Genomic DNA, 268,376 nt, shown 5'->3' with positions numbered 1-268,376 from the left:
ATATATCACACAAACAAAGTATGCAATGCGTTTGTGTGCCATATATGTCCCCAGTGTAGAGGTTTCATTGAGAAAAATCAGTGGCTAAAGGATGAGGCGGTGCCCTCACTAAATGGGAGTGGCTGGCAGTCGGCCAGTCGCAAAGAGGGGGCGACCCTCACTGACAACTGGAGGGAGAGCTCTTAGGTAAAACACACCACAAATGACGCAGTCATCCTTGAACCAATCGGGAAAGAGTGCTTATGAAATTACTCACCCCTTCACAGAGCAGTAAACAGATTTTAGGCACAAAGTCGTCACAGATAAATGGATTTTGAAATGTTCCTCATCAGCACAACGACCATAGTTGTAGCTTGTTTAAACATGCAGAAACTGTTCAGGTTTGCCTCGGCAATGTTAATATGATGGGATGTATTGTATAAAGGATAAAAAAACACCATTTGTGTGTTTACTGTCCCATATTAGAACCTTTTCAACACGTTACATTTCCAGTTCTGTGAAATAAACCTGACTAAACATTTTAACACACAAAGGCCATGTGAAATTTTACAACCCAGGAAGTACAGAGAAATTTCTGGTTAATTTTACTGTAATAGACTGAATTTTATCGTTCTCCTGACGTTTTGGGGACGTTTTGCATTGCTTTATATGATTATTTACCGTCATAACAGTGAAGCTAAAATCCCAAACATAATATGAATATTCCAGTAGAAACATTTTAAGTTACATTGCAGAAAAAGTTGGTAACTAAGCGTTTACCCACTCAAAAATAAAAATATACAGATGGGACCATGAGCTACTGGTAAATACAGATAGTTAGCAGATGGTGCACATGCTATTGTTCCAGTGCGAGAATTTCACAGTTTGAATTCAAACTAAAAACAGTGGAAACTCAATAGACTTTTGGCAATAAGACTTTTACGTCTTAGCCACTGACCACATTAGTATCATGTTTGTCGTCTTTCACTGGCTGGTGAAGTCCTGCATCTGTAGTTTCATGCATGTTGATTTAAATGCCGTTTGTGAGATGCCTAAATCCAGAAGGACATGTAGGAAATGTGTTTCCATAAAGCCTAAATCTGCTGCTCCCCAGTAGATTGAAACGTACACCAGCAAGTGCTTTTGTTTGCAGTTTGCTGCATGTCTCTATTTGAGAAAAAGGAAAATGCTTCCAATTCTACCACTGCCATTATTGTCTGCGGTCCAATTCTAAACACACCATCATCCAACAAGGACCTTCTTTCCAAGCCGGAAAAAAAAATAGCTGTGTCATTACAGGAAGATAGCGGTGACTAAGACTATTAGCTAATTGAAAGACGGACTGTGTTGGCCACCGCTATGGCTGCTCGTCGAGCCTGACACACACACCCGGCTTCTCCAATAATGATTCGAGAATTCATCCACAAAATGTCGTTTAAGGTTTCTCCTTTGAAAAAGGAAAACAAGGGTTTCTGACTGTGGAAGAAAAAGAACATTTTTCTAAATATTAGATTATTTCCAAACTAACACAGAAGACTAGAAAATGCTGACAATGCAAACGGGCTCTTACAAGTCAGAATGTGAGCGGCGTCTAATGGAAAGGTTGACGATGCAGCCAAGTAAACCCTCCTCCCACCAACATCTCCTGGGCTACGACCCAAAATCCTCGGGCCCGTGATTTGAATAACAGCCCTCCCACTGTCAAACAAAGCATATACTGCAAAGTGGAAGTAGGAATCTTTTTTTTTTTTTTTTTTTTTTTTATTTAGTTCTGTACTTGTAGCAGAGTATAAATGTAGAAGGCAGGCACAAGCCTCCCGCTTGTGTTTGTGATGAATGTGTGGTGGATGCAGTGTTTGAATACAGTACAGTGTGTTTTAATGAATGGACATGTACAGTATTTCTCCACGAGTAGCTTTGGAAGAGGATATTTGTTAAAACTGCTGCCTTGTGTACAGTTTACTCCTCCCTGAGAGTTTCTCCTCATTAAAATAAAGGGCCAATCAATGATTTCCAAACCTTGTATATACCCGGGAAAGGAATCTGCTGAGCAGTCGTGCTTCCCCCCCTGCAGAAAAGCCTTAAAAGTTTCTGCTGTGCATTTGAAGCCTTATGCATATTTATACATGAAAATTTCTCACCACATAAGCATCTTTACATCAGATTTGCGTTTTGGTTTTTATAAACATTTAACTTCAGTTGAAAGCAAAAACAAAAAGCAGTAAAAGTTTTTTCTACTTAAACTGTAAAGCAAAAGTTATTAATACTTAATATTTTGGACTTTAAACAGGTTATTACAGTCGACTGGTGCTTTTCAACTCAATCCTATGTAATCATCAGTGTGTGTGTGTGCACTTGTGTCTTCCACACTGATTAACAGTACTCTACTGACACTGTGTGGTCACATGAGGTACTCAAGAGACGCTGAAATAAATCGTTTACTCTACTGCACACAGTACAGTACAGTACAGTACATTTAGTCAAATGCATTTATGCTACTTTACACTACTGTTCTGCTACATATAAAATGTTAGTGCTAGTTAAATATTAAGATTAATAGTGCATCATTATAGATTATGACTGTTGATTCCTGGTGAAACATTAAATTAGCACGTTTATTCATACTAGCCTTGCCTTTACTAGGCGCAATATTAATGTTAGAATCACATTAATGCATCAGTAATAACATGTTGAAATAGCAGGTTTTGCCGTTCTGCTAAAACGTTTCAGTAAAATTCACAGTATTTCACTGTGGTATTGCCATTTTAAGCAATGTTGAAACCTAGCAATAGAAATTAGCATTGTTTTTTTCGTGTGTACACTAATTAACTGAATACAAAAGGTTATGAATAGTAATAACTTTTTACACAGTCAAATTTACAAAATAATGCTAATATTCTAACTACTAACCTAAGTTTAGTTTTTTCTCATTAGCAGTTCTAAGAATACATGGTTCTTTATTAGATTGTCATGAATTTTTTTTTATTCTGCTTTTTGATTTAATTATTTTACTATCAGTTTGCAAATCTATGTTGGTGTGAGTTAATGTGTTAAACAGAGAGATGCTTTAATCAAACACACACAACCACATTTGTGTGTGTCTGCTGCCTGCTAGTGGTCCTACAAACGACTGCAGAGATTCATTTCTTTTCTGTGATTAATCAGGGTTTTCACAGTATTTAGTGTGCGTGTCCCAGCTCTTAAATTTGGCACAAAGGGGGTAAAAAAAAAATAATTCTGAGTCACACACTGAAGTCCTGATTCCTCCTAATTACTAAAGGCTTTTTTTCCTCTCACGTGTACTGTACTTTGTTTTTTTCAATATCTAATGACCTATTGTCATATTTAACCAAATCCATCTATGCATCTCCACTTTTTTTAAATTCACTTTTCCATACTTCACTTTCTTACCTTTAACCACGAAGATGGCTCTAGTTCTTCTAAATCAGAAAACACTTTTACCTGAATCTTCATTTGTCATTGAATTACAGTACTAATATGATAATATTAAATGCTCAGGCAGACGATTCCTAGGATGATACATTTGTTTTAGAAGGTGTAACCACACAGTACAGAATGAAGTTCCATTAGGTTACTTTTATAAGGTTAGAAAGAAATCTATAAAACCTTACAGTACAAAATACCACACAAGAAACACAAATAGAAATATGTTCACTTCAGACCATGACTGGATTACTGAACAAAGCAAACAGACTCAAACCCAGGCGCCTATGAACTGAGAGGGCTGCTGAATCAGAGCCTTTTTATCAAATTAATAGTAATAGTTAAAAACTGCAAAATCAGCAGAAAGAACCCACAACTAAACACAAAAGTGACGACAAAGAGATGAGAATACAACTAAAAACCATCTAGGAATTATGACGTATTTCCATCGTTGGAATACAGGGAGGTTTTCCTTGTCCTATTCTGCCAGTAATGCCCTACTGCAACATGAGCCCCATCTCACCCACATCTTTCATTACATCCAAGACACAGCACAGTGATGGTGCTCCCATGAAACCGTTTTAAATGAGTGAATCAGGTCCACTGTGGGGGCAGAGAGTCCGTCTGAGTCACTGTGACGCACTTGGTTTTGTATCACCTTGCTAATACGAACACATTCACTAAGATTTATTCTCTTGAAGTATCATACACAAACAATTACATCTCCTCGACACAAGAGGGCAGCAGTTTCCTACCCCTGACGCCAAGCTTTGGTTCCCCCAGTATGCTGTGGGTGGCTGTCGGACTATCAGACCTTTGATCAAAGTGACTGACCAGAGGGGTGTGGAGATGTTGTGTCTGGAGTTAGGCCGAGGATTTGAATGCGGAGTAAACAGGTGACAGAGGCCTAGTAATTTAAGACCAACAGAAGCTGTTTGGTAAAATGTTCAGACTCACCATTTGCCTTTTCCTGACAAACTCTTGACTACTAAAAGGCCCTTTTGCACCAAAATAGATTTTCTCTAGGATGCAACTTCACAATGTACTGACCAGACTTTTACCCCAGTGGACTTCTTAGAACTTAAGTAGCAAATACTGTACACATAACCTTCTGTTGGTGAAGGTCAGGGTATTTCAGAGCATGTGTTCCTGAATGTCACTGATTGGTCAGATTGTTTTTTGGCTGTAATATAGCAGTAATGTCCCAGCTGCAGGGAGCATTTGAATAAGATTGGGACTGAGCATCAGCAGTGGAGTCTAGAGAATGGTCCCCAATATTGAAATTCAAATCATGATGCACTCGGAGAAGATTTAAAGCTTTCTGGAATTAGTCCCCGGGAAGGAAAGCAGCAGGTCCTTGCGTCAGAATGCACCCTCAGACTGCTCTCTGAGAAGTGCCACTTTGGTACATAAAGCCAAAACCTATTTTTGGACAAGTTTGTGGCGGATGGTTGGCCACCAGGGACTGGGTTCACCCAACATCTCACAGCCAAGTCAATTTTGCATTCAAAAGTATTCTATTCATGCCTTCTACAAACACGAGATAAGAGACAGGATATTTATTATTGACATTTTTTTTTTTTTAATGTTTAGAGAAGCTGTTGCTGCTTTTTTAGAAGCTACTGCACAAGCTGAGTAATTCTGCTTGATGCAGTCTACTGGACTGTAAAGGTCGGACATTATAAAAGTAAAGCTGACAATCCTCACATTCTAAAATTGGATGAACCATTTCTTTTCCAATGCAGGTTCGCTTTGTTCTTGTAAAAAGGCCCTCGCGGCAATGTGCTGGGCAATGTAGTTCTAGTTGTGAACCTGTTGAATTAGAAGGAGCATCTTTTGCAGGACGTACAAAGTGCATAATAGTTTCCAAAAACATGGGTGTGCTCAAATGACAGAACTTTCAGAAAAGAACCAATGCTGCTCAAAATCAAATATTTCGATTCAAATATGGACAAATAGGACTTTAAAAGCTTCTGCCAGTACTTCAAGTTTTGTCCTGGTCCTCATGTGCAGGTATTGATATGGTACGGTATGGATATATATATATTATATTAGTTTGTTCTTTTTCAACCTGTAAAAAGCAAATTATGGAAATAAAGAGAACAACAAGATTCCATGCATGTAAACATAGTGAATGATGAAAGATCACTAAATTGCTCCAGACTGATAACGACATCTCTAAAACTAAAAGTCCCATCTTCGACACAAAACTGAGCCCCCACCCACCCGTACAAGCTAATCTCAGGCGTGAAGCTTTTTGCACTTTTCATATCTTGTAGGAGCAGCACACAGGCCAGACGCCAGGTCTAACACTGTTAACGGCAATTATAATGGGAAATGGGAAAGAAATTTTACAGAATATACTGAATAATTTTAGTTTTAATGGGACCAACATATTGAATGGGATTCGTCCTGGTTTGTGTTCGTCCAGTGAAATTCCGCATCAAAAGGTGAACCGACCAACAGACAGACTGACATGAATACAAACACTGTCAGACACCTGTAAGAGTTTGATTGTGACGAAAATACAGACTAAGCTTTTAAACAGGCAACATTTCTTTAATCTTATTGGTCAGTCCAACAGTCAAACTATACCCTATATTCTAACAGTGTCTCCAGTCCCCCTGGCTTATGAAGCAGGACCTGTCATCCTAAGTTACAGACACGTTTTCAGAGCTGTAACTGTCCACAGAAGCAAAATACCATGAATTATTTATAGGGTTATTTTTTCGTCGCACCTGTTCAGATGGATTTGTACTGTTGGTGAAAGATATGTGTTACATTTCAGACCTAACACTGAACTACAACAGCGCTCACAAAGAATCATGTCTTATTATAGATAAAATATTATTGTTTTGGGGCTGTTTTATTAGCAATTTCTCTCATGTGAATCTGCTTATTACACCTCATCCTATCTTATAAAATATCTCATCTACTACTATTAAATTGTCTACTACTTGTTAGATTTGTATCTTTTTATGGCCACACATCAAATCCCTGTTCTACCACTAATGACCTCCCTGACCTGATGCCAGAGACCGCAGAGACAGGTGATGCAGCAGAAGCAGTAAACAAGCTCTCATTCACAGTTAGAGGGGATGGATGGCAGACGGGAAGTTGAGCGGCTCGCAGCTCCTGTTGTACGCCATTTGGGTGTGATCATCTAGTGTGCATGCATCACCTCAGAGAATGTGAGGGCACTAAAGGAGAGGGAGTGACAGCAAGGGCGAGAGGCAGACCGACACGGGACAGGAGAATAATAAAATCTAACCCGGGGGCAGTCTTTCCACCGTGACGGGATAAGTGGGGTTTTAACATGTCATGTCTAATAAAAGTCAGCTTCGTCCCCCCAAGGCTTTGCTGACACACCTGGTCTGATCTGCAACTGGGTCAGCAGCTGTCTGTCTTTCTGCTTTGTCAAAAACCCCACAAGGCATTAGAAAATCTGTCATCACCCAGTGCCTCTGTCACACAGGACGTAGCACCTAGCAACAGTAAAAGGCAACTTCTGCCACAGTCTCAGCTTAGCTGGCCATTAGTGAATGGTCTGCATGTTCTCAGTCCACCACTATTAACAGCTACAGTACAAGAGCTCTTTTTACTTTTAAAATACTTAAAAGTAAAGTTAGTTTTCTCTGAGGGACCTACAGTAGATCATTAAAATCAATAATTGATACCAATTTATAGGAATTAATTGTGTCACTTGAACACATTTAGATGTTTCAGTCTACACAACATGACTGATGCTGGGGTTTTTCCAGCCTTAATGGCAACTGTTTGTGGACGTCCTTCACTGGAATTTGATATAATGCGAGGAAGTAGGAACCTGGATGTTCAGGAGTGTATACAGAGAAAGAGGTTAGCTAAGAAGAAGTGGGACACTGAGAGGACTGAAGAGAGTAGACAGGAGTACAGGGAGATAGAGAGTAAGGTGAAGGTAGAGGTGGCAAAGGCCAAACAAAGCGCATATGAGGACTTGTATGTTAGGTTGGACACTAAAGAGACAGAGGTGGATTTGTACAGGTTGGTGAGACAAAGAGATAGAGATGGGAAGGATGTGCAGCAGGTTAGTGTGATTAAAGATAAGGATGGAAATGTATTGACAGGTGCCAGGAGTGTGATGGGAAGATGGAAGGAGAACTTTGAAGAGTTGATGAATGCGGGAAATGAAAGGGAACGAAGAGTAGAAGAGGTGACTGGTGTGAAGCAGGAAGTAGCAAAGATTAGTAAGAGTGAAGTGAGGAGGGCGTTGAAGAGGATGAAGAGTGGAAAGGCAGTTGGTCCTCATGACAAACCTGTGGAGGTATGGAAGTGTCTAGGAGAGGTGGCAGTAGAGTTTCTGACTAGTTTGTTTAACAAGATCTTGGAGAGTGAGAGGATGCTGAGGACTGGAGGAGAATTGTACTGGTGCCCATTTTTAAGAACAAGGGAGATGTGCAGAGCTGTGGCAACTACAGAGGAATAAAGCTGATGAGTCACACAATGAAGTTGTGGGAAAGTGTAGTGGTAGCTCGGCTAAAGGCAGAGGTGAACATTGGTGAGCAGCAATATGGTTTCATGCCTAGAAAGAGAACAACAGATGCAGTATTTGCTTGAAAGGCAAAACGTGAAGCACCAGATTATAAAGCCCCCATCGAATGGGCAATGGTCACCTAATTACAGTGGCCCCTATGGACGGATGTACAAACAGAAGAAGAGCAAAAAAAAATAGGAAATTAGAAATGCAGGCTTTTGCTCTTCTGTCTTTTTACCTGCAAAAGAGAAAAATGCTGCAAATAAATAGTAAACTGGAAGTGCTGCATGTCAGTGGGGGCAGTGATGAGTTTGTGCCAACCAAGGCAGGGAGTCTAAGCTGGCTCAAAACTGCTATAAACATCAGCCCAAAACTGCTATTAGATCCCTTTCTATAGTTTTGATAACCAAAATAGTTTAGTTTTAAAAATATACGGGCATAGTTATAGATGTTATATTGGCTATTTGGAGGTTTGTTCCAACAGTTTTTATGACATGGGAAGCAACTTTCATCTCAGCAGCTCACAGCTGCTAAGAGAATTCTGGACCCGCTGCACTTCACTGTTTGATGATGCAGTTGCCAGATCTCCACCCAGTTGAACAGCAGTTGGAAAATTATCCACTTCCACCATTAAATCACCTAACTGGGTGGTATAGTTCCATTCAGTAGACTCCAGTGACTTGGAGAATCTATGCCAAGGTACATTGATGCTGTTCTGGGCTGTTCCCCCGCATCTTATCAACACACTGTTATTATTTCCCTTTAATTTTGTCTACAGTCTGTAGTTTCAATGTGGGACCATTTGCATAGAATAAATTCTTATGATCTTGTCAGTGTTTGCCCAAAACGATTTGCAGCAGCTGGACTTTAGTTTTTTAGCTGCTTTGGGAACTCATTGGTTTATATAGTTTTAAAATGCTTTTTTAACATGGAAACATACGGTCCTTATTTGCAGCGCTTGTACTTCACGTTTAAGAGTTTTCCAATGAAGAGTGTGTCTGCAGTACGTATTTGACAGTTAGGGCTACGATAAACTTGGCTCTTGTTTAGATTTAAAGATCCAAGAAAGTGACTGCTGGCTGAACGACACTATTTGTCTAAGTCTTTATCTGTCTGTAGGGAACCTGTGCAAAAGCTGTCCACTATTCTACCACGAGCATCAAAACGCTAAATATTATGCTTTGTGGAAACCTAATGATGTTTAGAATAACCATGAAAATATTCACAGAGGATAGTGAAATAAATTTGCTCATTTTCAGTAAAAAGTAAACTATACTCACTCCCACTGCTTCCTCCTGGCCTGTGGGGTGTTGTGCAACTTGTGTGCCTGGTGTGCAAGGATGACATCCCGGTGATCCACCAGTCCTCCTCTTCGACGGATCAGTGGGACAGTGGGGTCAGTGCTGCTGGTAACCAGGGACATGGACCCCCGGCTGGAGTGAATCCCATAGCCGCTAGCTCCACTGATGAAGGGCACTTCTCTGTACTGTTCCACACGCACGTCATAAACAGTATGATAGTAGGTGGGGTTGGGACCCACGCTGCTCCCACTGATTGGGGGAGGGTGGCAGCGCAGCGGCTGGAGGAGGCCCTGAGATGAGGAGGAGCAGGACGAAGTTTGGGGCCACACCGCCGAGCCGCCATGGTCCTGAGAAAGGGGGGACAGCATGGAGCTGAAGGGAAAAGAGGGAGATTAGAGGAAAATGGAATAAAAATGTGATTTCTATTTAACTGCAATCATGAGAAACAGAATTAGTCATATTTGTTAACACAATGAGGATGATTTACATAAAATAGCAAGTTGCAATTATGCAGATACTGAACATATGAGGGAAAAAAAGTTCTCAGATGATCTTTTGTTCCTGCTGAAATATCTTGCAGTGCCACAGTTTGACTACGGTGTTAAACTTCTTCCTGGTTATGTTTGCACTTTCACAGAGCTTAGGTTAACTTTAGAGAAAGAGTCCCACCTCACACATACACCACGTATATTAACCTTTGAATCTAAAAACTGATCAATCGACAACTGCCCATCATGGTTTTTCATGGCTATGATTATTGTACCTGCATGCGCAGAAACAAAAATCAGTGCTCAGTTATGTGCACGACATCACATGCCCTCAGGAAAAACATTTGATAGCACTGCAAAATGAAAGGATTGTACTGAATTTTTGTTTAGAGTATAAACTGGTCCCTGTGGGGTAAAGCAGAATATCAATATTTCATTACATCAGTTCGCCAGTTATACTCGCCATCAAGTATAAGCTGACTCTGTGAAAGGAGGAAACAAATACTTTCTCATTAAATCACTATCATGAATAATCTACTGCTTCGACTGCTGACCAAACTAACAAAGAGAGACCAACCAAAGTAATGAATGCACAGAGGGGCGCAGTCAGGAGGGTTGTCGGTTCTGACAGTACATTTGAATGGGAAATAAAGAATGGATGGAAGGGGGGGGAAAAGAGGGAACCCAGGCTGGAGGAAAAACTGTAAATATGGTCGTGGTTAAAAAGAAGGTGCAAGGTAGCAAGGAAAGAAAATAATGGAAATACAATTCCTTCGATCCTATGGTCCATCATCATCATAATACCATCTCTAACAAAATGAAGCTACAACAAGCTGCTGCCATTGATAGCATTTTATAAACCTCAACAACTTTAAAAGCTGGCATTAGCAGGAATATAAAATATATACATTGGAAATATCAGTGTGTCGCACGAGCCACTGAAAACACCCACTACAAAGCTTTAGCAGGTTTGCAGCTTCAGCAGGGTGTTTGAAAAGGAGCCTCTCCACGGGCTGCTTGTCCAGAAACACTATTGTATACATTTACTGGACATGCATTAGTGATTTTTCTTCTTTAGGAATAGGCAGGATGGAGTTATGGACCCAAAGCTGGATTTATATTTGAACGTTGCAGCAGTTTCACTGTAGTTATTTAAAAAGGAACATATTTTGGATCAAGATTCAGATTTTATTTCTGTGACATCACCAATGCAGCAGCACACTAATTTATCTTACATCACCCATCCATTTTGTGCTTTATTTATATCCGGTGCACCTTCATTTATTGACAGAGCCAAGTCTCATTTCCAAATACTAAAGCATTGCGGCATTTATGTGCTTTTATTCAGCAGGGTGCCTGCTGCAGCTTCAACATATTAACAATTGTGAAGTTCATACCTATAGTGTAAATGTTCTGCACTTATACAGCGCTTTTCTACCTATTGGCTCTCAAAGCGCTGTACACTGCTTCTTATTCACCCATTCACACTCACAATCACACACACACTGATGGGGGAGCTGCTATGCAGCTGGCCAACACTCACCAGGAGCAACTAAGTTGGGGTTCAGTGTCTTGCTCAAGGACACTTCGACATGTGACCGGAGGAGCCGGGGATTGACAACAACTGTGAATCTCAGAGTTGTTGTCAATCCCCGGCTCCGTGGTGGACAACTGCCCAACCCAGTCGCTCAGTGGCGCAGGAAGGTAGAGCAGTTATGATGATGAGACAGTGTGCATCACTTCATGATAGTCTGCCTTAACCCTTTAATGCACCAATTGGAATTTTATGATAAGGCATTATAAAAAAACACACTTGGCAATTATGGTGCTGTTTTCAGAGTGGCCATATCTGGGATTTAAATGCTATGCACTTCAAAAATCCCCTGTCTTCTTTGTATTTCAATTTATTCTCACATAAAGTAAGTGAACTCACAGTGAGGATGGTTTTTTTCCTACTGCTTACAACTGTACATTTATCCATTTGACTTCCTACCATTTCCATGTCAGGCCTTTGTGTTTCTTGTGTAATTTGCCATGATTATTTCCACTTGATATGAAAAGTGTGACAGGTAAATACTGAGCTGAGTGAACCTACTAGCATGTGGAGCAGGTACATAATCACCCACAATTATGCTGCTGATTACAGAAGACGTAGTAAAACTGAAGGCTATTTGTCCGGCTGCTCTGTTTTTTTTGTTTTTTTTTAACTTCCTTTTTTTTACTTGGAATTACTGTTAAGTTTAGGGCAAAAGAGTTGCTAAATAACTTTTTGTCCTTGGAATAGAAACAAGTGAGAAAGATAGATATGAAGCCACATTGTGAGGGGGTACATCAATAAACCAGCCATTCAACAAAAGTACAGAGGACAAACAATGAGAGGTGTGAAACAGACAAAACAGGGCAAAGAAAACATTTTTAATTAAATGCCTGTTAAAAGTAACGATTTAATTTTTACTTTTCAAAAAGTGCTCAGCGTGGGCTCGTGTGTGTGCAAACGTATTGGAAACAGCTTTTTTTTTTTTCCCCCTCACTAGTTATGTGCTGAGAGTGCATTACACATTATTTCCCCCTGACATGGTGTAAAGTGAAAACTAATTCACAGAGACGGGCGCGCACACAGTTTTACGCTCACACTCTGCAGCTACAATGATGAGACATACTGCTAGGGTAGGGACTTTGTTGGGTGATTGAGGGCGCGTCTGTGTACGCTGCAGGGCTGGAATAACAGGTCTGCTTATGGTGGAAGCACACAGAACACACAGACCATACACAGTACACAAAGGAAGGGCAAAGTACACAACTAACAAGGACACAGAGGAGTCACAATGAGGTGGGGAAATTATTGGGGGGGGGAGACACAGAGGCTGATGGACGGATACAGAAGATGAGAGAACAGATGGAGGGGACAAGGGGAAGAAATGCATGAGACAGTAAGAAGGAAAGCAGTTTTTGCCCCATAGGTGCAATGGTACAATGGAAAGAGCAGTTTAATGAAAGGTACGGAGGCAGCAAAAGCCAGAAGGATGAGAGAGGAAGAGTGGATGAGATTAGGGGACATAACAGATGAGTCGAGGAATGACTAATTGCTGAGAGAGAAAAGACACTACAGCCGTGCAGATGAAGCAAAATCCTTTCTCACTTTCTCCCATTGTGTCTCTGTCCTCCTCAGTGTTTCGACAGCAGAAGAGACAAAGAGGCTTCTGCACCTCCAGCTTAGCAGGGAACAGGAAACTACAATCCCAGGCCGGTAGAGGGGGAAAAAAAGCCAAAGCCCTGACTCACGGCCACACACTGCATCTTTAACTGTGGGGATCAAGCGCTGTTGACTGAAATTGGGCACCGAGGGCAAATCACCAAGTGCTGAAGTCAAAAAGCCCCTCAAGACTGGTGCTGAAGTAATCAATTGATTAATCACTTAATCAAATGTATAATATTAACAGGACAGTTAACAGTAACTGTGCTTATCTGTGCTCAGCTTTGAGAAGATATTCAGTACGTTGCTGTGGAAGAGTCTCATCTTTGAACACTGGTAAAGTACCTGCACACATTTAAACCCGATAAAGCAGTTAGTTATCCGCGCTGCTCGCAACAATTACACAGAGATTTAGGTTCCAATATCTCACAAAGCATTTTAGCATAAAATTGCTCAGATAGTAATTAGGAAAGGAACTGTTGTCACACACTTAACTGCATTAATTCATTCAGCCTGCTGACTTCACTTGCGTCAGAACCTTTAGTTCCAACCTAACACCCATAAACACAGCAGTGGACACGAAAAGCCACATTAATGGCTCTAAACAAGATTCACTCTGCATTTGTAATTTATTTCCAAGTAATTTTTCAGAGGATGCTTTGCAGGATTTGGTTCTCTTTATGCATTTATAAGAAGACGCAGAAGAGGAACATGGAGCGATGCCTCCGTCACAGAAGCAGGTATCGGATTGGAAGATCACTGATCTGTTTCCTCTGGCTGCACTGAGTAAATCTGGTCAGAGAAACGAGATGAGAAACTTTTTCCTAACCTTGACGCAGTTCTGAGCAGCTGCTTGAACCATACATTTTCTAAACATACCTTTCCATCAAATCAGTAAGAAATGGGAATGCAGCAAGCAATACGTTTACACGCATGAACTTATTTTACACGTGTAAGAGCAAGGTGATGTTTTGCATGGCATTCACATACTTAACAGTACATTTAGCCCACAAACAGTGTAACAGTTGAAAAAGTTAATACGTTAGTTCTTAAATAGTTTTTTTAAAGAGCAACGGTTTTCGGCTTGTCCCTTCAGGAGTCGCCGCAGCGGAACACTGAGTCCTATAGTATGTTTTTTTCTTATCCTAGAAAATACAACAGTGACTAAGAATAGATTTAAGTGGGGGGCCAGGTGGCTCAATGGGTGGAGCATCGGGTTGGGATGCAGAAGGCTGTGGAATCCAATCCCCAACCCACCAGATTTGGCCCTGTTGAGGTCGTCCTTGGTGGCTGTCCTGAGCATGGACAAAACGGGGCATCCAGCGTAAAAAACTCATGCCAATAAAAAAAGCTCCGTGTGGAACACATTCTGCTGTGGTAACCCCTGAAGGAACAAACCAAAAGCCGTTGAATTGATAACTATTCAAGAATTAGCGTGTTAACTTTCAGGGGATTTTTAACATGGCAGCTGCATTCAAATTCTTAATAGTATTTTTAGCCAAACTAACAGTTGACTGCACATACGTATATTGTACATATGGTTATCACAGTACATCTACCAATACATATATATCTACCCAACATTTAGGACCTGACAGCCAGTTGGTCAGTGCATCACTCGTTCTGCAGGAACAACAACAACTGAGCCAGCCTCCAGTTTAGCCGCCAAACAGCTCCTGGTCTCCTGGTGTTTCTGACCTTTTTCGGCCTGTCAACCACCTCTGAACAGTCTGACCCCTCTGACTGCTACATGGAGCCGGTGAATGCTAAAAAGCCACATAATTTCCCCCTCTCACAGCAGCAGTGAGGACAAACATCCAAACAGTACCATATATTGTATTGTGCCATCTTCAGGTCGCCCTTGTTATTCTGAGCATTTGCAGGCCTGCTGGCATCCAGGACAACATGGAGAAAGGTTTCACAATTTTTTTACTGCAGTAACGTTGTTAGAGAAAAATGGGTTCAACTTTGTAGATAGAGTCTGAGTGTGTATAACATACTGCATACTCAAGTACACTACTGTGAAAAGTTTCTACTTTTGTCTACCTTTTTTACATCAGAAGGTACTAGTAATATTGGATAGACATTAGACATATCAATACGGGCTTCCGCTGGGACTTGGGTCATATTGACCCATGTGCAGTAAAATGTACACTCACATCAGCATAAATGTCACAGATGGGAACATGGAGGAGTAAATGTACTCAGCCAAATGAAGTGAGAGACAGTTTCCCTTGGACCAATGAACTGTGAAAAGAGCAGTACACATTTTAAGCGTGTCTGTCTATGTGAGTTACGCAAACATCCTTTAACCTGATCGCTGTAGCAGGAAGGTGGGGGGTTATAGGACTATCTACCCTCCATAATAAGCAGTACTGTATATCATAATCAAGCAGGAAACACACAGCAAATAAGTTTTAGCTCTGTTCTAATTCAGAGGCTGAATCATCGTACATCCACATAAGCTGTAAGAAGATCACACCACCACCTCCACCCTGCAAAAAAAAAAAAAAGCATAACCTGTTTCTAATTACCAAATGGACATCGGGTGATTTGCTTTAGGACATGCAATTAAATTGTAAACCGTCTCATTGAGTCACTGCGTTCGCTCTGGACTTGAATAAAAATCAGTTGGCAACATGCTGTGGTCCATTATTCTGGTGGGAGAAGTGGAAAAAAATTAATGGGGTGGAAGCACAGACAGGTATTACTGGAGCTTATAAATCTAGGTTAAAGATGGACAAAGAGACAAAGGCAAACAAAATGGCTGTGGACTTAAGGTCCCTCTTTAAACAAAATACAAGCACAAGGCTGCTGTCCACATGTCTGCTCTGCTGAACTGTGCTCCACAGCAGAGGGGTCCACTTAGGGGTTCACCCAGGGGTGCCACAACACACTGACTCACTCTTGCTTTCATCCCAAGTACAGCATAAAAGACAGAACACGGGAGGCTTCTTCCTCTGCAGCACTCGCTACACCCATGACAACCCAGGCTGGTGATTTACGTCACTGTGTGCGGGCAGCGCGTCCTGGATCTCAGAGAGCCAGACGTAAACAGAGGACAACTCAACAAGTCCTATGGCAGTAAAACAATAAAGATAAGACTAAATTAAACCAAATCCGGGGGGGGGGGGGAGGCAGGAGTGGGATCATGTACTTGAAATGTACTTTAGTAAAAAGCAGCAAAAGTAGCAACATTAGACAACATTACATTTCAACTTCCGGAAAGCATCAAATGTAAAGCGCTCAGTTTGCTGAATTTAAGAATATTCCATACGTAAGAAGTAACATTGTCAAATTGAACCCAGATGAAATATACGCTGTGCAAACAGAACAGCATAGCAGAAAAAAAAAAAGGCCCTGCTCATCCACACAGGTGGATTCGAGTGGGTAGAGCCAGACAGAAAAAACTATTAATAGTGTATCAAGAAATGTGAGGACAGTGTCAGTCAAGCTTTGATAATAAACAGCCACATAAAGTTCAGGTGAGGTTTAACATATGGCAACATGCAGCATGTGAAAACACCTGTGAGGGTACAACCTGGGCGTTTAGTTAGCAGCTTAAAGAGATGACTTTACCCTGTTTAAATTGAAGCTATACTACGAATATTCTAATTCCCTCCATCTGTGGTGGATTTGTTTTGAAGGTTGTAGAATTGAGCTCTGCTTGGAGTTTAAAACACAAAGTACTGAACAAAGCAGTACTATAGCGTAGCTTAGCTAGTACCACAAAACATGCTAGCTGTTGCTTGTTGGCCTACTGCTGGTCTTAACATGAGATTTACTCCCTTCAATGACTTAAAAAAAAAAAAAAAAAAAAAACACACACGTTGACAGGACAACCACATCCACATACCCGCAAGATAATGTTACTGATGTTAAACAATAGCGTAATTCTAATGCCTTGCTCCACCAAGACAAAAATGACATGAATTGTTTTGGGCAGCAGGCCGTGCCCATAGCTTCCAAACAGGAGCTTCACACGGATTTAGAGCTTTACAAAAAAAGTTGTTTTCTCCGCTGCTTAACTTTAACAAGAACACACAATTAAAAGCATTATTTGTGCTTTAGTGCTCACCAGCGCTCCAGTATACAAGCAAAAGATTAAAACCCCAATCCAATGCATATTTATACTTCCTGGTTCTACCATGATTGAGGGAGAGGCATTAATACGTGGGTTATTTTTTCATAAACATGTTATCTTGAAGCTGCTAGATGCAAAGAAGATTATTACTTATTTATTTTTGTTATTTGACCAATTCTTGTGCTGTTATGTTCTCTCTGCCAAATGTTCTGTTTCTCTGTAGGTATTTAAGGAACCCCTCCCCCCCCCCCCCCCACTATTGGTTTAGTCCTCTTCAATTAGTTTCCAGTAAGCTCTATGTTGGGAGATTGCTGAGTGTGAGATAGTAACAAAAAAATAAATCACTACATTGGTGGGGTTATGGGGAACACTGGCGGTTATAAGGCTTTTAGTTAATATAGTAATATTTTTTTAAAAAAGTGGGATAGAAATGAGGTATTAATAGCTGTTATTACAGCTAATCCACTGATCCACACTCCTGTCCAGTAAGTGGCAGTAGAGCACATATAAGGTGGTTTGCCCCTCACCAGTAAAACCCAAAGAAGAAGAAGAAGAGCGACATGAGGAAAGTTGAAAATTTTTCCTACGGTCAGGCTGTGACACATTGCATGTGGACTTCTACAAGTTAAAGTGCTGTAGTTGCAGACTGTACGTTTCACAGACAGTCATACCTTAGATAGTGGGAAACAAACAGCTCAAGCTTTTGCCTTGAGTATTAAAGATCAGTGATGGTTTTGTAACTTTGAAGCTAATCCACTGGCCATATTCGTGTGGTGAGGGTAACATCAGGAATGACATCATTTATTAAAAAAAAAGAGACCTTTTTATGCAACAGTTCATCTGGTCAAGTGACTGAAATGGTTTGTTTCAGTTCCCGTATCCTTAAGACCAAATGCACCCACTCTGTTCTGATTGGACAGCTTGAAAAGGTCTTCTCTGATACGGAACTTTCTTTTTTTAGGTCTAGTTCCCTCTGACCTTCCTTATATAAATATGTCTCTAATTCTAACAGAAAACGTGTCACGTGAAACACAGCAACAGTAGGATGTATGTACGTGTACGTTAATGTGATGAAACAGGCTGTTGAACTATTAACTTTATTTAGTGACTGTGTAGACCAGTTTTCTATTGAACGTGACCTTAGAATTTGCAGCTCCACGAACACACAGCTGATCTGAAGGCGGTCGCGCTGTGAGGACAGTGACATGTTCACCTAACTGCTTGACGACTTAATATAAAGGGTGTGTTGAACTTGAGCGCTCAAACTGCTTTAAATGTCACAAAATTGATAAGAAATCAGATTCAGAGCAAGTTTAGTTCGACAGCCGCGGGCTCCGAGAACAGTCTCATGCCAACAAGCCTCTACTCGATCAAGTAGAGCTGACAAACGGAGAGATGGAAAACACTGAGACTGATTGATGGAGTGATGGATAAATGGAGTCAGGGAAGTGATGACCCAGAAGCAACAGGCAAGAGTGCAGATGTGAGATTGGACCTGGTAAACAGGGGCACAAACACACACATGCACACATCTGTCAGAAGAATGGCCAAACCTTTCTACAACTTCTACAAGCCGACGGAAATTTTGCTCCTGTAAACGTTCAACAATAATAACTAAATGTGACGGCGTCACGTCGGTGTCCGTTTGGGCCAACACAGGTCGAAATAGTACAAGAACAGAGAGAAGAAGGAATATTTCTGGCTGAGAGGCACAGTAGTACTTTTTAAGACATTTGCACATAGAGGGTTACATAGTAACTCTGCCATCCAATAGCAGATCCAACACCCTGCTGAAAGTGTAAAATAATGGCTCAAACCTCAGTCCATCATGACTCCTTTAGAAGAAGAGTTGAAGGATTTGAGAGACACTTTTTTTTCTCCGCAGTAGGAGACGTGTTTGTTCTTTCTATAGCTTCAGGGGGGTCTCGGACTGTAAAGCATTGGTTCAATTTGACCCCACCGCTCGGTTCTTTCATCTGAAATACTGAATTTCGGTTAGGGTGCAATGTCAGTCAGACTGGCAGCACACAAAGTGATTATTTCTCGCTCTATTTTTCCCTTTAGGATTTTCTCTGCAAATCCAAAACATTGAAAGAAGTTCAAATGCTTCCATCTGTCAGCCCACTGTGGCTAAGAGGAGATAAACCTTATGATGTGGTGATGGTGGTAGATCATTTTTGTACAAACACTCATAATCAGATTAGGAGCCCGGTCAAAATGAAAATGCATCATGACTGGCCGGACCGGGGCGGGTAACATTGGCTGCTGTGAGCAGTGGCCTTTTGCGAGCTCGTCCTGTTTTAACCTTATGCAGAAAGCAAATGTCTTTCAATGACACAATATGGCTCCATTCTGAACTAATTTGTCTGAATAAACCCCAAAACTTCTTCAGTTAAATTTCCAGCAGACTAAACCCTTCAAACCGGGCGAAACTGCTGTTTGCATATCAATAATATTATTCAGTGCTTGTGTTTTTAAATTGCTACCTTGTCGTCAACCACTGCGTTTTGTAATGATAAACTGTATATAATGGACAAGTTATTGCTGATTCTAACTTATTGTTTATCATGTGTACTTACAATTGTATTAATTGATTATGACGTGTGCTGCTGACCTCCTGGCCCCGGTCGCCCTTGTAAATGAGATCTCGATCTCAGTGGGTTTTATCTGGTTAAATAAAGGTTAAATACATAAAAATGAATAAATATTCTCATTAAATGCTCATCTCTTTAGATCAGCATCCGTGTAATGCAGTTTAGCCAATCAAAAAGTTTATCTATGTCACTGCAGCTATTGCATTTGGTGCTTTGGCTTTAATTATTAAGAAGCAGAGACGTTTTCAATGTTCTATCAATATTTGTATTATAGTGAAATTATATTCAATATTCAATCTTTTTTATATATTTTAGCAATGACTGCAAACAGTGAAGGGCTTGTGGCAATGGCCTCTCTCCTGACTGTGCAGTACCCCGGCTCTTGAACGCGTTTTACCATTTTGCATTGAGTTTTGTTTTCCTGGCCTGCAACTTTACGCTTTCCACTGACACTCGTGGCTCTAAGACAGCAAGAAAGTTAATGACTAATTGGTAAGCATGGGGCATTTAACAGCTAATGATCCAGACACTTCCCCTGAGAGGTGGTAGAAATCAACACCCTTCTAAAAGAAGAACGGACTCACGTGTTTCAGTTGGGCATCGCCATCAGTCATTAATGACCGTGCTCCTTCATGTCTGCATGGACAGAGTCCTTCTCTCGCCTGCTCTCCTCATATTCACATATTTAGCATGTGCTTATCATAAAGGATTTTTACAGTAGATGTTCTGCTTGATCCCTGGACCAAGAAACCAATAAAGAGTGCAGAGGTTTCGGTCTCACCGGGGACAGTAAATAAACCCGTGTGCCTCCTCTGCAGGTCCTTTATAAACAATGACTGAGTGAAGGCAAACACAGTTCTTATTACATTCAGGAGAAGATGCTGCAGAGTCTGTGGGGCTCCTTCCTGTCATTCAGAAGCCACATCATATGACTAACTCCGGAGGCTCGGAACGGGAGGCTAATAGCATAATTACAGGGAGATTTAAACAACCTAAACCTTTTATGGGCTTGGGAATACATTTCAATTAGGCAGCTTAGGAAGGCTCCTTTTCAGCCACACTGCAAAATTTAATGAAACTATTGACAAATAAAATCACTCCCCCAGTGGCTTATTAGAGACATTCATAGTTATTTTTTAATTATAAGCCGCTTCCCTATGTTTACAGGTTTGACGTGATGTGATGTTTTAGCATTTGCGTACTTGTATGTTCGTCTCTGACTATTAATTTAAGATGAATGTTAAAGACTCAACGGGGACATATGATCCCGATTTTGTACATTTCGGTCACTTTGTGTCACATCTAGTTTCTTTAACCACATATAACTGCCTGTATGTTTGAATGTGGGTACAAATATGTCTCTTTTCTTCTCCTATGAAAAATATTATAAACTAAGAAATGCTGGCATATTATTATGGATTCAAAATTGACATTGTCGGCGACACCTTTACCAGCTGCTGTCTTTGTTTCACATGTCTGTGAGTAACAGATCCCTTACCTCTTCTTTTTTTTATTAAATACTATACATTTCTACATTTTGATAATTTGTTAAACAAATCTAGGTTCAATATTTATTACATTTATGCACATTTACTTTTGTAATTTGAGTAAACTTTGAAGCATATATTGTTATGTATTATTTTATTTTGTGTATCCCCCGCCTGGATGACTGGGCAGTACAGTGGAAGAGTGGTTAGCACTCTTGCCTCATAGCAAGAAGGTCCTGGGTTCAATCCCACGACAGGGCCCTGGAGTTTGCATGTTCTCCGTGTGATTGTGTAGGTTTCCTCAGGGTATTCTGGTTCCCCTACTGCTAAAAACCTGTGTGTCAGGGTGGCCCAGATGCAGCGCCTCAGGACTCAGAACAACTCGCTATCTGACGCAGCTTCGACGTACTTATGTGGATTAAAAAAAAAAAAAAACTGTAAAACTAATAATATAACAAAATTAGGAATCAATCTTTGAGATTTTGTTGATTGTTCAAATGTGTTAATTCTGACGTTTCGTGTGATGCAGTTTTAGGGGGAATGAAGCAAAGAGGAAGCAAAAAAGAAGAAATAAAAATTTTAAAAATAAAATTAAAATTAAAAAACAAAAAATCAGGATCATGACAAACCAACATCGAATGCTAACCCAGTCACTAGTCCAATCCCACTTTATTCAGTTTAACACTAATATCGTTATTTCTAATATTATTATCATTACAAATTTAAAATTCCAACTACCCACAATGCCTTTAATGCGTCTCTTCTACCCTGTCCTTACCTGTCTGTCAGGTGCTCTGATGTCCAGCGGATACTGAGGCTGCAGGCTCCGGGGATTCCAGACCCGCCCACCGGTTCTCCGGTGACCCCGACACCTGCCAGGTGGGGCGGGCTGGAAACCAGTCAGCGGTGCGAAGGGGACTGGTCTTGCGGAGGAGAAACAGAAACGTTTCCAGCAGCGACGGGGAGGAAAACTCCATGTTCACATCCAGAACATCCCGACAAAAGTCACGTCCGCCGGTTAGTACATGTCAGTGTGACGTGAACAGACGAGAAAATCCGGGGGAATAATGAAGGTGAGCGGTTCAGTCAAGGACGTTGTTGTCTGCGCGCAGACAGCTCCTCATCCACCACACTGGACTCTGGACTCTGGGATTTCTCTCTCCCTCCTGTCTCCCCTCAACTTCCTCCTTCCTCCCTCCCTCCCTCCCTCTCTCTCTCGCTCTGTCTCTCTCTCCAAAGCCAAAAAGGAAAAATACAGCATAAAGATGAGAAACAGCAAGTAGATGACAAAGGTTTTATATATTACACAGATCACTCACAATTACTGTGGTTGTAAATAACCAGCATTTCATTCAAATGTTCTTTTCTTAATCAATACATTAAATGATGGATGTTTTGAAGCTCAGGTTGTTTCCATGCAATCGCTGGGTTTGTTTGACTTTAGAGTTTAATATTTAAAAGAAAAACGCAGCAAAATCTCAGCACATTCTCACTATTCCTAAGCTGGAATCAGAGGCATTTATATATGAAAAGTGGCAGTTTTTTTGGCACTCAACTCGTCAATGGGAAATATTTATTTTTCATCATTTTTTATGCGTTGTCTTGTTTCTGTCCTCCAAGATAAAAGAAAACGTTTAATCATCATGTGTCATAAACAGCTTCTTCAGCTGTTCTTCAACTTTGACTATTTAGCTGCTGAAAAAAATGGTTATTTATTTTGAACACACGCAGAAGAATGTATATAAATGTTATTCTAATGGTTTCAAGATGTTCTGATTTCAACTTCCGCTTTTCTTTGACACCTTCATTATTTCTTTTTTGTTACATCTATTTACATAATAAATAAAACCTGATGTAAAAAGCCCTTTGGACTTTTAATAAACAGACCGGTGACAAATTAAAGGCAGTGCACTATATGGTGCGATCGAGTTATAAATGTGCAATGGTGCTCTGTGCTACGATATGTAGAAATGCTGAGCAGGCCCAGCTAATTCTGATTTGGAATTAAATGGCAAAGACTGTTTGTTTTAATATAGGAATAGTGGCTAAAGTGACATTTGCATTTAGGTCTAGCAGATAACCAGTAGCTTGGATGTGTGGTCAACGGTGCACGTGTGATGACTGTGATGCTCATGCATTAATGTGTAGACCAACTTTTCTTCCTGTGATTGACAACGTCAATTCGATGACGTGATCAGACTGTGTCAGCGACAAGAGTTCATCAACAGTTAAAAGGAGACAGATACTATAGTAAAGTTGCAGCACATAAACTCCTCATTAAATAAATGCATGAAAGTTCCAAAACAACAGGAACCAAACTAGAGACGTGTGGAAAAAAGTGATATTCTAGACAAGCAGGCAAGTGCACACTGAGAGGCCTTAAGGCTGGAATCCTGCAATGAGGGGATGTGGTTACACAATCAATGTGTGTGTGGTGTGTGGGGGGCATATTGCTGGCATTCGGTGCCAGAGAGGGAGAGGACACTGCAAATCAAGTTGTTCTGACTGCTCCCCTTTATCCTATGATGAAACGTTTCTATCCTGATGAGAGTGGTCTCTCCAGGATGACTGTATGGTCACGGTGAAAATATGTTTTGGCCTTTGTGATCACCAGATTCCAAGCCAAAGGAGGACATACGGGAGGTCCTGGACCACCACTATCAAGTTACCAAACGGGGGAATATCTTTTAGAAGAATGATGTTCCCTCCCTCCAGTCAATGCCACGGTGCACTGAAGACACTTTATGTTGGGTTTTCCTTGAGTTTGTCATCTATCAGCACTTCCACGCACAAGTAAATAATTATGATAATGAGAACGAATCCTCGCACACAAATTAAATCTCAGAAATTCAAGCCAGTGTTGTCTTAACAGCGGTTTATTTATGGATTTGTTTCTAGGGGGAAAGAAAAATTTAAATTAGTTTTACAGAGAAATACTGAGACTGTTTTAGCCAACTATGCTAAATCTGCAAAGTAATGTCAGTAGGATCTGACTTTGAATGTTTGAAATAACATCAAGCCGCGGAAAAAAAACTCACCTCGACGACACAGTTGTGCAAGCTAACATTTAAAAGTGTGCATGTGTTTGCATTTTTGTACAGCTCTTCAGTCTCCGTGTGTCATGTTCTGTGCCATCTCTCTGTCTCTGGCTGAAAACACAGATGCCCAACTCAGCATCTTTTCAACAACAGTTCTGCTACGTCCAATAATAACCCCATACTCCTGAAAATTAAAGGCTGCAGGTGTACATATGCTTTCTCAACACACACACACACACACACACACACACACACACACACACACACACACATAGGGGATTCTGTTACTGCAGCAGCTCAGTACCATTTAACCTCACTTAAGGACAAAGAAAGAGGCCTGGCTGTTGTACTGCTGAGAGTAGGGTTCAGGACACGTGAACACCTCCACACCACGGAGCCACAAGTACAGGGGTGTCTGTAGCTCAGTTGGTGAGGCACAGGGTCAGTGGGTTGATCCCCGTCCCAGGCTACGTGCTCTAAAGCCACCGTCCTCGGTGAATGGGAATACAAAGCAACATCGTAAAGCGATTTGGGTAAAAGTGCTTTATAACCAGCAGTTTACCAAGTACACACTCACAAATGACACAGGCTGCAGTGTTGAGGCTGCTGTGCTATAGGAGATCAGAACAGCTCAGTCCTTTTAGGACTATAACAAATGGTGTCAGTGCATGTGACACAGCCTGAAGGTTAAATTACAGCGTCCCTGAGCCAGAGATGTTCTGGTCGGGGATACCGGCCTCAAACTGTTCGGCCTTTAACCCTCAGCAGTCCCAACAGGATGTGAGTGTCCTACCCAGTGTCTGAGTCTGACTCACTCGTGCAGCAATCCACAAACAGAGCTGCTATGCTTCGTTGTGCCTCCTCCTTACATGTGTTGATTTATATAGTGGCTGTAATGCTTCTATGAACTATTACAGCTAGAAGTGCAATTTTATTTAGTCTAAGCATCATATCGTATTAATTGTTTTCTGTGTGCAGAGTTACAAACTCTCAAAGGTGAAAATGATGGCAAAGAGATATAGTAATTACTGAATGTTACCTAGCAACTCACTGTGGGACAAAAGCAGCACAGCTGGTTGGTTAACCTATAACAATACCCCATGATTTATTAGAATCTACATGCACAAAAAAATAACTAGTAACTAAAGCTGTAAAATGAATGTAGTGGAGTAGAGTGAGCTAAATTTCACATACTCAAGTACAAGTACAACAAAATATTGCTTAGGTACAGTACTTGATTAAATATACTTACTCACCATTGCCACCAGTGGGGAACCTAGGACGGTCCGCATGGCATCTCTGTGAATTCAACGCCTAAGAAAATATGAGGCTTTAGTGCTGTTCCAGTTTTCTTTCCAGTGGGGAACCACCACTCTAGTAGAGTTCAGTTTTTTCTTATATTATCAGCCACTGTGCTTAAGTTTTTAACTGACAATTCATTAGTGTCACTTGTGTTACCACCGTGCCCTCTAGTGTAACAGACTGACACGGAGGCCAGTTTCCTAGCAGTCTCCCTACACTCTGCTGTCATTGGACAGATCCAGCGGAGAAGCAAAGAGATTAGATTTAATTAAAATCGCCTCCAACCTGCCACCCGCTAAACTTACAATCTGCATTCAGCAAACTGTGATTGTTTTAATATCCGAATTATGCAGCCCATTGATCAATGTGGAAGATGACTCACACAAATTAAGTAGCCTTTCTACTCATAGCGCGCAACAGCGAATGCATCATCATGTCTGGGGCAGACACAAATGGAAAAAATACAACAATGGGAAAATGGTGGCTGTTTAAGGGCTCCAAAATGGCCCTGTGTGCAGTTTGAGTGAGGACAAAATCAGGAGAAAATCCAGTGGAGTTTGCTGAAAATGTAGCTGCTTGAGCACCTACTCTTTGCGGCTGCAGCAGAGCTGGGCCTGGCGAGACGTGATTTATAATGCCACTGAATCAGTCTCACATCCAGCTGACTCCCACCTTCTTGTCCGTCATGAGCACAAACACTCACACACACACACACACACAAGCACTTAATGCTGTGAACGTCTGCATGTGTTGTAGAGGAGAAAGACAAGTGCCCTTCCTGGGTGAGACAGAGAATATACTAAGTGTGTGCTTGTTTGTGGGACAACCAAATGTAGACGGGACCTGAAAGTGTAGGGTTTTAAACTCTGTCACCATAAAAGAATCCTGTGCAAACACTTTGTTTCTAAGTTAAATAAGATAAACAATTCTTGTCATTCTTGACACCTTAGGTACTTGCATAATCACTGCATTAACAGTGGGAGAGGTGATCTTAATGCAACACTAACACCTTAATTAAAGGTGTTATTGGTAAAGATGCCTATCATTGCATGCGTTCATGCTATTGAACAATGACCATTAATATCTTGTTCCCATTTTATCCTGGCTATTCTTTTGTTGTTTTCTGTGCTCTGTATAGTGTCCTAATCAACTGTACAGTGTCATGAATAATTATTTACTAGGTAATTATATAGAGTTACAATTAGCACTATAGGGGTTGGTTTCCACAACAGGAACAGATATTTGCACTCTGGGTTCAGGGTTTGCTTCTGTTGCCACTGCCCTGTTCTCGTGACAAGTTCTAGAAAAGACGTAGGACATCAAGTTCCAGGAAGCTGGCAATGGAGGGGGTAGAGGGTTGTGGGTCCATCGTTTGTGAAAGGAAAAAGCTGTCAGGTGCCAAACATTAGCATAACAAGCATGATGTGAAAGCACATTCACAGGGATGTTAAGAACAACTAAGCACAACCACTCGGTAGAAAAGCAAACCAGGACCTTTGCTTTCACCCTACAAGTCCAGGCTATGGAAGCAGTTCTTCTATAGCTCTTGTGGTTTTAAATTAAGTGCCCAAGTACCAAATTAGGATGACTTTAAAGTTCCTCTGAATACCTGCCCAGTACACATTTTGTTTAAATGTACAGGATTCTTATGTGATTGTTTAATACGTATAGTTACTTTAAATGTGATGTGAACATGGCATTGACATTATCTTCCAGATATAAACTGAATTACTCAGGTGCTTTTCAAAATCATATCAAAAATCAAATCAATCAAAATCGGACTTTATTTATGACGTCTCACAACAGATTCGCCAAACAGCAAAGTTGTCAACAAACATAAGATTTGGAAAAGGTTAAAAAGAGACAAAGGAAAAACATGAGATTACAGTTGAAGACCATTTGATTTCATTGGTGTCCTCCTTACTGTCCACCTTATGTGGTCCTGTTTTCTGTCTCCTTTCCTCTTTCTATCATATTATCTTTCTCTAAGGCCGTTGGTCCACACTGGGGACTAGTCAGGTCTGTCGTCACAAACACCATCATCAAAAGTTCACTTGCATACTCCTCTGTGATTGGCCCGTGGTTACCAGGGTGGCGACATTGGCTGTGGGTTCTGGAGGTAGGACATCACAACTGCTGAGATGGACAGCCTGCAGACAGAAGAAGGACAAGCGCCATTTGAAATGTGCTACTGAAGTTTGAAAGTCACAATCAAACAGTCCTTGACCATCTGATTTCCTGTTCAGAGTTATATTTGGACGTTGCATAACGTGCATCATCAAGTCATTTTCTGAATAATCAGAACACTGATTATTCTTCTAACAGTTACTTAGGGCTGACACCTATGCATTTCGGAATTATGAAGATGTAGACAAACTGTACTGCTACCTTGCAGTTTTCTTTCCTGTTTGCATGGATTGTAGTTGGGGTCTTTGAGCATCTTTGTGGAGTGTGACTTTTTTAAATGACTTTACATTTATTCTCTAGCAAGCACACACACCCTCCAATTTTCTTTTAAATATTTATTTACATATTTTGAAAGGTTGGCATATTATGAAACACTGCAACTGAGCTCTGGCTTGATGAGCACTGAAGCCGGTATAAAGTATCTGTGGATTTAAATTTGCTTAAACCTTATTTTTATACATACATTTTTAAAATAGACCTTGACCTACTCCTACACACAGGAAGCCTGTGCAAATTACGTATTTCAAGACTTTATTGTAGACACCTAGTACCATTGTTAGACCTTTTTCTAAGTAAAAGTTAAAACAGAAAAGAGTGTAATTGAGAGTGAACAACATACACAGAGCTAAGGGGGAAATTTAAACCTGGACTCAAAAACTTTAGATTCCTTTCCCTCGGTTCTACTTAGTGCAACGCTTAAGCTCTCAAACATGTTACAAGATGGAGATATTTAAGTTTTTCGTAAAACGGTGTAAAAATGGTGCACGTGTTGCGTTGTACAGCATACTCACATGAAGCTGCTCATCATCTGTTTGGTGTCCTCTGAACTTCTGGAGTTTGCAAAGCTGATGAAAGAGCAGTAGACTGCGATCCAGGCACACCACTTCAACTAGAGCACAAACAGACAGATTACAAAGGTTAGTTTAATGAGCTTGTGGAGGAACAGATAGATGAAAATGTACACAGTGGAGCTTCAGTTCTAGTTAAGGGACATTTCTTTGCAAACTTCTCATCTTTTATTACGTTTCACCCACAAGCAAAGGGGGATAATCTATGCTTGGATTAGGTAATGACCCTCAATTTGACACTGCATATGCAAAGACACATAATGTTGTGTATCACTCCCCCACACAAAGACACAGACAGATTTGATCTGGAGTTGCCACAATTTTTTTACACAGACAGTAAAACATCATCCAGTAAAACAGCATCCAGTCCTTTGTGAGAGTGTTTGGAATTGTGTGTTTCCTGCATTGAAAGAAAACCAAAGATGTGTGAAATGCATGAATAATAATAATTATTATGACTTCTGTACATTTTTGGCACCTAACTACTTTGACATACTTCCAACTGGAAACAAAGTTTATTATTGTTTGGATACATCTTTTAATAAGCATTATGCTTTCTAAAATTGTATACTTTTAAAATGTTTGATGACATCATCGGTGACATCATCTACGACATCACAGAATAGCCTTTAAAGTTTTTGCATCTAACTGGCTTTGAAGTTAGCATAAGGAAGCAACATTTCATTTTTGCTATTTCAGCAAGTGCAAAAACTGTTCAGGCTTTTTTCAGCTTGGCAAATCCCTCTGTTACGAAGTTTAAGAGCGGTAACAAAAAGCAACAATTGAAGCCTGTGCATTTAAAAAGGACAAACAAATGGTTTAGTTGTGTTTTTCATTTATTAACGTGCCTTTGTTATTGCACCAATTGGATGCTAAGGTTTCATGACAAGCTAAGCAGCTAATGTTAGCTTGCTTGTAGCTTTGCTATTAGTTCACCTTGAATTAATAGGATGCGACGCTAGTTTCTGTGCCATAATTTGGCAGTTTAATATAAGAATAGCAAATACGCTGTGTTGTGAAACAGCGTGAGCGTGTAACATTATGTTCGGCATACACATCATCACTGTAACTTAAGCTAACGCTCGTTATGCTTCTTCGCAGAAATGTGTTTTTTTTACACAGGGTACAAAGTTTGGTGATTGTGAGTTATCAGACGTGGCTTAACATGTTTATTGTTGAAATTATATCTAATAACTATCGTGCGCGATTGAAGCGTAATTAAGCTAATGTTAGCTTGTTTTCTTCAGGCATTTTATCCCCAATTCCTAATATTAAGTAACGATTCTGTACAACTAAATTCTGTCTGGTAACATTAGCTGCTGTGGAACATATTAATGGTAATGTAACGTTAAAGTTGTTTCTCTTATGTGTGTCTGTGACAGTGCACTCACTCACTCACTCACTTGCACTGATATTGTACGTGCAATTTAACTTGTTGGTGTTGCAGCATGTTCTTACTGACATATCTTCTTTTTCATCTGACGTCATTAGTGTGAAATTACTGCTGGAGTGGAGGTCCAGGCTTCGCTATGGTAAGATACATCTGTGCATGTGTCTGTCAAGATTCAAGAATCACAAGAGCAGATGTTCAAATATTCGGGTTTTACTGTTTACTACCAAGTCAAGCTGTGCTGCTTTCTTGACAGGGTGAAAGAAAAGGAACAAACAAATACTACCCTCCGGATTTCGATCCTGCCAAGGTGATAACATACATATGTGTATGTAAATGTTTCCAATAAACTTTAGCTTATAGATACTAACTTGTCCCTTCATCATTAATTGTGTAGCATGGCTCTCTCAATGGATATCATAAAACCCATGCGCTGCGTGAGAGGGCCAGGAAACTGTCTCAGGGCATCCTCATTATCAGGTTGGTTCAAACACATACAGATATTATTGCAAATGTTGGAGCTTATGTATTTAATATTTATTAAAGCTTGTGCTAGTCATGAATAGCAGAACAGAGATTTAGCATCATCAAGTGATTTTATTAACTGCTTCCATGTAGGTTTGAGATGCCCTACAACATTTGGTGTGATGGCTGCAAAAATCACATTGGCATGGGTAAGTTGGTGAGAAAAGAACAAGCCTTTTAGTCAGATTCTGTGTCTACTGGTTCTATAAGCCTAATGTTCTGCTTGTACAGGGGTCCGTTATAATGCTGAGAAGAAGAAAGTCAAGAAAGCCAATCTACAGGTAACCACAGACAAACGGTGGGAAGGACAAGGAGAAACTTGTAAAGGCTCTACCATCTCTGTCAGAGATCCAGGATTACCAATCAGGATGGAAGGATGACTTCCAGCTCAACAGCAGCCTCCGCAGGAAGTTCAGGGTAAGATACTGAGCAAACTTTCTAACACTGAACTGCTATGAAGCTCTGTTAAATGGTTTAAAGCGGTTTATACAGACAGATATAGGAATCATAAAGGGTGTGTACAGTTCTGTGTTTAAACACTGTGGCAGAATGAGAAGCTTATTCAAATCAGCATGACACTCTGATTTGAGTGGTGTAACAAGGCTTAGTTTGGGGAGGACAAATCATTTTTTCTTGTGGCATCAAGAAATCTTATGGCACAACATCTGTTTTGGAAGGCTGATACATTATGCGAGCATTACTCATCTTCTGACACCTGTGGTATAAGCTCTACACAAACTGATGCTCATCACTTGTGGGAGTTTTTTTACCCTCTACATTGCAGACATATAATTTAAAAGCAAAGTTAATGTTGTGTCTACCTGCAGCACCTTCCTTTTTCCTAATGTGCCTTGTCTTGCTTAATCCCCTATAATTCTTTGCATCTCTCACTTTCTCACACATCCTGTTACTTATCAGAATAAGAAGAACCTTATGCAAAAACTACTAAGCACAGTGCTGCTCACTTACCAGGCACCTGACTGTAAGTACCAATTGAAGACTTTTTTTGCTCCCACACACACATTGGTTAAACAAGAACATCATGACTCATTCACCATCTCTCTCTAAAAGAAGCCGAAAAAGTTCTTTTTTGGAAGCATTTTACCCTGAACCCTGCCCAGCTCACAGCAGAACCTTTTCTAACCTTCACCTGTTGCCATGTCTACATAGAAAGTGTAGCGTGTACGACACATCAGGAGAGCAACTCCTGCAGCTTTGACCCTGTTTTTCTACACAGGCGGGATTCTGGTGCAATAGAAAATGTGGTAGCACTTTAATTTAGGGCTCGATAATAGCCTGATAATTACCTGCTTAATATGCTATTATCCAGATAATAGTAGGAAGGCAATTTTTTCTGATACATTTGTCTCTGTAATAACAATTAGCCACATCATCAGGTCAGTTCACAATGTTTGGAATGTAATCTGACAAACAAAGGTAAAGTTTATTGGATTTACCTTATCTTTTACATTTTTTGCTTCTGTGGCTTCCTGTGGTATATCTCATATTGCCTGTCAATCAGTATTTTTGATACTTTAAGATATGGCTTTATGTGTGTGTGTGTGTGTGTGTGTGTGTGTGTGTGTGTGTGTGTGTGTGTGTGTGTGTGTGTGTGTGTGTGTGTGTGTGTGTGTATATATATACACAAACGTATATACATACATACATATCTAACCCACTAGACCAAAAACATCATCTGAATGGCAGAGAGAAAATTGCCCTAAATCACATTCAGACTGCATGAACTGTATATAAACCGAGACAATCCTCATAATTGGACACATTGAAACTTTTCTTCCTCATTATTCTCCTCTTAGGCCTGTGAGGACAAACAGCACAGCAAACGGAAAGAGATCTCCTCTTTTTCATGGTTCAGTTCCCCCTGAACTACGCCAGGAGGTGCTGCAGGCAGTCTGCTCCTTAAACTGGGCCAGCAGGGGAAATAAGCAGCAGTAGCCAAAGCCCTTGGCTCCTCACACAGCCAGCTTATCCGTAAACACACAGCAGTGCTGGGAATCAAACCTGCACGGCAGTGCTGGGAATCAAACCTAAACCCAGTGCCACTGTCACCAACAAACACTCAGACCCTGAAGATGGCACATTTGATCGACAGATTTCAGAGATCTCTCACAAGGAAGGATTAAATATAGTTGTTAGACCAACCCAAGTGGTCCAGGAAACAGCACAGACAAATGACAGAGGAGAAGGATCAAGGACTAATAAAGGCAGAGTACTTTGAGAAAGAGAAGGAGCAGGACAGAGCAGTTACATCCCTAGTGGTCGACTACAGTGACTCAGATTCAGACTCTTGAAAATAAAGTTGCTCCTTGGGACGTCCTTCCTGACACAACCTTCCCCAATTTCTACCGGGCTTGGATCGGCACCGCACAGCTGGGGAGGGGAATGGGCTGTTAGGGGTTCAGTGTCTTGCCCAGAGATGCTTCGACATATAGCCAGGACAGGGGATCAAACCACTGACCCTGTAGCCTGTGGACGACTGCCTTACCAACAGACCTGTAATGCTATGTTGTAAAAGTATTGTTGTTTAAAAGGAAAGTTTTGTGTGTGTGTGTGTGTGTGTGTGTGTGTGTGTGTGTGTGTGTGTGTGTGTGTGTGTGTGTGTGTGTGTGTGTGTGTGTCACCTTGAGCATCAGTCCACACATGCTAAAGATCATGCCAAGCAGATTCATATAATCAGGTGTGGGGTCTTCCAGTGTAGGGTTGGTCTCTGTACTGGGGGGCTTGTATCTGCAACACCACAAATGTAAATCAACCAAACTCACAATGTAACATGTTTTGTGATTGACACTGAAACTGTAATTCATTGTAGCCCATGTCTGTGGAAGAGGGATCTCTCCTCTGATGCCACAACTGCGTTAGTGACGTTTAACACTCTCAGCAAAGGCTGGTTCACAGTCTGCAGTGCAGTTCATCGCAAAAGTTGTTGGATAAATATGAGTTCAGTATCTCACGTACAACACTCCCACGCAAATCTGGTAACAATAGTTTTTTCATGAAGACGATCGTCACCAACTTGCTACAGCAAATAGTTAGCAATCAGCTAAATAGGCATATTCTGCAGCATCAAGATTCCACCCTACTGCAACGAAAACCACCAAACCATCATCTGCAAAAGCACACGATGATTTAAGAACAATGTGTCATTACGACTACGTAGTAACGTTTGTTTCCCCCTAATGCCACCAGTTTGACTGCAATTGTCAGTAATTTATATATTTGTAAATTAAATAGTACTGACGGATCAGCTCCACGTTGACTAAATGGAGGCAGAAATCAAATAACCAAGAGTCGAACAAATATTAAGTAAGCAACGAAAACCTGTGAATTGTATAGTGGCGAATGAAGGGCTAGAGAATAATGCAGCAATTTGCTAATCCGGTTAAAATTAAATCTAGCTAGCGCTAGCTTTTAGCCGCTGCCGGGCTAACTGGTTAGCTCATCCCGTCAAAAAAGCTCCATGTTCTTTATAAAATATTCACCTCAAAATCCTATTTAGTCTCCTCGGGTCTGCCATATTGTTTGAGGACATAATATGCTACGATGACCTCCTGTCGCGTAATATTTTGAAGAAATTTAAAAAACTTTGGTGAAGGCGAACAGCTGATCGGCCTCTTGCTGAATGGAGAACGGTGGGAGATATATCCGGTACATTTCACACTAAAAGCTTACTGGCCACCTGGTTGGCTGATGTGGAATAGGATAATGGAATTTGACTTTTATTTTGACATGAATATATCCTCCCAAAATGCATTGCGCGTTTTAGCAAACGATGGGTAAAATGAATGGTAACTGAAGAGACAATGTTTCGATATTAAGTTGCATCATAAGAGAAGTTGTTGATGATTAGAGACCGGGGATATTTTAAACTTATTTTTACTATTATCACCATACCAGGAATACCAACATGGCCTACTCCTAAACTGGAATTTGGTAAAACGGTTCAATTAAGTTAGCTAAGTAAGTAATGTTAGCTAACGTTTAACATTAGTTTGACTGCTGTTAATAAAACACTCGTTCTTTCTAGAAAATATGTTGTACAGGTTAGAAATGAACAATGTTTCGATCTCATAAACTTGGCGAAATCCAATATTTTCCTTGGTGACTACCAGTGGCTGTCTTTAGGAAGCCATTAGTTCACCTATAACGTTTGTATAGCAGTATTGTTTTGGTAAACAAAGTATAAATCATAGTTCTTTGGTGTAAACACAGACAACCGTTGCAGATTATGCGATGGCTTTCCCTCAGCCTAGACCACAGGCCCCTCAGCTCCCCCATCATCTGCTCAGGACCATAGAGTGTCAGCAAGGAGCTGTCAGGGCGGTTCGCTTCAATGGTAAGAAACACAAAATGTTTGCATTCCTAATATTCACTCGTTTGAGTCAAAAGTTGCTTGTGAAGACTCTGGTTGATATTACAGTAGTTCATTTGAGACTAACAAAGCTTTCACCACCAGAGAGTAATCCATGCCCTACAGCAGAAATGATTTTTTTAGACTGGCAGACAATGTTATTTGATTACAGTCCTATTGTTAAATAAGTCAGACATTCACTGGTACCTGGCCAAACAATGAATACACTGGAGGGTACAGCTGAAGTGCAAGAAAAAGCCAGTTTTAAGAGTAGATCCCTTCTTCGACACATGGATAAAAGAAGGGTCATGTTTTTTTTTTTTGTAGTTTTCTAACACTTTGCCTGCATTACCCAGTTTGTAATGCTGCCTAGATGTGAACCCTCCATGTGAGTCATGCCTTTGTCTCATGTCTCCCTGTTGCGTCAGCTGATGGGAACTACCTCCTTTCTTGTGGAAGTGACAAATCTATAAAGCTGTGGAGCGTGAGCCGAGGGACCCTGCTGAAGACGTACAGTGGCCATGGATACGAGGTTCTGGATGCAGATGGGTGAGATAATTGTCACAGCATCTTCCACATCATGTCAGACAGATTAAATGAGCAATAATGAATCACAAGGTATTAAACTGTGAAACTATCAAGAAAAAGAAATGCTCAAATGCTAAATAGAGATGGATAGACAGAATGGGAACTTCTATATTTTTCAATTATTTATTTTTGTCCGCCACTGTATAGAAAGATATTGTCAATAATAAATTATATAGAAACCTCTTTGGTTTCTGTTGGTTCTTGAATGAAACAACTTTTTCTGTCTCACGGCTGCTTCCACAGTTCCTATGACAACAGTCAGATTTGTTCATGTAGCTCTGACAAGTCAGTGATTCTGTGGGACGTCACAACAGGACAGGTCACGCGCAAGTTGAGAGGTCACGCTGGGGTCAGTTCAGCTATTTCTAACCCAGTATTACCCTTTTTCCAATAATTGTAGTGCATGCATACTTTACTTGGCTTCTCCTTTTGTTTCTCCATACTTTTGTTTTTTTATTTATTTTTTTTATTCAGTTTTTTACATTTCACTCAAAATTTCTGTTCACAGAAAGTCAACTGTGTCCAGTTCAATGAGGAAGCTACTGTTATTTTGTCTGGTGAGTCCTGAGAAAGCTGATATTGCAGAGTGTATAATGTGAAATTACTAATAAATTTATAATACAAAGTTGTGACAAAGCCATCAAGAATAATTCTGACATGTTTACACACTAATTTCTGGTTTTGTGTTTGTGTGGATTCTGTGTGCCGTTGTTTTTCCTCACAAACCAGGCTCTATAGATGGGACAGTTCGGTGCTGGGACACCAGGTCCAGAAGATTTGAGGCCATCCAGGTTCTTGACGAGGCCCGGGACAGTGTGAGCAGTCTGAAGGTGGCACAACATGAGCTGCTTACCGGGTCAGCACAGAAGCCATGCTTTTTGCCAAACAAGCCAATATAAACAATCTTCATGTTAGAGTTAAATCTTAAAATTGTATTGATCACAGATGTTACCATTACTCCTGCTCATTGGCTCAGTGGACTTTGACCTGGAAGCTACTAAGGAGACCTTGTATTCCCAGTTTTATTAATCCTTTACCTATCTTTCTGAGGTTTAAATTTTAAAACATTGTGTGAAAATATTAATAATTCTGTTTTCTTTAGGTCGGTGGACGGCAGAGTGAGGCGCTATGACCTGAGGATGGGACAGCTGCATGTTGACTTCATCAGCAGTTAGTAATGTTTTCTGTAATAAGAATTCACCATTTATAAAGAGTAATGTCAACTACGACTGTTCATTAATGTTCATCATCTGTTCATCATTAATTGCAGTAGTTAAACCAATTGTACTACTAATAATGGTAATGATGATAAAGCAGTATCAGCCTTTATTGTGACAATACAATATTAAAATTTACAGTAAAAGTTATACTGTTAATGGAGAAACTTGTGTGTGTTTGTGTGTTCTAGGTCCCATCACATGTGTGTGTTTCAGCCAAGATGGTCAGTGCACTCTAAGCTCCAGCTTGGATTCAACAGTCAGACTTCTGGATAAGAGCACTGGGGAAATGCTGGGAGAGTGAGTGTTGTTCAGTCCCACTTGCAGCATGGTGGCTGCAAAACAGTTACCTGAACATCGACTGTTTACAAAATAATATAATTTCATTTATATGTCATTGTAAAATGGATTCATTGTTGTATTTGTTTTACTCAGGTATACAGGACATAAGATGAAGGGCTACAAGTTGGACTGCTGCTTGTCCAGTAAAGATACCCATGTCCTGAGCTGCTCAGAGGATGGACATGTCTACTGTTGGGACCTGGTGGAGGTAACATCTGTTAAAAGAGGTTTCCGGTTTATATTTGTTTAACAGAACAAACTGCCTGAATGTTTGACTGATTGTGATGTTATTGTGACAATGCACAATACTAAAACAGCTATAATAACCAAAAACATACAAAGCTAATGTTTTATTGGCTCTCTGATTTCCAGGGTTCTTTGTCATTGAAGCTACCAGTGGGAAAAGCTGTTGTCCAGTCGATGTCCTTCCACCCCACAGAGACTTGCCTCCTCACAGCCATGGAGGGCCGTGTCCAGGTTTGGGGGGCAGAGCCAGAAGAAACAGAGGATGACTCAATGGTCACGTAGACAGTATGAAAATAGTGAGAAGGTACATTTGCTGAAAGGATTCTGGGTTCTCTTCCTCCAATAGCCAAGCATATAATGTGTAAATAAAAACTTTAAATTGAGTTTTAAACAAATAATCTGGCTTAAAACAAACCCTTTAAATAGAGTTATGTTCTTGCTGAAAAAGTTGGGTTTAGTTTGAGCATTAAGAATATCACACATCTCCTTCCGGGAAAAAACACTCTGTTACCCTTCTTACTCTAGTTACTAATCGGCCAACCAGATATGGTTAAATCTTGAGGATACCCACCTATCTGTAGGAAAGTGGATGCTAACGATAATGATGACATAAATACATTTTTAAATTGATGTTGAGCGACAGTTTACATCTTTGTGCACAATCCAGAATTTAATCCGTTTTCACCTCATAAGCGTTAGATAACAGAAATAATCCTGTGTGGACGTCGAGACTGAACTTTTGCGTGGTGTGCAGAACATTTTATTTTTATACAGTGTTCTAAATAAACATGTTCTTATCTGAATTACAACACATCATGTAATTTGTCTATTTACACTTATGAAACTCCCACAAATACCCGTGTTTTTTTGCAAATATATATGTCTTTATTAGAAACTGAACAGAGAATTCACATATAAACGAGCACATTACAAAATAAGTTAATCAGCATGACAAAAGAATGGCATCTAAATAAATAAATAACTTATCTTACATAAATACAGTTTGGAAACTACTGCTAGAGGTTCAGGTTTGTCAGGAACATCACCCAGCTATGTGTGTCGAAGGATATTTTTGCAGCTATGTACATGAGTTCTTTTTTTAACCCTTAAGGATTCACTAAAGACTTTAAATAAATATATATAAGCTGATTTACAAGTCATGTAGTTTGTAGGAGACGTATATCTCCATTTAGTTTTAGCCCTTTACACTGCTTACTCACAAAGCAAAGATTCAGGATAAGAAGAATTCAGTTGACATAAGCAAGCAGTTAAAAATATTTACACTCCTAAAGAACCTAAGAAAAGGAGCCTGATACATACCTTGACCACAATCAGACTAGCATTTTAAAGCTTGTCTAAGCCAAGAGTCCAAAAGTGTGAATCCTTTTGAGGCCAATGAAATCACCAATTCAAGGCAAATCATTTAAATCGGCAAAATGGGTTTATAAGGTTTTGACCTATAATTAAAAGGCAAAATACCTTAATTTTGTGCTTGTTCATTTTGATAAATAATGTAATAGGTTGAAGGTTCCTTGGCAGTGTCCTTTAGATTGAACGTCTTATCCTTTAGATTGAACGTCTTCTCTGACAGACGTTACAGAAGAATCTGCCGTCAAACGTCTCAAACCTTCTCACACCTCTACCCTTCCACCTTCACCTGTCTACACTCAGCTGTGTCTAGCCTACACAGCCGCAGCCCGCAGCAGACAGCTTCTCCACCTTGTGCCAGCGGTGCGAGTTATCGAGGAAGGCCATGTCCTCGTGGTGGGTGGGCCTGCAGCAGGGGGTGTGATGCCACAGCTCCTCGGGTGCAGAGTAGGGGAGCATCCCACTAACCAACAGGTTATTGAGGGTGAGGTCGTGGTTGGAGGGAACCCGGGGACATGTCCCGCTGCAGTACTTGAAGAGGACGGTCTCATCTGACTCGTAGCCTAGCCCGAGGTGTCGGACCTGCAGCAGGATGGAGCGAAGGCCACAGTGAGAGTCTAGAGTGGAGCGACGTGACCGGACTGGGATCAGGATGTTGGAATCAGGTGGTTGCTCAACTCCAGAAGCTTCTGTCTCTGGCTCTTCTTCAGCTGAATACTTGCTTTTTTTGTCTTCGTTTGGGGTTGTGTGTGGAGGTGATGTTTCTCGTTTCTGATCTGGAAAAGGCAAAGAAGACAGTTGTGTGTATCTGGTTGTAGCAAATCACTATAAATAGTTATAATTAACAGAAGACTTTGAAATACTATGTACACACATTTTAATACGTAATGCATTTTAAGAAAAAAGTTTCAATTGTCCAAACATTATTATTTATAGATAGCTTTTAAAATAACCAAAAATGAAATTTTAGACTGATTGACAACTCTGTTTATCCCCAAAGGTCATAGGTCATGACCTCTCCTTCAGCCAGCACTTACCCATCAGTGATCTTAGCCAGCGGCTATGTCCTCTCTGGATACAAAACAGGATGACAACCAGCTTCAACAGGGACCTCATCGCCAGACTCTGTTCCTCGTCTGCACTGTCGCTCAAAATGAAGAGTGTCCCGGGTTTCAAGTGATGCTTAAGATGCAGACGAGTCACAACCTCCAATATATAGCCCTCAGAGTTTAAGGGGGGTGAAGAGATGAGATGAGGTGAGGGGGAAGACAGACACTAACCCATTACTTGCCAGCAGACTATCCTACTCACCTGAGCTTGACAGGGAGCGTAGGAGGGCAGGCGGGCGCTTGACCCAGAATTTGTCCTGTTGGGATTATCTAATTGGTGTAAATCACTGGTTTATTGTTGAGTTTTCCCCAGATGTTTTTCCAGAGGATGTTGGCCTATGGCAATATGGAATCCTGGAGGTTTGAGGTTGCTTAAAAGCTGCTAAGGAGTGGACAGTGATGTCACTTTCATGACGCTGTGAAGCAAGTGTGATAAATGAATCAGTAGATAGGCAGCTGTAAAAACAGTCAAGAGATACAGTCATAGACAGAACTTCATCAATAAATAAACACAAAATGATCCATGTAGGAAATGTAAAGGAAGAAGTGGAGTGAAAGGCTAAGAAAGCAGGATGAGTCAGTGTGGAATGTCTTTTTTAAAAGGCCCCCGTTGTTGCTCTGCTTTCTCATTCCTTATTTTAGGGGATCGATGCAGGAAAGCTTTTTTTTTTTTTTTTTTTTAAGTTTAAAGGCCAAAGAGGAAAAAGCGGTTATAATTAGAACACACAGGGCCTGCTTCAGCAGACATTCCACAATGGGCGACTCGTCTTGAGCTGGTCCATAAATTCAGGGATTTCACCAGCAATGTGCAGCTGATGTGTGGAATATGTGCAACATGCATTAAGTAAAAGTTATAGCGCCCAAACAGGCAAGTCAGTGGAAATTAGGGTGTGCAGAAAGTGCATATTTGGACTCCGCTTCTGTCATCCAGGTAGAGGTCAGACAACACAACGCACATTATTCAGGCTGATAATAGGAAATGTAAATAAAGTTATAATTCAAGCATAAGAGAAAAACATATTTACTTACTGGGGAATCACAAGGGGTGGGAAATATTCTTATTATTGTAAGTCACACATGTAAGAAATGTTTTGATGTTCCTCACAGTTCATAAATATATTAATCTACATCTACAGCACATAGATCAACTTCCTGTGTTGATCTATGATCTACATTTTTTAGAATTATCTTATTATATTTTGTGCCTTATTAGAATTAAACCAATCAAATTGCAGTTCACATTGCATGTCTGTCCAGAGTCATGATGTACTCAGTACATCCATGAGACCAAGTGGACAAAATCTGAAGGAATTCATTCCTGGTTATTGACCTTTGACTACCACAGTTTTATCAGTTCATTCTCGAGTCTTATTGGACACTTGTGCCAATTTCTGCTGAGATATCACATTCTTAAACGTGGGACTTCGGGTCAGACGTATGCTTGTATGTGTACACAGGCGGAAAGATAACGTGAAATCATAATACATCAGTTTTGTTTTTTTTTAATTGCCTTTATAATTACTGACCACTGAGACCACTGAAATATCAGTAAGTGGAAACTTTTTAAAGTGAAAGCAAGCAAGGACAGGTAACAAAGGAATAAATGCTGCAGAGTTATAGCAACGTAAAAAATGAGTTAAGCCTTATATCATCAACATATATCAGTAAATATTCACTACAGTCCAGATAATAAATACAGTAATCATAACAAAGAACATTACTTTCACTGTGTTTTTTAATGCCTGACTCCTGGTTTCACTTAGTTTATATATAGACAGGAGGAGTGTGTCCAGTGAGATTAGAACATTATTTATTAGAGTTAAACTGCCCCGTTTCTCATGTATCATAGCTCTACTGATATGAGTTACTAAATAAATACTGAACTAATAATGGCCCACAAAATTTACTGTCAGGAATTCCAAGAACTCTTTCAAGGATAAGAGTTTGGAGACTGCAATAAATAACTTATTCAAATGAAAAATGACTTGCGAGTTCTTCCTCTGGCTTTGTCCACTGATTCCAACCTAAACGCTGGTTTTCATTTGTGTTTCGTTTCGGTGATTTATTTGTTTCCTTCGTTTACTTTAAAAAATAATTTAAAATATAATAATTCACCTAAACACATACAGTACGCAGACATTTGTAGCTATGTGGGAAATGCAAGTATTGCCTGACCCACCTGCCTGTAAACACTAGGAGATCATGCAAATTCATTATAAATAAGAAATGAGGAAGAAAAAAAAATCACCAACGCTCAAAGTTTTTTCACCACATTCGCAAACACATACACTCACTGGCCACTTTATTAGGTACACTTGTACAATGTAATGCAATCCAATAAAGCAGCTCTGCCATGAATTCTACTTTTACAGTGTTATAATTTCTCAGTTTTTCAGTTTAAAGTGTCAGAAAGGTGATAATTCTACTCTGTTTATTACTGAGGTTATAGTAGTTAGTGGAGTCGTACTGGAGGGCATTATGAGAGCAAGGGGTTCTAATGTTGTGGCCCCCTCATGGCCAAAGCATTAGCACCACCCACTACTTGTGTAGGTTGTATTCCCACAATCCAAAGCCCGGGTCATTAAGTTAATTAACCAGTAGGTGTAAATATCAGTGTGAATGGTTGTCTGCTTGTCTGTCTCTACAGTATATGTTAGGTCTGAGACAAAGATGTACCCCACATTTTGTCCTTCAGCCAAGATGATAGATGTATAAATACAGGAAAGTAAATACAGAGTGAATGACCAGGGGGCAACTCACTCCCAGACTGTTTCTGCTTTCCTGGGCATTTTGTTAAAGTGCATTTGTTGTCAGCTTGCATGAAGCTCCACTCAACTCAGCAAAACCCTTTGCACAGAAAGCTCCCATTTCCCAGTAATTTGCACAGAGAATGAACGCACGAAAGGGCGAAAGGGCCTGACACATTCCTTCCACCTCTCAGCGAGACAGAAGGATGAAAGCCAACTGAGAGATGAAAAGGCAGAGAGAAAGCAGAGACGGTGGTGGAAGAAATACATCGGAGATAGAGCCTTTGGATTACAACCGACAGAACCAGTCTGGAATTCAGCTGTTGTCAGAAGACAGGAATGGAAAAAACGTGGCATCCATTTCTGTGAAAGACAAAAAGTGAAAAGGCACAAAATGCTGATATAATTATGAACAGTGGTCAACCTGGAATGATGGTGCTCCAAACCCATCACTGAAGAGTGTCTCTCCCTCAAAAGCCATTGTTAACGTTTTAGATAAGATGATGGGGTTTATCTTTGATAAATGTGATGCTACAAAAACTACTTGCTAACAAACTAATTTTTCTAATAAATATGTAAGATGTAAAGTATACATTTCAATAGCCCTCATCATATTCACATGTTAAACCTGCCCAGTATGACCAGTATGACCACTCATCCACTGCTGGCCACACTGCAACTGCATTTAAGAACATTTCTTGTTATTTTTCTTATTATCGATAAACTCTGTAAAGTACGTAAACCCATTAGAATGACTTGGTTTTTAGAAATAATTTGTCAAAACATGAGCCCCAACTTTCACCTGAGTCACAGAAATAGACAAACACAATGGGCTAAAGCTACTGTAGTAACACAAAAATGAGACACATATTAAATATTTAAAGTTAAACCTACTCTGACAGCAATAACTTCAGTCTACTGTTTCAGGTAGCTGTGGATTAGGACTGAGAAGGAAGTTCGGGCCTCACAGAACTGCTTCAGCACAGATCTATTTGGACGTCTGGTGTGAACGGCTCTCTTGAGGTCATTCACAGCATCTCTATTGGATTGAGGTTTTGACTGGACAGTTCCAAAAGTTGGATTTTCTTGAACCCACTGTGTAGTAGACTTACTTCAATGTGTAGAGACATTTTCCTGCTACATCACCCAATCTTTGCTGAGCTTCAGCTAATGGAAACCGAAAATGCCGAACATTGTCCTGCATTGTTCCTTGATAAACTTGAGAATTTGCTTTCTCCTACATGAGGGCAAGTGGACCATTTAGATGCTTACAGAGGTGCTTTGTATGAAAAACTGTGACAACATTATTAATGACCAAAGTAGCCAAATACATTTTATGAAATAAAAGTGAAAAAACATCTAAATATTTGTTTTGGTTTGTTGCAAAATTAAAAACTAATGCAATTAATTGTAGTGAATATCCCAGTGACAGACAGTCATGTTAGTGTCCTGCATTGATGCTTGCTTTTGATTGCAATGTTAGAGGCAGCTGTGCAGCAGACACCAATTCAAATATTTGTTCCACTTGATTAATTCAGGTTTATCAGTTCAACAGACATGTGGGAAGACTTTAAAACAGGAAACGATAACTGGAAATTACATTCAACGTAACATTGAAACTGTACGAATACTAATTGGACGAGCTCTGCTGTACATTCCTGGATGAGCTGGTCAGACAGTCAGTCCATATAGGGCTCGTCTGAGACGAGCGGGGCAGGAATCTAGGGAGCAGCCTTCCTGTAACTGGAAATATTCAGCGTGGATTTAGCTTCGGAATCTCAAACTCGCACAGAGCTGCTCCTGTTTACGCCTTAAATCTGTTGGTCAGAGCTGAGATACTGCACGGTGTGTCATCACGACACAAGAATCCGCAGGTTTTCATTCCATCTGTGCAGCCAGTGATTTCGCAACACACACACACACGCATCCCTCCTCTGATTGAGGATGTGCAAGTCAGTGAGATGAGCTGCAGACTAATGGACTGTGATGACATAAAGCTGAATGCACTGTTATCTTTCATTTGCCGTGATAAAAGTTTGGCACTGAACAGCAAAAGTTACTGCCACAAAAATATCAACATACCAGCTTTAAAATCCACATTAGTCAGGATCTACTTCTTAGATTCCAGATAAAGAATCAATTTCAAATTGTCCAATAAATCCATAATAAGTTAAAGATTCTCATCACATCCAAAGAACTAAACAAGTTTCAATTGAACAGTGCCCTTTATTCACCCTTGCATTTAAACATACACTTGCTTTTTTCCACGTATGATGGCCTTCAAGAAAAACAATAACTCACAATCTCTGTCTATGTGGCCTAGTGGCTATACCACTAGTGTCTGATCAATAGTGAAAGTGGATTTAGGTCCTCTCAATAACAAAAATCTAGCCATACAAAACATGGTTTACGTCATGATCCCACCCCCCCCCCGCCAGTAGACTGGAGACCAGATCATTCCATAAGGCTCGCAGGTAAGGTGCCACAGAAGTCTATGTTAGGATCCGGTTGCAAGAGCAATACATGCAGTCAAGACATACAGACTTTTAAGTCTTCCTCCAAAGTTACATTGCTGTAATACAAGCAAAAAAAAATTATAATAATTTCTTAACATTATACATTGTGAACAAAATGCCTTTTTTTGGTTGACACAAACATAATGGAAACGGAGAAAACCACAGTCAACTTCACTCACAGACAACAAACTGTGTATAACTGTGGCTAAATTCTGTGCACACAGACAGATTCCAGGCGTCCTGGCCTGGCGTCCAAATGCTATATACCTCAAAGGCCATTAAACAGAAGTGCACAAACTTTGTATAACATATGCTCCTATCAAACATGCTGTGTTCATAATGGTGGGGTGCACTCCTTCATGATGCTACACTGTTAACGGTGTAGTCAGGGCATTATTAAGTCCAAGTGTGTCCACAGCAGGGCTACACAGCAACGTTGTGTCCTGCAGGAGGGACACCAGCTCAACAGAACCAGGCGGATCTGTCTTCTGAGCTGAGTCGGGCTTCTTCCCTTTTTTGCACGCCACTCTCTTTGACTCTTTGAAACCGCTTAACCTCGATGCAAGAGATCTTTTGGGGTTAGGCTTCTTCTGCTTCCTCCTCTCTGGGTCGTGGACAACACCGTGGCGCTGGAGGCTCTTCTTTGAGGCGAATTTCTTTCCACAGCCTGCGTGGGTGCAGGTGAAAGGCTGCAGCCCCTCGTGGAAAGAGTTGATGTGACACTGCAGGTTAGAGGCCGTGGTGAATGACCTCTCACATCCATCCCTGGGACACTTGAGGACCACTCGCATGTCAGAATGGACATACTGATGCTGCTGCAGGAACCATGAGTCCCTGAACACCTTGCTGCACTTATCGCACTTCACGAAGGACTTGTGCTGCTCCTTTCTATGCTTCAAATACTCAGTCCAGGTCTTTCCTGTGAATGAACAGGCCTCCTCTTTGCAGGGGTACCCTTTGTGGACTTTCTCATGTCTCTTCAACTTGCTGGGAAAGGTGAAACGCATCTGGCAGCCTTCATAGGTGCACTGGTACGGGGGGATGTGGGTGTGCTGCTCACACATGTGAGATGTACGCTGCTTGTTTTTCTTGAACTCCATCCCACAGCCGTCGAATCTACAAACATACTTCTTCTGCTCCTGTGAGTGAACGCGGCCAATATGTCTGACGCGGTTTGTGCTGGTGGTGAAGGCCTCCGTGCAGCCGTCCACGGTGCATTGGTAAGGCTTCACACCGGTGTGGCTGAGCTCGTGTCTCGCCAGGTGATACGGGGTGCAGAATGACTTCCCGCAGCCGTCGCGCTCACATCGGTACGGCTTCACTCCCGTGTGTTTACACAGGTGGACGTCCAGTTTCCACTGCTTGTTATAAGCCGCCGAGCAGCCGGGAAACGAGCAGATGTAACGTTTGTGCGGCTCCGCTTTAGTTTCCATTTCTGCTACATCAAGAAGTAACAAGCTAATACAAATAGGAACTATAGGGCGCTGACCACGTTTTCTGTTCTGACACCGGTACTTCCCACAATCCCTTTCAGCGTGACGCCACTTCCGACACAACACAGGAGTTAGCTTGGTAATTAGCGATCAGCTGAGATTAATTGCGGGTTGATTGTGCTGTTACGGGCAAGAAGATTTGTAAGTTAAAGAGCGGTAACTAAGAGTAACAATTGACGACTGTGCATTTAAAAAGGACGGACAAGTGGCGTATTTGTAGTTTTTATTTATTGACGTGACGCTCGTTATTGCGCGAATGGGACGCTAACGTTTCGTGATAAGCTAGGTAGCTAATGTTAGCTTGCTTGTAGCTTAGCCGTTGGCTCACCGTGAATTGGGAGGACGCTGCACCAGTTTCTGTGCAATACTTTGGGACTTTAATATAAGAATAATACATTATGTTCGGCATACACATCATTCATCACTGTAACTTAAGCTAACGCTCGTTATGCTTCTTCGCAGAAATGTGTTTTTTTTACACAGGGTACAAAGTTTGGTGATTGTGAGTTATCAGACGTGGCTTAACATGTTTATTGTTGAAATTATATCTAATAACTATCGTGCGCGATTGAAGCGTAATTAAGCTAATGTTAGCTTGTTTTCTTCAGGCATTTTATCCCCAATTCCTAATATTAAGTAACGATTCTGTACAACTAAATTCTGTCTGGTAACATTAGCTGCTGTGGAACATATTAATGGTAATGTAACGTTAAAGTTGTTTCTCTTATGTGTGTCTGTGACAGTGCACTCACTCACTCACTCACTTGCACTGATATTGTACGTGCAATTTAACTTGTTGGTGTTGCAGCATGTTCTTACTGACATATCTTCTTTTTCATCTGACGTCATTAGTGTGAAATTACTGCTGGAGTGGAGGTCCAGGCTTCGCTATGGTAAGATACATCTGTGCATGTGTCTGTCAAGATTCAAGAATCACAAGAGCAGATGTTCAAATATTCGGGTTTTACTGTTTACTACCAAGTCAAGCTGTGCTGCTTTCTTGACAGGGTGAAAGAAAAGGAACAAACAAATACTACCCTCCGGATTTCGATCCTGCCAAGGTGATAACATACATATGTGTATGTAAATGTTTCCAATAAACTTTAGCTTATAGATACTAACTTGTCCCTTCATCATTAATTGTGTAGCATGGCTCTCTCAATGGATATCATAAAACCCATGCGCTGCGTGAGAGGGCCAGGAAACTGTCTCAGGGCATCCTCATTATCAGGTTGGTTCAAACACATACAGATATTATTGCAAATGTTGGAGCTTATGTATTTAATATTTATTAAAGCTTGTGCTAGTCATGAATAGCAGAACAGAGATTTAGCATCATCAAGTGATTTTATTAACTGCTTCCATGTAGGTTTGAGATGCCCTACAACATTTGGTGTGATGGCTGCAAAAATCACATTGGCATGGGTAAGTTGGTGAGAAAAGAACAAGCCTTTTAGTCAGATTCTGTGTCTACTGGTTCTATAAGCCTAATGTTCTGCTTGTACAGGGGTCCGTTATAATGCTGAGAAGAAGAAAGTGGGGAATTACTACACCACGCCAATCTACAGGTAACCACAGACAAACTGCTGACATGAACTTAAGACGTATTAACTGTTTCCTCAAACAACTTGGCCTCTTTAATAAATTTACTTGACGTTTCATTTACAATGAAGATATTTACATCCTTTTTTTTTGTCTCTGTGATCAGGTTCAGGATGAAGTGCCACCTTTGTGTCAACTACATTGAGATGCAGACTGATCCGGCGACCTGCGACTATGTGATAGTGAGTGGGGCAAGCAGAAAGGAGGAGCGCTGGGACATGGCTGAAAATGAGCAGATCCTCACCACAGGTTAAGGACTCATGACAGTTAATAAAAAGATGGCTTGCTCAGTACGCTTCCTTATACTGTTTCTGAGTGCTACAGATTAGGCAAAAGATGACTACCACAACAATGACACCATTTATTTTTAAGGTTTTTATAATTGTGCAGTGTCAAATAAACAGCCCAACTCAAACTGGACACTGTTATTGCTACAGATTTTCTTTTGCCTGTTCTTCTCTCCCTAATCAACTCTCCCTTCCCTTTTTGTGTACAGAGCGGACAGAGAAGGAGAAGCTGGAGACGGATGCAATGTTCAAGTTGGATCACAGTGGGAAGGACAAGGAGAAACTTGTAAAGGCTCTACCATCTCTGTCAGAGATCCAGGATTACCAATCAGGATGGAAGGATGACTTCCAGCTCAACAGCAGCCTCCGCAGGAAGTTCAGGGTAAGATACTGAGCAAACTTTCTAACACTGAACTGCTATGAAGCTCTGTTAAATGGTTTAAAGCGGTTTATACAGACAGATATAGGAATCATAAAGGGTGTGTACAGTTCTGTGTTTAAACACTGTGGCAGAATGAGAAGCTTATTCAAATCAGCATGACACTCTGATTTGAGAGAAATAAAATTTAAAAGGAAAGTTAAAGTTGTGTTGAACCGCAGCACCTTTTTTTTTTGTTTGTTTGTTTTGTTTTTTTTTCTCCCCAATGTGCATTGTCTGGCTTAATCTGCTGTAATTTAGAAACATCTCTCACTTTCTGTTACATCCTGTTACTTATCAGAATAAGAAGAACCTGATGCAAAAACTACCCTGTTCTGTCACGTCTATACGAACACCTTTGACACAGACATTAAAAAAAAATGACAAATGATAAACAGAAAATTACTCCTAGCAACACATGACTTGCACTGGCAATTAAAGAGCTATATTTTTGTTTTGTTTTTGCAGACTGAGAAGAAAGTTCTGGCTGAGCAAGAGGAGAAGGACAATGCAGTGAGGATGAGGACCAACCTGTCCATCCCACTGCTGCCAGAGAAGGAGGAGGACAAGAAACTTGCAGCGCTGCTCACTTACCAGGCACCTGACTGTAAGTACCAATTGAAGACTTTTTTTCCTCCCACACACACATTGGTTAAACAAGAACATCATGACTCATTCACCATCTCTCTCTAAAAGAAGCCGAAAAAGTTCTTTTTTGGAAGCATTTTACCCTGAACCCTGCCCAGCTCACAGCAGAACCTTTTCTAACCTTCACCTGTTGCCATGTCTACATAGAAAGTGTAGCGTGTACGACACATCAGGAGAGCAACTCCTGCAGCTTTGACCCTGTTTGTCTACACAGGCGGGATTCTGGTGCAAAAGAAAATGTGGTAGCACTTTAATTTAGGGCTCGATAATAGCCTGATAATTACCTAAGTAAGGCAATTTTTTCTGATACATTTGTTTCTGTAATAACAATTAGCTACATCATCAGGTCAGTTTACTATGTTTGGAATGTAATCTGACAAACAAAGGCAAAGTTTGGTATATCTCATATTGCCTGTCAATAAAAGCAGTAAATTATACCAAGATATCCCATTTTATTATATCATATTAAATGAAAATCCATCTACTATTGTACATAAGAGGCAGACAGCATAGTGCAGACAGCAGTAAGAATTCATGGCTTGTGTAATCCCTGGCAAAAATCACTGTTGACTCACTTTGTAAATAGACACAGCGTGAGGCAGATCAGCTTTCCATTGGGTGTTTGAGGTTAGATGCTAAATGTAACTCAGATTGTAAAAGTTTGAATAATGTGCATCCTGGGAATTAGCCCAAAGAAACTACTAGAGCAATCTTACAAATTTATTATCAAATTAAAAGTTTATATTTAGGTTTTGTGTTATAAGTATGTCTTTACAGAAAAGAGGTCTCTAGTCCCATATTCTAGTGTTTTGGTTTTGTTTCTTGTCATAATAAAATTAATTATCCTTCTAACTGAGAAGATAAGAAACTAATTAGACCAAAAACATCACCTGAATGGCAGAGAGAAAATTGCCCTAAATCACATTCAGACTGCATGAACTGTATATAAACCGAGACAGTCCTCATTGGAAACATTGAAACCTTTGTTCCTCACTATCCTCCTCCTCTTCCTCCTCAGCCTATGAGGACAAGCAGCACAGCAAAAGGAAAGAGATCTCCTCTCGTTCGTGGTTCAGTTCCCCCTCAGCTACACCAGGAGGTGCTGCAGGCAGTCTGCTCCTTAAACTGGGCCAGCAGGGGAAAGAAGCAGCAGTAGCCAAAGCCCTCGGCTCCTCACACAGCCAGCTTATCCGTAAACACACAGCAGTGCTGGGAATCAAACCTAAACCCAGTGCCACTGTCACCCACAGACACTCAGACCCTGACGATGGCACATTAGACGGACAGATTTCAAAGGTCTCTCAGACAACGGAAGGAATTAACATTGTTGTTAGACCAACTCAAGTGGTCCAGGAAACAGCAGAGACAAATGGCCGTGTTACAAGCACAGAGGAGAAGGATCAAGGACTGAAGGAGCAGGACAGAGCAGTTACATCCTTAGTGGTCGAGTACAGTGACTCAGATTCAGACTCTGGACAATAAAGTTGCTCCTTGGGGAAAAATTAAATGGTTCCATTCTGGTTTCTTCTGTTTTCACAGAACGGACAGTCACAAGAAGGAAACACAAACTGGACATTTTCAACACAGCTGCATCTGCTGTAATATGCCGTATAACCCTCCACAAATGTACCACCCTCTGGACACCTTCGTGGCAAAAATGTGCACGCACAAAAAACTGCTATTAAATCATCATACATCAATAGTTTTTAGTGCGTTTTTTTTCATAACTCACTGAAGACAACTTCAAACTTGCTCAAAATTACCAAATCATCATTTATAACAAAAAAAAAAACCACAAAAAAATGTATTTTCCATATAATTGATAGTAGGGGACTGGGGCTTCGGTGGTGAGTAGCATCTTGGATATGGAAAAGATTAGCAACAAATTCGATTTGATCACATTAGTATTTAAGTAGTGCCACATACTCCCTCTGGACACCTTCATAGCCAAACATACCTAATTGACTTCCATTAAAACCACAGTATAAAACCCAGCATTCTGTAGTGTCAGCTTTTCATTTTGAAGTAGTGATATTTGTTGTTTTGACGGCTTTATTGGTTTTTCCATTGTAAGCTGATCTACTGAAGTCTTGCATTATTGCCATTTGTATTATAGAGGCATGTGACTACCAGTTGGCAAATCACCCAAGGTGGATTTTTGTGTGTGTGTGTGTGTGTGTGAGAGAGAAATAATTTTTAAATCAACATCTGATTCATGAATTTAAACATTTATTGTGCAAAATGTGAAACAACTGTGAAAACTGAAAAACCAGAGAACACAAACAAAATCAATAAAAAATTCCCAGTGTGACTGGAAAACCCCCGAAGTGAAACGCTGTCACATCAAGTCAAGTGGGTTCTTATTGTCATTTCAGCCAAACACAGTACACAGTGAAACGAAACAGCGTTCCTCCAGAACCAAGGTGCTACATAAATCAACATAACACCAATTATGACAAGTCTGTACATAAAGTGCACATAAACAAACATTCAGTTCAGAAAAAACAACATTGTGTGTTTGTCAGTTGAGGCTCTTTGTATTGAGGAGCCTTATTGCTTGTGGAAAGAAACTGTTACACAGTCTGGATGTGAGGGTCCGAGTGCTTCGATAACTTTTCCCAGGTAGCAGGAGGGAGAAGTGTGTGTGTGTGTGTGTGTGTGTGTGAGGGTAGTGTGCGGCCAGCCACAATGTTGGTGGATTTTGGAGGGAAGAGAGACCCCGATTATCTTCTCAGCTGTCCTCACTATAGGGTCTTGCAGTCTGATACGGTGCAGTTCCCAAACCAGGCCGTGATACAGCTGCTCAGGATGCTCCCACACATGCTGCTGGGCTTTTTTGTTGAGGGACCAGGTGAGCTTCTCCGCCAGGTGAATGCTTAGGAATTTGGTGTTCTTGACTATGTCCATGGAGGAGCCGTCGATGTTCAGCGGGTAGTGGTCGCTGTGGTTCCTCCTGAGGCCTGAAAAGAATTCAAGCTGGTTTAGTTGATGGCAATGCCACTTTTATGTGGTAAATCCTCTAAAGTTTCTCTTTTATTCCAGTAATGTGTATTAATAACGTTTATGAGACTTGGCAGCACATCACTTTGAAAATAAAAGCAGGTTAAACCAATAAACAGCACCATGAGCTTTAGCATTTAACATTCAATGGTGAAAGTTTAAACGTTTCTCCTTTTTTAATGCCGACCCTTTCTCCATTAGCACACACCCACTGATGAGCACTTTGTTTTTGTGTCATTATTGACCAGAAAATACCCCCCACCCACTTTTTTCCAGGAGGTTTTAGGAGGTGTTTTGCTTCTCTTCTAGTCAATGACTTTATCTCCAGTGGCCACAGTCCACTGAGACTCCCAGACAGTCAACATGGGTCTGTGGGCAGCAGTGCTATACAGTATTTTATTTCTTATGCTTTTCCATAACTCTACTGGACAGTGGGACAGTTCCAGAAGGTACGATGTTTGACTTCCTCAGTTTCTGCTGTTCAAACAAATATCTTAAAGGTTTTTTGTTAATTTACTACTGTTCTTTACAGAATTCGTTGGCAAGAAAGGTACTGTGTATGTGTGTGTTTGCAGATATTATATATGCAATTGCAACTGTGTCTGACAGTTTCTGACAGATTGTCATTTATTTATTGGTCCAGGTTTGGATCCATTGACAGATACTGGGATCTCCACAAGTAAGTGTCCAAAGCTGGACTATCCAAAGAAAAAGTTTAAGTAAAGCCCAGAAATGTGGAGCTCGAGTTGTTTAACTTGCCAATATGCACTTTGTTAAATTTCAAAATGTCTTTCTTTTAATTTTAGCTTTTTCCAAACTGCAGCTTAACACCATCTGACCTGTAATACTCATGTTATTTATTTTGTGTCAGTTATGTAATCGTGTCAAATGAATTCTTACCCTGTTTGTTTGCAGCCTACCAACCACGAAGGACACAATCAGTTCTTCACCAAGGTACAGTAGCTAATCAATGCGTAACCAGGAACAGGGGCTGCACATTTCTGCTATAGGCCACATATACAGGGCAGTGGTTGCTTAGTTGAAACAACTTTGATTTGTATCGGCCCTGAAGTAAGAAACTAAACTAGTTTTACAACAATTAATACTGCATTCACATGTAATTGTACTGCTCAACTCCATATATTGTAAACTCAGCTGCCGGATCGTATCAGCCGTCAGTTCTCTTTTTTTTTTTTAAACTTGATTCTCAAAAGGTTGCAGTGTTTGTCGAAAACACAGTGAAGCTTTTAAGCACTGTTGTTCTAGAGGTAATACAGTAGGAGTAACAGTGGCTTAATCAGGCTAAAAGTATTTGAGGTCAGAGTCCAAATCAATCTCTACCCCCCCCCCCCCCCCCCCCCCCCCGACAATATGACCACAACCAAAGAAATAGATATTCATTTATGAATTATTTAATTTCAATATGTTCTTTTTTTCAAACATAATGAACAAAATGCTGATCTACACTGCCAAGAATCTCATTGTGGTCGGGTGGCACTGGATTTTTATTATAGCATCTAAATGACTAATAGTAGTCTGCAAAATGTCCTACCAATCTATGTAAACATAAATAAATATAATGTCCAGTAATAAATATTAATTTTTTATTATTGGGAAGGTGTTTTCCTATTTGTGGATCTTCAGCTCACCTGTTGTTCTCTCCCTCCGAGGTATATTATGAAATAACTGTAATAACTTATTGTTAATCTGTGCTAGATGAGAAGTTTGGCAAAGAAAAAGAGAGAAAAAAATATAAGGGATCACTTCTAGAAAATACCACAATTCAGTGAGGCCGTGAAAATGAAATGTTCAATAAACATAAATAAAAAATTTTCCCCCATCAACATGCACATTGAGCAAGTACAAATGTTCAGAGACTGATAAAACAAATTTTTAATAAACTTATGAAGGTGGGTGGAAACTTTTGCACTAACTACAAGTTATTTTTATTTTATTTTACTGTAACTGATAAAAATATCTTTGTTTTCCTCTTTTGCCATTTCACAATAAAGGTGATGCAAACTTTTGCACCCACCCGTTTAGGCTGCTGTAGTGCTTTTAAATGTAGTAGTATGAATACAAAAGTAGTTCGAGATTTTTGGAGGGGAGTTAGAATTGTACAAAGGCGTTTGCTGCTTCTTCTCCTGCCTCATGTTTTCCTGCAGGTTCACCCTGTTGGCTCCAGACCTGCTGAGGACAGACAGCCAGGAGAACATCTACCTACAGGCAGATGATCTGACCGACTCCATCACCGTCTCCATCTCCATCCAAGACTTCACCAGGGCCTCCATGCTCCTCCAGGACTCTGCTACTCTCAATCTGGAAAATGGATTCCACACTCTCAAGGCTATACAGGTGGCCACCAGTTTCAGAAGCTCTGCCACAAATGCATTTGAGCAAACATGTATCTTACTAACCATATATATAACACAATAGTTATTTTTGAAAATGTTCCGAAAGATTAGAAAAATTTGTGTTGCCTTGGATTAGAATTTATCAGAATCTGAAAACTTTAGCTGTGCTTCAGCTTGTTTCCAGATGTTTGTGGCTTAAACTGATATAAATGGTTAGCTGTGGTGGAAAAGCTGTGGTGAGGTGCAGCATCTGGTGTTTTAATTAATATTGTGTTTCTCACACTTACATGAACATTTTTGAAGTAGCCCTTCTTGAAGCAGCTAATTTCAACATTATACTTTCTCCTTTGAATTGATCACAGCTAAAAACGTGATTTTACTGTTTGTTATTTTCATGTTGCTAGTCCTATATGCCTTTTGAATTTGGAAGTAATCTTGTTTGCTGTATTACAGCGAGCTAACTAATCATTAATAAAGTATTTCTTCTGTTTGTTGGGACGCAGTTAGTTTTGCCCAGTAAAACAGTCCCAGCTTAGCACTTAAAACTAATTAAAATCTGGTTTCACATTTAGGATTCTCTTCTCTTTAGGATCAGAAATTTCTCAGAATAAAATTTGTTCAAACATGTCAAAAACTTTGTGAAGCCACTGCAAAACATCAGCCTGTTCCCCTCAATTCTTGTTTTCTCCCAGCTTCCCTCCGATAATTTGAATCGGGACGAGAAAAAGAACAAGTTTGTGTATCTGAGGGTGGACTTTGGTGGCTTCCACACTGAGGAGAGGATCATGATGGTTTCCTTTCATTCTGGCTACATCTTCATCCAGACAGACAAACCCATCTATAACCCCGGAGATACTGGTGAGAACTAAATATACTGACAAAGATACCGGTGTATGATCACAATAACCACGTGTTGCGTTTATTTGCTGAAACAGCTCTGTATTGAATTTAACATTAGTTTTTTAAAATGACAACTTTACGACAGATGTCAATGTGACAAAGTGTGACTTTGTTGTCTTTCTAATGTAGTGGTCACAGAAACTGTCCTGAAAATATGCACCAATCTGCCACAACATTAAAACTGGTGGTCTTACTAATGTGATGGAGGGCGAGAGGCCACTCTGAGCAGTCTGCAGCTACACAACAAAATGTGATACACTGTGTCAATTGTCCTCCCATTCTTTGCTCCTCCCCAGTTCGGTTCAGAACCTTCGTGTCCTCTCCGTCATTTAAGGCCTTTGACAGCTCCATCAATATAGACATCCAGGTAAATTAATAATTGTTTAGTCAAGAAGTGTATTAGATTAAGAACAATAAAGTATCAACTGCTGTTTTGATAAGGTTATAGTCACTGAGGTCTTTTTTTATTTTTTATTTTTCGTCTCGTCTTCTAACCTTTAGGGATTTGCAGCTTTTCTCATTGTAAAATAACTTTAAGAAAGTTGATGCACATTTTTCCCTCTTTATAGATTATTTAGATATTCTGGCAGCGAAATGGAGTCGTTTTTGTAGACAAAGAGGATTATGGATTCTGTTCATCTATGGATTTTATTAGCTCAAATGTGTGTGTATGTTTAGAATCCAGATGGTGTGGTGGTTAAACAGAGTTTCAGGACCAGAGCTGTTGATGGCGTCTTTGCAGACACGTTTCCTCTCTCTGAGAATGTCAAGTAAGATCCAACATCTTCGATCACCAAAAACACTTGCAGCGAGGGACAGTTGGCTGATTCACTGTCAACAACTACGTAGCTCATTACAGGTCGAGCTGCATGTTACTCAGCCAATATTTAGATGCAAAGTGACCCAGAAATCGAATGGATAAAAAACACCTTACACAAACATGTTTGTTTTTGTACATTCTATGAAGGACAAATTCCGGTTTCATGTACCGTTGAGCTGCATTACGAGACATTGATGGTCTTTTTTAGGGATGAGACGTATATGTAGTTGTCAGCGTTACAGGGACCGTTTGCCTTGAGAATCTGCTGTGACTTTGGCAAACGACATGGAATAAAGTTCGTGCTCATTGTTGGGATTCTCTTTTCTCGAAACGTGACTTCGTTATCGAGCAGTGAAGGAACGTGGACCGTGACAGCAAAGTTTGACCACTGGCAGCAGAACACATTCACATCCCAGTTTGAGGTGAAGAAGTATGGTAAGTGAAACGGTGACAGCTTTGTTGTCCTGTGTGAGAGTGTTGAGCAGGCTTCATATGTTTCCACCTCTGTAATGGTTCTCTACCTGGTTTTTATGGTGTATTGTGTTTCAGTGCTTCCTGCTTTCAATGTTACCTTGACTCCTAAGAAGTCTTTCCTCAGTCTGGATGACGGTGAACTAGAAGTAGAGATCTCGGCCAGGTCGGACCAAGAAAAAACAAACATCTTACACACACCAACTTATGTTACTGTAACATCTATCCATCTAACACATCTCTTAGATGTTATTATTCACTAACATCTAACGGAGCTTTATACCCTTAATCCTACACTTAATTTAACATAAACCTTATTCTCTCTTTAACTATAGAAGTATGTCCTAACTCTAAAGTAGCTTCTGAAGAAGTCTGACAACAACAAACATGTTAACCTTGTAGTATTTGATGACATATGAACTTTCTGACACTAAAAAGCAAAGAATGAATAGGACCCATTGCTGTGATACTTTTCAGGTACCTCTATGGCGAACCGGTCCAGGGGACTGCCTACGTCGTGTTTGGAGTTAAGTTAGGCACAGAAATGAGAAGGTTGCCTTCAGTGAAGCAAGTATCAGATGTACGTCGATTCACCAAATGGTTTGCGATTGCTCTCATGAAAAGTAACCTTAAGTAACCTTAGTTCTTATGAAAAAAACCAAACTGTGCTCTCATTGTCCTGCAGCTGGATGGAGGAGTTGTCACCCTGAGCATGGAGGAAATCAAGAGGGCTCACCCCAATTTACAATCTCTGGTGGGCAACTCTGTGTATGTCAAGGCCTCTGTGCTCACCAAGTCAGGTCAGCGCACAGAAGACATCACAGAAAATTCAAATAAATAAAATAAATTCAAAAACTGTTTCATTTAAATAATGTAGCACCGGTTCACAACAAACAAGATCTCAAGCCACGTAATTAGAAAACTTCTACAACTGTATCACCAAAATGATCCTTTTTCATTAGTACTGTTGTTCTTCTTATCTAATTTTTTGTTCTGACTGACACATTTTAACTGCATCTGCTGGTGCTCAGTCTGAGTTTGCTTTGTCCTGTTCAACACAGCCTAGTTTAAAAAAAAATGTCGTAATGAGTGTAGGGTTTGTTTCTGTTTGTTTTGTGGCTCACTCATGAATGATTGATTATCTGTGCAAAATGCCTTTTCAAATGAAGCCTGTGGTCAGATGTATATCAACTTGCTCTTTAACCCGCTGGGTAAACTGAAAAACGAACTTTCACTCTTTTCTGTGTCACAATTATAGGAAAATGTAGCAGTGTTTATTTTCTGCATTAGTTAGTTCAAGGAATTTATATTATATAATTTATATTACATGTAAATCTGATGTATTAAGAAACAATCAGGTTTGTAGTTTCATTGTTGTTAATTATTATTTGCTGGTTTTTATTCTGCACAGGTAGTGACCTAGTTGAAGTTGAAAAGACCGGCATTAAAATAGTGGAGTCCCCTTATGTGTTGTCCTTCAGAGATGTTTCAAAGTACTTCAAGCCAGGCCTTCCCTTTGACTTCACAGTAAGCAAAGTCACTTACTTTTGCACTATTTTGACTCTGGTCTGTTTAATAGCCGCTACAGTCAAATGGCAAATTTTGTCTAGGTCTTTTGTTTTTGTTCTCTTCAGCTGTGAATGGGAAACTGTAGCACACAGCCTCAAACCTCAGCGAGTAACTCTCCTCATCTTCTCCAGATCCAGGTGAGCCACCATGATGGTTCCCCGGGCCGTAATGTCCCAGTGAAGGTGAATTTGCTGGACGCCCCGCTGATCGTCACCTCCGGCACAGCTAGAGCCACCATCAACATGCCCAGCAGTGTACAACTGCAAACCATCACTGTCAGTATTGCTGCCTGCTGCTCTTACTTGCAAATTACAGTTAAGGTCTGATGTTGGTAAAGGGAACTTAACTTTAAAGAAGCTGTTAAGGTTTTTCACATAGATGCTATCGCATCCGTCTTTATATAGTTTCACTGTTTGACTTTTACTTGATATATTCTGCTGTTTCCGGTGCTGGTTGAAATTTCACCATCACTTCCTCTGTGGAAAAGATCTGAAACACCGGAAACAAGTTTTATCATCTTGTCATGGTCTTACTCAGTGGCTCGAGTTAACCACTAGATTTCAAATCTTTAACCACATGTTTAGCATGTGTTTCATGCTTCATCCTCTGTTGCAACACAGCAGGACGTTGCTTTGCTGTTTGAGCTGCACAAAAAAAAATCCCCTCGTACAGGTTACAAATCATCTTTGACCTTTTAAAACTGTAGTTAAACAAACCTTTTCACCCACTGTTTGACATTGTCACAAATAGATTTTCTATCTGCTTATGGCAACATTACTTCTAAGACTTATGGTCCTTGTATGGAGTTAAATATCCAAAGCCAAGTGTGTGTGTGCATGATTGTAAGTGATGAAAGGTTTTTCGGTTGGAAAGGTAGAAAAGTGCAGACAATTTACCAGCTATCATCTGTTACGTCCTTATAATGAACAGATAATTGGTCTAGAAAAGATGTAGGAAGTGAATGACACAGGTCATTTTGAGATTGTAAAAAATGTAGTTTTTATTTTATAAATTTTTGGGCCATCTACATTTATTCTTCTTTTTCTTTGGGCTGTTCCCTTTCAGGAGTTGCCACAGCGAATCATGTGGCTCAATCTAACCCTGTCCTCTGCATCCTCTTCTCTCACACCAACTAACTTCATGTCCTCTCTCACTACATCCATAAATCTCCTCTTTGGTCTTCCTCTAGACCTCCTGCCTGGCAGCTCCAACCTCAGCATCCTTCTACCGATATATTCACAGTTTCTCCTCTGAACATGTCCGAACCACCTCAATCTGGTCTCTCTGACTTCATCTCCAACACATCTAACATGAGCTGTCCCTCTGATGTACTCATTCCTGATCCTGTCCATCCTCGTCACTCCCAAAGAGAACCTCAACATCTTAAGCTCTGCTACCTCCAGCTCTGCCTCCTGTCTTTCCTTCAGTGCCACTGTCTCTAATACGAACAACATCTCTTGTCTCACCACCATCTTGAACATTTTTCCTTTCATTCTTGCTGATGCTCTTTTATTACACAACACACCTGACACTTTTTCCCACCCGTTCCAACCTGCTTGCACTCACCTCTTCACCTCTTTTCCACACTCTCCGTTGATCTGAACTGTTGACCCTATTACTAGTAACTATTTAAATTCCCATGTTAGACTCCCTCAGATACTTGATTACAATTCTGTGAACATCTTAAAATTATGTATTTTTTATAAATACTTGTCACATGCTTATTTCTATATAAATCCAAAGATGTGGGCTCCTAGGGTTTATGAAGATGCACCTTGTCACAATGTTCTTCTTTTAATAATGTTTTGTTGTGTGTTTGCCAGGCTGAGACCACACAGGCCGACCTGAGACCAGATCAGCAAGCCAAGCAGCAGATCACTATCCAGCCATACACCGCATTTAACCAGGGCCAACAGAACTACCTGTACATCTCGACAGGGACCAAAAAAGTGTCTGTTGGAGACAGACTGTCTCTGAAACTGACAATCACTGCTGCAGACAAGACACACAGAGACCTAATCAAACACATCACCCACCTGGTTAGAAATCTCCACCATTCTCAGATTTGCAGCACAGTGTATTAGTAATACACAAGAAAACATTTGAAGTGCTAAAGTAGAACGAGCAGAAAATCAGAAGTATTTCTCCCCAAAACTCTCCCAGGTGATCAATAAGGGCAAAATCGTAATCGCAGACCGCGTGGATGTGACCAACCAGCTCGTCACCACCGTCGGGCTGATGGTCACCCCGGACATGATGCCGTCATTTCGTTTCGTGGCTTTCTACAGCATTCCCTGGGTGTCCCGTGAAGAAGTGGTGTCGGACTCCATCTGGATAGATGTGGTCGATTCCTGTGCTGGAGGGGTGAGAGCTCAGCTCAGCCTTAAAGGTCACGAGCTGTGTGTGTCAGAATAAGAGAAGTCTGTTCACACTGTGAGGCCTAAATGATAAGACCACACTATAACAATAACCACAAATGTGTTGCCCGTGTACCAGCAGCCCCATGTATCTTATGCCTAGAGTTCTGTTGTTTTTCAGAAATGAACCTATTCTCTTCTGTAAATCTCCCCAGCAAAGTCAATTAGTCTTGTTATAGTGACATTTGCTAAGAGCAACATTGTGCAGCTCCAGAACAGTGAATAACAGGTAATAACATGGGACTGTGATTAAGAAAGGATGTCTTTGAGACTGTGCCACAGACAGTGTGTGGAGATGGGCTCACACATTGTTACGTTTTGATCTTTTATAGGATTTGTTGACAGCAAGAAAAATTAGAATCATGCCTGAATAATTCTTTCTATTCTGTTTGACCGTTTTATCATTTGAAACAAGACGTCATCAAATTTCTTCTTTCTTTTATCTATTATGGTGTCAGTGCTCTTTGATGTGTTTTTTCTCACAGCTGAAAGTTGGGCCAGTGGATAACATACGCAGAGACTACACACCTGGGAAAAGCTTCAGTATTAAGGTCAGCGGTGACCCGGGGGCGAAGGTCAGCCTGGTGAGTGTGGACAACGCGGTGTATCTGCTCAACAGGGACAGACTCACGCAGAGTAAGGTGTGTGTTTGTGTTCTGTTTTATGGTTTCAACAAAACTCTATACTCGTATTTATCATATAACTAATAGCCACATATTGTAGCACATTGATGGAACAGTTGAAATAAAAAATGAAAATAAATTTACCACAACAGTGTAAAAGCAATTTCTTACGTCTTGTCAGGTTTGTTAAACATCTTGTAGGAAATGTGATTAAGTAGATGCACCAAGGTTTTCATTTAGCAAACCTATGAAAACGTCATGTTTCCTCGCTTAGCTTTGGAATGTGGTGGAGCACGGAGACATTGGCTGTAGCCGAGGGGGCGGCAGAGACGCCACGGGGGTGTTCACGGATGCAGGACTGCTCTTCTCCTCCAGCGCCGGGTCAAAAACCCAAACCAGACAAAGTACCTGCCTCCTTTAACTTAATTAATGAAGGTTGATCACATGCTCTAGCTCCACTCAGGCTGCTCTGCAGAACACAGTCTAGTTCACGTTAAGACTTCATATGCTGTGTCTCTTGCTGCTGATTATACGTTGTTTTCAGATGAAGAAGTAGTGAAAGTCACGTAGCAGTGTTTGCTGTTAGCAGTGCAAACACGGGTGTTTGCTGAACACTATACTGTAAATGGACTTTATATAGGTGTATTTCCCTGTCAGCTCATTACTAACTTGAACTTTCACTACTAACTACAACTCAGCTGAGCTGATACTTTTTATTCATATTGACCTGCACTAAAAACTTGATTCACAATACAAACAACCAAAAACAAACAATGCAAGACCCCCAAAAAACACTGATAAAGAACGAGTGACATATTATCTGTATCATAGCTAGTTAACGTTAAATCTTATCCAGTGCCAGTTGTTTCTATAGATTGTCTGCTGTAGAGACAGTATTTAATCTCTCGCATATTGAAAAGCCCTTAATTACTATTAATGGGACATTCGTTGCTCCTCTCCTCAGCCCTGCACTGTCCAGGCAGTGCCAGAAGGAGGCGCTCTGCTGAACTGTTGCAGCGTAAAGCCCAGCTGGGTAAGTGCATTTAAGGTGAACGTCTCAGTGTGATATTGCTAATTATTTCTTTCTACTTGAAGCTTTTTCACAGCACAGTAGTAGATGGTGGATGGCAGCAACTTGTGTTGTCTTGGATGGTAAGTTTGAGCTGCAGTGGTGGATTAGAGAACACGCCCCTGATTGCAACTCCGCGGCAAGCTGACATACAATCCCAGTTGTTATTGCAAATGTGATAGCAGTAGTCTTTTCTGAGTCCGGCAGTCATGTTTCAGGCCACCTGACAATGACAAATGTCGGCTTCATCTTTTTACCTTTTGGTTCCTTCCAGCTCCTGACGATTTAAGTGCAGACGATTTACCATTTTTGCATTGTTGTGCTTTTCTTGTCATAAACGTATACTGCTGCCATCTTGGCCATGTTAATAAAGGTTTAGTAAAAACGTATACTGTTTCCTTCTCTGCCCCCAGAGAGCCACTATAAGGAGAAGCTGCAAAATCGCTGCTGCAAAGACGGCCTCAGGGAGATCCCCATGCCGTACTCCTGTACGCGACGCTCCCTGTACATCACCGAGGGCTGGGAGTGCATGCGGGCTTTCCGCTACTGCTGCTCCACCTACAGGGGCCAGGTGTTTGACACTGCCATACCAACAACCCCGCCACCTCTCACGACCACAGCTCCCCCCACCACCACTCGTCCCCCTGTGCCAACTTTAACATATTTTCTTCAATCTCGTAGATTTGGCAGACCCTACTTACAAAACTTTGGTAATTCCCCTCCTTTTCTGTTTTAGTTTTAGTTCACAGGTTATTCTGAAACCATTTAAACGGACTTTTATTGTGCAGGGAATTGTCTTTGTGGATACAAAGACAATTCAGAGATGTGTTACTAAATGTGTTTCACATAGATCTGGACAACAGGGAATCTGGACCACCTGAACTATCATTTATGTATGTTCAGCTTCAATCAATGTCCTATGTTCAAGCCAGACCAGCTGGAAGCAACATCTACATGACCTCTGGACAAGCAACATCAGACACAGCAGATTTAGAGTTTTCGGCCGTGGAGGAGGAAGAGGAGGAGGAAGAAGAAGAAGAAGAGTGGGAATACATGGATGAGACTCAGGTGTATCTGCGATCCAAGTTCTATGAGTCTTGGCTCTGGATGGACATTACCCTGCCCAGGCAGACTGACAAAGATGGGTGAGTGACAGGTTAGAGGACAGGTCAGAGACATTTTATTAACCTGTGAACAGCAGTTAGTTTGTTGCGGGGGCAAAACCTTTTGTTTATCATTTTATTTATTGGTGTATTTTTCCACCTCGTCATCAGTTTGGCTCTGCACATTCCTTCGGTCGCCTCATGTTTGGTCAGTGATAAGGGCTGTTTACCCGGATTAACCAATCACACCACTGATCAGTGCACGTGTATGCACACATGAATGGAACAGTTTCTATGCCTGCATGTGTGTGTGTGTGAAATTGTTTGCTTTCATATCTGTTATGCTGCATATATTTCTTCGTAGCAGTGGTTTTGGCCCGGATCTCTCTCCTGGTCCTAACAGAGTCATACATTTGACAGGTTGGCATCTAAGAACGTGGACAACCCCCTACCTGACAGTATCACAGAGTGGGGAGTCCTGGCCATTAGTGCATCACCTCATACAGGTAACAAGAGGAGGATGTGACACACACACAGTGTCCAACTTTTTTTAACGATTGACCACACAGACATAGATTTGCCAAAAACAGAGGTGTCAAAACGAGGAGGGAACATTAAAGTTTAAAATTTACTTCAAAATCTCACAATACATTTACGTAAACACTGCAATTTATACTGTGATTAGTTTTACACAGATCAGTAACAGACAGCACTGGCAGCAAAAGCCAATGATAAAAAACACAACTATTTAAGCAACTAGTCAAGCATATATTTATTATTTATTTATTTACTCTGTAAAATTAAAAATGTGCAATAATTGGGATGGATGTTGAGATGCTGCTTAAATCTTTTGGCCAACAAGTTAGTTAATTTTCCATTGCCCAGTGGCTCAGCTGTAAAGGAAAAGAATAAACTTGGGTTTATACTGCAATTTAATGAAAAGGAAAAAAAAGGGTTTATTCAGTTTTCCAAATTTTGCACAAATACTACAAGTACTCAAAGATAAATACTCCTCTTGCTTTACTGCTTAATGCCTCAAGGTTTCTGTGTTGCTGAGCCGTACAACTTCAGAGCATGGAAGCGTTTCTTTGTGGACCTGAAACTGCCGTATTCAGTGGCGAGGAACGAACAGGTCGAGATTAAAGCCGTGATCCATAACTACGGCGATGACGATCTGCACGTAAGAGAATCACCTACAAAAACTCCACAGCACTGCCGCTTTCTTCTTATCCAGTCAGGGAATTCAGTACACGTAGGAAGGATAAGCTGGATTAAAAAAAATGTTTCTCGTAAATCTGCTACTTTTTGTTGTACTTTACAGAAATGAATGTGTAATAGAAGTATCCCAGCAGGCTGGTAATGAGGCCTGAAAAGGCTCAGAGTTAATGCAGTGAAATGAGAAGGATGAACAAACATTGTTGTGAGTGGTTTTTGCCCAGGTCAGGGTGGTGCTGATGAAGACAGAAGGCATTTGTAGCGTCGCCTTTAAGGACAGACACACACAGGAAGTGACGCTGCCGGCCGGCTCTTCTAAAGCGGTGCCTTACACCATCGTACCGCTGGTGGTGGGGAAGCTTCCCATAGAGGTGATGGTGGCAGGCAGAGACATGACAGGAGGAGACCGCATCCAGAAATCTCTACGCGTGGTGGTGAGTCACTCTGGATGATAACAGTGTCCTCTTGGAAGAGTTGGATGCCAAAAACAAATTTTCTGTGGAAAAATATATCTGAAAACATGAGTTGTACACTGAACTCAAGTGCAATTTAAGGTCAATATTGCAACATGGTATGTAAGATAAGGCACTTATTTTAATAATGATTGTCTTAACCTCAAAAGCTGGATGGGGTTCAGAAGACTGAAGTGTGGAGTGTGGTGCTGAACCCATCTGCTGAGGGAGGTAAGATGTTTGCAGTGATGCTTGATTGTCCAGTGTCGCTGATTGTTAAGGTTCCACATTTTGTGTTTAAGTGCCGCCTCTTCACTGCGTTGTCAGTGCAGCCACGTAAAGCCAACACGCAGTCCTTAGATTTGCTTGGCTTTTAGCTCAGTAACCTTATGGATTTCCAGGCTTTCTTTCATGATTTTTCACTTTATGGTTCTGTTTTCGTTCACCGCAGGATCGCAGGTGGTTCGTGTTGGCAAGTTTGAACTGGAGGCAGTTGTGCCAAACTCTGTGCCAGAGACAGTCATCAACATCAGAGGTCAGTCCTTCGAACAGAAGAGTGATCAGCTTCAAAGCTAAAGCTCAGAAAGTTGATGGTTCTCGATTCCTCGTCTCGTCTCCAGGTAACGTGTTGGCAGACAGCATTGATAACTCCATCAGGGAGGACTCTCTGGCGTCTCTGATCCGGATGCCCGGTGGCTGTGTGGAGCAGAACTTGGCCAGCATCACTCTGCCGCTCATTGCCACACTCTACCTGGAAAGAAGCAACAACTGGGAGAGCGTGGGGGTGGAGCGCAAGGCCGAAGCCATTCAATTCATCAAGAAAGGTGACAGCCGTTTTATTTTTTTTATTTTTTTAACAAGTGAAGCTGGATATGTCGAACAACAGGAAAGGACAGATACAATCAACAATCAATTAGATGGAAAACAGGATGAATGAATGTATTGGCGGTGACTATGTGGATGACCAGAGACTTGGCTACATGGGTGGATGAGTGTGTAATGGATACATGATTGATCTGATGGATGATAGTGTGCATGTATAAAAGGTAAGTCCATGCATTGGTGGCTTGTTGGATGCAGGGACAGATGGACAAATGGCTGGATGGATGGATGCAATGATATGTGAATGGATGCTAGTTGGATTGATGAACTGCCTTATTGTACAGATGGATGTCCAGTTAACTACAGTCGATTTATAGGGCGTAGTTTTCATTTTAAGTTAAACTGTCTCGCTGCTTCACACTCCAACTTTAAATTCCTGTGTTTTCAGGCTATCAGAACCAGCTGGCATACAGGAAGTCTGACGGCTCTTATCCTCCGTACAGTCGTGAAGGTGCAAGTACATGGTACTGTCAAAAACCATCGTTTTCTATGTTGATGTAACACGCAACAAGTATATTTGGTCATAAAAGATCATGTTTTTTTTTTTAAAACAGAAACTGTCAATTTATTCCTTAGACTCAGAAGTCTAAGTTTAGTACTTCGATCTAATTCAGTGCTTGATTTGGTAACATTATTGATCCTTTGTGGGGAATTCAGCTGTCACAGCAGCAGAGAAACAATTACATCGAAAGTAAGAAAATATAGAAGGACAACAAAAATAATCTTAAAAGTGACATAACTTCACACTCTTTATAAAGACACAGATGCGTGAGGATGTCTGGAAAAAAAAAAGACACTAATTAAAACTGTGTAAATGTTAAACTTTGACTTGGGTTTGTGTTTCAAAACAGCTGCAGCTTAAATGTGTTTAATCTGAATGTCAGGATCACGGCGTACGTGGTGAAGGTTTTCTCCATGGCTCACTCCATCATTGGCATCGACGAGCAGCAAGTGTGTGACCCTCTGCTCTACCTGGTGAAGAACAAGCACAGACTTCCAAGAGGACACTTTGTAGAGGACAACCCCGTTTACAGCACTACCATGACTGTGAGACACACACAAGCATTAAAAACACCGTTGCCACTTTTCCCTTTCTTTCCCTTATCCTGGTCCTTCATTTTTGATTTGTTGAATCTCCCTGTTCACTGCGTTGTCAGCAAGTTTCCTAGATGATGTGTAAAAGAAGTTTCACAAAATTTTTTTTTTCGGCATCTTAAAACTCTTGAAGCACCCACGATTATCAAGGTCAACCTTGCTTGAGTCTCCTTTACTCAAGTTTTTCTCTAGTAAGAATTGACCGGTCATGACTTTCATCCCTTTGTGCATCTTTTATTGGAGAAGCTCTCTGCTATATATTAACTGTTTAAAAACAATTTCACCTCTGGTTAATATCACTCAGGCAAGCTCACATTTAAGCTATTTCATCTGGTAGTTTCCCTTCCTGAATTTTAAAATCACTTCTAAAATTGTGTTTTGTTGTCTACCAACCAGTGGCTAGAGGGAGGAAACACTTATTCAGTCTTGGGTTCTCGGCATCTCTACCCTTTGTGCCCCCTCTTGGGCTTTATAATCTTGACCTCTTCTTCTATCTGAGGTTGTAAATTTTCAAAGGTTCTTACCTGAGAAGAAATGAGCCCAAAGCAGTGGAGTCTTTCAAAGTTTATTGAAGAAAATCAGCAATCAAAAAAATCTCAGCAGTTAGGCAACAGTGCAGTCTTCAGAAGGGTTGTTCTGTAATTTTCAGTCCTGAACAAAAAACTAAGAAAGTAAAAAAAGGAACCTCAACTCTAACTCTGTACTTCTACTGGCTTCTTATACAGCTTTTACCATACTGTCCATCCTGTTTTTAATCTTTCTGCCACTCATGTGGTTTTTGTACAGTAAACATGTCATTGATATGCTTTTAGATTTGTGCATCTAAGTTTGCACTCACATGGTTTTCTGTCTCTCACCTTGCAGCTGTCCACAGACAGTAGCTAACGCCTTTCTGCCCCGTCTGTAGATGCTTTGTTTACTAAAGCGCATCTTCCGCTTTCCATTGTGGTCTTTAATGTTTATTTGAGCGAGCTATGCACATGAAGTGTGATTTTTTTTTTTTTTTTTTTTTTTTCTCGGTTCACATTAGATCAGGTCAATTTGAGTGCATGCAATGTTTCATCACTGTTCATACAACAAGAGCATAAACATTTTTCCATCCCTTCAACAAAACCCTAGGGTGGTCTCCGTGGCGATGACCCCGAGACAACCCTGACAGCGTTCGTCCTCATAGCGCTTGCTGAGGCCAAGCAGGCAGGGATCCGCTGCAGTAGTCAAGATGTGAATGTTCCGGTGGAGGTAATTTATACAAAGGAGAAAAGGCCACGAAAATAAATGTGATCAGTATAAACACTAGTTCCTGTATAGGACCAACACTTGTTTTTTTCATAGTTGGTGATGAATAAGACAGCAGAGTATCTGAAGATAGCGCTGGGGACGTCAGGGAGGAGACCGTACACGGTGGCTATCGCCTCCTATGCTCTGGCTCTGCTGGGGAAGGATCAACCGTTCAACCCGACCCAGTCTTTACTCCAAGCAGCAGCTCCAGGTATCCTGCTACACCTGGCTGTTTCATGTGTGCTGGACATGATGTCTTTACATGACGCTCACTGACCCTTTTTAAAAAGCACTTTAGTCAGCTAATTTTATCTTTTCCTGTGAGATGGTTTATTTTGGTACAAAAAAGTAAAACCAATTCATTCAGAGTATATGGTGCGGTAAACCATGTTTTTATTCTTTTAAATTCAAAGAGGATCCCTGTCCATCCGTCTGTCTGTCTGTCTCTCCTCCAGGTGGCAGCCACTGGCCCGACCGTCACAATCCCCTGTTCACCTTGGAGGCCACCGGCTACGCCCTGCTCGCTCTGCTGAAGTTGGGACGCCTGGAGGAAGCTGCAGCACCCTTCAAATGGCTAAACGGCCAGCGAGGAAGAGGAGGCGGCTTCGGCTCCACTCAGGTACCAACCAAGTGCATTCAGAGATAATACAGATGAATCTTTAGAGGACAAGTTCACAATTTTTTCAAAAAAGGTTTTTCATGCTGTATCTATTGCCCCTGGTCATTTTTGCCATAGATAGATCGTTTATTAAAGCCCGGAGGATGGACGTGATGGTACTAACTTTCCACAGTACTTGTTCCAACGTGCAACCAAAGCTAATATGAGGCTTCACCAATACGACTTAATGTCTAAGTTAAAATCTTTGTGTTTCCATGGACACTTCGTGCTTTTTGAGTTAAAGTGGAAGGAAAATAACAAAAAGAGGCAGTTTTGCTGCAACTTTGGAAAATGTCCAATTGTTATGACAAAATTTGGAAGCCTGACACTTTTTTAAAAGTTTGTCTGAACAACAAAAGTACACATTTGTTCAGATGGAGGATGGTGGACCTGTGTCAACAGGGATAGCAAACAAAGCCAGTTTGTCTTCATATAGTCCAGAGACAGATTTAAAACTGTGTTTTTTTTTTGCATCCTTTAAAGTACTTTTCCCGCAGTGCAATACAGCTTATAATGAACTGTAAGTTATGAGCATCGATGTGGGGGAACAGTACATAGATGTAACATCATCCAGCACTAAGGGAACACTATGCATTGGACATTTCAACTCTGAATTTTGACTTAAGTGTGTGAAAATGTGACACATTGTTCACATGTTAAAACGTGCTTCCTCCCAGTCCACTATGGTGGTGCTTCAGGCGCTGTCAGAGTACCTGGTCAATAAACCCCCTCCTGATGACCTGAGTCTGGACGTTGATGTCAGGCTAACAGGACGTAAGGAAATCCGCTACCATTTCAACCCCAAGACTGCCTATGCTGCCCGCTCCTCCCGGGTAAGAACCACACACACATCAGGGTGAAGGTAGGAAATGTATGACTACATTTTCCTAATTCTCTGGTCCTTTTTATTGTGTAGTTGCCAACTGATCTTGATTTGGAGGTGGAGGCTCGAGGGAACGGACAAGGAATACTGGAGGTACCATCACATGACTGTAAACTAGGAATATCATGAAGTCAGGTCAGATTTTAGTGTAAATTAAATAATGGTGAATTTTGTCAGTGAAATTTGTTCAAAATTTAAACAAATAAGCAACAAGCAGTTTTTTTAAATGTTAGATTAAAACCTTAGAATAATAGTAATAATAATAATAGTTAACACTTGTCACGTATGTTGTTTTTCACTTCCTGTATGAATCCTAAATAATTCTCAAGTTTTGTCTGTTTGTGTCTCTCTGCCCACGTTATCTGAACTTGGAAAAGGTTGTGACCTACTACAACCAAGTGCATGAGGTGGATGAGAGACAATCCTGCAAGGACTTTGAGCTCAGTGTCAGTATTGAAGAATCCAGCGGTAAATGCAACTCATGCATGACGCGTGACGTCCTGCACTTTAGCGCAAATGTTTTTCCTCTTAGGTAAAACAGGTCACTTCTAATTTTAGCAAAATGAAGTCTCCTTAATTCTTTGCTTCTTCCCCAAAAAATGTCAAACAGCAGAAAACAGTGTCAAAGATGACTGTGTGGGTTATAGTCATTAACATTTTACAAAACAGGACATGCTTTTTTTTAGAGACAGCATAATCGATTGGACCAAAAATGCAGTACGTAAAACACATGTAATAAACCTGTTATGTATTTAAAAAGGGAAAGATTCGTTGGTTTTTAAAAAGACAATACTGTAACATAAGGAACCGATAACATCTGTCTTAACGCTGTCTTTCTGTCCCACAGAAAAGCCTCCAGCAGATGTAGAAAAGTCCTATCAGCTCTCCATCAAAGTGAGGTCAGTTGTTACGGATGTTGTCTTAACTTTTATACCGGTGGAGGCATAAAATCTTAGAAATGTCTACTTGCAGTATTGTAAGTGTTGTATTAATAGTCCAGTGCTGTCTTTCCTCCGCAGAGCTTTAGGACCCAGAGATGTCAGGATGGTGGTTTTGGATGTCAGTCTGCCCACTGGCTTCACCCCAGAAGACTCAGACCTGGAGATGGTAATCACCCTCTACCACCACAGTTAGAACAAAAAAAAAAAATAATCACAATCCGCAAGACAACTTATTGTTTTGTTTGTGCAGTTGTCCAACTCGGTGGATCGTTACATCAACAACTTCCATATAGTTGATAACCTGAGTGAAAGAGGCTCCCTGATCATCCACCTCTTCAAGGTAACAAGGTCAAGCTTGCTAAATAATTAGTCACTGGCAATGCCAATGAACAAACCCTTTCTCCTCCACCCAGGTGTCTCACAAAGAGCCCGAGATCCTGATCTTCAGGCTTCAGCAGAGATTCAAAGTCGGCCTCCTGCAGCCATCATCTGTCACTGCCTACGAGTATTATCACCCAGGTAGAGCAGCCTGTCCGAGAGTTTAAGATTTCACCTGTAACTTCTTACAACTCTTTAGGTTTAGATATACAAAGGAGTCACTGTGAGCCTTTAGTTCTACTTGCTCCCTCTCAGGTGGTGAAGAATCCACCGTACGTTAGACTTAAAAACAGCAGTGAAAACGATTTGGCGACGTTCATTATGAAGTTTTCTGCCTGCTCTTTCTCACAGATCACCGCTGCAGTCGCACTTACACTCCCAAAGAGGACAAAGAGCAGCTCACTCAGATCTGCAAAGACAACGCCTGCCGATGCACACAAGGTGAGGGTCTGCATGGGTTCACATTACTGCGGTTTTTGTTTTAGGTGTCTGTAGATTTAAAATTCTTTTTTCTTTTTTTTTTATTTGCTCATAATCTCCAGGTGACTGCTGTGTCTCCAAAACCGACAGTGAAATTTTTCCCAACAAAGACAGAGAAACGTTCGCCTGCAAGACTTTACATCATGGTAGGATGCACTGTCACACGCACAGGTGTTTGATTTAAAATCCACATCTCCACCGGATCAAACGTTTTTACATCATCGCAGTAATGAGGCATTTCTACAGCAATTGTAGTGCTGAAGTCTCTGAACAGTTATACAAGAATAGAATTAGATTAGTCAAATAAAAAGGAATCATGTTAATCAGCATTTTAATTAAAAGCTTAAAGTAACAAATAAGAAAGCTGCAGTAACAAAGGAGAAATATGTAATAATTGATTTTTTTTCCAGCATTGATTATTAAGCTCTGGAAGAACTGACAACAAACCTGTTCTATGGTAAATAGTCGCTTATATAGCGCTTTTATCCAAAGCGCTTTACAATGTAGCTTCCCATTCACCCATACACACACTCACACACCGATGGCGGTGGCTGCCATGCAAGGTACTCACCTGACCCACCGGGAGCAACTTTGGGTTCAGTGTCTTGCCCAAGGACACTTCGACTTGTAGCCAGGAGCGGGGATTGAACCAGTAACCCTGTGGTCCGTGGTCAACTGCCTTACCAACTGAGCTACAGCCGCTGTTCTTTAAGCAATTTTTCTTACAAGCTTAACATTTCAGCCCACACTGCAAATAGGATAAAAAGTTCCATCCTCTCCGGCCTCTGTGTTTCAGTTTACCAGGTGAAGGTGGTGAGTGTCACCCAGAGTTACTACGACAAATATGAGATGGAGATCATACAAGTGATCAAGCTGGGTGAGTCAATGCTAATAAAATGTATTACACCCACAGCTAAATTGTATTTTTATGTGAAGCTGACAACCTTAAAGCCAACGTGTTCCATGTAATTAAGCTTATATTAAGACAAAGACTTTAAGGAAAATATCTACACCAAAAAAAATAAATACATTTGATCCTAATTCCTAGCGATTTCTTCTGATCAGGTTTGGAAGATGGAGTTGAAGTGGGCCAGACAAGGTTTTTCATGTCTCATGGAGGATGCAGAGATGGACTTAGCCTGAAGCAGGGCTCCAACTACCTCATCATAGGCCCCAAAGAGGATCAGTGGACCACTGACAGTGACACAAACAAGTAAAGTGCTCAGATGAGCAAATTACCCCTCAGCTCTTAACTGTTGTTTGAATTGCATTGAATTGGTTAGGTGTATCTAATAATGTACTTTTTTTTTTTAAAGTGGAGTTTAGGGTTTAGGATGTGTCACATGATCCCTTAAACCCCATTGCTCTGTCCTCAGGAGTTTTTGGTTTAGTTTGAACTTGATTGATGGACGCTGTAGAAACCAAGTCCTCACACTGTTTCTTAAGGTCGATGTCCAGTATCTGCAGGACAAAGATGTGGTCAGTTTGGCAGAAATGTAGACCATTTAAAAAAATAAAAATAAACTTAAGTTTAACTGGCAATACACAGTATTTAACTATCAGCTGCAGTCACTGTATAATAGTTCTCTCACCTTATTGTATCAAATTACATGCGCTGTGATACAATTGAAGTTTTTAATCACAGTAGTAGAGACAGTCAAGTCGTCACACAACAGGAAACGTGCTTTAATCGCTAAAATTCAATCCATTCATGGATGGAATTAAATTAATAACAGGAATTTCTCTTCGCATGCGGGGACTAGGTTTAGCAGCACTCAGTTACTTCTACTGCCAGACCCAATGTCAATGATCCATCCATACTGTAAACTGTTTATACTGGTAAGGGTCAATCCCAGCTGCCACTGACTGTGTGCACCCTCGACAGGTAAATGGTCGAGGGTGGTCAGGGAATTGACGCTCTGTGTAAGGTGGATCATATTTAAAACCAGAAAAACTTTCCTTGAATCTTCTTCTTTTCCTTTCGGCTGCTCCCTTTCAGGGGTCGCCACAGCGAATCATGTGCCTCCATCTAACCCTGTCCTCTGCATCCTCTTCACTCACACCAACTAACTTCATGTCCTCCCTCACTACATCCATAAATCTCCTCTTTGGTCTTCCTCTAGACCTCCTGCCTGGCAGCTCCAACCTCAGCATCCTTCTACCGATATATTCACAGTTTCTCCTCTCAACATGTCCAAACCACCTCAATCTGGCCTCTCTGACTTTATCTCCAACACATCTAACATGGGCTGTCCCTCTGATGTCCTCATTCCTGATCCTGTCCATCCTCGTCACTCCCAAAGAGAACCTCAACATCTTAAGCTCTGCTACCTCCAGCTCTGCCTCCTGTCTTTTCTTCAGTGCCACTGGCTCTAAGCCGAACAACATTGCTGGTCTCACCACCGTCTTGAACACCTTTCCTTTCATTCTCGCTGATACTCTTTTATCACACAACACACCTGACACTTTTCTCCATCTGTTCCAACCTGCCTGCACTCGCCTCTTCACCTCTTTTCCACACTCACCGTTGCTCTGAACCGTTGACCCTAAGTACTTAAAGTCCTGCACCTTCTGCAACTCTGTTCCCTGTAACCTCACCGTTCCACCTGGGTCCCTCTCATTGACACACATGTATTCTGTCTTGCTGCGGCTAAGCTTCATTCCTCTGTTTTCCAGAGCAGACCTCCACCTCTCTAGATTTTCCTCCACCTGCTCCCTGCTCTCACTACAAATAACAATGTCATCTGCAAACATCATAGTCCATGGAGATTCCTGTCTAACCTCATCTGTCAGTCTGTCCATCACCAGAGCAAACAAGAAGGGGCTCAAAGCCGATCCTTGATGCAGACCCACCTCCACCTTAAACTCCTCTGTCACACCTACAGCTCACCTCACCACTGTCTTACAGCTCTCATACATGTCCTGCACCACTCTAACATACTTCTCTACCACTCCAGACGTCCTCATACAATACCACAGCTCCTCTCTCGGCACCCTGTCATACGCTTTTTCTAAATCTACGAAGACACAATGCAACTCCCTGTGACCCTCTCTGTACTTCTCCATCAGCGTCCTCAAAGCAAATACTGCATCTGTTGTACTCTTTCTAGGCATGAAACCATATTGCTGCTCACAAATGTTCACCTCTGCCCTTAGCCGAGCTTCCACTACTCTTTCCCACAACTTCATTGTGTGACTCATCAGCTTTATTCCGCTGTAGTTGCCACAGCTCTGCACATCTCCCTTGTTCTTAAAAATTGGTACCAGTACACTTTTCCTCCAGTCCTCTGGCATCCTCTCACTCTCCAAGATCTTGTTAAACAAACTAGTCAGAAACTCTACTGCCACCTCTCCTAGACACTTCCATACCTCCACAGGTTTGTCATCAGGACCAACTGCCTTTCCACTCTTCATCCTCTTCAACGTCCTCCTCACTTCACTCTTACTAATCTTTGCTACTTCCTGCTCCACACCAGTCACCTCTTCTACTCTTCGTTCCCTTTCATTTTCCTCGTTCTTCAACTCTTCAAAGTTCTCCTTCCATCTTCCCATCACAATCCTGGCACCTGTCAATACATTTCCATCCTTATCTTTAATCACACTAACCTGCTGCACATCCTTCCCATCTCTATCTCTTTGTCTCACCAACCTGTACAAATCCACCTCTGTCTCTTTAGTGTCCAACCTAACATACAAGTCCTCATATGCTCTTTGTTTGGCCTTTGCCACCTCTACCTTCACCTTACGCTGCATCTCCCTGTACTTCTGTCTACTCTCTTCAGTCCTCTGTGTCCCACTTCTTCTTAGCTAACCTCTTTCTCTGTATACACTCCTGAACTTCCTCGTTCCACCACCAAGTCTCCTTGTCCGCTTTCCTCTTTCCAGATGACACACCGAGTACCCTCCTACCTGTCTCCCTGATCAAATTAGCTGTAGTAGTCCAGTCATCTGGAAGCACCTCCAAACCACCCCGAGTCTGTCTCAGTTCCTCCCTGAAAATTACACAACATTCTTCCTTTTTTAACTTCCACCACTTCGTCCTCTGCTCTGCCTTAGTCCTCTTCATCTTTCTCACCACCAGCATCATTTTACACACATTTGTCTGGCTACACTCTCCCCTACCAATGCTTTACAGTCACTGATCTCTTTCAGATTACAACGTCTACACAAGATGTAGTCTACCTGAGTGCTTCTCCCTCCGCTCTTGTACGTCACCCTATGTTCCTGCCTCTTCTGAAAGAAAGTGTTTACTACAGCCATTTCCATCCTCTTTGCAAAGTCAACCACCATCTGACCTTCTGCGTTCCTGTCCTGAACACCAAACCTGCCCATAACAGTCTCATCACCTCTGTTCCCTTCACCTACATGCCCATTGAAATCTGCACCAATGACAACTCTCTCACCTCTGGGGATGCTCTACATCACTACATCTAACTCACTCCAGAATTTCTCCTTCTCTAATAACTCACATCCTACCTGTGGGGCATAACCACTCACAACATTGAACATCACCCCTTCAACTTCCAGCTTCAGACTCATCAACCTGTCTGATACTCTTTTCACCTCTAGAACATTCCTCACAAAATCCTCTTTCAATATAACTCCTACTCCATTTCTCTTCCTATCTGACCCATGGTAAAACAACTTGAACCCTGCTCCTAAGCTTCTAGCCTTGCTACCTTTCCACCTGGTCTCCTGGACACACAGTATGTCCACCTTCCTTCTCTGCATCATGTCGATCAACTCCCTAGCCTTCCCTGTCATAGTACCAACATTCAAAGTCCCTACTGTCAGTCCTACATTCTTAGCTTTCCTCTTCTCTCTCTGCCTACGAACACACCTCCCTCCTCTTCTTCTTCGTCTTCGACCAACAGTAGTCCAATTTCCACCGGTACCCTGTAGGTCAACAGCACCGGTGGTGGTCGTTGTTAACCCAGGCCCCGACCGATCCGGTATGGAAGTCTTTGTCACGATTCGCATGTTTGATTTGGCATTTGTTTTACGTCGGATGCCCTTCCTGCCACAACCCTCTGCATTTATCCAGACTTGGGACTGGCACAAGAAGACACTGGCTTGTGCCCCCTTGCGGTTGCAAAAACTCTTTCCTTGAATGCATTTCAAAAAACCCCAGAGGGACTAGTTTGTGCTTCAGACCATAACCATCATTCTCAATCAGCTTCCCGTGTCTTGCTGGGTCTCACAGATCACATAAAGGGGAGTGAGGTAGATTTAGGCACAATGCTTAAAACAAAAACTCAAAGTTCTCTTATACACTGGTGGATGTTTGACACTGGACACTGAAAACCACCTTAAAACAGTAACCACTACTATAACTCGACTGATTAATTGTAGAGAAATAAAAAAAAAATAATAATACGCCTACCAGCATCAGGCCAGTTTCAGTTTTTGGATGATCCCAGAGGTCTATACATTTTAAAATTTATAAAGAGACCATTTCCAACAACAACAGCAGAACAAAGAGAAAAGAGACCAATAAATGCTCCATCAGACCAGGACACTTCCTGTAAACCGAAACATGCATCCCACCAAAATGTAACTACTAGGCTGCAAAAATAGAAAAGGCAGAACAGTAGAAACACTGCAGTCTTTACATCACAATATCAGCACAGAGCCAGACACTGATCTGCCAGTCCGGCTTAGCTGGACCTGTGACACAGCAACAGCTCATGTTGTAGAATGTCAAAACTGTACCATCTCAGGCCTATAATTACAACTACACTTCTGTTTTTGCTCTCCGTCAGATTTATCTACATATTAGGAAAGGACACCTGGGTGGAGCGGTGGCCTTCATCGGCAGAGTGCTCCAGCAATCCTAACCTGCAAGCGAAATGCAAGAGCCTTGAAGAAGCTGCGTACGACTTGTCTGTCAATGCCTGCAGTCTGTAGAAATGACGGGGTAACAGCTGCACACCACTCACTGCTCTATATTGTTACTACACAGACTGGAATAAATTGATCTGTAAGAGTTTTATTTCTGCAGTTACGATTTGTGTTTTCACGGTGGAAAAGGGAACTGAAACTGAGCCAGTTAAAGCAACATGCACGCGATTGTTTTTCCTCCTCTTACAACTGGCAGCAACCACATGTAAAACAGCTTTTTATGAGAACTGCTAGACTGTCAGCTTGAGCTAAAATTAAATGTAGCGTTGATTTAAAACAGTGTGATAGTCACTGCACAATCTTCCTTAATTCTACAACGGCCCTGATCACTGTCACAGAATTACATGTTGATGTGTGTTTAAAGCCACTAAGGAATAAAAAACTATAAATTCAGACTGAACAGAAGATAAGAGTTCTGCTCAAAGCAAGTTAAGAATTAATTCTAAATGTGTTTCCCAGTTCTCTGAGGGAGTTAATGTATTTAATCAGTAGTGAACAGTTCTAATAAAAAAACAATCATAAATACCAAGCTGTAGAATCCTCATTTGTTCTGCGGGTTTTGTTGACTGTGCTGTACAAAGCAGCTGGATCCTCCTCAGATTCTTCAATTCTAGTTCCGAGAGAGCAGAATAAAAATGATCAGGTGAGTATATCAACAAAACATGACACAAACAGTCCAAGGATTTTTATAGAACAAGTACAAATGATAGATATGTGCAACGGTGATGACGTTTTTTTTTTTCATCATACAGTTCAGCATATAGGATTATGTCTCTGTGGGAAGAGCTGCTCACCTCGAGGCACCGATACCACTGCGTTTAACCTTAGCATATTCAACCTCCTCTTCCTCTTTGTGTCTGCGGGGCTGAGCTCCTCCGATGTTAGAGTACACAGAATCGCTCTGGTTGTCGAAATGGACACTGGCGTAGTGAAGATCAGTGTCCTGCTCCTCCTGCAGGCTCTGAGGGGGTCCACACAGAGGGATTACTTCATATTTACTGAAAACTACTTAGTCTGTGTCACAGATGATCAACGAGAGGAGAGGGTGACATCATGATTACATGATTATGACATGATTATCCTTTGTGAAGAAAGTGGGTAAATTAGAAAAGTGTTTTCTTTCAGAGGTTTTTACATTGATGTGATAATGTGAACTGAGCTGTGGACATCCTCACCTCGTCCCTGTTGTCTGGTCCCTCTCCAGGTTCAGATGATGGTTTGGAGGCCCTCTTTGTTCTTAAATAAGAATTAATTGTAAAACAAATTAACTTTAATTATGACTAACCACAAAAAAAAGAAATTAAATTGTAAAACTTAAATAGTTTCATATTTTCGTGAGTTTGGTAAGAAAAACTTTGTGGCCTCCAAGCTGATGGGGAAATGTAGTGGTGACTTGTTTTTTAACTTTGACCACTTGTAAGGAAAGTTGTGCGGGCATGGAGCTCTCAGGTTCTCCTAGGGAATTCACTGATGTTTAGGGTGTTTTAATGTTCAGTTTAACGTCTATAAAGTGGTTTAAGCACTTGAAAAAGATATGTTGAAATTTGGCGACTTATGTGATGTACTATACCAAACCCTGTTTTCATGAAAACCAACTGCTTACCTAATAAATATAAAGACAAAGGGGAGAATGGCAACCAGGAGTACGGCAACGGTTGCTCCAGCAGCTGTTGATTTCCATGCTTCTAAGTGGTAGTGGGAAAAAAAAAAGCAATCAAATGTTTTTAGCATGTTTAAGCCCACAGACTGACAATTACATATTCTTTGGAAACAGGTAACGTTTGCTCAAATAGAACCAGTCATCTTATTTTGCTGACCTTCTATGAAGCCATTCACAGGCAAGATCTTGGTCCTTCATATAAAAATTAAAATCTGTTTTTTTCTAGCCTTACACTGAAACTACAATGACAACAAACACCCATCATCTTAATTTTCTTTCTGTAGGGTCACAGGGGGCTGAAGCCTATCCCAGCTGTCATTGGGTGAGAGGCAAGGTTAACCCTGGTCAGCTCTCCACTCTGTCTCTTTTTTTTTTAAATATAGCGCCAATTCACATCAGAGTCAAGATTATAATGATGTTTAGAGAAAACCCTACAATTCCCCCTTAAGCAACCCCTAGGCAACAGTGGAAGGGAAAAACTCCCTTTAAGAAACTTTTAGAACCAGGCTCAGGGTGAGCAGCCATCTGCCTTGACCGGTTGGGGTGAGTGGAAAGTAAAGAGAGAAAAGAAAAAGAGCAACAAAACAACAAAACATTGGGCAAGGGGGTAGGACCAGTAGCTGCACATTGGAAAACACACAGCTCCTAAGCTCGGGGACACTTGCAGAAAGGGACAGAGAGAGGGGGACAGAGAAAGACAACTACAGAAGAAAACACACAGAGTTAATGTCCTACAATGGTGAGAGGAGAGAGGGACAAGAGGAGCAAAGGAGCTCAGTGCATTGGGGGGATGGGTCCCCAATGCACTGAGTCTATAGCAGCATGACTATAACTAACTATAAGCTTTATCAAAGAGGAAGGTTTTAAGCCTAGACTTAAAAGTACAGAGGGTTTTTGCTTCCTGAATCTGAACTGGGAGCTGGTTCCACAGGAGAGGAGCTTGATAGCTAAAGGCTCTACCTCCCATTCTACCATTGGAAATTCTGGGAACCACAAGTAGGCCTGCATTCTGAGAGCGAAGTGGTCTACTGGGATGATATGGTGCTATGAGGTCTTCTAAATATGATGGAGCCTGACCATTCAGAGCTTTATATGTAAGAAACAGGGTTTTAAATTCTATTCTAAATTTAATGGGAAGCCAATGGAGAGAAGCTAGTGAAGGTGAAATATGATCTCTCTTGCTAGTTCCAGTCAGCACTCTTGCTGCAGCATTTTGGATTCATTGGAGGCTCTTTAGGGAGCTACTGGGGCATCCTGAAAGTAGGGAATTACAGTAGGCCAACCTAGAAGTAACAAATGCATGGACTAATTTTTGGCATCACTTTGAGACAGGATGCTCCTAATTTTGGCAATGTTCCATAGGTGGAAGAAGGCTGTTCTAGAGATTTGTTTTATATGTGAGATAAAGGATAAATCCTGGTCAAAACCAACTTCTAACTAATAACAGTTAGACTTATTGTTTTCCATTAGTGATGATGGACAACACCTAGACAGCCAGCGATGTAATGACACGCAGCTGTACATGTCGTCACTGGTCAGATTTGACAGGGGTTACACACCGATTCAACATTCTTTTTAGTGACCTCTGATTTGGGTTATGGGGCGTCATCAACTCGTGTGTAAATAATAATGGTACTGTATCTACGGCCCCAGAAAGACATTTGACTAACTTTTCTAACTTTTTCGTGAAGTTTCTAACTTCACGTTTCTGACTATAGAGCTGCCAATGACCACAGTTGGTTTCTCAGCAGGTGTGTCGCTGAGTGGGGAAAATCGATTGCAATCCATTGGAATGAGCTGACTGGTGGTGATGTTTAAAAATGATTAAACAACATGAGAAACAGAAGGCTGTCTGGGGTAGAAAAGAGGGAAAAAAATGACCAAAGGCCACTGCGCAAACATTCGACATAGAATGTCCTGAAAAGACAGAAACCATTTGTGTGGTGAGCAACATACACACGTCTGCCAAGGCAAACGAACGCCGACTGTTTACAAAAAACTCAAGTCAGTGCAAAAAACAAACAAAACAAAACAAAAAACCAAGGAGCCCAAATACAAAGACCACACACAAAATGTAAACAGCAGTAAGAATCAGAAAGCCAGCTTGAAATATGAGTCCATTTATAAGTACAAGTACTTCTACCATGGCAACAAATACTTTATGTACTGTACTTTAACTTGTCCATCTACCACAATCTACCATTTTTAACATAAACAGATACTAAACAGTAGAGACCTAAAAATCCATCCTTTGTAGAAATAATCTGCTTGACTGCAACTGCAACAAATTTATATGGTCACAAAACATATTAAACCACCTTAAATGTACACGGATCAAGCATAACATCTTCTCAGTTTTCAGGTTAAAACTGTCAAAAATATGATAATTCTAAAATATGTTTATTACTGAGGTCAAAGTGGTTAGTGGAGTCATAATGGAGTATTCATTCATTTTAAATTGTAAATATGGTAGTATGACAGAAACTTACTTGCATAATGAATAAGATATAAGGTGGAATTACTGCGTCCTCTTGTGTTCTGGGCTTCACAGTAATAATTCCCACTGTGTTCAGATCTGAAGTCAGTGATGGTGAAGATCTGTCCATAAGCTTTTGGTGAGTCTTCATTCTCCTTGTACCAGGTATAATTAGCTGCTGGGTTAGCATCACTGCTACAGGTCAGATTCACTGAACTACCCTCCACTATCTCAGCAGAGGGACTCACTGACACAGAGGGAAGCTTTGGAGGATCTGGGAAACAGAGACACAATTCAGTAACAGTACCAAAGAACAGCTTAACCAGCTTACAAAGCCTGAAATGAGAAGATCTTGGTCCCTGACCTTGCCTGCCATCTGGTTTACATTACACCTGACCCCGATTCCTGCCCCTACAGGTAATGGCTCTATGCCATTTCTCTGGGCTGTGCCTGAACAGACCCCATGAATGACGGCCCAGCTACAGGACGCTCCACTCCTAGGTCTGGCTCCAGAAAGCTTTCCCGTTCCAGTGATCCTGGGAGCTAAGATGAAGGCTTTCAATTTACCAGTAAATCTACATTCCAACACTAACCTGTGGTCATGACCTCTGGGTAATGACTGAAGGAATAAGGTTGTTAATACAAGTGACTGAAATGAGTTTCCTCTGTCAGGTGGCAAAGCTCAGCCTTAGAGATACTGTAGGGTACTGCAGAACAAATAAACTCACATATTGGTACTTTACATCAGTTTTATCCTAAGACCTGTTTTAGATCTTTTGTACTTACACTGGACATCTATTGTTATACATGATGACTTGTTGTGCCCATATTGATTCTCAGACATACAGTAGTAGATCCCACTGTCCTCAGAGGTGATGGAGGAGAAATAATAACTGCCCCCTGACCCTTGATGCAGTGTTTGGTTCTTCCTGTACCAGGTGTAATTAGCTGCTGGGTTAGCATCACTGCTACAGGTCAGATTCACTGAACTACCCTCCACTATCTCAGCAGAGGGACTCACTGACACAGAGGGAAGCTTTGGAGCATCTGGAAGACATCATTCAATATATAATCAGTCCCACATTGTGAATAGTGAAAAACCAAAAGTTAAAATTCACAAGCTGTTTTCAGGAGCCTACATTTCACATTAATGAAGGTGTCTTCAGACGTCCTCCTCCCCAGCTCGTTCTCAGCTGTACAGTAATACTGTCCAGAGTCAGAGGACTGGATGGAGCTGAAGACAAGCTGTGGTCCTTTGCTGACCACTGTTTGGTTCTTCCTGTACCAGGTATAATTAGCTGCTGAGTTACCATCACTGCTACAGTTCAGAGTCACTGAACTTCCCTCCATGATTTCACTTTGTGGACTCACTGAGACAGACGGCACCTTCAGAGCATCTGCAGGAAAAAACATCAAACAGTGAGTAGTGGAGCTTCTCTCCATATTGGACAGACCACAATGTTTTCACTTTCTACTTAGTTACATATTGACTCAAACTCACACACTGGGGGGGAGCTGTAATCCTGATGTCCCTTTAAAGCACAAGAGATGATGTCTCCAGGATAAAACTGGTCTTTGTAAGAATTTTCCTCCTTTGTGATTTTATCTCCGTTCTTGTACCAGACGTAGGAAAGACGAGCAGCTGGTCTGCAGCTGCTGTGACACTCGAGCTCTGCCTCAGTATGAGACTCCTGGACTGTTAGTCTGATCACCTGCACCTGGAGACCTGGACACATGAGGGACAGCTCATGATGATGCTGGATAACAGTAAATAAAAAGTCATAGGTTAAAATATTGTGAAATGCTTCTAGACATTAGTAACTATTAATGACAGTGACAGTAGGATAATAGAAACACATTTTCCTTAGTTAATATGCTTTAGGTTTAACTTGTAATCAGATTTTAACAGCTTCTCAGAATGTATATTTGATAAAGTCCGTATACACTGAGGACCAATGTTGTGGAGAGTGAGGACAAAAGGTGTTTTTTTTCCCCCTTAACTGATAGTAAACCAAAACTTACAAAAAGGTGTTTTTATTGGTAAAATCAAGTAGTAATTGTATTTAAGTAACTAATATCTGTATGTCATGCATATGTACATGACACAAGGAAGTATTCCAATAGCAGCAAAACACAGGCTAGTACATATCACTATTTATACCCTAAAGACAGACTTAGATTTAGATTGTAAGTATTTGTATAGATTAGATTAATCAAAACCACACTTAATAGATGGCAGTATATTTTTGTGTATTTTTGAAGGGAGAACCTTAAAGCTGTTGATCTTTTGCAAACATTGAATTACATTTACCTCCCTAATTAGCTGCAGAGCTAAAAATATCAACCAAAGAAACTTTTTTTTAAAAAAAACAAAATCCCAAATCAATAAAGCAATGCAACCACCTTGGGACACAAGTGAAGTGTCTTCTTTTGCCAGTCACAAGTCTGGATAAATGTATATGGTTGTGTCAGGAAGGGCAACACGTAAAACACATGCCAAATTAAACTTGTGGAACATGACTTCCACACCAGATCGTTCAGGGCCTGGGTTAACAACGACCAGCACCAGTGCTCTTGACCTACTAAGTGTTGGTGGAAATTGGGCTACTGTTGGTCAAAGAAGGAGAGGAGGGAAATGAGTTCATGGGCAGAGAGAAGAAGAAACACGAGTGTAGGGAAATCTTGGGATGTTGCGAATGTTGGGACTATGACAGGAAAGGTTAGAGAGTTGATCGACATGATGCAGAGAAGGAAGATGGACATACTGTGTTTCCAGGAGACCAGGTGGAAAGGTAGCAAGGCTAGAAGCTTAGGAGCAGGATTCAAGTTGTTCTAACATGGGTCAGATAGGAAGAGAAATGGAGTAGGAGTTATCCTGAAAGAGGAGTTTGTGAGGAATGTTCTAGAGGTGAAAAGAGTATCAGACAGGATGATGATGTTCAGTGTTGTTAGTGGTTATGACCCACAGGTAGGATGTGAGTTAGAAGAGAAGGAGAAATTCTGGAGTGAGTTAGATGAAGTGATGCAGAGCATCCCCAGAGGTGAGAGAGTGGTGATTGGTGCAGATTTCAATGGACATGTAGGTGAAGGGAACAGAGCTGATGTTTTCAGGGGGTAGCTGAGACAGACTCTGGGTGGTCAGGAGGTGCGTCCAGATGACTGGACAACTACAGCTAATTTGATCAGGGAGACAGGTAGGAGGGTACTTGGTGTGTCATCAGGAAAGAGGAAAGTGGACAAGGAGACTTGGTGGTGGAATGAGGAAGTTCAGGAGTGTATACAGAGAAAGAGGTTAGCTAAGAAGAAGTGGGACACAGAGGACTGAAGAGAGTAGACAGAAGTACAGGGAGATGCAGCGTAAGGTGAAGATAGAGGTGGCAAAGGCCAAACAAAGAGCATATGAGGACTTGTATGTTAGGTTGGACACTAAAGAGACAGAGGTGGATTTGTACAGGTTGGTGAGACAAAGAGATAGAGATGGGAAGGATGTGCAGCAGGTTAGTGTGATTAAAGATAAGGATGGAAATGTATTGACAGGTGCCTGGAGTGTGATGGAAGATGGAAGGAGAACTTTGAAGAGCTGATGAATGAGGAAAATGAAAGGGAACGAAGAGTAGAAAAGGTGACTGGTGTGGAGCAGGAAGTAGCAAAGATTAGTAAGAGTGAAGTTGAAGAGGATGAAGAGTGGAAAGGCAGTTGGTCCTCATTACAAACCTGTGGAGGTATGGAAGTGTCTAGGAGAGGTGGCAGTAGAGTTTCTGACTAGGAGGACTGGAGGAGAAGTGTACTGGTACCAATTTTTAAGAACAAGGGAGATGAACAGAGCTGTGGCAACTACAGAGGAATAAAGCTGATGAGCCACACAATGAAGTTGTGCTCGGCTAAGGGCAGAGGTGAACATTTGTGAGCAGCAATATGGTTTCATGCATAGAAAGATAACAACAGATGCAGTATTTGCTTTGAGGATGCTGATGGAGCTGTGCTGTGTGATAAAAGAGAATCAGCAAGAATGAAAGGAAAGATGTTCAAGACGGTGGTGAGACCAGAGATGTTGTTCGGCTTAGAGACAGTGGCACTGAAGAAAAGACAGGAGGCAGAGCTGGAGGTAGCAGAGCTTAAGATGTTGAGGTGAACTTTGGGAGTGACGAGGATGGACAGGATCAGGAATGAGGACATCAGAGGGACAATTCATGTTAGATGTGTTGGAGATGAAGTCAGAGAGGCCAGATTGAGGTGGTTCGGACATGTTCAGAGGACAAACTGTGAATATATCAGTAGAAGGATGCTGAGGTTGGAGCTGCCAGGCAGGAGGTCTAGAGGAAGAGCAAAAAGGAGATTTATGGATGTAGTGAGGGAGGACATGAAGTTAGTTGGTGTGAGAGAAGAGGATGCAGAGGACAGAGTTAGATGGAGGCACATGATTCACTGTGGAGACCCCTGAAAGGGAACAGCCGAAAGGAAAAGAAGAAGACAAATCTGTAAAGCATTGATATATTTTTAAAGTCATGAATATGATAATGTCACATGAGATTACTGTATTAGAAAGTGGTGCTGAGATTTGAGTTGATCAGTACCTGTGACAGTCAGAGTTGTTCCAGGTAAACTGCTCCTCCATTCAAAGCTCTGTGTTATGAATTTGAAGTGATACTGGGCTGAATCTGTGTCTCTCAGGTCAGTGATTCTCAGAGTGGAGCGTCCTGTCTCTGTCTCAAAGACCCGAACACGACCTGAATACTGGGAGTCTTTACTAAGATCCTCAGGCTGTGAGGGATTCTGCCACTGACGACTACGTTCAGGACTGAACCAGAATTTAGAGGTGATATAACCAACACTAGTGTAAGTACATGAAATGTCCACTGATGAACCTTTGAAGACACAGATTCTTCTGTCAGTGTAAATCACTGTGTTGCAGGATTCACCACGAACACCTGAAAGATAAAACATTTAAAAACAACACATTTACAAAAGTCACTATATTTGTGTCACCAAGATGACAGATGTGAATTTAACTGTCTAGACTCTTTTACGTCATTTCTTCATTCTCAATGTTACACTTTGAGGACATTATTGTAATAAAATGTCACTAAGGTGAAACATTAATAGTCAAGGTCACTGACAGAGTGAGATGCAAATGAAGGTTTTTATTATTCCAATGGTTTAAACAGAGACTAAATACACAACAATAAATCATATTGAATTTTATAATAATGTTCAGGTTTTAATGCAGCCAGCAAAGTCAAAATGCAACATATTTAAAATTGTTGTGGTGCATCAGTGATTTTAAAATGTAACAGAAAGACTTACAGACCACAGCAGATACTGTTCAGCTAGTGGATAAAATGTGGAGGAAACTCACACACTGAAGGAGAAGGACAATCCTCATGTCCTTTGACAGCACAGGAATAGCTGTTTGTATAATAGTTTCCAGGATATATTGATATTTCTTCCTGATTTTCTCTCATGTTTTCTCCATTCTTGTACCAGATGTAGGAAGAATCAACTGGTAGACGACAACTGCTGTGACACTTCAGCTTAGTCCAGGTAGAAAATGATCTGAATATCACCTGCAGATCTGGATCTTTACAGAAACACAGGTACACACACAGATAAATGACATAAATAAATATCATCAGTACTGTCATGCTGTCTTTTAATGTACAAAAACTTATTAAAATAAATTATTCTATATTTATTAGAACAGCTACATAACACAGACACTGCTCTTTGTATATGAAGTATAACATCAGTTTCTACTGATCAGTACCTGTGACAGTCAGAGTTGTTCCAGGTAAACTGCTCCTCCATTCAAAGCCCCATGTTATGAATTTGAAGTGATACTGGGCTGAATCTGTCTCTCTCAGGTCAGTGATTCTCAGAGTGGAGCGTCCTGTCTCTGTCTCAGTGACCTGAACACGACCTGAATACTGTGAGTCTTTACTAAGATCCTCAGGCTGTGAGGGATTCTGCCACTGACGACTACGTTCAGGACTGAACCAGAATTTAGAGGTGATATAACCAACACTAGTGTAAGTACATGAAATGTCCACTGATGAACCTTTGAAGACACAGATTCTTCTGTCAGTGTAAATCACTGTGTTGCAGGTTTGTTCTTTTCCACCTGAAAGATAAAATATTTAAAACAGTCTTGTTACAGCTACATCTGTAACTGCAGTGATACACAGCAGTTGTATTGTTAAATTACTGACAGTTGTAAAGGTTCTGTACAGCTCGATGCAAACAGAAGGTGTCACTATAGAAAGCTGGAATAGGATTGTCCATATTACAATTACACACAGTCATGGGACAGTGCAGCAGGTAAAATGTGGAAAACTTTGCTTTAAACTCACACACTGAGGTAGAGGGGAAGTCCTCACGTCCTTTAAGAGCACAGGTATAACTGTCTGTTTGACTAAGTCTAAGTTTATCTGGATATAAAGATGTTTCTCCCCAAGTTTTCTGTCCATTCTTGTACCAGATGTAGGACGGATGATCAGGTGAACCACAACTGCTGGAACATTTGAGCTGTGTCATAGAAAACCACTGTAGCTGTAGAGCTGGATTTGTCAAGAAGGGAGAAAAAAGAAAATGTGTAAATGTCCTAAATCCACATGTATGATCATTTTGTTCTCCCTGGAAAACAAAATATAATTAATTGATATAACAATTAAAAACTTTAACTGAGAATGTTACTGTTTTATCGCGAGAACAAAGTTTACACTTATATATTCACACCACAGTTTTAATGATCTTGACAAATAAAAAAACAAAGGTTGTGGTTAAAATTGTTACGTTTGACAATCAAAGTGACTCCAGGTTCACCAGTGTATCTCCCTCCTGGTTGGTTTGTGATGAATCTGAAATAGTAGACGTCTGAGTCGCTCTTTCTCAGGTCTGTTATTCTCAGACTGCAGGTGTTTTTATTACAGGAAACCTGCAGACGACCTGCAAACACTGAGGACAATCTCAGGTCCACATGTTTATAGTCATTAACTTTAGTACACCAGAAGGTGTCTTCAACCGTAGTAACAATGTCTCCTGTCCTGGATGGGTACGTGTAAGTACAGTGAATGTCCACTGTTGATCCTTCTAAGACACAGATGTCAGTAGAGGTGTAAGTTACTCCCCAGTCATTCTGACCATGTACCACTGTAACACAGAACAGCAGAAACAACAATCACATTTTAGGAAAAACCAATGGAAACCAATGATATGATGAGAAATATGATGCTTTACAGTCAAAAAGTGGCTCATTATGCAAGTTGATGTGGTATTTATCTATGTTCACTTAGTACTTGTCTTAAAGTACTGTGGTTTTAGCTGATTCATTCAACAGGTTTCCACTGCTTCCTACAGTGGTATGGTCACATAGTAAAGCAGTCACCTCATACCATCAAAGCTGTGTTGAGATCATAAGAAAAAGCCTTTAGACAGCATCTGTAACATGTTTTTAAAAAATGATGAATCTTCCAGTTTCATTTTTGCAAGTGTTACATACTATGAATTTAAACATGTACATCAACAAACAGGGAGTTTTCATACTAATAGAAGAACATGTAACTACATTTAATTTCAAAGGAAATAACCTGTATCATTACTTAACATGTCTTTCATAGAACAAACATCATGTACATGATTACATTTTAGATTTTAAATAATTTTGTTAATTTGCTGCTTTCTATGAAACACCAAATGCTTCATAAACAGACCTGACAATGAATATCAATTCTTTTCCTGTACTAGACATTTAATCAGTAAGGCTACAGAGATTGAGTATTGCTCGCCTGATGATTAAAGAACAACATACCTATATACACAGTAGAATGTAAGGATGACACATGTACTTAAGTGTTTTAAATTGATGAAACTCTGCTGCACATTTACTCCACTACACTGCAGAGGAAAACTGATTGTCACGTGTTTTTGATGGGTTGCTCAAATCCAAAAACTTGGGCCTGAATTCCAAAACTGCACGCTGACAAAACAAGATGAGTAATGCAAGCACAGGCAGGCAGCAACAGCATGAAAAGGCTAAAAAGAAGCTGAAGATCCCAAACAGCTTTTTTTGTTTGTTTGTTTTTGTTTTTTAAATGTGCTCTGCATTAATCACTTCCTCTTTTTTAAAAGACAACATTATATGTCAGCATTCTATTAAAAATTATATTGTTTTTTGATTTTTCATTCTGCAGACTTTTGCTGCAGCTGTAAAATTTCCCCACTGTGATACGAATAAAAGGTTTCTCTCATCTTAAATCCAATCAGCACAGGCTGCTCTGAATAGGACTAATATACATGTAACATACATTGGAAACATAAAATACTGTACACATACCTGATTTAGAGAAAACAAATACAGAAATTACAGCTGCTACTGCTGTTAAACTCATAGCTGCTCCTCTCCAGTCTGCGAGCGGCTTCAGGGAACAAAAATATTAGAGGATAGTTAATGTATTAGTCACATCACAAATGTCTACGTGCTTAAAAGAAGGAAGATGTCTGCAATTGTAATCTTCCTCTGTGCTCAGGAGCGTAAAAAAAAAGGACACCAAACTTCCTTCCTCCTCTTTAATAAACACCGTGAAGCGGAAAGCAGAAAATATTCTGCTTGTTGTTAAACCAAATGCAAACGACAAATTTAAATATATAAAAGAAAGAATTAGAGAGCAGTTTTGTGAGCTTCAGTATCCAAAGCTCATTAACACTATTCATAGACAAGATTTGTTTTCTTCTCTTCCTTTTTTTTTTTTTTTTTTTTTTTTTTTTAAATATTACAGGAAGAAGTGTCTCGGTGATGCAAAAGTTTCAAAACAGACAAAATAATGAGTCACACTTCATTACACTAAAAATGGGACATTGACATTGACTGAGACATCCTGCATTGACAGACACAAAATGTCTGATGTTACTTTAGGACTAAGACTTAAAATTATGTCAAAAAAAAAAAAAAAAGGATGAAATGTTTTAATTTTATGTGTGTTTAACTCAAACACACTCACACCACATTCAGAGCTGTGATCAACACAGTCTCCACCCTGTGATGTTTCCTAATAACGACAAAACTTTCATCACTGCAGCTTCTTTATTTAGTTTGCATCGGTTTATTTCAGTTGAACACAAGCAGGTCTCCTTTTAGACTCTGTGGTTACTGTGTTCGAGGACTTTACCATTACACACAGTGCTCAGATGTCCCAGCTGAGACAAGGAAGATGTCCACTGAGGGGGGGACTTGTAGAGACAAGCCAGGTACAGTAAAGCAGACAAGAAGAGACATGTGGAGAAGCTGGAGATGCCCTCAGCCCATGATTCTCCTCAGTTTGGAAAGACTTCTGGGAAATCAGTGTAGAAAAGAAGCCCCCTCCCCACTGAAAACAATCAACTGGCAGAAAATCTTACGTTGCAGATTTGAAAAGACAAAGGTTCACAAATGGTCCCTACCACTCTTCTGACCCCCTTGGGTCCCTCCAACCTCTCTCACCTTTGATGAAGTCCTCCCTCCCTGCAGCAGGCAGACTTTGTCACATATGCACAGACCAACTAGACCCTGTAAACACGGACATATTCAACAGGCCAATACAACCCTGTACAGTGACTGCACCTCCTCCAGTTCCTGTGTCAAGCTGGATTAATCTAGGACAGAGACGACCTGCCACAGCCAGTGTTGGTTCAGTTTTACACTGCCTTAGTGGATTCCCTCCCCAACAACATCCATCCCTGTCCGGTCCAGCACTGAAACCTAACATGACGTTCAGAGACTGCAGTTCATCATACAATCAGCCAAAAAGATCAACTGCTGCAAACTTTTCCTCCTCCTGTTGAGCAGCTGCACATCTCCCAGGACAAGCGACAGGCAAGGAAGTTTTGGATCCCAGCTCTCCGACTTACAACACCATGCTCACTGCATCCATTATATCAGGATATTATGCTGATGGTAGATGCATCCACTTGTGATGGGAAGATGGAAGGAGAACTTTGAAGAGTTGATGAATGAAAGGGAAATGAAAGGGAACGAAGAGAAGAAGAGGTGACTGGTGTGGAGCAGGAAATAGCAAAGATTAGTAAGAGTGAAGTGAGGAGGACATTGAAGAGGATGAAGAGTGGAAAGGCAGTTGGTCCTGATGACAAACCTGTGGAGGTATGGAAGTGTCTAGGAGAGGTGGCAGTAGAGTTTCTAACTAGTTTGTTCAACAAGATCTTGGAGAGTGCGAGGTTGCTGAGGACTGAAGGAGAAGTGTACTGGTGCCCATTTTTAAGAACAAGGGAGATGAGCAGAGCTGTGGCAACTACAGCGGAATAAAGCTGATGAGCCAAACAATGAAGTTCTAAGAAAGAGTAGTGGAAGCTCGGCTAAGGGCAGAGGTGAACATTTGTGAGCAGCAATGTGGTTTCATGCCTAGAAAGAGTCCAACAGATGCAGTATTTGCTTTGAGGATGCTGATGGAGAAGTACAGAGAAGGTCAGAGGGAGTTGCATTGTTTCTTTGTAGATTTAGAGAAAGCGTATGACAGGGTGCAGAGAGAGGAGCTGTGGTATTGTATGAGGACGTCTGGAGCGGCAGAGAAGTATGTTAGAGTGGTGCAGGACATGTATGAGAGCTGTAAGACCGTGGTGAGGTGCTGTAGGTGTGTGTAGGTTCGGCTTAGAGACAGTGGCACTGAAGAAAAGACAGGAGGCAGAGCTGGAGGTAGCAGAGCTTAAGATGTTGAGGTTCTCTTTGGGAGTGACGAGGATGGACAGGATCAGGAATGAGGACATCAGAGGGACAGTTCATGTTAGATGTGTTGGAGATAAAGTCAGAGAGGCCAGATTGAGGTGGTTTGGACATGTTCAGAGGAGAAACTGTGAATATATCAGTAGAAGGATGTTGAGGTTGGAGCTGCCAGGCAGGAGGTCTAGAGGAAGACCGAAGAGGAGATTTATGGATGTAGTGAGAGAGGACATGAAGTTAGTTAGTGTGAGAGAAGAGGATGCAGAGGACAGAGTTAGATGGAGGTACATGATTCGCTGTGGCTAATACTAAAACCTGCAACGATCAGATGATTTTTATTTTCACGACTGTAAAGTGCAGACACAGGTCAGACTAAGCTACTCCCCAATCTTTCCTGGAACTATTACTTTTCAGTTCATTGCCTCTGTTCTGCAAGTGACTCCTTGAAGTGATATGTGTCTCTTCGGGGTTTATGACCTTTGTGCAAACATGGGTCATAAACCCCGTCAGCATTTTTAAACAGCCTGATTTTTCTTGGAATTGTCAAGTAAAAGAACTGATCAGAAAACAGAAACATCTGCCACAACTACACTGCTGAAAACAAAGGGCTAAGTTGACAGGACCCTGGTTTTCCTTCATCCTAACATGCTCCTTTACTGGTATCTAGTGGCAGCAACATGGAATTACAACTGTTTCACCTGATGTATCATGTTTCAATTTAGTTAAACAGCAACTTTTATACTGTATTAAATGAAAAATACCCACTTCCCAAGCACCATTGAGTGCTGCTGCAGTCACCTGCTTATATTTGTTTAGTGCCCTGAAGTCATGATCACCGGTGAAGTGACACTGCTAATTTTCCCATCAGGCATCACTGTCCTGATGATGTTCATTTTGTGCTCGCACAGGAATAATAGACAGTGCTCTGCTTCTTCCCTTCAGATTACTAATTGAGCCAAACTAATATAAACAATAAATCTCTCAGTAATTTGTATGTTAATGAAAATGTTTCTATTCTTTTAGTAACTAACAATACAGCACACAAAAATTTGCTTTTGCATAAACACTGAAAAAAACAAAACACTAAGAATAGTTGGGGCAACAACAGTACTTGAATTTAGCTTCACACTTTGGATTATTAAATTGGCTTCGTTTAGTTCCAATATATGTAAGTGTCAGACTTTATGGTTGAACCTAAAAACGGAGGCAGGAGGAGTCAGACAGTAGTGGATTTAATTAAGCAACATCACATTGGAGGGAGTGCGACCACATCACAGTCATGTTGATATTCAGTACAACAGCATGACCTCGAGTGTGAAATGGCTTTTATACTGTTCTACAAACGCTATTTATTATTTGACTGCAATAAGCAACAACAGATATTATTTAATCAGTTTTGAGATCCGCCAACACAAACAGATCTGAAACTGTACCTGACTTGACTGTTGCTAAGCAACATAAGCAACGAGCAGATGCCTGCACACTAGATTATCTCCAGATTACAGCAAATGGTGAACAGCTGTTTTGATTCATGTACATTTATCTGTATGTGTAGAGACATGCCGCACCTTATTAACTCCAGCTCCAAGTTTCTCCAGTGCAGGAACCTAATGGGAAGTCTCTGCTGGCTCCACTGTCCAAGGGATCAGTCAAAGACCAGCATCAAACTTTTAGACCAGTGGCTGCTGGTTCTGAAGGTTCAAGCTTTCCTGAGAAGAGATTTGGAAAAGAAACATGTGAGTGATCTTTTCAGGCTTGACAAGCCTTGAAGCATCACACTTCTGGGTGATGTTTCCCGAGACAAGGGTTTGAAAACACCAGAGATGTGGCAGATTTGTTTAGCTGGTCTACACCAAAAGACTAGAGATCTTTTCAGAGAATTGGAAAAGTCTGTAGAAGTTTACCGACCTGTGTCGGAGCAGTAATCGACAAGTAACGAGCTCGACATTGTGGCACAAGTTGTTGAATTTAACCACAACCAGAAATGTGTCAATAACTTGTCAGCTGTTAGGTGTCGTCCTGGTCTCGTGATGTCAAAATGTGAACAGCGTGATGATGAAGAGGACCGTTAAAATACAAACTGTCACTGAAGTAGAACATTCAGTGTTCGATGAATCAAGGTGTGATTTTTGCATTTAATCGTCTTGTTAGAGAGCAGCACGTCATGCAGCGAGTACAGAAACATTGAACAGTTGTAGATTCAAAGGTTTAGAGGTTAAGTTCACCTGTAAAGGTTATAGTGCATTTTAGGTGCATTCTGAAGTTTCACCCGAAACTCTAATAATATCCCAAACCTTTTTGCATGAATCGTAAACTCAGCAGCACCTTGGCAGGAAGAATCTTCGCGCGCGCATGTGTACGCGTGAATCCGCCAAATGAACAGCTTGGTCCCACAGTTCACTGCTGCATCTTTAGTCTACAATAAGCTTTTAGTGAGTTTTCAGACCTGCAGTAACGCAGTGTTTAAAGAATCCGAATCTTTGTGCAGTTATAGTGTTTGGAGGGTGTTTAAGTAGTTCCCTCACCTGTGCCCACTCACTGCCATCAGTCTGTGCTTCTACTGAAGGTTTACACAGACGTATGCTAACTTCTTTCCTTCTCCTCGTTCTCTCCTGACGACCATTTATTTAAAGCAAACGTTATTTCCGGGAAAACGTATATTGGTTTTCAGCGTAGTTTGATCCAACGTAGCAGTAAACCAGCGACCGACAGTTACTGTAGTCATCAGTTATTAGAACAGCTGTGAAGCGTAAGGATACAAACAGTGAGGTGTCCCAGTGCCGTTTTACTCCAGAACAGAGCGGAACGACTCTTGTCCAATCAAATTGCTTGGTCGGTTTTATTAACAAGAAGTCACAGCAGTCAGCAGATGTGCTGGACTAGGACTAAGAAAACTAAAATCAGAAACCACCAAACAAAGTAGGGATCGCAATACTAACTGAGAAACAGGCCACACGTGAGGGTGAAGAGGTGAACAAAACTCAAAAGAGTAAATCATACAAGACCAAAACCACAACAGTAACAGATAATTCACTTTACAGGTCACAGAACGATTAACACATGAGAGAGAAAATAAAATCAATACAACTTCTCTGTCACCAGTAATATTTCAACTACTATCAGAGAATCCACACAGAATCACACGACTACTATAAGAGACAGGCAACAAAGGAATATCTACGATAAGATCTGACAGGGAGTGGATCCAGTAACTTTTACTCAAGTGGTGTTTAAAACTGTCTGTAGGACGGGGAAAAAAACCAGAGCTGAACGATAGACAAAGTGGGTGAGGACGCTAGAGACCGGGGGACACGAAGACATACACAGATAATGGCTGTGTGAATGTGGGCTGACTGAGGATTGTGGGGGTTGATGAATAATCAGGAGACAGAAGTGGCAAAAGGACAAAAAAAAAGTTGGGATTGTGACAGTTATTTTATTTATGATTAACAATTTGCATTACTCCAAAAATAACCTCTTAAAAACTACTCAGAAGTATATTTTGTTCCCCCCCAACGTCTTCCCTGCGCCATAATAAACAGTGCTTCTTTACAACCTAAATTTTACAACTTAAATGCAATGGCAAAGACACAAAAACTAAATTCCCAAACAAAGGCCCATAAATCAGATGTTGAACAACAGTAAATACTGATGCACATTTAGTGAAGCTCAGCTTCACTTCCCTGAACAAACCCAAATAAATTATAGATTTAAAGTGCGTTTTTCTTTGCTACTCAGCATAAAAAAAACGTGGAGCACGTTCCGCTGTGGTGACCCCTGAGGGAACAAGCCGAAAGCCGTTGAACTTTTGATACAGATTCTTAAATATACAATATGCATCCTATGCTAACACTCACATGAGCCTCTAAATATATTTGCTCAGCAGCTTCGCTAGGACTGAGCTTGTCACTTACAGGACATCAAGCTAGTCCAGGCCTGCAGAAGCAGCAGCCAACAGAATAAAGTTAACAAAGAACATTACGGTGTTATGCCAATAAAATGATAAAAAATCTAATCACACACTCAACTGCTGGTCTGCTTTCAATGTGTTAAATCATATACATGAGATAAAAAAAACTGATGTTCAGTGTAAAGAGTTTTGTGAAGTTTGAATTAAATGAAATGACGTTTGTATCCACATCATCTTCTGTGCTACTTCCATTTGGTCCTTTTTTTCATTCGATCATCCCTCTGCTTTAACAGCATCTGAGGAAAATCACATTTAGATGAGGTCATTTTCATAACTGAATTTGAGCAGAGCCTGTTTTGTGTTTTTTCCACATGTAGGAGACGAGAACCTGACGCTTCTTCTCCCTGCTCCTCTGTGTTGTCAGTCTGTGCTTCAGGGAGGGTCTTCAATGCTGAGACGTTTTCATAATCAGTACGAAGGTCTGACTGATGGTGAGAGACGAAAAGATGAACATGTCTTTACTACTACAATTAAAACACATTTTTGCTGACATTGTGGTTAAAGTACATAGACATTACTGCTTCTCATCCATTTTTTCCTTTTAAAATGAAGTTGATCAGATATTGACAAGTCATTGATGTGCTTGCTGTATGTGGTACATGTTATCAATACAACCTCTCACCTCCATCATTTCTACAGGTTCATTCAGGTCAGATTTTTGGCTCACAAGTTTCTTCTTCCTGGATTGAATCAAACAAAAAACAAAGTTTAACAGAAAGAAACTAGTGACTCAAAATACAAAAGAACAGTGAGAAACCGATTGATTATTGTTTTACCTCATCCACAGACACAAGACAAGCAGAGGAATCAGGATCACAAGAGTTAACCTGATGATGCTTATTATTCCTGATTTACCTAGGGATGGAAACAGGACACAAGCATTGGAGCTACGATTAGATTGATAATCCAGGTTGTCAGGTGATATGGTCTGTTAGCGTATTGTGTCAGTCACATGTAAATTATGGTAAAGGTTTATATTATTGCACGATTTAAAGTTTGGCCTATAATATGTGTAATATGTGACGTTCTGCTGCAGTAGCAGCTGTGCATTTTTAGATTAGCACCATAATTTACCTGCATCAACAGTCGCGAGATATAAGCTGTGTTTTTAAATAGAGGATGTTGTGGATGTGAGAGAAAAATGGTGTATGAGAAAATTCACCTCAAATAGGGAGGTTCACTTTAGCAGCGCTGCAGTGAAAGTTACTTCTGCTGTACAGGTGTAACTGAAAGGAAATGTACCTGCAACAACAATCAGATGTAAGGTGGAGTTCTGACGTCCTCTTGTGGTCTGGGCTTCACAGTAATAATTCCCACTGTGTTCAGATCTGAAGTCAGTGATGGTAAAGATTTGTCCTGAAGCTTTTGGTGAGTCTTCATTCTCCTTGTACCAGGTATAATTAGCTGCTGGGTTAGCATCACTGCTACAGGTCAGAGTCACTGAATTACCCTCCACTATCTCAGCAGAGGGACTCACTGACACAGAGGGAAGCTTTGGAACATCTGGGAAACAGAGACACAATTCAGTAACAGTACCAAAGAACAGCTTAACCAGCTTACAAAGCCTGGGATGAGCAGATCTCGGTCCCTGACCTTAACTGGCACCTAGTTTACATTACACCTGACTGTCAGGGTCTTGTTGCACTTCCTGTCCCTGGACTTTTATTTTGTGGCCCTTTCTCTTTACTTCCTGTCCCTGGTTCTGTTCACCCAGCTTTACCCTCGTTGTCCCTCATTGTTTGCACCTGTTCCCCCTTCTATTTAAGTTCAGTCTTCCCTTCACTCCCCTGCCAGATCCTCGTCATTGTTAATGTGGTCTCTGCTATCGTGGTCACTGTCTTCATCGCGGGCATCATTGTCGTCATTAATACCCTCACCAACTCCACAGTAGACTCTGGATTTTTGGTAAAGCATGAAACTTACGTTCCTCGAACTCTTGGGAAATCTGGACTCCTGCATCTTGGACTTTGGTATCCTGGACTCTGTGTTTCCTGTGTGGTTTTGGTCTGAGGTTTTGCCTTTTGTTTAATTCAGTATTTTGGTCTAGTCCATAGTTTTTCTCCGCTTGTTTTATCCGGGTTTCTTTCATGTTTAGGTTTGCCGGTGCCTTATGTTGAGTTTGTTTGTGACTGCCTGCCTTTAGTCCTTGTGTTTATGTGCTGTTGTGGTTTAACGTTTATCTGTGCCTGATTTACCCAGTAGCCTCTGTTAGTTCTTTCTTCTTCTTTCTCTAACTTGTCCCCTGAGCCCGAGCTGTGTTTATTTCTGGTAATTCGGTTCCCCTCTTGTTTTCAAGTTAACTCCTTTCGTGTGCTGGTCCTGTTCATCTTTTACATCTCTTTCAATAAAAGCCCCTTATTTTGCAAACCCTCGCTCTGTCTCCTCTCTTGGGTCCATCCCTTAACCTAAACGTGACAGTAGGATCTGGCCCAACTAGGACCCAGAGACGTGCGAGTGGTTTTTCTTTCTTTTTCTTTTTTCCCTTCCCCCCCATGGATGCCACAAGGGCTTTCATGTCTGTCTCGGGGTACAGACCCCAGACTCAAGACCAGACTCCGGTCCTGACCGGTTATGAAGGGACCCGTCTGGCATTCTGTTCTCCAGGCGTGGGCCCGCGACGTAGAAGGTCCAAACCTCAGACCAAAAACAAAGTCCCTGATATCCCTCACACTGCCCCAGAGTCTGCCACAGCGCCGGTCTGCGGCCCACCTGTTCCTGTTTTGGCTCCCCTAATGTCGACTCCATCTATACCTGAGGTGTCAGCTCTTGTTTCTGGGCTGGCTTCATGTCCGGTTGACGCTCTCCCCCACTCACTCCCGAGCAAGTCTGACCAGTTTTCCACAGAGCCACAGGTTGTTGGGCCCTCCATGCACAGGAGACGCTCAGCAAGACGTCGAAGGGCCCAGCACGGCAGCTGTTCCGAAACCCCAAGCAAGGAGCCTCTATCTAGCACCACCTCTGAATCTAGCACTCCAGCTATGTCAGCCCAGGAAGCTAGGGAAAGGGCGGAGTTCGAGGTTATTGACAATCTTCTGACTGTACTCAAGGCCAAGCTGAAGGTCTCCCTCCATGACCCTGCTACCAGCTGTGCCATTGTCCAGCGCATGGAGGACCTTATTCTGTCCCGGCCTTGGCTACGGGAAATGGGGGCTGCTATCATGCATCTGGCCAGTCTAAGGGACCTTCGGGCCATGCTGGGGGCCAAAATCCCCTCACCTGTCCAAGTTGTGGGTCCCCCCAGACCTGAACCTGCTTCTACTTGCCCTGCACCTGCCTCTGAACTTAATTCTGCTGTTCCTGCTCCTGTCACAGTCCCAGCTCCTACCTCTGAACTCAATTCTGCTGTTCCTGCTCCCCTCACGGTCCCAGCTCCTGCCCCTGAACCTGATTCTGCTGTTCCTGCTTCTCTCACGGTCCCAGCTCCTGCCCCTGAACCTGATTCTGCTGTTCCTGCTCCCCTCACGATCCCAGCTCCTGCCCCTGAACCCGATTCTGCTGCTCCTGTCACTGTCTCAGATCCTGCCTCTGGCCTGGTCAGCATCTCACCCGGCCCTGGCTCTACACCTGTCCCTGTTTGCCCAGATCTGGTCCAGAGGTCTGGGTCAGCCACCACTCTACCTGCTCCTGTTCCGGGGCGCGTCGACACCACCACCTCGGTCCAACCCCCTGGGAGAGTTGACACTGCTTCAGGTGATTCTGCTCTGGCTCTTCCTGTTCCTGTCACGGCGCCGAGGTCGGCGACCGCACGTCTGGTTCCTGTTCCTGTCGCGGCGCCGAGGTCGGCGACCGCTCGTCTGGTTCCGGTTCCTGTCGCGGCGCCGAGGTCGGCGACCGCTCGTCTGGTTCCTGTTCCTGTCGCGGCGCCGAGGTCGGCGACCGCTCGTCTGGTTCCTGTTCCTGTTGCGGCGCCGAGGTCGGCGACCGCTCGTCTGGTTCCTGTTCCTGTTCCTGTCGCGGCGCCGAGGTCGGCGACCGCACGTCTGGTTCCTGTTCCTGTTCCTGTCGCGGCGCCGAGGTCGGCGACCGCTCGTCTGGTTCCTGTTCCTGTTCCTGTTCCTGTCGCGGCGCCGAGGTCGGCGACTGCTCGTCTGGTTCCTGTCTCTGTTCCTGTCCCGGCGCCGAGGTCGGCGACCGTTTCTCCCGTCTCTGTTTGTCCTGTTTCTATGTGCCCAGGTCCAGCTCCCGACTCTGATCCTACTTGGGCGCCTGCCTTTCGACCGGTCAGTGCTCCGCCGGGCCCCGATGACGATCCTGCTACAGCACCCTCCTCCAGGTCACTCGATGCCTCGTCCGGCCTCGACACTAGTCCTGCTACGGCACCTGCCTCCGGGTCGCTCGCCGCCTCGCCCAGCCTCGACTCTGGTCCAGGCTCTATTCCCGCTCCTGGCGCCGGGTCGGCCGTGGTCCGGCCTGGCTCTGTTCCCGCTCCTGCTGCCAGGTCGGCCGTGGTCCGGCCTGGCTCTGATCCTGTTCTGGTTCCTGGCGTCGGGTCGGCCGTGGTCCGGCCTGGCTCTTTTTCTGTTCTGGTTCTTGCTCCTGCTGCCGGGTCGGCCGTGGTCCGGCCTGGCTCTGATCCTGTTTTGGTTCCCGCTCCTGCTGCCGGGTCGGCCGTGGTCCGGCCTGGCTCTGTTCCCGCTCCTGGCGTCGGGTCGGCCGTGGTCTGGCCTGGCTCTGTTCCCGCTCCTGGCGTCGGGTCGGCCGTGGTCTGGCCTGGCTCTGTTCCCGCTCCTGGCGCCGGGTCGGCCGTGGTCCGACCTGGCTCTGTTCCCGCTCCTGGCGCCGGGTCGGCCGTGGTCCGGCCTGGCTCTGATCCTGTTTTGGTTCCCGCTCCTGCTGCCGGGTCGGCCGTGGTCCGGCCTGGCTCTGTTCCCGCTCCTGGCGCCGGGTCGGCCGCCGGCCTCCCGTCCGGCCCCCGGAGGGCTTCTGCCGTCGCCGCCGGCCTCCCGTCCGGCCCCCGGAGGGCTTCTGCCGTCGCCGCCGGCCTCCCGTCCGGCCCCCGGAGGGCTTCTGCCGTCGCCGCCGGCCTCCCGTCCGGCCCCCGGAGGGCTTCTGCCGTCGCCACCTGCACGGCTCCCTGCTGGGTCTCCTGTCACGTACTGGAGGGCTTCAAGCCCACCTCCAGTCCCCCGCCACCCACCATCCCTTAACCTAAACGTGACACTGACCCCAATTCCTGCCCCTGCAGGTAATGGCTCTATGCCATTTCTCTGGGCTGTGCCTGAACAGACCCCATGAATGATGGCCCAAGTACCGGACGCTCCACTCCTAGGTCTGGCCCATGGTCCAGTGATCCTGGGAGCTAAGACGAAGGTTTTCAATTTATCAGTAAATTTACATTCCAACACTAACCTGTGGTCATGACCTCTGGGTAATGACTGAAGGAATAAGGTTGTTAATACAAGTGACTGAAATGAGTTTCCTCTGTCAGATGGCAAAGCTCAGCCTTAGAGATACTGTAGGGTACTGCAGAACAAATAAACTCACATATTGGTACTTTACATCAGTTTTATCCTAAGACCTGTTTTAGATCTTTTGTACTTACACTGGACATCTATTGTTATGCATGATGACTTGTTGTGCCCATATTGATTCTCTGACGTGCAGTAGTAGATCCCACTGTCCTCAGAGGTGATGGAGGAGAAATAATAACTGCCCCCTGACCCTTGATGCAGTGTTTGGTTCTTCCTGTACCAGGTGTAATTAGCTGCTGGGTTAGCATCACTGCTACAGGTCAGAGTCACTGAACTACCCTCCACTATCTCAGCAGAGGGACTCACTGACACAGAGGGAAGCTTTGGAGGATCTGGAGGAGATCATTCAATATATAATCAGTCCCACATTGTGAAGACCAAAAGTTAAAATTCACAAGCTGTTTTCAGGAGCCTACATTTCACATTAATGAAGGTGTCTTCAGACGTCCTCCTCCCCAAATCGTTCTCAGCTGTACAGTAATACTGTCCAGAGTCAGAGGACTGGATGGAGCTGAAGACAAGCTGTGGTCCTTTGCTGACCACTGTTTGGTTCTTCCTGTACCAGGTATAATTAGCTGCTGAGTTACCATCACTGCTACAGATCAGAGTCACTGAACTTCCCTCCATGATTTCACTTTGTGGACTCACTGACACAGACGGCACCTTCAGAGCAGCTGCATTTGAAAATATCAAACAGTGAGTAGTGGAGTTTCTCTCCATATTGGACAGACCATAATGTTTTCACTTTCTACTTAGTTACATAGTGACTCAAACTCACACACTGGGGGGGAGCTGTAATCCTCATGTCCCTTTAAAGCACAAGAGATGATGTCTCCAGGATAAAACTGGTCTTTGTAAGAATTTTCCTCCTTGGTGATTTTCTCTCCGTTCTTGAACCAGACGTAGGAAAGACGAGCAGCTGGTCTGCAGCTGCTGTGACACTTGAGCTCCGCCTCAGTATGAGACTCCTGGACTGTTAGTCTGATCACCTGCACCTGGAGACCTGGACACATGAGGGACAGCTCATGATGATGCTGGATAACAGTAAATAAAAACTCATAGGTTAAAATGTTGTGAATGCAAACGGAAGGGGACACAAGCCAGTGTCTTCCTGTGCCAGTCCCAAGTCTTGTTTCAATGCATATGGTTGTGTCAGGAAGGGCATCCAATGTAAAACACATGCCAAATTAAAATTGCAAATCGTGACAATGGCTTCCATACCAGATCGGTCGGGACCCGGGTTAACAACGGCTGGCACTGGTGCTGTTGACCTACAGGTTACCAGTGGAAATTGGACTACTGTTGGTCGTAGTCGAAGAAGAAAAGGAGGAAGGTGTGTTCGTAGGCAGAGAGAGAAGAGGAAAGCTAAGAATGTAGGACTATGACAGGGAAGGCTAGAGAGTTGACTGACATGATGCAGAGAAGGAAGGTGGACATACTGTGTATACAGGAGACCAGGGGGAAAGGTAGCAAGGCCAGAAGCTTAAGAGCCGGCTTCAAGTTGTTCTACCATGGGTCAGATAGGAAGAGAAATGGAGTAGGAGTTATCCTGAAAGAGGAGTTTGTGAGGATGGAAATGGCTGCAGTTAACACTTTCATCCAGAAGAGGCAGGAACATAGGGTGACATAAGAGCGGAGGTAGAAGCACTCACATGGACGACATCTTGTGTAGACGACGTAATCTGAAAGAGATCAGTGACTGTAAAGCATTGGTAGGGGAGAGTGTAGCCAGAAAACACAGGATGGTGGTGTGTAAAATGACTCTGGTGGTGAGGAAGATGAAGAGGACTAAGGCAGAGCAGAGGACGAAGTGGTGGAAGTGAAAATGGAAGAATGTTGTATAGTTTACAGGGAGGAGCTGAGACAGAATCTGGGTGGTTTGGAGGTGCTTCCAGATGACTGGACCACTACAGCTAATGTGATCAGGGAGACAGGTAGGAGGGTACTCGGTGTGTCATCTGGAAAGAGGAAAGTGGACAAGGAGACTTGGTGGTGGAACAAAGAAGTTCAGGAGTGTATACAGGGAAAGAGGTTAGCTAAGAAGAAGTGGGACACTGAGAGGACTGAAGAGAGTAGACAGGAGTACAGGGAGATGCAGCGTAAGGTGAAGGTAGAGGTGGCAAAGGCCAAACAAAGAGGATATGAGGACGTGTATGTTAGGTTGGACACTAAAGAGGGAGAGGTGGATTTGTACAGGTTGGTGAGACGAAGAGATAGAGATGGGAAGGATGTGCAGCAGGTTAGTGTGATTAAAGATAAGGATGGAAATGTATTGACAGGTGCCAGGAGTGTGATGGGAAGATGGAAGGAGAACTTTGAAGAGTTGATGAATGAGGAAAATGAAAGGGAACGAAGAGTAGAAGAGGTGACTGGTGTGGAGGAGGAAGTAGCAAAGATTAGTAAAATTGAAGTGAGGAGGACATTGAAGAGGATGAAGAGCGGAAAGGCAGTTGGTCCTGATGACAAACCAGTGGAGGTATGGAAGTGTCTAGGAGAGGTGGCAGTAGAGTTTCTGACTAGTTTGTTTAACAAGATCTTGGAGAGTGAGAGGATGCTGAGGACTGGAGGAGAAGTGTACTGGTGCCAATTTTTAAGAACAAGGGAGATGTGCAGAGCTGTGGCAACTACAGAGGAATAAAGCTGATGAGCCAAACAATGAAGTTGTGGGAAAGAGTAGTGGAAGCTCGGCTAAGGGCAGAGGTGAATATTTGTGAGCAGCAATATGGTTTCATGCCTAGAAAGAGTACAACAGATGCAGTTTTTGCTTTGAGGATGCTGATGGAGAAGTACAGAGAGGGTCAGAGGGAGTTGCATTGTTTCTTTGTAGATTTAGAGAAAGCGTATGACAGGGTGCAGAGAGAGGAGCTGTGGTATTGTATGAGGACGTCTGGAGCAGCAGAGAAGTATGTTAGAGTGGTGCAGGACATGTATGAGAGCTGTAAGACAGTGGAGAGGTGCTGTAGGTGTGTGTAGGTTCGGCTTAGAGACAGTGACACTGAAGAAAAGACAGGAGGCAGAGCTGGAGGTAGCAGATCTTAAGATGTTGAGGTTCTCTTTGGGAGTGACGAGGATGGACAGAATCAGGAATGAGGACATCAGAGGGACAATTCATGTTAGATGTGTTGGAGATGAAGTCAGAGAGGCCAGATTGAGGTGGTTCGGACATGTTCAGAGGACAAACTGTGAATATATCAGTAGAAGGATGCTGAGGTTGGAGCTGCCAGGCAGGAGGTCTAGAGGAAGAACAAAGAGGAGATCTATGGATGTAGTGAGGGAGGAGTGAAGTTAGTTGGTGTGAGTGAAGAGGATGCAGAGGACAGGGTTAGATGGAGGCACATGATTCGCTGTGGAGACCCCTGAAAGGGAACAGCCGAAAGGAAAAGAAGAAGACAAATCTGTAAAGCATTGATATATTTTTAAAGTCATGAATATGATAATGTCACATGAGATTACTGTATTAGAAAGTGGTGCTGAGATTTGAGTTGATCAGTACCTGTGACAGTCAGAGTTGTTCCAGGTAAACTGCTCCTCCATTCAAAGCTCTGTGTTATGAATTTGAAGTGATACTGGGCTGAATCTGTGTCTCTCAGGTCAGTGATTCTCAGAGTGGAGCGTCCTGTCTCTGTCTCAAAGACCTGAACACGACCTGAATACTGGGAGTCTTTACTAAGATCCTCAGGCTGTGAGGGATTCTGCCACTGACGACTACGTTCAGGACTGAACCAGAATTTAGATTTGACCTGATTATAACCATTGTAAGTACATGAAATGTTCACTGATGAACCTTTGAAGACACAGATTCTTCTGTCAGTGTAAATCACTGTGTTGCAGGATTCACCACGAACACCTGAAAGATAAAACATTTAAAAACAACACATTTACAAAAGTCACTATATTTGTGTCACCAAGATGACAGATGTGAATTTAACTGTCTAGACTCTTTTACGTCATTTCTTCATTCTCAATGTTACACTTTGAGGACATTATTGTAATAAAATGTCACTAAGGTGAAACATTAATAGTCAAGGTCACTGACAGAGTGAGATGCAAATGAAGGTTTTTATTATTCCAATGGTTTAAACAGACTAAATACACAACAATAAATCATATTGAATTTTATAATAATGTTCAGGTTTTAATGCAGCCAGCAAAGTCAAAATGCAACATATTTAAAATTGTTGTGGTGCATCAGTGATTTTAAAATGTAACAGAAAGACTTACAGACCACAGCAGATACTGTTCAGCTAGTGGATAAAATGTGGAGGAAACTCACACACTGAAGGAGAAGGACAATCCTCATGTCCTTTGACAGCACAGGAATAGCTGTTTGTATAATAGTTTCCAGGATATATTGATATTTCTTCCTGATTTTCTCTCATGTTTTCTCCATTCTTGTACCAGATGTAGGAAGAATCAACTGGTAGACGACAACTGCTGTGACACTTCAGCTTAGTCCAGGTAGAAAATGATCTGAATATCACCTGCAGATCTGGATCTTTACAGAAACACAGGTACACACACAGATAAATGACATAAATAAATATCATCAGTACTGTCATGCTGTCTTTTAATGTACAAAAACTTATTAAAATAAATTATTCTATATTTATTAGAACAGCTACATAACACAGACACTGCTCTTTGTATATGAAGTATAACATCAGTTTCTACTGATCAGTACCTGTGACAGTCAGAGTTGTTCCAGGTAAACTGCTCCTCCATTCAAAGCCCCATGTTATGAATTTGAAGTGATACTGGGCTGAATCTGTCTCTCTCAGGTCAGTGATTCTCAGAGTGGAGCGTCCTGTCTCTGTCTCAGTGACCTGAACACGACCTGAATACTGTGAGTCTTTACTAAGATCCTCAGGCTGTGAGGGATTCTGCCACTGACGACTACGTTCAGGACTGAACCAGAATTTAGAGGTGATATAACCAACACTAGTGTAAGTACATGAAATGTCCACTGATGAACCTTTGAAGACACAGATTCTTCTGTCAGTGTAAATCACTGTGTTGCAGGTTTGTTCTTTTCCACCTGAAAGATAAAATATTTAAAACAGTCTTGTTACAGCTACATCTGTAACTGCAGTGATACACAGCAGTTGTATTGTTAAATTACTGACAGTTGTAAAGGTTCTGTACAGCTCGATGCAAACAGAAGGTGTCACTATAGAAAGCTGGAATAGGATTGTCCATATTACAATTACACACAGTCATGGGACAGTGCAGCAGGTAAAATGTGGAAAACTTTGCTTTAAACTCACACACTGAGGTAGAGGGGAAGTCCTCACGTCCTTTAAGAGCACAGGTATAACTGTCTGTTTGACTAAGTCTAAGTTTATCTGGATATAAAGATGTTTCTCCCCAAGTTTTCTGTCCATTCTTGTACCAGATGTAGGACGGATGATCAGGTGAACCACAACTGCTGGAACATTTGAGCTGTGTCATAGAAAACCACTGTAGCTGTAGAGCTGGATTTGTCAAGAAGGGAGAAAAAAGAAAATGTGTAAATGTCCTAAATCCACATGTATGATCATTTTGTTCTCCCTGGAAAACAAAATATAATTAATTGATATAACAATTAAAAACTTTAACTGAGAATGTTACTGTTTTATCGCGAGAACAAAGTTTACACTTATATATTCACACCACAGTTTTAATGATCTTGACAAATAAAAAAACAAAGGTTGTGGTTAAAATTGTTACGTTTGACAATCAAAGTGACTCCAGGTTCACCAGTGTATCTCCCTCCTGGTTGGTTTGTGATGAATCTGAAATAGTAGACGTCTGAGTCGCTCTTTCTCAGGTCTGTTATTCTCAGACTGCAGGTGTTTTTATTACAGGAAACCTGCAGACGACCTGCAAACACTGAGGACAATCTCAGGTCCACATGTTTATAGTCATTAACTTTAGTACACCAGAACGTGTCTTCAACCGTAGTAACAATGTCTCCTGTCCTGGATGGGTACGTGTAAGTACAGTGAATGTCCACTGTTGATCCTTCTAAGACACAGATGTCAGTAGAGGTGTAAGTTACTCCCCAGTCATTCTGACCATGTACCACTGTAACACAGAACAGCAGAAACAACAATCACATTTTAGATTTTGTAGATGTGATACAGTATATAAACCTGCAAGTGAACTGAATCCATGGATTCAGGAGTCTATTCCCACTGTGACAGGGTGGGAGGCAGAGTCCACCCTGGACAGGCCTCCAGTCCACCTCAGGGCCGACACAGAGAGACGTCCACACCCACTGGTAATTTAAAGTTACCATTTATCTAACATGCATGTTTGTGGACTGTGGAAGGAACCAGAGAAACTCACATAAGCACTGGGAGAACATGCAAACTACACACAGTAAGGATGCAGACAACCAGGGATTTGATTCTTGTAGCCGGGAGGCAGCAGCACTAACCGCTCGACCACCGTGCTGCCCAAAAGAACTGAATTCAAAATTCTATTTTGACTCTTACATCATCCCACTGTGGAAACCAATGATATGATGAGAAATATGATGCTTTACAGTCAAAAAGTGGCTCATTATGCAAGTTGATGTGGTATTTATCTATGTTCACTTAGTACTTGTCTTAAAGTACTGTGGTTTTAGCCGATTCATTCAACAGGTTTCCACTGCTTCCTACAGTGGTATGGTCACATAGTAAAGCAGTCACCTCATACCATCAAAGCTGTGTTGAGATCATAAGAAAAAGCCTTTAGACACCATCTGTAACATGTTTTTAAAAAATGATGAATCTTCCAGTTTCATTTTTGCAAGTGTTACATACTGTGAATTTAAACATGTACATCAACAAACAGGGAGTTTTCATACTAATAGAAGAACATGTAACTACATTTAATTTCAAAGGAAATAACCTGTATCATTACTTAACATGTCTTTCATAGAACAAACATCATGTACATGATTACATTTTAGATTTTAAATAATTTTGTTAATTTGCTGCTTTCTATGAAACACCAAATGCTTCATAAACAGACTTGACAATGAATATCAATTCTTTTCATGTACTAGACATTTAATCAATAAGGCTACAGAGATTGAGTATTGCTCGCCTGATGATTAAAGAACAACATTCCTATATACACAGTAGAATGTAAGGATGACACATGTACTTGATGAAACTCTGCTGCACATTGTGATAGAAATGTTTCCTCTTGGAAGAATTGTAGACAGATCTCAGCGTGATGAACCATCTCAGTTTAATACATGCCGGCATGGAGAAGAACACATGGATGTTGAGTGTTGTTTCTTACTTGTATCCCAAACCCCTTCTATTTATACTTAAACCCAAGACAGGAACCACCCTCACAAAACATGAATGAAGAAAGCAGGTGCATGCAGTTGACAGTCATCACTCTTGTCCCTTTCTAGGTTATCTGAAGATGTCAGTAAATAAAACCCTTTTATTGTCCCCTCTTTTAGATCTTGTGACCCCAGGACCCACTATCTGCTACATTGCTTTGGGCCTTGTAACATAAAATGCCTGCTGTGATCTCAAACATTCCTCCAAACACGACCCAGCCACGACCCTGCTAATTATCCAACCATATGACTAAATTTACTCTATTCCCTCACAACATTTACTCCACTACACTGCAGAGGAAAACTGATTGTCACGTGTTTTTGATGGGTTGCTCAAATCCCAAAACTTGGGCCTGAATTCCAAAACTGCACGCTGACAAAACATATGAGTAATGCAAGCACAGGCAGGCAGCAACAGCATGAAAAGGCTAAAAAGAAGCTGAAGACCCCAAACAGGCTCCTAGAGAACCTGAGTAACTAACAACACTGGGATCCGGTGGAAGAGTGGGTGAGAGAAGGTGACCGGAAACAGACGTACAGCCTGGGGCCAGTTCTTGATCATTTTCATGTAAAGAAGCCAATTTCTTTTTGGGCCCTTGGAAATAATAGCACATAGTGACCTTAACACTGAGCAGCTGCTGAGACAGAGCAGTTTTTTTTTTTTTTTAAATGTGCTCTGCATTAATCACTTCCCCTTTTTTAAAAAACAACATTATCTGTCTGCATTCTACTAAAAATAATTTAGTTTTTTGATTTTTTCCATTCTGCAGACTTTTGCTGCAGCTGTAAAATTTCCCCACTGTGATACGAATAAAAGGTTTCTCTCATCTTAAATCCAATCAGCACAGGGTGCTCTGAATAGGACTAATATACATTTAACATACATTGGAAACATAAAATACTGTACACATACCTGATTTAGAGAAAACACATACAAAAATTACAGCTGCTACTGCTGTTAAACTCATAGCTGCTCCTCTCCAGTCTGCGAGCGGCTTCAGGGAACAAAAATATTAGAGGATAGTTAATGTATTAGTCACATCACAAATGTCTACGTGCTTAAAAGAAGGAAGATGTCTGCAATTGTAATCTTCCTCTGTGCTCAGGAGCGTAAAAAAAAGGACACCAAACTTCCTTCCTCCTCATTAATAAACACCGTGAAGCGGAAGGCAGAAAATGTTTTGCTTGTTGTTAAACCAAATGTAAACGACAACTTTAAATATATATAAAAGAAAGAATTAGAGAGCGATTTTGTGAACTTCAGTATCCAAAGCTCATTACCAATATTCAAAGACAAGATTCATTTTCTTCTCTTCCTTTTTTTAAAATTTTTTTATTTTTTTAATTATTACAGGAAGAAGTGTCTCAGTGATGCACAAGTTTGAAAACAGAAAATAATGAGTCACATGTCATTACAGTAAAAATGGGACACTGACTTTAGAGACGTCCTGCATTAACAGACACAAAATGTCTGATGCTACTTTAGGACTATGACTTAAAACTATGTCAAAAAAAGAATGAAATGTTTTAATTTTATCACACCACATTCAGAGCTGTGATCAACACAGTCTCCACCCTGTGATGTTTCCTAATAAAAACAAAACTTTCATCACTGCAGCTTCTTTATTTAGTTTGCATCGGTTTATTTCAGTTGAACACAAGCAGGTCTCCTTTTAGACTCTGTGGTTACTGTGTTCGAGGACTTTACAATTACACACAGTGCTCAGATGTCCCAGCTGAGACAAGGAAGATGCCCACTGAGGGGGGGACTTGTAGAGACAAGCCAGGTACAGTAAAGCAGACAAGAAGAGACATGTGGAGAAGCTGGAGATGCCCTCAGCCCATGATTCTCCTCAGTTTGGAAAGACTTCTGGGAAATCAGTGTAGAAAAGAAGCCCCCTCCCCACTGAAAACAATCAACTGGCAGAAAATCTTACATTGCAGATTTGAAAAGACAAAGGTTCACAAATGGTCCCTACCACTCTTCTGACCCCCTTGGGTCCCTCCAACCTCTCTCACCTTTGATGAAGTCCTCCCTCCCTGCAGCAGGCAGACTTTGTCACATATGCACAGACCAACTAGACCCTGTAAACACGGACATATTCAACAGGCCAATACAACCCTGTACAGTGACTGCACCTCCTCCAGTTCCTGTGTCAAGCTGGATTAATCTAGGACGGAGACGACCTGCCACAGCCAGTGTTGGTTCAGTTTTACACTGCCTTAGTGGATTCCCTCCCCAACAACATCCATCCCTGTCCGGTCCAGCACTGAAACCTAACATGACGTTCAGAGACTGCAGTTCATCATACAATCAGCCAAAAAGATCAACTGCTGCAAACTTTTCCTCCTCCTGTTGAGCAGCTGCACATCTCCCAGGACAAGCGACAGGCAAGGAAGTTTTGGATCCCAGCTCTCCGACTTACAACACCATGTTCACTGCATCCATTATATCAGGATATAATGCTGATAGTAGATGCATCCACTTGTGATGGGAAGATGGAAGGAGAACTTTGAAGAGTTGATGAATGAAAGGGAAATGAAAGGGAACGAAGAGAAGAAGAGGTGACTGGTGTGGAGCAGGAAATAGCAAAGATTAGTAAGAGTGAAGTGAGGAGGACATTGAAGAGGATGAAGAGTGGAAAGGCAGTTGGTCCTGATGACAAACCTGTGGAGGTATGGAAGTGTCTAGGAGAGGTGGCAGTAGAGTTTCTGACTAGTTTGTTCAACAAGATCTTGGAGAGTGCGAGGTTGCTGAGGACTGAAGGAGAAGTGTACTGGTGCCCAGTTTTAAGAACAAGGGAGATGAGCAGAGCTGTGGCAACTACAGCGGAATAAAGCTGATTAGCCAAACAATGAAGTACTAAGAAAGAGTAGTGGAAGCTCGGCTAAGGGCAGAGGTGAACATCTGTGAGCAGCAATATGGTTTCATGCCTAGAAAGAGAACAACAGATTCAGTATTTGCTTTGAGGATGCTGATGGAGAAGTACAGAGAAGGTCAGAGGGAGTTGCATTGTGTCTTTGTAGATTTAGAGAAAGTGTATGACAGGGTGCAGAGAGAGGAGCTGTGGTATTGTATGAGGACGTCTGGAGCGGCAGAGAAGTATGTTAGAGTGGTGCAGGACATGTGTGAGAGCTGTAAGACAGTGGAGAGGTGCTGTAGGTGTGTGTAGGTTCGGCTTAGAGACAGTGGCACTGAAGAAAAGACAGGAGGCAGAGCTGGAGGTAGCAGAGCTTAAGATGTTGAGGTTCTCTTTGGGAGTGACGAGGATGGACAGGATCAGGAATGAGGACATCAGAGGGACAGTTCATGTTAGATGTGTTGGAGATAAAGTCAGAGAGGCCAGATTGAGGTGGTTTGGACATGTTCAGAGGAGAAACTGTGAATATATCAGTAGAAGGATGTTGAGGTTGGAGCTGCCAGGCAGGAGGTCTAGAGGAAGACCGAAGAGGAGATTTATGGATGTAGTGAGAGAGGACATGAAGTTAGTTGGTGTGAGAGAAGAGGATGCAGAGGACAGAGTTAGATGGAGGTACATGATTCGCTGTGGCTAATACTAAAACTTGCAACGATCAGATGATTTTTATTTTCACGACTGTAAAGTGCAGACACAGGTCAGACTAAGCTACTCCCCAATCTTTCCTGGAACTATTACTTTTCAGTTCATTGCCTCTGTTCTGCAAGTGACTCCTTGAAGTGATATGTGTCTCTTCGGGGTTTATGACCTTTGTGCAAACATGGGTCATAAACCCCGTCAGCATTTTTAAACAGCCTGATTTTTCTTGGAATTGTCAAGTAAAAGAACTGATCAGAAAACAGAAACATCTGCCACAACTACACTGCTGAAAACAAAGGGCTAAGTTGACAGGACCCTGGTTTTCCTTCATCCTAACATGCTCCTTTACTGGTATCTAGTGGCAGCAACATGGAATTACAACTGTTTCACCTGATGTATCATGTTTCAATTTAGTTAAACAGCAACTTTTATACTGTATTAAATGAAAAATACCCACTTCCCAAGCACCATTGAGTGCTGCTGCAGTCACCTGCTTATATTTGTTTAGTGCCCTGAAGTCATGATCACCGGTGAAGTGACACTGCTAATTTTCCCATCAGGCATCACTGTTCCAATGATGTTCATTTTGTGCTCGCACAGGAATAATAGACAGTGCTCTGCTTCTTCCCTTCAGATTACTAATTGAGCCAAACTAATATAAACAATAAATCTCTGAGTAATTTGTATGTTAATGAAAATGTTTCTATTCTTTTAGTAACTAACAATACAGCACACAAAAATTTGCTTTTGCATAAACACTGAAAAAAACAAAACACTAAGAATAGTTGGGGCAACAACAGTACTTGAATTTAGCTTCACACTTTGGATTATTAAATTGGCTTAGTTTAGTTCCAATATATGTAAGTTTCAGACTTTATGGTTGAACCTAAAAACGGAGGCAGGAGGAGTCAGACAGTAGTGGATTTAATTAAGCAACATCACATTGGAGGGAGTGCGACCACATCACAGTCATGTTGATATTCAGTACAACAGCATGACCTCGAGTGTGAAATGGCTTTTATACTGTTCTACAAACGCTATTTATTATTTGACTGCAATAAGCAACAACAGATATTATTTAATCAGTTTTGAGATCCGCCAACACAAACAGATCTGAAACTGTACCTGACTTGACTGTTGCTAAGCAACATAAGCAAGCAGATGCCTGCACACTAGATTATCTCCAGAGTACAGCAAATGGTGAACAGCTGTTTTGATTCATGTACATTTATCTGTATGTGTAGAGACATGCGGCACCTTATTAACTCCAGCTCCAAGTTTCTCCAGTGCAGAAACCTAATTGGAAGTCTCTGCTGGCTCCACTGTCCAAGGGATCAGTCAAAGACCAGCATCAAACTTTTAGACCAATAGCTGCTGGTTTTGAAGGTTCAAGCTTTCCTGAGAAGAGATTTGGAAAAGAAACATGTGAGTGAAATTTTCAGGCTTGACAAGCCTTGAAGCGTCACACTTCTGGTTGATGTTGCCCGAGACAAGGGTTTGAAAACACCAGAGATGTGGCAGATTTGTTTAGCTGGTCTACACCAAAAGACTACAGATCTTTACAGAGAATTGGAAAAGTCTGTAGAACTTTGCCGACCTGTGTCGGTTCTGTGCTGCGAGCAGTAATCGACAAGTAACGAGCTCGACCTTGTGGATCAAGTTGTTGAATTTAACCCCAACCAGAAATGTCAACATGTCAATAACTTGTCAGCTGTTAGGTGTCGTCTTGGTCTCGTGATGTCATAATGTGAACAGCATGATGATGAAGAGGAAAATACAAACTGTCACTGAAGTAGAACATTCAGTGGTCAATGAATCAAGGTGTGATTTTTGCATTTAATCGTCTTGTAGGTTCACAGTAGTGGATTCAAAAGTTTAGAGGTTAAGTTCAGGTTATAGTGCATTTTAGGTGAATTCTGAAGTTTCACCCGAAACTCGAATAATATCCCAAAACTTTTTGCGTGAGGCGTAAACTCAGTAGCAACCTGGCAAGAAGAATCCTCGCGTGCGTGAATCCGCCAAATGAACAGCTTGGTCCCACAGTTCACTGCTGCATCTTTTGTCTCCAATAAGTTTTTAGTGAGTTTTCAGACCTGCAGTAATGCTACAGTTTTATGTGTTGGAAGAATCCAAATCTTTGTGCAGTTATAGTGTTTGGAGGGTGTTTAAGTAGTTCCCTCACCTGTGCCCACTCACTGCCATCAGTCTGTGCTTCTACTGAAGGTTTGCACAGACGTATACTGACTTCTTTCCTTCTCCTCGTTCTCTCCTGACGACCATTTATTTAAAGCAAACGTTATTTCCGGGAAAACGTATATTGGTTTTCAGCGTAGTTTGATCCAACGTAGCAGTAAACCAGCGACCGACAGTTACTGTAGTCATCAGTTATTAGAACAGCTGTGAAGCGGAAGGATACAAACAGTGAGGTGTCCCAGTGCCGTTTTACTCCAGAACAGAGCGGAACGACTCTTGTCCAATCAAATTGCTTGGTCGGTTTTATTAACAAGAAGTCACAGCAGTCAGCAGATGTGCTGGACTAGGACTAAGAAAACTAAAATCAGAAACCACCAAACAAAGTAGGGATCGCAATACTAACTGAGAAACAGGCCACACGTGAGGGTGAAGAGGTGAACAAAACTCAAAAGAGTAAATCATACAAGACCAAAACCACAACAGTAACAGATAATTCACTTTACAGGTCACAGAACGATTAACACATGAGAGAGAAAATAAAATCAATACAACTTCTCTGTCACCAGTAATATTTCAACCACTATCAGAGAATCCACACAGAATCACACGACTACTATAAGAGACAGGCAACAAAGGAATATCTACGATAAGATCTGACAGGGAGTGGATCCAGTAACTTTTACTCAAGTGGTGTTTAAAACTGTCTGTAGGACAGGGGAGAAAAACCAAAGCTGAACAATAGACAAAGTGGATGAGGACGTTAGAGACCAGGGGACACGAAGACATACACAGATAAAGGCTGTGTGAATGTGGGCTGACTGAGGATTGTGGGGATTGTTGAATAATCAGGAGCCAGAAGTGGCAAAGGGACAAAAAAAAGTTGGGACTCTTATATTTATTTCAGATTAACAATTTCCATTACCCCACAAATAACCTCTTAAAAACTACTGAAAAGTAAAATTTTTTTCCCCCATCTTCTTCCCTGTGCCATAAATAAACAGTGATTCTTTACAACTTAAATTTTAGTTTAAAAAAATTAAAATAATTATACACTTAACAAATCGTGACTCATTTGGAATTAGAGTAAATGCAATGGCAAAAAGACAAAAACCTAGATTCCCAAACAAAGTCCCATAAATCAGATGTTGAACAACAGTAAATACTGATGCACATTTAGTGAAGCTCAGCTTCACTTCCCTGAACAAACCCAAATAAATTATAGATTTAAAGTGCGTTTTTCTTTACTACTCAGCATAAAAAAAACGTGGAGCACGTTCCGCTGTGGTGACCCCTGAGGGAACAAGCCGAAAGCCGTTGAACTTTTGATACAGATTCTTAAATATACAATATGCATCCTATGCTAACACTCACATGAGCCTCTAAATATATTTGCTCAGCAGCTTCGCTAGGACTGAGCTTGTCACTTACAGGACATCAAGCTAGTCCAGGCCTGCAGAAGCAGCAGCCAACAGAATAAAGTTAACAAAGAACATTACGGTGTTATGCCAATAAAATGATAAAAAATCTAATCACACACTGAACTGCTGGTCTGCTTTCAATGTGTTAAATCTTATACATGAGATAAAAAAAAATTATGTTCAGTGTAAAGAGTTTTGTGAAGTTTGAATTAAATGAAATGACGTTTGTATCCACATCATCTTCTGTGCTACTTCCATTTGGTCCTTTTTTCATTCGATCATCCCTCTGCTTTAACAGCATCTGAGGAAAATCACATTTAGATGAGGTCATTTTCATAACTGAATTTGAGCAGAGCCTGTTTTGTGTTTTTTCCACATGTAGGAGACGAGAACCTGACTCTTCTTCACAGCAGGTCTCCCTGCTCCTCTGTGTTGTCAGTCTGTGCTTCAGGGAGGGTCTTCAATGCTGAGACGTTTTCATAATCAGTACGAAGGTCTGACTGATGGTGAGAGACGAAAAGATGAACATGTCTTTACTATTAAATTTAAAACACTTTTTGCTGACATTGTGGTTAAAGTACATAGACATCACTGCTTTTCATCCATTTTTTCCTTTTAAAATGAAGTTGATCAGATATTGACAACTCATTGATGTGCTTGCTATATATGTTATCAATACAACCTCTCACCTTAATCATCTCTACAGGTTCATTCAGGACAGTTTTTTGGCTCACAAGTTTCTTCTTCCTGGACTAATTAGGAAACTAAATTCACTCCGTCAAAAGGGAGGTGAGTTGACAAAGGCTTACTCCGCCATTTAAGGGGTGTGAAAAATTAACACAGTGAAAGAGAACTAAGACAGTCAATAAAAGTGTGAGTGTGAATGCCACTTGTGAAGAAGGGAGGAAGGAAGGAAAACTGACTGTGTCAACGTAATTCTGAGTGTTGATGATAAACACAGAAGTGGATTTGAACTAGGTCCTGACAAAGGCACGTAGCCTGTAAAGGACAAAAAGTCGACATAATGGGAAACTCAGAGTAAGCCTGCCTACGAGGGGGATGCAAAGTATATGGATAAATTCAGACCAGGCAGCACTAGTTATTTACCACAATGGGAAAAGAGACATCAGTTTGATGGCAAATTAATGATTACAAATTGTCAAGCTCTAGCAGGGAAGTTTTAAGTGCCTTCCATTAATTTTCTATGGGAAGAAAGTTGATAAAAAGTGAAATATAATAATAATAAAGAAAAGGATGTCATAAGTGGTAGACACTAATGAGGGGAAAGCATGCAAGGCAGCTGCACTGCAGGCGGCTGCACTGGTGAAACCAGATGAGGAAACAGGAGCAGTTTCAGATACATCCGTCAGCGTAGAGAGCATGAGAGGCAGCGTCAGATAGCTGATGCAGCCAAAAGAGTGACAGAACAAGGTCAGGGAGTAGGAGGAAGAGCTAGAGGCTCATCAGGATTTACTACTATTGGAAGTCGGTATCAAATCATACGAGACAAAAACATAGTGGACCTGTACAAAATCTAGTAGCCACCGTTGCACTATATATATATATATATATATATATATATATATATATATATATATATATATATATATATATATATATATATATATATATATATATATATATATATATATATATATATATGTGTGTGTATATATATATATATATATGTGTGTATATATATATGTATATGTAATCCTCCTTCAACCTTGCTACATATCTTGAATGACCATCTCCCTTCCCATCTGGAGATGTTCCAAAACACACATCTAGAGGAAGTAATAACATCAAGTAATAGTGTGAATACCCTGTAGCATCACACTTAGTACTGTTGTATGCATGGACCAAATAAGCCACATGCTGGCTCCAATGACGTTTCTCTTCTTGGGTTAAAGTTCCCAACATAAGAGACTAAAGTTCTGTTGAATCTCTCCGGCTGAGGATCCCCTTGTGGGTGATTTGGAGTAGTCTGTGATTTTCGCACTCCCATCACGTTCAAAAGATCTCTGATCAGGTGACTCTCAAAGTCTCTACCCTGGTCTGAATGAATCCTTGCAGGCAGACCATAGTGTACAAAGTACTTGTCCACCAAGAGCTTTGCCACAGTCTGAGCCTTCTGATTTTTAGTGGGGAAAGCTTAGGCATAACAAGTAAAATGGTCTGTGACAACTAACACATTGCTCATTCCTTTGGAATCAGGTTCCATCGAAAGAAAGTCGATACATACAAGGTCCATTGGTCGAATGCTTGTGATTTGATGTATAGAGGCTGCTCTTTGACAAGGTGACTGTCCACAGTTCTTCACATACTGCTCAGCATCCTTTGACATTTTGGGCCAGAAAAATCTACTCCTCAGCAGGTCAGTTGTTCTTTCAATGCCAAGGTGTCCTAAATCATCATGCAAGGACTTTAACACAGTCCCATGAAATTGTTTTGGTAAGACAAGCTGACTGAACTCCTCACCTGATGGCCGTTTACCCATCTGATAAAGTATCCCTTCTTTCAGGATCAATTTGGCCGCTTCCCGTTTCAACTGTGAAAGTTCTGGATCATTTAGGGTATTCTCAGGCCATTTCTGTTGCCCAACTGCTTGAATAGCAGGCCCAATCACTGAGTCAGCTTTCTATGCATGTAAGAGTTCTGGCTTTGAGAGTTGTTCTAATGACCTCAACTTCATGTGCATTGGGAAAGTGTAGATGTCAGGAACACAATCGGGGGATGCTCCCAACTGATCCACATATCTGGTTGGGCTGTCTATAGCTCTAGGGGTGCAGACTCTTTGACAGATAGTCTTTACCCCATCCTGTGGGATGGTCTCCCATTCCAAGCAGTCATCTTCATCAGGAAAGTTTCTGGAGAGGAGGTCAGCATCTATATTGTGCTTACCTGGTCGGTATCGTACATCAAAATCATAGGTTGATAAGGCAGCGAGCCATCTGTGTCCTACTGCATTAAGTTTGGCTGATGTGAGTACGTACGTCAAAGGGCTGTTGTCAGTACGTACTGTGAACTGAGCCACATACAGGTAATCATGTAACTTGTCCACAACGGTCCACTTCAGAGACAGGAATTCAAGCTGATGTATTGGATAGCGCTTTTCAGACTGGCTCAGCTTCCTGCTAGCAAATGCAACTGGTCTTAGTCCCTCAGGATACTCCTGGTAGAGAACAGTTCCAATCCCCTTTAAGCTAGCATCCACATGAAGGATGTAGGGTCGATGAGGATCAGCAAACGCTAGGACAGGCGCATGGGTCAGACAGCAGATGATCTGATGAAATGCATCAGTACAAGATTGGTCCCATCTGTCACCAAACGGCTCTGACTCTCTCAGATAGCTCTTAGTAGGGTCATTGTTATGCTTCCTGCTCTTTTGGGTTGGGCCATAACCTTTGGTTAGCTCGGTCAGTGGCTTGACAATGGAGGCATAGTTGGCTACAAACCTCCGATAATACCCACAAAATCCCAAAAATGATTTTAGGGTCCTCAGATCAATAGGCTGTGGCCAGTTAGTAACAGCCTCAATCTTCGCTGGATTGGGTGAGACATCATCTGCAGACAAAACATGTCCAAGATATTTCACCTTTGAATGACAAAACTGACATTTATCGAGAGATATTTTCAGTCCAGCCTCCTCAAGTCGGTCAAGAACTTTCAGAAGTCTCCTCATGTTCCTCTAAAGTTTTTCCAAAGACAATCAGGTCATCAAGGTAAACAAGAACTTGGAGCAAGTTCATGTCACCAACTGTTTTTTCCATTAATCGTTGGAAAGTAGCAGGGGCTCCAGTAATACCCTGTGGCATCGTTCAAACTGAAAGAACCCTAGGGGGCAGATGAATGCCGTCTTCTCCTTGTCTTCCTCAGCCATGGCTATTTGATAATAGCCACTTCTCAAGTCAAAAACAGAGAACCAAAGACAGAGTCCAGTACATCATCAATGAAAGGTGTGAAAGGTGATCAGGCACTGTACGGCCGTTCAGTAGTCGGTAATCAATACACATCCTTATGGTCCCATTTTTCTTTCTGACTATAATTATGGGTGAAGCATAGGGGCTGCGAGACTCTAATAATACCAGCACATAGGAGCCCTTGGAGGTGCTTTCTCACATCCTCGATGTCTGCCGGAGTCAGGCGGCGAGAACGCTGTCGGAAGGGTCTGGGGTCAGACAGTCGAATGGTGTGTTCCACCCCTTTAGCTAATCCTATATCCCATTCAGTCAGAGAAAAGACATTTGTTCTCTGGGACAGCTTCTGCTTCAGCCTCTCCTTCCACTCCTCTGAAACTGGTGAGTCTCCAAAATTAATCATGCTGACATCAAAACCTACTGGTGGTGTCTTCTCTAGTGGAATCGCTGTGACACTCTCAGTGAGATACATATGTGCCATAATTGTTCCTTCTGGTATGATTGTCTCTTTTAAGGACTCGTTCTGGAGCAAGGTTCAGAAGTTGTTAACATTAATTGACATGACCTGGCACAACCATGGGCTGCAATAGCATACTGGCTGGGAGTTGGGCATAAGGATTTCTTTACCAACTGGCTGATTAAAGTCCACTTTACAGACAATTTGCTGATCTTCGCCTGGGTGTAGAGTCAGAGGACCAGGGCCTTGCCAGGTCACAACCCCAACATTGTCATGTGCATCAGTATCAGCAATTTCACCTACACTGTCTGCTTGTATTCCTAGTGACTGTGTTATGTCCAAGCTATTGTCTCTGCATTGTTTCACTAAACTTCTGACATGACTGTATTTGTTCCAACAATAACAGGGGTCTGTTTTGTAGTCTGTGGACTAGGGCAGATAAGTGCCAGAACAGTTAGTTTTACAACTGCCAGTGACTTTGGCTGGATACTCAAGGTCCAATCCAGCCACAGGATGTACTGGAACATCGCACAAGTGCTTTTGATACCATGACTCAAAGATGATAGTAACCTGAGAGCCACTGTCAAACAGAGCGTCACAGAGATGCCCATTAACTTTTAACTGCACTATGCTGGGTGGGCCCATCAATCCTTCAGGTAGGCTTGCATGTTCTGGTATTATCACCAGGCCCTTCTTGACACTGCAGTTCCTATCTCCCCCTGGCAGGTTTGTAGATGGTTGACTTCCTTTAGACAGTTTAAGGGCCTGAATCAGTCTTAATAACTTTGCTTTGATTCTCTTGATTGTGGCAGCTTGCTGCAAAATGTCAGTTTTCTCCACACCAGTAGCAAAACTGCTCCTCAGATGGTCTTGAGGTTCTTGTGGGGAGATTGGCTACTTTGGGGGCAACTTCTACTGTTGAAGCAATAGCTGGGCTGACTGGACTATCTGCTGTTGTGTCCTTCTTACTGAGCTTGAGTTGTAATCTTTTTACTTGTTTTTGTAAAGCTCTGAGCTCACTGTCTTGATCTTTTTCACCTGCTGGGGAGGGGACTGCAAGCCTACTATCACTGTCGTTTTGGGTTTCTGCTGGTGAAACAACAACAGATGCAACAATAAACTTGAGCTCTTTAATTTCAGCTTTAATGATTTGGATCTCTCTTTGTTTTACATCAGCAGTCTGTCTTGTGTTTATATGATGTACTGAAGTGCTGATTTTCCTTCGTGAAGCCTCATATTCCTCTTCAGCACGTATTTCACTCAAGAGTTGTAAGAAGGTCTGTGGACCCGTCTTTCTTTCCCTTAAACGCAGCTGGATCACCATTAGATCAGCAGCAACTGCTCCTCTCAGTAGTCGTTCCAATCGAGCTCTATCCACGTTACTGTGAGGAAGACCTCCTCTCTTAAAAACCTTAGAGAGAGAGAGCTCCAACCGTCAGAGAAAATCTGATAGCTTCTCTTTAGGCTGTTGCTGCATCAGCCGACAAGCAAGGTACAGATCATCACCTGATTCTGCTGTCCCAAAGGCTTTGCAGGGCTAGCATCAGGATTACTGACTCGTACGGCCTTATTTATTTCTAGTGCTGGACCCTTTAAACTTTCCATCAGACTGCGTTTTTTCTCTCTGTCTGTACATTCACTCTCCTCTACCATGAGCCATGCTTGCTCCAGCCAATGATCAAGCTGCTCTTCCCCTGCTGGATCAGGATGTGTTGCTGAGAAGATGCGCAGTCTGCAATATCCACCTTCAGACAAAGGTTTATTACTGTTTTCCAAAATATCACTAAAAGCCTGTAGCACTAAATCAGCTGTACTTGTAGACGGCTGTCCACCTGGGAGTAGAGCTCTAATGTCCTCCATTGTTTTCCCTTCAGCCTGCAACAGCAATTTTAATTTGCTCTGAAAGTTCTCTTCCACAGCTGGGGCGTTATCTATAGTCACTAATGTCCATGCTTCTCCACCTTCAGGAAGGTGCACCTCAGGTGGAACACTTGCTACAGTTAGGGCTTCTTTACATTCACACAGAACCAGAACCAAGGCTGTTAAGTTCTTCATTAAAGATTCTTCCCTTTACTTTCACTCTACCCAGGCACTTGATGGCCTCAAGAGTCTCTTCAATACATGCTATTTCCACCTCTTTTGGGACAATTACTAACAGTCCATGAGCCTCATCCAAACCTTCACCTTTGCACCATCTTTTCAGCTCATAAACTAAGTCAGGGTTATCTGCCATGGTTTTGGATTAATATTCAAATCTGTATTTATTCCTACTAAATACCCAAGACTAATCCCAGCGGTGCCTCCATTTATGTAGCCCGTCTACTCTCCTTTAGGTGTATGAGGGGCCCTGAGTTCTTTTACTTAGCTCTAAACACAATCTTTGATTACTTGAATATTTTTTATAGTCTTGAGTTTCACCTGTAAAAGCAGATTATTACTAACTTCAAATACACTAGTTTACTCACCCTTTAAGAAATCTTTTTAGATATGGGATATCTATCTGAAATTATTGAAGCAGTAACAATCTAAAACTGTTACCACAGGTTACTAGCGTACAGTTTCAAACTTTTTCCGTCCAATTAACTCGTTAACTCGTTAACGTCCTCTCGCTCTCTCTTGATCACGTTCTCAGCGCATGTTCACATTCACTTCCGTTAACAAAATAAAATCCCACGTTATCACCTCAAAAAAATACCACATACAACAAAACATTTTAAACATTTTAACCCATGAATTCAACATTTTATATCAGAAACATTTTACAACAAATATAACAAAATATACAATTTTAGCCAGTTTTACCTATTTATCTGTGTATTTGTAAATAGTTATTTATCTAACAAATCTTGTTTATTTATCTATTTAAATCACTTATTAATATATTTTAAATATTTGAATTTATCACTGGGCTACATACATCATGACTTGTTGTGCCCGTATTGATTCTCTGACGTGCAGTAGTAGATCCCACTGTCCTCAGAGGTGATGGAGGAGAAATAATAACTGCCCCCTGACCCTTGATGCAGTGTTTGGTTCTTCCTGTACCAGGTATAATTAGCTGCTGGGTTAGCATCACTGCTACAGGTCAACCAACCCTTTGGTTCCCAAGGGCAAGGAGTAAAACTGCATTTATCAAGTCTGACACACTCTCTGGACCAAGACTCGTTACCACATCCAGCCTTTGTGTAAATACAGAAAAGTTATCGCCACAGTAAAACCACACGTGCTCAACATGTAACGACAGAAAGTCAAACATACAGACTTGGTCATCTTGGTGTTTCTTTCACCTTAATTTTCTAACCACACTAAGGCTGCTCAGGTTGCTACAGTAGAACTGGGTAAAGACGTTAACTGTCGTAGAGACAAGGAAAACAACAAATCCAGTTGCTGCTGTTGTTAAACTCATAGCTGCTCCTGTGTGTTTGGCTTGGAAATAAAACTACAGAAGGTAGTTAATGTACACAAGTTATACTAGTCACATCACAGACACTTTTATGTAGAAAATGAAAGGGAGTTGTCGACACCTATAGCCTTCCACTGTGGTCGGGGCTGTAAACAGCTGAGAAAAGTTCAAATAAAAACCCATCAAGGTTCCTTCCTCTTTATCAGTATGCATTGTAAAGATTTCAGTAGATGACCAAGAAAATAACAAAAAACTGTTTTGCAAACTACATATGAAGTAAAACATGTAGAAGTGATTATTTTGGCCTCCCATAACCTGTATGCATCACACTGCCTCACTAATACTATTAACATACTAAAATAAAGTTAAATGTTTGTTAAGTGTAGGAGGAGCTGTCTCAGTCCTCTCAGTGGTGAACACATGACAGAAAGTTTGGTGTATTGTGTTGTCAACATGACAGATGTACTGCAGAGCAAGTCTCCTTTCTTATTCGACTTATTGGACTTGATCATGAACTGATTACACTTTGGTGATCAAAGGTCAAGGTTACTGTCCTCACGTCCATCCTGTTCATGTGAACACAATATCTCAGGAATGTCTGAAAAGAATTGAAATACATCGGGCACAAAGGTCCCTGTGAACTCATGCAGCTCTTTTAGTTCAACACTTGCAGTTCTTTTACTTTGTTGCAGACTGTATTTTTCCACTGCACACAGATTTTAAATCAAGCTACTGAAAGTCTTTAACCACGGCTGGAAATGCTGTAGACATTCAAACCTGCTTTACTAATAACTCCAATTCACCAATAGACAGTTGTGTCTCTTCATCCAATTTTATGGCCTTTGCATGGACACAAACCTTGAGCATGAATGTTACTCATCAGGTCTATGAAAAGGAGCCAGAGTGGGGTGAAAAAATACAGCAGATACAGGACAAGAGAGATGGGTTATAATTATAGGTAAAGAGAAGACGTGATTTATTTTGTAGACGAACAGGCATGATAGACAGTTGTAATGAAGAAGAATTGCTCCAAAAATTAAAACAATTGCTCCAACTAAACTGATGAAAACCAGTTTGAGTGTGGCACAAACCTCATCACTCATGTATGAGCTGATTAGAATGCGAGCCTGGACAGACAGTGCATTTAAACTACAACTCTACAGCTTTAGCTGTGACTGCACTTCACCAATACGTTGTTGTGGCTCTTTACGTAAGTTTATAGTATTTGTGCACGAACCTTGAATACTGTAACCAAATGCCTGAAATTAGATGTATTCAGTAATTTATAGGAGATTGTCCTTATGTGTCTACAATGACAACTACAACTAGTTCACTGCACTATTCTGAGCCGTCATTCAGTGGCTGTGAGGAGCTAGGAGCTGTCATGGGGCTTTGTGTTGCCAGGATCTGATTTCATGTGGATCTTTTCCAATTCATAACCAGACTCTCTGAAAACAAACTCTTTGAATTTGACCGTTGGTGATTTCCTGTATCAATAAAAGTTTGGTAAGGTTGCTGTAACGATGCTAAATCTCTTGGCTGGCAGATATCTGCTAAGTAGGTTGTTGGACATTGGTTCATTTACCTGCCAACACTTTTCTGATATCAGTCATACCAAATGTTACTGGTTACATTCTTTCATCAACCGCACATAAACTATGTGAAGACAAGAATCTTATAATTCTTTTTATTTAAGTTAAGAAAAATAATTTGTTTTAATGGTAATGTGTTAATGTAAATGTATGTTATACACACTGATACCTTAATGAACGTGTCCTGCTTTAATAATAGATACAAAACGTCTGAGCAGCTTTAGCAGCATGACATCTGTTATTAGAGCTTTTCAGTTTTATATTTTTTATTAAATTTTGGTTTTTCATTTTGGAAACTAGATTTTAAAAACTCTGCAGTAACTCAGATACACACATTTCCACCTGAGATGTTGAGCATATGTGATTGACCAACTGTGGTACAACGTAAGCCGGGTTGGACCACGTGGGCAAAATTTGTTAAATATGTCTTCCAGTGGACAGTGTGTCTGTCTGATGTGTTTCTAATAGTTTTAGGACAACACTGGATCTGTGCCACGGGTGAACAAGCTAATCCAGGATGCTGGCTCAGAACTAACTAAACATGACCAGAGAAGACTTAGCATTGGTTTTAGCTTCTGTATGATGATTGTGGACAATATTTAAGCAGCTGAATATTTTTTATTTTTTTTATTTTTTTTACTTATTAACTACTTTTTCATGCAGTTCTTATACTTTGCTGTGGAGTATTGTGGTCTTTTACATTTAAACAGGTTTCAGGTTAAACTTCTCCTTAGGCTTCACTGGATTTTTATTGAGTCAATCCCTTTCAAACCTGTTTTGACAGTGACTCCATGGATGTGAGCTGTGAGCATTTTAACCAAATACGTATATTTTCCATGAGATGACAAGTATTCAGTACTTTAAGAAAATCTATACAAATATTTAGTATTACAAAAAAAAAAAAGGATGACAGAAAAATGCCAAATATGTGCTTCCTCTTAGCTCATAAGAATACATGTCTCAGATTAAAAAAACAAGATAATACCAGACAGAATGTGGAAATAAACTGATGTGAAAAATACAAAACATTACAGAAAGAAAAAAAACTATAACAGAGAATAACAGAGGGAAGCAAGATTGACAATTACAGAATATTACAAAAGAAATTATCAGGAAACAAAAACTGTCACAGCTGAACTGCTAAAAACAAAGCACTGAAAATGAAAGAAGTTAACCCCACAGGACCTTCGGTGTTTCTTCTGTAAAATGTGTCTTTACTTACATCTAGTGGCAGAAAAAAAACTACAACTTCATCACCTAATGCATGTTATTCTTCAGTAAAGTACTTATAGATCATACCTCTGCAGTATCTAATTGAAAAAATAAAAAGGGAAAATGAAGCCTCCTCTTGTGTTCAGTGGATTTTCTTGACTGTGCTGTACAATGCAGCTGGATCCTCCTCAGTGTCTGGACTTGTGGCTCTAAGAAGGAGAAATAACCAGGAACTCATGAGACACACAGTGATACAGTGGTAGAGAATATGTAAACAAAGCAAGTGGATGGAACAGCAACATCCATGTCCATCAGTTCTTTTAAATAAATGTTAGGTTGTGGTGGAAGTGAGCTGCTCACCTCGGGGCGGCTCTGTTACACCTGACAGCAGAGTACACAACACAATCCTCTTCTTCGTCTGTCTTGTGTCTGTGGGCTCCAGCTGGTCTCGTGTTGAAGTAGGCAACATCGACCTGGTTGTTCACGAAACGGACGCTGGCATAGTGATCATCGTCCTGCTCCTCTTGGCGACCGGGATGAGACTGGAAAAATATTTTTACCATTAAATCTCACATGTGTAACAATGCAGAACTTGGTAGAATGTTGGGTAGTACAGTATTGTTGTATCCAGCAGCCGAAAGATAAACTAGAAGCCCAGAAGTCGTTCTCCACAGCCAGATTGTTCAGCTCCTCCTGGTTGATGTAAGAGCTTCAGGCCAGTCACTGAATGTCATCCCACTGATATCTTCCTGGTCATAACGTCCCAGATGAACGTTCATACGCAACATTTGTCAGTCGGGTTTAGGAGTTTTTATATTAGTGCAGGTCTTGCATCTTGCCAAGGGTGACAGCACTAAACAAGCTGAATACTTTAAGCCACGGTTAAACATCCGTGTACAAGCTCCAGTTCCTTATATTCAAGTCGTATTTCAAGGCCAGGAAACCTGTGTTTTCACTCAAACTCACACACTGCATTGTTTTAGTCACATTGTAATAGGAACTAACATCATGAGGCATCATGGCAGAAAAGGTCAAAGCATCAGCCCTTCAGCTAATGATCAAGTAGCAAATGTACTAAAGAAAAACATGATGCAAAAAAAAAAAAAAAAATTAAATATTTAGCGAACACTTTGAAATTCTGAATTTTGGGATTTTACCAGATCATCCCCATCAGATTAGCTTTAACTTTTACCAAGTAGTTTAACCTGAGATGATGAACCAGAATAAAGTTTCACCTGTTCACTGTTGTCAGGCCTGTCACCAGGCACAGATGATTGCTTGGAGGTCCTCCTTTTTCTGCTTATGAAAATTGATAACAAATATATTATTTAGTTGACAGACTAACTGCTGACATCACTGATATTTAGGTTTAGTAAAACAGAGCTTCTCACCTTACAAGCAGGTAGACTGTCATAAGAAGGACAGCAAGGCTTAGTCCAATGACCACTGATTGCCAAGGAAAACCTGTGATCAAGTTAAAGAATTCAGGTTTATAGATGCTTTTGGTTCAAGTTAACAACAGAAAATGCACCGGGTTATGTCCTTAGGAATTCCTATCCTGCAATCATTATAACATCATTGTGAAAGTCTTGTTTAAGGCTCTAGAGTATTTCACATCTGGCTGCTATGCACAGTATAGAGTTTTGTCCTTTTGTACGTTGTTCATGTTCACTCAGTTGCCAATTTATATGAGATGCATTTACAGGACACACTACAGTTCTTGTGTCCTGCTGCCAACAGACCCTACAACCTTTATCACTGCAGATAAACTCAAACAACTGTACAGACTGCTTCACCAGTTTCATCCACATATAGTTTGTTTTAACATCTGATGTGCACATGTGCAGGGGGATCAGACAAATTAACCTGTAAAAACAGTCAAATATAATGTTGAGTTCTGACGTCCTCTTGTGTTCTGGGCTTCACAGTAATAATTCCCACTGTGTTCAGGTCTGAAGTCAGTGATTGTGAAGATCTGTCCATAAGCTTTTGGTGAGTCTTCATTCTCCTTGTACCAGGTATAATTAGCTGCTGGGTTAGCATCACTGCTACAGGTCAGATTCACTGAACTACCCTCCACTATCTCAGCAGAGGGACTCACTGACACAGAGGGAAGCTGTGGAGGATCTGGGAAACAGAGACACAATTCAGTAACAGTACCAAAAAACAGCTTAACCAGCTTACAAAGCCTGGGATGAGCAGATCTTGGTCCCTGACTTTAACTGGCACCTAGTTTACATTACACCTGACCCCAATTCCTGCCCCTGAAGGTAATGGCTCTATGCCATTTCTCTGGGCTGTGCCTGAACAGATCCCATGAATGACGGCCCAGCTACAGGACGCTCCACTCCTAGGTCTGGCTCCAGAAAGGTTCCATGGTCCAGTGATCCAGGGAGCTAAGACGAAGGTTTTCAATTTACCAGTAAATCTACATTCCAACACTAACCTGTGGTCATGACCTCTGGGTAATGACTGAAGGAATAAGGTTGTTAATACAAGTGACTGAAATGAGTTTCCTCTGTCAGGTGGCAAAGGTCAACCTTAGAGATACTGTAGGGTACTGCAGAACAAATAAACTCACATATTGGTACTTTACATCAGTTTTATCCTAAGACCTGTTTAAGATCTTTTGTACTTACACTGGACATCTATTGTTATACATGATGACTTGTTGTGCCCATATTGATTCTCTGACGTGCAGTAGTAGATCCCACTGTTCTCAGAGGTGATGGAGGAGAAATAATAACTGCCCCCTGACCCTTGATGCAGTGTTTGGTTCTTCCTGTACCAGGTATAATTAGCTGCTGGGTTAGCATCACTGCTACAGGTCAGATTCACTGAACTACCCTCCACTATCTCAGCAGAGGGACTCACTGACACAGAGGGTGGCTTTGGAGGATCTGGAGGAGATCATTCACTAATAATCAGTCCCACATTGTGAAGAGTGAAAAACCAAAAAAGTTAAAGTTCACAGGAGCCTACATTTCACATTAATGAAGGTGTCTTCAGACGTCCTCCTCCCCAGCTCGTTCTCAGCTGTACAGTAATACTGTCCAGAGTCAGAGGACTGGATGGAGCTGAAGACAAGCTGTGGTCCTTTGCTGACCACTGTTTGGTTCTTCCTGTACCAGGTATAATTAGCTGCTGAGTTACCATCACTGCTACAGATCAGAGTCACTGAACTTCCCTCCATGATTTCACTTTGTGGACTCACTGACACAGACGGCACCTTCAGAGCAGCTGCAGGAGAAAAACATCAAACAGTGAGTAGTGGAGCTTCTCTCCATATTGGACAGACCATAATGTTTTCACTTTCTACTTAGTTACATAGTGACTCAAACTCACACACTGGGGGGGAGCTGTAATCCTCATGTCCCTTTAAAGCACAAGAGATGATGTCTCCAGGATAAAACTGGTCTTTGTAAGAATTTTCCTCCTTGGTGATTTTCTCTCCGTTCTTGAACCAGACGTAGGAAAGACGAGCAGCTGGTCTGCAGCTGCTGTGACACTTGAGCTCCGCCTCAGTATGAGACTCCTGGACTGTTAGTCTGATCACCTGCACCTGGAGACCTGGACACATGAGGGACAGCTCATGATGATGCTGGATAACAGTAAATAAAAACTCATAGGTTAAAATGTTGTGAATGCAAACGGAAGGGGACACAAGCCAGTGTCTTCCTGTGCCAGTCCCAAGTCTTGTTTCAATGCATATGGTTGTGTCAGGAAGGGCATCCAATGTAAAACACATGCCAAATTAAAATTGCAAATCGTGACAATGGCTTCCATACCAGATCGGTCGGGACCCGGGTTAACAACGGCTGCCACTGGTGCTGTTGACCTACAGGTTACCAGTGGAAATTGGACTACTGTTGGTCGTAGTCGAAGAAGAAAAGGAGGAAGGTGTGTTCGTAGGCAGAGAGAGAAGAGGAAAGCTAAGAATGTAGGACTATGACAGGGAAGGCTAGAGAGTTGACTGACATGATGCAGAGAAGGAAGGTGGACATACTGTGTATACAGGAGACCAGGGGGAAAGGTAGCAAGGCCAGAAGCTTAAGAGCCGGCTTCAAGTTCTTCTACCATGGGTCAGATAGGAAGAGAAATGGAGTAGGAGTTATCCTGAAAGAGGAGTTTGTGAGGATGGAAATGGCTGCAGTTAACACTTTCATCCAGAAGAGGCAGGAACATAGGGTGACATAAGAGCGGAGGTAGAAGCACTCAGGTGGACGACATCTTGTGTAGACGTTGTAATCTGAAAGAGATCAGTGACTGTAAAGCATTGATAGGGGAGAGTGTAGCCAGACAACACAGGATGGTGGTGTGTAAAATGACTCTGGTTGTGAGGAAGATGAAGAGGACAAAGGCAGAGCAGAGGACGAAGTGGTGGAAGTTGAAAAAGGAAGAATGTTGTGTAATTTTCAGGGAGGAACTGAGACAGACTCTGGGTGGTTTGGAGGTGCTTCCAGATGACTGGACTACTACAGCTAATTTGATCAGGGAGACAGGTAGGAGGGTACTCGGTGTGTCATCTGGAAAGAGGAAAGCGGACAAGGAGACTTGGTGGTGGAACGAGGAAGTTCAGGAGTGTATACAGAGAAAGAGGTTAGCTAAGAAGAAGTGGGACACAGAGGACTGAAGAGAGTAGACAGGAGTACAGGGAGATGCAGCGTAAGGTGAAGGTAGAGGTGGCAAAGGCCAAACAAGGAGCATATGAGGACTTGTATGTTATGTTGGACACTAAAGAGACAGAGGTGGATTTGTACAGGTTGGTGAGACAAAGAGATAGAGATGGGAAGGATGTGCAGCAGGTTAGAGTGATTAAAGATAGGGATGGAAATATATGGACAGGTGCCAGGAGTGTGATGGGAAGATGGAAGGAGAACTTTGAAGAGGTGATGAATGAGGAAAATGAAAGGCAACGAAGAGTAGAAGAGGTGACTGGTGTGGAGCAGGAAGTAGCAAAGATTAGTAAAAGTGAAGTGAGGAAGATGTTGAAGAGGATGAAGAGTGGAAAGGCAGTTGGTCCTGATGACAAACCTGTGGAGGTATGGAAGTGTCTAGGAGAGGTGGCAGTAGAGTTTCTGACTAGTTTGTTCAACAAGATCTTGGAGAGTGCGAGGATGCTGAGGACTGGAGGAGAAGTGTACTGGTGCCAATTTTTAAGAACAAGGGAGATGTGCAGAGCTGTGGCAACTACAGCGGAATAAAGCTGATGAGCCAAACAATGAAGTTGTGGGAAAGAGTAGTGGAAGCTCGGCTAAGGGCAGAGGTGAATATTTGTGAGCAGCAATATGGTTTCATGCTTAGAAAGAGTTCAACAGATGCAGTATTTGCTTTGAGGATGTTGATGGAGAAGTACAGAGAGGGTCAGAGGGAGTTGCATTGTTTCTTTGTAAATTTAGAGAAAGCGTATGACAGGGTGCAGAGAGAGGACCTGTGGTATTGTATGAGGACGTCTGGAGCAGCAGAGAAGTATGTTAGAGTGGTGCAGGACATGTATGAGAGCTGTAAGACAGTGGAGAGGTGCTGTAGGTGTGTGTAGGTTCGGCTTAGAGACAGTGGCACTGAAGAAAAGACAGGAGGCAGAGCTGGAGGTAGCAGAGCGTAAGATGTTGAGGTTCTGTTGGGGAGTGATGAGGATGGACAGGATCAGGAATGAGGACATCAGAGGGACAGCTCATGTTAGATGTGTTGGAGATAAAGTCAGAGAGGCCAGATTGAGGTGGTTTGGACATGTTCAGAGGAGAAACTGTGAATATATCAGTAGAAGGATGCTGAGGTTGGAGCTGCCAGGCAGGAGGTCTAGAGGAAGAGCAAAAAGGAGATTTATGGATGTAGTGAGGGAGGACATGAAGTTAGTTGGTGTGAGAGAAGAGGATGCAGAGGACAGAGTTAGATGGAGGCACATGATTCACTGTGGAGACCCCTGAAAGGGAACAGCCGAAAGGAAAAGAAGAAGACAAATCTGTAAAGCATTGATATATTTTTAAAGTCATGAATATGATAATGTCACATGAGATTACTGTATTAGAAAGTGGTGCTGAGATTTGAGTTGATCAGTACCTGTGACAGTCAGAGTTGTTCCAGGTAAACTGCTCCTCCATTCAAAGCTCTGTGTTATGAATTTGAAGTGATACTGGGCTGAATCTGTGTCTCTCAGGTCAGTGATTCTCAGAGTGGAGCGTCCTGTCTCTGTCTCAAAGACCCGAACACGACCTGAATACTGGGAGTCTTTACTAAGATCCTCAGGCTGTGAGGGATTCTGCCACTGACCACTACGTTCAGACCTGAACCAGAATTTAGATTTGACCTGATTATAACCATTGTAAGTACATGAAATGTTCACTGATGAACCTTTAGGGCCACAGATTCTTCTGTCAGTGTAAATTACTGTGTTGCAGGATTCACCATAAACACCTGAAAGATAAAACATTTAAAAATAGCACTTTTACAAAAGTCACTATATTTGTGTCACCGAGATGACAGATGTGAATTTAACTGTCTAGACTCTGTTACATCATTTCATCATTCTCAATGTTACACTTTGAGGACATTATTGTAATAAAATGTCCCTAAGGTGAAACATTAATAGTCAAGGTCACTGACAGAGTGAGATGCAAATGAAGGTTTTTATTATTCCAATGGTTTAAACAGAGACTAAATACACAACAATAAATCATATTGAATTGTATAATAATGTTCAGGTTTTAGTGCAGCCAGCAAAGTCAAAATGCAACATATTTAAAATTGTTGTGGTGCATCAGTGATTTTAAAATGTAACACAAAGACTTACAGACCACAGCAGATACTGTTCAGCTAGTGGATAAAATGTGGAGGAAACTCACACACTGAAGGAGAAGGACAATCCTCATGTCCTTTGACAGCACAGGAATAGCTGTCTGAATAATAGTTTCCAGGATATATTGATATTTCTTCCTGATTTTCTCTCATTTTTTCTCCATTCTTGTACCAGATGTAGGAAGAATCAACTGGCAGACGACAACTGCTGTGACACTTCAGTTTAGTCCAGGTAGAAAATGATGTATAATATATTATCTTCACTATCACCTGCAGATCTGGATCTTTACAGAAACACAGGTACACACACAGATAAATGACATAAATAAATATCATCAGTACTGTCATGCTGTCTTTTAAAGTACACAAACTTATTAAAATAAATTATTCTATAATTATTAGAACAGCTACATAACACAGACACTGCTCTTTGTATATGAAGTATAACATCAGTTTGTACTGATCAGTACCTGTGACAGTCAGAGTTGTTCCAGGTAAACTGCTCCTCCATTCAAAGCCCCATGTTATGAATTTGAAGTGATACTGGGCTGAATCTGTCTCTCTCAGGTCAGTGATTCTCAGAGTGGAGCGTCCTGTCTCTGTCTCAGTGACCTGAACACGACCTGAATACTGTGAGTCTTTACTAAGATCCTCAGGCTGTGAGGGATTCTGCCACTGACGACTACGTTCAGGACTGAACCAGAATTTAGAGGTGATATAACCAACACTAGTGTAAGTACATGAAATGTTCACTGATGAACCTTTGAAGACACAGATTCTTCTGTCAGTGTAATTCACTGTGTTGCAGATTTGTTCTTTTCCACCTGAAAGATAAAACATTTAAAACAGTCTTGTTACAGCTACATCTGTAACTGCAGTGATACACAGCAGTTGTATTGTTAAATTACTGACAGTTTTAAAGGTTCTGTACAGCTCAATGCAAACAGATGGTGTATCGCGATTCTGGTAAATCGGACCCAAGTGAGGATACGGTGAGAGGGACTGAACTCATAAACACGTTTATTGGTAAAAATTAACATAGAACAGAAGTCGCTCCTAACAAGAGGGTAGAGGAAAATATAACTGACAAATTATAACAAAAATACATCCCACTAAGCCAAAATCACTGTCAGGATCTGGCCGGGAACTGTGAGGAAGGCTGGACTTAAATAGTGAGGGGAACAGGTGCAAACAATGAGGGATAATGAAGGTAAAGTTAAGGAACAGAACTAGAAGCAGAAAGTGGGGAAAAGGGGCTACAAAATAAAAGTCCAAAGGGAGGAAGCGCATTGGGAGTGTCGGATCATGACATGGTGTTAATGTGGAAAAAGACACAGTCATGGGACAGTGTTCTAGTTTTACTGTGGATTAAACTCACACACTGAGGTAGAGGGGAAGTCCTCACGTCCTTTAAGAGCACAGGTATAACTGTCTGTTTGACTAAGTTTGTCTGGATATAAAGATGTTTCTCCCTGAGTTTTCTGTCCATTCTTGTACCAGATGTAGGACGGATGATCAGGTGGACCACAACTGCTGGAACATTTGAGCTGTGTCATAGAAAACCACTGTAGCTGTAGAGCTGGATTTGTCAAGAAGGGAGAAAAAAGAAAATGTGTAAATGTTCTAAATCCACATGTTCCACATGTATGATCATTTCGTTCTCCCTTGAAAACAAAATATATTAATTTCACATAATTAAAAACTTTAACTGAAAAAGTTACTATTTTATCACGAGCCCAAAGTTTACACTTATATATTCACACCACAGTTTTAATGATCTTGACAAATAAAAAAAAAAAAAAAGGTTGTGGGTAAAAAAGTTACGTTTGACAGTCAAAGTGACTCCAGGTTGACCAGTGTATCTCCCTCCTGGTTGGTTTGTGATGAATCTGAAATAGTAGACGTCCGAGTCGTTTTTTCTCAGGTCTGTTATTCTCAGACTGCAGGTGTTTTTATCACAGGAAAACTGCAGACGACCTGCAAACACTGAGGACAATCTCAGGTCCACATGTTTATAGTCATTAACTTTAGTAAACCAGAATGTGTCTTCAACTGTAGTAACAATGTCTCCTGTCCTGGATGGGTACGTGTAAGTACAGTGAATGTCCACTGTTGATCCTTCTAAGACACAGATGTCAGTAGAGGTGTAAGTTACTCCCCAGTCATTCTGACCATGTACCACTGTAACACAGAACAGCAGAAACAACAATCACATTTTAGATTTTGTAGATGTGATACAGTATATAAACCTGCAAGTGAACTGAATCCATGGATTCAGGAGTCTATTCCCACTGTGACAGGGTGGGAGGCAGAGTCCACCCTGGACAGGCCTCCAGTCCACCTCAGGGCCGACACAGAGAGACGTCCACACCCACTGGCAATTTAAAGTTACCATTTATCTAACATGCATGTTTGTGGACTGTGGAAGGAACCAGAAAAACTCACATAAGCACTGGGAGAACATGCAAACTACACACAGTAAGGATGCAGACAACCAGGGATTTGATTCTTGTAGCCGGGAGGCAGCAGCACTAACCGCTCGACCACCGTGCTGCCCAAAAGAACTGAATTCAAAATTCTATTTTGACTCTTACATCATCCCACTGTGGAAACCAATGATATGATGAGAAATATGATGCTTTACAGTCAAAAAGTGGCTCATTATGCAAGTTGATGTGGTATTTATCTATGTTCACTTAGTACTTGTCTTAAAGTACTGTGGTTTTAGCCGATTCATTCAACAGGTTTCCACTGCTTCCTACAGTGGTATGGTCACATAGTAAAGCAGTCACCTCATACCATCAAAGCTGTGTTGAGATCATAAGAAAAAGCCTTTAGACACCATCTGTAACATGTTTTTAAAAAATGATGAATCTTCCAGTTTCATTTTTGCAAGTGTTACATACTGTGAATTTAAACATGTACATCAACAAACAGGGAGTTTTCATACTAATAGAAGAACATGTAACTACATTTAATTTCAAAGGAAATAACCTGTATCATTACTTAACATGTCTTTCATAGAACAAACATCATGTACATGATTACATTTTAGATTTTAAATAATTTTGTTAATTTGCTGCTTTCTATGAAACACCAAATGCTTCATAAACAGACTTGACAATGAATATCAATTCTTTTCATGTACTAGACATTTAATCAATAAGGCTACAGAGATTGAGTATTGCTCGCCTGATGATTAAAGAACAACATTCCTATATACACAGTAGAATGTAAGGATGACACATGTACTTGATGAAACTCTGCTGCACATTGTGATAGAAATGTTTCCTCTTGGAAGAATTGTAGACAGATCTCAGCGTGATGAACCATCTCAGTTTAATACATGCCGGCATGGAGAAGAACACATGGATGTTGAGTGTTGTTTCTTACTTGTATCCCAAACCCCTTCTATTTATACTTAAACCCAAGACAGGAACCACCCTCACAAAACATGAATGAAGAAAGCAGGTGCATGCAGTTGACAGTCATCACTCTTGTCCCTTTCTAGGTTATCTGAAGATGTCAGTAAATAAAACCCTTTTATTGTCCCCTCTTTTAGATCTTGTGACCCCAGGACCCACTATCTGCTACATTGCTTTGGGCCTTGTAACATAAAATGCCTGCTGTGATCTCAAACATTCCTCCAAACACGACCCAGCCACGACCCTGCTAATTATCCAACCATATGACTAAATTTACTCTATTCCCTCACAACATTTACTCCACTACACTGCAGAGGAAAACTGATTGTCACGTGTTTTTGATGGGTTGCTCAAATCCAAAAACTTGGGCCTGAATTCCAAAACTGCACGCTGACAAAACAAGATGAGTAATGCAAGCACAGGCAGGCAGCAACAGCATGAAAAGGCTAAAAAGAAGCTGAAGACCCCAAACAGGCTCCTAGAGAACCTGAGTAACTAACAACACTGGGATCCGGTGGAAGAGTGGGTGAGAGAAGGTGACCGGAAACAGACGTACAGCCTGGGGCCAGTTCTTGATCATTTTCATGTAAAGAAGCCAATTTCTTTTTGGGCCCTTGGAAATAATAGCACATAGTGACCTTAACACTGAGCAGCTGCTGAGACAGAGCAGTTTTTTTTTTTTTTTAAATGTGCTCTGCATTAATCACTTCCCCTTTTTTAAAAAACAACATTATCTGTCTGCATTCTACTAAAAATAATTTAGTTTTTTGATTTTTTCCATTCTGCAGACTTTTGCTGCAGCTGTAAAATTTCCCCACTGTGATACGAATAAAAGGTTTCTCTCATCTTAAATCCAATCAGCACAGGGTGCTCTGAATAGGACTAATATACATTTAACATACATTGGAAACATAAAATACTGTACACATACCTGATTTAGAGAAAACACATACAAAAATTACAGCTGCTACTGCTGTTAAACTCATAGCTGCTCCTCTCCAGTCTGCGAGCGGCTTCAGGGAACAAAAATATTAGAGGATAGTTAATGTATTAGTCACATCACAAATGTCTACGTGCTTAAAAGAAGGAAGATGTCTGCAATTGTAATCTTCCTCTGTGCTCAGGAGCGTAAAAAAAAAAGGACACCAAACTTCCTTCCTCCTCATTAATAAACACCGTGAAGCGGAAGGCAGAAAATGTTTTGCTTGTTGTTAAACCAAATGTAAACGACAACTTTAAATATATATAAAAGAAAGAATTAGAGAGCGATTTTGTGAACTTCAGTATCCAAAGCTCATTACCGATATTCAAAGACAAGATTCATTTTCTTCTCTTCCTTTTTTTAAAATTTTTTAATTTTTTTAATTATTACAGGAAGAAGTGTCTCAGTGATGCACAAGTTTGAAAACAGAAAATAATGAGTCACATGTCATTACAGTAAAAATGGGACACTGACTTTAGAGACGTCCTGCATTAACAGACACAAAATGTCTGATGCTACTTTAGGACTATGACTTAAAACTATGTCAAAAAAAGAATGAAATGTTTTAATTTTATCACACCACATTCAGAGCTGTGATCAACACAGTCTCCACCCTGTGATGTTTCCTAATAACGACAAAACTTTCATCACTGCAGCTTCTTTATTTAGTTTGCATCGGTTTATTTCAGTTGAACACAAGCAGGTCTCCTTTTAGACTCTGTGGTTACTGTGTTCGAGGACTTTACAATTACACACAGTGCTCAGATGTCCCAGCTGAGACAAGGAAGATGCCCACTGAGGGGGGGACTTGTAGAGACAAGCCAGGTACAGTAAAGCAGACAAGAAGAGACATGTGGAGAAGCTGGAGATGCCCTCAGCCCATGATTCTCCTCAGTTTGGAAAGACTTCTGGGAAATCAGTGTAGAAAAGAAGCCCCCTCCCCACTGAAAACAATCAACTGGCAGAAAATCTTACATTGCAGATTTGAAAAGACAAAGGTTCACAAATGGTCCCTACCACTCTTCTTACCCCCTTGGGTCCCTCCAACCTCTCTCACCTTTGAAGTCCTCCCTCCCTGCAGCAGGCAGACTTTGTCACATATGCACAGACCAACTAGACCCTGTAAACACGGACATATTCAACAGGCCAATACAACCCTGTACAGTGACTGCACCTCCTCCAGTTCCTGTGTCAAGCTGGATTAATCTAGGACGGAGACGACCTGCCACAGCCAGTGTTGGTTCAGTTTTACACTGCCTTAGTGGATTCCCTCCCCAACAACATCCATCCCTGTCCGGTCCAGCACTGAAACCTAACATGACGTTCAGAGACTGCAGTTCATCATACAATCAGCCAAAAAGATCAACTGCTGCAAACTTTTCCTCCTCCTGTTGAGCAGCTGCACATCTCCCAGGACAAGCGACAGGCAAGGAAGTTTTGGATCCCAGCTCTCCGACTTACAACACCATGTTCACTGCATCCATTATATCAGGATATAATGCTGATAGTAGATGCATCCACTTGTGATGGGAAGATGGAAGGAGAACTTTGAAGAGTTGATGAATGAAAGGGAAATGAAAGGGAACGAAGAGAAGAAGAGGTGACTGGTGTGGAGCAGGAAATAGCAAAGATTAGTAAGAGTGAAGTGAGGAGGACATTGAAGAGGATGAAGAGTGGAAAGGCAGTTGGTCCTGATGACAAACCTGTGGAGGTATGGAAGTGTCTAGGAGAGGTGGCAGTAGAGTTTCTGACTAGTTTGTTCAACAAGATCTTGGAGAGTGCGAGGTTGCTGAGGACTGAAGGAGAAGTGTACTGGTGCCCAGTTTTAAGAACAAGGGAGATGAGCAGAGCTGTGGCAACTACAGCGGAATAAAGCTGATTAGCCAAACAATGAAGTACTAAGAAAGAGTAGTGGAAGCTCGGCTAAGGGCAGAGGTGAACATCTGTGAGCAGCAATATGGTTTCATGCCTAGAAAGAGAACAACAGATTCAGTATTTGCTTTGAGGATGCTGATGGAGAAGTACAGAGAAGGTCAGAGGGAGTTGCATTGTGTCTTTGTAGATTTAGAGAAAGTGTATGACAGGGTGCAGAGAGAGGAGCTGTGGTATTGTATGAGGACGTCTGGAGCGGCAGAGAAGTATGTTAGAGTGGTGCAGGACATGTATGAGAGCTGTAAGACAGTGGAGAGGTGCTGTAGGTGTGTGTAGGTTGGGCTTAGAGACAGTGGCACTGAAGAAAAGACAGGAGGCAGAGCTGGAGGTAGCAGAGCTTAAGATGTTGAGGTTCTCTTTGGGAGTGACGAGGATGGACAGGATCAGGAATGAGGACATCAGAGGGACAGCTCATGTTAGATGTGTTGGAGATAAAGTCAGAGAGGCCAGATTGAGGTGGTTTGGACATGTTCAGAGGAGAAACTGTGAATATATCAGTAGAAGGATGTTGAGGTTGGAGCTGCCAGGCAGGAGGTCTAGAGGAAGACCGAAGAGGAGATTTATGGATGTAGTGAGAGAGGACATGAAGTTAGTTGGTGTGAGAGAAGAGGATGCAGAGGACAGAGTTAGATGGAGGTACATGATTCGCTGTGGCTAATACTAAAACTTGCAACGATCAGATGATTTTTATTTTCACGACTGTAAAGTGCAGACACAGGTCAGACTAAGCTACTCCCCAATCTTTCCTGGAACTATTACTTTCAGTTCATTGCCTCTGTTCTGCAAGTGACTCCTTGAAGTGATATGTGTCTCTTCGGGGTTTATGACCTTTGTGCAAACATGGGTCATAAACCCCGTCAGCATTTTTAAACAGCCTGATTTTTCTTGGAATTGTCAAGTAAAAGAACTGATCAGAAAACAGAAACATCTGCCACAACTACACTGCTGAAAACAAAGGGCTAAGTTGACAGGACCCTGGTTTTCCTTCATCCTAACATGCTCCTTTACTGGTATCTAGTGGCAGCAACATGGAATTACAACTGTTTCACCTGATGTATCATGTTTCAATTTAGTTAAACAGCAACTTTTATACTGTATTAAATGAAAAATACCCACTTCCCAAGCACCATTGAGTGCTGCTGCAGTCACCTGCTTATATTTGTTTAGTGCCCTGAAGTCATGATCACCGGTGAAGTGACACTGCTAATTTTCCCATCAGGCATCACTGTTCCAATGATGTTCATTTTGTGCTCGCACAGGAATAATAGACAGTGCTCTGCTTCTTCCCTTCAGATTACTAATTGAGCCAAACTAATATAAACAATAAATCTCTGAGTAATTTGTATGTTAATGAAAATGTTTCTATTCTTTTAGTAACTAACAATACAGCACACAAAAATTTGCTTTTGCATAAACACTGAAAAAAACAAAACACTAAGAATAGTTGGGGCAACAACAGTACTTGAATTTAGCTTCACACTTTGGATTATTAAATTGGCTTCGTTTAGTTCCAATATATGTAAGTGTCAGACTTTATGGTTGAACCTAAAAACAGAGGCAGGAGGAGTCAGACAGTAGTGGATTTAATTAAGCAACATCACATTGGAGGGAGTGCGACCACATCACAGTCATGTTGATATTCAGTACAACAGCATGACCTCGAGTGTGAAATGGCTTTTATACTGTTCTACAAACGCTATTTATTATTTGACTGCAATAAGCAACAACAGATATTATTTAATCAGTTTTGAGATCCGCCAACACAAACAGATCTGAAACTGTACCTGACTTGACTGTTGCTAAGCAACATAAGCAAGCAGATGCCTGCACACTAGATTATCTCCAGAGTACAGCAAATGGTGAACAGCTGTTTTGATTCTTGTACATTTATCTGTATGTGTAGAGACATGCGGCACCTTATTAACTCCAGCTCCAAGTTTCTCCAGTGCAGAAACCTAATTGGAAGTCTCTGCTGGCTCCACTGTCCAAGGGATCAGTCAAAGACCAGCATCAAACTTTTAGACCAATAGCTGCTGGTTTTGAAGGTTCAAGCTTTCCTGAGAAGAGATTTGGAAAAGAAACATGTGAGTGAAATTTTCAGGCTTGACAAGCCTTGAAGCGTCACACTTCTGGTTGATGTTGCCCGAGACAAGGGTTTGAAAACACCAGAGATGTGGCAGATTTGTTTAGCTGGTCTACACCAAAAGACTACAGATCTTTACAGAGAATTGGAAAAGTCTGTAGAACTTTGCCGACCTGTGTCGGTTCTGTGCTGCGAGCAGTAATCGACAAGTAACGAGCTCGACCTTGTGGATCAAGTTGTTGAATTTAACCCCAACCAGAAATGTCAACATGTCAATAACTTGTCAGCTGTTAGGTGTCGTCTTGGTCTCGTGATGTCATAATTTGAACAGCATGATGATGAAGAGGAAAATACAAACTGTCACTGAAGTAGAACATTCAGTGGTCAATGAATCAAGGTGTGATTTTTGCATTTAATCGTCTTGTAGGTTCACAGTAGTGGATTCAAAAGTTTAGAGGTTAAGTTCACCTGTAAAGGTTATAGTGCATTTTAGGTGAATTCTGAAGTTTCACCCGAAACTCGAATAATATCCCAAAACTTTTTGCGTGAGGCGTAAACTCAGTAGCAACCTGGCAAGAAGAATCCTCGCGTGCGTGAATCCGCCAAATGAACAGCTTGGTCCCACAGTTCACTGCTGCATCTTTTGTCTCCAATAAGTTTTTAGTGAGTTTTCAGACCTGCAGTAATGCTACAGTTTTATGTGTTGGAAGAATCCAAATCTTTGTGCAGTTATAGTGTTTGGAGGGTGTTTAAGTAGTTCCCTCACCTGTGCCCACTCACTGCCATCAGTCTGTGCTTCTACTGAAGGTTTGCACAGACGTATACTGACTTCTTTCCTTCTCCTCGTTCTTTCCTGACGACCATTTATTTAAAGCAAACGTTATTTCCAGGAAAACGTCAATTTTTTTCCAGCGTGGTTTGATCCAACGTATCAGTAAACCAGCGAAACGACTCTTGTCCACTCAAATTGCTTGGTCGGTTTTATTAACAAGAAATTACAGCAGTCAGCAGATGTGTTGGACTAGGACTAAGAAAACTAAATCACCAATCACCAAACAAAGTAGGGATCGCAATACTAACTGAGAAACAGGCCACACGTGAGGGTGAAGAGGTGAACAAAACTCAAAAGAGTAAATCATACAAGACCAAAACCACAACAGTAACAGATAATTCACTTTACAGTTCACAAACCGATTAACACGAGAGAAAATAAAATCAATAAAACTTCTCTGTCACCAGTAATATTTCAACTACTATCAGAGAATCCACACAGAATCACACGAATACTATAAGGGACAGGCAACAAAGGAATATCTACGATAAGATCTGACAGGGAGTTGATCCAGTAACTTTTACTCAAGTGGTGTTTAAAACTGTCTGTAGGACAGGGGAGAAAAACCAAAGCTGAACAATAGACAAAGTGGATGAGGACGTTAGAGACCAGGGGACACGAAGACATACACAGATAAAGGCTGTGTGAATGTGGGCTGACTGAGGATTGTGGGGATTGTTGAATAATCAGGAGCCAGAAGTGGCAAAGGGACAAAAAAAAGTTGGGACTCTTATATTTATTTCAGATTAACAATTTCCATTACCCCACAAATAACCTCTTAAAAACTACTGAAAAGTAAAATTTTTTTCCCCCATCTTCTTCCCTGTGCCATAAATAAACAGTGATTCTTTACAACTTAAATTTTAGTTTAAAAAAATTAAAATAATTATACACTTAACAAATCGTGACTCATTTGGAATTAGAGTAAATGCAAAAAGACAAAAACCTAGATTCCCAAACAAAGTCCCATAAATCAGATGTTGAACAACAGTAAATACTGATGCACATTTAGTGAAGCTCAGCTTCACTTCCCTGAACAAACCCAAATAAATTATAGATTTAAAGTGCGTTTTTCTTTGCTACTCAGCATAAAAAAAACGTGGAGCACGTTCCGCTGTGGTGACCCCTGAGGGAACAAGCCGAAAGCCGTTGAACTTTTGATACAGATTCTTAAATATACAATATGTATCCTATGCTAACACTCACATGAGCCTCTAAATACATTTGCTCAGCAGCTTCGCTAGGACTGAGCTTGTCACTTACAGGACATCAAGCTAGTCCAGGCCTGCAGAAGCAGCAGCCAACAGAATAAAGTTAACAAAGAACATTACGGTGTTATGCCAATAAAATGATAAAAAATCTAATCACACACTGAACTGCTGGTCTGCTTTCAATGTGTTAAATCATATACATGAGATAAAAAAAACTGATGTTCAGTGTAAAGAGTTTTGTGAAGTTTGAATTAAATGAAATGACGTTTGTATCCACATCATCTTCTGTGCTACTTCCTTTTTGGTCCTTTTTTTCATTCGATCATCCCTCTGCTTTAACAGCATCTGAGGAAAATCACATTTAGATGAGGTCATTTTCATAACTGAATTTGAGCAGAGCCTGTTTTGTGTTTTTTCCACATGTAGGAGACGAGAACCTGACTCTTCTTCACAGCAGGTCTCCCTGCTCCTCTGTGTTGTCAGTCTGTGCTTCAGGGAGGGTCTTCAATGCTGAGACGTTTTCATAATCAGTACGAAGGTCTGACTGATGGTGAGAGACGAAAAGATGAACATGTCTTTACTATTAAATTTAAAACACTTTTTGCTGACATTGTGGTTAAAGTACATAGACATCACTGCTTTTCATCCATTTTTTCCTTTTAAAATGAAGTTGATCAGATATTGACAACTCATTGATGTGCTTGCTATATATGTTATCAATACAACCTCTCACCTTAATCATCTCTACAGGTTCATTCAGGACAGTTTTTTGGCTCACAAGTTTCTTCTTCCTGGACTAATTAGGAAACTAAATTCACTCCGTCAAAAGGGAGGTGAGTTGACAAAGGCTTACTCCGCCATTTAAGGGGTGTGAAAAATTAACACAGTGAAAGAGAACTAAGACAGTCAATAAAAGTGTGAGTGTGAATGCCACTTGTGAAGAAGGGAGGAAGGAAGGAAAACTGACTGTGTCAACGTAATTCTGAGTGTTGATGATAAACACAGAAGTGGATTTGAACTAGGTCCTGACAAAGGCACGTAGCCTGTAAAGGACAAAAAGTCGACATAATGGGAAACTCAGAGTAAGCCTGCCTACGAGGGGGATGCAAAGTATATGGATAAATTCAGACCAGGCAGCACTAGTTATTTACCACAATGGGAAAAGAGACATCAGTTTGATGGCAAATTAATGATTACAAATTGTCAAGCTCTAGCAGGGAAGTTTTAAGTGCCTTCCATTAATTTTCTATGGGAAGAAAGTTGATAAAAAGTGAAATATAATAATAATAAAGAAAAGGATGTCATAAGTGGTAGACACTAATGAGGGGAAAGCATGCAAGGCAGCTGCACTGCAGGCGGCTGCACTGGTGAAACCAGATGAGGAAACAGGAGCAGTTTCAGATACATCCGTCAGCGTAGAGAGCATGAGAGGCAGCGTCAGATAGCTGATGCAGCCAAAAGAGTGACAGAACAAGGTCAGGGAGTAGGAGGAAGAGCTAGAGGCTCATCAGGATTTACTACTATTGGAAGTCGGTATCAAATCATACGAGACAAAAACATAGTGGACCTGTACAAAATCTAGTAGCCACCGTTGCACTATATATATATATATATATATATATATATGTGTGTATATATATATATATATATATGTGTGTATATATATATGTATATGTAATCCTCCTTCAACCTTGCTACATATCTTGAATGACCATCTCCCTTCCCATCTGGAGATGTTCCAAAACACACATCTAGAGGAAGTAATAACATCAAGTAATAGTGTGAATACCCTGTAGCATCACACTTAGTACTGTTGTATGCATGGACCAAATAAGCCACATGCTGGCTCCAATGACGTTTCTCTTCTTGGGTTAAAGTTCCCAACATAAGAGACTAAAGTTCTGTTGAATCTCTCCGGCTGAGGATCCCCTTGTGGGTGATTTGGAGTAGTCTGTGATTTTCGCACTCCCATCACGTTCAAAAGATCTCTGATCAGGTGACTCTCAAAGTCTCTACCCTGGTCTGAATGAATCCTTGCAGGCAGACCATAGTGTACAAAGTACTTGTCCACCAAGAGCTTTGCCACAGTCTGAGCCTTCTGATTTTTAGTGGGGAAAGCTTAGGCATAACAAGTAAAATGGTCTGTGACAACTAACACATTGCTCATTCCTTTGGAATCAGGTTCCATCGAAAGAAAGTCGATACATACAAGGTCCATTGGTCGAATGCTTGTGATTTGATGTATAGAGGCTGCTCTTTGACAAGGTGACTGTCCACAGTTCTTCACATACTGCTCAGCATCCTTTGACATTTTGGGCCAGAAAAATCTACTCCTCAGCAGGTCAGTTGTTCTTTCAATGCCAAGGTGTCCTAAATCATCATGCAAGGACTTTAACACAGTCCCATGAAATTGTTTTGGTAAGACAAGCTTAGTGAACTCCTCACCTGATGGCCGTTTACCCATCTGATAAAGTATCCCTTCTTTCAGGATCAATTTGTCCGCTTCCCGTTTCAACTGTGAAAGTTCTGGATCATTTAGGGTATTCTCAGGCCATTTCTGTTGCCCAACTGCTTGAATAGCAGGCCCAATCACTGAGTCAGCTTTCTATGCATGTAAGAGTTCTGGCTTTGAGAGTTGTTCTAATGACCTCAACTTCATGTGCATTGGGAAAGTGTAGATGTCAGGAACACAATCGGGGGATGCTCCCAACTGATCCACATATCTGGTTGGGCTGTCTATAGCTCTAGGGGTGCAGACTCTTTGACAGATAGTCTTTACCCCATCCTGTGGGATGGTCTCCCATTCCAAGCAGTCATCTTCATCAGGAAAGTTTCTGGAGAGGAGGTCAGCATCTATATTGTGCTTACCTGGTCGGTATCGTACATCAAAATCATAGGTTGATAAGGCAGCGAGCCATCTGTGTCCTACTGCATTAAGTTTGGCTGATGTGAGTACGTACGTCAAAGGGCTGTTGTCAGTACGTACTGTGAACTGAGCCACATACAGGTAATCATGTAACTTGTCCACAACGGTCCACTTCAGAGACAGGAATTCAAGCTGATGTATTGGATAGCGCTTTTCAGACTGGCTCAGCTTCCTGCTAGCAAATGCAACTGGTCTTAGTCCCTCAGGATACTCCTGGTAGAGAACAGTTCCAATCCCCTTTAAGCTAGCATCCACATGAAGGATGTAGGGTCGATGAGGATCAGCAAACGCTAGGACAGGCGCATGGGTCAGACAGCAGATGATCTGATGAAATGCATCAGTACAAGATTGGTCCCATCTGTCACCAAACGGCTCTGACTCTCTCAGATAGCTCTTAGTAGGGTCATTGTTATGCTTCCTGCTCTTTTGGGTTGGGCCATAACCTTTGGTTAGCTCGGTCAGTGGCTTGACAATGGAGGCATAGTTGGCTACAAACCTCCGATAATACCCACAAAATCCCAAAAATGATTTTAGGGTCCTCAGATCAATAGGCTGTGGCCAGTTAGTAACAGCCTCAATCTTCGCTGGATTGGGTGAGACATCATCTGCAGACAAAACATGTCCAAGATATTTCACCTTTGAATGACAAAACTGACATTTATCGAGAGATATTTTCAGTCCAGCCTCCTCAAGTCGGTCAAGAACTTTCAGAAGTCTCCTCATGTTCCTCTAAAGTTTTTCCAAAGACAATCAGGTCATCAAGGTAAACAAGAACTTGGAGCAAGTTCATGTCACCAACTGTTTTTTCCATTAATCGTTGGAAAGTAGCAGGGGCTCCAGTAATACCCTGTGGCATCGTTCAAACTGAAAGAACCCTAGGGGGCAGATGAATGCCGTCTTCTCCTTGTCTTCCTCAGCCATGGCTATTTGATAATAGCCACTTCTCAAGTCAAAAACAGAGAACCAAAGACAGAGTCCAGTACATCATCAATGAAAGGTGTGAAAGGTGATCAGGCACTGTACGGCCGTTCAGTAGTCGGTAATCAATACACATCCTTATGGTCCCATTTTTCTTTCTGACTATAATTATGGGTGAAGCATAGGGGCTGCGAGACTCTAATAATACCAGCACATAGGAGCCCTTGGAGGTGCTTTCTCACATCCTCGATGTCTGCCGGAGTCAGGCGGCGAGAACGCTGTCGGAAGGGTCTGGGGTCAGACAGTCGAATGGTGTGTTCCACCCCTTTAGCTAATCCTATATCCCATTCAGTCAGAGAAAAGACATTTGTTCTCTGGGACAGCTTCTGCTTCAGCCTCTCCTTCCACTCCTCTGAAACTGGTGAGTCTCCAAAATTAATCATGCTGACATCAAAACCTACTGGTGGTGTCTTCTCTAGTGGAATCGCTGTGACACTCTCAGTGAGATACATATGTGCCATAATTGTTCCTTCTGGTATGATTGTCTCTTTTAAGGACTCGTTCTGGAGCAAGGTTCAGAAGTTGTTAACATTAATTGACATGACCTGGCACAACCATGGGCTGCAATAGCATACTGGCTGGGAGTTGGGCATAAGGATTTCTTTACCAACTGGCTGATTAAAGTCCACTTTACAGACAATTTGCTGATCTTCGCCTGGGTGTAGAGTCAGAGGACCAGGGCCTTGCCAGGTCACAACCCCAACATTGTCATGTGCATCAGTATCAGCAATTTCACCTACACTGTCTGCTTGTATTCCTAGTGACTGTGTTATGTCCAAGCTATTGTCTCTGCATTGTTTCACTAAACTTCTGACATGACTGTATTTGTTCCAACAATAACAGGGGTCTGTTTTGTAGTCTGTGGACTAGGGCAGATAAGTGCCAGAACAGTTAGTTTTACAACTGCCAGTGACTTTGGCTGGATACTCAAGGTCCAATCCAGCCACAGGATGTACTGGAACATCGCACAAGTGCTTTTGATACCATGACTCAAAGATGATAGTAACCTGAGAGCCACTGTCAAACAGAGCGTCACAGAGATGCCCATTAACTTTTAACTGCACTATGCTGGGTGGGCCCATCAATCCTTCAGGTAGGCTTGCATGTTCTGGTATTATCACCAGGCCCTTCTTGACACTGCAGTTCCTATCTCCCCCTGGCAGGTTTGTAGATGGTTGACTTCCTTTAGACAGTTTAAGGGCCTGAATCAGTCTTAATAACTTTGCTTTGATTCTCTTGATTGTGGCAGCTTGCTGCAAAATGTCAGTTTTCTCCACACCAGTAGCAAAACTGCTCCTCAGATGGTCTTGAGGTTCTTGTGGGGAGATTGGCTACTTTGGGGGCAACTTCTACTGTTGAAGCAATAGCTGGGCTGACTGGACTATCTGCTGTTGTGTCCTTCTTACTGAGCTTGAGTTGTAATCTTTTTACTTGTTTTTGTAAAGCTCTGAGCTCACTGTCTTGATCTTTTTCACCTGCTGGGGAGGGGACTGCAAGCCTACTATCACTGTCGTTTTGGGTTTCTGCTGGTGAAACAACAACAGATGCAACAATAAACTTGAGCTCTTTAATTTCAGCTTTAATGATTTGGATCTCTCTTTGTTTTACATCAGCAGTCTGTCTTGTGTTTATATGATGTACTGAAGTGCTGATTTTCCTTCGTGAAGCCTCATATTCCTCTTCAGCACGTATTTCACTCAAGAGTTGTAAGAAGGTCTGTGGACCCGTCTTTCTTTCCCTTAAACGCAGCTGGATCACCATTAGATCAGCAGCAACTGCTCCTCTCAGTAGTCGTTCCAATCGAGCTCTATCCACGTTACTGTGAGGAAGACCTCCTCTCTTAAAAACCTTAGAGAGAGAGAGCTCCAACCGTCAGAGAAAATCTGATAGCTTCTCTTTAGGCTGTTGCTGCATCAGCCGACAAGCAAGGTACAGATCATCACCTGATTCTGCTGTCCCAAAGGCTTTGTAGGGCTAGCATCAGGATTACTGACTCGTACGGCCTTATTTATTTCTAGTGCTGGACCCTTTAAACTTTCCATCAGACTGCGTTTTTTCTCTCTGTCTGTACATTCACTCTCCTCTACCATGAGCCATGCTTGCTCCAGCCAATGATCAAGCTGCTCTTCCCCTGCTGGATCAGGATGTGTTGCTGAGAAGATGCGCAGTCTGCAATATCCACCTTCAGACAAAGGTTTATTACTGTTTTCCAAAATATCACTAAAAGCCTGTAGCACTAAATCAGCTGTACTTGTAGACGGCTGTCCACCTGGGAGTAGAGCTCTAATGTCCTCCATTGTTTTCCCTTCAGCCTGCAACAGCAATTTTAATTTGCTCTGAAAGTTCTCTTCCACAGCTGGGGCGTTATCTATAGTCACTAATGTCCATGCTTCTCCACCTTCAGGAAGGTGCACCTCAGGTGGAACACTTGCTACAGTTAGGGCTTCTTTACATTCACACAGAACCAGAACCAAGGCTGTTAAGTTCTTCATTAAAGATTCTTCCCTTTACTTTCACTCTACCCAGGCACTTGATGGCCTCAAGAGTCTCTTCAATACATGCTATTTCCACCTCTTTTGGGACAATTACTAACAGTCCATGAGCCTCATCCAAACCTTCACCTTTGCACCATCTTTTCAGCTCATAAACTAAGTCAGGGTTATCTGCCATGGTTTTGGATTAATATTCAAATCTGTATTTATTCCTACTATATACCCAAGACTAATCCCAGCGGTGCCTCCATTTATGTAGCCCGTCTACTCTCCTTTAGGTGTATGAGGGGCCCTGAGTTCTTTTACTTAGCTCTAAACACAATCTTTGATTACTTGAATATTTTTTATAGTCTTGAGTTTCACCTGTAAAAGCAGATTATTACTAACTTCAAATACACTAGTTTACTCACCCTTTAAGAAATCTTTTTAGATATGGGATATCTATCTGAAATTATTGAAGCAGTAACAATCTAAAACTGTTACCACAGGTTACTAGCGTACAGTTTCAAACTTTTTCCGTCCAATTAACTCGTTAACTCGTTAACGTCCTCTCGCTCTCTCTTGATCACGTTCTCAGCGCATGTTCACATTCACTTCCGTTAACAAAATAAAATCCCACGTTATCACCTCAAAAAAATACCACATACAACAAAACATTTTAAACATTTTAACCCATGAATTCAACATTTTATATCAGAAACATTTTACAACAAATATAACAAAATATACAATTTTAGCCAGTTTTACCTATTTATCTGTGTATTTGTAAATAGTTATTTATCTAACAAATCTTGTTTATTTATCTATTTAAATCACTTATTAATATATTTTAAATATTTGAATTTATCACTGGGCTACATACATCATGACTTGTTGTGCCCGTATTGATTCTCTGACGTGCAGTAGTAGATCCCACTGTCCTCAGAGGTGATGGAGGAGAAATAATAACTGCCCCCTGACCCTTGATGCAGTGTTTGGTTCTTCCTGTACCAGGTATAATTAGCTGCTGGGTTAGCATCACTGCTACAGGTCAACCAACCCTTTGGTTCCCAAGGGCAAGGAGTAAAACTGCATTTATCAAGTCTGACACACTCTCTGGACCAAGACTCGTTACCACATCCAGCCTTTGTGTAAATACAGAAAAGTTATCGCCACAGTAAAACCACACGTGCTCAACATGTAACGACAGAAAGTCAAACATACAGACTTGGTCATCTTGGTGTTTCTTTCACCTTAATTTTCTAACCACACTAAGGCTGCTCAGGTTGCTACAGTAGAACTGGGTAAAGACGTTAACTGTCGTAGAGACAAGGAAAACAACAAATCCAGTTGCTGCTGTTGTTAAACTCATAGCTGCTCCTGTGTGTTTGGCTTGGAAATAAAACTACAGAAGGTAGTTAATGTACACAAGTTATACTAGTCACATCACAGACACTTTTATGTAGAAAATGAAAGGGAGTTGTCGACACCTATAGCCTTCCACTGTGGTCGGGGCTGTAAACAGCTGAGAAAAGTTCAAATAAAAACCCATCAAGGTTCCTTCCTCTTTATCAGTATGCATTGTAAAGATTTCAGTAGATGACCAAGAAAATAACAAAAAACTGTTTTGCAAACTACATATGAAGTAAAACATGTAGAAGTGATTATTTTGGCCTCCCATAACCTGTATGCATCACACTGCCTCACTAATACTATTAACATACTAAAATAAAGTTAAATGTTTGTTAAGTGTAGGAGGAGCTGTCTCAGTCCTCTCAGTGGTGAACACATGACAGAAAGTTTGGTGTATTGTGTTGTCAACATGACAGATGTACTGCAGAGCAAGTCTCCTTTCTTATTCGACTTATTGGACTTGATCATGAACTGATTACACTTTGGTGATCAAAGGTCAAGGTTACTGTCCTCACGTCCATCCTGTTCATGTGAACACAATATCTCAGGAATGTCTGAAAAGAATTGAAATACATCGGGCACAAAGGTCCCTGTGAACTCATGCAGCTCTTTTAGTTCAACACTTGCAGTTCTTTTACTTTGTTGCAGACTGTATTTTTCCACTGCACACAGATTTTAAATCAAGCTACTGAAAGTCTTTAACCACGGCTGGAAATGCTGTAGACATTCAAACCTGCTTTACTAATAACTCCAATTCACCAATAGACAGTTGTGTCTCTTCATCCAATTTTATGGCCTTTGCATGGACACAAACCTTGAGCATGAATGTTACTCATCAGGTCTATGAAAAGGAGCCAGAGTGGGGTGAAAAAATACAGCAGATACAGGACAAGAGAGATGGGTTATAATTATAGGTAAAGAGAAGACGTGATTTATTTTGTAGACGAACAGGCATGATAGACAGTTGTAATGAAGAAGAATTGCTCCAAAAATTAAAACAATTGCTCCAACTAAACTGATGAAAACCAGTTTGAGTGTGGCACAAACCTCATCACTCATGTATGAGCTGATTAGAATGCGAGCCTGGACAGACAGTGCATTTAAACTACAACTCTACAGCTTTAGCTGTGACTGCACTTCACCAATACGTTGTTGTGGCTCTTTACGTAAGTTTATAGTATTTGTGCACGAACCTTGAATACTGTAACCAAATGCCTGAAATTAGATGTATTCAGTAATTTATAGGAGATTGTCCTTATGTGTCTACAATGACAACTACAACTAGTTCACTGCACTATTCTGAGCCGTCATTCAGTGGCTGTGAGGAGCTAGGAGCTGTCATGGGGCTTTGTGTTGCCAGGATCTGATTTCATGTGGATCTTTTCCAATTCATAACCAGACTCTCTGAAAACAAACTCTTTGAATTTGACCGTTGGTGATTTCCTGTATCAATAAAAGTTTGGTAAGGTTGCTGTAACGATGCTAAATCTCTTGGCTGGCAGATATCTGCTAAGTAGGTTGTTGGACATTGGTTCATTTACCTGCCAACACTTTTCTGATATCAGTCATACCAAATGTTACTGGTTACATTCTTTCATCAACCGCACATAAACTATGTGAAGACAAGAATCTTATAATTCTTTTTATTTAAGTTAAGAAAAATAATTTGTTTTAATGGTAATGTGTTAATGTAAATGTATGTTATACACACTGATACCTTAATGAACGTGTCCTGCTTTAATAATAGATACAAAACGTCTGAGCAGCTTTAGCAGCATGACATCTGTTATTAGAGCTTTTCAGTTTTATATTTTTTATTAAATTTTGGTTTTTCATTTTGGAAACTAGATTTTAAAAACTCTGCAGTAACTCAGATACACACATTTCCACCTGAGATGTTGAGCATATGTGAGTGACCAACTGTGGTACAACGTAAGCTGGGTTGGACCACGTGGGCAAAATTTGTTAAATATGTCTTCCAGTGGACAGTGTGTGTGTCTGATGTGTTTCTAATAGTTTTAGGACAACACTGGATCTGTGCCACGGGTGAACAAGCTAATCCAGGATGCTGGCTCAGAACTAACTAAACATGACCAGAGAAGACTTAGCATTGGTTTTAGCTTCTGTATGATGATTGTGGACAATATTTAAGCAGCTGAATATTTTTTTATTTTTTTATTTTTTTTACTTATTAACTACTTTTTCATGCAGTTCTTATACTTTGCTGTGGAGTATTGTGGTCTTTTACATTTAAACAGGTTTCAGGTTAAACTTCTCCTTAGGCTTCACTGGATTTTTATTGAGTCAATCCCTTTCAAACCTGTTTTGACAGTGACTCCATGGATGTGAGCTGTGAGCATTTTAACCAAATACGTATATTTTCCATGAGATGACAAGTATTCAGTACTTTAAGAAAATCTATACAAATATTTAGTATTACAAAAAAAAAAAAAAGGATGACAGAAAAATGCCAAATATGTGCTTCCTCTTAGCTCATAAGAATACATGTCTCAGATTAAAAAAACAAGATAATACCAGACAGAATGTGGAAATAAACTGATGTGAAAAATACAAAACATTACAGAAAGAAAAAAAACTATAACAGAGAATAACAGAGGGAAGCAAGATTGACAATTACAGAATATTACAAAAGAAATTATCAGGAAACAAAAACTGTCACAGCTGAACTGCTAAAAACAAAGCACTGAAAATGAAAGAAGTTAACCCCACAGGACCTTCGGTGTTTCTTCTGTAAAATGTGTCTTTACTTACATCTAGTGGCAGAAAAAAACTACAACTTCATCACCTAATGCATGTTATTCTTCAGTAAACTACTTATAGATCATACCTCTGCAGTATCTAATTGAAAAAATAAAAAGGGAAAATGAAGCCTCCTCTTGTGTTCAGTGGATTTTCTTGACTGTGCTGTACAATGCAGCTGGATCCTCCTCAGTGTCTGGACTTGTGGCTCTAAGAAGGAGAAATAACCAGGAACTCATGAGACACACAGTGATACAGTGGTAGAGAATATGTAAACAAAGCAAGTGGATGGAACAGCAACATCCATGTCCATCAGTTCTTTTAAATAAATGTTAGGTTGTGGTGGAAGTGAGCTGCTCACCTCGGGGCGGCTCTGTTACACCTGACAGCAGAGTACACAACACAATCCTCTTCTTCGTCTGTCTTGTGTCTGTGGGCTCCAGCTGGTCTCGTGTTGAAGTAGGCAACATCGACCTGGTTGTTCACGAAACGGACGCTGGCATAGTGATCATCGTCCTGCTCCTCTTGGCGACCGGGATGAGACTGGAAAAATATTTTTACCATTAAATCTCACATGTGTAACAATGCAGAACTTGGTAGAATGTTGGGTAGTACAGTATTGTTGTATCCAGCAGCCGAAAGATAAACTAGAAGCCCAGAAGTCGTTCTCCACAGCCAGATTGTTCAGCTCCTCCTGGTTGATCTAAGAGCTTCAGGCCAGTCACTGAATGTCATCCCACTGATATCTTCCTGGTCATAACGTCCCAGATGAACGTTCATACGCAACATTTGTCAGTCGGGTTTAGGAGTTTTTATATTAGTGCAGGTCTTGCATCTTGCCAAGGGTGACAGCACTAAACAAGCTGAATACTTTAAGCCACGGTTAAACATCCGTGTACAAGCTCCAGTTCCTTATATTCAAGTCGTATTTCAAGGCCAGGAAACCTGTGTTTTCACTCAAACTCACACACTGCATTTTTTTAGTCACATTGTAATAGGAACTAACATCATGAGGCATCATGGCAGAAAAGGTCAAAGCATCAGCCCTTCAGCTAATGATCAAGTAGCAAATGTACTAAAGAAAAACATGATGCAAAAAAAAAAAAAAAAATTAAATATTTAGCGAACACTTTGAAATTCTGAATTTTGGGATTTTACCAGATCATCCCCATCAGATTAGCTTTAACTTTTACCAAGTAGTTTAACCTGAGATGATGAACCAGAATAAAGTTTCACCTGTTCACTGTTGTCAGGCCTGTCACCAGGCACAGATGATTGCTTGGAGGTCCTCCTTTTTCTGCTTATGAAAATTGATAACAAATATATTATTTAGTTGACAGACTAACTGCTGACATCACTGATATTTAGGTTTAGTAAAACAGAGCTTCTCACCTTACAAGCAGGTAGACTGTCATAAGAAGGACAGCAAGGCTTAGTCCAATGACCACTGATTGCCAAGGAAAACCTGTGATCAAGTTAAAGAATTCAGGTTTATAAATGCTTTTGGTTCAAGTTAACATCAGAAAATGCATCAAGTTATGTCCTTAGGAATTCCTATCCTGCAATCATTATAACATCATTGTGAAAGTCTTGTTTAAGGCTCTAGAGTATTTCACATCTGGCTGCTATGCACAGTATAGAGTTTTGTCCTTTTGTACGTTGTTCATGTTCACTCAGTTGCCAATTTATATGAGATGCATTTACAGGACACACTACAGTTCTTGTGTCCTGCTGCCAACAGACCCTACAACCTTTATCACTGCAGATAAACTCAAACAACTGTACAGACTGCTTCACCAGTTTCATCCACATATAGTTTGTTTTAACATCTGATGTGCACATGTGCAGGGGGATCAGACAAATTAACCTGTAAAAACAGTCAAATATAATGTTGAGTTCTGACGTCCTCTTGTGTTCTGGGCTTCACAGTAATAATTCCCACTGTGTTCAGGTCTGAAGTCAGTGATTGTGAAGATCTGTCCTGAAGCTTTTGGTGAGTCTTCATTCTCCTTGTACCAGGTATAATTAGCTGCTGGGTTAGCATCACTGCTACAGGTCAGATTCACTGAACTACCCTCCACTATCTCAGCAGAGGGACTCACTGACACAGAGGGAAGCTGTGGAGGATCTGGGAAACAGAGACACAATTCAGTAACAGTACCAAAAAACAGCTTAACCAGCTTACAAAGCCTGGGATGAGCAGATCTTGGTCCCTGACTTTAACTGGCACCTAGTTTACATTACACCTGACCCCAATTCCTGCCCCTGAAGGTAATGGCTCTATGCCATTTCTCTGGGCTGTGCCTGAACAGATCCCATGAATGACGGCCCAGCTACAGGACGCTCCACTCCTAGGTCTGGCTCCAGAAAGGTTCCATGGTCCAGTGATCCAGGGAGCTAAGACGAAGGTTTTCAATTTACCAGTAAATCTACATTCCAACACTAACCTGTGGTCATGACCTCTGGGTAATGACTGAAGGAATAAGGTTGTTAATACAAGTGACTGAAATGAGTTTCCTCTGTCAGGTGGCAAAGGTCAGCCTTAGAGATACTGTAGGGTACTGCAGAACAAATAAACTCACATATTGGTACTTTACATCAGTTTTATCCTAAGACCTGTTTAAGATCTTTTGTACTTACACTGGACATCTATTGTTATACATGATGACTTGTTGTGCCCATATTGATTCTCTGACGTGCAGTAGTAGATCCCACTGTTCTCAGAGGTGATGGAGGAGAAATAATAACTGCCCCCTGACCCTTGATGCAGTGTTTGGTTCTTCCTGTACCAGGTATAATTAGCTGCTGGGTTAGCATCACTGCTACAGGTCAGATTCACTGAACTACCCTCCACTATCTCAGCAGAGGGACTCACTGACACAGAGGGTGGCTTTGGAGGATCTGGAGGAGATCATTCACTAATAATCAGTCCCACATTGTGAAGAGTGAAAAACCAAAAAAGTTAAAGTTCACAGGAGCCTACATTTCACATTAATGAAGGTGTCTTCAGACGTCCTCCTCCCCAGCTCGTTCTCAGCTGTACAGTAATACTGTCCAGAGTCAGAGGACTGGATGGAGCTGAAGACAAGCTGTGGTCCTTTGCTGACCACTGTTTGGTTCTTCCTGTACCAGGTATAATTAGCTGCTGAGTTACCATCACTGCTACAGATCAGAGTCACTGAACTTCCCTCCATGATTTCACTTTGTGGACTCACTGACACAGACGGCACCTTCAGAGCAGCTGCAGGAGAAAAACATCAAACAGTGAGTAGTGGAGCTTCTCTCCATATTGGACAGACCATAATGTTTTCACTTTCTACTTAGTTACATAGTGACTCAAACTCACACACTGGGGGGGAGCTGTAATCCTCATGTCCCTTTAAAGCACAAGAGATGATGTCTCCAGGATAAAACTGGTCTTTGTAAGAATTTTCCTCCTTGGTGATTTTCTCTCCGTTCTTGAACCAGACGTAGGAAAGACGAGCAGCTGGTCTGCAGCTGCTGTGACACTTGAGCTCCGCCTCAGTATGAGACTCCTGGACTGTTAGTCTGATCACCTGCACCTGGAGACCTGGACACATGAGGGACAGCTCATGATGATGCTGGATAACAGTAAATAAAAACTCATAGGTTAAAATGTTGTGAATGCAAACGGAAGGGGACACAAGCCAGTGTCTTCCTGTGCCAGTCCCAAGTCTTGTTTCAATGCATATGGTTGTGTCAGGAAGGGCATCCAATGTAAAACACATGCCAAATTAAAATTGCAAATCGTGACAATGGCTTCCATACCAGATCGGTCGGGACCCGGGTTAACAACGGCTGCCACTGGTGCTGTTGACCTACAGGTTACCAGTGGAAATTGGACTACTGTTGGTCGTAGTCGAAGAAGAAAAGGAGGAAGGTGTGTTCGTAGGCAGAGAGAGAAGAGGAAAGCTAAGAATGTAGGACTATGACAGGGAAGGCTAGAGAGTTGACTGACATGATGCAGAGAAGGAAGGTGGACATACTGTGTATACAGGAGACCAGGGGGAAAGGTAGCAAGGCCAGAAGCTTAAGAGCCGGCTTCAAGTTGTTCTACCATGGGTCAGATAGGAAGAGAAATGGAGTAGGAGTTATCCTGAAAGAGGAGTTTGTGAGGATGGAAATGGCTGCAGTTAACACTTTCATCCAGAAGAGGCAGGAACGTAAGAGCGGAGGTAGAAGCACTCAGGTGGACGACATCTTGTGTAGACGTTGTAATCTGAAAGAGATCAGTGACTGTAAAGCATTGATAGGGGAGAGTGTAGCCAGAAAACACAGGATGGTGGTGTGTAAAATGACTCTGGTGGTGAGGAAGATGAAGAGGACAAAGGCAGAGCAGAGGACGAAGTGGTGGAAGTTGAAAAAGGAAGAATGTTGTGTAATTTTCAGGGAGGAACTGAGACAGACTCTGGGTGGTTTGGAGGTGCTTCCAGATGGCTGGACTACTACAGCTAATGTGATCAGGGAGACAGGTAGGAGGGAACTTGGTGTGTCATCAGGAAAGAGGAAAGTGGACAAGGAGACTTGGTGTTGGAACGAGGAAGTTCAGGAGTGTATACAGAGAAAGAGGTTAGCTAAGAAGAAGTGGGACACAGAGGACTGAAGAGAGTAGACAGGAGTACAGGGAGATGCAGCGTAAGGTGAAGGTAGAGGTGGCAAAGGCCAAACAAGGAGCATATGAGGACTTGTATGTTATGTTGGACACTAAAGAGACAGAGGTGGATTTGTACAGGTTGGTGAGACAAAGAGATAGAGATGGGAAGGATGTGCAGCAGGTTAGAGTGATTAAAGATAGGGATGGAAATATATGGACAGGTGCCAGGAGTGTGATGGGAAGATGGAAGGAGAACTTTGAAGAGGTGATGAATGAGGAAAATGAAAGGGAACGAAGAGTAGAAGAGGTGACTGGTGTGGAGCAGGAAGTAGCAAAGATTAGTAAAAGTGAAGTGAGGAAGACGTTGAAGAGGATGAAGAGTGGAAAGGCAGTTGGTCCTGATGACAAACCTGTGGAGGTATGGAAGTGTCTAGGAGAGGTGGCAGTAGAGTTTCTGACTAGTTTGTCAGATCTTGGAGAGTGAGAGGATGCTGAGGACTGGAGGAGAAGTGTACTGGTGCCAATTTTTAAGAACAAGGGAGATGTGCAGAGCTGTGGCAACTACAGAGGAATAAAGCTGATGAGCCAAACAATGAAGTTGTGGGAAAGAGTAGTGGAAGCTCGGCTAAGGGCAGAGGTGAATATTTGTGAGCAGCAATATGGTTTCATGCTTAGAAAGAGTTCAACAGATTCAGTATTTGCTTTGAGGATGTTGATGGAGAAGTACAGAGAGGGTCAGAGGGAGTTGCATTGTTTCTTTGTAAATTTAGAGAAAGCGTATGACAGGGTGCAAAGAGAGGACCTGTGGTATTGTATGAGGACGTCTGGAGCAGCAGAGAAGTATGTTAGAGTGGTGCAGGACATGTATGAGAGCTGTAAGACAGTGGAGAGGTGCTGTAGGTGTGTGTAGGTTCGGCTTAGAGACAGTGGCACTGAAGAAAAGACAGGAGGCAGAGCTGGAGGTAGCAGAGCGTAAGATGTTGAGGTTCTGTTGGGGAGTGATGAGGATGGACAGGATCAGGAATGAGGACATCAGAGGGACAGCTCATGTTAGATGTGTTGGAGATAAAGTCAGAGAGGCCAGATTGAGGTGGTTTGGACATGTTTAGAGGAGAAACTGTGAATATATCAGTAGAAGGATGCTGAGGTTGGAGCTGCCAGGCAGGAGGTCTAGAGGAAGAGCAAAAAGGAGATTTATGGATGTAGTGAGGGAGGACATGAAGTTAGTTGGTGTGAGAGAAGAGGATGCAGAGGACAGAGTTAGATGGAGGCACATGATTCACTGTGGAGACCCCTGAAAGGGAACAGCCGAAAGGAAAAGAAGAAGACAAATCTGTAAAGCATTGATATATTTTTAAAGTCATGAATATGATAATGTCACATGAGATTACTGTATTAGAAAGTGGTGCTGAGATTTGAGTTGATCAGTACCTGTGACAGTCAGAGTTGTTCCAGGTAAACTGCTCCTCCATTCAAAGCTCTGTGTTATGAATTTGAAGTGATACTGGGCTGAATCTGTGTCTCTCAGGTCAGTGATTCTCAGAGTGGAGCGTCCTGTCTCTGTCTCAAAGACCCGAACACGACCTGAATACTGGGAGTCTTTACTAAGATCCTCAGGCTGTGAGGGATTCTGCCACTGACCACTACGTTCAGACCTGAACCAGAATTTAGATTTGACCTGATTATAACCATTGTAAGTACATGAAATGTTCACTGATGAACCTTTAGGGCCACAGATTCTTCTGTCAGTGTAAATTACTGTGTTGCAGGATTCACCATAAACACCTGAAAGATAAAACATTTAAAAATAGCACTTTTACAAAAGTCACTATATTTGTGTCACCGAGATGACAGATGTGAATTTAACTGTCTAGACTCTGTTACATCATTTCATCATTCTCAATGTTACACTTTGAGGACATTATTGTAATAAAATGTCCCTAAGGTGAAACATTAATAGTCAAGGTCACTGACAGAGTGAGATGCAAATGAAGGTTTTTATTATTCCAATGGTTTAAACAGAGACTAAATACACAACAATAAATCATATTGAATTGTATAATAATGTTCAGGTTTTAGTGCAGCCAGCAAAGTCAAAATGCAACATATTTAAAATTGTTGTGGTGCATCAGTGATTTTAAAATGTAACACAAAGACTTACAGACCACAGCAGATACTGTTCAGCTAGTGGATAAAATGTGGAGGAAACTCACACACTGAAGGAGAAGGACAATCCTCATGTCCTTTGACAGCACAGGAATAGCTGTCTGAATAATAGTTTCCAGGATATATTGATATTTCTTCATGATTTTCTCTCATGTTTTCTCCATTCTTGTACCAGATGTAGGAAGAATCAACTGGTAGACGACAACTGCTGTGACACTTCAGGTTAGTCCAGGTAGAAAATGATCTGACTATCACCTGCAGATCTGGATCTTTACAGAAACACATGTACACACACAGATAAATTACATAAATAAATATTTATATAAATTTAAAGTATAACATCAGTTTCTACCGATCAGTACCTGTGACAGTCAGAGTTGTTCCAGGTAAACTGCTCCTCCATTCAAAGCCCCATGTTATGAATTTGAAGTGATACTGGGCTGAATCTGTCTCTCTCAGGTCAGTGATTCTCAGAGTGGAGCGTCCTGTCTCTGTCTCAAAGACCTGAACACGACCTGAATACTGGGAGTCTTTACTAAGATCCTCAGGCTGTGAGAGATTCTGCCACTGATGACTACGTTCAGGACTGAACCAGAATTTAGATTTGACCTGATAATAACTGGTGTAAGTACATGAAATGTCCACTGATGAACCTTTGAAGACACAGATTCTTCTGTCAGTGTAATTCACTGTGTTGCAGATTTGTTCTTTTCCACCTGAAAGATAAAACATTTAAAACAGTCTTGTTACAGCTACATCTGTAACTGCAGTGATACACAGCAGTTGTATTGTTAAATTACTGACAGTTTTAAAGGTTCTGTACAGCTCAATGCAAACAGATGGTGTATCGCGATTCTGGTAAATCGGACCCAAGTGAGGATACGGTGAGAGGGACTGAACTCATAAACACGTTTATTGGTAAAAATTAACATAGAACAGAAGTCGCTCCTAACAAGAGGGTAGAGGAAAATATAACTGACAAATTATAACAAAAATACATCCCACTAAGCCAAAATCACTGTCAGGATCTGGCCGGGAACTGTGAGGAAGGCTGGACTTAAATAGTGAGGGGAACAGGTGCAAACAATGAGGGATAATGAAGGTAAAGTTAAGGAACAGAACTAGAAGCAGGAAGTGGGGAAAAGGGGCTAAAAATAAAAGTCCAAAGGGAGGAAGTGCATTGGGACTGTCGGATCATGACATGGTGTTAATGTGGAAAAAGACACAGTCATGGGACAGTGTTCTAGTTTTACTGTGGATTAAACTCACACACTGAGGTAGAGGGGAAGTCCTCACGTCCTTTAAGAGCACAGGTATAACTGTCTGTTTGATTAAGTTTGTCTGGATATAAAGATGTTTCTCCCCAAGTTTTCTGTCCATTCTTGTACCAGATGTAGGACGGAGGATCAGGTGAACCACAACTGCTGGAACATTCGAGCTGTGTCATAGAAAACCACTGTAGCTGTAGAGCTGGATTTGTCAAGAAGGGAGAAAAAAGAAAATGTGTAAATGTCCTAAATCCACATGTATGATCATTTTGTTCTCCCTGGAAAACAAAATATAATTAATTGATATAACAATTAAAAACTTTAACTGAGAATGTTACTGTTTTATCGCGAGAACAAAGTTTACACTTATATATTCACACCACAGTTTTAATGATCTTGACAAATAAAAAAACAAAGGTTGTGGTTAAAATTGTTACGTTTGACAATCAAAGTGACTCCAGGTTCACCAGTGTATCTCCCTCCTGGTTGGTTTGTGATGAATCTGAAATAGTAGACGTCTGAGTCGGTCTTTCTCAGGTCTGTTATTCTCAGACTGCAGGTGTTTTTATTACAGGAAACCTGCAGACGACCTGCAAACACTGAGGACAATCTCAGGTCCACATGTTTATAGTCATTAACTTTAGTACACCAGAACGTGTCTTCAACCGTAGTAACAATGTCTCCTGTCCTGGATGGGTACGTGTAAGTACAGTGAATGTCCACTGTTGATCCTTCTAAGACACAGATGTCAGTAGAGGTGTAAGTTACTCCCCAGTCATTCTGACCATGTACCACTGTAACACAGAACAGCAGAAACAACAATCACATTTTAGATTTTGTAGATGTGATACAGTATATAAACCTGCAAGTGAACTGAATCCATGGATTCAGGAGTCTATTCCCACTGTGACAGGGTGGGAGGCAGAGTCCACCCTGGACAGGCCTCCAGTCCACCTCAGGGCCGACACAGAGAGACGTCCACACCCACTGGTAATTTAAAGTTACCATTTATCTAACATGCATGTTTGTGGACTGTGGAAGGAACCAGAGAAACTCACATAAGCACTGGGAGAACATGCAAACTACACACAGTAAGGATGCAGACAACCAGGGATTTGATTCTTGTAGCCGGGAGGCAGCAGCACTAACCGCTCGACCACCGTGCTGCCCAAAAGAACTGAATTCAAAATTCTATTTTGACTCTTACATCATCCCACTGTGGAAACCAATGATATGATGAGAAATATGATGCTTTACAGTCAAAAAGTGGCTCATTATGCAAGTTGATGTGGTATTTATCTATGTTCACTTAGTACTTGTCTTAAAGTACTGTGGTTTTAGCTGATTCATTCAACAGGTTTCCACTGCTTCCTACAGTGGTATGGTCACATAGTAAAGCAGTCACCTCATACCATCAAAGCTGTGTTGAGATCATAAGAAAAAGCCTTTAGACACCATCTGTAACATGTTTTTAAAAAATGATGAATCTTCCAGTTTCATTTTTGCAAGTGTTACATACTGTGAATTTAAACATGTACATCAACAAACAGGGAGTTTTCATACTAATAGAAGAACATGTAACTACATTTAATTTCAAAGGAAATAACCTGTATCATTACTTAACATGTCTTTCATAGAACAAACATCATGTACATGATTACATTTTAGATTTTAAATAATTTTGTTAATTTGCTGCTTTCTATGAAACACCAAATGCTTCATAAACAGACTTGACAATGAATATCAATTCTTTTCATGTACTAGACATTTAATCAATAAGGCTACAGAGATTGAGTATTGCTCGCCTGATGATTAAAGAACAACATTCCTATATACACAGTAGAATGTAAGGATGACACATGTACTTGATGAAACTCTGCTGCACATTGTGATAGAAATGTTTCCTCTTGGAAGAATTGTAGACAGATCTCAGCGTGATGAACCATCTCAGTTTAATACATGCCGGCATGGAGAAGAACACATGGATGTTGAGTGTTGTTTCTTACTTGTATCCCAAACCCCTTCTATTTATACTTAAACCCAAGACAGGAACCACCCTCACAAAACATGAATGAAGAAAGCAGGTGCATGCAGTTGACAGTCATCACTCTTGTCCCTTTCTAGGTTATCTGAAGATGTCAGTAAATAAAACCCTTTTATTGTCCCCTCTTTTAGATCTTGTGACCCCAGGACCCACTATCTGCTACATTGCTTTGGGCCTTGTAACATAAAATGCCTGCTGTGATCTCAAACATTCCTCCAAACACGACCCAGCCACGACCCTGCTAATTATCCAACCATATGACTAAATTTACTCTATTCCCTCACAACATTTACTCCACTACACTGCAGAGGAAAACTGATTGTCACGTGTTTTTGATGGGTTGCTCAAATCCCAAAACTTGGGCCTGAATTCCAAAACTGCACGCTGACAAAACAAGATGAGTAATGCAAGCACAGGCAGGCAGCAACAGCATGAAAAGGCTAAAAAGAAGCTGAAGACCCCAAACAGGCTCCTAGAGAACCTGAGTAACTAACAACACTGGGATCCGGTGGAAGAGTGGGTGAGAGAAGGTGACCGGAAACAGACGTACAGCCTGGGGCCAGTTCTTGATCATTTTCATGTAAAGAAGCCAATTTCTTTTTGGGCCCTTGGAAATAATAGCACATAGTGACCTTAACACTGAGCAGCTGCTGAGACAGAGCAGTTTTTTTTTTTTTTTAAATGTGCTCTGCATTAATCACTTCCCCTTTTTTAAAAAACAACATTATCTGTCTGCATTCTACTAAAAATAATTTAGTTTTTTGATTTTTTCCATTCTGCAGACTTTTGCTGCAGCTGTAAAATTTCCCCACTGTGATACGAATAAAAGGTTTCTCTCATCTTAAATCCAATCAGCACAGGCTGCTCTGAATAGGACTAATATACATTTAACATACATTGGAAACATAAAATACTGTACACATACCTGATTTAGAGAAAACACATACAAAAATTACAGCTGCTACTGCTGTTAAACTCATAGCTGCTCCTCTCCAGTCTGCGAGCGGCTTCAGGGAACAAAAATATTAGAGGATAGTTAATGTATTAGTCACATCACAAATGTCTACGTGCTTAAAAGAAGGAAGATGTCTGCAATTGTAATCTTCCTCTGTGCTCAGGAGCGTAAAAAAAAAAGGACACCAAACTTCCTTCCTCCTCATTAATAAACACCGTGAAGCGGAAGGCAGAAAATGTTTTGCTTGTTGTTAAACCAAATGTAAACGACAACTTTAAATATATATAAAAGAAAGAATTAGAGAGCGATTTTGTGAACTTCAGTATCCAAAGCTCATTACCGATATTCAAAGACAAGATTCATTTTCTTCTCTTCCTTTTTTTAAAATTTTTTAATTTTTTTAATTATTACAGGAAGAAGTGTCTCAGTGATGCACAAGTTTGAAAACAGAAAATAATGAGTCACATGTCATTACAGTAAAAATGGGACACTGACTTTAGAGACGTCCTGCATTAACAGACACAAAATGTCTGATGCTACTTTAGGACTATGACTTAAAACTATGTCAAAAAAAGAATGAAATGTTTTAATTTTATCACACCACATTCAGAGCTGTGATCAACACAGTCTCCACCCTGTGATGTTTCCTAATAACGACAAAACTTTCATCACTGCAGCTTCTTTATTTAGTTTGCATCGGTTTATTTCAGTTGAACACAAGCAGGTCTCCTTTTAGACTCTGTGGTTACTGTGTTCGAGGACTTTACAATTACACACAGTGCTCAGATGTCCCAGCTGAGACAAGGAAGATGCCCACTGAGGGGGGGACTTGTAGAGACAAGCCAGGTACAGTAAAGCAGACAAGAAGAGACATGTGGAGAAGCTGGAGATGCCCTCAGCCCATGATTCTCCTCAGTTTGGAAAGACTTCTGGGAAATCAGTGTAGAAAAGAAGCCCCCTCCCCACTGAAAACAATCAACTGGCAGAAAATCTTACATTGCAGATTTGAAAAGACAAAGGTTCACAAATGGTCCCTACCACTCTTCTTACCCCCTTGGGTCCCTCCAACCTCTCTCACCTTTGAAGTCCTCCCTCCCTGCAGCAGGCAGACTTTGTCACATATGCACAGACCAACTAGACCCTGTAAACACGGACATATTCAACAGGCCAATACAACCCTGTACAGTGACTGCACCTCCTCCAGTTCCTGTGTCAAGCTGGATTAATCTAGGACGGAGACGACCTGCCACAGCCAGTGTTGGTTCAGTTTTACACTGCCTTAGTGGATTCCCTCCCCAACAACATCCATCCCTGTCCGGTCCAGCACTGAAACCTAACATGACGTTCAGAGACTGCAGTTCATCATACAATCAGCCAAAAAGATCAACTGCTGCAAACTTTTCCTCCTCCTGTTGAGCAGCTGCACATCTCCCAGGACAAGCGACAGGCAAGGAAGTTTTGGATCCCAGCTCTCCGACTTACAACACCATGTTCACTGCATCCATTATATCAGGATATAATGCTGATAGTAGATGCATCCACTTGTGATGGGAAGATGGAAGGAGAACTTTGAAGAGTTGATGAATGAAAGGGAAATGAAAGGGAACGAAGAGAAGAAGAGGTGACTGGTGTGGAGCAGGAAATAGCAAAGATTAGTAAGAGTGAAGTGAGGAGGACATTGAAGAGGATGAAGAGTGGAAAGGCAGTTGGTCCTGATGACAAACCTGTGGAGGTATGGAAGTGTCTAGGAGAGGTGGCAGTAGAGTTTCTGACTAGTTTGTTCAACAAGATCTTGGAGAGTGCGAGGTTGCTGAGGACTGAAGGAGAAGTGTACTGGTGCCCAGTTTTAAGAACAAGGGAGATGAGCAGAGCTGTGGCAACTACAGCGGAATAAAGCTGATTAGCCAAACAATGAAGTACTAAGAAAGAGTAGTGGAAGCTCGGCTAAGGGCAGAGGTGAACATCTGTGAGCAGCAATATGGTTTCATGCCTAGAAAGAGAACAACAGATTCAGTATTTGCTTTGAGGATGCTGATGGAGAAGTACAGAGAAGGTCAGAGGGAGTTGCATTGTGTCTTTGTAGATTTAGAGAAAGTGTATGACAGGGTGCAGAGAGAGGAGCTGTGGTATTGTATGAGGACGTCTGGAGCGGCAGAGAAGTATGTTAGAGTGGTGCAGGACATGTATGAGAGCTGTAAGACAGTGGAGAGGTGCTGTAGGTGTGTGTAGGTTGGGCTTAGAGACAGTGGCACTGAAGAAAAGACAGGAGGCAGAGCTGGAGGTAGCAGAGCTTAAGATGTTGAGGTTCTCTTTGGGAGTGACGAGGATGGACAGGATCAGGAATGAGGACATCAGAGGGACAGCTCATGTTAGATGTGTTGGAGATAAAGTCAGAGAGGCCAGATTGAGGTGGTTTGGACATGTTCAGAGGAGAAACTGTGAATATATCAGTAGAAGGATGTTGAGGTTGGAGCTGCCAGGCAGGAGGTCTAGAGGAAGACCGAAGAGGAGATTTATGGATGTAGTGAGAGAGGACATGAAGTTAGTTGGTGTGAGAGAAGAGGATGCAGAGGACAGAGTTAGATGGAGGTACATGATTCGCTGTGGCTAATACTAAAACTTGCAACGATCAGATGATTTTTATTTTCACGACTGTAAAGTGCAGACACAGGTCAGACTAAGCTACTCCCCAATCTTTCCTGGAACTATTACTTTCAGTTCATTGCCTCTGTTCTGCAAGTGACTCCTTGAAGTGATATGTGTCTCTTCGGGGTTTATGACCTTTGTGCAAACATGGGTCATAAACCCCGTCAGCATTTTTAAACAGCCTGATTTTTCTTGGAATTGTCAAGTAAAAGAACTGATCAGAAAACAGAAACATCTGCCACAACTACACTGCTGAAAACAAAGGGCTAAGTTGACAGGACCCTGGTTTTCCTTCATCCTAACATGCTCCTTTACTGGTATCTAGTGGCAGCAACATGGAATTACAACTGTTTCACCTGATGTATCATGTTTCAATTTAGTTAAACAGCAACTTTTATACTGTATTAAATGAAAAATACCCACTTCCCAAGCACCATTGAGTGCTGCTGCAGTCACCTGCTTATATTTGTTTAGTGCCCTGAAGTCATGATCACCGGTGAAGTGACACTGCTAATTTTCCCATCAGGCATCACTGTTCCAATGATGTTCATTTTGTGCTCGCACAGGAATAATAGACAGTGCTCTGCTTCTTCCCTTCAGATTACTAATTGAGCCAAACTAATATAAACAATAAATCTCTGAGTAATTTGTATGTTAATGAAAATGTTTCTATTCTTTTAGTAACTAACAATACAGCACACAAAAATTTGCTTTTGCATAAACACTGAAAAAAACAAAACACTAAGAATAGTTGGGGCAACAACAGTACTTGAATTTAGCTTCACACTTTGGATTATTAAATTGGCTTCGTTTAGTTCCAATATATGTAAGTGTCAGACTTTATGGTTGAACCTAAAAACAGAGGCAGGAGGAGTCAGACAGTAGTGGATTTAATTAAGCAACATCACATTGGAGGGAGTGCGACCACATCACAGTCATGTTGATATTCAGTACAACAGCATGACCTCGAGTGTGAAATGGCTTTTATACTGTTCTACAAACGCTATTTATTATTTGACTGCAATAAGCAACAACAGATATTATTTAATCAGTTTTGAGATCCGCCAACACAAACAGATCTGAAACTGTACCTGACTTGACTGTTGCTAAGCAACATAAGCAAGCAGATGCCTGCACACTAGATTATCTCCAGAGTACAGCAAATGGTGAACAGCTGTTTTGATTCTTGTACATTTATCTGTATGTGTAGAGACATGCGGCACCTTATTAACTCCAGCTCCAAGTTTCTCCAGTGCAGAAACCTAATTGGAAGTCTCTGCTGGCTCCACTGTCCAAGGGATCAGTCAAAGACCAGCATCAAACTTTTAGACCAATAGCTGCTGGTTTTGAAGGTTCAAGCTTTCCTGAGAAGAGATTTGGAAAAGAAACATGTGAGTGAAATTTTCAGGCTTGACAAGCCTTGAAGCGTCACACTTCTGGTTGATGTTGCCCGAGACAAGGGTTTGAAAACACCAGAGATGTGGCAGATTTGTTTAGCTGGTCTACACCAAAAGACTACAGATCTTTACAGAGAATTGGAAAAGTCTGTAGAACTTTGCCGACCTGTGTCGGTTCTGTGCTGCGAGCAGTAATCGACAAGTAACGAGCTCGACCTTGTGGATCAAGTTGTTGAATTTAACCCCAACCAGAAATGTCAACATGTCAATAACTTGTCAGCTGTTAGGTGTCGTCTTGGTCTCGTGATGTCATAATTTGAACAGCATGATGATGAAGAGGAAAATACAAACTGTCACTGAAGTAGAACATTCAGTGGTCAATGAATCAAGGTGTGATTTTTGCATTTAATCGTCTTGTAGGTTCACAGTAGTGGATTCAAAAGTTTAGAGGTTAAGTTCACCTGTAAAGGTTATAGTGCATTTTAGGTGAATTCTGAAGTTTCACCCGAAACTCGAATAATATCCCAAAACTTTTTGCGTGAGGCGTAAACTCAGTAGCAACCTGGCAAGAAGAATCCTCGCGTGCGTGAATCCGCCAAATGAACAGCTTGGTCCCACAGTTCACTGCTGCATCTTTTGTCTCCAATAAGTTTTTAGTGAGTTTTCAGACCTGCAGTAATGCTACAGTTTTATGTGTTGGAAGAATCCAAATCTTTGTGCAGTTATAGTGTTTGGAGGGTGTTTAAGTAGTTCCCTCACCTGTGCCCACTCACTGCCATCAGTCTGTGCTTCTACTGAAGGTTTGCACAGACGTATACTGACTTCTTTCCTTCTCCTCGTTCTTTCCTGACGACCATTTATTTAAAGCAAACGTTATTTCCGGGAAAACGTCAATTTTTTTCCAGCGTGGTTTGATCCAACGTATCAGTAAACCAGCGAAACGACTCTTGTCCACTCAAATTGCTTGGTCGGTTTTATTAACAAGAAATTACAGCAGTCAGCAGATGTGTTGGACTAGGACTAAGAAAACTAAATCACCAATCACCAAACAAAGTAGGGATCGCAATACTAACTGAGAAACAGGCCACACGTGAGGGTGAAGAGGTGAACAAAACTCAAAAGAGTAAATCATACAAGACCAAAACCACAACAGTAACAGATAATTCACTTTACAGTTCACAAACCGATTAACACGAGAGAAAATAAAATCAATAAAACTTCTCTGTCACCAGTAATATTTCAACTACTATCAGAGAATCCACACAGAATCACACGAATACTATAAGGGACAGGCAACAAAGGAATATCTACGATAAGATCTGACAGGGAGTTGATCCAGTAACTTTTACTCAAGTGGTGTTTAAAACTGTCTGTAGGACAGGGGAGAAAAACCAAAGCTGAACAATAGACAAAGTGGATGAGGACGTTAGAGACCAGGGGACACGAAGACATACACAGATAAAGGCTGTGTGAATGTGGGCTGACTGAGGATTGTGGGGATTGTTGAATAATCAGGAGCCAGAAGTGGCAAAGGGACAAAAAAAAGTTGGGACTCTTATATTTATTTCAGATTAACAATTTCCATTACCCCACAAATAACCTCTTAAAAACTACTGAAAAGTAAAATTTTTTTCCCCCATCTTCTTCCCTGTGCCATAAATAAACAGTGATTCTTTACAACTTAAATTTTAGTTTAAAAAAATTAAAATAATTATACACTTAACAAATCGTGACTCATTTGGAATTAGAGTAAATGCAAAAAGACAAAAACCTAGATTCCCAAACAAAGTCCCATAAATCAGATGTTGAACAACAGTAAATACTGATGCACATTTAGTGAAGCTCAGCTTCACTTCCCTGAACAAACCCAAATAAATTATAGATTTAAAGTGCGTTTTTCTTTGCTACTCAGCATAAAAAAAACGTGGAGCACGTTCCGCTGTGGTGACCCCTGAGGGAACAAGCCGAAAGCCGTTGAACTTTTGATACAGATTCTTAAATATACAATATGTATCCTATGCTAACACTCACATGAGCCTCTAAATACATTTGCTCAGCAGCTTCGCTAGGACTGAGCTTGTCACTTACAGGACATCAAGCTAGTCCAGGCCTGCAGAAGCAGCAGCCAACAGAATAAAGTTAACAAAGAACATTACGGTGTTATGCCAATAAAATGATAAAAAATCTAATCACACACTGAACTGCTGGTCTGCTTTCAATGTGTTAAATCATATACATGAGATAAAAAAAACTGATGTTCAGTGTAAAGAGTTTTGTGAAGTTTGAATTAAATGAAATGACGTTTGTATCCACATCATCTTCTGTGCTACTTCCTTTTTGGTCCTTTTTTTCATTCGATCATCCCTCTGCTTTAACAGCATCTGAGGAAAATCACATTTAGATGAGGTCATTTTCATAACTGAATTTGAGCAGAGCCTGTTTTGTGTTTTTTCCACATGTAGGAGACGAGAACCTGACTCTTCTTCACAGCAGGTCTCCCTGCTCCTCTGTGTTGTCAGTCTGTGCTTCAGGGAGGGTCTTCAATGCTGAGACGTTTTCATAATCAGTACGAAGGTCTGACTGATGGTGAGAGACGAAAAGATGAACATGTCTTTACTATTAAATTTAAAACACTTTTTGCTGACATTGTGGTTAAAGTACATAGACATCACTGCTTTTCATCCATTTTTTCCTTTTAAAATGAAGTTGATCAGATATTGACAACTCATTGATGTGCTTGCTATATATGTTATCAATACAACCTCTCACCTTAATCATCTCTACAGGTTCATTCAGGACAGTTTTTTGGCTCACAAGTTTCTTCTTCCTGGACTAATTAGGAAACTAAATTCACTCCGTCAAAAGGGAGGTGAGTTGACAAAGGCTTACTCCGCCATTTAAGGGGTGTGAAAAATTAACACAGTGAAAGAGAACTAAGACAGTCAATAAAAGTGTGAGTGTGAATGCCACTTGTGAAGAAGGGAGGAAGGAAGGAAAACTGACTGTGTCAACGTAATTCTGAGTGTTGATGATAAACACAGAAGTGGATTTGAACTAGGTCCTGACAAAGGCACGTAGCCTGTAAAGGACAAAAAGTCGACATAATGGGAAACTCAGAGTAAGCCTGCCTACGAGGGGGATGCAAAGTATATGGATAAATTCAGACCAGGCAGCACTAGTTATTTACCACAATGGGAAAAGAGACATCAGTTTGATGGCAAATTAATGATTACAAATTGTCAAGCTCTAGCAGGGAAGTTTTAAGTGCCTTCCATTAATTTTCTATGGGAAGAAAGTTGATAAAAAGTGAAATATAATAATAATAAAGAAAAGGATGTCATAAGTGGTAGACACTAATGAGGGGAAAGCATGCAAGGCAGCTGCACTGCAGGCGGCTGCACTGGTGAAACCAGATGAGGAAACAGGAGCAGTTTCAGATACATCCGTCAGCGTAGAGAGCATGAGAGGCAGCGTCAGATAGCTGATGCAGCCAAAAGAGTGACAGAACAAGGTCAGGGAGTAGGAGGAAGAGCTAGAGGCTCATCAGGATTTACTACTATTGGAAGTCGGTATCAAATCATACGAGACAAAAACATAGTGGACCTGTACAAAATCTAGTAGCCACCGTTGCACTATATATATATATATATATATATATATATGTGTGTATATATATATATATATATATATGTGTGTATATATATATGTATATGTAATCCTCCTTCAACCTTGCTACATATCTTGAATGACCATCTCCCTTCCCATCTGGAGATGTTCCAAAACACACATCTAGAGGAAGTAATAACATCAAGTAATAGTGTGAATACCCTGTAGCATCACACTTAGTACTGTTGTATGCATGGACCAAATAAGCCACATGCTGGCTCCAATGACGTTTCTCTTCTTGGGTTAAAGTTCCCAACATAAGAGACTAAAGTTCTGTTGAATCTCTCCGGCTGAGGATCCCCTTGTGGGTGATTTGGAGTAGTCTGTGATTTTCGCACTCCCATCACGTTCAAAAGATCTCTGATCAGGTGACTCTCAAAGTCTCTACCCTGGTCTGAATGAATCCTTGCAGGCAGACCATAGTGTACAAAGTACTTGTCCACCAAGAGCTTTGCCACAGTCTGAGCCTTCTGATTTTTAGTGGGGAAAGCTTAGGCATAACAAGTAAAATGGTCTGTGACAACTAACACATTGCTCATTCCTTTGGAATCAGGTTCCATCGAAAGAAAGTCGATACATACAAGGTCCATTGGTCGAATGCTTGTGATTTGATGTATAGAGGCTGCTCTTTGACAAGGTGACTGTCCACAGTTCTTCACATACTGCTCAGCATCCTTTGACATTTTGGGCCAGAAAAATCTACTCCTCAGCAGGTCAGTTGTTCTTTCAATGCCAAGGTGTCCTAAATCATCATGCAAGGACTTTAACACAGTCCCATGAAATTGTTTTGGTAAGACAAGCTTAGTGAACTCCTCACCTGATGGCCGTTTACCCATCTGATAAAGTATCCCTTCTTTCAGGATCAATTTGTCCGCTTCCCGTTTCAACTGTGAAAGTTCTGGATCATTTAGGGTATTCTCAGGCCATTTCTGTTGCCCAACTGCTTGAATAGCAGGCCCAATCACTGAGTCAGCTTTCTATGCATGTAAGAGTTCTGGCTTTGAGAGTTGTTCTAATGACCTCAACTTCATGTGCATTGGGAAAGTGTAGATGTCAGGAACACAATCGGGGGATGCTCCCAACTGATCCACATATCTGGTTGGGCTGTCTATAGCTCTAGGGGTGCAGACTCTTTGACAGATAGTCTTTACCCCATCCTGTGGGATGGTCTCCCATTCCAAGCAGTCATCTTCATCAGGAAAGTTTCTGGAGAGGAGGTCAGCATCTATATTGTGCTTACCTGGTCGGTATCGTACATCAAAATCATAGGTTGATAAGGCAGCGAGCCATCTGTGTCCTACTGCATTAAGTTTGGCTGATGTGAGTACGTACGTCAAAGGGCTGTTGTCAGTACGTACTGTGAACTGAGCCACATACAGGTAATCATGTAACTTGTCCACAACGGTCCACTTCAGAGACAGGAATTCAAGCTGATGTATTGGATAGCGCTTTTCAGACTGGCTCAGCTTCCTGCTAGCAAATGCAACTGGTCTTAGTCCCTCAGGATACTCCTGGTAGAGAACAGTTCCAATCCCCTTTAAGCTAGCATCCACATGAAGGATGTAGGGTCGATGAGGATCAGCAAACGCTAGGACAGGCGCATGGGTCAGACAGCAGATGATCTGATGAAATGCATCAGTACAAGATTGGTCCCATCTGTCACCAAACGGCTCTGACTCTCTCAGATAGCTCTTAGTAGGGTCATTGTTATGCTTCCTGCTCTTTTGGGTTGGGCCATAACCTTTGGTTAGCTCGGTCAGTGGCTTGACAATGGAGGCATAGTTGGCTACAAACCTCCGATAATACCCACAAAATCCCAAAAATGATTTTAGGGTCCTCAGATCAATAGGCTGTGGCCAGTTAGTAACAGCCTCAATCTTCGCTGGATTGGGTGAGACATCATCTGCAGACAAAACATGTCCAAGATATTTCACCTTTGAATGACAAAACTGACATTTATCGAGAGATATTTTCAGTCCAGCCTCCTCAAGTCGGTCAAGAACTTTCAGAAGTCTCCTCATGTTCCTCTAAAGTTTTTCCAAAGACAATCAGGTCATCAAGGTAAACAAGAACTTGGAGCAAGTTCATGTCACCAACTGTTTTTTCCATTAATCGTTGGAAAGTAGCAGGGGCTCCAGTAATACCCTGTGGCATCGTTCAAACTGAAAGAACCCTAGGGGGCAGATGAATGCCGTCTTCTCCTTGTCTTCCTCAGCCATGGCTATTTGATAATAGCCACTTCTCAAGTCAAAAACAGAGAACCAAAGACAGAGTCCAGTACATCATCAATGAAAGGTGTGAAAGGTGATCAGGCACTGTACGGCCGTTCAGTAGTCGGTAATCAATACACATCCTTATGGTCCCATTTTTCTTTCTGACTATAATTATGGGTGAAGCATAGGGGCTGCGAGACTCTAATAATACCAGCACATAGGAGCCCTTGGAGGTGCTTTCTCACATCCTCGATGTCTGCCGGAGTCAGGCGGCGAGAACGCTGTCGGAAGGGTCTGGGGTCAGACAGTCGAATGGTGTGTTCCACCCCTTTAGCTAATCCTATATCCCATTCAGTCAGAGAAAAGACATTTGTTCTCTGGGACAGCTTCTGCTTCAGCCTCTCCTTCCACTCCTCTGAAACTGGTGAGTCTCCAAAATTAATCATGCTGACATCAAAACCTACTGGTGGTGTCTTCTCTAGTGGAATCGCTGTGACACTCTCAGTGAGATACATATGTGCCATAATTGTTCCTTCTGGTATGATTGTCTCTTTTAAGGACTCGTTCTGGAGCAAGGTTCAGAAGTTGTTAACATTAATTGACATGACCTGGCACAACCATGGGCTGCAATAGCATACTGGCTGGGAGTTGGGCATAAGGATTTCTTTACCAACTGGCTGATTAAAGTCCACTTTACAGACAATTTGCTGATCTTCGCCTGGGTGTAGAGTCAGAGGACCAGGGCCTTGCCAGGTCACAACCCCAACATTGTCATGTGCATCAGTATCAGCAATTTCACCTACACTGTCTGCTTGTATTCCTAGTGACTGTGTTATGTCCAAGCTATTGTCTCTGCATTGTTTCACTAAACTTCTGACATGACTGTATTTGTTCCAACAATAACAGGGGTCTGTTTTGTAGTCTGTGGACTAGGGCAGATAAGTGCCAGAACAGTTAGTTTTACAACTGCCAGTGACTTTGGCTGGATACTCAAGGTCCAATCCAGCCACAGGATGTACTGGAACATCGCACAAGTGCTTTTGATACCATGACTCAAAGATGATAGTAACCTGAGAGCCACTGTCAAACAGAGCGTCACAGAGATGCCCATTAACTTTTAACTGCACTATGCTGGGTGGGCCCATCAATCCTTCAGGTAGGCTTGCATGTTCTGGTATTATCACCAGGCCCTTCTTGACACTGCAGTTCCTATCTCCCCCTGGCAGGTTTGTAGATGGTTGACTTCCTTTAGACAGTTTAAGGGCCTGAATCAGTCTTAATAACTTTGCTTTGATTCTCTTGATTGTGGCAGCTTGCTGCAAAATGTCAGTTTTCTCCACACCAGTAGCAAAACTGCTCCTCAGATGGTCTTGAGGTTCTTGTGGGGAGATTGGCTACTTTGGGGGCAACTTCTACTGTTGAAGCAATAGCTGGGCTGACTGGACTATCTGCTGTTGTGTCCTTCTTACTGAGCTTGAGTTGTAATCTTTTTACTTGTTTTTGTAAAGCTCTGAGCTCACTGTCTTGATCTTTTTCACCTGCTGGGGAGGGGACTGCAAGCCTACTATCACTGTCGTTTTGGGTTTCTGCTGGTGAAACAACAACAGATGCAACAATAAACTTGAGCTCTTTAATTTCAGCTTTAATGATTTGGATCTCTCTTTGTTTTACATCAGCAGTCTGTCTTGTGTTTATATGATGTACTGAAGTGCTGATTTTCCTTCGTGAAGCCTCATATTCCTCTTCAGCACGTATTTCACTCAAGAGTTGTAAGAAGGTCTGTGGACCCGTCTTTCTTTCCCTTAAACGCAGCTGGATCACCATTAGATCAGCAGCAACTGCTCCTCTCAGTAGTCGTTCCAATCGAGCTCTATCCACGTTACTGTGAGGAAGACCTCCTCTCTTAAAAACCTTAGAGAGAGAGAGCTCCAACCGTCAGAGAAAATCTGATAGCTTCTCTTTAGGCTGTTGCTGCATCAGCCGACAAGCAAGGTACAGATCATCACCTGATTCTGCTGTCCCAAAGGCTTTGTAGGGCTAGCATCAGGATTACTGACTCGTACGGCCTTATTTATTTCTAGTGCTGGACCCTTTAAACTTTCCATCAGACTGCGTTTTTTCTCTCTGTCTGTACATTCACTCTCCTCTACCATGAGCCATGCTTGCTCCAGCCAATGATCAAGCTGCTCTTCCCCTGCTGGATCAGGATGTGTTGCTGAGAAGATGCGCAGTCTGCAATATCCACCTTCAGACAAAGGTTTATTACTGTTTTCCAAAATATCACTAAAAGCCTGTAGCACTAAATCAGCTGTACTTGTAGACGGCTGTCCACCTGGGAGTAGAGCTCTAATGTCCTCCATTGTTTTCCCTTCAGCCTGCAACAGCAATTTTAATTTGCTCTGAAAGTTCTCTTCCACAGCTGGGGCGTTATCTATAGTCACTAATGTCCATGCTTCTCCACCTTCAGGAAGGTGCACCTCAGGTGGAACACTTGCTACAGTTAGGGCTTCTTTACATTCACACAGAACCAGAACCAAGGCTGTTAAGTTCTTCATTAAAGATTCTTCCCTTTACTTTCACTCTACCCAGGCACTTGATGGCCTCAAGAGTCTCTTCAATACATGCTATTTCCACCTCTTTTGGGACAATTACTAACAGTCCATGAGCCTCATCCAAACCTTCACCTTTGCACCATCTTTTCAGCTCATAAACTAAGTCAGGGTTATCTGCCATGGTTTTGGATTAATATTCAAATCTGTATTTATTCCTACTATATACCCAAGACTAATCCCAGCGGTGCCTCCATTTATGTAGCCCGTCTACTCTCCTTTAGGTGTATGAGGGGCCCTGAGTTCTTTTACTTAGCTCTAAACACAATCTTTGATTACTTGAATATTTTTTATAGTCTTGAGTTTCACCTGTAAAAGCAGATTATTACTAACTTCAAATACACTAGTTTACTCACCCTTTAAGAAATCTTTTTAGATATGGGATATCTATCTGAAATTATTGAAGCAGTAACAATCTAAAACTGTTACCACAGGTTACTAGCGTACAGTTTCAAACTTTTTCCGTCCAATTAACTCGTTAACTCGTTAACGTCCTCTCGCTCTCTCTTGATCACGTTCTCAGCGCATGTTCACATTCACTTCCGTTAACAAAATAAAATCCCACGTTATCACCTCAAAAAAATACCACATACAACAAAACATTTTAAACATTTTAACCCATGAATTCAACATTTTATATCAGAAACATTTTACAACAAATATAACAAAATATACAATTTTAGCCAGTTTTACCTATTTATCTGTGTATTTGTAAATAGTTATTTATCTAACAAATCTTGTTTATTTATCTATTTAAATCACTTATTAATATATTTTAAATATTTGAATTTATCACTGGGCTACATACATCATGACTTGTTGTGCCCGTATTGATTCTCTGACGTGCAGTAGTAGATCCCACTGTCCTCAGAGGTGATGGAGGAGAAATAATAACTGCCCCCTGACCCTTGATGCAGTGTTTGGTTCTTCCTGTACCAGGTATAATTAGCTGCTGGGTTAGCATCACTGCTACAGGTCAACCAACCCTTTGGTTCCCAAGGGCAAGGAGTAAAACTGCATTTATCAAGTCTGACACACTCTCTGGACCAAGACTCGTTACCACATCCAGCCTTTGTGTAAATACAGAAAAGTTATCGCCACAGTAAAACCACACGTGCTCAACATGTAACGACAGAAAGTCAAACATACAGACTTGGTCATCTTGGTGTTTCTTTCACCTTAATTTTCTAACCACACTAAGGCTGCTCAGGTTGCTACAGTAGAACTGGGTAAAGACGTTAACTGTCGTAGAGACAAGGAAAACAACAAATCCAGTTGCTGCTGTTGTTAAACTCATAGCTGCTCCTGTGTGTTTGGCTTGGAAATAAAACTACAGAAGGTAGTTAATGTACACAAGTTATACTAGTCACATCACAGACACTTTTATGTAGAAAATGAAAGGGAGTTGTCGACACCTATAGCCTTCCACTGTGGTCGGGGCTGTAAACAGCTGAGAAAAGTTCAAATAAAAACCCATCAAGGTTCCTTCCTCTTTATCAGTATGCATTGTAAAGATTTCAGTAGATGACCAAGAAAATAACAAAAAACTGTTTTGCAAACTACATATGAAGTAAAACATGTAGAAGTGATTATTTTGGCCTCCCATAACCTGTATGCATCACACTGCCTCACTAATACTATTAACATACTAAAATAAAGTTAAATGTTTGTTAAGTGTAGGAGGAGCTGTCTCAGTCCTCTCAGTGGTGAACACATGACAGAAAGTTTGGTGTATTGTGTTGTCAACATGACAGATGTACTGCAGAGCAAGTCTCCTTTCTTATTCGACTTATTGGACTTGATCATGAACTGATTACACTTTGGTGATCAAAGGTCAAGGTTACTGTCCTCACGTCCATCCTGTTCATGTGAACACAATATCTCAGGAATGTCTGAAAAGAATTGAAATACATCGGGCACAAAGGTCCCTGTGAACTCATGCAGCTCTTTTAGTTCAACACTTGCAGTTCTTTTACTTTGTTGCAGACTGTATTTTTCCACTGCACACAGATTTTAAATCAAGCTACTGAAAGTCTTTAACCACGGCTGGAAATGCTGTAGACATTCAAACCTGCTTTACTAATAACTCCAATTCACCAATAGACAGTTGTGTCTCTTCATCCAATTTTATGGCCTTTGCATGGACACAAACCTTGAGCATGAATGTTACTCATCAGGTCTATGAAAAGGAGCCAGAGTGGGGTGAAAAAATACAGCAGATACAGGACAAGAGAGATGGGTTATAATTATAGGTAAAGAGAAGACGTGATTTATTTTGTAGACGAACAGGCATGATAGACAGTTGTAATGAAGAAGAATTGCTCCAAAAATTAAAACAATTGCTCCAACTAAACTGATGAAAACCAGTTTGAGTGTGGCACAAACCTCATCACTCATGTATGAGCTGATTAGAATGCGAGCCTGGACAGACAGTGCATTTAAACTACAACTCTACAGCTTTAGCTGTGACTGCACTTCACCAATACGTTGTTGTGGCTCTTTACGTAAGTTTATAGTATTTGTGCACGAACCTTGAATACTGTAACCAAATGCCTGAAATTAGATGTATTCAGTAATTTATAGGAGATTGTCCTTATGTGTCTACAATGACAACTACAACTAGTTCACTGCACTATTCTGAGCCGTCATTCAGTGGCTGTGAGGAGCTAGGAGCTGTCATGGGGCTTTGTGTTGCCAGGATCTGATTTCATGTGGATCTTTTCCAATTCATAACCAGACTCTCTGAAAACAAACTCTTTGAATTTGACCGTTGGTGATTTCCTGTATCAATAAAAGTTTGGTAAGGTTGCTGTAACGATGCTAAATCTCTTGGCTGGCAGATATCTGCTAAGTAGGTTGTTGGACATTGGTTCATTTACCTGCCAACACTTTTCTGATATCAGTCATACCAAATGTTACTGGTTACATTCTTTCATCAACCGCACATAAACTATGTGAAGACAAGAATCTTATAATTCTTTTTATTTAAGTTAAGAAAAATAATTTGTTTTAATGGTAATGTGTTAATGTAAATGTATGTTATACACACTGATACCTTAATGAACGTGTCCTGCTTTAATAATAGATACAAAACGTCTGAGCAGCTTTAGCAGCATGACATCTGTTATTAGAGCTTTTCAGTTTTATATTTTTTATTAAATTTTGGTTTTTCATTTTGGAAACTAGATTTTAAAAACTCTGCAGTAACTCAGATACACACATTTCCACCTGAGATGTTGAGCATATGTGAGTGACCAACTGTGGTACAACGTAAGCCGGGTTGGACCACGTGGGCAAAATTTGTTAAATATGTCTTCCAGTGGACAGTGTGTGTGTCTGATGTGTTTCTAATAGTTTTAGGACAACACTGGATCTGTGCCACGGGTGAACAAGCTAATCCAGGATGCTGGCTCAGAACTAACTAAACATGACCAGAGAAGACTTAGCATTGGTTTTAGCTTCTGTATGATGATTGTGGACAATATTTAAGCAGCTGAATATTTTTTTATTTTTTTATTTTTTTTACTTATTAACTACTTTTTCATGCAGTTCTTATACTTTGCTGTGGAGTATTGTGGTCTTTTACATTTAAACAGGTTTCAGGTTAAACTTCTCCTTAGGCTTCACTGGATTTTTATTGAGTCAATCCCTTTCAAACCTGTTTTGACAGTGACTCCATGGATGTGAGCTGTGAGCATTTTAACCAAATACGTATATTTTCCATGAGATGACAAGTATTCAGTACTTTAAGAAAATCTATACAAATATTTAGTATTACAAAAAAAAAAAAAAAGGATGACAGAAAAATGCCAAATATGTGCTTCCTCTTAGCTCATAAGAATACATGTCTCAGATTAAAAAAACAAGATAATACCAGACAGAATGTGGAAATAAACTGATGTGAAAAATACAAAACATTACAGAAAGAAAAAAAACTATAACAGAGAATAACAGAGGGAAGCAAGATTGACAATTACAGAATATTACAAAAGAAATTATCAGGAAACAAAAACTGTCACAGCTGAACTGCTAAAAACAAAGCACTGAAAATGAAAGAAGTTAACCCCACAGGACCTTCGGTGTTTCTTCTGTAAAATGTGTCTTTACTTACATCTAGTGGCAGAAAAAAACTACAACTTCATCACCTAATGCATGTTATTCTTCAGTAAAGTACTTATAGATCATACCTCTGCAGTATCTAATTGAAAAAATAAAAAGGGAAAATGAAGCCTCCTCTTGTGTTCAGTGGATTTTCTTGACTGTGCTGTACAATGCAGCTGGATCCTCCTCAGTGTCTGGACTTGTGGCTCTAAGAAGGAGAAATAACCAGGAACTCATGAGACACACAGTGATACAGTGGTAGAGAATATGTAAACAAAGCAAGTGGATGGAACAGCAACATCCATGTCCATCAGTTCTTTTAAATAAATGTTAGGTTGTGGTGGAAGTGAGCTGCTCACCTCGGGGCGGCTCTGTTACACCTGACAGCAGAGTACACAACACAATCCTCTTCTTCGTCTGTCTTGTGTCTGTGGGCTCCAGCTGGTCTCGTGTTGAAGTAGGCAACATCGACCTGGTTGTTCACGAAACGGACGCTGGCATAGTGATCATCGTCCTGCTCCTCTTGGCGACCGGGATGAGACTGGAAAAATATTTTTACCATTAAATCTCACATGTGTAACAATGCAGAACTTGGTAGAATGTTGGGTAGTACAGTATTGTTGTATCCAGCAGCCGAAAGATAAACTAGAAGCCCAGAAGTCGTTCTCCACAGCCAGATTGTTCAGCTCCTCCTGGTTGATCTAAGAGCTTCAGGCCAGTCACTGAATGTCATCCCACTGATATCTTCCTGGTCATAACGTCCCAGATGAACGTTCATACGCAACATTTGTCAGTCGGGTTTAGGAGTTTTTATATTAGTGCAGGTCTTGCATCTTGCCAAGGGTGACAGCACTAAACAAGCTGAATACTTTAAGCCACGGTTAAACATCCGTGTACAAGCTCCAGTTCCTTATATTCAAGTCGTATTTCAAGGCCAGGAAACCTGTGTTTTCACTCAAACTCACACACTGCATTTTTTTAGTCACATTGTAATAGGAACTAACATCATGAGGCATCATGGCAGAAAAGGTCAAAGCATCAGCCCTTCAGCTAATGATCAAGTAGCAAATGTACTAAAGAAAAACATGATGCAAAAAAAAAAAAAAAAATTAAATATTTAGCGAACACTTTGAAATTCTGAATTTTGGGATTTTACCAGATCATCCCCATCAGATTAGCTTTAACTTTTACCAAGTAGTTTAACCTGAGATGATGAACCAGAATAAAGTTTCACCTGTTCACTGTTGTCAGGCCTGTCACCAGGCACAGATGATTGCTTGGAGGTCCTCCTTTTTCTGCTTATGAAAATTGATAACAAATATATTATTTAGTTGACAGACTAACTGCTGACATCACTGATATTTAGGTTTAGTAAAACAGAGCTTCTCACCTTACAAGCAGGTAGACTGTCATAAGAAGGACAGCAAGGCTTAGTCCAATGACCACTGATTGCCAAGGAAAACCTGTGATCAAGTTAAAGAATTCAGGTTTATAAATGCTTTTGGTTCAAGTTAACATCAGAAAATGCATCAAGTTATGTCCTTAGGAATTCCTATCCTGCAATCATTATAACATCATTGTGAAAGTCTTGTTTAAGGCTCTAGAGTATTTCACATCTGGCTGCTATGCACAGTATAGAGTTTTGTCCTTTTGTACGTTGTTCATGTTCACTCAGTTGCCAATTTATATGAGATGCATTTACAGGACACACTACAGTTCTTGTGTCCTGCTGCCAACAGACCCTACAACCTTTATCACTGCAGATAAACTCAAACAACTGTACAGACTGCTTCACCAGTTTCATCCACATATAGTTTGTTTTAACATCTGATGTGCACATGTGCAGGGGGATCAGACAAATTAACCTGTAAAAACAGTCAAATATAATGTTGAGTTCTGACGTCCTCTTGTGTTCTGGGCTTCACAGTAATAATTCCCACTGTGTTCAGGTCTGAAGTCAGTGATTGTGAAGATCTGTCCTGAAGCTTTTGGTGAGTCTTCATTCTCCTTGTACCAGGTATAATTAGCTGCTGGGTTAGCATCACTGCTACAGGTCAGATTCACTGAACTACCCTCCACTATCTCAGCAGAGGGACTCACTGACACAGAGGGAAGCTGTGGAGGATCTGGGAAACAGAGACACAATTCAGTAACAGTACCAAAAAACAGCTTAACCAGCTTACAAAGCCTGGGATGAGCAGATCTTGGTCCCTGACTTTAACTGGCACCTAGTTTACATTACACCTGACCCCAATTCCTGCCCCTGAAGGTAATGGCTCTATGCCATTTCTCTGGGCTGTGCCTGAACAGATCCCATGAATGACGGCCCAGCTACAGGACGCTCCACTCCTAGGTCTGGCTCCAGAAAGGTTCCATGGTCCAGTGATCCAGGGAGCTAAGACGAAGGTTTTCAATTTACCAGTAAATCTACATTCCAACACTAACCTGTGGTCATGACCTCTGGGTAATGACTGAAGGAATAAGGTTGTTAATACAAGTGACTGAAATGAGTTTCCTCTGTCAGGTGGCAAAGGTCAGCCTTAGAGATACTGTAGGGTACTGCAGAACAAATAAACTCACATATTGGTACTTTACATCAGTTTTATCCTAAGACCTGTTTAAGATCTTTTGTACTTACACTGGACATCTATTGTTATACATGATGACTTGTTGTGCCCATATTGATTCTCTGACGTGCAGTAGTAGATCCCACTGTTCTCAGAGGTGATGGAGGAGAAATAATAACTGCCCCCTGACCCTTGATGCAGTGTTTGGTTCTTCCTGTACCAGGTATAATTAGCTGCTGGGTTAGCATCACTGCTACAGGTCAGATTCACTGAACTACCCTCCACTATCTCAGCAGAGGGACTCACTGACACAGAGGGTGGCTTTGGAGGATCTGGAGGAGATCATTCACTAATAATCAGTCCCACATTGTGAAGAGTGAAAAACCAAAAAAGTTAAAGTTCACAGGAGCCTACATTTCACATTAATGAAGGTGTCTTCAGACGTCCTCCTCCCCAGCTCGTTCTCAGCTGTACAGTAATACTGTCCAGAGTCAGAGGACTGGATGGAGCTGAAGACAAGCTGTGGTCCTTTGCTGACCACTGTTTGGTTCTTCCTGTACCAGGTATAATTAGCTGCTGAGTTACCATCACTGCTACAGATCAGAGTCACTGAACTTCCCTCCATGATTTCACTTTGTGGACTCACTGACACAGACGGCACCTTCAGAGCAGCTGCAGGAGAAAAACATCAAACAGTGAGTAGTGGAGCTTCTCTCCATATTGGACAGACCATAATGTTTTCACTTTCTACTTAGTTACATAGTGACTCAAACTCACACACTGGGGGGGAGCTGTAATCCTCATGTCCCTTTAAAGCACAAGAGATGATGTCTCCAGGATAAAACTGGTCTTTGTAAGAATTTTCCTCCTTGGTGATTTTCTCTCCGTTCTTGAACCAGACGTAGGAAAGACGAGCAGCTGGTCTGCAGCTGCTGTGACACTTGAGCTCCGCCTCAGTATGAGACTCCTGGACTGTTAGTCTGATCACCTGCACCTGGAGACCTGGACACATGAGGGACAGCTCATGATGATGCTGGATAACAGTAAATAAAAACTCATAGGTTAAAATGTTGTGAATGCAAACGGAAGGGGACACAAGCCAGTGTCTTCCTGTGCCAGTCCCAAGTCTTGTTTCAATGCATATGGTTGTGTCAGGAAGGGCATCCAATGTAAAACACATGCCAAATTAAAATTGCAAATCGTGACAATGGCTTCCATACCAGATCGGTCGGGACCCGGGTTAACAACGGCTGCCACTGGTGCTGTTGACCTACAGGTTACCAGTGGAAATTGGACTACTGTTGGTCGTAGTCGAAGAAGAAAAGGAGGAAGGTGTGTTCGTAGGCAGAGAGAGAAGAGGAAAGCTAAGAATGTAGGACTATGACAGGGAAGGCTAGAGAGTTGACTGACATGATGCAGAGAAGGAAGGTGGACATACTGTGTATACAGGAGACCAGGGGGAAAGGTAGCAAGGCCAGAAGCTTAAGAGCCGGCTTCAAGTTGTTCTACCATGGGTCAGATAGGAAGAGAAATGGAGTAGGAGTTATCCTGAAAGAGGAGTTTGTGAGGATGGAAATGGCTGCAGTTAACACTTTCATCCAGAAGAGGCAGGAACATAGGGTGACATAAGAGCGGAGGTAGAAGCACTCAGGTGGACGACATCTTGTGTAGACGTTGTAATCTGAAAGAGATCAGTGACTGTAAAGCATTGATAGGGGAGAGTGTAGCCAGACAACACAGGATGGTGGTGTGTAAAATGACTCTGGTTGTGAGGAAGATGAAGAGGACAAAGGCAGAGCAGAGGACGAAGTGGTGGAAGTTGAAAAAGGAAGAATGTTGTGTAATTTTCAGGGAGGAACTGAGACAGACTCTGGGTGGTTTGGAGGTGCTTCCAGATGGCTGGACTACTACAGCTAATGTGATCAGGGAGACAGGTAGGAGGGAACTTGGTGTGTCATCAGGAAAGAGGAAAGTGGACAAGGAGACTTGGTGTTGGAACGAGGAAGTTCAGGAGTGTATACAGAGAAAGAGGTTAGCTAAGAAGAAGTGGGACACAGAGGACTGAAGAGAGTAGACAGGAGTACAGGGAGATGCAGCGTAAGGTGAAGGTAGAGGTGGCAAAGGCCAAACAAGGAGCATATGAGGACTTGTATGTTATGTTGGACACTAAAGAGACAGAGGTGGATTTGTACAGGTTGGTGAGACAAAGAGATAGAGATGGGAAGGATGTGCAGCAGGTTAGAGTGATTAAAGATAGGGATGGAAATATATGGACAGGTGCCAGGAGTGTGATGGGAAGATGGAAGGAGAACTTTGAAGAGGTGATGAATGAGGAAAATGAAAGGCAACGAAGAGTAGAAGAGGTGACTGGTGTGGAGCAGGAAGTAGCAAAGATTAGTAAAAGTGAAGTGAGGAAGATGTTGAAGAGGATGAAGAGTGGAAAGGCAGTTGGTCCTGATGACAAACCTGTGGAGGTATGGAAGTGTCTAGGAGAGGTGGCAGTAGAGTTTCTGACTAGTTTGTTCAACAAGATCTTGGAGAGTGCGAGGATGCTGAGGACTGGAGGAGAAGTGTACTGGTGCCAATTTTTAAGAACAAGGGAGATGTGCAGAGCTGTGGCAACTACAGCGGAATAAAGCTGATGAGCCAAACAATGAAGTTGTGGGAAAGAGTAGTGGAAGCTCGGCTAAGGGCAGAGGTGAATATTTGTGAGCAGCAATATGGTTTCATGCTTAGAAAGAGTTCAACAGATGCAGTATTTGCTTTGAGGATGTTGATGGAGAAGTACAGAGAGGGTCAGAGGGAGTTGCATTGTTTCTTTGTAAATTTAGAGAAAGCGTATGACAGGGTGCAGAGAGAGGACCTGTGGTATTGTATGAGGACGTCTGGAGCAGCAGAGAAGTATGTTAGAGTGGTGCAGGACATGTATGAGAGCTGTAAGACAGTGGAGAGGTGCTGTAGGTGTGTGTAGGTTCGGCTTAGAGACAGTGGCACTGAAGAAAAGACAGGAGGCAGAGCTGGAGGTAGCAGAGCGTAAGATGTTGAGGTTCTGTTGGGGAGTGATGAGGATGGACAGGATCAGGAATGAGGACATCAGAGGGACAGCTCATGTTAGATGTGTTGGAGATAAAGTCAGAGAGGCCAGATTGAGGTGGTTTGGACATGTTCAGAGGAGAAACTGTGAATATATCAGTAGAAGGATGCTGAGGTTGGAGCTGCCAGGCAGGAGGTCTAGAGGAAGAGCAAAAAGGAGATTTATGGATGTAGTGAGGGAGGACATGAAGTTAGTTGGTGTGAGAGAAGAGGATGCAGAGGACAGAGTTAGATGGAGGCACATGATTCACTGTGGAGACCCCTGAAAGGGAACAGCCGAAAGGAAAAGAAGAAGACAAATCTGTAAAGCATTGATATATTTTTAAAGTCATGAATATGATAATGTCACATGAGATTACTGTATTAGAAAGTGGTGCTGAGATTTGAGTTGATCAGTACCTGTGACAGTCAGAGTTGTTCCAGGTAAACTGCTCCTCCATTCAAAGCTCTGTGTTATGAATTTGAAGTGATACTGGGCTGAATCTGTGTCTCTCAGGTCAGTGATTCTCAGAGTGGAGCGTCCTGTCTCTGTCTCAAAGACCCGAACACGACCTGAATACTGGGAGTCTTTACTAAGATCCTCAGGCTGTGAGGGATTCTGCCACTGACCACTACGTTCAGACCTGAACCAGAATTTAGATTTGACCTGATTATAACCATTGTAAGTACATGAAATGTTCACTGATGAACCTTTAGGGCCACAGATTCTTCTGTCAGTGTAAATTACTGTGTTGCAGGATTCACCATAAACACCTGAAAGATAAAACATTTAAAAATAGCACTTTTACAAAAGTCACTATATTTGTGTCACCGAGATGACAGATGTGAATTTAACTGTCTAGACTCTGTTACATCATTTCATCATTCTCAATGTTACACTTTGAGGACATTATTGTAATAAAATGTCCCTAAGGTGAAACATTAATAGTCAAGGTCACTGACAGAGTGAGATGCAAATGAAGGTTTTTATTATTCCAATGGTTTAAACAGAGACTAAATACACAACAATAAATCATATTGAATTGTATAATAATGTTCAGGTTTTAGTGCAGCCAGCAAAGTCAAAATGCAACATATTTAAAATTGTTGTGGTGCATCAGTGATTTTAAAATGTAACACAAAGACTTACAGACCACAGCAGATACTGTTCAGCTAGTGGATAAAATGTGGAGGAAACTCACACACTGAAGGAGAAGGACAATCCTCATGTCCTTTGACAGCACAGGAATAGCTGTCTGAATAATAGTTTCCAGGATATATTGATATTTCTTCCTGATTTTCTCTCATTTTTTCTCCATTCTTGTACCAGATGTAGGAAGAATCAACTGGCAGACGACAACTGCTGTGACACTTCAGTTTAGTCCAGGTAGAAAATGATGTATAATATATTATCTTCACTATCACCTGCAGATCTGGATCTTTACAGAAACACAGGTACACACACAGATAAATGACATAAATAAATATCATCAGTACTGTCATGCTGTCTTTTAAAGTACACAAACTTATTAAAATAAATTATTCTATAATTATTAGAACAGCTACATAACACAGACACTGCTCTTTGTATATGAAGTATAACATCAGTTTGTACTGATCAGTACCTGTGACAGTCAGAGTTGTTCCAGGTAAACTGCTCCTCCATTCAAAGCCCCATGTTATGAATTTGAAGTGATACTGGGCTGAATCTGTCTCTCTCAGGTCAGTGATTCTCAGAGTGGAGCGTCCTGTCTCTGTCTCAAAGACCCGAACACGACCTGAATACTGGGAGTCTTTACTAAGATCCTCAGGCTGTGAGGGATTCTGCCACTGACGACTACGTTCAGGACTGAACCAGAATTTAGAGGTGATATAACCAACACTAGTGTAAGTACATGAAATGTTCACTGATGAACCTTTGAAGACACAGATTCTTCTGTCAGTGTAATTCACTGTGTTGCAGATTTGTTCTTTTCCACCTGAAAGATAAAACATTTAAAACAGTCTTGTTACAGCTACATCTGTAACTGCAGTGATACACAGCAGTTGTATTGTTACAGTTTTAAAGGTTCTGTACAGCTCAATGCAAACAGATGGTGTATCGCGATTCTGGTAAATCGGACCCAAGTGAGGATACGGTGAGAGGGACTGAACTCATAAACACGTTTATTGGTAAAAATTAACATAGAACAGAAGTCGCTCCTAACAAGAGGGTAGAGGAAAATATAACTGACAAATTATAACAAAAATACATCCCACTAAGCCAAAATCACTGTCAGGATCTGGCCGGGAACTGTGAGGAAGGCTGGACTTAAATAGTGAGGGGAACAGGTGCAAACAATGAGGGATAATGAAGGTAAAGTTAAGGAACAGAACTAGAAGCAGAAAGTGGGGAAAAGGGGCTACAAAATAAAAGTCCAAAGGGAGGAAGCGCATTGGGAGTGTCGGATCATGACATGGTGTTAATGTGGAAAAAGACACAGTCATGGGACAGTGTTCTAGTTTTACTGTGGATTAAACTCACACACTGAGGTAGAGGGGAAGTCCTCACGTCCTTTAAGAGCACAGGTATAACTGTCTGTTTGACTAAGTTTGTCTGGATATAAAGATGTTTCTCCCTGAGTTTTCTGTCCATTCTTGTACCAGATGTAGGACGGATGATCAGGTGGACCACAACTGCTGGAACATTTGAGCTGTGTCATAGAAAACCACTGTAGCTGTAGAGCTGGATTTGTCAAGAAGGGAGAAAAAAGAAAATGTGTAAATGTTCTAAATCCACATGTTCCACATGTATGATCATTTCGTTCTCCCTTGAAAACAAAATATATTAATTTCACATAATTAAAAACTTTAACTGAAAAAGTTACTATTTTATCACGAGCCCAAAGTTTACACTTATATATTCACACCACAGTTTTAATGATCTTGACAAATAAAAAAAAAAAAAAAGGTTGTGGGTAAAAAAGTTACGTTTGACAGTCAAAGTGACTCCAGGTTGACCAGTGTATCTCCCTCCTGGTTGGTTTGTGATGAATCTGAAATAGTAGACGTCCGAGTCGTTTTTTCTCAGGTCTGTTATTCTCAGACTGCAGGTGTTTTTATCACAGGAAAACTGCAGACGACCTGCAAACACTGAGGACAATCTCAGGTCCACATGTTTATAGTCATTAACTTTAGTAAACCAGAATGTGTCTTCAACTGTAGTAACAATGTCTCCTGTCCTGGATGGGTACGTGTAAGTACAGTGAATGTCCACTGTTGATCCTTCTAAGACACAGATGTCAGTAGAGGTGTAAGTTACTCCCCAGTCATTCTGACCATGTACCACTGTAACACAGAACAGCAGAAACAACAATCACATTTTAGATTTTGTAGATGTGATACAGTATATAAACCTGCAAGTGAACTGAATCCATGGATTCAGGAGTCTATTCCCACTGTGACAGGGTGGGAGGCAGAGTCCACCCTGGACAGGCCTCCAGTCCACCTCAGGGCCGACACAGAGAGACGTCCACACCCACTGGCAATTTAAAGTTACCATTTATCTAACATGCATGTTTGTGGACTGTGGAAGGAACCAGAAAAACTCACATAAGCACTGGGAGAACATGCAAACTACACACAGTAAGGATGCAGACAACCAGGGATTTGATTCTTGTAGCCGGGAGGCAGCAGCACTAACCGCTCGACCACCGTGCTGCCCAAAAGAACTGAATTCAAAATTCTATTTTGACTCTTACATCATCCCACTGTGGAAACCAATGATATGATGAGAAATATGATGCTTTACAGTCAAAAAGTGGCTCATTATGCAAGTTGATGTGGTATTTATCTATGTTCACTTAGTACTTGTCTTAAAGTACTGTGGTTTTAGCCGATTCATTCAACAGGTTTCCACTGCTTCCTACAGTGGTATGGTCACATAGTAAAGCAGTCACCTCATACCATCAAAGCTGTGTTGAGATCATAAGAAAAAGCCTTTAGACACCATCTGTAACATGTTTTTAAAAAATGATGAATCTTCCAGTTTCATTTTTGCAAGTGTTACATACTGTGAATTTAAACATGTACATCAACAAACAGGGAGTTTTCATACTAATAGAAGAACATGTAACTACATTTAATTTCAAAGGAAATAACCTGTATCATTACTTAACATGTCTTTCATAGAACAAACATCATGTACATGATTACATTTTAGATTTTAAATAATTTTGTTAATTTGCTGCTTTCTATGAAACACCAAATGCTTCATAAACAGACTTGACAATGAATATCAATTCTTTTCATGTACTTGACATTTAATCAATAAGGCTACAGAGATTGAGTATTGCTCGCCTGATGATTAAAGAACAACATTCCTATATACACAGTAGAATGTAAGGATGACACATGTACTTGATGAAACTCTGCTGCACATTGTGATAGAAATGTTTCCTCTTGGAAGAATTGTAGACAGATCTCAGCGTGATGAACCATCTCAGTTTAATACATGCCGGCATGGAGAAGAACACATGGATGTTGAGTGTTGTTTCTTACTTGTATCCCAAACCCCTTCTATTTATACTTAAACCCAAGACAGGAACCACCCTCACAAAACATGAATGAAGAAAGCAGGTGCATGCAGTTGACAGTCATCACTCTTGTCCCTTTCTAGGTTATCTGAAGATGTCAGTAAATAAAACCCTTTTATTGTCCCCTCTTTTAGATCTTGTGACCCCAGGACCCACTATCTGCTACATTGCTTTGGGCCTTGTAACATAAAATGCCTGCTGTGATCTCAAACATTCCTCCAAACACGACCCAGCCACGACCCTGCTAATTATCCAACCATATGACTAAATTTACTCTATTCCCTCACAACATTTACTCCACTACACTGCAGAGGAAAACTGATTGTCACGTGTTTTTGATGGGTTGCTCAAATCCAAAAACTTGGGCCTGAATTCCAAAACTGCACGCTGACAAAACAAGATGAGTAATGCAAGCACAGGCAGGCAGCAACAGCATGAAAAGGCTAAAAAGAAGCTGAAGACCCCAAACAGGCTCCTAGAGAACCTGAGTAACTAACAACACTGGGATCCGGTGGAAGAGTGGGTGAGAGAAGGTGACCGGAAACAGACGTACAGCCTGGGGCCAGTTCTTGATCATTTTCATGTAAAGAAGCCAATTTCTTTTTGGGCCCTTGGAAATAATAGCACATAGTGACCTTAACACTGAGCAGCTGCTGAGACAGAGCAGTTTTTTTGTTTTTTTTAAATGTGCTCTGCATTAATCACTTCCCCTTTTTTAAAAAAAAACATTATCTGTCTGCATTCTACTAAAAATAATTTAGTTTTTTGATTTTTTCCATTCTGCAGACTTTTGCTGCAGCTGTAAAATTTCCCCACTGTGATACGAATAAAAGGTTTCTCTCATCTTAAATCCAATCAGCACAGGCTGCTCTGAATAGGACTAATATACATTTAACATACATTGGAAACATAAAATACTGTACACATACCTGATTTAGAGAAAACACATACAAAAATTACAGCTGCTACTGCTGTTAAACTCATAGCTGCTCCTCTCCAGTCTGCGAGCGGCTTCAGGGAACAAAAATATTAGAGGATAGTTAATGTATTAGTCACATCACAAATGTCTACGTGCTTAAAAGAAGGAAGATGTCTGCAATTGTAATCTTCCTCTGTGCTCAGGAGCGTAAAAAAAAGGACACCAAACTTCCTTCCTCCTCATTAATAAACACCGTGAAGCGGAAGGCAGAAAATGTTTTGCTTGTTGTTAAACCAAATGTAAACGACAACTTTAAATATATATAAAAGAAAGAATTAGAGAGCGATTTTGTGAACTTCAGTATCCAAAGCTCATTACCAATATTCAAAGACAAGATTCATTTTCTTCTCTTCCTTTTTTTAAAATTTTTTTATTTTTTTAATTATTACAGGAAGAAGTGTCTCAGTGATGCACAAGTTTGAAAACAGAAAATAATGAGTCACATGTCATTACACTAAAAATGGGACACTGACTTTAGAGACGTCCTGCATTAACAGACACAAAATGTCTGATGCTACTTTAGGACTATGACTTAAAACTATGTCAAAAAAAGAATGAAATGTTTTAATTTTATCACACCACATTCAGAGCTGTGATCAACACAGTCTCCATCCTGTGATGTTTCCTAATAACGACAAAACTTTCATCACTGCAGATTCTTTATTTAGTTTGCATCGGTTTATTTCAGTTGAACACAAGCAGGTCTCCTTTTAGACTCTGTGGTTACTGTGTTCGACGACTTTACCATTACACACAGTGCTCAGATGTCCCAGCTGAGACAAGGAAGATGTCCACTGAGGGGGGGACTTGTAGAGACAAGCCAGGTACAGTAAAGCGGACAAGAAGAGACATGTGGAGAAGCTGGAGACGCCCTCAGCCCATGATTCTCCTCAGTTTGGAAAGACTTCTGGGAAATCAGTGTAGAAAAGAAGCCCCCTCCCCACTGAAAACAATCAACTGGCAGAAAATCTTACATTGCAGATTTGAAAAGACAAAGGTTCACAAATGGTCCCTACCACTCTTCTGACCCCCTTGGGTCCCTCCAACCTCTCTCACCTTTGATGAAGTCCTCCCTCCCTGCAGCAGGCAGACTTTGTCACATATGCACAGATCAACTAGACCCTGTAAACATGGACATACTCCCCTCCTGTTGAGCAGCTGCACATCTCCCAGGACAAGGGACAGGCAAGGAAGTTCAGATCCCAGCTCTCTGACCCTGAACTGCTGAGACCACACCATGTTCACTGCATCCATTATATCAGGATCAGTAAACCAGCAACCGACAGTTACTGTAATTATTAGTTATTAGAACAGCTGTGAAGTGGAGGGATACAAACAGTGAAGCGTCCAAGTGCCGTTTTACTCCAGATCAGCGCGGAATGACTCATCCAATCAAATTGCTTGGTCAGAACTAACTGCTGTACAAAAGGATTTATTAACAAGAAGTCACAGCAGTCAGCAGATGTGCTGGACTACGAAAACTAAAATCAGAAACCACCAAACAAAGTAGGGATCGCAATACTAACTGAGAAACAGGCCACACGTGAGGGTGAAGAGGTGAAAAAAACTCAAAAGAGTAAATCATACAAGACCAAAACCACAACAGTAACAGATAATTCACTTTACAGGTCACAGAACGATTAACACATGAGAGAAGATACATAAAACTTCTCAAGAGTTGGGATTGTGACAGTTATTTTAGTTATTTGTGATTAACAATTTGCATTACTCCAAAAATAACCTTTTAAAAAAAACTACTCAAAAGTAATTTTTCCATCTTCTTCCCTGTGCCATAAAAAAAAAAAAAGTGCTTCATTACAATTTACATTTTAGTTTTAAAAAAAATAAAATAATTATACACTTAACAAATCATGACTCATTTGGAATTAGAGTAAATGCAATGGCAAAAAGACAAAAACTAAATTCCCAAACAAAGACCCATAAATTAGATGTTGAACAACAGTAAATACTGATGCACATTTAGTGAAGCTCAGCTTCACTTCCCTGAACAAACCCAAATAAATTATAGATTTAAAGTATGTTTTTCTTTGCTACTCAGCATAAAAATAAAAAAAACTCGAAGTGCGGAACACATTCTGCTGTGACTGACAATCCGAAAGCCATTGATCTTTTGACACAGATTCTTAAATATACAATATGTATCCTATGCTAACACTCACATGTGCCTCCAAATATATTTGCTCAGCAGCTTCGCTAGGACTGAGCTTGTCACTTACAGGACATCAAGCTAGTCCAGGCCTGCAGAAGCAGCAGCCAACAGAATGAAATTAACTAAGAACACTATGGTGTTAGAATTCAAAACCCTGCTTCTTACATACAAAACTCTTAATGGTCAAGCTCCATCATATTTAAAAGATCTCAGTTCTGTATCGCCCGATTAGACCACTTCAATCCCTGAATACAGGCCTACTTGTGGTTCTCAGAGTTTGCAAATGTAGAATGGTAGGCAGAGCCTTTAGCTATCAAGCTCCTCTCCTGTGGAACCAGCTTCCAAATCCAAATTTCGGGGGCAGACACCCTCTCTACTTTTAAGACTAGGCTTAAAACCTTCCTTTTTGATAAAGGTTATAGTCAGAACTGCTCACTCAACCTGAACCATCTCCTACTTAAGATGCTATAGGTTTAGAGTGTTGGGGACTCCCCTAAGTGCAATGAGCTCCCCTCCTCTTTTTCTCTATACATTTGTCACCACTGTGGGCAGTTAATTTTGTGTCCTACCAACCTGTATAATGTTTTGTTGTTGCTCTGTTCTTCTTTCTTCACTTTCCACTCACCCCAACTGGTCAAGGCAGATGGCCGCCCACCCTGAGCCTGGTTCTGCTGGAGGCTTCTTCCATTAAAGGGAGTTTTTCCTCTCCACTGTTGCCTATGGCTTGCTCAAGGGGGATTTGTTGGGTTGCTTCTATATACTTGTGTACTCTGGACTTTATTCTGTAAAGTGCCCTGAGATGACTTTGTTGTAAATTGGCGCTATATAAATAAAGTTGAATTGAAAATGCCAATAAAATGATAAAAATCTAATCACACACTTAAGTGCTGGTCTGTATGTGTTAAATCATATAGAAGAGATAAAAAAAAAACAACAACTGATGTTCAGTGTAAAGACTTTTGTGAAGTTTGAATTAAATGACATGACATTTATATCCACATCATCTTCTGTGTTACTTGACCTTTTTTCCCCCATTCGATCATCCATCTGTTTTTACAGCATCTGAGGAAAATCTCATCACATTTAGATAAGGTCATTTTCATAACTGAATTTGAGCAGAGCATGTTTTGTGTTTTTTCCACATGTAGGAGACGAGAACCTGACTCTTCTTCACAGCAGGTCTCTCTGCTCCTCTTTGTGTCAGTTTGTGCTTTGTTGTAGTTTAAGTACATAGACTTTAATGCTTTTCATCCATTTTTTTCTTTTAAAACGAAGTTTATCAGATATTGACAAGTCATTGATGTGCTTGCTGTACGTGGTACATGTTATTAATACAACCTCTCACCTCCATCATCTCTACAGGTTCATTCAGGTCAGATTTGGGGCTCACAAGTTTCTTCTTCCTGGATTGAATCAAACAACAAAAAGCAAAGTTTAACAGAAAGTGACTCAAAATACAAAAGAACAGTGAGAAACAGATTACTGATTATTGTTTTACCTCATCCACAGACACAAGACAAGCAGAGGAATCAGTATTACAACAGTCAACCTGATGATGCTTATTATTCCTGATTTACCTGGGGATGTAAACAGGACACAAGCATTGGAGCTACGATTAGATTGATAATCCCGGTTGTCAGGTGATATGGTCTGTTAGCGTATTGTGTCAGTCACATGTAAATTATGGTAAAGGTTTCTATTGTTGCCCAATTCCTGCCCCTATGCCATTTCTTTGGGTTGTACCTGATCAGACCCTATAAATGATGGCCCAGGTACAGGACGCTCCACTCCTAGGTCTGGCTCCAGAAAGGTTCCATGGTCCAGTGATCCAGGGAGCTAAGACGAAGGTTTTCAATTTACCAGTAAATCTACATTCCAACACTAACCTGTGGTCATGACCTCTGGGTAATGACTGAAGGAATAAGGTTGTTAATACAAGTGACTGAAATGAGTTTCCTCTGTCAGATGGCAAAGCTCAGCCTTAGAGATACTGTAGGGTACTGCAGAACAAATAAACTCACATATTGGTACTTTACATCAGTTTTATCCTAAGACCTGTTTTAGATCTTTTGTACTTACACTGGACATCTATTGTTATACATGATGACTTGTTGTGCCCATATTGATTCTCTGATGTGCAGTAGTAGATCCCACTGTTCTCAGAGGTGATGGAGGAGAAATAATAACTGCCCCCTGACCCTTGATGCAGTGTTTGGTTCTTCCTGTACCAGGTATAATTAGCTGCTGGGTTAGCATCACTGCTACAGGTCAGATTCACTGAACTACCCTCCACTTTCTCAGTAGAGGGATTCACTGACACAGAGGGAAGCTTTGGAAGATCTGGATCATTCAATATATAATCAGTCCCACATTGTGAAGAGTGAAAAACCAAAGGTTAAAATTCACAAGCTGTTTTCAGGACCCTACATTTCACATTAATGAAGGTGTCTTCAGACGTCCTCCTCCCCAGCTCGTTCTCAGCTGTACAGTAATACTGTCCACAGTCAGAGGACTGGATGGAGCTGAAGACAAGCTGTGGTCCTTTGCTGACCACTGTTTGGTTCTTCCTGTACCAGTTATAATTAGCTGCTGAGTTACCATCACTGCTACAGGTCAGAGTAACTGAACTTCCCTCCATGATTTCACTTTGTGGACTCACTGACACAGACGGCACCTTCAGAGCATCTGCAGGAAAAAACATCAAACAGTGAGTAGTGGAGCTTCTCTCCATATTGGACAGACCATAATGTTTTCACTTTCCACTTAGTTACATAGTGACTCAAACTCACACACTGGGGGGGAGCTGTAATCCTCATGTCCCTTTAAAGCACAAGAGATGATGTCTCCAGGATAAATCTGGTCTTTGTAAGAATTTTCCTCCTTCTTGATTTTTTCTCTGTTCTTGAACCAGACGTAGGAAAGACGAGCAGCTGGTTTGCAGCTGCTGTGACACTCGAGCTCTGCCTCAGTAGGAGACTTCTGGACTGTTAGTCTGATCACCTGCACCTGGAGACCTGGACACATGAGGGGCAGCTCATTATGATGCTGGATAACAGTAAAAAAAAAAAAAAGTTGTAGGTGAAAAGCTTTCAGATACCACTAATTCAAGTGGAAATTGAGGTTAATATAAACTTAAAATTATGTTTTCTGGTTACCAGGTTTAAAGCTTAATGTGATCAGATGTTAACACTTCCTGACAATGTACCTTCTACAAAATGATTATACATGTTAAATACTGCACGGTCATAAGAATTGTTGAATCAGAAAAATACCTTTATATGGTTAAACTTTGATTAAACATCCTGATTAGCTACAGATAAAATAAAAAGATAACAGCAAAGCAACAAACTGCAAAAGTTATTTGTGGATGTGGTTTATTTCTAACCTACAAAGTGCAAGTGATTTTAATCATAAATTAAGACTTTAGTTACAGTTTAAAAAGGTTTGTTCTTTGCATCTGAAAGATAAAACATTTAAAACAGTCTAGTTACAGCTACATCTTTAACTGCAGTGATACACAGCAGTTGTATTGTTGTTGAGTTACTGACAGATGTGAGGATCCTGTACAGCTCAATGCAAACAGATGGTGTATCGCGATTCTGGTAAATCGGACCCAAGTGAGGATACGGTGAGAGGGACTGAACTCATAAACACGTTTATTGGTAAAAATTAACATAGAACAGAAGTCGCTCCTAACAAGAGGGTAGAGGAAAATATAACTGACAAATTATAACAAAAATACATCCCACTAAGCCAAAATCACTGTCAGGATCTGGCCGGGAACTGTGGGGAAGGCTGGACTTAAATAGTGAGGGGAACAGGTGCAAACAATGAGGGATAATGAAGGTAAAGTTAAGGAACAGAACTAGAAGCAGAAAGTGGGGAAAAGGGGCTACAAAATAAAAGTCCAAAGGGATTTTCCAAAGAAAATTAAATACATAATTTCAGTAATAGTTTCTATTAATGTGTAAATAGTCCAAATCCACAAAACTGAATTTTGTTTTTAGCCTTGGAAATCAGGTACTGTACTGTATAGTAAAGAGAATGTAATTTACCACCTGTTATTCGAAAACCACAAATTTACCCTCTTGCATCATCCCACTGTGTGAGTGAGACACTATAAGACTGTGTCACATTAAATCACTCATGATATATCGCATAATATCACATGTGAATGTGGTGAAAGGCTGAACAGAGACATAGATCATTCAGTATGCTGGTGTCTGCATGAAAACTATTGTCACATGAAAAAAGTGTGGACCAAAAACAGAGTCCACGGTGCAGCCACAGTTTATTAGCCAAACCCAATGCATAGTCAAGTTCTTCAGTAAGGCTTGCATGACTTTTTGTTGGTTTCTAGGATGTACACCAACTCTGTACACCCCTCTACTGTCAAAGCTAATGTCTCCACACCTTTAGCACATCAACTGAATACTAAAATTATCACCTAGCTATTGAATAACCTTCACCACGAGGTCACAGTTACCTTTGACCGTTGACCACAGAAATCTAGTTTATTCTTGGGTCTACTATAAATGGACAATTTTGACAAATAGAAAAAAAAAGGCTCTCCTGAATCATTGCATTCACAATCACACAATGGATAGATATTTGGACAGACAGACTTAGGGACAACCAAAAAACTGAAGGCTACGGGCAAAGCTGTGTCCTTTGTGGAGGCATAAAAAAGCTCTGGAGCTGGATAGTGGTACAATAACCTCAACACATCCCACTACAAATCCACATACAGTAAAAATGAAGACGGCCTGAGTCCGATGGATGGTGGGACGTCAAGTATACTGCTGTCCCAACTGCAGCTAAGATCTTTAATGACATAAAACATTTGGCATATTTAACTCCTGCTAAAGAAAACAGAGACTTGCTTATCTTGTTTAGCTAATTTTCCTAATCCTGCTCAGGCTGCAGTGGTGGAGAGTGATGTACCCTACTTTAGAAAGGTGACAATACATTACCTGTCACAGAGAGAAGGAAAACAAAACATCCAATTCCTGCCGTTTTTAAAATCATAGCTGCTTCTGTCAAAACTGCGCGTAGCTTCAGAAAGTAATCGATGTGCACAAGTGTGTACAGTTCCATGTACAAGAGAAAAGGGAGTTGTCTACAGCCATGTGCTTCCTGTGTGATCAGGGGTGTAAGCAACACAGATACACCAAAGTTCCTTCCTCTTTAATAATATGCATCTAGACAGTTATTTGGAGAAAGCAGATAGTAGCAGTTTATGACTCTGCAATCTACAGTATATATGAACTACGAGATATAATTCATGTAAAAGAAGGATATAAGATAGAACAATTTCTTAGCTTCCCATAACCAAGTCTGTATGAACCACACTAACACTATTTAAAGACCAGATTAAAGATTATTTTACAGGTCCTTCCTTTCTTTTTTACAATGCAGAAGGAACTCTGTCTTTAATGAGTGAGAACACATGGCCTCTTGTTTTACACTTGACCCTGAAACTACAGAAGGACTTCAGAGATGCATTACATTAATAATGGACACAAAACATCAGATTCTGCATTAAGAGCTTATTCTAGTTAGAATTAAGGCTACTTTAAAACTTGTGTCTAACTCAGATACACACTACAGCACAAATAGTAGCTTAAAGGGATTGTGGGCTTTTTTAAGGTGGTCTTCTTCAAAATAATCTACATATTTAAAACCTGTTTGTCATCAACTATGTCTTTCTGTAATACATGCTCTATCAATTGTTGGACTGCTGCTGAGCTTAAAGAAGGTGGGGCCAGAATGTACAGCCCTCGTTCCATGCAAAACGCTGTTCAGCTGCAACTCATGTGAAACTTTGTTTGCCCCCCTAAGCTAAATTGAGATAGTGTCTGTTAGTTCTGCACATTTACACCTTGTTTTGGACCAAGTTGGTGTGACACCACCTTGCATCAGGTGCAGCATCAGATGCAGCATGAAATACCCCAGAGGTGCATTAACTCTGAACCTTGTTACCAGTTGATACCATATAACAGCAACACAGTCTACAAGCTCTGTAATTTCACCTTGAATGGACATTGAATGGCTTTGTGTTCCCCTGAAAACTCCTTATGAATCTGCAGTGTAGGAAGATAGTTGGGTGTAGGTTTGTTAAAGTAACCCGGCTCTTTCGTTCAAAAGATGTAAATGGAGCCCCGTTTCATTCCATCCTGACTGCCAGTGGCTGCCCCCTGTGCCCCCTGAGTGAAGGCTTATAGGCTGAACTGTCAGATGACAGAATGCCATGTATGTGGAAATGTCTGGACCGTATTTCCCTCATGGTGTAGGGACCAGATGTTGGATCACTTACTCTTTACAGGACATATGGCTCTACTTGCAGCATCTTTTTGAAGCCAACCAAGTTGCCTTATATCTGAAGGTGCAATATGGCAGAAATGTCCTTGCATTATGTTTACTGTGATGGGAAGCCAGTTAGGGCACATCACTGGGTGGTCAGTTCACCCCTTGGTGGTTGGAGGCTGCACCCCCTAAAGAACAGTGTTACATTAGCCAAGCATATCAGTGAGCTCCATGCACTTTCTATTATTTGTACCTGTCTCAGGTAATGTCCTCCCCAGAATTGGGTGGTGTTTACCATTGTGTAGCATCCCCTCTTCTTTCAACAACTGTCTGTAAACATCTGGGAAGTGAGGAGACCAATTGCTGGAGTTTTAGGAGAGGAATATTGTCCCATTCTTGTGTGATGCAGGATTCTTGCTGCTCAACAGTCCTTGGCCTTTGTTGCCAGATTTTTGTTTTATGATGCACCAAATGTTTTCTATAGGTGAAAGGTCTGGACTGCAGACAGGCCAGTTCAGCACCTGCACTCTGCCCCTTCGAAGCCATGCTGTTGTAATGGCTACAATATAGAGTTAAGCATCAACCTGCTGAAATATACAAGATCTTCCTTAAAAGAGACGTTGTCTGGATGGAAGCAAATGTTGCTATAAAACCTCTATGCCCAAAGTTTTCAAAGAAAAATACATTTTATTATACAGCCCAAAATCACAATTTGGCTTAAGAGGCTTTACCGTCGGTACATAAGCAACACTCTCAGTCTCTACACCCTTTCCCTGGTGCTTTTGTTTTCTTCTGTACAAAACTGAGAGACTGGTTTATCACAACCCTGAACACCCATTTATAATGTAGATATTTGTACCATAATGTGTGACTTTAAAGTAAATTAGAAAAATGTGAATACTTTAATACAAATGTAATCTAAACTGTGCAGCCTGCCAGTAACATATTTAATCTACTGTACTTAATTCAATTCAATTTACATTGATTAGAAAACTACAAACAGTTAGTATGGACAGTGGTGATACCAACCTGCTTTTTACTTGGCCTTGGATCATTTTACATATTACTAAGAGAGTAACAGAGTGACAACAAGAATTTGTTTTAGTCACTGAAATAATAACCTGAAACATCAAAACAATTTGACAGACATCAAAATCCATTGCTCTTTATTGTATCTTGGCGTTATTGCAGTAGTTTGCGTCCCCATCAGGATCCTGTATGAATGATCATTTTTTTCAGTGATCGGATTTAGTCAGTGGCCATGCTAATTAGGTCCATATCTAACTGTCTGAACGCAACCTTTTTAAATAAATTAAAATTATAAAAATAAATGCTAGACGTGGAAAAAATGTAAAAATGCTATTATAGACAGCTGTAATGACCTATGAAGGAGAAATGGTCACAAAACAAAGATTGTGATGGAAATTGGTTTTCCATTGATAAAACATCTTGACTGACAGCGTGTGGCAGCAGCATAAATCTACAAATATATTACCTAATGCAGAATATTCTCCACTACCCCAGTGGAAAGATAGATGGAAGTCTAGAAGTACAATTGCAACTTTTACATTGGTATTAGAGGAAAAATACAATTTCTCAGGTGTTACTTGTCTCATATGTACTGCAGAGATCCAGTACACATCTGCACGATCTAAATGAAAATGCTAAATGAAGAACAGAAAAGAGACGGATGCTGTTGTGTTCAGTAGATTTTGTTGATTGTACTGTACAATGTAGATGAATCCTCCCCAGTTTCTTGACTTCTGAGGGGAGAGAAAAGAAGAAAGGAATCATGGGAATCATTTGGATAATTAATACAAAAATAAACCAAACCAGACCAAATGTAACAGCAATGAGTGTGTTAAAAGTTGAGGGCACTGATCGTGTCAGAGGGGCTGCTCACCTCGGGCCAGTGCTGTGAAATTTGACAGTGGAGTACTCAACACACTCGTCCTCTCTGTCCTTGTGTCTTTGGGATGTAACTCGATTGATATTGTAATAGATGGGTTCTGTCAGGGTCTTTGGGAAGTGGACACTTGCATAGTCAACATCATCCTGCTCCTCTGGTTGACTCGGGTGAACCTGCAAAAACAAAGCTCACATGTGTAGCAATGCTGGATTTCACAGAACCCTGAGTAGTATTCATGCATTCAGCCATCTTTTTTACTCCTTGTTCCAGTCTCGGTGACAAAGTCAGGCAAGAGACATCAGATGTGTTATAGCATGTCATCAGAGATGTTATATTTGCATGACAGACACAGGGAGGCGGTATTGCATCAAGCAACCTAGTATTTACTGTAGAAGTTGAATAAAAAAGGAGAGTAGGAAATAAGTTCCCCAGCATAGACAAATCGCTACTGGAGGAGAACTAAATGGTAAAGATTTTATATTTTCTATTCTCATCTGTTCACCACTCCTCTACCTGCTACTCTGTTTCAATTTTCCTCAGTGTTTTTCTTTGTTTCAATCTGACCTCACAACTTGATGGCTGTGATATGAACTAGACACACACTTCTGTGTACGTCCACACCTGCCTCTTAAAGAAGCAATCTGTCAGGGTCATGACTTTCCATGTTCATTCGGTATCTGCATCTGCTGACGGTGGTGACTCACTCTGCAGTGACTGAACTCAAAACGTTTCTTTTAAACATTTCAACACAGCAGAATACTGTAAGCCACGGTTATGTATAGAGCTACAGGCAATAGTGACACAGTCCTCAACAGAAAATTTGTGAACCTTTAATCTGGCGCTAACAACCCACTCTAGTTCTAACACCATTCTTGCAAAGGGTTCATTCAGGGGCTAATTCTTTAAAATAAAATGGAGAGTTTCGGTTTTAGCAACTCTGTCATTACAGGCAGGAAAGTTTTCAAACCCCATGCTAAACACCAACAGTGAGGAACCATGATGGAGTGTATGGAGTGAACTGTAACTGTACGGAGTGAAAAGCATCAAGTAAAATAAGGGTTATTAACAAATATCTCATTGAATTCTGAAGGTTCAGAAGGTCTACCACATCATGTCGAAGAGAACAGAAGGATCAAAAGGAGATGTGTGAACTGAGCTGAGGATCCAAAATGGGATTGTACATTGTATTACGCGCGTTTCACCTGTTCATTATTGGCAGGCCTCTCACCAGGCTCAGATGATCGCTTGGAGGTCCTCTTTTTTCTAATTAGGAGAATTAAATATTAATATTAATTGTTGTAAAACTAACCGCTGACATGATATGATTTTCAGCTATTAGTTCTAAACTGCGTTGGTGAAAGAGATCCGCTCACCTTCTCAACAGGTAAACACAGAGAACTATGGCAGCGACGACGATAGTGATGATTGTCCCAATGACTGCTAAGTCCCGTGCTTTAGGGAAAACTGTTAGAAATACAAAGATTCTGGTAAGTAAGTGTGGATTTTACCTATTTTAGCCCAGTGCTCCCTGTAAGGTGGAATCACAAATTTTCTTTACCCTCAAAGTCACAAGACTTTAAAGTGGGTAAACATGACTCTAATGCAGATTATTATGACAGTGCTGCAATAAATCCCCCATTACAAAATGCAGACTATGTATTCATCATTTTTACCCAGTTAATTATCCAGTTTATCAATACACAATTAAACTGATTGATCTAACTGATCTTATTTTACCCTGACTTAACGTGCTTTTCTTCCTAACTGCATCAAAGCAGAGCCTGTGCATTAGTTTAGTGCTGTGCAAAGATATCAATGCACATTTTATTTTATTTCATGCATTTACCTCTGAATTTCCATCACTGAGATAAAAAAGCCTTAACTCGCCCACCTATCTAAATTACATGTGTCTAATGTGTAAATAAGCAAAAACATTTACCTGCAACAACAGTCAGTTGTAATGTGTTAGTATAACGTCCTACTTTGTTCTGAGCTTCACAGGAATAATTCCCACTGTGTTCAGGTCTGATGTTAGTGATGGTGAAGTTCTGTCCTGAAGCTTTTGGTGAGTCTTCATTCTCCTTGTACCAGGTGTAATTAGCTGCTGGGTTAGCATCACTGCTACAGGTCAGAGTCACTGAACTACCCTCCACTATCTCAGCAGAGGGACTCACTGACACAGAGGGAAGCTTTGGAGCATCTGGTAAATAATTGAAATGGATTGAAGAAAATTAATTTCATATTAGTCTGTGTGATGTGGAAGGATTTTTGTATCAGGAATAAAAACAAAAAAAAAAATCAAAATGTATATATGTGAAAATACAATGTGAATTACATTTGACATCTATCAAAAGGGATGTGGAGTTTATCTGTCCATGGCGATTTGTTGACTTGCAGTAGTAGGACCCTGTATCTGCAGATCTGATTGAAGTGAAATGTAAAAGGCCCTCTGCTCCATGGAGCAACACTTGGCTTCCATTGTACCAGGTATAATTAGCTGCTGGGTTAGCATCACTGCTACAGGTCAGAGTCACTGAACTACCCTCCACTATCTCAGCAGAGGGACTCACTGACACAGAGGGAAGCTTTGGAGCATCTGGTAACAATGTGCATGGATATATTTTCTATATTAACATAAGAGAAAGTTGGTTCTAGTTTAATTGATAACATCTCAAAATAAAATAAAACTTACATTGGACCACTATTACAAGATGTGTAGAGTTGAATTGTCCATACTGATTCTCCGACATGCAGAAGTATGTCCCTTTGTTTTCAGGGCTGATAGAGGGAAAATGAAGAAACCCATCTGGTCCCTGATGCACTTGCTTGTTGTCTTTGTACCAGATATAATTAGCTGCTGGGTTAGCATCACTGCTACAGTTCAGATTCACTGAACTACCCTCCACTATCTCAGCAGAGGGACTCACTGACACAGAGGGAGCCTTTGGAGGATCTGTATATACAGTATGAATGAGTCTTATAAGTCACAGTGCAGTACAACAGAAGCTCCAATTGTTTCTACACACTGTACATCTCAGGATACTAAAAGCAAAGAATGAAGGAAACAGCAAAGAATATAACAGATTCATGTCACTACAGCTTAGAACCTGTTTCACTCACATTTCACATCAATAGAGATGTACTCATACTTAGTCGTCCTTCCCAGATCATTGTCAGCTGCACAGTAATACTGTCCAGAGTCAGAGGACCGGATGGAGCTGAAGACAAGCTGTTTATTGTGAAGCTGAAGGTCTGGATTTCCATCCTTTCTGAACCAGGTGTAATTAGCTGATGGATTAGCATCACTGTTACAGGTCAGAGTCACTGAACTATGCTCCTTGATTTCACCAGAGGGACTCACTGACACTGAACGAAGCTTTGGAGCATCTGGAGGAGATACAAACATGTTGAATACTGAGTGCAGGATGACGATGTCATCATAAAAAGAAAAATATTTCTTAGAGGTTAATATCCTAAATAATATCCTTTACATCCCTTCCCACTGCATAAACCGTCTATAATCTACTGGCCTTTATTGTTTGTTTTTTTTACATCACTTTCATCGAGGTTTCATTGCTAAAAGTTGTAATGAAAACACTGCAGACATCTGATTGGTCAGATAAAGCATCACTACCACTGTGTCCACAGGTGTCTTATTTAAACTTAGACCAAGTTTTTCCAAAACTCTCCTGATTGATAGTTGTCCTTTGGCTTTCTGCCTTCATCCTCTTCAGAAAATAATAAAGCGTCCTTGCAGTGACAAACAGCCACATATCAAGAGTTCAGAACACACTCCTTCCTTTTTCCTGTATGTCGTGCTGATGCGTTAGTACAGGTGGGACTGTATTTGTGATGGAAAACAAAACATCTGGTGCTCAAGGTGAGTAGATTAGAGCTGAGTCGATATTACGCAGTGGAAGCTACTGAGGATAGAGACAGACAGAAAATGACCAGCTTTTAACCATTATTCAGTTGCTACATTTGGTCAATATGTGTTGTTTTCTAGGTTGAAGTAATATTTTTTAAATGGTTTGAGATACATGTCTTTCTGTCTGTAAACAATTGGTGTGTTTCTAACCACTATTATTACCTGTAGCTTGTGGCATTTTCTTGCACTTGACAGCAGTTATTTATAGTACTGGAGTAAGATAATTATTATCAATTGTGGCGGCTGTGGCTCAGCTGGTAAGGCAGTTGTCCACAGACCACAGGGTCAGTGGCTCGATTCCCGTTCCCGGCTACATGTTGAAGTGTCCCTGGGTAAGAAGCTAAACCTTTAGTTGCTCCCGATGGGTCAGGTGAGCACCTTGCATGGCAGCCACCACCATCAGTGTGGTGCAGAGAGTGTGTATGAATGGGAAACAAAGCGCTATACAAGTGGACATTTACCATAATGAACCATTTTTGTTATCTTCATTTTCTAACAAATTTCACAAATAACATTTCTATTCTTATTCAGCTTGTAGAACAGAACAGAGTGAATTTGGCTGAGGATTTGTTAGGATCATTCAAGACCCAAAATCTGATGTAATACTGATTGTGACTCTAGACTATTTGGGTCAAACTTTTAACCAGATTACATTATTTCAGTAAAATCAAGAGGAGCAAACTCACACACTGAAGGAGATCTGAACTCTTCATATCCTTCTATAGCACAGGCATAATTGTCTGCAGGATTAAATGTGTCCAGATGATAATACTGTTCTCCTTCCTTCCTTCCAACTTCCTGTTCATTGTTGTACCAAATGTATTTAGGACGTTCAGGTAGCTGACAACTGCTGCTACATGTCAGCTCTATCCAGGTAGAAAACTGATTCACTGCTGATCTCCTCACATGCACCTGGAGCTGTGGATCTGTAAATAATGAACATGAATATTATTTTTAGGTTCACGTATCAACATACAGACACACATTCATCGAAATGTTAGTATTACACATTTTTAAATACCTGACTTTTAGTGAAAATATTACCTGTGACTGATAAAGTGACTCCAGGTTGACCTGTATATTTCCCTTCTTTATGATTTGTGATGAACCTGAACTGGTACACAGCTGAGTCAGACTGTCTCAGATCAGTGATTCTCATAGTGCAGTCGTTCTCTTTACAGTGATACTGCACACGATCTCTGTAATCTGAGTCTGTTTTCAGATCCATGTATTTATCTCCTTCCAATTTAGGAAACCAGAATTTTCTTTTAACTTCAGTTTGAGTACTATCTATTCTGGATGGGTATCTGTAGGTGCAGCTTATATTCACTGTTGATCGTCTGAAGGCACAGATCTGAGTAGAAGTATAAGTCACAGCCCAGAGGTCGGTCACAACTGTAACACAGAACAAATCAGGATCTAGTGTCAGATTCATAACATCAATAATTCATTGAAATTCATTAATTTATTCTTTTTTTTAATGGAATGCCTTCATTATTTTCTAGAGTGAATTGAGAAAGACTTGAATTTTTTAACTGACTGCCCATTTTTACTTCTGCCATTGTCAGGACACCTTAACATAATGAAGTCCTTTAGCCTCAGATATCAAAACTACAGTCGTAGCAAGATCATTAAACCTAAACTGAATTCTATCCTCAACCCTAAAACCTTAGTCTATTTCTTTATTAGAAAATGAAGAGTAGCCAAAATTAACCCCAACAAGTACACACACACACACACACACGTTATGTGGTTAGCGACTTATTAAAGTTAGTAAAAGACTGTGGACGAAACTCACCCACTGGAGGAGAGCGGTAGTTCTCATGTCCTGTTACAGCACAGGAATAACTGTTTGTAGAAACAGTTGTATGGAACTTATCTGTATTAGAATGTTGTAATTCTCTCTGTTCATTCTTGTACCAGATGTATGTAGGATGATCAGGTAGAGGACAACTGCTCTGACACTTCAGCTCTACTGAGTTAGAAAACTGGTTGACGACACGTCCTCTCACCTGGACCTGGAGATCTGTATAAGGAAGAAAAGTGTTCACATTAAACTGAACTGTTAACATGTAAAGCAGTTAGAAAATGTTAAACACTAAACTAAATAAATAAAACCATGAAGAACAATGTTACCTGTTACAGACAAAGTGACTCCAGGTTGACCTGTATATTTCCCACTGTCCAGGTTTGTTATAAACCTGAACTTGTACTCAGCTGAGTCACTGAGTCTCAGGTCTCTGATTGTCAGAGAGCATTTCCTGTCTTCACAGTGATAATCCACACGACCTAAATAATCAGGGTCTGTTCTCAGATCCACATAAATATTATTACTCCCTTTCACAAACCACAATGTTTTCTCAACCTTAATAAGTGGGATTGTGGTTGCTGTGTTTGGGTGTGTGTAGGTGCAGTTAATGGTCACTGTTGATCCTTTTAAGGCACAGATGTTAGTAGAAGTGTAAGTCACCCACCAACCATTCTGGTTCTGTAGCACTGTAACACAGAAACATCAGAAATCAAAATCAGTCATTGCATCAGAAAACAGAAAAAAAACCTTTTACTTGTTTTTGTAGAACTGAACCATTTTTAAAAAGTACTTCTTGGATAAACAAACTAAAAGATTCCAGATAAGGAGTCTGTCATAGATGGGAGAGACTCTCTCTTGCTAAGGTGACTGGTTGGAATGAAAACAGTATAGACTGTATGCTCACATGTATGTAGCCTCTTGCTAAAACCTGTAAGGTAAAACTCAGTGGGTCGATTCAGGGGAAAAATCCTGGAGAAGCTTTCAAAATAAATGAATGGCGATCTGATTAATGGCAATCATCCCATCATCATTTAATCAAATAAAAAGATATGCAATGTTTTTCTATATTAAATTAGCATTTAGGTGCAGAGTGAATAGAGGCCTGGAGAAGTAAAAAAAAAAATGGATCAGCTTCATCAGACGTCTTCCCACAACTAAGTGTTTTATGACTCTATTTTGTCTCAGATCCCCAAAACGTTAAGACACTGACTGAGGACATTTCTCATACAAACATAATCAGACACAGGAAATTAATTTGCATAAATCCACAGTAACCACAACAGTATTAACTGTAAAAGACAATCTACTCTGAAAACCATTTCTGCCAGGAAAAAAGAAACACATACTGGATTTAAATTGCATTGTATATTTAAATTGTAAGATTCATAACTACTGTTATACATGTGATAATCATAATTTTCACATACTAGTTTTTCTTTAATGACAAATGTCCACATTTCTATGCAGAAAATGACTCACATGACCAATTACACCTTCTCTAAAATGGTCACTTCTTTAATTAGCAGGTCAGTATATTTTTAAACACTTTGCCAATTCAGTAGAAAGAAACTGTGAAACTGAATTATCTGTTTTAATATGTCACTTTCCTGTAAGTCTGAAGGAAACACGTAATACAAATATAACATCTCAAATATAGACAGTGTGTGACATAGTAAGAATATTTTGTTGTTAAAACTATCTTCCAGTCTTATTGTGGAGAGGTTCTGTTGTAGTCTACTGTGCAGTCGGGCAGAGATTTGTTTTATAGTTTTTGTTAATATTTTTGAGTGAGTTTCGATGTTGTAACCAGTCAGAGAATTTCAATATATTGTGCTGATAGAAGGTTTACGAGAAAATGGGTCACTGGGTGCAGACAGAGGAAGGCCCCCTGCCCTCTCTTTGTGGTCATTGTGTTGGGTTTTGCTGCAAACTTTAATTAGATTTTTTGGAATTATGTTTTTTTGTCTGTTCATGGTTATCAGTTTTTAGTCATTTCATTTCTATTTCGGGATGTTAAACCTGTTTTTGGTCATTTGTCACCTTCTTTTGATGATTGCAGGTCATTATTTTTGTGGTTGTCGTGCGTCTCTTTGTGGCCACTATAAGCTTTAACAAACCAGAAATACAAACTTCAAATCCAGAGGCAGTGGCCCATGGATGTGCTGACCTCTTCAGGCTTTGGGCCTGTGGTTGGTTGGCCTGTTCAATATGTTCAATCCCCCCACGTTTCAGCTTTGATTAAGATACAAGCTTTGCAGCATTTTTACTTATTGTGATTTGAAGATGACTAATACAGGAACAGCTGTGCAAAGTGTGGTGGAGCGTAACAGAGCTCAGAGGAGGAGTCCTGGGGGGAACAGGGTAGATTCATTTTGAGTCTTGCGTTCCAGCTCATTAAACTTATTGTATTATATCTATAAACTTGGAGCGATTTGTGGCCATTGTGTAAGACTAGCCCACAGGAGTGTTGAGAGCCAAGAAGCCAACGTTAGCAACTTCTTTTTTGTTCATATAAAACTTCAGACTTCAGATCACAAGATGCAGGGGTCATCAAGCTATAGGAGTGGGTAAGTTTGGGGTTGCGTAACTTATCATGAGATAAGAATGGTCACGATTAAATTAGGGGAAACATGTCAAAATAGACAACACTCTACTTCCACCTTCTCCTTTATTTATTATATTTAAAAATGCAAGGTCAGAAACTGTTTGGGCTGTAATTCACAGAGGCTTGGACATTAAGATGTTGGAGGTGTTGGAGCAGACAGTATTTCTATTAAAAAATGTGGGTTAAAAACACAAATGATTTTAAATTTAAAAAAGTCTGTTGTATCCTGACTTTAGCGGAGCGGCTCTGTATCAAGCTGCATCAAATAATGCGTCTAATCTGCAAACACGGTGGTGGGGCGGTGGTGGGACCACTGTTCACATCTCTGTGCTGACTTTTCAGTAGCTGCCTGCATCAGATTCAACGTTCTAAATCATCCTCCCTCCAGGTCTACAAACCCCACACGGCCTACTGTGCTACTGGGTCTCTACACTGCACCGTAAAGACAGAAGGCTTATGCAACTTCCTATGTGCTTAAATAAAAAAAAATAAAAAAAGAAAAAAACTTTCTTTCTGAAACCGAAACAGTGCTTTTATTGTCCTCTCTCTGACTCTGCACCTCACTTCACATAAAAGCATCAGCCCAATGACTAAATGGAAATGCGATGAATTAATAAAAGAGATTTTGTCTATTTAACCAACTCTCGGCTGCTTTGAGTGTAATCACCGTTCAGTAAAAAATGTTCACACAGTACCTGGCACGGCAAGGAGGAGGATCACAAATCCACTCGCTGCTGTAGTTAAACCCATAGCTGCTCCTTCAGAGTCCTACTGTAACATAAGGTACAAGGCAAATACATTAAACAACTTCCATTTACAGTGTGGAATGAATATGTATCAATAACTTTCCCTGCTGAATCGATGCAAATAACAGAAGTCAGGGTCTAAAAATACACCCAACTTCCTTCCCCTTTACGTTTATATGCATGATGAACCAGATGCTACAGTAAACTATAAAACATGAAGTAACTGCTTGGCTGTAAAAAACTAAACATTTACAAAAAAATTACTTCTTCATTTAAGAGAGTGTGGGAAAGTGTTGTGCAGCTGTTTAGTATCACACCTGTTAGAAACAACACAATATCCCATGAACAAATGACACCATTTAAAAAAGGAGACATTTGAGACATTTTTAGTTAATCATTTTCTCAAAACGCAAACTCGTGAGCTTCCAAAGCATAATAGTGGAATAACTGATTTAAGAAAAATGAAAATGAAAATAATCAAATCAAAGAAACTAAATGAAAGTGGTGAAAAAGCAAAGAGAAACACAATACTTAACTCAATACTAACATCTAGTGCAAACAGTGGGAACAACAACTACTGTAAGTCACAGAGCAGGTTCACCTCTTGTAGAAAAGTAGTAAAATATGAAATTAGATTACAACTACAACATTCCAACAATAATATGCAAGTGTAAAAACAGCACACAGTAACTTCTTCCTTGTGTCTATGGAGCTGCTCTGATGTTGCAGTAGAACGTGTTGGACAAATGAAAACTGAACTCCTCTGGCTGATGAACTAGACAATGCAAAGAGAAAATTACTTCAGCTACACTGAGGCCTCTGAAAGCATGTTGTAAAAATCTCACCTTTTCTGTTGTCTGGTCTCAGGCTCAGGGGTCTTTTTACTTATCCTCACTGATCTCTACCTCAAACACAGCTCCTTGATTAAGGCTTTAACAAGAAGGACAAGAACAAGTTCCTGGGCAACAGAGGGCTGAGCAACGATCTACTCAACAAGCTGGGTCTATGGGTTCAGTTTAAAATTACTGGATGTTTGGACCCCGTTTGGACCCTTACAACACCTTTGGTTTTTCCATGTTAGCTGTTTGTATGTGCACAAATCGGCCTCTTTTGTGCATAATAAACTATTAAAACTTAGAGTGCCAATCTGCCTGCTGTGTCTACATTTGGGTTCCCATTTCTCTGCCTGAAGTTTCACGGAAAAGGTAAAAAATGGTGAAGGTTAAAAAAAAAGGTTAGAACTGTGATATCAGCAGTACATTGGTTATGACAATAGACACGTCCTCAGATCTCAGTCTTCCCAGCTCGTTCTCAGCTGTACAATAATATTTTCCAGAGTTAAGAGGACTGGATGGACCTGAAGATGATCTGTTGCTGTTTATGCATTAATTTGAGACTGGTGTCAGTCTTGTATTAGATATAAATCGCGGCTAGGTTAGCACCACTTCTACAGGTTAGAGTCATTGAACAACTGTCCACTACCTCAGCACAGGGACTCACTGGAGCATTGAAGTATCTAGAGGGGGAAAAGAAACATGAACACGATGATGGTTTAATGTTATTTTTACAAATAATCAGAAAGTTGATTTGTTGCACTTCAGAAACACAGTGCACAGGAATAAAGCTGGTGTTATTAGACAGCCGAAAGTCTGACAATCCAGAGTTGAACACCCTCCAGACCTAGATCTGAATATAGTTATACCTCATTTGATTTACTCTTAGCCTTTAATACCCGAACTGGAAAACTCAAAACCACTTCAATTTGTTGTTTTCATTATAGTGGGTGACTCTAACATTCAAGTAGATGCTGACAGTAACTGCCGCGACACTGCATTTAATTCATTATTAGATTCAAAATGGAAATAAACCCACTCACTGTTTTAGTCCCACCCTAGACCTTGTCCTTACATACGGCATTGAAATTGATCATTTAACAGTATTTCCTCATCATTTTCTTCTGTCTCACAGCAGAGCAGATCTTCATGGTATAGTTTACAAAGTCGCAACTTAAAACAGGCAACACAAAAGTTAGAAAGGAAGTGGGGTTCCAATAATTTACAAGAATCCCATTTAGCCTGGAAAAAACAGTTTAACAATCTTCAAAAAAAGACACCTCCATAACACCAAAACTGCATATTATTCATCATTAATAGAAGAAAACAGGAACAACCCCCGGTTTCTGTTCAGCACTGTAGCCAGGCTGACTAAGAGCCATAGTTCTGTTGAGCCTAGTTTTCCCTTAATGCTGAGCAGCAATAACTTCATGACTTTCTTTATTAATAAAATTTAAGTTATTAGAGAAATAATTCCCCAGATCCTCCCCCCAAATATTACAGATAGATCTTAACGTACAGCAGTGCTAGAATCATCGATAATGCTCTTTCTTCTAAACTAAGACAAAACTGAAACCATAGTTCTTGAGCCTTAAAATCTCATAAATATGCTATGCAACCATATCGTTACTCTATATGGCATAAGTCTGGCCTCCAGTTCTACTGCAAGGAACCTTAGAGTTAATTTCGACCAGAATTAGGAGCATCCTGTCTCAAAGTGATGCTGAAAGACCGGTCCATGCATTTGTTACCTCTAGGTTGGACTACTGTAATTCCCTACTTTCAGGATGCCCCAGTAGCTCCCTAAAGAGCCTGCAATTAATCCAAAATGCTGCAGCAAGAGTACTGACTGGAACTAGCAAGAGAGATCATATTTCACCTTCACTAGCTTCTCTCCATTGGCTTCCCATTAAATCTAGAATAGAATTTAAAACCCTGCTTCTTACATATAAAGCTCTGAACGGTCAAGCTCCATCATGCAGGCCTACATGTGGTTCCCAGAATTTCAAAGGTAGAATGGGAGGCAGAGCCTTTAGCTATCAAGCTCCTCTCCTGTGGAACCAGCTCCCAGTTGAGATTTGGGAAGCAGACACCCTCTCTACTTTTAAGTCCAGGCTTAAAACCTTCCTCTTTAATAAAGCTTATAGTTAGTTATAGTTATGCTGCTATAGCCTTAGACTGATGCACTGAGCTCATTTCCTCCTCTCCCCCAACAAACGTTTATATATTCACATTCACATTTATATAAATAAAGTTGTGACCATGATCTCTATAGAAATCAGAGAGGAGACGTCACACAGTATGGAGGTGTAGCTAAATACTGAGAAGGCTTTGGGTCTAAGAACTTACTGACAAAAAGGAACAATTATCATTAGACACTGTGTTATTTTTGTTTACTCTGTCGTCAAGTTGCTGCACAATTAAGTGTGAAAAAAATAAAGACATGAGTCAAACCAGTGCAAGTACCTGTGATTAACTCTACAGATAAGAAAAACGGCTGCTACTTGTGACTATAAAAAGCATGGAAACATCACAATGAGATCTCACAGTATCAAAATTAATGATAAATAAAAACCTGATCTTACTGTAGCACAGTTGGACTGGGCCCAAGTGCTGGGACAGAGCAGGTACGGTGGAGAACAGGTAATTCAGTGTGTGTGTCTATGTGTGTATGTGTGTGTGTGTGTGTGTGTGTGTGTGTGTGTGTGTGTGTGTGTGTGTGTGTGTGTGTAAACTAGATCGGGGCAGACCAAGGAACAAAACAAAAAACAACTCCAAGCTAAGGATCATATCAAATGTCACAGATTTGTACGATTTCAGACCAGGAAGTCAAACAAACTACGAATGTTCAGTTCTTGGAATCAGGGTGATGATAACAAAGAGATGTGCAATAGAAACAGAGAGTGCTGCATGATGCCACAGTCTATATGACAGTGGTCTAATGTGTGATGAAGCCCTGTGGACTTTTCTGAATAGGGAAAAAAGAAACAGTGATCATTAAACTGTGTCTGCGACTCACTTTGTTTACTCTGTCATTAACTTGGAGCAGAGTAAAGTGTGAAAACCATAAATGCGTCAAAATGATAGTATTAAACTATTTCTAAAAACATGTACTACTATGAGTATGGAAACTCTGAGGTCAGGCAGTATTGAAACTACACAAGGAAAAAGTTTCAATTCATACACTTTTAATGAACAAACACAACTTGCATGGTTTGGGCAAAGTGTTAAGGAATCAAAGTCAAGCAAGACAAATTCCATTCACCCAACATTTGTTGCTGGTTTTATCGCTACCTTGGGAAACATCAACATGGACCCTACAAATGTGGAGATAGGCAGCTACTGGCAGTTCAGTTGGCTTTAGAAGAAGGCTGCCACCGGCTCAAAGGAGCAGAATATCCTTTCATGGTCTTCATAGACCACAAAAACCTAAAATGTCAAAATGGGATTCCATGTGCCCTGTTCATGGCCCAACAAGGCTTCAGGTAGCACACCATAAAAATCTGACACCCTGGAATTCTTCAATGTCGAAAATGTGCCCAAGGCAATACTTCCAAAACACTCCCCAGCTGCCTTCTCCATCCTTTGTGACTGCTTTGCCAATCTCATCTGAAAATACCACAATCCTTACGGTAGTAGATTGAATTGTACCATTTTAGAAAACACTTCATTTCCCTTCCTAAACCTCCTGGCAAATAAACTGCCAAAGTCATTATCCAGCCCATCTTCCATCTCCATGGCTTCCCCTGCAACATAGTCCCTGACCGAGACCCTCAGGTCATGGCCAAGTTACAGGCAGAGTTCTGTAGATTGCTACGAATGTCCATTAGTCTATTCTAAGGTTTTCATTCACAGCCCAAAATACAGACTGAAAAACTGACTAACAAGCTGAAAACTGGATTTCACGATGATGTCTGAGAGATTAACACATTTTGCAAGATTTTATGGTTCCCTTTCTTTTTTCTAGCAACTGCCATGATCTGGCCCACTTCCTGTTTTGCTTTGTAGCCCTTTTTTCTACTTCCTGTTCATGTCATCCAGCTTAACCACTGATTATCGTTCACAACTGATAACAATTTTTGTTAATTGTTTTCTAGTAAATTTTTTTGTTATTGCCTGTCCTGTTTTCTTTTACTCGCCCCAATTATCTTTTCCCTCTGTAGTACTCAGTCCGAAGTCTGAATTTTGTCCTCTATTTAGGAGTGATTTTAGTTTTGATACCTAACTTATAACTGTTTTCTCTGGTTTGTTCTCCTTGTTTACCCCATTTAAGTTACAAAATCCTTATTTCTTACAAAATAAAACTAACTCGCATTTCACATCCCTCTCACACTGTTGCTTTTGGGTCCTATACAAATCCCTGACAGCAACTCTTCCTCTTCTCCACTGCTTCTGTGCTTCACACTGAACCACTGTTGTTCCGACTAAAGACCAATAGCTGAAGTACTGCTGTCTAAGTAATGGTACCAAAAAACAAAATAGACGTAGAAAAACTCGGTTATTTTTGTTGTAGGGTCCATAAAATTCAGGAAAACCCCAAACACAGAACATCACGTTGCTTAACAACAACCTGAACTACACATTTACGGACTATTTATAGTGAACTTTTTCAAAATACACACCAACAAACATCCATTGTTTGTTCATAAGTCCTGTATTTTCTTACATTTTTCTGTTCTTCTTTCTGATGCAATGAAATGTATATGTAGAGTACCTGACACACAGAGACGACAAGTGTTGCTGTTGTTGAAACAATCTGCTCTCATTTGTCTGTGTGACTCTAGAGGCAATAGAAAATATTAGCAGAAAAAAACATGACACAGGAAATGCATCAGTCACATCACTTTACAGCTCTACTTACAACAGCGAAAGATCTTTTCTCAGTCACACGTAAACAGAAGCTAGAAATAAGGATGTTGAAACACATCAGACTTCGTCCTGCATGTTGACCACAATGCCAAAACTAAACTTTTCTGTAAAACATAAAAGTATTTAATGTAGGGTACAGAGTGGGAGATAGTATGGAGCAGTAGCATGTTGTCCCTGTGATTGCGTGGATTGTCTGGTACGCTGGTTTCCTCCCCCAGTCAAAAGACATGTGTCAGGTTAACTGATAACTCTAAATTGCCTGTAGCGTGTCAATGGTTGTCTGTCTGTGTATGTCTTTCTGTGCTGCGCTGAGATCAGCTGGAGACCAGACCAAAGACAGCTGAGATAGACTCCAGCACCTCCACGACCCTAAACAGGATAAGCGGTTATAGACAATGGATGATGAGGTAAAAAACACTTGCATCAGATGTTTAGTGTCTGGAAAAACAAAAAGTATTTTGTCAGTGGTCTACATTACAGGGCAGATGCAGAAAACATCACAGCCACGAAGACACATCTTTTGACACGTCAGCTGCTTTACATCACTGTGCTTAACTGTATTGTGGGCTGAGTCCCATGATGCACTGAGCAATGTGTGATATTGCACAAAAACAAACCAAATGCTCTATTTACTTTCTATAACTGCAGACGGTGACAGAGTGAATAAAGTTACTGTCATGATGGATCACAGAGCCCATCACTTTACACGTTCATGGAAAGACTGAAAACACTTTTTGGATTTTGTGTTTTTTTTCGGGGTTTTTTTCTGTTTGTTTTTATGTTTATGTTTTCAACACTTATTCAAGCATTAATTAGGTGAGAAAAAAATAGGTTGTTTCTTCTTTGGTCATTCTGTGGTCAAGTTTTCACATAGTTACAGAGAAAAGCAGAAATGCAGAAACTCAGATGCTGTTACTGATAATGAAACATCGTTGTGACATACACAAGTAGATTTGCAGGACTTTGTTAGAAGACACTATGGTGATATGATCATTAAAAGTCACTTTAATGACTTTGGTATAGATTAGATGATCTATATTATTTATGTATGTAATATAATTTAAGAATAAGCTATTTGAAATACTTCCCCTGAAGTGTACAGCAAAATAAACTACTACTACTAATAATAATAATAATATTAATCTCCATATCCACACACTATTAGTCACGTAAGACAACATTTGTCTGATCCTTTAAAGCAGATAGAGCCGAGAGCTCCCAGAGTGACGAGACCTCAATCTGTAAAAGTGACACTTCGCCATTAGAGGGCAATGAAACAACATTTCAAAAGTTGATGTGATTAATTTACTTCATATTCTGTGTTTGAAGCCATTTGTAACCTGATTTCCCTGTGTACATATACATGAGAACAGACTGAACACGAGCTGCTGTAACCAACATGTGAGGTGATGGAGGTTTCTACTCTCAGCTTCCTGTTGAAATATTAAATAGATTTTTATTTTTAGTTACTGTCTGTTGTACAGTTGCAAGTTTGTGGCACAAGTTGATCGCGCTGAAAAAGTAGAATAGTGCAGAGGTTTGGTTTTTGTCATATTTAAATGGAGTCGTCCTTCACACCTCTCAGGTGTGAGACCATCTCCATGGTTACCTGCCCTGATTTTTTCTAGTCTCACCTGGAAAAGGCTCCCACCTGTGGGAAGCCACGAATTCATAAAATGGGCCAATGGATAGTTTTTAAAACTCAGACTCGTACAGGCCACTTTGTGTTAGTTTCTGTTTGATTGAAATGTGGTCGGACTTTGATGTAGAGACGAGCAGACATCTCTCCATGGTGATGATGTCTCCTTTCTGCCTCTCTGCTCTTACAAAAAGCTGCTTGTTTAACATCTTATCCAACAAATCTACACCATCATAAAATCATTCAGCATATTCACCGTACAATGAACGTAAAAGAGTCTAAAGGTGATGAATCTGTGGGTAAATGTATCAATTCCCTCATTAAAGACATGTTGCAGTGGGCTATAATCCAAATAAATGAGCCCTTCAAAATTATTTTTTGGTTTAGTTGCTTATGAACTTCACAATCTATGATATGTCCATCACATCACGTGACAGAGTCAACATAAACACAGGGTTATGACAGCAGCTGTGTGACAGATCAGATTTAAAACCAGTTTTCACCAAGAAGTTGTTACTGCATCCACAGTAGGATTGAGTACTGTGGACGAGGACACTTGGTGGCTGGAAAGATGAACTGCAGCTTGGATTTAATGAGCCTTTCTCTGCATTAAACACACTGCTTTCCTGAAGGAAGGCCACCAAAAACCATGACCCTTCAATGGCTACATCTGTAGGTGTGTGTGTCAGGGCCATTATTTCAGTCTCTACGCAGGTTTACGTGTATCGACTGAGAAGTACAATTTCACCTTAAGACACCGTGGATCGATGTATGAGGGATTGAATACAGTACATAACCACTTGCTCGAATGCAGGTTATTGTTGCAGTTATTTAAATAACTAGCTACAGAATGTGCTTAAAAAGAATAATTATATTAGACTGGACATATCCCCCAAATATAATAAATTAATAAAATCAGCTTCCACACGAAATATAACTCACGTGCAAATGTTCACTGCTACCTAGCTTAGCTTAGCTGTTACTAAGGCAGAGAAATGGCCACGAGCACAAACTCTAAACGTTACACTAAGGAGCAGACAAGTGGAAAAAAGACTTAATCTGTTCAAAGTATATAATAATAGCACAACCCTCATAACCAAGCTTATCAAAAATGCCTTAACATCCACGAATCACTCTTCACTAGTCTTACACTGCGTTCCGTGTCATGTCCCCGCCCCTTTTATCTCACTTCCGCACCTGCTGCCAATCACAACAGGTATTTCTGATGGACAAGAGAATGAGCGATACAATGAACAGATCTTAAACCAATGGCGAAATTGGTTGTTTTACTCAATTCTTTTTACGACCAAAATCAGGGTTTTGCCTATTTTTAAAAACTGATTATGGACTATACAGACTTAGTAACTATCTACATTCAAAGTTGGTTGAACTTGAATCATTTGCTTTAAATTTTTTGCACAAAGGTTTTCAAATCATCTGTTGTTAGAGTTTAAGTTGTTTAAATCCTTCATACTCTGCACCAGGTCAACATAACCATTAATTTTCGTTTTTATTAATACATTTTAATAATATAACAATATATCAATACCATTATCTCTTGTTTCTAATCCTAACATAAGTGGTTTTCCTGCCTGAACTAGCCACATAGAAATTGGTGCAAGCTCAAAAGTACAACTGGAAGAGAAAACGTGTTGTACAAATGCAGCAAAATGTAATGATCAAGTTAATCAACATTGTGAGATGTAATTTCCAGCTTTTCTAGCTCACAATTATTTGTTAAAACCTCACCATCTGCACTGCCTGTCCCATTATCCAGCCCACATACTTTAGGATTTGACACTTCTGGTAGAAAGTGAAATTATAAAACACATTGAGTTTAAACACAGGGTAGAATTTCATGGTGGGTTGATCAGGTTTTGTTGATGGTGCTGTACAGTGCAGCTGGATTCTCTTCAGTGTCCTGACTTTGAAATCTGAGGGGGGAAAGTAATGAAAAGTAATATTGAAAATGTAGCATGAAATTATATTACAGCTTTTTTTCAGTTGCTAACAAGCCTTGATCAGTAGTGAAGACACTTTGTTAAAACTCCCTATGAGGGATGAGGGGTGTCCTGACTTACAGTAGCAATGAAGATCATAACCCTTCTACCACTTTACTAAAAGTAGTTAATAAAAAATGAATGGTGAACATATGAAAACCTGGGCAGGCTTTCTGCCGGAATTATTATTTTCACTGTTTAAACATTGTTTAAATATGGTTACTGTAGAAACACACTGTTTGCCATCATGTGTTTTAGACAGATTCCTGGTTTGAAAGTCCATGTGTATGTATGAATGGGAAAAAGTTCTTGTGTGAAAAATAATTCACAGTGTGGTTCACAAGAGTTTTGACAATGTGACTTTAGTTTTGACCAATGCAACTTCCCAACTGAACACACACAAAACAATAATTCCCAACAATGATATATAACTGTGAGGGACATGTACAAGCTATTAAGTGATGTTACTGTGTGAGAGGCTGCTCACCTTGGAGCTGTACTGTCCCTGATAAATCTGAGAGGAGAGTACTCAGTCACTTCCTGTTCCTGCCTGGAGGGCTGAGCTGCTCTGATGTTGGAGTAAACAGCATCTGCCTGTTTCTCAGAGAAGTGGACACTGGCGTACTGAAGGTTGTCCTGCTCCTCTGTCTGTCCCTGATCAGGTAGACACTGCAAACACCAAAGTACTTCAGCAACAGACTGTAAGTGCCTCTGCTGAAGTGAACTGAAACCAACATGTTGAGAAAAGTAAAAAAAAAAAAACCTGTTCCCCTTTGTCTGGTCTCTCTTCGGGCTCCGATGATTCTTTGGAAACTCTCTTTTTCCTAATTAGAAGAAACAAATTGTGAAAATCTGACATGCAGTGATTAAATAAACAACAATTTAGTGAAACAGAGCTTCTCACCTAATCCATACGTAGACACAGAGCAGTATGAGAAGAGCCAGGAGAAGAGGCAGGAGAACAGCAGCGGTTACTCCAGCTGTTGATATCCCTGATCATAAGAAAACATGGAGCAGTGTTTTATTAATGACGTCCAGCCCTGTGGTGCATGTCTGTGTAATACAGCCATGATCGATTCTCTGCTGAGTGCAGTTGGAATGTCGTGTTGTGGGCCATGGTGACAGTTACTGATTTACCTCTCACAAAGTTATGGCAGTATTTGAGGATGATCGGATAAGACATGATGTACTTAATTGTCCCTGAGAGGACATGTGACTTATGACACAGGTAGTTTGCACAACTGCATTCAATCCTTGCACAAGGCAAAAAGATGCTGTTGGTCAAAATATCAACAAAAAGCATTTTGTATGTCTAAGTCTTCTATGTACAGGAGTCTGAGAGAAAAATTAAAATGTTATTAAGTTTACAGTATATCACTGTTTCAGCTCAAACACTTCATCTGACACTGAGGACTTAAACAACAAGACGCTGGAGAAAGATGAAGGTTTGTTAAACTTTATTAATGCAAAATCTTACCTGGCTGACCGATAAAATATAAGACAGACGTCTGACGTCCTATTGTGTTCTGGGCTTCACAGTAATAATTCCCACTGTGTTCAGGTCTGAAGTCAGTGATGGTGAAGATCTGTCCATAAGCTTTTGGTGAGTCTTCATTCTCCTTGTACCAGGTATATTTAGCTGCTGGGTTAGCATCACTGCTACAGGTCAGATTCACTGAATTACCCTCCACTATCTCAGCAGAGGGACTCACTGACACTGAGGGAAGCTTTGGAGGATCTGGAACATAAAATAAAAACATTTTAATAATGTTACAGAACCCTGCACAATATGAGTCACCATTGAGACAAAACAAACAGCAATGATGTAGATTTTATTACATTATTTTCATTGAAATGAATTGAAAATGTGTGTATGGGCCCATCTGAATGTATAGAGTTGGTTTTGTTAATGACAAACACAGATCTATAAAGCAGATGTGATCAACAAATGAGAAAGGTAAAAAAATGGGGAAACTGTATGAATCTCTTGACCAAAGAATGACTCCACCCACTGCTGCTAAAGGATACAACCAGCTCCACTAATGATGTTGCTAATATCCAGGACACATTTTCCGATGAAACATCGTATTTTACAGTTTACAATCTGACTTTGCAGTGAAGACTAAAAATGAGAGACATGTAAAATCTTATGGGAAAAAAATCTGATTTTCAATTCAACTCCCTACAATGAATCATCAAATAACACAGGGTTCCACACACACACACACACACACACACACACACACACACACACACACACACACACACACACACACACACACACACACATACAGTGGTTTAGAAACAGCAGGTGTTGGTGTGTTAGTAGAAGAGTGTTGAGGAAACTCACACACTGAAGGAGACGGAAACGTCTCTTGTCCTTTTACAGCACAGGAGAAACTGTGTGTAACATGAACACTGACGGAAATATTAGAAGAAGTTTGTCCTTCAATTTTCTGTCCCTTGTTGTACCAGATGTATGTAGGTAGATCACAGCTGCTGTGACACTGCATCTCCACCATGTTAGAACCTGGATATGATGCTGCTTTGATCACCTGCACACTGAGAGCTGAATGTGCACAAAGAACAAAAATGGTTTCATTCATACACGAAGGAAAATATTTCAGACACATGAACCTTTTGGAAAACAAATGTTACCTGTAACAGACAATTTGACTCCAGGTTGACCAGTAAATTTCCCATTTGATTGGTTTGTTTCAAATCTGAACTTGTACACAGCTGAGTCGTTCTGTCTCAGGTCTGCGATTCTCAGAGTACAGACTTTGTCATCACAGAGAAACTTCACACGACCTGTGTAATGTGAGTCTGTTGTCAGATTCTCAGGGTTATTATCAGGTCCTTTAGTAAACCATATTCTGTTTAAAACGCTGATATTTTGATCAGGTGGGTATTTGTAGGTGCAGTTTATGTCCACTGTTGATCCGTTTATAGCACAGATGTCAGTAGAAGTGTAAACTCATATGCTCTTTGTTTGTCCTTTGTCACCTCTACCTTCACCTTACGCTGTATCTCCCTGTTCTCCTGTCTACTCTCTTCAGTCCTCTCAGTGTCCCACTTCTTCTTAGCTAACCTCTTTCTCTGTATACACTCCTGAACTTCCTCGTTCCACCACCAAGTCTCCTTGTCCACTTTCCTATTTCCAGATGACACACCGAGTACCCTCCTACCTGTCTCCCTGATCACATTAGCTGTAGTGGTCCAGTCATCTGGAAGCACCTCCTGACCACCCAGAGTCTGTCTCAGCTCCTCCTTGAAAACTACACAACATTCTTCCTTTTTCACTTCCACCACTTCGTCCTCTGCTCTGCGTTTGTCGTCTTCATCTTCCTCACCACCAGAGTCATTTTACACACCACCATCCTGTGTTGTCTGGCTACACTCTCCCCTACCAATACTTTACAGTCACTGGTCTCTTTCAGATTACAACGTCTAAACAAGATCTAGTCCACCTGAGTGCTTCTACCTCCGCTCTTATACATCACCCTATGTTCCTGCCTCTTGTGGAAGAAACTGTTCCCTTCACCTACATGTCCATTGAAATCTGCACCAATCACCACTCTCTCACCTCTGTTGATGCTCTGCATCACTTCATCTAACTCACATCCTTCCTGTGGGTCATAACCACCAACAACATTGAACATCATCAACCTGTCTGATACCCTGCCTCTCGCCCGATGACAGCTAGGATAGACTCCAGCCCCCCCAAGACCCTGAACAAGATAAGTGGCTACAGTAAAATACTTTTCTTCAGGTTGTCAGTCATTCAGTTCCCTGAGAACGATTGTAATAAATGTCCCAAGAAGAAAACTGTCCAGTTATTACCAGCGAAAACCAAATGTCACAAACAATCTGAACTTGAGATTTGCACAGTAATTTTTTCCACTAAACCATCTGTGATTGAGGACATTCACACAACTCTTGTTGAATTTCCTCACATTCCTCTATTATAAAGCAGCAGATGTAGATGTACAGCACCTGACACAGAGAGAAGGAAGACGACAAATCCATTCACTGCTGCTGTTAAACTCATAGCTGCTCCTCTCATGTGTCTGTGTGACAATAAAACATGTTAGCAGACAAATACAGAAACAGGAAATACATCAGTCTCAGACAGAGAAGGACTCTGTCTCTAAAATGTCTTTCCTCTGTCACCAGTGAACAGAAGATAGAAATCAGGCTGTTGACAAACATCACACTTCCTTCTTCACGTTATTTAGCATGAAGAGCAAACACTAAACTTTAGGCTTTTACATATAAGTATAGAATTTATATCACAGAGTGAGACGGGTTGATTTTCATGTCATTGTTTAATTTCTGACACTTTAACTGGACTATTAATGTTAATTAACATTAATGTTCCCTATACTGCAGATAATCTTTTAAAATAATTCTAAAATAACTCATGATCAAATGAAAATGTGACATTTCCTATTCATATGCTGCAAATTGTGATTGACTGATGTGCATCCTGTATGAATTTAAGATAAAAGCATGTAAAGAGAAAAGTGTCTTTTTTCTGTTTGGACACAGTTTGGTGTCTGATACACAAAGTACTATTATGTCACTGGTGAACTTATCAGGACAAATGTAACAATGATGCATCATTTGACACATGATGCACTAAGCAGTTTTTTTGTTTTTTTTATCTACAAAAAAGATAAAATTAAATAAAAATAAAACTTCATTCACTCTATAACTGCACAGGACGACTGTCGTGGTGCAACACAGAGCCCATAAAGAGCCACGAGACCAATCAGGGAACTTATAACATGTGAATCATGAAGCAGTTTCACTAAGCAAAATGTTCCATTCATTCCTTCAGTCATTAGTCTTTATTTGAACTGTATATAATTAAATGAACAACCATCAAACAGATCATTAATCTGTGCTCTAACATATAATGATTGACGTCATCTCAAGTGAGACCAAAATGGAGCCGTCTGAAGCCAAAGCCTATTTCTGACCCATCCTCTTTGTCATCTCCTATGCATGATGTCATATCCTTCTTATATCCCAAATAAAGAAGTCAGTAAATAAAGATATGTTGCAATTTTTCAAAAAGTGATAATTTGTTTTTTTGTCCTTTTGGTTTATCCCATGAGTTCATGGTCGCCACAGCGGATCATTGTCCGCATGTTGATTTGGTACAGTTTTTACACCAGATGCCCTTCCTGACGCAACCCTCCCCAATTTCTACCGGGCTTGGACTCGCACTGCACAGCTGGGGAGGGGAATGGGTTGTTAGGGGTTCAGTGTCTTACCCAGGGACACTTTGACATATAGCCAGGGCCGGGGATCAAACCACTGACCCTGTGGTCCGTGGACAACTGCCTTTACCAACTGAGCTACAGCCACCATTTGTTATATTTATAAAATTAAATGAAGCTGCTGGTTATGAGAAGTTATGACGCGTAAATAATCTCTTGGTTCCTTCTGCTTCTTCAGTCCCTCTGTGGTCAAGCTGCTAAATGGTTGTTTGTTGAGAAATGCAGAACACTGTGAGATACTAAACATCATCATTTAACAAACAGAACAAGTAGATTGGTAGGATTTCGATTGAACACAAAATGGTGATTTAATGTAGATTTTAAAATGACTTTGGCCGATTTAAGTGGTTTGGTTGATAAACTGCAGCAAATCAGATATTTGAAAACTCCATCTGGCAAAATGCACAAACACACACACAACAGTTATTAATGGTAAAAGACATCATTTGTCCTGTATTTCATGTGAACAGACCCTCTAAAGCAGACAGAGTGATGACTGTGCAACACTGAAGCTTCACAACTAGAGGACAGTAAAGCAACAGTTTAGTATCCACCACTGAATGTACTTTTGGTACTTTACATACAGGTATTTTACAAAAGAAGCTGATGTATTATTAAATAGCTTCATCATCGACTTATATTTAGTACATCGTACTGTGACTTAATATTTAGCTGTATATTATCAGACATTTGATGCATATTTGCAATGTTGCAAATATGAGATTAAAAAAGTTACTGAGCATTATTTTATCTTTATACTTTTAGCACAAAGAACAGACAAACTGTTAACACAGTGCTGATAACTGCCCACAACTAACAAGTGCATATGGTTCTCTACAAAGCTCACACCTCATTCTCCAACAGGAAAATGTACAGTGTTCTACTCCCGAGTCTTGGGATTGATGCTAAACCAGACTTTCCCCCTTCTTCCACAAATGTTAGGCTGCTAAATAGAACCAGACGACACCAGCAGGTTCACACTTCATCACTTCACTAAACAAATCACAAATCTTAATGTGTGAGAATAAATAATCATATTTAAAACACTGCACTTTTGGCTGCTTCCTGTCTAAATCTTACAGTTTACAGTATAAATGGAGATGTACAGTACCTGGAACAGCTAGAAGGAGGACGACACATCCATTTGCTGATGCTTCTCATGTTTTCTCTATGACTTTAGAGACTTAACATACTAGTGCAGCAACCAGTGTGTGTTCATTAAATGAGCTAAACACAGACTTTCATCTAAAATGTAGAAGTCCAGTTGTTAAAGATAAAGCCAACTTCCTTCCTCTTTACACACATACATACATGATGAATAAGATGTGTAGGTGTCATAAATATAACTTCTTCAGTAAAGAGGGTGTGATAATGAAGTCATGTGGCCTGTTAGTATCAAACCCATTATATTAAAACATCCCACTAACACAAGAGACAATTACAAAGACTTGAGAGAAACTGAGACTTTGAATTGTGAGTAGAATTCAGTGTCTCAAAAAGCAAAACGAGCTACAAAACCATCAAACATGTAAAGACTGATGCAAGAAATGTGAAATCTAAATATGCTAATTGAACAAAGATAAAATAATACTGTGTGTCATTAACAGCATGAAGCTAAAAGCAAATGTGAATATAGTTTTTTCAACTGATCAGCCATAACATTATAACCACTAAAAGGTGACGTGAAGAACATTGATTATCTCGTTACAATGGAACCTGGAAGTGAGTTGGATAAATTAGGCAGCAAGTGAACACTGGTCAAGAATCTGATGCAGATTTATGTTTCATTACTTGTTACTCCTCACTTTATTCAAAATGTATATTAGTACTTCACTTATTACTCATTCCATTATTTTGTTGAAGGGCAAACAGTGGAAATGGGCAACATTAGCTTCAGTAGTTCTCTGGTGCTTGTTGTAGCTGCCGTCAATGATTAAAATGCAGTTTTAGCTGTTTGAAGAGCTACATCACCCGTTGCAGCCACAGAGGGCTCATCTTTCTTGAGGTGTATCTGCACGAGCTTTACATTGTTGTGCTGTGTTAATAAGTGTAATAAGAGGTTTGAGGTCATGTACTCGCAGTGGAAAGTTTGACTACCTGCACACAATTGACATGTTACAATGACGTTCTCATCAACGTACATTTGATACAAATCAAAGTAATGGGAACATTTCCAGCTTTTTTGTTTGTTTGTTTTATTTATAACTTTTTTCACTACTCTTCAGTGGGAAAAGTCATGTTATTACAGAAACGCTCAACAATAAAAAGTAATGATACAATAAATCAGAGACGCTGCTTCCAGGTTCGGGCGCCGCAGCCATACTCGATTTCCACCAATCCCTGACCTGCCCACTACTGATTACCTGGATCAGGTGTGTTCAGTCAATTTACAGCTGGAACAACATTAGGAATGAAAATGCATAAAGGAGAGAGCAACATAAATTATTATAATGAGGAAGAATTCATTCACAAAAAGCAGTTTGTACTTGACTCACAATACAAACAACTGTGCTGAAACATAAAGAAATAAGAGGAAAATGATTTGGTGAAGACATTGTATATTCAGGAAGGGAATAATAGACTGGTGATGGGAGCAGAATACAAAATACCCAGAGCACTCAGTTCAAATATAGTTCAGTTTCATTCATTCTCCACTGTTCAAGTCCTGATTAACTCACTTTTCCTCTGTCACCACAAAACAGAAGATAGAAATAAGGATGTTTAAATTCATCAGACTTCTTCACACCAAACGATAAACCAAATATCCTCCACAGACTCTATTTTACATGCAACTGATTTCTCTTTCCATCAGATAATTTCTGCCTTTGGTTCCACAGCATCTACATCTAAAGAAAATAACACAAATTGAGGTGAGGGGCTGGTTATTATGAAGACTGAATCTGAGTGTGATGTGTGACTTGTTTCTTTCATGCAGGAGGTTCTACCCTGATTGGTTTTGAAACCCAGAGCACCGTTCTTTGGACGTGGATTAACAGGTCAGCTGGATCATTTTGACGATTTAACCTGATCCTGAATCTGGTGGCTTTTCCAACATCACGGTGTGATTGTGAGTCCAGCAACAGATCTGCCATCTCAGACCTACTCAGTAGCAGGTTTATTCTCAGGTTTAGTCAGTGGGAACAAGATTTAAATCATGTTGGACCAGGAAGTGTGGATGCTCCATTTTTAACAGGCACTAACCACTGAAATCAGGGGGACGATGAAAACAAATGTGCAAATCTAAATAAAGCAAAAGGTTAATCTGTCACTGGCTGCAGTCTGATGATGTCCATCAGCAAAAGGTCTGAATATCAATCATCTATATATGAAGTATGTAGTTATTTACCTTTTTATTAACCTTTTCTAATCAATCTGTCAAGTGGGTTCATAGAATCAGCGTAACACAATAACCTGATTCAGGATTAAAACATCCTGCATTACTCATTTAATCTTGGATTTGTTAAGCCACGTTCAAAGAATAGGATCCAGGTCTCCTTGCTCTCCTTTGTGGTGTGTCTGTGCTGCAGATATGGACCTTAGGACTGAAGTGTCCTTAAAATCGGGACTAGTCTGACTGATGGGGAGACAAGAAAAGATGAGACTATGTGGATGTTATTCATGAAAGCTGCACATCAATGTTATAATTTTACATTTAACATGTTTTGCTGAGTTTGTATTGAATAAAGGACAAAGATTTCACTGTATCTGATCCATTTTTTTCTACATTTATGACCTGATATCGATAACAAAACACATTCATAAACTGGTTTCTGATAAACACATTACAATGTACACAGGATAAACAGTCTAGATTATGGATGGATGGATGTTGTCTCACCTCTGTCAGCTCCACATGTTCATTCTGTTCAGTTTTTAACTTTAAAGTTTTCTTCTTCCTGGATTGAATCCAGAAGTGACAACAACAAAGTATAAAGTTTAACAAAACAGAATTATTGGTTGAAAATTAAAAGATGTCTTGATGAAATAGAAATAAAAGCACAGTAATAAAACAGGTGGATTTCTATTATTTTACCTCATCCACAGACTCACAATAAGCAGAGGAATCAACATCAGGACCACAAGAGTCAACCTGATGATGTTCATCATTATTACTGATTTATCTGTAAATACAAAGTAGAACCATTTAGAAGATGTTGAAGGAGAAGTGGGTGAAGGTTTTGGGCTCCCCCACCGTTCAAACAGAGGGGTTTCAGAGTACAATAAATGTGAGTATTTCTCTGTTACCTGGCCTGTACAAATCATGTTAACCACACAGTTACCTTAGTTTAATGTTTTCATGATTTATGAGCATCTACCAAACCAAGACAGAGCAAAAAGAATCATATTTGTTATAAAATTACTTTCAGAATTTCATCACTGCCCTAAAAGCAGTGCAGCCGAGCAGGATAAGAGAAGGAGCTTCTATCAACTACTGGTAACAATGTTTAGTGACTGCAACAGTAAAGTTAGTGTGTGTGGATGTGAACAGTGTTACAGAGGTTTCCCTGTGTTTATACACTGTAGGGTTTGACAGGGCACAGAGTGCTCATTCAGCACACTGATGATGTACAGGGGTCTTGAAGGACAGAAAGGAAGATATTTCATCCAGTGCCCCTCAAGACTCTGTTTTGAGGGTAAACTTAAATGTGGTGGGACTGGGCCACAAATTACACTTTAATGTGAACTATTTTCATCTGACACAGGACTTAAACAACAAGATGCTGGAGTAGGATGAAGGTTTGTTAAACTTTATTAATGCTAAATCTTACCTGGCTGAACGATAAAATATAAGTCAGACGTCTGACGTCCTATTGTGTTCTGGGCTTCACAGTAATAATTCTCACTGTGTTCAGGTCTGAAGTCAGTGATGGTGAAGATCTGTCCTGAAGCTTTTGGTGAGTCTTCATTCTCCTTGTACCAGGTATAATTAGCTGCTGGGTTAGCATCACTGCTACAGGTCAGATTCACTGAACTACCCTCCACTATCTCAGCAGAGGGACTCACTGACACAGAGGGAAGCTGTGGAGGATCTGGAACATAATATTTAAACACATTTCATCAATATGAACATGTGCCTGGAACGTGCCTGAGGTGACTGATGAGATGTTTTTGTATTGTGATTAATTACCAAAATGTAGCTTTGTCAGGATGCGTTCACCAAATTTTCCTCAAAATTATGTTCACAAAAGGTACAGTATTGATTTAAGTCATTGGAGTTACACTTTATTACTCACACAGGACATTAATAACTAGAGATGAAGAGTTGATCCATCCAAACTCATTTTCAGATTTGCAGTAGTAGATCCCTCTGTCCTCAGAGCTGATTGAGGTGAAATGATAAATACCTTCTGGTCCTTGATACATTACTTCATTCTCCTTGTACCAGGTATAATTAGCTGCTGGGTTAGCATCACTGCTACAGGTCAGAGTCACTGAACTACCCTCCACTATCTCAGCAGAGGGACTCACTGACACAGAGGGAAGCTTTGGAGGATCTGGAGGAAGAAAAATCAGCTTTTGTTAAAACATTGAATTTGAACATTGAATTAACTGGAACAACCTGACATCAGGCTGAACTGTGACTCATTGATGGTCAATAATTTCTAAGAAATTTAAATATCTAAATAAACATACAAAGAAAATATTGAACAAAAGTGTTTAAGGAATTTTTTTTTTAAAAACATCCATATTAAAAACTACTTGCTGCTTTGTTACTTTGAATTACAACTTGACATTCGGTTAGAAATACAGAGAAGTAAACTCACACACTGAAGGAGAAGGACAATCCTCATGTCCTTTGACAGCACAGGAATAGCTGTCTGTATAATAGTTTCCAGGAAATATTGATATTTCTTCTCGATTTTCTCTCATTTTTTCTCCATTCTTGTACCAGATGTAGGAAGAATCAACTGGCAGACGACAACTGCTGTGACACTTCAGTTTAGTCCAGGTAGAAAATGATCTGACTATCACCTGCAGATCTGGATCTTTACAGAAACACATGTACACACACAGATAAATTACATAAATAACTATCATCAGTACTGTCATGCTGTCTTTTAAAGTACACAAACTTATTAAAATAAATTATTCTATAATCATTAGAACAGCTACATAACACAGACACTGCTCTTTGTATATGAAGTATAACATCAGTTTCTACTGATCAGTACCTGTGACAGTCAGAGTTGTTCCAGGTAAACTGCTCCTCCATTCAAAGACCCATGTTATGAATTTGAAGTGATACTGGGCTGAATCTGTGTCTCTCAGGTCAGTGATTCTCAGAGTGGAGCCACCTGTCTCTGTCTCAAAGACCTGAACACGACCTGAATACTGGGAGTCTTTACTAAGATCCTCAGGCTGTGAGAGATTCTGCCACTGACGACTACGTTCAGGACTGAACCAGAATTTAGATTTGACCTGATAATAACTGGTGTAAGTACATGAAATGTCCACTGATGAACCTTTGACAGCACAGATTCTTCTGTCAGTGTAAATCACTCTGTTGCAGGATTCACCACGAACACCTGAAAGATAAAAAACTTAATGTTTCAATATACTTGAATGTGTATGTCTGCAAAAAGGAAAACTTCACGTTAACATAACAGACATAAAAAGTCCAAATGTTCGACATTTCAGTAGGTCTGAACAAAGGTGAGCAGACAAATGACTCAGATTCTGTCTTTGAGCATCGCTCTGCACACTGATGGTTTCTACTGTTAAATTAACGTGAATTGAATTATGTGTTAGCCATGATATTCTCACCTGACATTATTAAATTCACTGAGGAGCCTAATTTTATAACCTTAAACACTTAAATAATTTAACCTTTATCAAACATCTGACTCTTTGTTCACTTCTAGATCAACAATAAGTGGATAAAATGCAGGTTAAGAATTCTCCGACCCAAAGATTTATAAAGTCCTGTTCAATACAGCAAGTTGTTTTATTCCTCTGTGGAGACAGAACAACAATAAACCACAAGATGGAGACATATTTTAGTAAACTCACACACTGAAGGAGAGGGGAACTTCTCATGTCCTTTTACAGCACAGGAAATGCTGTCAGCAGAAGTAAAGTGATCTTCATAAGAAGATGTTGACTGTCTCTGAATCTTCTGTCCATTCTTGTACCAGATGTATGAAAGATGATCAGATAAACAGCTGCTTTGACACGTCACATCTGCCCAAGTAGAACCATGGTACATTTTTGATCTGGTCACCTGTACCTGAAGATCTGAACATGTTAAGAAGAACAGAATGTTACACTCCCCGTTTTTGGCTCTAGTTTTGTTTAGCTTTACTTCCTGCTCCTGGCTTTTATTTTGTTAATCCCTCTGCTCCACTTCCCAGTTAGTTTCTTTAGCTTCTTGTTTCTCATTAACCCTGATTGTTTTCACCTGTGGCCCCTTGTATTTATATCCAGCTTTCCCCACTGCTCACTGCCAGATCATCTGTCCTTGTCCCTAAATCCTTCCATGGACTGTCACCCTGTATAAACACTGCTCTCCCTGCTCCTGCGTGTTTAAGTTCTGGGTCTGTTTAACCTGGTTTATGTTGTTTGTACTAGTGTTTTTTCCCACCCTCCTTATGGACTGATTTTCTGTTGATTGCTTTTCTTTTAATAAACCTTCATTACTCAAAACACCTTCACTTGCCGTCTCCTCCTTTTGAGTCCTTCCAAAATTAAAGATAAACTAGAAAGTCTGACAAATGTAATTAATGTAATTTCATACATGTAAATGTGCACAAATAACCATTCAAATAAATTCTTACCTGTGACAGACAAAGTGACTCCAGGTTCATCAGTATAACTTCCTGGTTGGTTTGTTATGAACCTGAACTTGTAAACAGCTGAGTCTCTCTGTCTCACGTCTCTCATTCTCAGAGTACAGACTTTGTCAGGACAGTAATATTTCACTCGACCTGTGTAGTCTGGGTCTGTTCTCAGATCTACAGGTGCATTGTCTTTCTCTTTAGTAAACCATGATGTGGTTTGAACTGTTGTACTTCTTCCATTTATTCTGGATGGGTATGTGTAGGTGCAGGTTATGTCCACTGTTGATCCTTCTAAGACACAGATGTGAGTAGCAGTGTAAGTCACTCCCCAGTTATTCTGACCCTGTATCACTGTAACACAGAGAACAGCAGAAACCACAATCACAATGACCTCAGTTAACAAACAGTTAAGAGAAATTGTATCATAGCACCAACAATAACAACTAATGACCATTAATCTCAGCAGAAATGTTAATTTGGACAAACATCATTGTCCTCAGTTATCAGAGTAATTATCTGTCATTGACATAAAACGTTACTATCAGACCTCAATCTAACCACACCTGAACTAAACAACAGAATCAGACGGTTGCCTAGAGTGCCACCTGCTGGAGGGGGCACTGCTGCATGCCCTCAAAAACAAAATGTAAATTATAGTAATAATTTGCAGCCCCGACTGGCACCCTTTCTTCATGCTTTAATACATTTTTGTAAATGCTTTAAAAATGCTTGTTACACTTTATATGGTTCCTGCTGCTTAACGAGTGAATTTCCCCACTGTGGGATCAATAAAGATGATTTTATGTTTGTCAGATTGATATCGTCTTCGTGTAAAGGTTGTCCAAGCTGTCAGGTGCGGCTTTCGGTGTCATTTGATGATACCATAGATGCCTTTGCCGTAAGGAAGTTTATTTATGTTATTTCAATTTCAGAATTTTTTTATTGTCATTTATTTTATTTGTAATGTGTTAGTGTGTGTGATTGGACTGTGATTGGTTCTTGTTGACCAAGTGCAGCTCACACTCCCAAAATTAAGGGATCAAAGAGGGTTGCAGCACTTCACAAAACACTTTTACATTATATTCTCATGTTTACCTCTTGTGATGGCCCCTGTCTGGTTTGCTGTGGCCAGGGAGTGGGTTTTTTCTCCTTCTAGCATCTGGAATCAGAGCTCTGAAGACTATAAAGGAGCTGGTCTTTAGTTTGCTCTGCTCTCTCTCTGTCTCTGTCTGTTACCACTGTTTGGTCGTATTCAACCATTTGAATTACATGTAATAAATGTTCAAATTAGGGATAATCATGTCATGGCCTCTGAGCTGGATTAAGTTTAGAGACTTTATAACTGCTTTTAAAATGATTCTTTGACTTTTATTTTGTTATTTCGTTATTAAATTAGAGTGGAAACATGCTTAGCAACATCCTGATTTAAATGTTTGATCTGATCTGATCTGAACTCTATCCAGAGAAGAAGACGAGTGGATGATGCCAACCTGCTGATTTTAGTTTAACTTTGTGTGCATCCATGCTGAACAACATCCAGTCTAAAGTGCAATGAAGTGATGAAATGAGCTTTACTGCAGTGTTACTGAGCAGAGTAAGAGGAAGAAAATGAATCATCAGACTCTATGTGCTTTTTTTTGGTTAGTTTCCTCTCTGCTAACTATGTCGTGAAATTGCTACTTAGTTAAGTGTGAAAACGATAAGAGGTGAAAGAAACTCATCAGTACACCTGACCTATAAATAAAGAGACTGTCTTCCTGTAAAACTGTTGTGTGGTACAAATGAAAGTTGAGCCACTATGTGATGAGACCAATTTTCTTACTAAACACCTTCTTGACTTCATCATGATAAAAGTTCTGGAACTACAGAGAGAGAACAAAACTGTCACAATATACAGAACTTATTAAACCAGGGTGGGTCTCAGAACAACTCTGTAAAACAAATAACAAAACCAAGTATAAAAATCTGAAATAATCCAAAACAGACACTGGTCATTTCACAGAACAGAACATCTTTCAAACTTTGTCACAAAAACAGTCACAGTTACTGTAGCAGTCACTGTAGATTTATCTCCAGTTTAAACAAAGAAAAAAAAAAAAACATAGCTGAGTCTCTGAGTTTCTTTCTGTGTTGGCTGTTGATGAATGGATGCAAACTGACCTATTAAAACACACAGAGGAACGACTCAGAGTGATGATGCCTGATTCTGCAACACTGGCACTTCACAAATAGAGAAAAGTGAAAAACCTGATTTCCACATTTCAGAATCTAACACTAATTGTTTAGTCAAACTTAAGTTTCCACCTCTTAAAGACAGAGAACATTAGTGTCAGTAGCACTAAACTTTCTTCAGATGTTTTGTCTTTGTGACAAAATCCTCCAAATCCCTTTTAGTTAAAAGGCTCAAAATAGAGGATTTTTTCAGCCCCTAATGCAAACTTGAGCTATTCATGTGAGTAGCTGTTGGTCACTGAAAGTTATCCTCCTGTCTGTGAATGTGACAGTATAGTTGTGTTCTGATTAATAACATTCACGGACACTGTAGAATGTTTTAACTGTCAAAACCTATTGTCACAAATATAATACACACAGTAGATCAACTTAATAGTAAAACCAGCTTGAAAAACATTAATTCCTTTAAGATTTTGTGCAAATTCTCAGTTATTCAGTAAAGGTTTGGGCTTCACATTTTGAAGAAATAGAATCAACTGATTCTAAATTAATAACTGAAAATTTCATGTGTAACATATTTGCACAAGTTATGACGGAGCTCATATCATCCAGAGAGTCAGGGCACATTAGAAAGATTTCACCAAACGTTAAGAAGCATAATTCGGAAGTTCTGCACTGAGTCTAACCGTGAGTGGGATGAGGGGCTACCGCTGCTGTTATTTGCTGTGCGGGAAACTCACCTGGAGCCTTTGGGTTTTAGCTCATCATATTTAGTTTTTGGCCGTACTATGCGCGGCCCATTGTGTTTGCTCCGTGAGAAATGGCTCTTAGAGAAGGTTAGTCCAGAAACTAACATCCTGGATTACGTTAGTTCATTTAGAGAGCGACTACAACAGGCCTGTGATGTAGCTCGTGAATCGCTTTCAGTCGCTCAATCCAAGATGAAGGCAAATTATAATAGAAAGTCAGTCACATCGATTTTTTACCCAGGTGACCCCGTGTTAGTTCTGTTGCCCATTGCTGGTTCTGGCCTTCAAGCTAAGTTTTCTGGTTCCTGTGTGGTTGACCATAAACTCAGTGAAACAGATTATGCAATTCAAAACCCTGACCGCAAGTGTGCCATGTTAATACATGCTTAAAAAGTATGTTGAACAGGAAGGTGTATTTCCTTCTCCTGCCATAGATAATTTTGCCTCTTTCCCATAACCACCATACAATTCTAGAGATGATGGCTTAAATGACAGACATAGCTCTGCGGCCTGTGCACGCCTCCCAAACACAGAAATCTTGAATAACTTAAAAGCATATTAGGCAGACCTAGCTGAACTCGCGGTGTCTCGATCCACGGTTTCACATTGGGACGTGTGTTAATAGTGTTGGAGATGGTGACATCATCAATGCACTTGCTGATGTAGCCATTCTCTGATGTTGGACACTCCTCCAAGTTAGTGTGGTCGCTATTTGTTGCAGCTTCCCTGAACATGTCCCAGTCCGTATGCGCAAAATAGTCCTGAAGAGCGGAGATGGCTCCCGGAGGCCAGGTTCTCACTTGCCTCACAACTGGTCTGTGGCGTTTGGCGAGTGGTCTGCATGCTGGAATCAGCATAACAGATGTGGTCCGAGTAACTGAGGAGATGTTGGTGTAAACAAGGTCCAGGAGAGAATTGACTTGAAATCTGCATGGTTGAAAATTCCAGCGACAATAAACAGTGAATTGGGATGTGTGTTCTGCAGTTATAGCTCTGTACAGTTCACCGAGTGCGTCCTTAGTGTTGGCGCTGGGTGGAATGTAAAGAGGCACAATGAGGGAACCTTGACTTAATGTGAGTCTCTGCCCTTTAAACTTATCACAACTACAGTAAATGTCAAACCCCCCAACCTTAACACTAAAAACAGCCATTTGAAGGGATGCTAGAGAATTAGTAGAACAAAAAAAAAAAGTCTTCGATGTTAGTAAAAGACTATGGATGAAACTCACCCACTGAGTGAGAGCAGGAGTTCTCATGTCCTGTTACAGCACAGGAATCACTGTTAGTAGTCGTATCAAAGTTGTCTGTATAAGAACTCTGTGTCAATGTGAATATACAGTACCTGGAAGAACAAGAATGAAGATGAGAAATCCACTCGCCGCTGCTTTTAAACTCATAGTTGTTCCTGTCAAGAATTTAGAGGCATGTACTCTAAGTAATGTGAACAAAAAGTACATGAACATCTATCAGCTACCAAGTAACAGTAAGTTGTCTTGATCGTTTGTTCCTGTGTTCTGGAAGCGAAAACAGAAGTCACGTTATTAAAAATAAAACCGACTTTCTTCCTCTTAACATAATTTATATGTATCAGATGCGTCAGGGGCCAGTGGAGGAGCCAGAAAATGAAGAAGTAACTTTTTAGCTGTTATGTGGTGTGTGCTTCTATACATACAATTACTGTAGATCTTGGACTAGTTCTAAATATTCATGATTGCTGTATAGCATTTACTAAATAACTAAAACAGAAACTGGTATGTCATTTTTATACCTTTTACAAATGGAGGTGAAATTATTAACTTCCTTTTTACCTCATTACCTTATTTACATGCACGAGAGGCCAAATGGCTGTGGACCAGGGAAACTCAGGAAGTAAATATCTGCCTGCAAAAATATGAACTTCTTCTTTGTAGAGGTTGTGATAATGTGGTCATGTGGCCTGTTGGTATCAAACCTTTTACATTACAACATCCCACAAACACAAGAGACAATTCATAAGACAATTTCAGTTAAGTGTGGGTAGAATACAGTGATACAATAAGCAACTTAACCATAACACATGTAAACAATGATGCAACAAATGCGAAGATTAAATACACAAACAATATATCATACAATAATTAATACTGGGGTGCAACAAAAATAGTAAAAATAGAAAGTATGTATTTAGAAGCTAATTTTAAATGATTAGTTTTGCTTATCACAGTAAATATATAAGCATTGACACAGTAAGTTATTATTAGATAACTTATTGAAGAATAAAGAAAATAAATTATTTTCATGAACAAGTAAGGAAATAAAATTGACTCCCAGTTTAAACTGTATACTGTTTTCTTTCTGATTATACAATATGTCTTCACTTCTTTATCTCTTAGTTTTTATCATTTTCATCACAGGTGTATCAACTGTCTCTTATCAGGAAAATGAGTCTCTACTGTCATCTAGTGGCAGTGATTGGAAACTACAGTAGAACACGAGTTTCCCTCATGGACCCAAACTTGTCCTCAGGTTTCTCTCTTTTTTGGTTCCATGGAGGTTGGGTTGTTTTCTGCCCTGTGCTGCAGAGTCCTGATGACTCCTAGTTTGTGTTTCCTAGATACTTCAATAGTGAGGATTCTATCTTTGAATACAGCAACGTTCACATTCTGGACAGAGAAGGCAGAGAATATGAATAAGAGGTTAAGGATCATACACCTCCCAACAGAGAACAATGGAACGAGACACTTAGAAAACAGTTCTTTTATCGATCCCAGGCTGTTTGGTTATGATGTGATTTGTCACCACACTGAAATATTTATGTTCTTTCAGATCAGTAAATAATTATAATAATAAAAATTTAAATAAATAATAGTTTTGTAAACCATTATGCAGTCCACATGGAATTATTGACTTTTGGAGCAGGATCTTCTCTAGTTTCCCGTCTCCTGATTCTGAACAATCTTTAAAAATATCTTTACACGATCTTAAGAAATATTGCAATTAGTATCATCATATCCCAAATACAATTATAAGATCATGGTACATTAGAAACATTATGAGAGGGTTGATTCTATAAAACCATATAATTAAAATTCATTTTAGGTGAGAGTAACATTTAAAATGAGGCATTTCTAAGCCAAACATGTCATAAGTGCCTCTGATTTAGATCAGTAGTGAAATATGGTGCAGTTTCCAGAACAAAATGTAATAATTTACCTGCAACAACAGTTAGATATAAGATGGAGTGATGACGTCCTCTTGTGTTCTGGGCTTCACAGGAATAATTCCCACTGTGTTCAGGTCTGATGTCAGTGATGGTGAAGATCTGTCCTGAAGCTTTTGGTGAGTCTTCATTCTCCTTGTACCAGGTATAATTAGCTGCTGGGTTAGCATCACTGCTACAGGTCAGAGTCACTGAACTACCCTCCACTATCTCAGCAGAGGGACTCACTGACACAGAGGGAAGCTTTGGAGGATCTGAAAAACTATTTGCTGCTTTGTTACTTTGAATTACAACTTGACATTAGGTTAGAAATACAGAGAAGTAACAAACACAGAGAAAAGGGAAAACTAATCATCTCTTATATTTTAACAGCATTGCTAAGTTTAACAGGGCAGGTACAGTGCATCCAAAAAGTATCAACAGTGCTTAACTTTTTTCCATTTTGTTATGTTACAGCCTTATTCAAAAATGGATTAAATTCATTATTTCCCTCTAAATTCTACAAACAACACCCTATAATGACAACGTAAAAGAAGTTTGCTTGAAATCTTTGCAAATTTATTAAAACTAAGAAATCACATGTACATTTCTTTATTCACAGGCTTTGGTATGACACTCAAAATTGAGCTGTGGTACTTCCTGTTTCCACTGATCATCCTTGAGATGTTTCTACAACTTGAGTCCACTTGTGGGAAATTCAGTAGATCTGACATGATCTGGAAAAGCATACACTTGTCTATATAAGGTCCCACAGTTGTCAGAGCACAAACCAAGCAATGATGTCCAAGGAACTGTTTGTAGACCTCTTAGACAGGATGGTATCACAGCTCTGGGGAAGGGTACAGAAAAATGTCTGCAGCATTAAAGCTCCCAATGAGCACAGTGGCCTCCATCATCTGTAAATAGAAGTTTGGAACCAGCAGGACTTTTCCTAGAGCGAACAGTCGGCCAAACTGAGTGGTTGAGAGACAAGGGCCTTAGTCAGGGAGATGTGCAAGAACCTGATGGCCTCTCTGAAAGAGCTTGAACCCGACCCAATTGAACATCTGAGAGATCTGAATATGGCTGTGCACCAACGCTGAGGGCTGTTCATTGACTGTGACCTGATGGAGCATGAGAGGTACTGCAATAAAGAATGTGAGAAACTGCCCAAAAATTGGTTTCAAGCTTGTATCATCATACTCACAAATACTTGAGGCTGTAATTGGTGCTGAAGGTGCTTGAACAAAGTATTAAGCAAATATGTGAATACTTACATGTGGTTTATTCAAAAAAAAACATTTTTTTAAATTAGCAAGATTTTAAACAAATTTCTCGTTGCCATTATGGGGATTCGTTTGTAGAATTTGGAGGATAATAATGAATTTAATCCATTTTGGAACATAATAAAATGTGAAACAAGTTAAGTGCTGGGAATACTTTCTGCATGCACTGTATAAATGATAGGTGTTACACAGTTTGTTCATTTTACAGTGTTAGTTCAAGTTGAGCATATAAAAATATAAAGACACTGTAGAAACCAGGCAGAGTCCTAACACCCAAGACCAATTGTCACAAATATAATACATAAATCAAGTTAATAGTAAAAGCAGCTTGAAGAAAAAATTCCCAATTATTCAGGTTTAGGCTTCATATTTTGTGCCTCAAGCTATTTGGAATGAAGTGACCCCCAAAATTGAACTGGACCACTTAAAGATCAGTAAAGAACATTTTCCAATTTGATTGTCTTTCACAATTGGTCATTTAAATCTAGATTCTGTGTATATAAAAATACTGTCATGTGATTATGCTAGTTAAATTACACACTGTACATGCTGTAAATGTTTACGTCCTGTTTCAAGTGTATAGGGGGCTTTGTCTACCAGATGCTATCAGGCTGTTTTTTTAACAACATATAAAACTATTACTTATGTATAGTTTTTTCCAATCAGGTGACTCCCACCTCTGATTTATCATGCATCATCTGATCATCAGAAACATGTCACAGATGATCTTTACTATAAAGAGTTAACTAACATCACACTAAGGTCAGAAAAACAGACTACAACACGGCTAGTTTGATTTAATACTGTGTTAATGATGAAACAAATCAAATCAAAATCCTAACATGTTGCATATTTACAGTGTCTGTATTATAAATTCAATCATTCATACCTTTTCAGGGAGTTTGACATTCACACACTTCTCCCTCACTAATTTTAAAATCCAGCTCAGCAAACTGATGTGTAAATGTAAACGTACAGCACCTGACACGGGGAGAAAGAAGACGACAAGTCCATTCACTGCTGCGATTAAACTCATAGCTGCTCTGCTGATGTGTCTGTGTGACTAAAGACAACAGAACAAGTTATAGACAGGAAGTTCATCAGTCACATCAAGAGACAACTCTACTCACATTACATTAATAAACGGTAAATATGTCTTTCCTCTGTCACTAGTTAGTAGAAGATAGAGATCAGGATGTCAATTTTTTTTTCCTTCACATTATTCATTTGCTTGACTAGAAAAAATAAGGTAAATATTATGACACAAAAATAACATTTATAGCTCAAATTAAAAAACAACAACAACTAAAATGTTTCTTTATGCAAATACTGCAAAACAGGAAAAAATACAGGAAGTGATAAAACATCTCTGCAAATCTACTTTTTGGGTTTAGAAACAGTTCAGTGTCTGAATAAAAGTGAGTTGCCAGCTTTATCAGGGCAGATGAGAAAGTTTGCATCATTTAACAATTGAAAGCCAAGTTAATACACTGAAACGTGAGAAGAAAAATGAATGCAGCATAGTTAGTTACTCATTTTAATTTTCCTTTTTACGCTGCCTTTGGAATCACATGCTGTAGGTGAGCTGCCCTCACTGGGGTGTTTTCACCTCTGTCTCTTGCTCATGTTCCCAAGTCCAACTGGAAATGCAGAGCACTGAAAATCCTCTTAGTGTGAATCAACACGTACCAAACATGTTCTAATCAAAAGCCGAAGCAATCACGAAAGTGTGGAACAAGCTTCACTACTAGAAGACAGCAAAACTACATTTGACCATAAATAAGTGAATCTACTTTTGGTCCTTTTAATATTTTAGAACTGGAACAATTTTCATTAACTGTTAGGAATTAACCCCAGATGTTTCATTCTTTAGGTTTTAGAGGTAAAATTAGTGTCACTACTTGATATTTAGGACAATTTGTAATTTATGCATGTAAAGATAAAATAAGTCAATAAATGAGACTGTGTGTTGGAGAATCAACCACAACACCGCACCTTCACCTGCTGTAGCAGACAACCGTCCAACCACAGGAGGTCACGAAGATTAAAACCATGTCCATTGGCTCTAGAAGCTGCTCTCTGCACCTCGTGCAAAAACCTGAAGCTGCCAATTAGAGCCTCGGGTTCACAGCGTCACTCCCAAACAGGAAGTAGACAGAACTGACAGAATGAACTAAATACATTAAACATATATTTTAAATAATTGCCACAATGACAATCACATGACTAGTAAAAGTAAACAATGTCTGCATGCATTTTCTTTACAGACATTATTAAATTATGTTTTAAACATGTTTAAGTGTCCTTCTGTTACTTATCTCTATATGTAAATATGGATTATAAATTGACAGTACATATGGATTTTACACTCTGATGCCTCATAGTTCGAGTTGTACTTTTGGCAACAAAATTTTAAACATGTACTGTGGGTCATTAAAGATGGTTTCTGCATAAAAGTTTAAATGTTACTTACTTCATCCAGTGTTGCACTTCATTGAAGACGGGGGGATTCACAATAAACATATTTTGACAAATGATTAAAACTGAAGCAACAGAAACTGAGAAATCCTGATCTCCAATGTCACAACAAGGGAGATGGACTCAAACACAGACTGCGAGGCAGGAAGGTACGATTGTAGCTTTTATTTCTTAAGCAAAGAAGAGCACAGAGAGTAGAGCAGGCCCAGTGTAAAAACTGAAATAGAAAGACAGTCACCAACTCAGTGGGACAGCTTCAAAAACCTAAACATGTCAGATTTCAGTTACAAGGCAGGGAGAACTGTTCCCAGGAGACAAAACAGCACTGAGTAATGATAAGAGCATTTATAAATGCTGGATTAATGAGGATCAGAACAGGTGAGCAGGGACTGGCCAAGGGAATGGGAAGCATCAGGATCTGAAGTCAAACAGAGGGACAACATGGTGATATATGAAAAGCAGAGAACGACAGATTAGAGCTGCAACAATGTAACATCATAACATCTAATCCCTGAGGTCAAACTTTAATCACATCATTTCCCATAATCCAAACCAACATGCAACCAGGTGTATTTAGCTGCTGGGTTAGCATCACTGCTACAAGTCACAGTCAATGAACTGCCCTCGTCAATTTCCATGGATGGACTCAGTGACACTTTGGAGCATCTGGAGGAGAAACATGCAGTATTTAAGAGTATAATGACAGTTATTTTTTATTTTCTAAACAGTTTCTATCCTACAGTGAGTCATTTATACAAGAAGAATTACAGAAAGTAAAACCACCCAGATTTAAAGCTTTCTTCATTATGTTTGACTGTCTCTGTCCAGAGTTCTGATCTTGGAGCTGTCCAAGGTTCTGCAAATATCTGTGATATACTCTGATGACTACAACTTGTTTTTAATGTTTTCTGCTTTTTCCAATTACAGTACATATTTATAGTAGTAAAGCAGAAGTTTATAGTAGAAGAGCTAAATATTTAAATATTTGTTCTAATTGTTGTCAATTTTTTATAGCACATTCTGTTAATAAACATGTTCCTTTATCATCAATAGGAACCTTGACTTAATGTGAGTCTCTGCCCTTTACACTTATCACAACTACGGTAAATGTCAAACCCCCTAACTTTATTTGTGACCCTACCATAACCCTAAAAACAGCCATTTGAAGGGATGCTAGAGAATTAGGAGGACAAAAACAAGTCTCATGTCCTGTTACAGCACAGGAATCACTGTTTGTAGGAAGTAGTTTCTCTAAAAACTCTGTGTTTCTGTCTGAATCTGTTCATTCTTGTTCCAGATGTAAGTAGGATGATCAGGTAGAAGACAACTGCTCTGACACTTTCAGCTCTACTGAGTTAGAAAACTGACGACAGGTCCTCTCACCTGGACCTGGAGATCTGTATAAGGAAGAAAAGTGTTCATTTTAAACTGAACTTTTAACATGTAAAGCAGTTAGAAAATGTTAAACACTAAACTAAATAAATATAAATCATAAGGAAACTGTAACCTGTGACAGACAAAGTGACTCCAGGTAAACCAACATATGTTCCATGTTCTATTTTTGTTATAAACCTGAACTTGTACTCAGCTGAGTCACTGAGTCTCAGGTTTCTGATTGTCAGAGAGCATTTATTGTTTTCATAGTGATAATCCACACGACCTAAATAATCAGGGCACCTGGTGATGTGGGATTTGAACACGTGGCCTTCTGCATCCCAAACCAATGCTCTACCACTGATCCAGCAGGCCCCCTAACTATGTTATTTAAACCACGTTTTGCAGAATTCTACACACTCTACGTTAAAATTTGAGTCCACACAAACTGAAGATGAGGAGGGTGCGGGATGAAAATGAGGAGTCCTTCACACTGACTGATAAAAGTTTCCCTGTTCGATCAGCTCTTAGAAGTCTGTGGTTGTCATATAGCACATATTAAATGACAATAGTAGTAACTGAGAGATTCTTCATTTAATCATTTACTTCACAGTGAAGAAAAGACGTGAATGGTTAAAGTTTAGGTTCAGTTTAAGATAATCCACTAGTAAACCATTAGTGTGTCCACCAATCTACTCTAGAGTCTTGGAGCCTAACACCAACGCAGACTCCCAAGTGTTAAACTACTAAAGAGCACCAGGCAGAGCTCAGCAGGCTTTTGTTCAAACACGTTTTGTGCATCTGTCAAGATACACAGACTTTACACAGATAAACAGCAAACAAAGTGATCTGTAAGGAAAGAGAGGAAATTCTGATGTCTGAATTTTAGGCACAGGCTCTGGATCCCAATGAATCACTTTACTGAACAAATCTACATCCTGTGTGAGAATAAATTAATCACGTTTTTACATTATAACCTGATTTTTGGCTGCTCCGAGTGTAAAAATCTTACAATATCTACAATGTACACTCCTGTACCTGGGACAGCAAGAAACACAATAAATCCACTCAGTACTGCTGTGAAACTCATAGCTGCTCACGTTGTGTCTATAACTACAGAGTCATAACATATTTGTAGGAACAATAAGTAAAGTGCAGAAAAACTAAATCAAGAGTTACACAACTTTTTCTACAGAGTAGAAGTCATGTTGTTAAAGATACGCACAACTTACTTCTCATTTAGCTGATTTAGCAGCATGATGAACCAGGTGGCAGCACATAGCAACAAATCCAAAAAGTAATGATCTGCCTGCAAAAGTCTGAACATCTTCATTTAAGAGGGTTTGATAATGTTGTTATGTGGCCTGTTAAATTCAAACTTGTTAGACACATTAAGTTAACAGAAAATGAAAAATAATTACAATGCAAAATACACAAAGATTTTATGAAAATGATAAATAAAATGATTAACACTGGGTGCAATTAAATGGTAAGAAAAAAAGCATGTAGTTAGAAGCAAATTTAAAAACATTATTTTTAATGAACTTGGTTAATATATAGTAAAGTTATAATTAGTGACTCAGTATAGAAGTTTAGTTATTATGGCAAGTTATTAAAGCAAAAAAGGAAACAACCCAAGTTACTTAACTGAGTGAGAAACAAAGTCAAATTTATTTCCAAAAAGAGCAAAAATACTGACAGTTGGTACTTGGCTCACAAAGAAAAACAAACAGCTAAAAACTGTCAAAAAATAAGAGATACAAAAACATGGTGAAGACATGTATGATCAGAAAGAAAAGAATGCAGAACACAGTTCATCATTCTGTCTTTATAGAAAACAGAGAATGAGGAAACAGTTATGGGCTCTGTTACAATTAAACTGCCTGTTGTTTATTCATTTAACCTCTTCTACACTTTGCCACCTTAACAGTTTTTTGACTGACACACAAACAGCCAAACCCACAACAACACAGTTACTGTAGCAAACCATGTGGATTAATGTTCAGTTTGAACTAGTTAGTAGAGAACATGAAACTGGATTTGTTTCACTGAGCAATGCAGAAATTTAAATTAGGATAAAAACACAGGAAATAAATTCTCCAACATGTGAAAAAGAAAACACAAACTGTGTGAAACAGAAGAACGTTGAAACTGTGGTTTTCTGAGTGAAGTGATTTTCTCTCTACACGTTACATATTCCATGTGTGGGACATTACGTCCTGATGTCAGGGCATGTGGATACTTCTTTAAGACACAGCGTCTCGCCCGTCCACACCTCTGCAGTTGAGCAGTGATTGAAACCTGTTTCCAGCGATCTAAGAACTGGAGAGAGACTCTCTTCACACAACCACAGTTACAATATAACCAGTTTGCTCTCTATCTACTTGCTAGATATTCCATACGTGCAGAGAAATGTTTAAGACTCTCAGTGAAGAGACATCCCAATCCAAATCTACCAGGGCCAATGAGGAGGTGATGGTCCTTAAGGGCATTAATCATCAGTCTGAGTGGCATAGAGATGCTGTAGTCAGACCGCAGACATAGGACTGTTTGCAATGAGCAGTTAAAACTTATGGACTAAAGTTCAATTCAACTCAATTCAACTTTATTTATATAGCGCCAATTCACAACAAAGTCATCTCAGGGCACTTTACAGAATAAAGTCAAGATTATAAAGATATATAAAGAGAACCCAACAATTTCCCCTGGAGCAAGCCATAGGCAACAGTGGAGAGGGAAAACTCCCTTTAACGGAAGAAACCTCCAGCAGAACCAGGCTCAGGGTGGACGGCCATCTGCCTCGACCGGTTGGGGTGAGTGGAAAGGGGAGAGAGAAAAGAACAGAGCAACAAAAAGCAACAACAAAACATCGGGCAAATTGGTAGGACCAGTAGCTGCACGCTGGAAGACACACAGCTTCAAAGCCGGGGGACACCTGCAGAAAGGGACAGAGAGAGGGGGACAGAGGAGGACAAAGACAACTACAGGAGAGAACACACAGAGTTAATGACATACAGTGGTGACAATTGCGGGGTGAGAGGAGAGGAGAGATGGTCAAGAGGAGGAAGCAGCTCAGTGCATTAGGGGGTGGGTCCCCCAGCAGTCTAAGCCTATGGCAGCATAACTATAACTAACTATATGCTTTATTAAAAAGGAAGGTTTTAAGCCTAGACTTAAAAGTAGAGAGGGTGTCTGCTTCCCGAATCTGAACTGGGAGCTGGTTCCACAAGAGAGGAGCTTGATAGCTAAAGGCTCTACCTCCCATTCTACTTTTGGAAATTCTGGGAACCACAAGTAGGCCTGCATTCTGAGAGCGAAGTGGTCTACTGGGATGATATGGTGCTATGAGATCTTCTATATATGATGGAGCCTGACCATTCAGAGCTTTATATGTAAGAAGCAGGGTTTTAAATTCTATTCTAAATTTAATGGGAAGCCAATGGAGAGAAGCTAGTGAAGGTGAAATATGATCTCTCTTGCTAGTTCCAGTCAGCACTCTTGCTGCAGCATTTTGGATTAATTGCAGGCTCTTTAGGGAGTTACTGGGGCATCCGGAAAGTAGGGAATTACAGTAGTCCAACCTAGAAGTAACAAATGCATGGACCAGTTTTTCGGCATCACTTTGAGACAGTATGCTCCTAATTTTGGCAATGTTCCGTAGGTGGAAGAAGGCTGTTCTAGAGATTTGTTTTATATGTGACTTAAAGGACAGATCCTGATCAAAAATAACTCAAAGGTTCCTTGCAGTAGTACTGGAGGCCAGACTTATGCCATCTAGGGTAACAATATGGTTGGACATCATATCTCTGAGATTTTTGGGCCCAAATACTATGACTTCAGTTTTGTCTGAGTTTAAAAGTAAAAAAAAATGTGGGACATCCAGGCCTTTATGTCTTGTAGGCTTGGAGCTTTATTAACTGATTATCTTCATCTGGTTCCATAGATAAATATAGCTGGGTATCATCAGCATAACAGTGGAAATTTATGGAGTGTTTTCTAATAATGTTGCCTAAAGGAGACATATATAAAGTAAAAAGTATTGGTCCTAACACAGAGCCTTGTGGAACTCCATAGCTAACCTTTGTGTGCATGGAGGATTCATCATTAACATGAACAAATTGAAATCTATCAGACAGATAAGATTTAAACCAACCTAGTGCAGTTCCTGTAATTCCAATTTCATGTTCCAGTCTCTGTAATAAAATGTTATGATCAATGGTATCAAATGCGGCACTAAGATCTAACAGAACAAGTATAGAGATGAGTCCATTATCTGAGGCCATGAGAAGATCGTTGGTGACTTTTACCAGTGCTGTTTCTGTACTATGATGAACTCTAAATCCTGACTGAAAGTCTTCATACAAATTATTCCTATGAAGGTGATCACATAATTGTTTTGCAACTACTTTTTCAATTATTTTAGAAATAAAGGGGAGATTAGATATTGGTCTGTAATTGGCTAAAACACCTGGGTCAAGACAGGGTTTTTTAAGTAGTGGTTTAATTACAGCTACCTTATAGGCCTGTGGTACATAGCCTGTTTCTAAAGATAGATTGATGATATCTAATATGAACATATCTATTAAGGGTAAAGCTTCCTTGAGCAGCTTAGTTGGAATAGGGTCTAGCAGACAGGTTGTTGGTTTAGATGAGGTAATAATTGAAGTTAGCTCAGAGAGATCTATGGGTAAAAAGCAGTCTAACAGGGATTGGGGCCTTATCCATGATTCTAGCACTGCTGTACATGAAGATCTATCTGTAATTTTTGGGGGGAGGATCTGGTGAATACTTTCTCTAATAGCTACAATTATATTCATAAAGAAGGTCATGAAGTCATTGCTGCTCAGAGTTAAGGGAATAGTAGTCTCAACAGAACTATGGCTCTTAGTCAGCCTGGCTACAGTGCTGAACAGAAACCGGGGGTTGTTCTTGTTTTCTTCTATTAATGATGAATAATATGCTGTTCTGGCATCACTGAGAGCTTTTTTGTACGTTTTTAAACTATTTTTCCAGGCTAAATGAGATTCTTCTAACTTTCTGGAACGCCACTTCCTTTCTAACTTTCGTGTTTCCTGTTTTAAGTTGCGTGTTTGTGAACTATACCATGGAGATGCCTCTTCTGGTTTACTGCCTTCTTTTTCAGAGGGGCAACACTATCGAGTATTGTACGTAGTGAGGCTGCAGAATTGTCAACAAGATAATCTACTTGTGCAGGAGTAACATTAAGGAGACTACTTTCCATTGTATTAACATATGGTGAAGCAAATGATGGAGAAATAATTTCTTTAAATTTGTTGACAGCTTTTTCACTTAAACATCTGCTATAGTGGAATTTTTTCCTAACTGCTGTATAGTCCGTTATTGTAAATTCAAATGTTATTAGAAAACGGTCAGACAGAAGAGAGTTGTGAGGAAATATTCTTAAATTATCCACTTCAATCCCATATGTAAGGACAAGGTCTAAGGTTTGACTAAAACAGTGAGTGGGTTTATTTACATTTTGGGAAAAACCAATTGAACCTAATAATGAATTAAACGCAGTGCTCAGGCAGTTACCGTCAGCATCTACATGAATGTTAAAATTACCCACTATAATGACTTTATCTGTACTAAGCACTAAATCAGATAGAAAATCAGAAAATTCAATCAAAAACTCTGAATAAGGGACTGGAGGACGGTACATGATAACAAATAGTAGTGGTTTTTGAGTTTTCCAGTTTGGGTGTGAAAGGCTAAGAGTAAGGCTTTCAAATGAGTTATAACTATGTTTAGGTCTAGGAATTATTGATAAGCTAGAATGGAAGATTGCTGCTACTCCTCCACCTCGGCCTGTGCTTCTAGGAACATGATATTTAATATGACTTGGGGGGGTTGACTCATTTAAACTGACATATTCTTCCTGCTGCAACCAAGTTTCAGTGAGACAAAATAAATCGAATTGATGATCGCTTATTAAGTCATTTACTAACAGAGATTTAGAAGAGAGAGATCTGATATTTAATAATCCACATTTAATAGTTTTGGGGTTTTGTTCTGTAAGAGGAGTAGTCTTAACTTTTATTAGGTTATTATGATTAACTCCTCTTGTTGTCATATTTACTTTATGTAATTTAGGTCGGGGAACAGACACAGTCTCTATAGGTATGTTGGAGTTGTGGGGGGGTGACGGTTTTAAGGACACTGCAGAGAGGCGTGTAGGACTGGATCTCTGCATCCTAGGCTCAACTCTGGATTGTCATACTTTTGGTTGTTTAATAAAACCAGCCATATTTCTGGATAAGAAAGCTGCACCATCTAAAATAGGATGGATGCCATCTCTCCTAATCAGCCTAGGTTTTCCCCAAAAACGTTTCCAATTGTCTATGTAGCCCACATCGTTTGCTGGACACCACCTAGACAGCCAGCGGTTGAATGACGACATGCGGGTGTACATGTCGTCACTGGTCAGATTTGGCAGGGGACCAGAGAAAATTACGGAGTCCGACATTGTTTTTGCAAAGTTACACACCGATTCAACATTCATTTTAGTGACCTCCGATTTACGTAATCGGGCGTCATTAACTCCCACGTGAATAATAATATTACTGTATTTACGTTTATCCTTAGCCAGGAGTTTCAAATATGATTCAACGTCGCCCGCTCTGGCCCCAGGAAGACATTTGACTAGGGCCGCTGGAGTCTCTAACTTCACCTTTCTGACTATGGAGCTGCCAATTACCAGAGTTGGTTTCTCAGCGGGTGTGTCGCTGAGTGGGGAAAATCGATTAGAAACATGAACCGACTGGTGGTGAACCTCGGGCATCTAATCATCTAAAATGATGTCCACGTTTTCAGGGACATTCAAGAACTGGTCCAAACTGGCAGCAGTATCAGAAACCTGACCCAAAACTTGAAATCCAGTCATGTCAAGGAGTTTCTACTTTCTTCTTGTTTGGAAACGTTTCACTACTTATTGAAGCAGCTTCTTCAGTCAGAGGAAAAGTTGGCTCGGTGACCCAGGTATTTTCTTACATGTAGGAAACAAAGCCTACCTGGAGGATATAACTGGGCCCCTAGAGAACCTTCCCTCAGACTAAAGAAGCTGCTTGGATGACTGCATGTCAAACCAAGAAGAAACAAATACAGTTGACAGGATTCAACATCAGAATAACAAAAATTGGACAACTAAAAATCTTCACCAACTTCTTATTGACTGTTCAGCTCAATTTTTTTTTCATAACTGAGAAATGTTCCAAGTGTCCATTTGACCTGCAAAACAGGACTGACAAGAGAAACACTCACTTCCACAGTTACACTCTGTCCCTACTGTCCTATAGAATCAGCTGTTGCTTATTGATTTAATTTTTTTATTGTATCTTTAAGTAATAAGGGAGAGGAAGGAGAAGATGCTTGCTGCAGCTGGATCTTTCTTACATCTTTCATCTCTTCAGGGATATTTTCCTTTGGTTTAGGTTCTTGACTTTGTTGTTGCGTGTAACCAGCAGCCTGCCAGCCAACACAGGAAAAATCTGCTCTGTCAGCATAATCACCAGGAGGTAAGAAGCCACTATTGCTCATGCAAAGGCAGCTGAAGCCAGCAAGGCAGGATCCCTGTCCAGGTGAAGACCCGCCAACAACACAGACATCAAACCAGCGGAACCCAACAACAACAAACTGTAGAAACACTCATAGCAGGAGATGCGTCCAGGTTGGCTGCCAACTCAGCAGACACCCAATTTTACTTCAAGTAAGTGGATCAACAGCATCAGCCACATACTATTTTTGCACAAACAAAAACTAGAGTAGACTTGTTTGTTGAACCCTAACATGGTTTAGATCAAACAATCTGCCTGCCGGTGTGTCTTAAAGAAGCGTCCACCTGCCCTGAACTAGGGAGGTCATTTCCCCTGTGGAATAATCTCCAGCAACAGAGAACGAAAACTCTGCCTCATTTAACATAAAATATAAAACAATTTTTTTTTTTTTTTTGTGCAAACTTATCTGACTGTCTTCCTGACAACCTTCTGCATCTAAAAATGACCCCCAAAATTTAACTGGACAGCATAAAGATGAACTCACAGATCAGTAAAGGACATTTTATGACTTGCTTTGCTTTCATAGCTGGTAAATTAAAGCTAGATTAGATATAAAATAATATTTCCCTGTGATTGTAGCAGTTAAATTACACACGGTACATGCTGAGAAGGTTAACACCTCCAGTTTTAGGTGTGTATGTGGAGGAGACTTCATTGGCTTTGTCTACTACAATATTCTTCACATTTATTTAAACAGTAGAATGTAAAGCCAATATTTTTGTATATCTTCAATAGGCTGTATTACTTTTTCTGCCAACCAGGTGACTCAGCATCTGAACATAATCACATCAAATATATTTGGGGAATATGAGTTTCTAGTTCCTTCCCTGCAGGAGGCTCTAACCTGACTGTTCTTCACACCAGGTCTTTGTGCTGCTCTGTGTCATCTCTCTGTGCTGCAGTGATGGATGTTGCAGCTGAGATGATCTGATAATTATGTTGGGAATCTGACTGATGGGGAGAGAAGGAAAGATGAGAATAAAGACACGTCATGTGGAAAACTTCAATGATATTAAACATAAACAGAGAGATTAATAGACTGAGATTGTATTATGTGAAGAACAAAAAGTTCCAACTATTTCTTTAAAAATCAAACATTATGTGCTGATTAATTTGTCAAAAGAGCTACTCACCTCTATCATCTCCACAGATTCATTTAGTTCAGATTTAAAGTTCTGAGTTTTCTTCTTCCTGGATTAAAAATAACAAGATACTTCCTGATTTAACAGATACAAAAAGAAAGGACAACGTGACAGATTTGTATCATTTACCTCATCCACAGACTCATGACAAGCAGAGGAATCAGGACCACAAGAGTCAACCTGATGATGTTCGTTATCGTAAGTGATTTCCCTGAATGAAGACACAGTGGATTTTAGCAGGTTGATTCAATTAATAATCACTTTGTCAGGTGTGTCTATACTCACTCAGCCACATAGAATAAAACAGAGGAAATGTAGAAGGGATTGTTTTTCATTTGCGTCACCTCAAGTTCCATCTTATTAAATATGTTGATGAATTTTGCTGCAGTAAACAAATAAACAGTACTACTAAAAAAGCAGTGGACACAACCTACCAGCTAAAGCAATGAAACACAAGGTGGAGTTCTGACGTCCTATTGTGTTCTGAGCTTCACAGGAATAATTCCCACTGTTTTCAGGTCTGAAGTCAGTGATGGTGAAGATCTGTCCTGAAGCTTTTGGTGAGTCTTCATTCTCCTTGTACCAGGTATAATTAGCTGCTGGGTTAGCATCACTGCTACAGGTCAGAGTCACTGAACTACCCTCCACTATCTCAGCAGAGGGACTCACTGACACAGAGGGAAGCTGTGGAGAATCTGGAGGAGGCAACATTTGATCACAGGTTATTGTTTGCAGGATATGTGTTATGATAAATCACTGTACAGAACTGACATAAAATTAACTAATAGAAATGAGAACATATGTATCTGTTGCTACACGTGTTAAAATAAGAAAACAAGTGTAGAAGCATCAGAAACATTCTACATGGTTTTGTAACTGACAGCAGGCAGAGCTAAAGACAGTGAGTATGTTTCTCCTTAAATAAATTGTTTTACTCACATTTCACATTAAGACTGACGTCTTCAGATCTGCTCCTCCCCAGCTCGTTCTCAGCTTCACAGTAATATAGTCCAGAGTCAGAGGACTGGATGGAGCTGAAGACAAGTTTTAGTTCTTTGTTGAGAGGTTGAACATTTAGATTTCCTTTGTTCTTGTACCAGGTATAATTAGCTGCTGGGTTAGCATCACTGCTACAGGTCAGATTCACTGAACTACCCTCCACTATCTCAGCAGAGGGACTCACTGACACAGAAGGAAGCTGTGGAGGATCTGTAGAAGGAAAAATCAGCTTTTGTTAAAACTGTTAAGAAGACATTGATTTAACTGGAACAAACTGACATCAGGATGAACTGTGGCTCATTGATTGTCAATGAGTTGTGCAAATTTGTAAATATCTAAATAAACATACAAAGAAAATATTGAACAAAAGTGTTTAAGGAAACTTTCCCTTTAAAACATCCATATTAAAAACTACTTGCAGATTTGTTACTTTGAATTACAACTTGACATTAGGTTAGAAATACAGAGAAGTAAACTCACACACTGGAGGAGAAGGACAATCCTCATGTTCCTTTAAAGCACAGGAGATGTGGTCTCCAGGATTAAACTGGCCTTTATAAGATGCAGTTTCCATCTTGTAGATTTTCTGTCCATTGTTAAACCAAACAAATGTAAGACGACCAGTTGGACTCTTACTGCTGAGACACTTCAGCTCAGCCTCGGTGTAAAACTGGTGGACTGTTGATCTGATCACCTGCACCTGCAGAGCTGGATGTACAGTAATGGAGGAAGAAGAAGCCAAAGTTTAATCACTTTCCAGAAAAACTGGGTAAAAATGCTACAGGGAACTTTAGGAAAGTAATACAACAGCGTCTTTGGAAAAAATGAAACTGGAAACATTTTATAGTAACTATTAATCTTTTTCAACTATCAACTATTTTTTTTTACATTTTATTTTGTGTTTGTTTTCTTTGTTATCACCTGTGACAGTCAGAGTTGTTCCAGGTAAACTGCTCCTCCATTCAAAGCTCTGTGTTATGAATTTGAAGTGATACTGGGCTGAATCTGTGTCTCTCAGGTCAGTGATTCTCAGAGTGGAGCGTCCTGTCTCTGTTTCAAAGACCTGAACACGACCTGAATACTGGGAGTCTTTACTAAGATCCTCAGGCTGTGAGAGATTCTGCCACTGACGACTACGTTCAGGACTGAACCAGAATTTAGATGTAACATGATTATAACCATTGTAAGTACATGAAATGTTTACTGATGAACCTTTGACAGCATAGAGACTTCTGTCAGTGTAAATCACTCTGTTGCAGGATTCACCATAAACACCTGAAAGATAAAAAATGTGGCATCACTGAATCTTTCAATATACTTGAATGTGTATTTCTGCAAAAAGGAAAACATCACGTTAACATAACAGACATAAAAAGTCCAAATGTTCTACATTTCAGTAGGTCTGAACAAAGGTGAGCAGACAAATGAGTCAGATTCTGTCTTTGAGCATCGCTCTGCACACTGATGGTTTTTACTGTTAGATTAAAGGTTTTGTGATGCCACACATTTCTGCAAAGAGAAATCTTGCTCAAACTGTGCAGTTTATTTTACAGATTTATTCTTTTGTGGTGACAGAGAATAACAATAAACTAACTCCACACAGTGAATTGCCAAATGCCACTTAGTTGCCTGCAGTTAAGGTTCAGTAAGATTAAAACTCCACAAGATGGTGATAAAGTTTTAGTAAACTCACACACTGAAGGAGAGGGGAACTTCTCATGTCCTTTTACAGCACAGGAAATGCTGTCAGCAGAAGTAAAGTAATCTCCATAAGACGATGTTGACTGTGTCTGAATTTCCTGTCCATTCTTGTACCAGATGTATGAAAGATGATCAGATAAACAGCTGCTTTGACACGTCACATCTGCCCATGAAGAAAACCTTGACGTGATCACCAGCACCTGGAGATCTGAGTATGTAATAAACACACCGTTCGTGAAAATGTGCACAAGTTTACCCCAGTATTTACAATATGTTAAACATTTGGAACTAAATTAGAATTTTTAATAAATTCTTACCTGTGACAGACAAAGTGACTCCAGGTTCACCAGTATAACGTCCTGGTTGGTTTGTTATGAACCTGAACTTGTAAACAGCTGAGTCTCTTTGTCTCACGTCTCTTATTCTCAGAGTACAGACTTTGTCAGGACAGTAATATTTCACTCGACCTGTGTAGTTTGGGTCTGTTCTCAGATCTACAGGTGCATTGTATTTCTCTTCAGTAAACCATGATTTCTTTTGAACTGTTGTACTTCTTCCATTTATTCTGGATGGGTATGTGTAGGTGCAGGTTATGTCCACTGTTGATCCTTCTAAGACACAGATGTGAGTATCAGTGTAAGTCACTCCCCAGTTATTCTGACCCTGTATCACTGTAACACAGAGAACAGCAGAAACCACAATCACAATGACCTCAGTTAACAAACAGTTAAGAGAAATTGTATCATAGCACCAACAATAACAACTAATGACCATTAATCTCAGCAGAAATGTTAATTTGGACAAACATCATTGTCCTCAGTTATCAGAGTAATTATCTCTCATTGACATAAAACCTGAATCTGACTATGCAGTATTTTTACTGTTCTACACTATAGCATAGGTCATATAGACGGTTGCCTAGAGTATCAGCTGCTGGAGGGGGCACTGCTGCATGCCCTCAAAAACAAAATGTAAATTATAGTAATAATTTGCAGCCCCGACTGGCACCATTTCTTCATGCTTTAATACATTTTTGTAAATGCTTTAAAAACGCTTGTTACACTTTATATGGTTCCTGCTGCTTAACGAGTGAATTTCCCCACAGTGGGATCAATAAAGATGATCTTATGTTTGTCAGATTGATATCGTCTTCGTGTAAAGGCCGTCCAAGCCCTCAGATGCAGCTTTCAGTATTATTCGATGATAACATAGATGCCTTTGCCGTAAGGACGTCCAGACATGTACAATTTTAAATGAAAGCTATCAGAGACTTTGGACATGATTTTAGTGCAACATTATAGTTTTATGTTGTCTTGTTTGTACATTCTGCTTCTATAAGGCCCATTGTTACCAAATACAAGATTTCACTGAGCATAGCACCATTTCCATTTATCTTTGAAAAAAATCGTTGTCGCGGAAAAAAAGAAATAAATATTTGGTGACTAAGTTAAAGCTGCACTGCAACTTTTGAATTCTCTTTTTTTATTATATCGCAGTGTTTTGTATTGTTTGAACATAGCACCTTGTTAGTGTTCATATTGTGGAAGCTGTCAGGACTTTCTAAATATTTGCACAGATACATAACACTGACTTTATTTATGTTATTTCGATTTCATTCTTCTCTTTATTATGATTTCTTTTATTTGTAATGTGTTAGTGTGTGTGATTGGACTATGACTGGTTCTTGTTGACCAAGTGCAGCTCACACTCCCAAAATTAAGGGATCAAGGAGGGTTGCAGCAGTTCACAAAACACTTTTACATTATATTCTCATGTTTACCTCTTGTGATGGCCCCTGTCTGGTTTGCTGTGGCCAGGGAGTGGGTTTTTTCTCCTTCTAGCATCTGGAATCAGAGCTCTGAAGACCATAAAGGAGCTGGTCTTTAGTTTGCTCTGCTCTCTCTCTGTCTCTGTCTGTTACCACTGTTTGGTTTTTGCTGATACACGTCAAAACTTCCAGCCACATCATGTTTACACACATCCACATGTGCACTACTGACATGACTGACTAACGTATCCAACAATTTGATTCACGTTTAATAAATGTTAAAATTAGAGATAATCATGTCCTTTGCCCATTTTTGTCATGGCCTCTGAGCCTGATTAAGTTTAGAGACTTTTTAAGTCTTTTTAAAATTATTCTTTTCACTTTTATTTTGTTATTTCATTATTAAATTAGAGTGGAAACATTCTTAGCAAAATCCTGATTTAAATATTGGATCTGATCTGATCTGAAGTCTATCCAGAGCAGAAGACGAGTGGATGATGCAAACCTGCTGATTGTAGTTTAACTTTGTGTGCATCCATGCTGAACAACATCCAGTCTAAAGTGCAATGAAGTGATGAAATGAGCTTTACTGCAGTGTTACTGAGCAGAGTAAGAAGAAGAAGATGAATCATCAGACTATGTGCTTTTCTTGGTTAGTTTCCTCTCTGCTCACTCTGTGGTGAAGGTGCTACTTAGCTAAGTGTGAAAACGATAAAACAAAGAGGTGAAATAAACTCCTACCAGTACCTCTGACAACTCTTTAAAAGATCTTCATTAAAAGATCTGTATTACAAATGACTCAATAACAAAACCAAGTATAAAAATCTGAACTAATCCAAAACAGCAACTGGTCATTTCAGCTCTGACACTTTAAAAAAACTGGTGGTTTTAATATGATGGTGAACTGGGGTTAAGATGGTCATAATTAAAAAGTATCAGAACACACAGTTTGTCACAGCTTGATGTAGCTGCAGACAAATCACACAAATGTAGAAGTACAGTACCTGACAGAGAGAGGAGGAGGAGGAGGACAAATCCATTCACTGCTGCTGTTAAACTCATAGCTGCCCCTCTCAGTTTCTTCTGTGGCTTCAGGGATGTTAAACTAATGCAGTAAATTATGTCCACAGGATGTTTCAAAAGATGGTTCTACTCAATGTGGAGGTTGTTTCTCTGATGAAGTCACTGCATTATGATCAGAAAACTGAAGACAGCAACAAACTATTAAAACACACCAGACTTCCTGCTTCTTACCATATTTAAAATGTGTGAATGTCTTGATCCGGTCCTTCATATTCACTTCCTGTTCTGGACTTTTATTTTGTAGCCCTTTTCACCATTCACAATTATTTACACCTGTTCCCCTACCTTTTTGAACCCAGCTCTCCCCTCTGTTCTCCTCGGTCTTGCTATTCTTGCAACACCCTGACTTCTGGTTTGTCTGTCTCATGGTATCTGGACTCTGTTACCTGTTTATCTTAATCATAATAACCTAATAAAAGTTAAGATTACTCCTCTTACAGAACAAAACCCCAAATTTATTAAATGTGGATTATTAAATATCAGATCTCTCTCTTCTAAATCTCTGTTAGTAAATGACTTAATAAGCGATCATCAATTCGATTTATTTTGTCTTACTGAAACTTGGTTGCAGCAGGAAGAATATGTCAGTTTAAATGAGTCAACCCCCCCAAGTCATATTAATTATCATGTTCCTAGATGCACAGGCTAAGGTGGAGGAGTAGCAGCAATCTTCCACTGTAGTTTACCAATAAACCATAGACCTAAACATAGTTATAACTCATTTTCACACCCAAACTGAAAAACTCAAAAACCACTACTATTTGTTATCATGTACCGTCCTCCAGTCCCTTATTCAGAGTTTTTGATAGAATTTTCTGATTTTCTATCTGATTTAGTGCTTAGTACAGATAAAGTCATTATAGTGGGTGACTTTAACATTCATGTAGATGCTGACAGTAACTGTGTTTAATTCATTATTAGATTCAATTGGTTTTTCCCAAAATGTAAATAAACCCACTCACTGTTTTAGTCACACGTTAGACCTTGTCCTTACGTATGGAATTGAAGCGGATAATTTAACCATATTTCCTCACAACTCTCTTCTGTCTGACCGTTTTCTAATAACATTTGAATTTACAATAACGGACTATACAGCAGTTAGGAAAAAATTCCACTATAGCAGATGTTTAAGTGAAAAAGCTGTCAACAAATTTAAAGAAATTATTTCTCCATCATTTGCTTCACCATATGTTAATACAATGGAAAGTAGTCTCCTTAATGTTACTCCTGCACAAGTAGATTATCTTGTTGACAATTCTGCAGCCTCACTACGTACAATACTCTATAGTGTTGCCCCTCTGAAAAAGAAGGCAGTAAACCAGAAGAGGCATCTCCATGGTATAGTTCACAAACACGCAACTTAAAACAGGAAACACGAAAGTTAGAAAGGAAGTGGCGTTCCAGAAAGTTAGAAGAATCTCATTTAGCCTGGAAAAATAGTTTAAAAACGTACAAAAAAGCTCTCAGTGATGCCAGAACAGCATATTATTCATCATTAATAGAAGAAAACAAGAACAACCCCCGGTTTCTGTTCAGCACTGTAGCCAGGCTGACTAAGAGCCATAGTTCTGTTGAGACTACTATTCCCTTAACTCTGAGCAGCAATGACTTCATGACCTTCTTTATGAATAAAATTGTAGCTATTAGAGAAAATATTCACCAGATCCTCCCCCCAAAAATTACAGATATATCTTCATGTACAGCAGTGCTAGAGTCATCGATAAGGCCCCAATCCCTGTTAGACTGCTTTTTACCCATAGATCTCTCTGAGCTAACTTCAATTATTACCTCATCTAAACCAACAACCTGTCTGCTAGACCCTATTCCAACTAAGCTGCTCAAGGAAGCTTTATCCTTAATAGATATGTTCATATTAGATATCATCAATCTATCTTTAGAAACAGGCTATGTACCACAGGCCTATAAGGTAGCTGTAATTAAACCATTACTTAAAAAACCCTGTCTTGACCCAGGTGTTTTAGCCAATTACAGACCAATATCTAATCTCCCCTTTATTTCTAAAATAATTGAAAAAGTAGTTGCAAAACAATTATGTGATCACCTTCATAGGAATAATTTGTATGAAGACTTTCAGTCAGGATTTAGAGTTCATCATAGTACAGAAACAGCACTGGTAAAAGTCACCAACGATCTTCTCATGGCCTCAGATAATGGACTCATCTCTATACTTGTTCTGTTAGATCTTAGTGCTGCATTTGATACCATTGATCATAACATTTTATTACAGAGACTGGAAGATGAAATTGGGATTAAAGGAACTGCACTAGGTTGGTTTAAATCTTATCTGTCTGATAGATTTCAATTTGTTCATGTTAATGATGAATCCTCCATGCACACAAAGGTTAGCTATGGAGTTCCACAAGGCTCTGTGTTAGGACCAATACTTTTTACTTTATATATGTCTCCTTTAGGCAACATTATTAGAAAACACTCCATAAATTTCCACTGTTATGCTGATGATACCCAGCTATATTTATCTATGGAACCAGATGAAGATAATCAGTTAATAAAGCTCCAAGCCTACAAGACATAAAGGCCTGGATGTCCCACATTTTTTTTTACTTTTAAACCCAGACAAAACTGAAGTCATAGTATTTGGGCCCAAAAATCACAGAGATATGATGTCCAACCATATAGTTACTCTAGATGGCATAAGTCTGGCCTCCAGTACTACTGCAAGGAACCTTGGAGTTATTTTTGATCAGGATCTGTCCTTTAACTCACATATAAAACAAATCTCTAGAACAGCATTTTTCCACCTACGGAACATTGCCAAAAGCAATATTTCACCTTCACTAGCTTCTCTCCATTGGCTTCCCAATAAATCTAGAATAGAATTTAGTCTGACTCTGAAGAGTCTCTCCATCATATATAGAAGACCTTATAGCACCACATCATCCCAGTAGACCACTTCGATCTCAGAATGCAGGCCTACTTGTGGTTCCCAGAATTTCCAACGGTAGAATGGGAGGTAGAGCCTTTAGCTATAAGCTCCTCTCCTGTGGAACCAGCTCCCAGTTCAGATTTGGGAAGCAGACACCCTCTCTACTTTTAAGTCTAGGCTCAAAACCTTCCTCTTTCATAAAGGTTATAGTTATAGATATGGTATAGGCTTAGACTGCTGGGGGACCCCCCTCCTCCTGTCCTTCTCTGCTCTCCTCTCGCCCCACATTTGTCACCACTGTATGACATTAACTGTACGTTTTCTTCCGTAGTTGTCTTTGTCCTTCTCTGTCTCCCTCTCTCTGTCCCTTTCTGCAGGTGTCCTCGGCTTTGAAGCTGTGTTTTCCAATGTGCAGCTACTGGTCCTACCAACCTGCCCGATTGTTGTTGCTCTTTTTCTTCTCTCTTCACTTTCCACTCACCCCAATCATTCAAGCCAGATGGCTGCCCACCCTGAGCCTGGTTCTGCTGAAGGTTTCTTACATTAAAGGGAGTTTTCCTCTCCACTGTTGCCTAGGACTTGCTCCAGGGGGAATTGTTGGGTTCTCTCTATACATCTTTATAGTCTTGACTTTATTCTGTAAAGTGCCTTGAGATTACTTGTGAAGTGTGGCAATATAAATAAAATTGAATTGAAGTTGAAACTTGGTGGATCTCAGTGACTCCTTCGTGAGTACCTCTAAACCCACAAGTTTGCCATCAGAGAGTAACGACTCTAATGAATCTGTCTGCATTGATTTACAGCATGATGATAAGATTCTGTCTCTCTCATTAGACAGAAATCAATTCATTAGAGCGCAGCAATCGGATCCCACTTCATCTGACTGTTTGTCCCAAGTGAAAAATCCCGCATGTGAAAAGTTTGTGTCTTACCTGCTAGATGATGGTGTTCTATCAGCTGGTAGCTGGTCTCCGAGCTCTGGTTCCACATATGACTCTGTGTGCCAAATTGTTGTCCCTCAGCCTTTTTGTCTCCAGTTTCAGAGTCAAACACATGATCACAGCATGTTCTGCCACTTAGACAGAAGAAAAACTTACAATCGTGTCCTTCGTTATTTCTTCTGACCTGGACCTAAATCCGATGTTGGAAAGTTCTGCCGTTCTTGCCACACCTGCCAAACCTCTGGTAAGGCAAATCAGTAAATCCCTGCCACTCCACTATGATCGATCCCTGTTGTTGGAGAACTATCTGAACATGTAATCGTAGACTGTGTCGATCCATTACCAAAAACAAAATCTGTACATCCGTATAATAACGTCTGCGACAACGCGTTATCCTCAGGCTGTGCCACTACGCTCGTTAAAAGCCAGATCCATCGTGAAAGCTCTTGTCAAGTTTTTCTCAACATTTGGCCTCAAGAAGTGCATTCATAGTGACTAAGGAACAAACTTCATGTCCATGTTTGCACAAGTTATGACAGAGCTCATATCATCCTTTCACTAAACGTTAAGAAGCGTTATTCGGAAGTTCTGCACTGAGTCTAACCGTGAGAGGGATGAGGGGCTACCGCTGCTGTTATTTGCTGTGCGGGAAACTCACCAGGAGTCTTTGGGTTTAGTTTTTGACCACACTGTGCGCGGCCCATTGCGTTTGCTCCGTGAGAAATGGCTCTCAGAGAAGCCAAGTCCAAAAACTAACATTCTGGATTACGTTAGTTTATTTAGAGAGAGACTACAACGGGCCTTTGATGTAGCTCATGAATCGGTCCTGAACATGAAGGTGTATGTAGACATAGCTCTGCTGCCTGTGCACGCCTCCCAACACAGAAATCCTGGTTGACTTAAAAGCATATCTGGCAAACCTAGCCAAACCAGCGGTGTCTCGATGCCACGGTTTCTGGTTGGGACGTGTGGTGATGGTCTTGGAGATGTTGACATCCCTGAACATGTCCCAGTCAGTATGCCCAAAATAGTCCTGAAGAGCAGAGACCAAAATATGTCCCATGTTCTGGTTTGTTATAAACCTGAACTTGAACTCAGCTTTGTCATTATTAACTTCTTTTACCTTATTTACATGCACGAGAAGCCAAATGGCTGCAGACCAGCGAAACTCAGGAAGTAAATATCTGCCTGCAAAAATATGAACTTCTTCTTTGTAGAGGTTGAGATAATGTGGTCATGTGGCCTGTTGGTGTCAAACCTTATACATTACAACATCCCACAAACACAAGAGAAAATTCATAAGACATTTTCAGTTAAGTGTGGGTAGAATACAGTGATACAATAAGCAACTTAATCATAACACATGTAAACAATGATGCAACAAATGTGAAAATTAAATACACAAACAATATATCATACAACAATTAATATTGGGTGAAACTAAAATAGTAAAAATAGAAAGTAAAAGTATGTATTTAGAAGCAAATTTTAAATGATTAGTTTTGCTTATCACAGTAAATATATAAGCATTGAGACAGTAAGTTATTATCAGATGACTTATCAAAGAATAAAGAAAATAAATTATTTTCATGAACAAGTAAGGAAATAAAATTGACTCCCAGTTTAAACTGTATACTGTTTTCTTTCTGATTATACAATATGTCTTCACTTCTTTATCTCTTAGTTTTTATCATTTTCATCACAGGTGTATCAACTGTCTCTTATCAGGAAAATGAGTCTCTACTGTCATCTAGTGGCAGTGATTGGAAACTACAGTAGAACACGAGTTTCCCTCATGGACCCAAACTTGTCCTCAGGTTTCTCTCTTTTTTGGTTCCATGGAGGTTGGGTTGTTTTCTGCCCTGTGCTGCAGAGTCCTGATGACTCCTAGTTTGTGTTTCCTAGATACTTCAATAGTGAGGATTCTATCTTTGAATACAGCAACGTTCACATTCTGGACAGAGAAGGCAGAGAATTTGAATAAGAGATTAAGGATCATACACCTCCCAACAGAGAACAATGGAACGAGACACTTAGAAAACAGTTATTTTATCGATCCCAGGCTGTTTGGTTATGATGTGATTTGTCACCATAAATAATTATTTCTGCTCTTTCCGATCAGATACAGATTAAAACATTATGCAGTCCACATGGAAGTTTTCACTTTTGGAGCAGGATCTTCTTTAGTTTCCCGACTCCTGATTCTGAACAATCTTTAAAAATATCTTTACACAATCTTAAGTGATTGTGTAAATATGGTAAGAAATAATGCAATTAGCCTCATCATATCCCAAATACAATTATAAGATCATGGTACATTAGAAACATTATGAGAGGGTTGATTATATAAAACCATATAATTAAAATAAATTTTAGGTGAGAGTAACATTTAAAATGAGGCATTTCTAAGCCAAACATGTCATAAGTGCCTCTGATTTAGATCAGTACCTCACCTCCTTTTTAACATCTTTCCTGATTAAGTTCCATAAAAGTGTCTGTGTTCTGCACAAGCCCAGCAAGAGGCTTCAGCACTTAGCATGTGTAATATATCCCATCTTGTCCACTGTAGTTGCCCCTTTGGTTCGCACCTCAGCAGTCCCAGGTTGAGGTCTACTGAGGGACCTGGGTTTAGCTGTACATCATTACTTAACAGGAGAAATAAACAAAACCACGTTTAAAACATGCCCTTTGCTTCTTCCTTTAACTTCCTCCCTTTATGCTCTTCTCTAATATATTTATCTGACATTACAGATTTCAATAAATTGGTTGATACAAAGTGACAGCAATAAATGAAATTTGCACGCACTGTGTCGCATGTTCATGAAATATGGTGCAGTTTCCAGAACAAAATGTAATAATTTACCTGCAACAACAGTTAGATATAAGGTGGAGTGATGACGTCCTCTTGTTCTGGGCTTCACAGTAATAATTCCCACTGTGTTCAGGTCTGATGTCAGTGATGGTGAAGATCTGTCCTGAAGCTTTTGCTAAGTCTTCATTCCCCTTGTACCAGGTATAATTAGCTGCTGGGTTAGCATCACTGCTACAGGTCAGAGTCACTGAACTACCCTCCACTATCTCAGCAGAGGGACTCACTGACACAGAGGGAAGCTTTCGAGGATCTGAAAAACTATTTGCTGCTTTGTTACTGTGAATTACAACTAGACAGTAGATTAGAAATACAGAGAAGTAAATTCACACACTGGAGGAGAAAGACAATCCTCATGTTCCTTTAAAGCACAGGAGATGTGGTCTCCAGGATTAAACTGGCCTTTATAAGATGCAGTTTCCATCTTGT

General features: G+C 40.6%; 16 protein-coding genes, 2 long non-coding RNA genes and 1 pseudogene across 38 annotated transcripts; 5 read left to right on the top strand and 14 right to left on the bottom strand.

Annotated features, from left to right (window-relative positions):
* Positions 1-27,189: 27,189 nt before the first annotated feature.
* On the bottom strand, positions 27,190-34,048 carry wdr83os (WD repeat domain 83 opposite strand). Its single transcript, XM_067499246.1, has 4 exons — positions 33,874-34,048; positions 33,016-33,121; positions 28,402-28,499; positions 27,190-27,573 (listed from the first exon to the last, which is right to left on the bottom strand). Exons 1-4 carry the CDS (start codon positions 33,921-33,923, stop codon positions 27,507-27,509), a joined length of 321 nt encoding a protein of 106 aa, XP_067355347.1. The 5' UTR covers positions 33,924-34,048; the 3' UTR covers positions 27,190-27,506.
* Positions 29,523-32,685, top strand: LOC137124549 (probable splicing factor YJU2B; annotated as a pseudogene).
* An 89-nt stretch (positions 34,049-34,137) lies between the features above and the next one.
* wdr83 (WD repeat domain containing 83) lies at positions 34,138-37,944 on the top strand. Of its 4 annotated transcripts, none has more exons than XM_067499240.1 (10): positions 34,138-34,324; positions 34,617-34,727; positions 35,171-35,291; positions 35,574-35,679; positions 35,839-35,887; positions 36,060-36,186; positions 36,433-36,500; positions 36,739-36,847; positions 36,983-37,097; positions 37,262-37,944. In XM_067499240.1, exons 1-10 carry the CDS (start codon positions 34,234-34,236, stop codon positions 37,415-37,417), a joined length of 1,053 nt encoding a protein of 350 aa, XP_067355341.1. In that variant the 5' UTR covers positions 34,138-34,233; the 3' UTR covers positions 37,418-37,944. The 4 variants fall into 4 exon arrangements, with proteins under 4 accessions (XP_067355341.1, XP_067355344.1, XP_067355342.1 ...); XM_067499243.1 differs by having other exon boundaries at positions 34,604-34,727; XM_067499241.1 differs by having other exon boundaries at positions 34,138-34,351.
* Positions 37,945-38,501: 557 nt separating this feature from the next.
* LOC137124359 (persephin) lies at positions 38,502-40,145 on the bottom strand. Its single transcript, XM_067499244.1, has 2 exons — positions 39,541-40,145; positions 38,502-39,279 (listed from the first exon to the last, which is right to left on the bottom strand). Exons 1-2 carry the CDS (start codon positions 39,617-39,619, stop codon positions 38,813-38,815), a joined length of 546 nt encoding a protein of 181 aa, XP_067355345.1. The 5' UTR covers positions 39,620-40,145; the 3' UTR covers positions 38,502-38,812.
* Positions 40,146-44,565: 4,420 nt separating this feature from the next.
* gtf3aa (general transcription factor IIIAa) lies at positions 44,566-46,424 on the bottom strand. Its single transcript, XM_067499239.1, has one exon. It carries the CDS (start codon positions 46,306-46,308, stop codon positions 45,241-45,243), a length of 1,068 nt encoding a protein of 355 aa, XP_067355340.1. The 5' UTR covers positions 46,309-46,424; the 3' UTR covers positions 44,566-45,240.
* Positions 46,420-51,025, top strand: yju2b (YJU2 splicing factor homolog B). Of its 4 annotated transcripts, none has more exons than XM_067499237.1 (10): positions 46,420-46,447; positions 47,221-47,261; positions 47,376-47,429; positions 47,517-47,599; positions 47,738-47,793; positions 47,876-47,936; positions 48,077-48,219; positions 48,467-48,639; positions 49,144-49,282; positions 50,342-51,025. In XM_067499237.1, the coding sequence occupies exons 2-10, from the start codon at positions 47,259-47,261 to the stop codon at positions 50,803-50,805; spliced, it is 1,176 nt and encodes a 391-aa protein (XP_067355338.1). In that variant the 5' UTR covers positions 46,420-46,447; positions 47,221-47,258; the 3' UTR covers positions 50,806-51,025. The 4 variants fall into 4 exon arrangements, with proteins under 4 accessions (XP_067355338.1, XP_067355337.1, XP_067355336.1 ...); XM_067499236.1 differs by having other exon boundaries at positions 46,424-46,509; XM_067499235.1 differs by lacking the exon at positions 46,420-46,447 and adding an exon at positions 46,455-47,066.
* A 1,608-nt stretch (positions 51,026-52,633) lies between these two features.
* Positions 52,634-78,337, top strand: LOC137124351 (venom factor-like). 7 transcript variants are annotated; one of them, XR_010913949.1, is made up of 44 exons: positions 52,635-52,772; positions 52,856-52,873; positions 52,967-53,002; positions 53,239-53,277; positions 54,489-54,678; positions 55,370-55,535; positions 55,874-55,944; positions 56,256-56,347; positions 56,750-56,832; positions 56,947-57,034; positions 57,346-57,448; positions 57,554-57,668; positions 58,280-58,395; positions 58,569-58,712; positions 60,261-60,476; positions 60,601-60,801; positions 61,340-61,495; positions 61,752-61,881; positions 62,442-62,510; positions 62,960-63,256; positions 63,397-63,691; positions 64,070-64,155; positions 64,690-64,829; positions 65,089-65,298; positions 65,487-65,547; positions 65,768-65,851; positions 65,937-66,140; positions 66,587-66,662; positions 67,083-67,245; positions 68,413-68,532; positions 68,626-68,782; positions 69,027-69,190; positions 69,907-70,062; positions 70,146-70,205; positions 70,490-70,580; positions 70,960-71,011; positions 71,132-71,219; positions 71,304-71,393; positions 71,467-71,572; positions 71,783-71,872; positions 71,974-72,057; positions 72,322-72,368; positions 72,708-72,788; positions 72,977-73,008. XR_010913949.1 is itself a non-coding variant. In XM_067499221.1 (44 exons), the coding sequence occupies exons 1-44, from the start codon at positions 52,687-52,689 to the stop codon at positions 77,816-77,818; spliced, it is 5,289 nt and encodes a 1,762-aa protein (XP_067355322.1). In that variant the 5' UTR covers positions 52,635-52,686; the 3' UTR covers positions 77,819-78,337. The 7 variants fall into 7 exon arrangements, 4 of the variants coding, with proteins under 4 accessions (XP_067355322.1, XP_067355320.1, XP_067355324.1 ...); XM_067499221.1 differs by lacking the exon at positions 72,322-72,368 and adding an exon at positions 77,674-78,337 and having other exon boundaries at positions 63,475-63,691; positions 72,977-73,124; XM_067499219.1 differs by lacking the exon at positions 72,322-72,368 and adding an exon at positions 77,674-78,337 and having other exon boundaries at positions 72,977-73,124.
* LOC137124352 (sialoadhesin-like) lies at positions 72,226-90,665 on the bottom strand. 5 transcript variants are annotated; one of them, XM_067499225.1, is made up of 15 exons: positions 90,278-90,664; positions 88,738-89,094; positions 88,296-88,502; positions 87,713-88,066; positions 87,305-87,526; positions 86,523-86,876; positions 83,450-83,674; positions 83,088-83,345; positions 82,735-82,995; positions 81,962-82,222; positions 79,416-79,494; positions 78,988-79,048; positions 78,607-78,773; positions 78,339-78,422; positions 72,226-73,372 (listed from the first exon to the last, which is right to left on the bottom strand). In XM_067499225.1, coding segments are annotated over exons 1-15 (2,946 nt in total). In that variant the 5' UTR covers positions 90,333-90,664; the 3' UTR covers positions 72,226-73,371. The 5 variants fall into 5 exon arrangements, with proteins under 5 accessions (XP_067355326.1, XP_067355327.1, XP_067355325.1 ...); XM_067499226.1 differs by having other exon boundaries at positions 79,416-79,497; positions 88,768-89,094; XM_067499224.1 differs by having other exon boundaries at positions 79,416-79,497; positions 90,278-90,663.
* A 131-nt stretch (positions 90,666-90,796) lies between these two features.
* Positions 90,797-133,216, top strand: LOC137124361 (uncharacterized). The gene is made up of 3 exons (XR_010913952.1): positions 90,797-92,934; positions 112,871-112,948; positions 132,989-133,216. It is a non-coding gene; the product is annotated as an uncharacterized lncRNA (long non-coding RNA).
* LOC137124353 (B-cell receptor CD22-like) lies at positions 95,513-110,706 on the bottom strand. 4 transcript variants are annotated; one of them, XM_067499230.1, is made up of 14 exons: positions 110,329-110,706; positions 107,828-108,154; positions 107,356-107,562; positions 106,773-107,126; positions 106,365-106,586; positions 105,585-105,938; positions 102,870-103,094; positions 102,508-102,765; positions 102,163-102,423; positions 97,863-98,123; positions 97,397-97,475; positions 97,243-97,300; positions 96,949-97,045; positions 95,513-96,856 (listed from the first exon to the last, which is right to left on the bottom strand). In XM_067499230.1, exons 1-14 carry the CDS (start codon positions 110,381-110,383, stop codon positions 96,834-96,836), a joined length of 2,781 nt encoding a protein of 926 aa, XP_067355331.1. In that variant the 5' UTR covers positions 110,384-110,706; the 3' UTR covers positions 95,513-96,833. The 4 variants fall into 4 exon arrangements, with proteins under 4 accessions (XP_067355331.1, XP_067355333.1, XP_067355330.1 ...); XM_067499229.1 differs by having other exon boundaries at positions 95,516-96,856; positions 107,798-108,154; positions 110,329-110,700; XM_067499232.1 differs by lacking the exon at positions 107,828-108,154 and having other exon boundaries at positions 110,329-110,705.
* LOC137124548 (B-cell receptor CD22-like) lies at positions 125,319-129,623 on the bottom strand. The gene is made up of 6 exons (XM_067499617.1): positions 129,614-129,623; positions 129,034-129,294; positions 128,559-128,631; positions 128,403-128,463; positions 127,528-127,709; positions 125,319-127,376 (listed from the first exon to the last, which is right to left on the bottom strand). The coding sequence occupies exons 1-6, from the start codon at positions 129,621-129,623 to the stop codon at positions 127,310-127,312; spliced, it is 654 nt and encodes a 217-aa protein (XP_067355718.1). The 3' UTR covers positions 125,319-127,309.
* Positions 129,277-138,614, bottom strand: LOC137124354 (uncharacterized). The gene is made up of 9 exons (XM_067499234.1): positions 138,319-138,614; positions 135,787-136,143; positions 135,341-135,541; positions 134,433-134,786; positions 134,010-134,246; positions 133,228-133,581; positions 130,513-130,737; positions 130,150-130,407; positions 129,277-130,067 (listed from the first exon to the last, which is right to left on the bottom strand). Exons 1-9 carry the CDS (start codon positions 138,371-138,373, stop codon positions 129,787-129,789), a joined length of 2,322 nt encoding a protein of 773 aa, XP_067355335.1. The 5' UTR covers positions 138,374-138,614; the 3' UTR covers positions 129,277-129,786.
* An 18,583-nt stretch (positions 138,615-157,197) lies between these two features.
* Positions 157,198-166,297, bottom strand: LOC137124682 (uncharacterized). The gene is made up of 9 exons (XM_067499774.1): positions 165,994-166,297; positions 163,462-163,818; positions 163,026-163,226; positions 162,119-162,472; positions 161,804-162,025; positions 161,022-161,375; positions 158,322-158,546; positions 157,959-158,216; positions 157,198-157,876 (listed from the first exon to the last, which is right to left on the bottom strand). The coding sequence occupies exons 1-9, from the start codon at positions 166,046-166,048 to the stop codon at positions 157,596-157,598; spliced, it is 2,307 nt and encodes a 768-aa protein (XP_067355875.1). The 5' UTR covers positions 166,049-166,297; the 3' UTR covers positions 157,198-157,595.
* Positions 166,298-180,804: 14,507 nt separating this feature from the next.
* Positions 180,805-184,872, bottom strand: LOC137124547 (B-cell receptor CD22-like; the record flags this gene model as incomplete). Its single annotated transcript, XM_067499616.1, has 5 exons — positions 180,805-182,863; positions 183,015-183,196; positions 183,890-183,953; positions 184,046-184,118; positions 184,521-184,872. Coding segments are annotated over 5 exons (738 nt in total), but the record flags the coding sequence as incomplete, so codon positions are not given.
* On the bottom strand, positions 184,871-198,198 carry LOC137124681 (uncharacterized). Its single transcript, XM_067499773.1, has 10 exons — positions 197,516-198,198; positions 193,798-197,420; positions 191,265-191,621; positions 190,819-191,019; positions 189,920-190,273; positions 189,497-189,733; positions 188,715-189,068; positions 186,000-186,224; positions 185,637-185,894; positions 184,871-185,554 (listed from the first exon to the last, which is right to left on the bottom strand). The coding sequence occupies exons 2-10, from the start codon at positions 193,850-193,852 to the stop codon at positions 185,274-185,276; spliced, it is 2,322 nt and encodes a 773-aa protein (XP_067355874.1). The 5' UTR covers positions 193,853-197,420; positions 197,516-198,198; the 3' UTR covers positions 184,871-185,273.
* Positions 198,199-198,287: 89 nt separating this feature from the next.
* LOC137124684 (uncharacterized) lies at positions 198,288-201,101 on the bottom strand. Its single transcript, XR_010914018.1, has 3 exons — positions 200,991-201,101; positions 198,807-199,031; positions 198,288-198,702 (listed from the first exon to the last, which is right to left on the bottom strand). It is a non-coding gene; the product is annotated as an uncharacterized lncRNA (long non-coding RNA).
* A 1,920-nt stretch (positions 201,102-203,021) lies between these two features.
* Positions 203,022-213,468, bottom strand: LOC137124680 (B-cell receptor CD22-like). 2 transcript variants are annotated; one of them, XM_067499772.1, is made up of 13 exons: positions 213,271-213,468; positions 210,297-210,656; positions 209,959-210,186; positions 209,205-209,555; positions 208,847-209,086; positions 207,353-207,619; positions 206,925-207,185; positions 206,568-206,828; positions 206,172-206,432; positions 205,606-205,696; positions 205,435-205,495; positions 204,227-204,405; positions 203,022-204,083 (listed from the first exon to the last, which is right to left on the bottom strand). In XM_067499772.1, the coding sequence occupies exons 1-13, from the start codon at positions 213,323-213,325 to the stop codon at positions 204,026-204,028; spliced, it is 2,673 nt and encodes an 890-aa protein (XP_067355873.1). In that variant the 5' UTR covers positions 213,326-213,468; the 3' UTR covers positions 203,022-204,025. The 2 variants fall into 2 exon arrangements, with proteins under 2 accessions (XP_067355873.1, XP_067355872.1); XM_067499771.1 differs by having other exon boundaries at positions 203,022-204,086; positions 213,271-213,462.
* A 5,948-nt stretch (positions 213,469-219,416) lies between these two features.
* Positions 219,417-224,912, bottom strand: LOC137124683 (B-cell receptor CD22-like). The gene is made up of 5 exons (XM_067499775.1): positions 224,140-224,912; positions 223,567-223,654; positions 223,426-223,486; positions 223,150-223,331; positions 219,417-222,596 (listed from the first exon to the last, which is right to left on the bottom strand). Exons 1-5 carry the CDS (start codon positions 224,420-224,422, stop codon positions 222,533-222,535), a joined length of 678 nt encoding a protein of 225 aa, XP_067355876.1. The 5' UTR covers positions 224,423-224,912; the 3' UTR covers positions 219,417-222,532.
* A 4,903-nt stretch (positions 224,913-229,815) lies between these two features.
* LOC137124630 (sialoadhesin-like) lies at positions 229,816-261,403 on the bottom strand. The gene is made up of 19 exons (XM_067499733.1): positions 261,149-261,403; positions 258,699-259,092; positions 258,374-258,589; positions 256,621-256,890; positions 256,091-256,376; positions 255,389-255,490; positions 246,156-246,257; positions 241,984-242,128; positions 239,992-240,112; positions 239,879-239,908; positions 235,726-236,079; positions 234,962-235,186; positions 234,124-234,477; positions 233,716-233,937; positions 233,185-233,445; positions 232,720-232,980; positions 231,984-232,071; positions 231,789-231,846; positions 229,816-230,796 (listed from the first exon to the last, which is right to left on the bottom strand). The coding sequence occupies exons 1-19, from the start codon at positions 261,209-261,211 to the stop codon at positions 230,791-230,793; spliced, it is 3,558 nt and encodes a 1,185-aa protein (XP_067355834.1). The 5' UTR covers positions 261,212-261,403; the 3' UTR covers positions 229,816-230,790.
* Positions 261,404-268,376: the final 6,973 nt, after the last annotated feature.

Source organism: Channa argus, chromosome 3 (assembly GCF_033026475.1).
Source record: "Channa argus isolate prfri chromosome 3, Channa argus male v1.0, whole genome shotgun sequence".
In the NCBI taxonomy this organism is placed as follows: Eukaryota; Metazoa; Chordata; class Actinopteri; order Anabantiformes; family Channidae; genus Channa; species Channa argus.
The sequence above is the reverse complement of the archived record's forward strand: the minus strand, read 5'-3'. Positions and strand labels throughout refer to the sequence as shown.

Bases quoted from the DNA above. Each gene is read 5' to 3' on its own strand.
- wdr83 (XM_067499240.1), top strand. From the start codon at position 34,234: ATGATTAGAGACCGGGGATATTTTAAACTTATTTTTACTATTATCACC. The intron at 34,728-35,170 runs GTAAGAAACACA...CTGTTGCGTCAG, and splicing joins CAGGGCGGTTCGCTTCAATG to CTGATGGGAACTACCTCCTT. The intron at 36,501-36,738 runs GTTAGTAATGTT...TGTGTGTTCTAG, and splicing joins GCATGTTGACTTCATCAGCA to GTCCCATCACATGTGTGTGT.
- yju2b (XM_067499237.1), top strand. The intron at 47,430-47,516 runs GTGATAACATAC...TTAATTGTGTAG, and splicing joins CGGATTTCGATCCTGCCAAG to CATGGCTCTCTCAATGGATA. The intron at 47,794-47,875 runs GTAAGTTGGTGA...CTGCTTGTACAG, and splicing joins CAAAAATCACATTGGCATGG to GGGTCCGTTATAATGCTGAG.
- LOC137124353 (XM_067499229.1), bottom strand. From the start codon at position 110,383: ATGAGTTTAACAGCAGTAGCAGCTGTAATTTTTGTATGTGTTTTCTCT. The intron at 106,587-106,772 runs GTACTGATCAGT...GTTTCTGTAAAG, and splicing joins AACAACTCTGACTGTCACAG to ATCCAGATCTGCAGGTGATA. The intron at 103,095-105,584 runs GTACTGATCAAC...TCATGTGTCCAG, and splicing joins AACAACTCTGACTGTCACAG to GTCTCCAGGTGCAGGTGATC.
- LOC137124352 (XM_067499224.1), bottom strand. From the start codon at position 90,332: ATGAGTTTAACAGCAGTAGCAGCTGTAATTTCTGTATTTGTTTTCTCT. The intron at 88,503-88,737 runs GTAACAATTTTA...TGACAAATCCAG, and splicing joins AGTCACTTTGATTGTCAAAC to CTCTACAGCTACAGTGGTTT. The intron at 86,877-87,304 runs GTGAGTTTCCTC...TTTATCTTTCAG, and splicing joins TTGTCCTTCTCCTTCAGTGT to GTGTTCGTGGTGAATCCTGC.
- LOC137124630 (XM_067499733.1), bottom strand. From the start codon at position 261,211: ATGAGTTTAACAGCAGCAGTGAATGGATTTGTCCTCCTCCTCCTCCTC. The intron at 258,590-258,698 runs GTAAGAATTTAT...TTACATACTCAG, and splicing joins AGTCACTTTGTCTGTCACAG to ATCTCCAGGTGCTGGTGATC. The intron at 231,847-231,983 runs GTAAAATAATAG...GATTCAATCCAG, and splicing joins ATTGTGAGTCTGTGGATGAG to GAAGAAGAAAACTTTAAAGT.
- LOC137124681 (XM_067499773.1), bottom strand. From the start codon at position 193,852: ATGAGTTTAACAGCAGTAGCAGCTGTAATTTTTGTATGTGTTTTCTCT. The intron at 189,069-189,496 runs GTGAGTTTCCTC...TTTATCTTTCAG, and splicing joins TTGTCCTTCTCCTTCAGTGT to GTGTTTATGGTGAATCCTGC. The intron at 186,225-188,714 runs GTACTGATCAAC...TCATGTGTCCAG, and splicing joins AACAACTCTGACTGTCACAG to GTCTCCAGGTGCAGGTGATC.
- LOC137124351 (XM_067499219.1), top strand. From the start codon at position 52,687: ATGGGTCTGTGGGCAGCAGTGCTATACAGTATTTTATTTCTTATGCTT. The intron at 66,663-67,082 runs GTACTGTCAAAA...TCTGAATGTCAG, and splicing joins CGTGAAGGTGCAAGTACATG to GATCACGGCGTACGTGGTGA. The intron at 71,220-71,303 runs GTAATCACCCTC...TTGTTTGTGCAG, and splicing joins AAGACTCAGACCTGGAGATG to TTGTCCAACTCGGTGGATCG.
- LOC137124548 (XM_067499617.1), bottom strand. The intron at 128,464-128,558 runs GTGAGAAGCTCT...TTTCATAAGCAG, and splicing joins ACAGTCTACCTGCTTGTAAG to AAAAAGGAGGACCTCCAAGC. The intron at 127,377-127,527 runs GTGAGCAGCTCA...TCTCCTTCTTAG, and splicing joins TGTAACAGAGCCGCCCCGAG to AGCCACAAGTCCAGACACTG.
- LOC137124359 (XM_067499244.1), bottom strand. From the start codon at position 39,619: ATGAGGTCCCTGTTGAAGCTGGTTGTCATCCTGTTTTGTATCCAGAGA. The intron at 39,280-39,540 runs GTAAGTGCTGGC...TGCCTTTTCCAG, and splicing joins CTGGCTAAGATCACTGATGG to ATCAGAAACGAGAAACATCA.
- LOC137124682 (XM_067499774.1), bottom strand. From the start codon at position 166,048: ATGAGTTTAACAGCAGTAGCAGCTGTAATTTTTGTATGTGTTTTCTCT. The intron at 163,227-163,461 runs GTAACAATTTTA...TGACAAATCCAG, and splicing joins AGTCACTTTGATTGTCAAAC to CTCTACAGCTACAGTGGTTT. The intron at 162,026-162,118 runs GTACTGATCGGT...GTTTCTGTAAAG, and splicing joins AACAACTCTGACTGTCACAG to ATCCAGATCTGCAGGTGATA.
- LOC137124683 (XM_067499775.1), bottom strand. From the start codon at position 224,422: ATGTTTTTATTTTATGTTCCAGATCCTCCAAAGCTTCCCTCAGTGTCA. The intron at 223,655-224,139 runs GTAAGATTTTGC...TCTTATGATCAG, and splicing joins ATATTTTATCGGTCAGCCAG to GGATATCAACAGCTGGAGTA. The intron at 223,487-223,566 runs GTGAGAAGCTCT...TCTTCTAATTAG, and splicing joins TGTGTCTACGTATGGATTAG to GAAAAAGAGAGTTTCCAAAG.
- LOC137124354 (XM_067499234.1), bottom strand. From the start codon at position 138,373: ATGAGTTTAACAGCAGTAGCAGCTGTAATTTTTGTATGTGTTTTCTCT. The intron at 133,582-134,009 runs GTGAGTTTCCTC...TTTATCTTTCAG, and splicing joins TTGTCCTTCTCCTTCAGTGT to GTGTTTATGGTGAATCCTGC. The intron at 130,408-130,512 runs GTGAGTTTGAGT...TTTCTCCTGCAG, and splicing joins TTACAGCTCCCCCCCAGTGT to CTGCTCTGAAGGTGCCGTCT.
- LOC137124680 (XM_067499771.1), bottom strand. From the start codon at position 213,325: ATGGGTTTAACTACAGCAGCGAGTGGATTTGTGATCCTCCTCCTTGCC. The intron at 210,187-210,296 runs GTAACATTGTTC...TTCCTTATACAG, and splicing joins AGTCACTTTGTCTGTAACAG to ATCTCCAGGTCCAGGTGAGA. The intron at 206,433-206,567 runs GTAATTCACATT...ATTATTTACCAG, and splicing joins CCTTTTGATAGATGTCAAAT to ATGCTCCAAAGCTTCCCTCT.
- wdr83os (XM_067499246.1), bottom strand. From the start codon at position 33,923: ATGTCCTCAAACAATATGGCAGACCCGAGGAGACTAAATAGGATTTTG. The intron at 28,500-33,015 runs GTGACACACACA...TTTGTGCTCTAG, and splicing joins TGTGTGGACTGATGCTCAAG to TTGAAGTGGTGTGCCTGGAT. The intron at 27,574-28,401 runs GTGAGTATGCTG...TTCTGTCTGCAG, and splicing joins CAGATGATGAGCAGCTTCAT to GCTGTCCATCTCAGCAGTTG.
- gtf3aa (XM_067499239.1), bottom strand. From the start codon at position 46,308: ATGGAAACTAAAGCGGAGCCGCACAAACGTTACATCTGCTCGTTTCCC.